At 39.8% G+C, this 288,358-nt stretch overlaps 4 protein-coding genes across 7 annotated transcripts; 2 read left to right on the top strand and 2 right to left on the bottom strand.

Moving 5' to 3' along the window:
* Positions 1-38,437: 38,437 nt before the first annotated feature.
* On the top strand, positions 38,438-42,129 carry MNX1 (motor neuron and pancreas homeobox 1). The gene is made up of 3 exons (XM_062621620.1): positions 38,438-39,143; positions 41,174-41,334; positions 41,425-42,129. Exons 1-3 carry the CDS (start codon positions 38,522-38,524, stop codon positions 41,755-41,757), a joined length of 1,116 nt encoding a protein of 371 aa, XP_062477604.1. The 5' UTR covers positions 38,438-38,521; the 3' UTR covers positions 41,758-42,129.
* A 10,666-nt stretch (positions 42,130-52,795) lies between these two features.
* NOM1 (nucleolar protein with MIF4G domain 1) lies at positions 52,796-66,662 on the bottom strand. Its single transcript, XM_062621483.1, has 11 exons — positions 65,728-66,662; positions 64,751-64,875; positions 63,626-63,821; positions 61,256-61,579; positions 60,610-60,720; positions 59,281-59,448; positions 58,699-58,820; positions 54,768-54,900; positions 54,268-54,399; positions 53,538-53,647; positions 52,796-53,006 (listed from the first exon to the last, which is right to left on the bottom strand). The coding sequence occupies exons 1-11, from the start codon at positions 66,625-66,627 to the stop codon at positions 52,829-52,831; spliced, it is 2,499 nt and encodes an 832-aa protein (XP_062477467.1). The 5' UTR covers positions 66,628-66,662; the 3' UTR covers positions 52,796-52,828.
* Positions 66,663-87,591: 20,929 nt separating this feature from the next.
* LMBR1 (limb development membrane protein 1) lies at positions 87,592-166,052 on the top strand. Of its 4 annotated transcripts, XM_062621484.1 has the most exons (17): positions 87,592-87,927; positions 104,846-104,918; positions 107,298-107,337; positions 109,671-109,810; positions 116,198-116,301; positions 137,173-137,299; positions 137,730-137,798; positions 140,373-140,437; positions 141,578-141,650; positions 148,008-148,088; positions 149,115-149,191; positions 149,434-149,511; positions 150,411-150,484; positions 150,759-150,849; positions 152,298-152,364; positions 156,618-156,779; positions 159,431-166,052. In XM_062621484.1, exons 1-17 carry the CDS (start codon positions 87,865-87,867, stop codon positions 159,511-159,513), a joined length of 1,467 nt encoding a protein of 488 aa, XP_062477468.1. In that variant the 5' UTR covers positions 87,592-87,864; the 3' UTR covers positions 159,514-166,052. The 4 variants fall into 4 exon arrangements, with proteins under 4 accessions (XP_062477468.1, XP_062477469.1, XP_062477470.1 ...); XM_062621485.1 differs by lacking the exons at positions 87,592-87,927; positions 104,846-104,918; positions 109,671-109,810; XM_062621486.1 differs by lacking the exons at positions 87,592-87,927; positions 104,846-104,918; positions 107,298-107,337; positions 109,671-109,810 and adding an exon at positions 113,553-114,353.
* A 5,733-nt stretch (positions 166,053-171,785) lies between these two features.
* Positions 171,786-181,516, bottom strand: RNF32 (ring finger protein 32). Its single transcript, XM_062621327.1, is given in 9 exon segments — positions 171,786-172,046; positions 172,933-172,992; positions 173,068-173,184; positions 173,186-173,254; positions 173,652-173,684; positions 175,620-175,636; positions 175,639-175,758; positions 180,479-180,755; positions 181,427-181,516. Coding segments are annotated over 9 exon segments (1,044 nt in total).
* Positions 181,517-288,358: the final 106,842 nt, after the last annotated feature.

The following is a 288,358-nucleotide window of genomic DNA, read 5'->3' as shown; positions in this document are numbered from 1 at the left end:
ATGCTGGTTTACCCTTTGAATGAGCACCATTTTGTATCTACAGGCTTTTTTATTCTCAGACTAATCCCCAAACAATTTAACTTCTGACGTATTGTCCTTCTGGCCCCATTCTGTGCTTATATTCCTGATTTAGACAGGGTAAGCGATCAAGAGTATATTTGGCAATTGCTCAGTTCTGTAAGGAATGATGGCCAAATTGTCACCATCTTACCATTACTTTCCATTCCCTATGCAATTATAATAAAGTGTCCTAAACTTTTATGCTGACTTGCTGAACTCAGATGAAAATCTAAGATGCACTGGCAACATCTTATTATGTGCTACATTACTTCCCAAGATGCAGAAACATTTTTACAGAAGTGCATAATAAATGAACAGCAAATAAGTTAGAAATACTTTAATTTACAGGAGATGAGGCTTGAGATTAGTCCAAATGCTGTGATAAGCCAGTATGTGATTTCTAGTAATGCTTCAGTAAGGTTTGCTATCATATGGACTTACAGTGGGAGGTGATTTATTTTTTTGTTAAATTTATTTACTCTGGGTAAAACACTGAAAATTTAATCTGTTCTATCAGAGAAGATACTGTCAAGACTGTAATGTAAAAAGCACTTCACTTAAGCACTTCCTTTAGTTAAACCAGAGTGCCAACAGACACTGCCAAGGAATGAAGACATTTTATTTAAAATTACACTGGCAAGAGACCATCAAATTATCCTTAACATTTTCATTAAATTGAGATACAGATATAGTTAGGGTAGTAAATCTTTTCAATACAACGAGTTTATTCCTGAGCCAAGGCCAGATTCAGCAGTAATTGTAGGAACTATTGAGACCTAAAGCCTCATCTACAAACAACTGTTCAAGGCTTTGGCCCAGCTTTGAAAAATGGACAGGCTCCATCCTGTACTACAGAGCTAATCAGATCAGCAAACTACAGTGGTGCATTTGGATTCCAGTCTGGGATGATTGTTCCATGTTTTGTAGGCTTGATTCAATCATATTTTAGGTGGTTCAATTAGAAATCTGTGAATATCTGTAAGTTGTGTGCAGTCCATGCTCTCAAGGCTGTAAAACAGGCAAACAAGTGGCACCTTTCTTAATATTAACACCTTATTCCTCTACAGAAATGTTGACCTGAAGAGACTAAGGAACCTTATATTTATAATTTCTAAGATAAAAAAGTTATTACCCTATGGTCTCAACTCCTTTGTAAGGTCTACATAGCAAACTTTACCTCCGGAGATTTCTACCTTTCATTCACAGCTTCTGATTGATCAAGGTCATTTATTTTAGGCATCCAGTCTTTGAAGGAGTGTGGGGTAAGAGCTTATTTTAGTTTTATAGCTATAATTGTGAAACATTATCATGTTACTTGGCAAGTGTTAGTGAACCATAAATCCTAGTTTGTTTTCTGGGGTTAAAAATAATAAACATATTTAATTCCAATACTAGTGCTACAAAGATGTTCAGCTAAAAAATAATAAGGATTAAGACGTTCTTTTCCAAGTCTGCCTAAAAACTTAAATATCAATTTATTTTAATAGGAATGGAGCATTCAGGATCCTTAGATCTCTTTGAAAGCCCAGTTGCAAAGAATAATTGCTCTCAAGTGAGCACAAATATAACTTCATATTTACTTTGTTATCCCTGGCTCACCTTCAGTATCACTATATATAAGCATTGTAAAAATTGCCATTCCAAGCAAATTACGACATGCTGATTTTATGCATACAGAAACGTATGTGCTATGAGCCAGTACACATCCAGCTGATGTTAAAACATGTTCCACTTCATTTCCTATTTAAATTGGAGCATTTTCACCTTCCCTTGGTGCCCATGTAAACAAGAGCCTTATTGAAGTAAAACCTTCTCTGTGATTTCAGGAAGCCCAGATCAGATTATTTTTTTGTTTTAGGTCACCTGAACTTCTGTGATCAAGAAAAAACACACACATGAACATTCACACTTATATGCATATAAATTGGCATATGAGTATATGGAAGTGGAAGTGGTAATACAGAAATTATTTAAGTGGCACAAATAATGATCTTGTGGAAAATAATTAAGACAAAGCAAGGAGTTAAAAAGAAGACCTATACACAACGAAAATCAATTCAGATAACTTAGAGGAAATAATAGTATACTGATATTTAAAATTACTCTGGAGAATTTACTGCAGGTACACCATGGAATCCTAGAAGATAGGTCTGATTTACATCTATGCATCCTTCAAATTATTAAGATTAATTTTCTGCATAGGTATATTAGTTTAGTCCTAAATAATCTATATAGGTTCTTGTATAATCTTAGATTTTGCGTGGCTCAGATCCATTAATTTAGCTTTACCCTTGATAAAAATCAACATGGTTACTCAGAATTCAGTAGGGGGAAAGCAGTTTATGCTGTATTGGAATAAAGTTCCTGAATTTTACTACTACCTAGTCTTACATTTCTTTATAATCAGAATTGGTGTACACCTAATTTTGGCTGTCTGAATATCAGACATCGTCTAACCTCTTCATCTAGACCTGTCAACACACATACACATGTCCTTCCTCTTCTAAGCTCCTCTCTTATGAATGGATTCAGCTCACTGGATGTGTTTACTGGATGTGTTTATTGTCTGAAAGTTCATTATGGGATTAGGCACTTGCCATATGCATGGGCTGAAGTCAGCTAGGTTGAGTTCACCCTCCATGTGGCTGAAGACAAACCCCACAGTAAAGAAAAAATCTATCCTTCATCCATAAAGAAGCAGCAGTGATGCTTAGAGACTTCTAAATAGACATTTAGACCTAAATGACAAATCAGCAATAGAATTGTTTGGGATTATTATTAATGTCACAGAAGGATGTTCAGACAAGTGCCACAGACTGTTGAATAATTCCCATTTTACTTTGGTAAACACAGAAATTGCATTTATCTTTTGATCTCTGCCAGTAAATTTGGATTGAGGAGATGTATTTTAAATGCCTACCACTTCGCTAACCTTGTAATCATGAGATCAAGTAAGCTAGCTAAAAGGCATTTTTTGCATTTTTCAGAGAAGAACTTGGGGTTCTCCTAGGCAAGTTGACCATGGGTCAGCAGTGTACCCTTGCAGCAAAGTAAGCCAACCAGGTAGCAGGCTATATTAACTAGAGAGTAGCCAGCAGCTTGATTAAGTGACTTAGCTTTGTTTAATACTTACGAGACTGCATCTGCAGAGTTGCATGCAATTTTTGGCTCCTCAGGGCAGGAAAGACGCTGAAATACTGGAGCACATCCATCAAAGGACCAACAAGATGATGAATGAGGAGCTGGACTGTATGATATAATGAGGAATTGAAAGAATTGGGTTTGTTCAGCCTTGAGATGAGAAGCTGTAGGGAAGACCTTACTGCAGTTTTTCTAATGAAAGTGTAGAGAGAAGGTGGAACCACACTCTACTTGAGGCAACAGACACAAGGTGCAACCAAGAGCAGTGGACACAAGTTGCAATGAGGGATTTTTAGGTTATTTTTAACTAGATATTAGGAAGGAAATTTTCATGGTGATGATGGCCAAACACTGGATGGAACCTTGTAAAACCTCCATACTTGGGGATATTCAAACGTACACTGCACACAGTGCGGAGAAAGCTTTTGCCTGATTTTGTGCAGAGGGTTTTGTCTAAGCCCACAGGTTCCTTCCAACCTCAGCTCTTCTCTGATTCTGTGATTCAGTTCACCTAACTGATAGCTATAATACGGTGATTTACATATGACCTGGTTTTCTGGATTCCCTTTGATGTCAGTGTTGTGACTCATCAATATTGACATTAAATTGACCAGTCCAGCAGTGTTACTGCTCAATTGCTGAGATCTTTCTGATGACAAAGGGAAGTCCTTTATAAGCCGCGATGACTTAGTCATATCAGTCCCACACTCCTTGCCTCTCTTTCACATTTGTAAAGCAGAGATACTCCTACCTCTGTTTTTGGAGGAATGTATTCATTAATATTTGAATCTCACTCAGAGACTGTGATGCTGGCTGCTATATATGGAAAGAGAAAAAAGAAATAAAGTTTTCCAAATGATGGCAGCAGTGTGGCTCCCTCCTCTCCTAAGCAATGCCAACAATAATTTTTAAAAAGCCTTTTATCTTCAAACGTATTTCAAAGCCACTTCAGAGTGAGAAGAGCTTCTTAACATATGAACTTTCAGATGGCTGGGTTGAACAAAATATGGAGCTTTCCTTTAAACAATTAGAGCCCATTTTTCTTATCAGTTTTTGTCAGGCGCCTAGACACATTTTTCATTATCAGATTCCAAATTGTCTTGAACAGTATGAACTAGTGACCTTTTATCTGTCCAGTTTGGGGCACTCTGGTACATCCCTGTTCAAATTAAATAAATCACAAACCTTAATTAACAAAGACTGGCATGACTGCAAAAAGCAATGAATTAGTTTGTATGCTATCTGAGAGATCACAAACGTACAGTAGTTACAATTAATGGATTTAATTTTAAATGGTGGGGCTCCTGCATGGAAGTGCCTGAGAAGTCCATCCTGGCATTCTTATTACTCTTTAATTATAATTGATGTACCTGGGAAAAATGTCAGTATAATACAGGTGCTAGTCTCCCTTAAGAGCTTATAGTCCTTGCTTGAAACAGTCAATGATTTGCAACAAGGTTTTGATGAAATCCAAATTTATTAGGGTTATTAAAAGTCATTAATTATTTGGCACTGTAGAGATGTAAGCTGGTACTATTTTTTAATAGACAGCTTTATATATTTAAGTTGGAGAACTGAGGTTTATTTTTAGTTTAAAACACTTCTGTTCCTCTTGGCCCCTCCTGCCATTCTCTCTTTTTTTTTTTTTAGCCCTCCTTATGCTGAGTTCTTATCTTCCAAGCAGGTATTTCCAGCTATTTCCATTCTTTATTTTCCAGCCTTAAGAAAGATCTTCACTGATCCACTATCACTGTGTGAAGCAGCTCCCTGCTGAACCCAGGACAGAGGTTTAACCAGCAATGAACAGTTACTGAAGTTTAAAAGATAGCTAACATCAGCAGAAGATAAATCCATGTTCTATAAAAGAATATGGCATTGTTTGAAGTGTCAAGCTTGATCTGAACATAAGTGTCCTGATAATTCAGTATTTTCCAAGGGTAGACTTCTGCTTCCCTCCATCCCGCATGAAGCCCAGCAAGCTGGGTTGACACCAAGCACGGAGGAAGTCAATAGCTGTCAAGGGCAGGACAGCAGCTCTGCTATCAGGACACACTTGCCTGTGCCGTGTGGAGAACAGCAGCTCCTGCCTCTGCAGGAGGACACAGTGCATAAAAAGCAGCAGCAATGAGGAAGGGTGTGCGCAGTCCCAAAAGTAGACAGCATTGTCCCAAGCCATCTGTACCCTGAGGTACAGTGGCAAGATCAGCTTGGTGGGATCTGCATCCCACTCTCCCTCCCAGCTTGGTACTTTCACCTTCTCAGAGTTGTCTGGACCACACTCCCAGCCCTTATCCTGAAGCCAAATTCATCACATCTCCCTGTGAGACACTCTACCCTTTTCCTGCAGGATGTGTTTAAAATAAATATTTGTTCTGCAGCTGACATAGTTACAGCACAAACCTTATGATAACTTGTCCTTCTCCTATTGCCTTAGCTTCTGGAGTTATTAGACTATAGAAAAAATCCAGCAGCCAGTTAAAGAGGAAAATTAATTTTCTGGTTACAGAGACTGGAAATGGCAAGTAGGTGAGTCCTGAAGGCTCATAAAAAAAACAAAAGGCAATTAAAATTAATCCCATATGGATTTCATCATTGACTTCACAAAAGGCTTGTCATTGACTTTAATGCAGTCAGAAATTTCTTGAATCCTTTAAAAAAAAAGTATTTTTTTTTAAGGATGTATGATGATTAGTAGGGTCTGATTCACAATTTTTTAATATTTAGGATTGGCAATAAAATATTTTATGAAACTCTCCAACACAGGTATGACCATTTGCTAAATTTTCTGTATTATGCATCTCCAGAGCACAAACCTATAATTTAAAAAATAAATTATGTGAGTCAATGGAAATAATTTCTAAACTGTGTTTTATATGAGTTATATACTGACTTTCATCAGTTCCATATTCTGTCCTTACCACTTAATCCGTATAGCAATTGAAATCAGTAACAGTGATTGATGGTGGAGAATCAAAACAAAATACTTTTAACTAACAAATGGAAACTTGCCTATAAGCATTGCTTGCTTTTTGCTAGCTGGTACCCTAGTCTTAAGCAAATAAATATTTTGGCCAGATAAGAACACTGGTTTGGTCTCCTGTGGAGTACAGGAAATGGAATTTGATTGATTTGCCTCTGCAGTGATCCGTATACCTTGGATGTAGGACTTGAAAGGCATCCCGTGTCATGCGCTTCAGTCCCCTGCTACCACAGGCTCCATACATATAATACTTTGCATAAATTTCTGGAACTCTGTCCGAGGAACACTCAGCTGAAGTAGAAACTGGTGGTTTTCCGCTTCAGGGATTTGGCCAATCCCTGTTTGAGTCCACTTATTCTTGGTGGGCTCTGTAACATGCCCCAAAAGGAGAATCCTGTTGCCGCATGCCTCTAAATGCTTTTTGGGTAAAAAAGTAACACTTTCGCTTTGTTTTAAGTTTTTTACTTGAGTGTTTATTGGTTGTCCCTTGGTGTTTATGTCTTTCCCATTTTCCTGACTAATCCCATTATAAGCTGTTGCAGAGTTTGGCTGATGCAGAACCTAAAACACTTCTAATATGTAGCTCAACTCTGTTCATGGCCAGTTTATATCCATTTGTTCTTGCAGCAGCATTGGCCTCTGGTTTATCTGGTTGAGTGTTGACAGCCAAATCTTCTTTCTGCCCAATCTTGTTTTGCTAGGTGGAGCAAGCCTTGCTCTGCTGGGTTAGGTGAGATTGCCAGAAACAAGATGAGTCAATCTATTGGCCTCTTGCCACTGAAAGGGATGATCCCTGATTTTCTTCTCCTCTTCCTCTCTCTCCTGGCCTTGAGTATTTTTCCTGTGCAACCGGTTCTGGCTCTTGTGTGACCTTTCAATTTAGCTGATTAAACTGGCAGAAAAATAACCCAGCAATTTTCTGCTGGTTTAATGAGCAAGATCAGTTCAGCAGGTGGTCAAAGCTATGCTTATTCAGGCCACCTCCAGGAAATGCACCAACTGTATCTTCTTGTAAGATCAACTCCCTACTCCCTTCACCTTCCTATTAGCCCTTCCTCACACTTTATCTTGACATGGCTGACTAGAGCTGGGTGCTGTGTTGCAGAGCAGGTCTCCTCTGTCATAGTGAAACTTTTGCTCTTTGAAGTACTTCTGTGAATGCATTCTTTCCATTTACTTTTCCCATCTCTGCATAACTTAGTTGTCTCCTAATAGTCCTGGTATTCACTGGTACACCCTGATCTTCCTTTTTGTCAGACATTTTCAGTTGAGTTCAATACACAGCAGAAGTTCCTCTGATGGTTCCCCTAAGGCAGGACACTTTTTGCATGATGAAATTGGGTTGGGTTTGGATTCCAGTACTTTCAGTTATTCGGTACTCTTTTTGATGGATATTCAGATTCACGTCAGTATTGATAGTGCCTCTCAGCTCTTTACTATTGGCAGATTCTTCATGTATGTGTCACAGCCACTGATAGAAATATTGTACAGGACAGACCCAAGGCTGGACAGGTGGCTAGAGAACATCTCTGGTGACCCTTTAGCTTAGTCAGTTTCTGCTTGATGGAAGATTTTCTTCACTAAACAGGGATTGCAGTCATTTTAGGGAAAATGTAACATTGCAAAGCACCTAGATAATGCCAGACAACTTCACATTGATTTTTTTCCCTCAACTTCCAAAGTACTGCAAATAAGAGGAAAAGTAAAAAAGAGAAAAGAGTAAAAGGTATACAGGTTAAATACTGTCAATTACTGTAATCCTTTTGTTATTTTCACTTGTTCATATGAAGCTTTTTAAATAGGATTTGTTTCTATCTTTGGAAGGCTTCCTGGATGCAGTATATTTTAAAGCTAACTTTCAGTGAATATAAGGTCATTAATTTGTTTCAAAAGGAGACTGGCTTATTCCTCCGACCTCCTTATTGCTTGCAACTGATGTTAATAATTTTCAGGTGACTACACTGAAGGATTTTCAGAAGTTTATTGTTATTTATTTTGCAGCTAACTAAATCCCCTGCCTTCACTTTAATTATTTTTAAATGACAATGATGTGGCTTGTTTAACATCATTGGCAGTATGCTACAGATGAACTTCGGATATATATTTACCTGACTGTAGAGGCAGAACAACAAGGTCTTTAATATTAGTTTGTTGTTAGTTGTAATGAAGTTATTTTTAGAAATTGTAATGGTGAAGTTTGATCTTTTTTCCTGACTCTGCACCAAGCTGATATATTCCCTAGGTAAAGCTCCCGTCTTCAGGGGCCACATGAGCAAACAAAACACTGTGTGATGCAAAAAATATATGCATCTGTCTTCGATACATATTTTTTGGCCCTGCACTGTTCACTGTCTCTCTAGTATGCAAGACTGCAAAGGGAATCAAATTTTACAGATACATTTAACTTTTGAACTCAAGAAAAACTGTCCACTTAGTTTCAGACTGTTGTTTCTAGGACAGTTTTGCAGAGCAGTCTTATGCTGCACTTAATATGCTATCAATATGTCACTGCTGATCATTAATTTACTAAATAAAGTCTCTCTGGTAACAGTTTCCCAAGACGTGACATCTTTTGTAGATTGTATTTTGGTTTTAAGAGCATTAAACTCAAGAAATCCAACAAGACCTCATGGGAAGTAACATTTTCCATAGCATAACCCTGATATTTAGAAAAAAATATATAGCTGAGAAAGTATAATTATATTCAAAGAGCAGTTATTGCTGTACTTGCATTAACCTTGAAAGTCGCATGCGTAAAATGTCTATATAATGTGCTTAACCTTGCATTTGATAATGAAATATGATGAATGGATGGATCACTGTAGCCAAATGAAGAAGATGACCAGGAAATGGTCACCAACCAGCCCTGCTACAGTGCACATGATCAAATGCTGCAATATGAAAACGATAAATACAGCTGTAAAACCATACAATGTGACAGATAAGGAAAAACAAGAGGGGAAATGTAAAGAATTTGAGCTAATTTGATCATGGTAGATCACCTAGAAACTTCCTGAAACTGGAATTTTTAGTAGTAGTAAAAAGGTAAAAAGTAGCCATTACTTTTGAGTTTGGGTATAATAGACACAAGAGTGAGGGAAAGCTGAAAGTACTTATTACCCTTAAGAGATAAGGCAGAGACTACATGGGTTGTCCAAGATCAGGTAGGAGAGCAGTAGCAAAGAACAGGAGAATTTGGTGTGGATCTGTCTGTGTCCCTTTCCTGTAAATGGGCTGTAAAGGTTCACTTTAGCATAGAAGTTTAATGCAGAAAATGCTGTCAGTGGTTTTGCAGTGAGGTTATGTGGTTGTTCATGTTCAAATATGCCAAAGTTATTGAATCCCATATTGATTCTATTTGTCAGCATTTTACTTCTTATTGTTAATCCACGATCCTTTAAAAAAGCTCTGATTATTGGTTTTCAGGCAACCAATGACAAGTACTTTTGGTATTAAAAGAAAATAAACATATGGATGGTATTTACAGCAAAGTTAGTTGTTGTCATTGAAATGTAATTTTGAGTCATAGTCAAGTCCACACACAAAATGTAGTTGCCAAGCAGGTCAGTTTTTACCAGTGGCGTGAATTATAAGCTCGGCTTTGTCAGGCAAGTGAATAAACAGTTCAGACACAATTTGAAAGTCAACTCGCAATGTAATTCAATTTAAGTGAAGTTAGTTCAAAAAAGAAACCTAAGGGAATACATATTGCACTACCTCTGTAGTGATGACACTACTAAGACTAAACTAATTTATAGAAGTTATGGACATTGACTTACCCTAAGTATCAGACTATAGTTGGCAAATGGTGCAATTTTCCATCATCCAGAAGAGCTAGAATGACTAGAATGTTCATGTGTAATATTTGAGCATTAAAACTAGATGTGCTTATTTAGCTATTCAAATTTTGCACCATTCCTTTATAGTATATCCCGAAAAAAAAAACTAAACCACCCAAGATTATTCATCTGGTGCAATTAACTTCTAAGAGAAGATAACAAATACAGTTGTGGAGGCAATTTGGAGGTGTTTAATATGAAAACACCAAAATGTTTCTCCATTGAATGTTGCATTGAGATATGCCCTTATAGCAGGAATCTAGCCTTATTAGCAGGAATTCCTGCCTTATATAGGGAATCTAGGTATTTTTGTAAGTTTTCTGAAAGTTTACAAATGCATTTGTTGAAGAGCTTATACAGTGCAAGAAAATCAACATCGTTCTTTCGGGGTTTCATTGGTTTTCTGTTTATTGGTAATAGTAATATGAGGGTTTGGTCATATTTACCCCCTGCTGAGGCCTTCATATGAAAAGTGGGGTTAGGGTAAAAAAATAGAACATTACAGAGATTTACTGCTGTGAAATCTGCCTACTAGACTGCAGCAAAACAAAGGTAGAAGGTACATTGCAGCCATATGAACCTGCTAATGCAGCATCTCTTATTCCTTGGATTTACTGGTCCTTTTTCTTTTTAATTATGTTCATGGCAATAGCAGTATACTATTTTTAAATTTTGGCAGTTTAAAAATGTTATAAATTTGGGCAAAGATTGAAAGTTGATTCAGTAATATCTTCTTGTGCCTTGCTTCTGCAATCTGCAGATCATCGTGTGGATGTTGTCATTTAATGTTCCGCTGATGATTATTTTAGAAGAAACATTGTCTAATGTGACAAATGAATCTGATCACAAATGGACTTAAAATTTGGAGGCTTTATGGATTTCATGACAAATACTCAAAGGCAGCCAAGCATTGAGGTTTGCACAGACATATGCATTTAAAATAGGAGTGAAATTATTTTCTAATATATGAATAATAAGATGTCTCTGTCCCAAACTCTTAGTCATAGGAAACCAAACCATTAGGTGAAAATGTTAGATAAAACCATTACATTATGTTCTAACCATTTTTAAAGCAGTTCCTTTAGAAAATTCTATTGGCACATAAAAGTCTCCTTTGGAACTGTCTAAATAGTTTCTGAAGTCTGTAAGTTGAAAAATGGCCCATTTGTAGATTATTCTAAAATCTAGGACATGGACTATTTTAAGGTTTACTAATGTGTAAATGTTGGCTTTAATAGAGTCACCAGAGTTTTACATTCCAGAGCTTGCCATAAAATACTCTTCCCAAAATGTATCTGTTGTAAATTACTTTCAAAATCAGTTTGTCATAAAGTTTTTTTGCGTCATACAATTGATTTTGCATTAATTACTTTTGATGAAGAATAAGCTGTGCACTGTATTTCTCTAGGACAAGTCACAGAGAACAGCAGAGATAACGTATTTTATCAGAAGAGTAACTTCAGCTTTGCCAGTTGAGTGATTCAGCATTTCACTGAGATACAAACTCATCTCCTGCAATGTGAGAGTCTCTTGGCTGATGAAGCCCCTCACTAAAGCCCCATCACTACAGTCTGAGCCCCAAACTTGCCCTTTTTCTGCCTCCCTGCCGTTTCGCTAGCTCCTGGGGCAAGTGGCTCTGTGGCCATCCTGACTTTCAAAGTTAGAGCTCCCGTGGCTCTAGAGAAAAGCTTGAAGTACAAATCAACCAAGAATGATAGTAAGCTAGCAATCAGAAGCACTCAACTATTTATGGATTTTGTTATCATTTTTAAGCCATGCGAGGTCTTGCAAGAGATCTTTCAGCAAGACCCAGTTTGATGTCTTTCTCCCACAATGATGGGAACTCGTCATTGCTGATTCAATAAGTCAGGCTGATACAGGAGCTCTGGGGTCATAGTGAAGATGCTCAGCCACAGGTTTGAAGGCCAGAGCACCATAAGAAATGTACCACATCTACCTAAACCCAAGAAAATCCACCAGCAGCCCCACAGATTCCCATGAACCATCACTTACTGCATGGTACTGGGAGGCTGGTGCCATAAGTTTTAGACAGTCCCGTTGTGGCTTCTCTCAGTTAAGCTATTTTACAAGTATATGATCTCAGACTATTGTACAAACCATTCTGTGGATGTAGTCATTACATTAACATGTGTTACCATGCACACAGAGGAAAAAAAGTAGGAAGTGGGATGAAACAGCCTGGGTACGATCTCGGAATTACCCCTTTATAAGACAAAGATTACTTGAATTATTTTTTTCTTAACTGGGCTTGTATCCTTTTTTGCTTCTTCATGACATTCAAGGAAGGCCTAAAATCTGTTGCATGTATGAGGTCTGGGCTTCACGAGAAATTTGGTTAGGATATGCGTTTGTTTCTTGCTTTAGGCTTCTTTCTTCAGCCAGCTCCTGGCTGGGCCAGATATCTGTGGTGCCTTGGAGCTGATGAGTCAGGACATCACAAGAGACAAGCCACTGACAGCTGTGGAGATGAGGAGTCAGATGGCTTCCACAGGAGTTCTGGGTGGGTTTGGTTTTAACAGTTGTTTCATTTCAGTTGCTGACATTTGATATAAGACATCAGCTGTTTTGGAGATAGAGTACTCCCACCCTTGACACCTGTAATCAGAGAAATCATAACACACACCTTCAAAGTTACCCACCATCATCAGGAAAACCAAAAATGACCAAGATACAAAATCTCTACTAATTTTAAGGCAACAATGAAGTAGAAGAAGAATTCTTTTATTTAAGAAGCAAAACAAACTTCGGTGTTCTTTATAAAGGCCTATCTATAATGCAAGACACAACCTGTTCTTAAGAGTAATTTTCATGTTGCTTTTAAAGCACAAGATGGAGCAATTGGGTGTTCTGAAAGCAGAAAAAAACCCAAAGACATTATAGAGGTCAGTTTAATAACCAAATCTGATTAATATTCCATACTCCTATACTTTCTAATCCTCATAGAGGAAACTTCAAATGACAGAAATGGCTGATGAAAGATGGACATCAGCTGGAGTTTCCTCCTCCTTACCAACAAGATTTTACATGGAGAAGATTAAATTGGCTGGCTTCACAGCCCAATTTCCTCTTATGCTCATTGTTCCATTCATTCAAGTGGCTGCCCACCATTTGCTAATATTATAGCTAGGGAATTCCCCTCAAAAGTGAAGAATGATACATGAAAAATCCCACAAAACCCTTTCCTCAAAAAAAAACAAACAAACCAACCCCAAAGCCTAAACTACTTTTTTGAAGTGTTAAATGTATTTCTCACTGATGGAAAACCGGTGGTATGGTACCAGTATTCATCCATAGCCCTCTCCTAACTTGGGGCTGACCCACAGGAGCAGATTGACACTGCACCAATGCACTTGTTTTCCAGTCCATACCCATACCCACATCCAAGCATGGGGAGGAGGTGTTCTGTCCTTACAGCCCCTCAGATGTCCGTGGGATGAGAAGCCTTCTGTCCTTCCAGGGACATGTCTGTCCCCATCACCTGTACTCTCACTCCTCAAGGTGACAGCACATACATTTCAAAACACATATGGCTGATCTGCACCCACAGACATTTGCTCTGTATTTAGTGAGAGAAACCTGTGCTAAGAGCTATGGCCTTCCACTCCTTATTTCCTTCTGCCTTGTCAGTACCTCTCTCCAACATCCTACAGAACTCGATTTCTCCCAGTGTTATCCTTGGGATCATGAAATATAAGGAGACACAAGAAATGATGTTGCTTATGCTGGTTTCTGATCCTTCTGATGGTTCCCTAAATGTTTTGGATTCTCTTAACCAATTTTGTGCTATAACACAGGTTTTCAGCTTTGCAGACTCTTAAGACAATAGAGCCACTTACGATATAATACTGTCAGATGCAATAATGCAGGAAAAGGCTTACAATATCTAAAATCATGGTTGCAGTGTCATGGTGGTCTGGATTTATTTTGTTCTTAGTTTCAGATCACATCTGGTACAGTTTCAGCATTTTTTCATCTGCAAACTACTTGTGGACTGAGAATGATAATAAAGTTGCAGCTACAGAAGTTGGGCTGATAATGAATAAACCAGAACAGAATCCAAGGATTGGGGATGGAAAGCATTGTGACTTTTTTAGCTGATTTTTTTATACTGACTTAGTTCCCAAAAGTTTAGAAGTTTGGCCTCAGCTTAATCCAGCAGGATTTAGATCTTTTATTATTTTTACTTCTTTTTCTTTTTTTTTAGGTTTTGACAACACAAAGCTGCCACTCAAGTTTCTCAGCAGTTTGGATAACTCACACAGGAAGGGTGAGCTGTATTTTGTCTGCCAGAAAACATCCCCAATTCCCCTGACTTCAAAGAAGTCAGGGCTGGATCCTGATGGTCTGCTTTGCTTCTTTGTCACAAACTCTGCTTTTCACATGGTTAAAGTACTGCTTTGCAGATCTGTTTGTACATGGTGATAGTACAAGAGGATTGGGTTCTCTGGGTCAGGCTGAGCTGTGTTCAGCCTAAAGAAAACATGAGGACAAAGGAAACCTGGACACAGACATCCCAGTCCTGGGACCACTAAGCTGTTCTTCATTAATCATAGTTGCCCGTGGCCTCCAGGATTTATGGTTTAACATAATGGTGGGATTTTGGCTATATCCCTTTCCCTAGGAATGCATACAAGGGTCAAGCTGACTTCCAGGATCTTTGTGATGTTGAATTGCTAGAAAATAATTACAAAAAGTATAAAATAAAATTAAATGTCTCCTCTTCTTACAACTCCCATTTGCTTTGATGCCTCATGAAAACTTGTCAGTAATGCTGACAACTGGTATCTGTTGCTGAACTGGTATCTGTTGTGGAGTCCCACACTGGGACTCAACAAAGACACTAAATAGCATTGCAACAATAATTAAAATTATAGGCCAGTACTACTAGTAAAAAACATCAGGTTTTCCCATTTAAGCCATTCCTGGGACAAAGAAAAGGAAAGACTCCTTTCCTTTCTTGGCACAGAGTCACTGATGTGACTGTCAATTAGACATTTTAGGAGCAACAAAGATTACGATATGAATGCAGTTTAATCAGTCATTTTACAGCAGCAACAGTGGCAATTAGAAGTGTTTTAGTACTTTTAGGTCAAGATTTAAAATGATAGAACTTACTGCTGCTGATTTAGAGATTAACATTGCACCAATTAATCAATTACTCAGTATAAAGAATTGACAATTAATTGACATTCTTATTCCAGGCTGGAAAACTACTATTTAATAGTTGAAGATTTAAATATAGGTGTATATATATATATGTGGAGCTAGAACAACAGCTATCTCAGAAGAAAGGCAGCTGGAAAAGTAAAAGCAAAATAAAATTAACATTGAGAACTTTGGTTGTTTTCATCAAGCTCTGTACCCATAGGATTATTTCAGAGTTAAAAGTAATATACAGCATTTGCTATCTGTGCAACACATAAAAATACTCTAAAGCGAGCATCCTGGGCTGCGGTACACAGACAGCCTAGGAGTCACCTCCTCTCAGTCCTAGTCCTGCTGTTGCCTTTCTTAATGAGTTGTCTGAAGGTGTTTGGCAGAGTGGAATGAATGAATCATACAAGCATAGAATGTTTTAGATTGGAAGAGACCTTAAAGCTTATATAGTTGCACCCCCCTGCCATGGGCAGAGACACCTTCCACTAGACCAGGTTGTTCCAAGCCCCATCCAACCTGGCCTTGAATGCTGCCAGAGATGGGGTAGACACAGCTTCTTGGGATAACCTGTGCCAGTGCCTCACCACCCTCACAGGGAAGAGCTTACTCCAAATGTCTAAATCTCCCCTCTTTCAGTTTAAAGCCATTCCCCCTTGTTCTGTTGCTACATAACCTTGTAAAAAGTCCCTCTCCAGATTTCTTGTAGGCCCCTTCAGGTTTCAGAAGGCTGCTATGATGTCTTCCTGGAGCCTTCTCTTCTCCAGGATGAACAACCCCAATTCTCTCAACCTATTTTCATAGGCAAGGTGCTCTAGTCCTCTGATCATCTTTGTGGCCCAGCAACAAAACAGGCAATTCCCCTTTAGCTTTCTCGTTGGGCTTGCCCATTCCTACATTTCTTGTCTCGAAATAGTCCAACCTGCATGTCAAATCTAGGCTCCAAATATAGCCATTCCCACCTGATGCCCTGTTTTGTTGCCAGCAGTCAGAATCACCTGGAGAGCTATTTCTGATTTGCACAAAAGCAGAGTCAAGCTTTGAATGGTGCCTCCAGACTGGTGTTTGTGCTGGTGCCAGAAGAGCTAGCACCAAAGGAGTTACACAGCCCTGAAATTTGCATGAGAGAGTAATCTGTCCTGAACTTCCAGTGTGAACTTTCAGTGTGAACTTCCACACTTAGCCCAGGAGCAATAGAGGTTATAGTTTCCAAGGGGCTTAGAAATCGCTCTCCTGTGGGCTGGTGGACTCACTCTGGCTTCACTAGTCAGAAGATACTGTCTCAGTGTATAGATCATCTAGATCAAAATGATGTGGCTACTATGGCTACACAGTACTGTGCTACTCAGCCAGAAGAGTATACACTAGTAACCATAAGGTATATTTGCATCTGTGCACATTTCAGGAAGGAGAAAGAAAAAGAAGAAAGTCAAAGATCCAAAGTCCTTTTGATATGAGTATTTATACACACAGAGATATTGTATAAATGCAACGTATAAAAATTTTTTTGTTATTTGCATCAAATCTGCCAGGAGGAAATTGAAGACTGAAAGTGGGCTTTTGCATTTAAGTAACTTGTTAATGTCTGGAAACCAAAACAGTCACAGAACAGCAATAAAGAAGCTCTTCAATTGTTTCTGGAGGATGTCCATAAAGAGGATATAATGAAAAGGACTGCCCAAATGTGCAAGGATAGTATAGTTAATGTATTACTTCTTTTATTATTTTATCATCTTTCATTAATTGCTGGCATCTTTCCTGCAGGAGCTGGTTCCATGAAAAGGGCTTTTAGTCAAATGTCCTAAATGAAACGACCATTTAGAACCCAAGAACAAGGTTGAAACAAGGTTCACCTGACTTCTCTAAATCACACTGGGTAAGGGCAAAATAACACATTGGTTTCATTTTGTGTCAGGACTGAACCAGACTTCACAGAATCGTGTCCCCAGGAGTACAGCTACATCTATATTCTGGAGCAAAAAACAGGTCTGAGAGCATTAAAAGGTATTTCTACTCACCTTGCTGGCTGTCAGTTCACCTGGGCTTGGACTTTAGCCATCTTTATTGAATTCAAAAAGAATCAAGCTTGGGATACATGCTGGCCAATTAGTCTGTAGCATTTTTTACTCTTCCTAGCCAAGCAGCCAAGCCAAGGCTGAGGTACCGAGCAAGCTTGAATTCTCCCCTACAGGGAGCCCTGGGCTCAGTTTTGAACAAACAAGAATGAGTTTTGACCAGTGCAAATATTTCACCTCAATATTGGCTATTGAAGGTCAAGCAGCTTTTCCAGAGACCCTATAAGCACTTTACCATGACAGGAGAAGCAGCACAGAAGCAATGTCCTTGTACATAGACAGCTATAACAACAGGTAAATGGATCTCCAGGTGACACAATGGGAAGCAAGGGCTGGTACCCGCAGTAGGGTATGTTCATTAAGGATACTCCTCTACATCTCTGACTTGCTCACCTAAGCCAACAGAAGTCTACTGTGTAGGAATGCCCATTATAAGCACCAGGCCTGTCTCCAGGGAGTAAGCAAGAGGGTCAGGCCTGTTTCAGTTCTGTGTCATGAAGTTCCCATGTATGGGCAGTTCAGAAACGGAGTCCAAGGAAGGGGACATACTGCCTGCTTTGAGCTCTGGGCCAAGTCCAGTGAAGTCCACAGAAACATTCCTGCTCCATCTCTGTGGGCTATAAATCAAGTCCTTCATGCAGGAGGATTTGGATAACTTCTCCTCAGAAGCAGAGGTGGCCACAATTACACACTGTCCTTCCACCTGCTTGGAATACCCCTCTTCCGTAACTTTTAGGATCCACAGATACACTCCCAGGTCCAGTTGTTGCACCTGTTTTCTTAACCAGAGAAAGGTAATGAACTCAACTGCATCAGGGATGTGGAAGTCACTGATCACATGCACATGTCACCAGTTTTGACTGACTGATTTTTATTAAAACGCAGTGAGTCAAATGTGATATTTCCCAGCATTCAGCACGGGTACTTCCTTAATCACAAGGTATCCGTTTTATGTTCCCATTGCAATCGTTTGCCATTCTTCTATAGCAAAGACATGTGCTTGTCCCTATTCCAGCTACCAAACATTCAGCTCACATTAAAAACATAAAACAGCAAGGACATGCTGAAATTTATGGAGAAAATATCCAGTGCAAAACCCATTTGCTGATACCAGAGGAGGCACCACAGAGACAACCCAGCTAACCCAAAGCAGCCAGAAACAAAGGCAGATTTCTTTGTCAGAGCAAGTTTTGCAAAAAATCCTGTGCTTTTGACCTTTAGACCGTAACAACTGATTACAGTGAAATTGCTCCCAGGTTGCTTGACAATAGTTGGGAGGAGAATGAATCCATATGTCTTCACTTTATATTAATTTCTAATGCCTAAAGGGCTGCTTTACTCCAGGCAGCATGCACAGGACAAAAGCACAACCCTTGCCTCTTGCACAGGTTATGTTACTGCTTTCCCTTACTGACTCCCTTACTAAGCTATACTTAGCTAACTGGATTTAACTGTATCTAGTTTAACTGATATATAAGGGAAACATATGGAAGTCTTGATTATACTGATTGGAACTGCATCAGTTTGTAACCTTCTGGTTTGGGGCTATTTACATCCCATTGTGCGTGCTGAGAGTTTGGTGTCAGGATGCACCAAAGCTGAACAGAAACATTTCAATCCAGTCCTTCTCAATTAACAAAATGTTTGGCAGAAACACATTGGTTCAGAAGAAAATGTTTCTTCATTCCTGGTTGGAATTTTTGGCCAGAGAGAGGAACAAAAAAATTGATATCAGGACTCACATACACCAAGGGGAAAGGGAGCACAGGTGTCTTACACAAGCAAGTGCTGACAGCTACCAGACTTGGTATATTGACAAAGTCTGTGGCGAAGACTCAGGGCTTTCCACTCACAGAGTACAGCCTGCTCGTACAGCCTGCTCCCTTCCATTCACGCCCATGTGGGGACTTTCTGACACTGCATTAAACATTGCCCAGCCCTGGCACATTCATCCCCCATCTTGTTTTGGGAAGGCTCTTGAAACAAGAACACACATCCCAGGGACGCAGACCTGCGGATGTGGGAAACCACTGCACACAGTCTCAGACACCATTCTTTCCTGCTCATCCTGCCCCAGAACACACTTAGGCTCTCCGATGCCTTATATCAGAGGTAACTGCTGCTCATAAGTAACTGCTAAAGCAATTACAGTGTTACCTGAGGTAGCATCAGGACCATCAGGCGTGTGAAGTTCACGCCATCCTATCCAAACCCATCGAAACACAAGAATGTTTCATTAGTCAGAGTAGCTACTGTCAATCCACAGATAAGGAAAATGAGACATGGAGCAGTCATGAGATTTGTTAGTTACAGACCCAGTCACAGGTAACATCCACCGTGCTTACAGAGGGTATTTCTGTAGAAGGGAAATACAAACTTGAAGGCAGTTCCTTGCTGAACAAATTTAACATTCCTTTGTCTGTTCTTTTGTGAGATCATTCAGAAGTGGTAAATTATGAAGTTACTTTTCACGGAGTATTTACTCTCTCTGACACGTGCCACAAGGCTGATTGATTGGCAGGGCGAAAACTGAGCACAGGAAATGTGATGATTCACAGTAAAGAAGAGGAGGCCTCCCACTTGCAAAAGTTGACTGTTGTGTGGTGACTCAGAACAAGGGCAGAAAACACACTTGCTCCACAGACACAAAACTATACACTGTCCTGTCCCTGCACATTAAGAGACAAGGACAAACCTGAATAAAACAGCTTCTGGAAATCTGCATGATGGTTCCAATATACTGGTGTGTCCAAGTGGCTTCAGGGCTTCTGTGATGGCTTTTAGTTTTGTATCTTACATGGGGGCAGTTGTGAAAGGAGTTTCTCTGTTTTCATGTAAGACTCAGAAGTCTGCCTGAGATGTCCTATACAGACCCAAACACCAGGCTCTTCTACACCACCACTGGTAACCATCCTGGATAGGTCCTCTTTGTAGAAAGGTAATATCTTCAAGCACTGGTTTCTCTGGAGCTTTGGAGGGGCATGAGGAATCCTTCGTATCCAAGACTTGGTCATTTAGCATCTCACAACAGGAGCTCTCAGCCAGGCCCAGGTAAGTTATCTACAGGCATCTTCCAGATAGTCCGCATGGGAGCCACATGAGTGGAAGATGCAAAGAAGCACAGAGTGGTAGATTATAAATAAACATGCAAGCCGCAGTGCGCTGGGTTAATCCATCTATGAGATTAAAAACTTACTCTAAACCCAAAAATAGTCTGCAGACAAATCAACAACATGGATTGCAATCAGGTGATTGGTATAGCTGACAGCAGGAACCCCTGGCTGAGGATGAGGAGGGACCACTCCTTCAGCAGCAGCATAACCTCATACTGCCTGAAGTCCACCAGGAAACCACAGCTTTTTCACTGAGCAGATTCAAGAGGGATTTGTAACCATGGCTAGGCATAGGGTTGTTGAGAGGCTCTGATTTGGGCCTGGGACAGGATCAAACAAACCTAAGCCATCCCTGGATGCTGTTTCTAACCCTGACTGTTTTTTCAGACTTCCACAGCATTGATTTAACCTACATCTATGCTCCAAAACTACTTTCCATTAAGAAAACCAGCAGATTTTTGTTTGTTTGCATGTCATTTCCTTATTGGGGGGTACAAGATATGGAGGTGGCTATAAAAATGTCTGTATTTGGGAAGTATTTTCTAAACATGTAAAGAATAAAAACCCTTCTTCCAGAAAAGAATTTAAAAAAAAAAAAAAAAAAGGAAAAGAAAAGGAAAAAAGTATTTCTTAGGTTGTTCAAGTCAGGGGTCCAGAGAGATGGACCCTAGTTCCCCTCCCTCATCCACAGCAGCAACTGTTAATCAGACTGAATTGGATCTTTTCCACTTCATCTTTAGACTTGGTAGGGAAGTGTGTGGAAACATCCTTCTCCAGAGATTTGATTTCAGAGGTCTTCAGATTTCATATGTACTTTCAGTCATTGCCAACTATTTCCTTCTTTTTCTTTTCCAAGTCAAGGTCTGCTGGGACATCAGACCTTCTTCAGCTTCCGCCTTTTTAAGGGGTTGGCAGTCACCATCTTGATCCATGTGGTCCCAGAGTAAGTTCAGTGATGCGCCTTCTGCCACGACTTCTCCTCGTTAGGAGAGGCTCCTTTTCACTGCAACTTTTTGCTGACTCTGTTGCTTTCTTTCTCAAGAATTTAATAGTTTCGGGGTTTGATGATTTTTTGACCTGCTTGCCAAAACCCAAACTATTCAAGTGCTTGCCTTCCCTCTCATAATGGAAAGAACCTAGCATGCTAAAACATAGGTTTGGGAGTTCAAAACCCAGGCAAGAAGAGATTGCCAATGTTTTAAAGTCATTCATTTCCAAAACAGAGGGGAAAGCAATTCTGTCACATTCTGTATTTTATTATCCGTCTTATGATTTGTATGCCAGGAGGACAGAAGGGACATTTTTCCTCTCTTAGATTGGCCAGAATAACTCATAGCACTGTTTAACATCAATTATATTACATAGCAGGTTTTCAGCAGTTCAGCCTGCTGTCAGATCTTAGAAAATAGGGTTGTCAGAGACCTTGGGATGCCCTTGATCCAGGCCCAGAGTGTGATCAGAAATACCTACGTAATCTCTGATTGATCTTTTGCTGGCCTAATCTACTATAAATGATTTTGCTGCATTAGACTTCAAGCCCCTACTGCTTCTGAATCTATCCCTTCATGCTCTGTAGGCTGCTCATGCAGGAAGACTGACCCCTGTGATACAACCTAACCATTGACCACATTTTTATTCTGTCCACCACCTTCTTAAATTCTGACTTTACTGCATCCCTGGAGTAGGAAGTTGATTCTTAAGAACTTTGGTTTCCTTTGGTGAAAGTGAAAATTCCCAAAATACATATATTTGATGCTCTGTAGTTGTCTTCCCCCTATGGTTCTGTTTTGGTACTGGAGGGTTCTGGCGGTATAAAGACTGGAGATACTCAAACGTTTTTAAACTGCCTTTTTTTGTTTGGTTGGGTTTTGTTTGTTTGTTTGTTTTGTTGTTTTTTTTTTTTTTGTCAGAACAGATGGTTTTGTACAATCTGAAAGGCTGCAGAGGCAAAAAATTAATGAAGTTTTAAAGGCAAGATCTCTTAGCTCCTGGCTAAGCCTTCAGGTCACTTCAAAACTGCAAATGGAAAATGGGGCTTGCCTTGCTCCCATAGTGGATGTCTGCAAAAAAATCCACTTCCTAGAGATCAGCTACAAAAAGCTACAATAGCTCTGACTGTGGGATTAAGAAAAGGGATGGGTTTAGTAATTCCTACCTTTCTTGATCCTTTTTTTTTCTGTGAGTGCAACAGGAAGAGATAACATACAAGAGACTGGAGATACATTGGCTACAAGAGCTCTCAGTCCCAAATAAGTGAGGAAATTTGTTTGTGGTGAACAGCGTAGCCCTAGAAAGAGAGCCTAAACCCAGCTATTTAGAAAAGAGGCAGGATTTCTACTGGGGTCAGACAGGTTGTCGATAACATCTAATACCTCCCCTGCATGAAACTTCACCAGAACCTTTCATTGGCCATCCTTTTTTTTCGGCTCCTTGCACAGGGTTTCAAAGTCCTGTGTTAGTCAAATAGCTTGATTTAATTCCAGTGGTGAACTGCAGCACAGGTGAAAATATCAGCATTGCCACTAAGTGAAAAACTGTCCTGCTCTAGCAGAGTTGTTCCCTTCAGCAACCCCGTATCTCACTGTCCTACCAAGGCAGCTGCTGACAACAGGATGGGGAATTTTGTAGTAGATGACTCTTCATCCATATCCACCCACACAAAGAGAATTTGCTCACGAGTAGACTTGGTTAGCAAGCCCCAGATACCTCCAGATAATCAGCAGTGTCTATTTGTGTATAAAATTGTCATTGCATTACAGCCAGCAGTTCTGATAAAGGTTAATTACTTAGATAAATTGAAAAATCTATGTTCATTTACAAATGGACATAAAATGAAGTCTCAATCATTATAATTTATTTACACTGTCAACTTAGATGAAAGCATATTCAAAAATGTTGCTGTAAGCTGGGACCCTGGAGCCTGATTCTTCAAAGCCTCAACAGGACTCGTAGTCCTTACCCGAGTGGTAGGTAGCATTTAAGTCAAGTGAGTTAAGAGAGAAGAGGGCTTGTGTTTTGCAGAGAAATAAATTTGATCTTCTTTAAGAATAAAGTGCATAAAAAATTCCCTTCTTGCCCAAAAGTCATGCATATTTGATTTGGATAGTCTAGAGCATTTTTGTTCTACAGTAAATTCATAGCAAATATAAATAGACACTTCCATATATTTATTACTCCAGAGAGACTTGTAGATGGATTTCACCTCACTTACCATACCACAAGCAAATTATGTTGAAATCCTTCCAAGATCTCAAATGATATGTTTATAAATTCTCCTTATTGAACTCTTGGCCTCAAGTAACTTTATTATAATAAAGCATTTAGGTGTTTATTTCATTTATTTATTTATTGAAATGCATTCTGTTTGCTGTGAAAGAAGTGGCAGCAGTTTGTAATTCTGAATCCATCAGCTGAATTTTATGCTGCAAAACGCTCATAAAGCATAAATGCACCAAATAAAAAAATAACACCCCAGCATAATGAATTTCTGCATGTGCTGTTGTTTTCATTATGCTGATTTACAGCCACTTTAATGTACACAGTCTTCTTAAACAACTTAGAGTTGATTGTTCTGGAACTAGACTGCGATTCAAGATAACGCACTCACTCTTTGCCATCATTTAGGAAAGTTATCTAAATCCCTCTGGGGGCAAGCAATCTCAAATTAAAGAGTTTAGGTTATTCAACACACAAATTATGTTCTAGCCACTAAAACCAATTGCTCAAATGTGGTGGAAGCAAAATCAACACCACTGGAGCTGGAGACAAGCAAGCAATGAGGGACCAGGGTGTCCATAGGCATATTGGTATCTTGCAAATTATGCACCAGTCCTGAAATCTTAACCATTCCTGGTGCACTCATGGCAGCTTTGCTGGAGGATTTGCCTTTAATGACATGACACGATTCCAGGAATACTATGCATTACTTGTATTCACATGCCACACCCTGGCAGAGTCGTTTTTGACGGTGCCACATGGGTTGGTATGTACAGAGAGAAAAGCATGAAGCAGGAAGCCATGTCAAAAGGGGCCAGAGCTTTCCAGCAAGGTTAGTATTTCAGCCAGTGCCCCAGATTGCCAGAGGCTGGAGGAGCAGGACTTTCTTTGGAATAGAGCCAATGTAACTGCTGTGCTTCCAGGAGATAATTTTGCCCTTTGAATAGCAGGGGGGGGAAACAAGGCTATATATACCAGAGAGAAATCAGTGTCACTACAAATCCCAGAGCCCTGTTAAACAAAAACATCTCAGAGATGCCTCGTAAAATGTTAGTCAGTGATTCCTCACCCTGATCAGCATGAGGCTAAGCTGGTAACTATTTGTCATAACTGTAATTAAAGCAAATTTGCCACTTTAGTGGCAAGGCCTGGGAAGCCAGGTATGAAACAGAACTAGAAAACACTCCACAGCAACATGTGGACCTCACAGCAGTCACAGCCCATGCCAGGAAGGGGCTCTGCCTTTTTCCCCTTGAGCATCTCCCTGTGTCACTGCTGCAGGTGCACACTGTCATTGAGTTCTTCTCCATCTCCCCCCATTTTGTCAAGACAGCTTTGAGCAGCAGCCACTGATATTGCACTGTGTGAAACCAGGTGACAGAATCCCTCTGATGCATTCCAAAATCTGACTTTTCCTGCTCAGTTCCCACTGCTCCTCTTTCCTGCCCAGCACCCATCATCCTCGCAGGAGCAACCCCTGAAGCTACAAAGCAATAAATGCCAGCAGTGTCTGTAAGTGGGAGTTAAAGCAAGTGCTGCGCTGGAGTTTGCTGCCAGAAGTGTGGCTGAAATGACTACAACCGCTATCTCTTTTAATCTTATCTCTTTTACAAGCTCTCTCACCAGCTTCTCAGTGAGCTGTAAGTATTGTAATAACATCAATTAGGTGTCCATTAGTATTGCAGATGTCACTTTTCATGCAGCATTACGGAGATACCGATTTATAAGATGTCAGTATTTTCTTTCCCTGCATTATGTTAATCATGCTGTAAGTTGCCACACTACCAGTGTTCATGGAGGCTGTGATATTTATGCTGATTTAACATTTACAAGCCGCCAGTCTGCCTGGGCTCTGTGCTCCACACAAACACATGTGAAAGGCTAATGGGCTGAACTGAAAAATGTGTCTGACTTGAGTAATTTTATAAACACTTTAAACACATTAGGACACTTACACTGCTCTGCAGACACAAGGCCTGGTCTTATTCACCATCAGACTGGTGGCAAAATTCCCGCTGACTTCTCTCAGACCCAACTCACTGTGCCTTAACTGAATAAACGCACAATAAATGTAGAAAATGCAGAACCGCCTCGCACCCACAGCAGAGAACTCCCCAAGTACAAGATGATACACAGGCTACATGCTGGGAGAAGGGACCGTGCCTCGGCTGGGCTGCGAGCCTACGATGTTCGGGAGGTGTTTTGAGAACAGCAGCATCCAGAAGAGAATTTATGCCTTCCCTGTTACCAGGTGAGGTGTCCACGGTACCCGTGCTGTGTGCAAGCTGCCTCATAGGTAGTTACATACATGGATACTCTACATGAGGTAGAATTGTAGAATCATAAAATCAACTAGGTTGGAAAAGACCTTCAAGACCATCAAGTCCAACTGCTACCCCAGGACTGCCAAGGCCACCACTAAACCGTGTCAGGTGGGTTTTGCCATTCAGTTATACATATCGTGATGCACTTCTAGGCTTAAGGCTGGACTAAATGGACATCTAGCAGTGCTACTCAGCTGTGCTGCATGTGCAGTGTTGGACAGATTGGCAGGTCAGGGCACAGGCAAGAACATTCCATAACCTTCACACTGCAAGGAGATAGGACAATGGGACATACCAACTCATCTGCCTCAGACATGTTAGTTATCTTCTTAAACAAAGGGCTGGTTAGAAAAGGTGTTGGCGACTTCACCATGAGCTTTTTCTTCTCATCAGTATCATCTTGCCAACTCCCACTGCAGTTCTCCAGCCACCCTCCCCTTCTGCTCCATGTCCTCATACAGTTCCCAGAGCATCGCTCACCTCACTCTTTACCTCTCTCTTTTGTATATGGATAAATACAGAAAAGCAGAGGCTGCTGCCCCATGCTGGCTATGTCCTCCTTTTATCTCCTTTTACGCTGCTGTGTCCTTTTCACAGACATCTGCTGTTCCCCAACTTCAGTATCTTTCTGGATCAGGAGAGCTTGTGCAGGTGTGTGTTTGCTCAGCCCCAAGCACTGCAAGGCTTAATCCACTGTGGGAGCTCCCAGGCCTGATAGAGCTGAGTAGCTGCTTCTGCTGCTGACTGTAATGGAGAAGCCTATTGGGTTTTTTTAATGAGAGTAATTTCTGTTGACATTAGTTGCTCTAAATGTCGGTATCGCAGTATCATCCTCATTTTGCAGCACTTATTTCACATAGTCCTGACATGATAACAATGTCCACTTAATCTTGCATGGAAATTTCCTTTCAGTGTCCATTGGTCTGCTCTGATTTATGCAGACACTGCTTTCTTGTGTCAGTGTGAACTGCTCTCCATAGATTTTCTGTGTCATTGATTTGCCATCATCTCCACAATCCGATACAATTTTCCTCCACTTGCATTTGATATTCTCATGTTGACACCAAAGACCTGCATCACTAATATTGTATTAACATCGTTCTGACATGGGAACAAATCCTCCCGCTAATAACATTTACTGATGATAACTCACCATAATGCAGTTACCAGTAATTTGCTTCCAGAAGATTCAGTCTTTGGACTTGACATCCAGACATCCTCTTCAAAGGGTTTCTCTTGATCATACCCTGAAATGCAGCTTCCTCTCTAAATGAGTAATAACTGCGATACCAATAATTTGGTAGATTGTTTTTTCAGAGATCTTTGCAAGCAAATGTTTAATTCTCACAACAACTTAGGCAAGAAATAAACTTCCCATTCCATATAGGAATAAACTGGAGAAATTTTAAGCTTGTTTTGTAAAAAAAACAGTAGATGATCATTACAGTAAGCAATAGCCCAAGGGCTATGTCAGTTACGTGGGAGACCTGCAGCCCATCCGCTCCTCTACCTGACCCAGACAGGCTCCAGATGGCTGCCCTGACCTGTTGGCCATTCCCCATTCAAGGGTCTCATTTTTTTTTGTTACAGACAGAAATTCTGGCTCAGGCCTTAGCAATCTCTCTCAACAAAATTTAATCAGTACTGATATGTTCCCATGAAAAGTTTCAGTTTCAATAAATCAGCGTTTTCCAAGGAAGAAACATCTGGTTGGAAAACTCCCAGCCCACTCACATCTCTGCTATCAGCTACAGAAAGTCAATATTATTCTCCATCATCAGGACCGCCTCTACACTCCAGTTTTTAAGAAAGAGAAACTAAGGTCCTGATAAAGGGTAAGATTCTTCTCAAAAGTGCCTGGATGATTTAAGACCCCAGCAATTTCGTAGGACGCCTGTTCCAAAGTCACTTGTAAGCTTTTGAAAATCCCACCCCAAATCTATCATCTTGAAGTCTGCTTGATTTTTAAAGTCTGAGGTTAAAAAACACAGCAAAAGCCAAACAAAAGCATATTTATGACCACACAGCAAGATCATACTGTCCACACTGTGATGAGAAAAGAAAGTTTTGAACACTCTTCTAGCCAAGGTATGGGTAGGGCAGCAAATCCAGGCTCTTTGCAAGGTGTACTAATGGAAGTAACTCTTTTTTTCTCCTAAACAGCCATATATATCACCCAACCACAGTTCCACTCCTTTACCAAAATGATTTGAACTGCCCAAAGCCACAGCAGGACCCCTGCCAAAAGGAGATATTTGGGCCATTACCCACAGGTGTATTTTAGCAAACTTCATTGCTCTCAGCTGGCAGGAGCTATGGAGGAAACCGCTCCTCTGTATATTGGCCATTCGCAGAACACCCGAAGCAGACCAGCATAAACTGCCAGCAGCAAACCTGACATACTCATAGCCAACTGAGAAATCTGGGGGAAAACAAAAGGACGTTCTGAGTTGCCCACACCCTCTGTTCTAATTGCTGAAGCAACCTATTCAGCAGAGAGCTTTGGGAAGGCTCGGTATTAAATTGTCGTTTTGTCAATAAAATGTAATTTCATCAATAGTATGTCCAGGTGGCCAAATGTTTCTGCATAATTAATTCAACAGATGCATTAAGGAATGTTAGATTGTTATACACAATATTAATCAAAAAGTGCTGTCAATATAAGGACCATATATAAACCCAGCTAAGAAAACTACAAACCTGTTAAAAAGACCCCTAAGTTCTTTTTTTCCGAGATGATCCTTCAATCTAGGGAGATGTGGATTCTGCTACTGAAAATGCCATTAAGAAAATAGCGTGATGGTCTGTGGAAATATATTATTTAATTGCCCAAGCTGTTTCCTTATCAGCAGGGCTTTACTAGGATCTGAACTTAACATTGTATCGTGTGATACACAGGGATCACTGAGACCAGAGCCTCAAAGCAAGCAGGATTTGTGGTTCCTGGGAGATTCTACAATTTTGACATTTGGGTTTGTTCTGGATAAAAATAAATTGCAAAATGCTGTAAAACTTTCTGAGAAACGATGGCTTTGCAAATACACTGTCAACTCAAGTGAAAGCATTTTCTTGCTGTTTGGACTGAAATTCTTTGCCCTGTAAAATTTTTACAAAGGCAATTCTGCAATGAAAATGAGTGTACTTAATCCCAGGACTGTCAGAAATCTCTCTGTGCACAACTGCTGAGTGCAGCAGCCGCTCATCATGCAGGTATTGACCACCCTGACCTCTCCCTCTCGATGCTGACGTCCTCTTTGCATGGCACACTCCAGACGCTGCCTCTCGCTTCCCCGCTACCCCTCCCCTGCATCACAGACCAGGACCCCTTGCCTCATCCTCCTCGTCGCTCCTCGCCTCCCACCACCCTTTCTCTTCTCCCAGCCTTCCATCCCCGGCTCTGGGGTCCCCCCAGCTGCTTCCATCATGTCCAGCTCTGAATTCCCCCTGCGAGCCCTTGCTGCAGGTGCGGTACCCACAGGGCTCGGTGAACATCACTCACCCAGCTCCGTGCTGCCACCGGCTCCTTCCTCAGCCCATTTCCCGTGCTGCGCTTGGGTCTGACACCTAGCTCCTCCAGCCCCTCCTGCTGCAACCTACGGGAGACAGAAAAAGCAATGACAAGGAGGGAAATCCTGCTCAGATCCTGACCAGGGTTATCTCCGGAGCAGAGGCGTCACTGGGAAATGCAGATGAGCACGCAGCATAGCTCACGGAGGAGCTGCTTTTGAAAGTTTTATGATTTGGCCAAAGGCTGGGTGTGCGGGATCGATGACAGGAGGTGTGCCCCGTGCCAGGAGGGACCTGATCCGTACCAGCTGTGGCCATAAATCACGGTTCAGTGGGTAATACAAACACCCTCACTGGAAAGACTTGAAGCCCGCTGAAACAATGACATTATTTCTTAACCTGGGTCATGGAAATGGCTGAGCCATTTTTGCTGACTTAAAAAAATGAAAGGCAAGCAGATATTTTAGCTCAGGCATTTCAGCCCCCATTGATCAAATGTGGTGAAATTAGAAGCAAGTAAAAACAGGTCTTAGAAGGGGTATTTGAGGCATATTTATTTACAGACAAAATCAGCAGCTCTGCCAGTAGTAGGAATAATTCAGGCAGGGAAAATACAGTATTGGTCTCACTCATTAGAGAGATACCGCAGTACAAGGCTCAAGGGAACAATGCAGCAGCATCTACAGGAACTGTGTTGAGTTTTATACTAATGATATATCTGACTATTTTCAGGAAATTTTCAATTATTTTATTTGCATAAACCATTCTACCATGTAAATATCTCCGCTGTCATCACCAGAGCTGCATGAGCACAGCAAATTAGTTCCGCTCTTAAAATTGAGCATTTTATTCTGAAGTTAATAATATGAACTTTAAACGATTTTCTAACCTTCCATAATCAAGATCATGTTCTAGAAATTTTCATCAGAGATGTTATTAATTCCATTACCTTCCTGTAATTATTTCCTATACTGAACATGGGAAAATTGATGTTACAAAGTGTTATCTGTCCCCAGAAAATTATAGGTGCCGCAACAAGTTGCCACGTTCTGCACAAATAAGCCAGTAAAGCAAAGAAAGCTTTTAAGATTTATCTATTTTATTTGTGTTTGATATTTTCAATGTGTCTGCATTTTAAATGCATTTTAATGTAAAGGTTAATGGAGTTTTAATAAAGGGCAGATGGCTACTCTAATTGCAGAACACCCAGCCTACTCTCTTAAAAACCTCTTTAGCTGGCTAGACAGATATTAATAATTCTGAACACCATTAGAAAAAGCAGAGGTTTGAATCAAACGATTCTTCAAAGTTAAATTTATTATTAAACCAAAACTGCAATTATTGCATACATTTTGCAAAGAAAAATTGTATTATCAATATATTTCCCATCAAGTGATCCTGCAAACTCCTATTATCTATTATCTCTGGCTGAATTATACATACTAAAGCACCAGATGTTGAACCTGCTATTATACATTGGTTTTTACTCAGATGTCAGCTTCCAGCCTTTATGTTTTGTTATTCTCTAGACATTTTGCTTGTCATATGGTCTCCTCCCCGCTTCACCAATTTGCCCTGGTTTTTGCCAGAGCGTGGTTCCTGGGTCACACAACATGATGCATGCATATCACAATCCCTGGTATGTGCTTTTAAAAGCAGAATGAAGAAAAAATAGAGCATGAGCTATTTTGTACTAGGTCCTGTGCCAAGCACAGCCTCCTGCCTCCAGAAAATACAGTGAAAGCAAACCGTACCTATGAATATCTCCAGTTCACTGGGAATGGAAGGTGGCCAAACACCGCACAGGAATGAAGAAGCCACAGGTAGGAATCCTGTGTGGTTTATCACCAAAATGAGTTGCTTCTTTAAGCATTTAGGGTTGGGCATTTCAAAGTCCCGATTCAGTGCTCTGGTGTGAATCTGAAGTCGCAGCAGAATAACCCCGTGACACCTGAAATAATTTAAACTGGACAGCAGTCTTCTGCTATAGAAATAATTTCTCTCACCTCTTCCTGCCCCCGCTGCAGACCCCTCCGCACGAGCCCATGTACACCATAACCATCACCATCACCCGCTGAAATTAGCAGTTACGTTAACAAGGTTTTGAAATATTGGCTGGAATGCAGTTTGGGGCTCTACAATGGAAGAGAAGTAAGTTTTATATCATTTTATGAATGGACATTAATCAATGCTAAATCACAATGAGAGTCTTATGGAATCACATATTACAATCTCCTAAATCGCAGGAGGAACCTGCCATGATTAATGTTACTACAATGACACTTGATACAATTAATAGCAGGAGCAGTTCACGTTTAGGTTTTACCACATTAGGTGCTTTTTCTGAGCCCACCATGAATGGGTGGACCTTTGGAGCCCAGGCCAGGAAACAATAGTATTTGTCACATTATTAATCTGCCCTTATGATTCATCTTTTATCCTTCCTGACATTTATGTTGTTCCTCTGATGTGCACACTGGAGGCCCAAACAATCCCAGAGCTGAGCAGCATGAAGGTGAGGAGAGTCTTCACGCAACTCCTGGAAAGGTGGCAGGTGTCCCACTCTCCATCCACATGGATTGGCTATTTCTCCAAGTAATTCCTCTAAAATCAATTGCAAGAAGCCTTCCCTGGTTGGAGAGGGGGTCCCATGGAGGCAGGGATGGAGGCTGAGGCTGGGGCCACCTGAACCTCTGAAGCTCAAGGAGGTCTCAAGATCTGTGGGGCCCTCCTGTTTGGAAGGACCAGTGACCCCAGGTGAGTTGTCAGATAGCAAAGCACAACTCTGCCTGCTACAGGGATGAGTCTGTGCCCAGCCTTTCTCTGGCCAAGCCCACAGCTATCAGGGAGAGGTTCAGCATTACTCCAGGCATGGGTGGAAGGCAACGTCTCCATTCCAGGTGTTCAGCACAAGCCAGCAACGAGCTACCCAGAAAGTCCATCACGGTGAGAGATGTCCCAGGTCCTGTTTATAGACACAGTATCTGAGACACATAGCCCCTGCAGTGGCCCCCAAGCCCTCACACACTGGAGAGTAGGATGAGGTGGGCTGGACCAGAGAGAAGGCACCAGCTGAGAGGTAAAGAACCAGGAGACCTTGGTGTTTGTGTCCATCTGCACTAAGGGGGACCACCAGGAGAAGGGGGAGCAGGGAGCAGAGCATGTGTCTCACAGTCCCACACTGTCACAGCCCCAGCCAGCCTTGCCTGTCCCCCTGGTGCTTCTGCCAGGCTGCTCCCCCAGATTTTGCCTGTTCAGGTGCCTGCTTCCATGGCTGGGGAGGTCCCCCCACGACTCACAGCACTAAGACAGAGCTAGCCCAGCTCATGGAGAAGGAGGGACTGCATAGTCTGTGGGTCCTCCAAGAAAGGGGGCTACACTGGATCAGGGTGACCCTGGGGAGGAGTTAAGTGAGCTGACCCATGCTGCCCACCCTGAGCAGCTCTCAGGGGGTCTTTCCTATAGGGTAGAGGGGAGCAGAGAAGGTGGAGGAGCACCGGGACCCCATTTGCTTCTGGTACAGGAGGGATATGCATGTCCCCCTCCATCCCCAGCAGTGCTTTGGGGGAGCCCCACAGACCACGCCAGTCAGGAGGGGGCTGGTTAATTTAATACCCCATTATATGTATTTAATATACATTTAATACCCCATTATCCTCACTTTAGTACCCAGCAGAGGCTCCTGCCCTGGACAGGCAGCAGGGGATCCCCTGCGCAGCCCCTCACCCCCTTCTCCGGCAATGCCGTCTGTTTGGGGAAGGTGGTGAGCAGGGGAGGGTTCGTGGGGGGCACCCCGAAATGGCTTATCGGCACCCGGGCTGCGCTGGGAGAAACATTCCGCACCTTGTCCCCGAACCCGCCGGCTCTGTCCCCGAAGCTCCGTTTCTTTCTAGCGCGGCTCAAGCGATTTTCAGAAACGCGCGCTGTGCGCAGGCACTGCGACCGCGTTCCCGCGGAGCGCGGAGGGGCAGAGGCGCGACCTGTCCCGGGTGCGTAAAAATACCCGCGGTGTTTCCAAATGATGCATTTAGCCAGATGTTTAAGACGTATGAGAGAAGAGTAGTTAAAACCCACATTATATAGTTCTGCTTAGTCTAAAATTGCATGCGCTGACCCATATATTTTAAACTGTAAACGGACTCCAGTCATTTAAAATATTGCAACGTCGATAGGACTAATTAATTGGAAATAAGAAACGAAAGAATACAATTAAACGAGGAGAGAATCATTTTCTAATTTAATAGCGGGACATTTATAAAGATCACAAGCTAAAAGGCATCGAATGATCTTATCGACGGAGTGTTAAATCAGCGCAGCTGGAGGGGGGGCACGGCCCCGGCCCCAGCCCTAGCCCTTCCCCTCTTTCTCCTCCTCCTTCGGGACGCTATTTCCTCCTCGACCCCCGCGGAAAGCCGCGCTCCGGCCCGCGTCCGCGGAAGCCCCGGAGCGGCAGCTCCCCATCGGCGCGGTGCCCTCAAATATGGTTGATACTTTATTAGCCCCCATTTCCTAACAATAATTTATTGCGATAAAACAGACACCCGGGGTCCTCTTAAATTGTCTTTTCATAATGAATAAATTTAAACTGGCTAATTAATATATAAACTAACCCAATTTGTCAGGTTGATTTGTATTTTAGTTAATTGTGAAAGTAATTACCACATGGGCAAATTAACAGCTTTCTGGAAATGACCAAGGCAGGGTTTTTATTTCCTTCCTGGGTGAAGAAAATTCATTTTTCCCAGCTCTTGATGTGATGAATAAAAGTCATAAATCTGGGTGATTGGTGCAGGCAGAGTCTAAATGGCTTCATATTTCATTTTAGGTTTAATAGAAATATTCATGCTCTGTTTTAATGAAATTAAATTGAAGGGGGGTGGACTGAGAGGCTGTCGGCCGGGGCTTAAAGGGGCAGCGCACATTGGGTGGGCTTTTTGTTGTTTTCTTGTGGATAAGCAAAAACCGTCGAGCTTTCGTTATTCCGGTTAACAACCCGCGCCCGATGCGGGGATCGCAGCAGTGGTTGAAATGCATTTAAATTATTTTGCTCGATGTTATGGGAAGAGAAAGTCCAACGGGAACCAGGCAAAATTTTGGAAGATGGCTTGAGGGAAAAAAAACACCAAACAATGAACAAACAACAGAAAAACAATAAAGCATCCCGGCCTCCTAATGCCGGGCCAGCTTCTTCCCCCATATACGGGGGTTTGCTTTAGGGATAGGTTTTCGGAGCTCCCTTCTCACCGGGAGTGACATTGATGCCCTTTGCCTGGGAGGGACGTTGCAGAGGCGGTCGCCTCCGGGCACACAGCTAGGACGGGATCGGCACCGAGCCGCCTGTGTGACGCCCGGACCCCTCCCGGGATCCTTTTCTCCTTTCCCGGGAGAAAAAAAAAGCCCAGGTTTGCCAACGCCCAGGCGCTTTACAAGTACCCGGGGCCGGTTTTGCCAGCCCGAATGCCCCGAGGGGCTCGTTTTCTCCCCAAAAGAGCCTCTCCCCCACACGCACCCCGGTGCTTGGGACCATCCCCCCCCCCCCCGAGCTAGGGAGCCGGAGCAGCTCCGTAATGGATCTGATCTGTGACTTGTTGATTTCCCCTGAGCAAATACGGCTTTGATGCAGTCCCGGCGAGAGTGGTTAGCTGATGAATTGACAAAAACTAATCAGCTTTATTGGGAAACAGGTTAAGGGCAGCAGAGTGTCAATAATTCTCCGGCTGACCCCCTCATCCATTAAGAGAAGAAGGCTGATTAGACCGAGAAGACCCTGTGCTTTTTGCACTGAAATTGCTTTCATAAACTCACCATTATTAGCAGTCAATGCAAGTCGGCTAATTTAGAGGAGACATCCCGAGGATGTCACATTTATCAGGGAGGTTTATGTATCATTATCTCATTTACAGAATGTCGCAGTGTAATATGTGTTTTTGGCAATAACGCTGGACCCGCGCCCGCGGCTTGTAACGGCTTTGGAGAGACCGGACGGCGTGGGGAGACCGGGGTGTGTGGGGGTCATTCACAGGGCCGAGCCCCCCGACTCCCCAGCGCAGGGCTCTGGGCGCTTCGTCCTTCCCACCGGGTACCCCCCTTCCCTCCCGGTGACACCCGGGGTTACCCCACGGCCCCGCGCACCGCCCTGGATGTTCAAAAGGGCAGATCGGCATCTGTTTGCCCACGGCCTGGGCAGCGCGGGTCTACTGAAAGGGGACCACCCGGAGGTGTCGGAGCAGCGCGCTCCTTGCGCTATCTCCGCCGAGATAACCGCGCATTGTTGGCTCCCGGGCAATATACTGGATCAACACAGGTGCGGGAGCCGCGGGGAGTTCAGCCGGCCCGGATGCCCTGCGGCACCTGAGGTGGGGGGGAGCGTGAGGCAAACAAGGGAACGGAACGGAGAGGAGTGGAGGGAGGAAAAAATATATTACAATGATTAGAAAATAAAATTTAAAAAAAAAATAAAAGAAAAATTGAAAGAAAAGAAGAAAAAAGGAAATAAACAAAACAAATGAAAGGAAATTTATAAATAAACAGAGGAAAAAAGAATAAAAATATTTTTAAAAAAGAAAGAAAAGTAGAAAAAAATGGTACTCGATGAAAAACCAAAGAGGTCAGAAAGGTCTGAAAATCGAAATCCTTCTCTAAATGTTCCCTCCCGGGCGGCAGAGCAGCCTGCGGGCGATGAGAAGGGTGAAGGCGCGCGGCCGCTGCGGTCGCGGCCCGGCCTGGCCCTTTGGGGTGCTCACGAAGGGCTGGGGCTGTGGTGGATGGAGGACCCCGTCCGCGGCAGCGCCGCTCGGGCCCTGCTCGCTGCTCAGCTGAAGCTTGCGGGTCACTTCTCCCCTCGTTCATCATCCAAAGGGTGCCCGAGTACGGCTCCGGGCTGGGAGCCGCGGGGTGCCTGGACGGGGCGACCCGCCGGAGCCCACTCCGGGAGGCGGCGGTGGAGCGGAGCAGGGCGGGCGACGATGCGAATGCGGCCCTCGCCCCCTCCAGCTCCCCAGCGGCTGAGAAGCGTTCACAGGACCGGGCACCTCTCCCGCCGGCCGCGGACACGAGTCCCCACACGTGTCCTGAGCGCAGGGTGCGCTACCGGCTCTCTGCTTGCGCTTGGTGATTTCCCCCCTCCTCTCCCAAAACTGCCCCGAGAAGGGGCCGCAAAGTGATCTCAGTACGTGCGGAACGGTCCGCGCAGCCCCGGCACTGCCGGCCCGGCCATCGGGAGTTGGCATCGGCGGTGCCCAGGTCGCCCGGCCGGTGACAGCCGCGTTCCCGATTCCAGCGGGCTGGACACCCCTGCCCAGGGTGCACCGAAGGGTGGCAGGGAACAGGGTGCGGGACCAGCATCGCGTCCGGAGATGGAGACAAGCCCTCGTTCGGGACACTTGCTGCCGTGGGGCTGCCTCACGTGTAGGGCCCAAAGTGCCGCTCAGGCGGAAACGTGGGTTCAGCTGGGAGACCCGGCGGGAGGCAGCAACCCCCGGGCCCTTTCCCGGGGGCCTACCCGGGCCCTCGGAGCCCGCCGGTGGCCTGGCAGAGCCGGAGAGGCTCGTAACAATGATCCCGCAGCTCGTTTTACCCCTCTCCTTCTGCAGAGTCCGGGGAGCGGGGGACACGGTGCTGTGAGTACCTGCGAGTGCGGGCTGTACGGGGATGCATGTCGGGGCTCCCGGTGAGGGAACGGCTGTTGTGCGGGTCTTGGTGCATTTGCTCTGCCTGTACCCATGTGCGGTTGTGGGGTCACTGGTGTGCGGATGTTGCCCGCCACGGCCGTCTGCCGAGCGCGATTGTGTCTGGCCTGTACACGTGTGTCTGTGTGTCTGCCGTGGTTGTGGCCACATGTCCGCCCTGCTCGTGTCTGTGCACTTGCTGTTGTTGTGTCTACACGTCTGACCTGCTTGTATCTATGTGTCTGCTGTGCGAGTGCGTCCGGAGGCTCCGGTTAGAGAGGTCACGGGAGAAAAGAGTCTGTGAAGGAGAGAAGGGGAATATCAGGGCACAGAGCAAAAGGCGTGCGAGTGTGTGTCTGTGTGCGTTCGCATGTGAATATCTATGTGTGTGCATGGATGTGTGCATATGTGTGCGTGCGCACACCCCGCAGAGGTGCTCCAGGCCTTTTACCCCCCGAACAGCAGCGGAAAGGGGAGCGGGAGCAAAGCTGTCGGATATTTTGTTGGTTGTACCGGACTCTGTTTCCTCCTTCTCTCCGCTTCTTTCGCCCATTTCCTCGCTCCTTTCGCTGCTTCCAGGTCTCCCATCCCTGGGGCACGGACGGGGGAAAACAGCGCTCCCTTGCCGCGGTGGCACCGCTGCCCCTGGGTCACGAAGCCGCCCGTACCGGGTGTGCTCACGGCCACACGGGCATTTCCCGCAGCCGAGCGCCTTCTGCCCGGGGCTGGCAAAGGCTCTTCGAAGAGAGAGGGTGTTTACCCTGGCAGCGGTCCGTAACGCGGCCTGACCTCCCGCTCACACCGCCTCACCCTGCGGCCCCCCCGGGAAACGGGGGAGCGACCCCTCGCCCCGCTCTTTCCCTTTTCTGTTGGGGCCTGTTTGTGTTAGATAAGCAGGTCTAATAACGCTGTTGACAAACCCGGGGGGTGGTGGCAGGCGTGACTCCCTGACCCACAGGTGTTTATTCTTTCCGACTCGTTAAAAAGCGGTCGGCGGCGCGTTTATGGCAAATATTTGCGTGTGCGGGAACGGTGGAAAGCGATCACTGAGCAGGGGGCGAGAGACCCTGAGCCGGCAGGGACAGGTAGGCCCGGGGGTGGCAGGGCTGTGTGCTCCATACCTACACCGGGCTACCCCCCCCCCCCCCCACTACCCGCAACCGGGCGGGGGGGGGGGGGAAGGGGTGTGGAAGGGGGCGGGCCTCCCCCCGCCGCTCCTCCGTGACAGGTGGGCAGTGGGGCCAATGGCGGGCGAGGCCGCAGCGGCGCCGGCCCAATAGGAGCCGCCTGCGGCCCTTGAAGGGGCGCTCCAAGGAGCTCGGCCGCACTGCCGCCCGCCGCCGCCGGGAGACGCGGCCGGCCCGGGGCAGCCCGCTCGCAGCCGCTGCCCTCCCCCGTTCCCGGCCCTGCCAGCCCGCGCTCCCATGGAAAAATCCAAAAATTTCCGCATCGACGCGCTGCTGGCTGTCGACCCCCCCAAGGCGGCGGCGGTGGCGGCGGGGCAGAGCGCGCCGCTGGCCCTGGTCACCTCGCTGGGCGGCAGCGGCAGTAGCAGCAGCGGGAGCGGCAGCCCCCCGTCCTCTTCTTCTTCCTCATCTTCCTCCTCCTCCTCCTCCTCTTCATCCTCTTCCGAGCATCCCGCCGGCGGCCCCGCAGACTGCCTGCGCACCGACAGCCCCTCTCCGCCGCGCCTCCTGGCCGCACACTGCGCCCTGGTCCCTAAACCCGGCTTCCTGCCTGGTACCGGCGCACACCCGCACCACCACGCCTCGGCAGCCGGCATGGCCTTGGGACTGCACCCCGCGGCTCCCGGCGGGCCGGGCATGCCGGCTCAGGCGGCCCTCTACGGGCACCCCGTGTACGGGTACTCGGCGCTGGGCGGGCAGCACCCGGCCCTCTCCTACCCCTACTCGCAAGTGCAGGGAGCGCACCCGGCCCATCCCGCCGCCGATCCTATCAAGCTCAGCGCCGGTACCTTCCAGCTGGACCAGTGGCTGCGAGCCTCCACAGCCGGCATGATCCTCCCCAAAATGCCTGACTTCAGCTGTGAGTATTTGCCTCTCGCCGCCCTGCAACCTTATCCCCCTGACCGGCATCCCTGTCCCGTCCCAGCGCTGGGGCCTTCGGAGAGCTGCTTCTAGGAAAGAGGAGGGGAGGGAAAAATCCCTGCCCTCGCGTAGGTAAACTGCAGGTTTAAATCGGAGGCGACATTTAGTATTGTGTTTTATTTATTCATTTATTTATTTAATTGTTATTAGAGGGAGGAAATAGCGATCCACACAGGAGACCGGGGCTTGGGGTCGCCCAGTGCAGCCTGACTTTTCCCGGCAGGATCAACAGGAAGGTGGGAAATCGGTTCCTGCCCTTGCGAACGCTTGTTCCTGCCGTCCACAGGGTGCAAAAGCCGTCGGGGAGGGGCGGGCAAGGCAGGGGCAGTAGCCCCCTGGAGTCCTCCAAGACCCTGGTCTCAATGTCTACCCTCAAAGGCGGGGTGGCAGGTCCCATCGCGTAGTTGCCGTTCTCAGTTTTATTTCTCTTTTATAAGAAGCGGGCTTATAATAATTATGGGAGGCTCTGATGGGAGCACAGGGAGCATCTGGTGTTAGCCAGAAATTCGGGGTTCCGCGTTCCCTGGGGATGATGATGGGACTCCAAGTAAATGGAGTCAGACGGTTTCCGTTTTGGGCTGGGAATGCAGCGTTGAAGCAGGCAATCCGCTGCCAAGGCGCTCCGCCGAGCACTAGGCCTCGTGGCGGTGGAGAGAACCTTGCGTGCATCTGTTTTAGGCAAAGATCATTTTCGGAGGTGTGAGCTCTCAGTGGGAATGGCCGATTTAACAATACCGGAGGTGTAGTTTTACCAAAACCGTGTCAGGAAAAGAATTGCGGTTTCTTTTTTTAGTGTGTTGGGTTTGGGTCCGTCCCCCCCCTTCCCTTCTCGTACTCCGCGCATACATTCTCAGACAAAAAAGTCCATTGTTTTCCCTCGAATTGGGGTTGTTTAGACTGGAACATTCAGGAAGAAAGAAAAATAATTAGGAGAGCTGTCAGAGCCCTGCCTCTCAAACAAGGAGCAGAGCGAGAATAAATAGCAGGAGCGAAACGAGAATGGAGCCTCGGAAAATCGCACCGCAGTGACAAAACCTCCCCGGCGCGGCTGCCCGGGAGCGGACACTGTCCTCCTCTGTCAGGCCTCTTTAGAGAGGGGCTCCGAGTGCGGCCCTGCCTTGGGTCTGGACAGTTCCTTCCTAAACCAAATAACCCGAAGTACCGAAATGCTTCGAGAAATGGGCAGCAGCGCTCCCGCGATGCATCCCCGGCGGTGCCCAGGCTCCGCGAAGGTGCTCAGCCTTCACCCGGCCCCGTGGCTTCCTTCTTGCCCATCCCCCGGTCTTTTATATGTTTGTGTTTTTTTTTATACATATATCCATATATATATCCCTGTGTCTTTTACATAAGTGTTATCTATTACATATACACACACAGAGTCCTTGATTTGAATTATTACTTTCTATCGTGAACAATACGCCGCTTTTACCGTGTATTCTTTCTTTTCCCCGTTCAAAGGCAGTTTTCCAGCCCTCGGCACTGATTGACGCTCTCACGGGCAGCCAGTGCTCCCGGCTGGCGGGAGGGAAGGGTGCCCGCTGCAATCCCGTTAATTAAACGGGTATGGGCGGACTGGGAGCGCGGCGCGTTTAACTAAAACATTAAATGGAGCAAATTGCTGCTCCCCGGAGAGCTCGGGACCTCTTCGCCGCAATCCCTGCCTCCGTTTTATTGTCTCGCGTTTGTTAGGCTCTTGGGAAATCAAGAGACATATTTTTATTGATTTAGAAGATTTAATTGTTTTTATTTATTTGGCCCTTGCGTGGGCTGCGCTGACACTGCGCCGGAGGCTGGGGGAGATCTCTCCCTCGGTCCGTGCGCCGGTGGGTAACTGCCCATCCTTGCTCCAGTTCCCGCCTCCCTGCTTTTCCTGCCTCATCCCGGGGGCTGCGTGGCCGCGGTGGGGCGGCTCCGCGCGCACCATTCCGGCTCCCCCCCGGACCCTCACCCCTCGCTCTCCTTTCCCAGCCCAGGCGCAGTCCAACCTGCTGGGGAAGTGCCGCCGGCCCCGCACGGCCTTCACCAGCCAGCAGCTGCTGGAGCTGGAGCATCAGTTCAAGCTCAACAAGTATCTTTCCCGGCCCAAGCGCTTCGAGGTGGCCACGTCGCTGATGCTCACCGAGACTCAGGTGAGTCCCCGCCGGCGGGGGGTGCTGGCGGTGGGTGCCGCTGCCGGGGGGCGGTGAGTGAACTGGTGTGTGTGTCCCCGTCTCCCCAAGGTGAAGATTTGGTTCCAGAACCGTCGCATGAAGTGGAAGCGCAGCAAGAAAGCGAAGGAGCAGGCGGCACAGGAGGCCGAGAAGCAGAAGGGGGGCGGCGGGGAGGACAAGGGGGATGAGGATTTGCTGCTGTCAGCCCCGGAGAAGAGCGGCGGGAGGAGAATGCGGGAGCTGCCCGACAGCGAACCCGAGGACGAGGAAGAAGAGGAGGAGGAAGAGGAGCCGCCGGCGGCCGGGCGATGCTGCCCATACCACTCCTCCGACTGCTCCGAGGCGGACGAGGAGGACACGCAGCCCCGGGGCAGGCCCGGAGCCCCGGCGCAGCCCCAGTGAGCCCCCTGCACGCCCCGCTCCCTCCCTCCGGGATGAGCCCTGCCGCTCTTGGTCGGCACCGGCCCCAATGCCCTCCTTGGTCCGACCCCTCCAGACATGGAGGGGGATGGAGAAGAGGATCCTCCGCATGCCGGGCGGGGAAGAGGATTTACGTTGAATACAGTGTTATTGACTGAAAATCAGTCAAACCTTGACTCCCCCCCATCCCTACCCCCTGGAAGCGCGTTCCTTTTGCTGAATATTGGGAATGTTTTGTTCTTACTATATATCGGGAAAACTGTTTATGTCATGAACGTTAAAACTGCTGGAAATCTCAGTACTGTCTTTATTTTTGTATATCATATTTATAAAAAAGACAAAAACTGACCTCTACTTATGCATGCTAAATTATTCCCTAAGCCCTCCCGCCTGCGCGGCGGGGTGGAAAATAAACGGCGTTTTGTACTTGAGAGGTATGAGCACTCTGTGCCGGCGGGAGTGGGGATTCTGGGTTCTCCCGGGCTGGGGCATGCCTGTGCTCCGGGTGGGGAACCGGTTTCTAACACCAACTTAATTCGACACCGTATCTAGTATTGTCATGGGTCTTTCTGAAACGGGAGGAACCGAGGCTGATTCACACTCGCACTCACTCCCACCCTCCCACACGCATTCCCCCTTCTGCCTTTGGTTTGGTTTGCTGCTTTCCCCTCATCCGGGAGCAACGTGTCCCAGCCGGGAAGCAGCTCTGGGGCTGGGAGGGGGGAGCCCAGGCATCAGTGGGGTCCCTCTTCTAGGGCTGGTTTCTAAGGGGGCTCGGCTGGCAAAGGAGAGAGGGTCTCCCCGTGTACCGGGGATGTTTCCCCCCCTGCTTCCCAGCGGCTGCTCCGGAAGCGAAGGACAGACTCTTCGCTAACCGCGGGATTTACCTTGCCAATAAATTTGCGGATCAATTAATCCTTGTCACCGCAGCTCTTCCTCAAATCAATTATAGCGAATTTAAATATAATCACTGGCTCATCCCCACCAGCTCAGGGCCATGTCTGGCAATTCATCCCTGCTCATGAGTTACGGTGCGGCTCAGCTCCCGCTCAGGGGCGCAGAGGGATCCGGCCCCAATATCCCTGGTGCCACCGCTCTCTGTATAGTCCCTGAAGATGGGGAGCTCTGAAAATGGGAACGTTCCTACTCCCGCAAGCCTTAAATACATACATATATATAGATATATATGGGGGTTTTTGGTTTGTTTTCCTTAACTCGCGTTAACCTTCCACAAGAGAACAGCGCGGCCCCTCTAAACGGCTTCTATAAAAATCCGGCCCATGAAACACGGGCTGTGGGTGCAGGAGATCCTGGCATGGGATTACGCAGAGGAAAAGCATTCCCCACCGCGGAGAGCTTCAGGTGGTGCCGCCGGAGGTGGCATCTATAGAGACAACGCGGTTATTGCCTTACCGGCCCGACACACCAGGGTAAATCATGAATCTGAATGGATCCCGTATGTCAAAAAACTTGATCGGGATAAACTTGACTCAGCTTCACCCTTGTAAGCACACAGTCACGCCTCAGGCTCTGATTTCAATTTGTAAACGATTTCCTTTCGGCCGCAGGTTGTAGACAGTTTAAGGCGGTTGAAAACTAAAGGTATTCGTCGCCCTGCGATTTTCCACGCAGCTGCTGCGGCTGCATCTTCGCGGGTGAACGGCCGCGTAGGGCCGCGCAGTCCCCGCGCAATGGCGGCGCAGGCTCCTCTGCCCTGAATTCAACCACGTGCTCGAATCAATCACTTCCAGCAGGACTTACCTCTTGCCTACACCTTAAATTATTTAAAACTCATTGGTTTGGGGAACACATCATTATCTTTAAAGTTATCAGTGTTAGTATTAATATAAAAAAATCAAGAGCTACCTGAGCTCACCCCCAAAGTATCCTCCCTCAGCCATTAATTTTCAATTAAATAGCTGCTAATTAAACTGCCAGACGTGAGCCACACGGCCAGAAATACGCTGTAAACCCAAGAGGTGTGTGTCCAAACGTGTCTCAGCCCTATGAAAACCAGCCTTGCAGGGTCCGGGGGGAGCTGCTCACGGACCCTGTATCAAAGTCCTACCGGTGTATTGTGTCTGTCTCAATAAAATTAATCTCTTTAAAGCCCAGCGTCTCACAAGAATACCTTCAGTGTTCCAGACTACAAGGGCAAATATGTTTTTCAGATTCTGGTTTTTATGGACGGATTAAAGTTTATTTTCCATAATAGGGCACCTAATAAAACTCATAAAGCTCTGTCAGTCTTACAGCTGGTGGCCTCATTTAACACTTTCACTTCGTAAATCATTTTACAACTTACCAGGTGTTTCCAAAACTGAGAGGAGAGGAGGGGGGCAGAGAGCCAGGAGGCGGGGGGAGAAGAAATTAAAGTCACTTAAAGTATCGATCGGGTCCCTCGGCGGTGGGTGCGTCTGCGCTGTCGCTTGGAAGGGCTTCAAAGAAGGTGTCCGTCCCCACGGGGGAGAAAAGCCTTTTAATCGGGATTTCGCACGCTCTTTTGAAGTGAGGAGGCTCGTCCCCACGTGCAGCGCAATCAAAGGCTCAAATCAAAGGTGATTAGCGGAGCCAGGGCAAGCGGGCGACCTGCTCCGCGCCCAGCGGAGGCTCCGCGCACGGAGCTGCCAGTCCGCGGTGAGGGCCCGGGGTTTTCCCGGTCGTGCAGCATCAAAGGGGCCCCGTTACCTCCCGCGGCCCCGGGTCAGCCCGAGGCCGGGCTGGGGACAAGAGTAGACGCGCACTCCGCCCGAGCATCACCTTAGGGTGCCCCTGCACCCAGGTACTCCTCACCCTGCCCCAGGGCCCTCATGCTCCCATCCTGTCGTTTCCCACCGCACCCCAGCTTCTCTGCACCCACCTGCGTGCCGCCCCCGCACCCAGCCTTGTGGTCCACATTGCTGGTGCTGGGGTTACTCTGCCTTAAGCCTCAGCTCAAGCAGGGCTAGCAAGGCTTTAATCTAACACCCTGTTTGTAATTTCATGTTTCGCTCGGTTCCCTCCCCCAGACACAGTAGGTAACAAGTCTCTTAAAACTTTCATTGCGGTACTTGAGAAGTGGTAAGTATGAACATGGACCTTTGGTAGACATTTTACTTTAAAAAGCAACATGGTTTAGGCATGGATGTCATTAACTGGCAATTTCATAAGCATTAAGTGCTAAAACAAAAGAACCAAAATAGGATCCATATGTTTGAGGTAAACCTGCTAAAAGTCTTTCAAATGGGAAACCATAAATATATAATCCCCCTCAAACTCTCCATGAAACTGCTGGGAATGAAATACTTCACTAGCAGAAAGACTATTATTTCTGAAGCCCAAACTGTTATGCTCATCCAAAACTAAGGGATTAACATCAGGTTTTTCTCTAGTTCTTGGCAAGACCCTTGCCTATACTCCCTCCTCCTCTGACACACCTTCCCCTTGCCCTCCACCTCAGGCACCAGAGATGTCCCAGGGTGGTGAATCTCTGCAGATCCCCTTTCTTTCCTAGCTTTCCCTTTGTGCATTGTGGGTGCTGGGGTAACCACCCTGTGCTTCAGCTGTGAAAGCAGAAATACCCGAGCCATTCATCACCCCTGAGACGTGCAGGGTGCTTCTTGGTTGGCTGTTTGAATCCCATGAACAGCAGTGCAGGACAAACTGTGGAAGGGATGAAGCTCCCAGGGGACCTTATCCTCCCTTGGGCTTTTAATGTGACCAAATCACAGTCCTTCTGCCCCCAAAATGCTGGTTCAGGTCTGGCCAGAGTTCAATACCTATTGCTCGTTACTCAGTTTTCTATTTCCCACTAATACCCATGTAATCGGGTCGTATCTGTGGTGGGCTGGGGTTGCCCTGGATTACGTGAGGTGGTTTTGTCTTTTCTGGGACTTTTGCTTTGTTTTTCTTGCTCTGAGGAGTGAGGGGCTGTGTAATGTCTCCTCTGAAGGGTCCCCTGCAAGGGCAGTGCACTCAGGAGGTGTTTACTGTCTCGTTTTCCCCAACCTGAGGACCGAAGCGCTTTAGTTTAACTGAAGTCCTAGGGCTCTCCCTGTGTGGAAATGGAAGTGCCTGCATGGAAATGTGGGATCACTTGTAACATGTAAGAGGTCATAGTGGTCATCTAGTGATCTTTCTCTGATCACAAGCTGCTATCAACATCAGGTTCTCAGCTTCCTTCAGGAAAAGAAACAGGATTTGCTGAATTAAATCTAACTGGCACTGGTCTCTAAAACCAGTAGATGAGAAAGATGACACCCTTTTCCTTCTGTACAACCAGCAGAGCCAGTGGCTTGCAGTGAATTGTGTAGCTGGAAGGCTTAGCCCCATTTTACTGCTTGCAGGACATTCATAAGCAGATCACAATTTCCTCTAATTAATCCATTATTTGAAATTATTATTCACAGGACTTCTGTTAATGTTCTTGGCCGATGGTAACTCCCTAATTCAGCTCCCTCTTCCCTCCCTGCACAAAGGAGATAGGGATGGAGAATTCCTGTCCCCACCCAGCCCTGCTGGGCTGTGGGTACCATATCCATAAATACAAACAAAAGGCAGCCAACATGGGTTTTTAACCTGGGGATGGGGCAAGAGAGCGATCCCAATTTAGAACAGCATCTCATGGAATGGGGCAGACTGTCCATTGCTCAGTATCCCCGGATGCCCTTTCTGGAAAGTACGTGAGAGCCAAGCAGAAGCTGCTGAGCTGCCTCTGGTGCTAATTTCTGCAGTGTAATAGCGTCTGGCAATGCTCAGAGGTCTGCTTAGACCATCTAATGAGCCTTTTTGGACTTCAACATGATGAATCTATAAAGCATGTATTGCTGTAGCAGCTAGGTGCAATTTTAGAAATGTTAATGAGTAATTACATAAAGGTTGTCCACAGTCATTGATGTTAATCACTGTTCTTTTGCCAGAGATAATTAAGATGACACTTCAGCAGCGTCAGCCAGTGGTTCCTGCTGTCTCTGCTGCCTTCCCAGCTCCTGCCACAGCTCTCACCCTCCTTCAGGGATCTTCTCGACTACCTTCATTCCTCCAATGCTCTCAGCCCCCCAACTTTTCCATTGACTGTGGCCTGAGGATTTTTATGCTGTATATGAGTATTTTGCATGGTCTTGTGACGGTGAGCTGAGGGTGCTGGGAGAAGCAGATTCAGTTGATGTGAAGCAGTGGTCCGCTGCCTCTCTACTGCTCAGAGCATTGCAGCACTCAGCTCTGTTCTGCAGGTAATTTGCTTACAGAGTATGTGCAAGTTATTCCACCTTTCTTTGTCCTCCACCTCCTGGAACAGCTGTTTTTCCCACCTCTTTTGCCTTTTTGTGTGTCTTGGAATCCTCTGATGAAAGGATCATAGGCAGTATTGATGATTATGGAGGAGCTGGAGTAACACCTGTGTAAGTATATGGTTTGCCATAATAAAACTTATAAATTTTATCCACATTCACTATTCAGCCTGTGCTGTTCTCAATATTCGGGTGCTGTTCAGTGTAACCCAGACTTCAGGTGATGGGAAGCGCAGGATGGAGGTTTTAGCGGAGTCATGCCAAGGTGAGAAGGCCAACGTAGGTGTCTAAAGCTGGATCACTCCCAGGGAGCAGCAACTCCTGGCAGCTTGGGCCATGCATCATGGAGAAGACCTGTTCTGTTGAGTCTGAAGCTGCCCAGAGAGACACCTTTCTTACCACTACAGATCCTCCTGGGTGCTCTTGGCTTTGGGGATGGGAGGAAGGAAGCAATGGTGAGATACCTGAAACCCCCACTCCTTTATTCTTCCACATCTTCACCTTTAGGACTGAAAAATCCATCTAGAAGTTAGATTTGAGATTGAGCAGCAGAAGAATACGGGATAATGTTGAAAAAGCTTCCATATTCTCTTCTGCAAAACCCGTTAGTACTGTGCCTCCGGCAGCTGCACGTCAGTCCTGACTAGCCCTGGCTCCTCCCTGGAGGAGGCCATTGCAGGGAAAATGTTACTCAGCATCCATGAGGGTGTTAGAAATCTGGCTAGGAATAAAGATTTGCTTCTCCAGCCCTCAGCAGTCTGAAGGCTCCTTTAAACTCACAGGCCTGGTTTCACAAGGCAGCCCAAGACACATGGATGGGTTCTAGTGTCTCTCTGGATCTGATTCTCACATCACTTTGAGACCACAGGTAAGGAAAACAAAACCCACATCAGCTTTCAAGCTGACCCGCTGCCTGCCACTCAGGCTCTGAAGAGGTGGTGAAATGCTCCCTAGAGCCTCCCTGGACAGTCTTTATCACCATAGGAAATGCCATTGCTGTCCCTGCCTTTCTGCACTGCTTCTTGATCTCTGCTGCACAGTAGCTGCATAATCCTTGGCATAACACGTATCTTCAGAAGACCAATGGAGCCAGTTTCAAACCATTTACTTACTGAAATTTGGAAAGCAAACACGATTCAGGCAACATTTTAAGGGTGAACTGAACTACAGAGTAAGGTAAAAAAAAATCCATTCAGAATCTAAGGCTTTGGCTGAGGAGGAGGAGGGATGATTTTGTGAGTAAGATGCAAGCCTAGTAAATGCAATCAAGATGACTTGTTTTTCCCCAAGGTGGCACCAAGTCAGCTTATCGTCTCTGTACTAGAAAAATGCATTGTTCCATCTCCTGACTGTAACAAAAAGCTACTCCTGCAGTGGGCTTCACTGCCTGCTGACAATAGTCCTGTTATTTCACGCTGGAGCCGTGTGTACCTGAGCACCCAAGAGACTTGAGGGTATTCTCACCGTCTGAGCAGTAAAAAGCCTACAATGGAGTTTTTAATGAAAAAAGTGTCATGCTTGGAAATCTTTCACTTATGAAATGAAACCACCATTTCACTGTTACTGGCAGTAAGGAACTATTCAGAAAAGGTCTGTTTAATTTCACTCTGTACCTCTCATTCTAGTTCCATTACTCAAGACATTTTTGAGTGCGTTCACTTTGAAGCCCTCCTTCACACAATGTGAGCTGGTTTTGGTGTGTGAACTGTTTTGTCCTAGGACACAAGTTTTAAGGTATTTCTGGTGCCAGCTGGCTCTTCCTAGGCTTTTTCTCAGTAGATACTAATTTCATTTCCTTAAAGTGTTATTAGGGAAACCACATGATATCCGATTCCGAATTGTGCATGCATCTAAATTAGCGGAAGACTACTGTAACTGGCTTTAAAGCAAGGATGCAGGTCACACCAGAATTTGAGGACAGCACAGCTATTTTATATGAGCAGCTGTAATGTCCGTGCCTGCGGGCCTCATGGTAAACTCAGCTTTACTGGAGGGTGAAGGAAAGTTCCTCCAAGAGATGAAATCACAAGAAGTGGCATATGGTAAAAGAGTCATATCTCTACCTACCATTCCTGAAATCAGTCCAACCTGGAAAGTCTTGGGTAAAACTTACACCCTGCCTTTGGAAAAGTGACTCTACAGATCAAATTGTCTCCTGAAAACAAAATAGCTTCATCTACTGCAGGAGAAAATCAAGGATTGATTCTTGCACACATGGAATGTAGCCACGCACTAAGCTCCCCTTACACCCAATGCAACAAAAAGTTGAGTATTAGAGTTGCCACTCATGTATTTATTAAGCTGAAAGCACTGGCGTGCACATTTGGCACCACACTGCTCCCGGGCTGTAACTTTTCACGTGCAAAGTTCACCCGTAGAACAATGCAAGCCAAACGATCCCAGATGTGGTTTAAGCACAGTATTGGGTTGCACACCTTTGCTACCGCGAGGCAGGACAGATCTGCTTGCATCTGCGCTTTTGGAGCACAACTGATACCAACTCGTCATCCCCGGTGTGTGGGACAATGGAAAAAAGTCAAGTTAAAAAAGCCCTGCAGATACTTGGCCTATTCAGGTGCAGCACTAAAACCCTGCCAAAAGGACTTGTGTATGATTTATCAGTGTAACACTCCAGCCAAAGCTAAAACCCAGACTTCGCTGCCCTGTTAATTCTGATACAGAAAACAGAGAAGGCTTAAAACAGCACTGTCCAGCTTGAAAGAAGACAAAAATTGACATCATGATAATAGCTGTGAGTGGATAGTGCTGTTTAAAGGGGGATTGAGATCATCTACTGTATAGCTAAAAAAAAAAAACAAACAAAAAACATCCAGCTTTTAGTTCAATGCACCTAAAACAGGTCACGCTGTATTTTCCACTGGCTTGTCAGGAGTAAGGGTTAGTGCTGCAGCTGCCTGGTGTGTATTTCCAGCATAGTGTATTTTTACCAATTGAAAGCCTATTTTTGCTCATGAGGTAGCAACTCTTCCAACCCTCCTTTATGAATTAAGTTTGGACAGTTTAAGTGGCATCTCCCTTACTGGAATGATCAGGCAACGTTTCTGGTGGAGGCTTGATGCTAGCTAACACTCGATATGGAGAAATCTCAACATCTTTGTGTATGTGCGTTATTGAACATTTATCCCACAGCAAACAAAGCAAAACGTGTCCAAGAATGGTGTAACTTCTCCAGCAACCTCTGGTGGCAGTCAGTGCTTTGTGTACAGCATTACAGGAAGCCTCCTGCCAGCACTGGGACTTGCTGCTGTTATAGAAAGACCTTATAGCACCAACAGCCCTGCTGTAAAGAGACGCTTTGGCAGGACTGTCGGTGACAAATTCTTTCTCTGGGTTAAAAAAATATGATACTTAAAATCATACATTATATCTGCACACACTTATGCATGTATATCATTAAAATATATATTAGAATTAAATATACAATAATCTCAGCTTTCCTTTTCACAATGTGCCTTTAATCTTTGGGATGCGACTGGACCAGTGACAGCTTGCAGATGCGTATCTGACCACCAGCACATTCTGACAGGCCTTCCACCTTTGTCAAGCTGTAGCAATATGGTCAGCAGAACTATGATAAAAATTGTTAAACATAACAGAACCACCAGCAGCAACTGTCCTCATACCTTCACTGTAGACTGACAATGGATTCTGGCTTGAAAATTCAGTCTTTTAAAAAAAATATATTTATACATAAATGTGACAAGTGTAAAAGCTGCGGGCAGGTAAAATCTGTTTGCTTCAGGAACAAAGCAATGGCTGTAATAACAGTTAAGTTTGAACAAAACATACTAGCTGGTTAGGATAAATAATAACTAATGCAAATCTCAGTGTAAAACAAATAGCAAATGTAATTTCAGACTGTAAGGTTAAAACCATGTCCTGTAATTGCATAACACCTGCATCACACTGCCTCAGGCAGCTGCAGCAAGTGAATAGACTCCAACCCATAAAACACAAGGCAATCCTGACACAGGCAGCAAAGGTGGGCAGCTCTGACCACCAAGCAAAGCGTGTAAACAAGAACCATCAGCCTGGCACATTTCATGTACGGAAGATGTTTTAACATCTATCTGGTGGAGCAAAGTTGCCTCAACCTTGTGGTTAGAACAATGTGCTTCCATTTGTGTATTATTAAACCACAGACATGTTGAAACGCTGGGTGTACCCAAACCCCTGCAAAAAAGGTAATGAATTAGGTGGCTGCTGCAGCCTGGGGGAGGGTGGTGCAATTTTTACTCACCGAGGTCCCAAGCATTCTGCAGCAGCCAGTTTCTAGGGATTTGCACCGATTTTTTGCCGGAGTTCAGCCTCCAGAACTAAACCACAAGGCTTGGCATGGTTGTTTGCAAGGGAGCTCTTTACATACACTATCCAAAGTTGTGACTTTTGTAACCACCAAAATAGTGTCAATAATTCTGCTGCCTGTATTTTTGTTAATTGGTATGAATTTTAGAAATATTTAAAAGCTTTTTTTCCTCTTCTGCCTGTTGCACGTAAGACGTTTTGTATGCTTAAAAGCTGCTAATGGCATGAGATGGGCTGAAGAAAGCATCTTGCTTTGTTCTTTTAATAGTAATCTCTGTTAGCTCTTACTGTGCTGGTTTAACCTGGGATTTTGAAACTGAGTGTCTCTGCTCCCAAGACATCTTGCCCTCTCCAACAGATACAAGGTGAGAAAACCACTGGCTGCTGGCAACGGGGAGAAGCACTCCTTTGCCTGAAAACGTTATTCATACAACTGAGCAAGCAGAGTATCCTATATTCAACTCTTTGATTAAAGCATAGTAATAATTCTTGTCCACCTCCCTTGGTGCAGAAGTGAAAATTTTCTGGAGGATGCCTACAGGGAGCAGATTCTGAAGCAGCTGAATAGATCAGTTGGTATCAAATACAATTAGGAGGCATCAGAAGTGAAGAGGCTATTGGACACCAGAGGGCAAACCTGCATACAGAAACACGGCTGGCAGCTCTAGCACAGGTAGATGGTGCAGCTGCAGCACATGACAATATGCTTCCCTCCCTCCCCCCAGTTTAAGGTCATTCCTTTCCTGGCAAGCTAGCTAGAGTAAAGCTAATGTAAACAGCAAGGCCCTTAGAAAAATTGCAGTTTAATGTGTAATGGGAAGGTAACCAAAGAAACAAACTATTAACACTGTTACAAAGAAATGCATGATTTTTTAACATCTGAATGGAAAATGCAAGCAAATGCTTTAGGAATGTATTCTCTTAATAAAAGACTCATACCAATATAATTCTTTATGCCTATAAAAATCCGATTATCACAAGTGATTAGACAACTCCAATTTTAAAGCTGCAAGAAACAGTTTAAAAGAGCAATAAAACCACGCTGTGATCTCTAAACCCAATAAAATTGGGCGTCAGATCTTCCAAGTTGTTTTACTACAACTTTGACTCCAACTGAAGATCTGTTCCTGACCCACAGTCAGGTAAACAATTCACAGAATTAGTGAATAACACTTTAAGAAAAAAAAGTTGGTTTCTGCCAAAAGTGACTCACCAGTACTTGTGCCATCTAGTGGCCTGTTTCTTCAGGCAAGTACAATGATTAGTTAATTAAAAGCCTTTACTTAAGGCTCATTCTTTAACAGATGGTGGTCAGTCTTATGCTATTAGTTTAAATAAAAGGCTAAAACATGCAATGCAGGCTCTCTTCATTCTCAATTATTTGGGTCTGAAAGACCATCAAAGCTTTGCATCTCTGTGCAGACTCAAGTTTCTCTACGAGTTTTATTAGAAAAACAGAACTACAACCTCAGTTTGCATTCTTTTGCTTGCAAAGCCTTGGTTGCTAGTTCAACTCTTTCTTTTAATAAGCTAGCTTCTTCAGCACTTTTTTGGGCCTGTACATTTTTCAGTAAGAAGTGGGTAAGGAAGAGTTTCAAGCCTTCCCGTAGCATTCCCAGTTTGGGGTTGTCAGATATCCTGTAAAGATACAGATCAAAAAGTGAATTTAGTCTTCTACTGTTTTAGAAGTTTCTCAATTTTCTTTATCTTCTTCAGAGAACACGAGGGAAAAAAAAAAAAAAATCCAACCTATAAAAGAGCTTTTCTGATGAGGCTTTCAAATTACCAGCAAGTCTACGTTGGTTTGGCAAACAGCCCAAATACACTCAGCGTACAATTGAACCTCAACAATAAAATGGATTATTGGAGCCTCAGACTTGCTTTATGTAAACAATTACATTACAGCAAAACCCGAGGTGAATGCCATGTCTGATCTTCCTCATGTTGCAGCATAAGGGTTGAAACATCATCACCCAATTTGATGGGTTAGCCTGTACTAATACACAAATGATAAGCTTCACCCCACTCACCCAGAAGAGTTTACTTGTTAAGAGATGGGTGTCTGATCTTCGAAAAGGCACTGTATAATTCTCAACAAAACAAGCAAACTTGTTACCTTCTTAATTACTACTCACCAAGGGCTCCCTACAGATCTCTCTGCTCACCTACCTCACAAAAATGTCACAAAGGTCTTCAGCATCTGTTTTGATTAACAGCATGCTTAATACTTGTCGCAAGAAACGGACTTTGGGTTTATCTAGTTCGCTGAATTCAATTACCTAGAAGAGAGGGAGAATTGGATTAACTCAAGTATTTCAAACAGACAAATTCTCTTCTAAATGAACAGCTTTTAGCACACCAACTGGCCTCCCATATATACAGAGTCTTAAGTTTGGCACAGAAGAATTGGCTGAGAACACTGCCTCCAAAAAACAATCAATAAGGAAAGCAGAGAACTTTTTAAGGAATTAACCTAGCACCACAATACCAGGCATAATTTTTCAACTAGATAAATCCAAGTGCTCAGTAGATTTCTTTCTGGTCTAATAAAAACCAACATCAGCTAAAAAGCATAGCAGAAAATCCACTGACAAGCCTATTAATGAAGGGGTGTTAGTACTAACTCAGGATACTCTAAAGAATATAATCTTACAACTGCTCTAGATACAGAACTGTAGACTTTCCGTATGTCTGGGTCACCACAGATTCCATTTTCCCCAAATTATAGTGTTATTGTAACCAGTTGGGTTAATTTAGTAATTTTAGAACAAGTTTTGTCTTGGCTTATGACCCTGAAAAGCTAAAGTACCAGCAAGGTAACAGAGAAAATATACATTTTCCATAGACTTAACAAATGCAAGGATAACACAGAAGTATTTTGAAAAGAAAACACACCAACCTTGAGAACTGAAAGTGACAATGATTTTGTCCTTAATAAATGAACCAACAGTGAAACCAAGTTGGAGACGGCAGCAGCTGACAGGTTTTCTAAGTCTTTGATTTTGTCCCAAATACTAAACTGAAATGTCACCTAGGTATCAAAGGTAAAAATATTAATCCTACAATCAAGTGACTGCTTGAATGAGTAACAACATAACAAAACTTTCTGATCTTTTATTCTTTACGATCCCTCTGTAAATTAACAGAGGTGCTTGATCAGACCGTTCAATTCCTCTGAAATGTGTAAAACAAAGGAAAGCAAACCTTCCGCTCTAGTTACTTCATTTCCTATTCAGACCTCACCATGAGCATGCCTTACCAAATGCATAGCTAGACCAGCAGAATTATTTCTCAGAATGAAGATCTTAAAAGGCGTGCATCCATTCTCAGGTATTTAATAACTGCCTTCCTAACCACAATAGCGACACTAAACCAAAGTAGGAACGGATTTTTCTTCACCTGAAACCGTCTTTGATATTCACAAAACTTGTTAGCCAAAAATGCATAGAAGGGGTTGTATGTCTTCTCCTGTAAGCAGCAGTGAAGTGCAACATGAACAATTTCTCTCTCCTGCTGATCTTTCAGTCCAAGCCTAAAATTCAGCAACAGAATAAGAATCATTTAGTAAGGAAAAAATTACTCACACAAAGCAACAGCTACAGTCAACATCCAAGAGTAACACCTGAAAAAATAAAAAACCCTGAACACTACAGTCAGTTTCACTTGTGAGGAAGCTCTTACAAAAACAGTCTTAAAAAATCACTGTATGGACAACCTCTTAAAACTGTGGGCTACATCAATATCCTGGTATGGCAATATGAAAATGCTATAGTCGTATTGATGTTAAAAGGGTTGGCTGCAAAAGCAAGACTTCAACAGACAGACATGGAATGATGTAAGTGTAATTAGCGCCTGAGGAAGGAAAGGTAGAACACTCCATATTTGTAACTCTTCATGAAGAAAAACAGAGAGGGCACTGCCATCATGAAGTCTTGTGCAGCAGTAGTGCAGCAAGTGTTGTTGCATGGTGTACCAATACAAACGTTAAATAGTGGAACAAGAACTGTAGCACCCTGTTGCAGTTATGTCACACTTGTACCTATGGCCATGTGAGGAAAAGCAGATTTTGGATCAGTATAAGCTTTTTCAGAGAAACACGTCCAGGGCATCCTTCACTTCCGCGAAGTATCTGCTTTTACTAGGGATAATGTATCACGATGTTTTTCCCACTTACCTAGCCATATGAATCTTTTAATCTCTAGGTCAACTCCATGCTACATAATACCTGAAATTCCTTATTGTTTGATATTAAGAGGATGCAGTCAGCCATTTCAAATCACCTTAACACACACACACATACACACACCCCAAAAAGCCTGAAGAACAGAGTCAACAGTCAGTATCAGTGTTGGCTGCTTCAGCATAAAGGCCAAGGACTCAACAGCCTTCCTACTTGAACAGCTGACCAGTCTAAAAAGAGAGCTGAGGCACTTTGGGCCAGGGATTGGCAACTAACTCGCAAGGCACCTGTTCTGTGAATAATATGATTTAGCCTCTCAGGCTGCCAAATGCCTGGCAGCATTAAAACCAATTAAAATGAAAAATGCTTCATATTATAGTTTGAAAAATGTCAAACAAAATTCTTTTCATTGTTTTAAAGCTCAAGTTTCATATGGCATTGGTGTAACTCAAGTGTATTTTCTAACTTAAGTTTGACTCCACTGGAACTTGCTGTACTGCCTGTAGTCTGCCATTGCCTGATTCCAATATCGCTCATTTTTATACACCTCCACACACCTGCCACTGCATTGGATCACAGACACACCCCAGATTAGTAGAGAAAATACTGTCTTTCAGCCACACTCCCATCCCCCAGCATTCAAGGTTTTACAACAGGAAAATCTCAGATGTTTTCTAGGCTGATTGCTAATGAGCAGTGAAAACTTGGAATTCTACTTCTCCAGAAGAGGACAGCACTGTAAGTGTCATGTCTGTGACAGAATTTCCTTGCTCTCCCATCAGACAAGTTCTACCTGATTTTATTACAGAGCAACAAAAGCTTCTTTTTTAAAACAAGTTTCCAGCTACCAGACATGCACTGTAACTCGTGAAGTTACACTGCAGTCACTAATTTGGCACAGTCTCCATCATAATTTCTACCATGACTTGCTTATTTAGGAAATAATTCATGTTGCCAGACAGCTATAACCAAGCAAATCAGCACTTTGATGTTGAACTTTATTCTTACTTTCACTTCTTTGCAGACCTAGCATTACTTTATCTTTTCAGACCTAACATTCCTAAACACCTAAAATTTAGGAGTCAGGATTGTCTTTCACTGCTGAGCTTCACTGTAAGCCTGTAGAGATTTCAAGAACCTGATAATCTTTGAAAAAGAATATGCAACCACCTCACCTATCATTCATGACTTACAGTATTCCCATGGACTTGTATATCTTGATCATTTTAAGAATTTCCTGCCGTATATGGGATAACTGCCTCTGAAGTAGGTTATCTATCACCAGCAGAAGCCTGCCTTTAAGTAGGCTAGTTACCATCAGCTGAAGCCCAAGACTATCGCTGCCTTTAGATCAAATATAGCAACACTCAAACCTTTTAAAAGTGACCTGAAATTATTTTAGTAGATGTGATCACATAATTGTTACCCTGAATTACACACCACACTACAACAGGGTATATAAAGCTTTTCAAAGTTTCAACTTTTGTGAGATATAAAATATCTCAAATTCTTCATGTCCATGAAATAGCTTTTAAAATTGCCTCTGCATCAAACTTTAGAAGCATTCATTCTGCCTTCTGTGTGAGTCTGCGGTTTGTGAAGGAGGTGTAGCCTTTCATCTAATGAAATGGATCAAGTCTTACTCCTGCCTCTTAGTCTCCAGTGACATTGCCAACCCCCCCTTTACATTGACACTTCTGCAATCACAAGCTGAGCCACTTCAGGGAGCTGTTCTGGCTTCAAATTAATTGCTTTTACTGTAAGGAGGAAAAAGACAAGCAGAAGCATAGTAGCCTGGACTTACAACAATTTAAATTACCATTTAATCACACCTAAACTCTGCCAGAGATATAGCATCAGATGAATCAACAAGGGCAGTCAAAATACTTGTTGATATATTTTCTTGTCCTCTTCCTCATGAGACTGACATCCAACTCATGAATATAAATTCCCATACACTCTGGAACACATGTTCACATTGAAGTTAATTCCTTCACTGACAGTTCTGTGTACTTTCCATTATACTCTGCCAGATGTGGGCACATTTCTGAATTCCTCTCTCTGAGCTTGCTGTAGAAAAATCAGTATCAACACACACACCAGGCCATCTGCAGTTTTTCTGCCAAGCCTGTATGTATACAGATTTGTATACTAGTTTAAATAGCACAGATGAGAGTCAAGGATCAATTTGCAAATTGAGCTACCAGGCCTTGGCAAGAACTGCAGCAGCAGCAGCTAATTTCTTTTAATTGAACAGGCCATATTAAGATATTGGAATGACTCCATCGCAGTCTTAAATCCAAGCTGTGTTTTTGCAGAAGTGGCATTCAATCAAATATTAGTTGACTTTATTACAAAGTCTGTTTTGGTTTGGTTATCAAATTAAATAATTGCATGCCATCCTGGTAAGATAATTCCCTTGAATTACAGGGCTGCAAAAGAGAAGTTCAGACCTGATCTCTCTCCCCTCTCAGTTACTACAGACTTACAGCACTATTCTGACAAACATAAAGAACAGCTTAGTTTATGCTTTTCCTTGTTCAAATCTTCTCCTAAACAGCTGTTTGCTAAGTGGTAAGGAAACTGGCCTTACCATGGAATGTGACCCTGAAGCAAATCCAAAGCTAAGAGGGAAGTGGAGGTGCTAGAACACTATCAGGTCATGCAATTATGTACAGAGACCTGCAAGATGGCTTAAAAAGGTGGTAAGAAGTAAAGGAAGTGGCAGCAGTATGGAAATCCAGCAAGAAAACCAAGAGGTATTTTGAAGGGGCTTCTGGTCTGCATCTGTAAGGAAGCAAGGCTGCAACAGACTTGCATCCACTAGACCAGGAAAACACATCTTCAATGCAAAAAAGATGCAGACTCCTGAAGTCAAAAGATGCTGGAAATCAGAGTTACAGACGTGAGTGACAATAATTGGGGCTACTCCTTTCTTTCAACTGCCAGTCAGTTCTAACTTCCCTTCTAGTCCCTTCCCTAGTCCTTACACCATGGTTTTGGTCCTTCTCCTCTGCATGGATAGCTAGCTATGCAATTCTCTAATTTTATTACCAATTAAATGTGCTTAAGCCCAGACCAATAATGGTATTTTTCCAACCCCATGCTATTTTTAGCTGTGGGATGCCTTCTGTGCTAGTCTGTACTTACTTGAGAAGCTTTTCAAATGCATCCAGGTAGTCTTCACTTGTCATCAAGACACAAAAAATACTTCTCCTGATATCGGTGTTCATTCTCTGCTTACGAGCAAGCTCCATTATCTTTGAACTCGCCTGCAAAAAATTAAAATTAAATGCTATTTTATTTATGCTTGCTTTATGAAACCTATTTCTGCATAGCCTTGTGTAAGACCATTAACGAAGATCTCCAGTAAGCTACGAAGCAGCAGCCCAAAGGTCCCGAGCTTTTGCTCAGAGGCATAAGAATCAACAACAGCTTTTTCAACTAGGGAAATATATTTTAATGTATTTTAATTGTGCCAATTATTTAAGATGTGCTTCTCTAATGTAACTCACCATGACATTCTCATTACACTACTTTTACAATCAGCTTAGATATATGCCACCCACAGACAGACAATGCTACCTGTCAGAATTTATACTAGGAAATCCACTTTTAAATCACACCTCTTTTTTTTTCTCGTGGGCTCTGAAACAAACTTAGGCACCTGTATGAAGAACATGCAAAAGATCACAAACACTTTCACTTACAACAATTGCTGCTTGGATTTACCTTTCCTATATGCAGTTTCTGCTGAGTCTTGCTATTTGTATCATCAATCATTGGCGCTCCACTCCAGGATGACCCAACTATCCACCAGCGACCAACCCGATCAGCACTGAGGAGAGATTCCAGGGAGACACGGAGCTCCGTTTCTTTTCCAGAACCACTTTTGTGGACCTTAACAAAATAAAAAAACCCCAAAAGCTATTATTTGAAGCTTTCTTTAAAAACAAAACCCCAAAACACAAAAAAACCAAATACTTTAATTGCTTTAAATTACTTTAAAACAAATACTTTAAACAATTAACTTAGTATCTTAATCATAAAGGTCTTCACATGTTCCTTCTCCAGTCTCAGTCTGCAGCCTGAAAAGAATTTAGAAGTTTCCCATATGCTCTAATTTCTCAAAGGCAAGAAGTTGCTTAAATCTACATTGAGAAGCTCTATTTTTTATTAAGGAAAAAAAAAAAGAAAAAAGAAAGAGAGAGATAATCAATTAAAAAGGAGCCATCCTCCAACCATAAAACCTGATTAAAATTCAAGACTTGATGATTGAAAAGTCAAGAGACTGAAGCTGACATTGAAAATCAGTTGCAGATTGTTCTGGTCATAATTTTCCTTTTCAACACTTCTGATCAAATAAAATGGCATGACAAAATGCCTTAAGTTTTGTACAATTCAAACAGCAAAGATTTCAAACTCTTTAAACAAAATATGAATTTTCAACAAAATCCTAGACGGTACCAGGAGGAGTGTGAAAATTTGAGAGAAAATTCTACAGAACTAGGTTACCTGGGCTTGGTTTTGCCTGGCCTATTATTACTGATGCACACATCCTGCACTTACACACTTCTGAAGATAGTTCTTAATCCAAAGAGACAGTTACTTTCATGCATTTTATACTAGGTTGTTCTAGCCAAACTGCCCTCTCTCCAGCTTTTCAGAAGTGTTAGACTTCAAAAAGAAATCTGGTGAGGTTAGAAGAGGGTGCCTGCATCCAAAATCTATGGAAAAAAAAGAACTTGTCATAATGACTCATTTCTTCTCCACAATCATTAAATTTCCCACAATCTCTTTTTCAAGTATAGGACTTTGAGGAAAAGTCTTTGGCTAAGTATTATGTCCTTTCCCAAACGGTTCTGCAGAAGGCTAGTTGACTGCTGAATTAACTTGGACACAGGAAGTAATACTTAATGACCTAAGAAGTGACTTTCGTTCACAAGAGTTTGAATGTTGAATGAATTAAAAAATACTATAGCCTATCAAGCCAATGTACAATACAAATAATTACTTCTGGTTTAAGAATAGCTTTACAACGTATGCTGAGAAAGTTCTCACCAGTGTTCTTTGCAATTTGCGGAGTTTTTCAACTGGTTCAGGATCATAACCAGGAATTTTACGCATGTCATTATTCCTTAGGGCCAGCATAGTCTCTAGCATAAACCGCACCTATTGGGAAAAGAAATATTTCTGTGGATTATGTGCTGAAAAGTTTATTTAATAAAAGTGGAAACTGTACTTTGAAATTACTATTCTGTAACAATAAGCAGCTTGGATAGCAATACACATCAAAAATTAGATTACATAAATAAAAATACAGAGAAAGATGTTACTTTAACTCCTACTACACACATTTGCGTTCAAGCTTCAATTCAAAGCTTAATCTGCTGAACACCATGGCCATTTTTTTAAGTGTAAAAATTATTATCAAGTATTATCAGGAGCACAGTCTATGCATTCTATGCATAGGCACAAACCAGTCTGAGTCTTGCCCACTACAAGCATTTTGGTGGCTGTGTCCAAAGAACTAACAGAAAGACAGACAAGAAGAATGCAAATAACTGAATGCCAACAATTGAATATTAATGGTACCTTAGAACCTAAATAGAGAGTAGCAGAAAACATTTTAGTAAATTAATACATGTATCCAAGTGCTTATTAAAGTCTATTCAGAGCAGAAAATCTTTAAAACACACATACATACCCTAGTCTGATCCTGGAGTTTCTTCTCTGCTGTGTTTGCTTTCCTCTGAGCTTCAGTGATCAGTTCCTTCAAAGCCAATGCATCATCTTTTCTTAAGGAAAAGCCCACGTTTTTCAGAAGAAACAAAATCAACTCAATCTCTTTTTCAGTGAAAGCGTTAACAAGCTTTTTCAGAATATCAAAGATCAGCAGGCAATGAACCACATGGAAATTATACAGATGAGCAATCAAGGCAAGCAGGTTTTCACATTCTTTCCCCTCAGCATCACTTTTAGAGAGTTCATTAAATTTCTTCACCACAGCTTCCAAAAAGTGAGCACCGACCTGGCAGCAGTTGCATTAAGGAGGAAAAAAAAAAAGTTTAAAAAAACCCCAGCCATTAACCATAAGTAGATTTTACAGACATCTGTAAAACATTAACTTCTGACACACTGCCACTATTAATTTTAAAGACATATTGTTGCTCCTCTCAGCCAGTATGGATGTTCTACATTTACATATACAAATATCTAAGTGGTGTGACAAATTCTTAAAGTATATGTTATTTAGACCTTATGTATGAAACCAGTTGCCTTTCAACACCTGTAAAAGAAAAGTGAATGTTATGAACTTACAGCACACATACATCAGAATTTGTTTACATAATTTTCATGAACACGTATTAGCATCTTCCCAGCTGTCAGGCTAGCATGCTGTCATTGCTAGTCATTCATCCAGTAAAAGCTGCATGTCAAAACCCAAATGCATCACAAAGTTCAGCATTCCAGAACAAAATCCTTAATAGAAGGGTAAAAAATAATACTGTAAAACAATCCCCAACATACCAAGTTTTCACAGTTGCTGAGCATAAGCTTAGGCTGATTTTGAAGTGGGGATAAGCCTTAGCCATTTATCAGTAGTATAACTGGGAGAAGAAAATTTGGAATTTATATTTGTGAAGAGTGAACAGATGCTGAAGACTGGAATTAGAAACCATACCAAAACATGGGTAGGTGATGAACACGCTGCTGCTAGACAAGACTTCCCACATTATGATGATGATAATTTTTTGCTGATTGTTCTTATGAAAAGCACAAGTCCAAGTAGCAGCAGTTATCTGCATTACAAGCCTTGACCATCTTAGGTTTTCATTAATCCAATGATCATATTGCACAAACGTATAAACACAGTCACTGCAACCCCAGCTTCTGCATTGCTCAAACTAATCTTAAATGCAGCTGTGCTATCACACTTTTGTGTAATACGTATTCTGTATTTTACAGGGGAAAAAAAAAAAGTGCGTTACAGTAAACACATTTTAGACTCAAAGATGCTATGTAACAGAGTCGGTAATACAAAGACAGTCTGGGTATCATCTACGTATTTCTAATACCTACTAGTGCATCTGTATCTAAAACCTATTACTGGGTATTCTGCAAAGTTCCAAAAAGATTCCGTTTCTCTCCTTCAAACAGCACTATATTAATATGTTGTATCTACCTTTCAAGCAGCAAAGAGGATTAAAAAAAAACAGTTTTATGGCAAGGCTGCATGGAGAAAGCTGCTGTAATTGCATCCACCTGATACTTAATACAGCTTCAGAGACAGAATTCAGGTCACTATATAATAAGCTGAAGAACTTGCATAAATAGATCTTTTGCACTGAGATATAGAAATAAAATGTAGGTGTAGAAAAACTTGATGGGAACATGATGCTGAAACACCTCTGTTTTCTGAAAGATATCTCACTGAAATGAGGTAAAATCTTCCACCAGTACTTTCAGCAGCTTCTTAACAGTAAGCAACAGATGCATCACCTCAATCATTCAAGCTTAAAACCACCACCACACCAAAAAGAAAAAAAAAAGAAAAAAATTTGCCATGCTTTTTGAAGTTTTTTATATTATGCAGTAATTGATACATCCAGCTAATTTCACTGATACCTGCATGATCTGGCTTTAAAAAACAGGATTTTTTCCACTGATGTAAAAGGATTTCTGTAACTGTAGCACTTTTCTTATATGGATATATATCGTTCAAGAACAATAACTTCATATACCCAAGGGAACAGAAATAGTCTAAATAAAGAGGAGAAAATTTGAAGCTTAAAACCTCCCAGTTTTATGGATGCAGAAAGATTTGGATGGAAAAAAAGAAAAAGACGTTTTTGTAACTGACCAGTGGCAACTCATAGAGGAAATAACCAGATAAAGGAACAGACTTGATCCCTTTCACTTGCAGACACCTAGCAAATAAGCTACAAATATTGATGAAATTCAACTACTGTTTTTTAGTAACAATCAAAAATGAAAAGGCAATTCAAACAAAATATCAAGGGAGACGCTCTACAAAAAATGTATTATTAAAATTACTTCCAACCACAAGAATTACCTCAATTCCTACATTATGATGAAGAACGCTGACTAAAAGGACGTGCTCCATTATCAATCTTGCAGGCATGGCAACTGCAGTAACACAAGCATTCAGGAGAATATCTGTCAAAGTCTCATTCATGTCCTTTCTGCTGTTGGCCATGTAGAGCTCTTCCATTTGTCCACTAATGGAGGATAAATTTGGTTCACTCAACCTATGGAGAAACAAAATCCAGTGTTCACTTCTTCTTCTCTTTACATGGTTCCACAATTTTCAATTTACTCAAGAAACTACCTCTTCTTTTTAGAGAAACTAGTTTGGCTTAAGAAGAAAGATTAAAAGGTGACACAAAGGACATTTTGTATTTTGCAGTGTTTACCAAACTAACATATGTTTAATTCTGTATGGTTGTTTTGTTTGTTTTTTAATATTCACAAGTAAAAACAGATTAGCAGCAGTATTTACAAAGCATGGTCAATGTGCTTCCTGTCACAGTGAACAGACTTATTGAGAGTTTGTTCTGAGCTGTTGTTAAGTATAGCACGTCAGTCTTTGGAGAAAATAAGAACAAAAATACCTCATAAGGTATATCAAATTCTAAACCACTGAATAAACTGCATACTGTAGTCAGCATTTTGTAGGTAACAGATAAAAGAAAATGCTTTCTTATTTTACAATACTCTAAATTTAAAATGCATAAAAGTGTGAATGACTTCTTCTGTTCTTCAGTACTTGAAGCTATGAAGCGCTGCTCCTCAGCTGCAGTGTTGGAGAAATTTAGTTTTATTTAATTACAAAATGAAAATAATGCTTTTTTTGGAGGGAGTTATAATACACTATGGGGATTTTTTTTATAGGCATACTCTAATTGACACGTAGTGAATTATACCTAGCACTTGCAGGCAACTGCTGTGTGGAATTCAGCCCAATCTTAAATTTATTTTCTATATTTTTCAACTTCTGTAACGACCAACTCTGAAAAATTTATACCAACAAAGATAATTATTATTAAGGATAGCAGACATGATTGCCAACTTAAAATCAGTTTGTGAAGAGAAAAGTCACATTCTTGCCACTTTTCTTTGAACGATGAGCACTGTCACACTGAACCAGAAAGACTAATAACTTTGCTTGTTACATTACCTATTAATAAGACCATTCACCATTTTCTTCAGTCTTCCCAATTCTTCTCTTTTCTTGTCATCTAGCGTCTCCTGAGCTCTCCTTACTTGAGGGGGAACATACTTCATAGCACTGTGATTATGACTCTTAATAGGAAAATAGTAAGATACCTAATGAAATCTTAAATGTTTTAGCACAAATATACATTTCTGTTTTAAGATTAATATGCACAGCTTTTAGGTAAGTATATATTTTACCATCTAACAACTAATGCCAAAGTAACAAATTCATACAGAAAGAAGCATGCAACAGGTTAACCTTTATGACCAAAGCAGCAAAACCCCTCTTCCCTTTACATGACCTTTTTTTTTTTTTTAAGTTATTAAAACCTGTTATCTTTCATCTTGGTTTTAATCAGATCTAACCAGCTGCAGATGTACCAACAGTTTAAGTTAGTGGCACACTAGCTAAATGACCCATTTCACCTTCTCTTCCTCACCTGTGCTACAAGACCTCAGATCACAGGCAGAACCTCTGGCATCATCCAGAAGTAAAGCTCTAGTTTGCAACAGATTAATTTGAACATAAGCTCTGTTTACTCTTAGCAGAAGCACACGGACTCAGTCTTAAAGGTCTTTTACAACCTATTTGATTCTGTGATAATCACTTTCTTTAAAGCTGGGGTTAAGTCCTTTTATTTGCTTGCCTCGTTTATACAGACAATCCCACACACCTTGTGCATTAGGGTGTTACCTACCAGCACCCTGACCTGGGGGAACTCTCCCCTCAACACCTCACCACTGTATCTAGGCCTTGGCAAGCCTCTTAAGACAACGCTGTTGCTGGGCCCGGCACTAGTTTCACCACGATAACACTGCCCATGGCCTGACTAGGTGACAAACATCCGTGCTTTACTGAGGTGATGCAACCTGCTCTGTGTTGATGTTATCGCATGTACTTTGAGAAGCAGTTAGCCATATCTAAAGTGAACACCCTACCTCCTCCTCGCCTGGGGGCTCGCTGGCCTCTGGCACCCCGTCGTTCTCAGTGGATGACGATGAGCTTCCGCGCTCGTCCTGTCCTTCCACATCCTCCCCCTCGGAGAGGTCCGAGGCATCCCCCGGATCCCCCTCGTCCCCCTCCGGTTGCTCTTCGTCCTCCTCGCCCGGCCCCGGCTGTGCCTCCCGCGGCCCCGGCGGTGTCTCCTCGTCGTCGCTGCTCTCGCACAACTTGCTCAGGCCGGCCCGGGAGCCCAGGGCGCCCAGCACGTAGCCCAGCCCGTCCCGCAGCAAGCTCTGAGGCACCTTCTCCGCCGCGGCCCCCTCCTGCTTCTTGCGGCGCTTGCCAAGCCCTAGCAGCCGCTCCAGGCGCCGAATCTCCTTGTCCTCTTCCTCGTTGGCCTCCAACAGGGCCCGCTTCCGCGCCGAGGTGGTTGCGGCGGCCGGGACCTCGCGGGGTGTCGGTGCTGGCACCGCCGGCCGCGCCGCCTCTTGCTGCCGCGCCGGCCCCGGCCCCTGCTTTCCGACAGCGGCGGCGGTGGAGGCCGGTGCTCTGGGACGGGCAGCAGGAACCGGTTTGGAAGGAGCTGGCTTTAAAGGAACCGGCTTGGAAGGAGCCGGCTTGGCCGGGGCGACGGGAACCTCCACTGGTTCCCCGCGTTGGAGGCGGCGGCGGCGGCTCCGCTTGAGCTTGCGCTTCTCCTTCCTTGCTTCCCGGCGGCTTCTACGGTTCTGCCTCTCAGAGTCCTTCACTAGGGGCAGAGGCGGTTGGTCGCCGGCTTTCTGCACAAAGTCCTGCACCGCCTGCCGCAGCCTGTCTAGCTTCCCACCGCGGCGAGGGCGGGCCGCCGCTGACCGCTTCATCTTACCCCCAGCCACGCCGCGCCTGGGCGCCGCCATCTTGAGGAAGAGGCGACTTCCCTCTTCCGCCTCGCGGCCGCCATTTCAAAAAGCAGCGCCCCCTGGTGGGCTTTGGCCGTCTTAGGAGGTCCCGGCTCTGAGGAGGTGGTTGACGGTGGCTTAAGGTCGCTTGAAACCCGTACCAAAGGCGCTAAATCCGCAGAGATCTCCTCTCTTTTTATATATGTATATTCAAGAAAATGTTAGGTTTGTCCTTCTTCTATACAGAAGGGACAGTCCGTGCCTTACAGCCGTGGCTTTGATTGTAAGGCCTGACGGTGCGCTGGGCACGAGGCACTCGCTACCGCCTCTGGAGGCTGCAGGAGCCGAGGGACACCGACACTTACGGCCTCTCCTCCACTCCATTTTAAGCCTCTTCCAAACCCGCCAGTCTTAGGTGTCCCTTCCTGAGCATGCCAGAGAAAACGTCCTTGTTCATGGCCTCTGTCCGGTGGTAACTGCTCTTGGAGCATTTCCATCTACCTTGCAGCACAAGGTGATGCAGCTGCTGGGAGCAGTGGTGATGGGACAGGCGCAGCATGCGACAACTCATCTGTCATTTATGTGATCATTACGTGAGGGAATTAAATGTCCCATGCCAGTTTGCTGCTGTCAGCAGGAAAGCCAATTGATTGATCTTATTTTTAGTCTCTCTGCTGTACTCTAGGCTTATGCAACCTGCTGGCTGTGTGTGTGTCCCTGTGTCCTCTCCTACCTCCAACTCCAAAATCTAATGCCGGTTGAAGCCATGTCTGGCAGATGCTTGGAGTTCCCCAGAACACTGAATTTCCCCAAGTTTCATCAAAATAGGTGACCGGGTAGAGGAAAGAATTTCTCAGCTGAACGAAGTTTCACAATATAAGCTTAGACCTTACCAGATGCCAGAAAACAGGAATGAAAGCCTGCACACATAACCCAGCTTCAGAAAAACAGTCTTGAATCTCCTGTGGGGACCAATCCATAGGAAGTCAGGGTTCATTATTTTGTTCTTTGGCATTGCACTCCTGACCACTCTTGATCAATGAAGTACTGCGTAGGACTTGTATTTTACCTGAAAATTTAATATGGCTTTATTATTCAGAAGATTATTTTTGTCTTTCTATGCATGTTTCTATATTCTCTCATTACATCATACGTCCTAGATGACCCATGCTTCAGAAATTCAGCTTTCTCAAGACTGATGCGTAATGAATCTTTCACCCTCAGTGACAGAATATGTTGCATTGATTTGTCAAGGCATTCCTTTTGCTACATTTTCAACTATATATTATGCTATGATTTATTGCTGGGCTGCTCTTTATTCATGCACAGACAGCTCACATGCATTTCACATCCTATTTATGGATTTATTGATAACAGTAATCCAGCAGCATGCCATAATGCTAGATAAGTACAGCTGAATATAATTTGAGAAAATATAAGATGCTTTTAAAACTCCAAGATTTGCATCTTCCTTATGCCTCACTGGGCAATTTTTCATTCAGGGCAACAGAGCTTTCCACTAATGGGAAATTTCACATATTTTCAAAGAGAGAAAATGTCAGTGTTTGCCTTCTTGAGTACGTCATGTCACAAAGCAAAATGGGGAAAGCATGTATTTTGTTGAACCCCATAATCCCAAATTTGGGTGAAAATGGGCATGTTACTTTTGCAAAAGATATACTGATAGAATTATTATCACCTGTTTGTGAAGTAAAAATACTTTCTAAGAATTAAAGCAATATTTCAAGCAAAATGTAACTATAATAATCAAATATAATATTGAGATATCAGTCTGCTTAATAGACTAATTCAGCATTCAAATCTAGTGACAGCATATCTCAATATGTACAATAAATATTTCATATACTATCCTAGAATATTGTGGTTTATTATTTTACATTTGCCAATTTAGCTTCAACTACCTGGTAAATGGAGTCTTCTTAAAACCTAAAATGTGAATAATTAGAAACTCTTGCCAACTAGTTTTCCAGCTTTCCTGTGTTGTCTAAATAAACAAAACGGGGAGAAATTAAATTTTCATATTACGAATCTCATGATTAGATCTCTGCGTCATATTGGCATCACTTGCCAAATAGGAATTCTGAATTGAGAGAACATTTTGTAATTGTTCTTTGTTTTGACAGTGATCCCTCAGCAGAAAACAAGCCACAAGGGCAGGTTTCAGGTTTAGAATGAAATTGAACATACTCGTATGAGTCACTGGAAATGAAAGTTCATATAGAATTGTTGCTTCAGTAAATTTTTGTTTCCTGCTGAGGTAATCTTTGTTAACAGATTTACTTTCCTATTCATGGATTTCTAGCCCCCTCAGCAGAATACAATTCCTTTAGCTGTCTGTTTCTTATTGTCTCCTGGTCACCTCCCACATGCCATGAAAATGGGATTTAGTGACTACATAATGCACATAGGTAGATTCTGGCTTTCTTGTAAGGTGCAGCTATTGAGAATATTGTGCTGTTTATCACCACAGCAAATATCAAAGCAGCACCAGCAAGACTTTTAGACTGAGCTCACAGGGTCATGCTTTTTATTCTTGTCAATGGAGAAAACAGCCTGATTCATATAAGAATATTGCTTTGCATACAAAGACTTTTTTGACTGCAGGCTGAAAGCTTTGTGCCAGAGTTAATTTGTTCTAAGCAGTGAGAGCCTCAGAATGGTGCAGATATTACTTGAAGACTCTGATGTGAGTCTCTAGCATGGCATCCATCTACCCGAGTTACTGTGTCCACCTTGTCGTACTGTGACAGGGATCAGCAGAACTGAGATTTGGTCTGCTGGGAGGGATTGTCTGTGGAAGGATAATTTTCCTCTAGAAAATGTTTTCAGAGTTTCAAGTCAGTACAAAGTTCTTGCATCTTCAATTGTCCTTCAGTTCCATCTGTTTCAGAAGGTGAGGAAAGTGATCTCCACAGTGTTTTAAAGATACATCCTTGTTGCTCAGGATCTTCTCCCCTCCTCCCTGAGGTTATGTGGTAAGCAATTTCTCAAAGCTCAGTCCTTGTACTGCTTAAACTAGGCATGATGAAACCTGAATTGCACAAATACTCTAGAAAAATCTGCCTCGCACTTCCTCCCATAATTTCCAGGGTCTTTGTACCTGACCTTGGCCTGATCATTTATCTTCTCCATGCTGCTTTTGTACAAAATGAGTTATCTTCCATCATTCTGAGACTAAGGCCATGCAAATATATCCTGCTGTATCTCCAGCTTTGCCTGCTGAAGAAGTTACCCCTCTCAGCACCTTCCCATGAGGGGTCTTATTACTGCCTCTTTCCTGGAGCTGCCCCAGCATATTTGCTGACTGAAAGCTGTTTGCTAAGTTTTTCTTGCAATTCCTTTCTTTTAGTCACCAAGATCGATGACCTTTCAGTCAGTACAACTGGTGATACATTAAAAGAAATTTACAGTTAGTTTAAGATAACTTAGGCTATTTTGATTGAGACAATTAGGAAGTAACCATGTAAGTAGCTCTGCAAGGGGATGTCTGTAGCTCCCACACTCCCCCCACAAAAAAGCATCTGAAAGTGGTAACCTCAGTTGGCAAAACTAGGGAGAAGGTGTGTATTAACTGACTTTAATCATTAATATCTTTTAGTTCATTGGAAGGAAGAAGTGGGTACTAAAGGTTATTATTTAGATAAATGATCCAAAAGACAAGCATAAAAAAAGACAGATATGCTGAGTGAAAGCAGAAACCCATTTCCCCAATCCATTAGCATTTTTAGTTTTAAACTATAAGGAGATTATCTAATATGTGACGCAAGGATGACTGAAAAAATGTAATCAGATGACTTTCTTGTTATTAAAAGGAAGAAGTAGGTTGCAACTAAAATGAGCTTTTAAATTAGTGCTCTGTGGGCATCACAGTTAAAAAAACACAATTATAAATCAGGATAGCATCATTGATCAAAGTCCCGCATTATGGCACTTTGCATTTCCTATATGAAATTTATATAATCCAAGTTTCTGTGCCAAAAAAAATTAAGTCTGCATGAGAGACTTAATTCTATGCTGAATGCTGACCTTATCTAAGGAACACTTGTATTATATTGTCATTTATAAGGCAGTTTTCATCAAACACCCATAAATATTTAACAAGGGACATTTCCTTTTCCCTCTGTTCTTTCACCTTTGTTGTTAATTGCTTAGCTTTAACATAGCAATTGCAATTCTGTTCTCTGAAGATCAGTCCTTATTTTTATTAGCGATTTCTTTAATTCTGACAAGGCAAACAATACATGGAAGTAGGAGCGACATTCCAGAATAAATGCCTACGAATGCTTGAATTCGACAAACAAATCCCCTAAAATGGACAGTTACTGTTACTTTGTTAAAATCACTTTTTACCTGTTTATTTATCTATGAAAGTGATAACACTGACAAGAATAAGTATAGTGCCACTAACACAGGAGCAACTGCAGCGGTAGTAGTGTGCAGCATCAGTGTTCATTCCACTGCTAAACACATTCTTTTTTATACATGGTGTAAAGTAATTGTTTTCAGGGACAGTTAATTTCCAGGAGCTTTTTCTAGCACAGTGGGGTGCTCCCAGCAATTAACAAAAGTCTTATGGCATTTTTCCTGAGGATTTGTTAAATGTGCAAAATAGGATATGTATCTGAGCCAGATACAATGAGGTATTTGGAGGTCTTTTCAGGATGATAACAAACTTTGGATCTTGTACTGTAACAAAGGTACCGGTTTGTACACGTTGGTTGCCATTCTACATCTTAATCTCAGTTCCTATAATGCATGATTTTATTGCTTGTAATCTAGTATTAATTTAACATACAGTTCCTGTTCTGGAACCACACTTACCTGACCATAACCAGAGTGCAGCACTGGACTGTGTGCACCACATCTCTAGTTAAAGATCGTTCTCTCAAAGTACTTTGAAATAGCAACACTGGTTTAACCCTGACAGAGAAGAGTTCTTTTCCCTTAGTTTAGACAAACATCTTTAGCAGACCCAGTCACCCTGTCCTCTGTAGTCTAATGTAGAGAAATAGTCACTTCTGGAGAAAAATCTCATCTAACAAATTTTAGGCTTCTGCTAAAGGGAGAGATGGACAGTCCCTCCACTCTAAATCCAAAACACATCACTGTAGCACCTACTAGGAAGAAAATGAACTCTATGCCAGCCAAAATGAGGAAAACTGTTAACCTGATGATTAGACTGCCACTCATTTAAAAGGGAGTCTCACATGACTGGTTTAGATGCAGTCATCTGCACTGTAGATAGCTAGTTAAGTGACTTGTATGCAAAGAAAAAGGCAGCAAAACAAAACCGTATGTGCATGAATTGAATAACCTCATGTTTGCACAGAAACCACCCTAATCTACTTTTACACTTGCTAACATCCCTTTCAAGCAATCACCATCTTTCAAGACTGCAGTTTTGCAGCTACTTTAGAACACCCTCAATCTGCCATGCACTTGTCCAGGTAATGCATTTTCTCATGTTCCCTTAATGTTAACACCATGTGTTAATCCACATGGTTGATTGTGGCCCAATCCACCAAAATCCAAGATTTGATCCAAATGAAACTAATAAGCTTTTCAGTTGGGCTGGATTAATTTTCTGATTCAGCTACAGAAAGGAGCTAGCAATGGGAAAGGGAAGACTGCTGCTCTTTCCAGTAGCAGCACAGACTAAGATCACCTAAATCACAGAACCACAGAATTGTTTGGGTTGGAGTGGATGTCTGGAGATCATCTAATCCAAGGCAAGGCCACCTAGAGCAGTTTACACACAAATTTGTCCGGGTGGGTTTTAAATGTCTCTAGAGAGGGAGACTCCACAACCTCCATGGGAGCCTGTTCCAGTGCTCTGCCACCCTCAACGTGAAGTTCTTCCTCATGTTGAAGTGAAACTCCTTAATTTTTAGCTTATGGCCATTGCTCCTAGTTCTGTTGCTAGGTACCACTGAAAAGAATCTGGCATCATCCTCTTGGCATCCACCTTTAAAATACTTATATGCATTAATAAGATCCCCTCTCAGACTTCTCTAGACTAAACAGGCCCAGCTCCCACAGTCTCTTCTCATCAGAGAGATGCTCCAGACCCCTGATCATCTTCGTGGCCCTCCGTTGGACCCTCTCCAGTAGTTCCTTGTCTTTGTTGTACTAAGGAGAAGTCAAGATTAATAAATCAGTTATAAAACTACCCCATTAGCAAGTAACAAAAATTACCACATTAAAATAGCCTCTTGGTAGAACAGCTATTTCTCAGGCTGCTTTAAAGGTGATTTCATTACTTTAATAACTAGAGCTGGTCCTTCTGTTGCCCTATTTGTGAACATTTGCACCTGTGCCCAATATAAACTAGATTTTGAAACACAGGTGAAAACAGAAATTACAAAAGCCATGGCATAGTTAGGGTTGGAAAGGACCTTAAGATCATCTAGTTGCAATCACAGGGGCAGGGATGCTTCACACTAGACCATGTCGCCCAAGGCTGTGTCCAGCCTGACCTTGAACACTACCAGGAATGGAGCATTCACCACTTCTTTGGGCAACCCATTCCAGTGCCTCACCACCCTCACAATAAAGAACTTCTTGCTTATATCTATCCTAAACTTCCCCTGTTTAAATTTGAACCCATTACCCATTTGTCCTATCACTACAGTCCCTGATGAAGAGTCCCGCTCTGACATCCTTGTAGGCCCCCTTCAGATACTGGAAAGCTGCTATGAGGTCTCCACGCAGCCTTCTCTTCTCCAGGCTGAACAGCCTCAGCTTTCTCAGCCTGTCTTCATATATGAGGTGCTCCAGCCCCCTGATCATCCTCGTGGCCCTCCTCTGGACTTCCTCCAACAGCTCCATGTCCTTCTTATGTTGGGGTCTCACAAGAGCAGAGTAAAGGGGCAGGATCACCTCCTTTGACCTTCTGGTCACAGTCCTTTTGATGCAGCCCAGGATACGGTTGGCTTTCTGGGCTGCGAGTGCACACTGAAGCCAGCTCATGTTCATTTTCTCATCGAGCAACACCCCCAAGTCCTCCGCAGGGCTGCTCTGAATCTCTTCTCTGCCCAACCTGAATCTCTTCTCTGCCCCTGTAGCTCCGGGATTGCTCCAACCCAGTTATAGGACCTTGCACTTGGCATGGTTAAACTTCGTAAGGTTGGCATCAGCCCACCTCACAAGTTTGTCAAGGTCCCTCTGGATGGCATTCTTTCCCTCCAGCTATCAACCAAACCACACAGCTTGGTGTCATCAGCAAACTTGCTGAGGGTGCACTCAATCCCACTGTCCATGTTGCCGACAAAGATGTTGAACAGGGTTGGTCCCAACACCGATCCAAGGGACACCACTCATTACCCAACCTGTATCAGCTGGACACTGAGCCATTGACCACAACTCTTTGTGTGTGGCCATGCAGGCAATTCTTTATCCACCAGGTGGTGCATCCATCAAATTCGTATCTCCAGTTTAGAGACAGGGATGTTGTGTGGGACAGTGTCAAATGCTTTACACAAGTCCAGGTAGACAGATTTTGTGTAATTTCATTGTTTATCAGGAAAGGGTTTGTCACTTTTGCTCTCCTGACTAATTCTGGAAAAAAAAAAAAAAAAAAAAAAAAAAAAAAAAATAGTATGCTAAGAATTAAGGAAATGTTAAGAACAAAGCTTTGCACAACTGGTTATGTATGTACGTGTATGCCTGCGGAGTGGCTGGTTATGTACAGCTTGAATATTCTTTTTCTCAGTGGAAATGTCCTCCTTGCTTACTGCTGACAAAGGTAAGCTGTCTATTTTTAGGACAACCCACATTTGTCTGGATACACTTCAGACTGGCAGTGTTAAGCTTACTGCAGCCCATTCCTGTACGTAATCATGGAAGACCACACAGTTAAAATGAGGTATGTGTCAGTATAGTTTAGAATGTTATGATTACAGAAATCAACTGAAGAGACAGTTTTATTCTTCATCTTATAATTGAAGTTGTAAATTCTTAACTGCAGGTGCCATATTTTCATTAAGTGTTTAAATAAATCCTCACAATATGGGCCCTGATCCCTGATGGGCGACTCCTGCAGCACTGTAATGAAAAGAAATAAGAAGAAGAATAAATAACTGTGCCCTTGTTTATGAGCCACACCAAGATGTTTGTCTGAATTCCCAGCTCTTTAATTAATCCTGAGTCCTGCATGTGAGTGGTTCCAGTTCTAACAGCTGTTACCTCTGTGGTGATCTTATTGCCTGATTTTGAGGTCTGCAGGTGAAAGATTAAGCTTGAAAGGAAGAGAAGCATACTGGCAATTTGACTATACAAATATATATATATATTCAATAAACAGGATCATTAAATTTATAGGAATACGTGGAATAATGATGATGTTACCTGTCTCCTGGCTACAGATGAGGTACCTGTATGTAGGACTCATTTCCTTCTTTGGCATTCACAGAAGTAGAACAACACAGGCTATGTGATCCTAATCCTGCTTTGTAAATTGATCGCTGCTTCTTTCATTTCAGTACTGAAAGACACTTGATCTAATGTATTTGAACACAAGATTAAAGACTAGATACAACTGAGCTCCAGTCCTGACGTAGTAACATCCTCTTTGTAGCCTTGGGCAAGTCACTTAATCTTTGAATTTTGAAGCTTCAAATTTTGTTATGTAAAATAATTACAAACATGTTATGTTGTTAACCAGAGCCACATTAGTGGTGTGAGAACTGTTTAGATGTTCTTTGTGAAGGATGGGTGGTAGGCAAGAAATGTTATTACAGATACATCTGAGCAGTAAAATTCAGATACTGAGCTTAACCTGGGTGAAAGAGCACTGGGTTTAGGGTTCAATATGACCCTGATTATTTCTTTATTCACATAAGTGAGCACAATCTCTACCCTGTTTTGTTAGAAATTCTAATTTCTTATTCTTCCATAACTTTCAGATGCCAAGTTCAGTTGCTTTTTCCCATCTGCAGAAAAGGTCGTTCTCATTAAGAGACAAATAATGCAAATTGGATGCATCCAATTTGAATATTTGAATATGCAAATGAGAACATTTTTCTTCCCAAGTACTGACCTCTGAGTCAAATGGAATTCATTCTACTCTAAGCTGAAAGTGAACTTCTGGGCAATAAAGATGACTGGGTGTCACATGGCATCCAACATATTTTATCTAATTGTGATTCCAGATATTTGATGGCAGTCAGAAAGCCTGTGGCTGGATTTCACGAGAATGAAAAAAGAGAAGTCAGCCTAGATTCCAGTTTTTGTGTAGAAACAGAGGTAATTAAGTGAAATTATTAGACCTGCTCAAGGCCAACATAAAAAATTGTTTTAAAGACCAGTGTTTAAGATTGATGTTACCAGCAGCCCTTTGATGCAGACTGGGAATGCAGCCATGGAACAATCCCAACCTCCAGCAATAAGGAAACAGATTCAAGGTCACTTGCAAGCTGAGATGCTTTATATTGCACATTTCAATGCATTTTGGACTGACCATAGGTTCTTATAGTACCAAGGATTGTCCTTTTATTAGGTAATCACTATGAGTGATTGTCAGATGAGAAAAATCTTGCCATCATTATCTATAATGGACAATACACTATTATTCTCTAATAGAATTTAGAAACATTGTTGCATTTTGTTCTTTAGTAACTAGGTTGAATAAGGGTGTGATCCAGTATTACTCTCCAGTTCCTTCAAAAGTAATTACATACTAAAAATTGCAATACATCAAAAATTTAATTACATTAAAAGTGCTTACTAATATTTTGTTATTACTCTGTTTAATCTTGGCATCTGCATGCCATCCCTTAATTTATTTCAGTTAATTTATTAATTTATTAGTCCATTAATTTATTTCTGTAAAAATTATAGGTCACATTGTGAAATTCTTCTTATATTGCTATGGAGTCAAAACTCCCATTATTTTTTTCCCAGAGTGTAGCTTCAGTGAAGACACTGATTTGGGGTTCATGGCCTTGTGCATGCAGTGATGCATCTAACAGAGGAAGATAACTAAGACTATGCTTTAGTTTATATGTATTTCAGATTTTTGTATAACCATATTTTTTCAGTTTATAATACTTAAATTTACTAGTTTTTGTATTTAATTCAATCAGCCATTTAAATATTTCCTTGATGTTAAAATAAAATGTTTATTTGGGTCATAAGCTTCAATGCTTTTCTTAAGTAAATGAAATATAAACTGCATAATAAAATATGCAGGGGGGACACTCCAACAGTAATTAAACTCTTAACAGAGTAATTAACCTATTTTTTTCTTTCTTTTATATGCATAGTCACACAAACTTATATGAAAATACTCTAAGTTGCTGCTGCTTTATAAAGGCAAAACCACAGTTTTTGGGAAAGTCAATAGACAGTGATTTTGTGCAATAAATGAGTATATTTTGGCTCTCGTAAAGAAATTATAGAGAATGTAATGCTGTCTTCTGCACCAGCTTATTTTGACACTATGGGAGGGTAACTATATTTCAGAGAACTTTAGATATAAATAAAATAAGCACAAACATATAAATAGATATATAAATACACAAGCACACATTATGTACAAATATGCATACAATATATAAATTAATGTAATGATTCGAAAATCTACACCTTAAAATCTATTGTATGCATGAATTGGTAAACAAATTTTTCCCCAAAATTCCATAAACTTGTCCCACTGACATTGTGCATCAGTATTTCTTATTCCACAACATAAGGCAGGAAGAACTGTCTGAAAATTGTGGTCTGTAGTTATTTCTTGATTCATGAATCCTTTATGAGGATTGTGCATATGCAGAGCAAGAGGACAATATAGTTTCTCACATTTTCTGTTACTGTCAGTACTAAAAAAGGCATCAGCCGGACAGAAGAACATTTTTGTAATTGCTTTGAGTGCATGGTGTAGCTCACAAGCATTTCTCTTTGTAACAGTGGTGGCTGGAGTAGCTCCCTCTGTTCAGTTATATCATTCCTTCTGCTGTATGAATAAAGAATGAACTGGCTCAGAGAATTAATTCACATTAAATTTTTCATTTTTGCTGGGTTATGTTCCCCTAGCTCTGTCTGGCTGTGTACTGCTGTGTCAATACTGCTGAACCGGTAGAGGGAACAAATTGAACAAGAAAGAACAAAGCTGGACAGGATGGAGAGGTACATGGTCAGGTATTTTTACAAAGTGCAGAAATGAAATCCTCACTTGGGTATTTCAGAAGCTCTATGGAGATTATTAGCCTGCAGTAATATAAAAATCAATTAGATGTAGGGAACTTGGAGTTGTACAGCGTCTTCTGCAGGGTTACTTCACTAGTGCCAAATTATATGATAAATTTTATAACACGTACGGACAAAATAACTTTTGATTCAGTTATTCTGTAAGGTTCTTTAGGACATAGACAAGAAATTTGAAGCTTTCTTCGGGGCTATTTGACAGGAAAGCTGGTGTTCCCTCAAACCTGCTGTTCCCTCAAACCTGTCATGACTTAAGGTATGACCAGAAAATATGAATGGTTTTGATTCAAATTTTCTATAAGATGGGATCAGAATTTTGGGAAGGCCTGACTGCAACAGCCATATCAATGTGGAACATGTGGAAAATAGGGGGAATTGGCTAGAAGTCATAAAGCTGAAGGACACCTGTAGCAAGGTCAAAGGTATGAGCATAGGTATGGATTTGGAGAAGGCTGAGGTTCGTAATGACTTCTTTGCCTCAGGCTTTACTGACAAATGCTCTGACCACACCACCCAAGTCTTGGAAGGCAGACGCAGGAACTGTGAGAATGAAGATCCTAGGCCCACTGTAGGAGAGGGTCAGGTTCAAGATCATCTTAGAAACCTGAACGTACACAAGTCCATGGGACCTGATGAAATCTATCCACAGGTCTTGAAGGAGCTGGTGAATGAAGTTGCTAAGCCACTGGCCATCATATTTGAAAACTCATGGCAGTCAGGTGAAGTTCCCGATTACTGGGAAAAAGGTAATATACCCCCCATTTTCAAGAAGGAGAAAATGGATGGCCAGGGGAACTACAGACCAGTCAGTCTCACCTCTGTGCCTGGCAAAATCTTGGAGCAGTTTCTCCTGGAAGGCATGCTAAGGCACATGAAAATCAACAAGGTGCTTGGTGACAGCCAGCATGGCTTCACTAAGGGGAAATCCTGTCTGACCAATTTGGTGGCCTTCTATGATGGGGCTACAGAACTGATGGACAGGGGTAGATCAATTGACCAGCAGGTCAATGGAGGTGATCCTGCCCCTCTACTCTGCTCTTGTGAGACCTCACTTGGTGTATTGTGTGCAGTTCTGGTGTCCTCAACATAAAAAGGACATGGAACTGTTGGAACAAGTCCAGAGAAGGGCCACAAGGATGATCAAGGGACTGGAGCACCTCCCGTATGAAGACAGGCTGAGAAAGTTGGGGCTGTTCAGCCTGGAGAAAAGAAGGCTGCATGGAGACCTCATAGCAGCTTTCCAGTATCTGAAGGGGGACTATAGGGATGCTGGGGGTGGACTCTTCATTAGGGACTGTAGTGACAGGACAAGGGGTAAAGGGTTAAAACTTAAAGTTTAGATTGGATGTAAGGAAGAATTTCTTTACTGTTAGGGTGTGAGACACTGGAATGGCTTGTCCAGGGAAGCTGTGAATGCTCCATCCCTGGCGGTGTTCAAGACCAGGTTGGACAGAGCCTTGGGTGACATGGTTTAGTGTGAGGTGTCCCTGCCCATGGCAGGGGGGTTGGAACTTGATGATCTTAAGGTCCTTTCCAACCCTAACTATTCTATAATTCTATGATCTCCTTGGGCCAGAGAAGGTGCACTGTTTCTGTAAAAGCAAATAAATTCTGAAGTATCAACACAAGATGCAAAACAAAATGAATCTATCCTATGAAACCTTGTTAACTTTGTACTATTCTTACAGTGTAAATAAGTGATTACTCACAGAATAATATGATTTTGAAACAAAAGACATTTTTGTAACCTTATCATTACTGAAAATAGAAATACTGGCTTCTGCAAGTTTATCAGTGACCAGTTTGTAGGGAATATACTTCCAAGAAGAATGAATGAATGGTGTACTTGCTTTCACAATGAAGAAAGTCTTTGTCTCTGTGCTTTTTTAAAAACTCTGCAGCCTTCTATCCTCCCATGTATGATACATAGCCAGCGTACTGTGGTGAGCTAAGCCCATCATCATCATAACTTGTCACATGATTGGCCAAATGGAGCTCTATGCTTTTTTTTCTCTGTAATGTGGGACCAGAATTTTGGGAAAGCCTGATTGCAACAGCTGTATCAGTGTGGAACATGTGGTAAATAGGGGAATTGTCTAGAGGTCATGAAGCTGAAGGACACCTGTAGCAAGGCCAAAGGTATGATCATTTCCTTGGGACAGAGAAAGTGCACTTTTATGTCAGGTAGTAGTTATTACAGGTTGAGCCATGCATGACCACATCTTTGATGAGAAATGGGGTCAGTAACCATGCCCATACACTGATGGAGACAGAAGGATGAATATTGATACTTTCAACTTCATGTGGATAAGTCTGGGAGTTGTCCCACTCCCCTCAGTTCAGCCATTAGTAGTGCCTAGGAGAGCAGGGCACACCTGGTCACCAAAGAAGACATTCAGTCCAAGATACAACTTGAAATCCGTTAATGTAGGCAGACCTTCCCCTTTACTGCTCCTTTGTTGAAAGACCAGGAGACATGCCTTTTCTATGTGTAGGATTCAGCTGGCAATGAGAAGGTTTGGGGTGACTTCATCTAGGCCATGGATGAGATTTACTGAGGGAATGGCAAACAGGCGGGCCGGGGAGTAGTGGCATTGTCATGAAGAGCTTTTGACCCTGCCTGCACACTTCTACTTAGAGCACAGGAAAACCTGAAACAGAGTAAGTGGGTGCATTTCATATCCATGGAAGCATATGCTAAACCCACATCACTGGAGGGAATTTACAGGGTTAGTAGATAAGAAAGCCAAGAAGGCCAGTGGTGTCCTGGCCTCTCTCAGAAACAGTGCAGCCGGCACGGCCAGGAACATGATTGTCCTGCTGTAGTCTGCACTGGCGAGGCTGCCCCTTGAATATTGTGTTCAGTTCTGGGCCCCTCACTACAAGAAAGTGTGTTGGAGTGGTCCAGAGAAGGGCAACAAAGCTGGTGAAGTGTCTGGAGAACAAATCTCGTGAGGAATGGCTGAGGGACCTGGGGTTTTTTAGGCTGGAGAAGTCTCAGGGGTGACCTTATTGCTCTATACAACTACTTGGAAGGAGGTTGCAGTGAGGTGGGGGTCAGCCTCTTCTCCCAGGTAACAAGCAATAGGACAAGAGGAATGGTCTCAAGCTGCACCATGGGAGGTTTAGATCGGATATTAGGAAAAATTTCTTAACAGAGAGGGTGATCAGACATTGGAACAGGCTGCCCAGGGAAGTGGTAGAATCACTGTCCCTGGAACTGTTCCCAAACTGTGTGGATGAGGCCCTCAGTGATATGGTTTAGTGGTGGTCTTGGCAGGCCTGGGGTAATGGCTGGCCTTGGTGATCTTAAAGGTCTTTTCCAACCTAGTTGATTTTATGATTCTATGTGACACACCACATGTAAAATATGGTCCAATGTAGCCATGTAGCATAGATATATATGGAACATTCAGCACGGGGTATCTCTGCAGTTGAAATCATTGGCGGTGTGGGTGTAATTTGAATGTAATGTATAGCTTAGAGGACTTAAGATGAAAATATTTTAGAGTTGGATGAGTGACAACCTATTCCTTCTTCTATCCTCCCACCATCAAGACAGTATGAAATCTCTGGAGTCCGTCATTCAAATACTTAGATGTACCCAAATGATTTAAGTCACTAGTGATGGCTTTTGATTTTATATATGTATCACCCCAGGATCTCAGGATCCCACTGTATTTTTGTTACTTGGAGGTGTAATTACTCTAATAAAATATCTACTTGAGAAAAAGTTAAGCGGTCAAGAACAAATTGGCTCATTTCACATTACTGTCATGATTTTTGTTAAATCTGAGATTTGTTAGATTTGTGAGATTTTGTTAGATCTGAGTCCACTTTCTGAAAATAAGTATTGTCTTATGTTATAAAATAATCTGTTCTCATGATGTCAGCATGGTTCTGATAGACCACTGGTGGAATGGATGAGTGTTATACGTTCTGTGGATCAAATACTAACCATGGGAGCTCTACTTCGAGTGTAGTTTTTGATGGGATAGCTACATAAAATTCTCCTGGTCAGGAGATCAGACTTGGCAGTGTAAGTGATCCTGTTTGGCCTTCCAGCCTTTGATGCTAGCAGTAAGCTTATACAGCAAAGAGAAACTTTAGTATAGCAACTGGCAGATATTGTAAAAAATGCATTTTATGTACTACTGTTGCATGAAGGAATACCTGCCGAAATTTATTTGCAGTGTCCTTGAACAACATTGAATTCTCCAGATTAGGTGGTGCCCATGGAGCTAGCCTATTCATTTTGCTAATGAGACAGAGGAGGAAGATAAAGATTTTAAAAACTCCTGGCATCATATTTTATTAGCCACCCAATATAATTATTGACAGGGATCAAGGATGTTAAGTTCCAGAAAAGGACTACTTATTATCTTAACACTCCTGAGACGCATTTAACACATTTGAATTTAATTAGAAAGGAGTATCCATGATTTAAGAATAAATCTTGCACCTATTAAATTTAGAAATTAAGATGATTTATTTCCTTTAAAATTTCTGGCATTTTGGATAAAAGTCCTTCATAAAAGGTGCATGGCTTACTTTCAAAGACTAAATTTATACAATGTGATTTTGTCAAGCAGACTGAAAAATGATTGTAGTTTAATACTGGATAGATTTTCGAAATGCCTTCCGTGTGCTATTTAACAGTACAGTCATCTTAGTCATGATGAGTCAGATACTGAAATTAAGAGAGAAAAATAAAACTATCTAATACAAAAAAAAATGTTGTTTTTATTGTTTAAGGATTTGGCAGTGCAACCTATCTTCTCCCAAAAGTGTAACATTTCATTTCTCAAAACTATGTAACTAACAAAAAATAACTTGAGGATAGTTTAGAATGAGCACAGATGGTCCAGCAGATTAATGATTTTTTTTCTTTTGGCTTTAAGGGACAATAAGTACAGCCATATTAAGCAGTCAGGAACTGCTAATATGGGTGGATATTTGCATTTTCATCATTTATAATACAGTTAATGCATGGTCACATGTTTTAGAATCAATAGTAAATTGGCAGACTAAGATGTCTAATGAAAGGTGTTGAATGCCGACAAATCAAAGGAGGATATTCATAAAGGACAGAGAAACAATCACATGTAAACAGAGCAGAGCAAGTACAGGCATCATGATGGGTGAGACTCTATAGCCTGTGCAGGACATTGTGTATAGTGCTATATGCAACAAACCAGAGTGGCGCAGGGGCTGGAGTTATTTTTAATGATACTATGTAAGCACATCAAGAGTGGGAGCTAAACACAGACTGAAGAGAAAGAACAGGAGTGAAGAAAGCGTCTGTTCTGTAAGGACAAAAAAATTATTTCTGGCACTTTGGGTTCAGAGACATATGCTGGTACTATTATTCAACCAGTGGTAAAACAACATAAAAGCTTCTAATGATTATTTGCTAACAGAAAAAATATTGACTTCACTCTGAAATAACAGTTCTGCATCCCATTATTATGTTGCCATGGAACCAACCCATGACACTGGCAAGCTTATATTCCATATGGGCAAAAATAACATTCACAACTAGTAAAGTATATATGTACATAGTACGTCAAGAGGTTCCCAAAGATGAGAACAATGATAAGAAAAAATTTGCATTAAAAAACAGGGATAGAGAGGATTTTTTTTTTTTTTTTAAAGGATGTATTTATTATGGTCAGTAAATCATTGCTAATACTACTGGCAGATGACACACAAAAACAGTTTGCAAATACTGGAAATAACAGAGTGGTAAATTACAAAGATGAGTTAATTATATAATGTTTGGGAAGCAGAAAATAAAAAAGGCTTGAATTCAGTCAAACACCCGTGTGCAAGGAATTGAGGTCCTATCTAAGAATTGGAGAGCAGTGATTCAGAATAGAAATCATGGATTGCTGCTGATTGATATGAGCAAAGTTCAGAGGTAGCCACTATTTTCTCCCTCAAGGAAATGATTGCTATAGCATTTGGATTTAAATGTCCCTAAAAGTGGCTTTACTCTGTATAATCATATAAGTGGTCATAACAACCCAAAACAAAGATAAAAAACTGTTAATCTTACTTTAGGTCTGCCAGAAGGAAGTCTTTAACCTACAGCTGAACTGCTGATAGCAGGAAGACAGGAATAGATACAAGTTTCTTCAATCGCACATTCCATTTGCTTCTGGGAAGCAATCATATTTTTCACCTTTGCAGCTGTGTTCTGTTTTCCTCTCTAGTGAATCTAGATACAAGGCTGATTCATTGATCTGGCTTTCTCAAGTTATAATGCAATTCTTGTTATACTTTAGCTTACCAAATGTAAGACATTGAAAGGATCACCCAATAAATAATCTTAATGTATATAATTATGATAGTGTAACATTTATTTTTACCATGATCAAATTATTTTAACCTTTCAATCTTTCTTTTGACTTCTGTGACTGGGTGGTAAGTATGTAAAGTACTGGGTATCATCTGTGGCCTGTGTTTACCCTAAGTTCTCTTTAAAATCAATGGTCACCCTCAGCAATATACTAAATTGGTCTTCAGGATTTGATCTGGCCAATTCTTGAGCAGTATCTTGAATGTAATAATGTAAATAGTTATATTAATTGAGAGACTAACTTCCTATTTTCTGTGTAGTCCAAGCTGTATTTGGCTGAATGGTGACTTGAAAAGAAGGCATCACCTGTTCAAATGCTCCTAGATAAATTCAAATTTAAAGACACAATGCCCATTTCATATTTGCAGGTAAAGAGAGTGATCTAAAATCCATTGACAGAATGTAGAAACTTTCCCAGTTAAACAGCTCCAACTTTAGCAACTTCAATTTTAGCCAATTCAACTAAATTTTATTAATTTGAATATCCATTTATTTATTTATTTATTTATTTATTTATTTATTTTTAATGCAAGTTAACCTGGTGCACATAAAATCCTCCCTGGGGATTCAGGACACCAGACACTGGGTTATCCTGAAGGTGAAAAATCATTCTTTTAAAACTAGGCTGAAAAGGAATGAACTGAGCAAAATCTATTTAAGTCCTCTCAATTTTTACACTAGGCAGTTAGGTACCACTAAATGCAAGCTTAATAGAAGTCTATTTTTCATTATTCCTTTTGTGTGTGAATAACTACATTACCATCTTGAGAAAATGTTCTATTTACACCTAAATCCTGCAGAGCTTATATTTAAACCAAGCTCCTCAGGGCTACTGAGGAGAATTGCTGAGGATAGTCCTCCAGCGCTGTCCTTGTTTTATCTGAATATGGATGAAAACCATGTAGAGGTCTTTTAGCCACTCTTTGGTGCAAGATACCTTTGGCTTAATATTTGAGGTTTTCTTTTGGTATGCTTCAAAATACTGCTTTTGTACTCCCATCAGAAATCGATGGATTCATCAGTCAGCATTCTCATCACTTTGCAAGAGCTGCCTATTCTAGACTGCATTTCCTTTGACTGAAATAGATTTTGCTGTGGTGGCTATCATGATCTTCTTTTGGGATTTAGATGTGCCAGAACTAAGCAGTAGAAAGGATCGAAGCTGTTTCTCCTTATCCCACTCCCCCCTGTCTTTCTGTCTTTTTAGCAAATACAACTGTGCATCATGTTTCTGATGATTCACCAGCTAGAAATGGAAGAAAGAACTTGCCAGTTCATAAGAGAACTGTGTTCTCACTCTGCTCCTCAGGTATATTTCAAATTCAATAGATTAAACATACAGCCCAAGTGGAAGCAGAAGGTTCAGTCCTGTTAAATCTTACTGAATTTTATTTCTGTAACAACTCCAAAAGTACAGCTCATTTTCCTTGTAACCTTCTATTTCAGAACAGTGTTTAACATGTCTGCACATGAAATTAGAAATGTATGAAATCCTTGGTGCCTAGATACAATTCTCAGACCTCCTTAACGAAATAAACTTAGTTGCAGATTCAATGATCTTTTTATTTACCACTGGGTAAATAATTTCCCAGGTAACTCAGGAACTAAATCTCACCTCTGGCCAAGTTTCCTAACCAACTGGCGGTAGAGATTAGTATTTACTGGCAGAGATTCCCTAAAAGCCTATATTGCCCTGCCTTAAGCTTAGTTCCTTCTTTTGACTCCTAACTATGGCTTTCACTGTCTCTTCTTCCCCAAACTGCTTTTGCTCTTCTGTCCGCTTCTTGTGGGTCATCCTTGTCTGAATCAATTTGCTGCTTGTCTGTGGCCTGAACACCAACCATACTATTCTTTTGTGTTGGTATTGGTATGTCTATTTTAACATACTGATTGCTGGCCTAATCTGTGATTGTTCGGTTCTCCTCTTTGAACAGACCTTCTGGTCTACCCAGTTCTTAGATCTGGTTTGGTCTGGCTACAGCACTTATGTCTTCATTGCAAATCTAGCAAAGGCCTGAATAATGGGTTCTTCTCACCCTGGTTATAGTACTGTTTCAATTTATTGTGTTTCAATTTATATGAGATTAGGAAAGCTGGGAACCTGTTTGTTCTGTACAAACTTTTCTATAGGCAGCTCTGAGAGAATTGGATTTCTCTGGGATCAGGTTCTTGCATACCAAACAGTTGTCTATTTTTTTTGCAGCTGCAGCTGCTTTCACCACTTTCAGCATCTGAAAAAGAAAAGGTGACTGAAAATAAGTAGGAATACTTGAAGAAAAAAAAAAAAGATGGGTAATAATATTGTCTATCAGACAGAACCTAGTGCTGTGCAGGGAATAGCTGTAAAGTAGGACAACTTTTCCCAAGAAGCATCTCAAAAACGGTGCTCCCTGATACTTCAGGTCTATTTTTAATGGTCCTTTTCTGTTCTTCCAGCTTTGGCGAATATCTAGAAAGTCTCCCTCCTCAAGCAGTGGGCTTCAGGAAGGGAGAGAAAGACGACACACCTGTGGACCTCTCACACCCCTGGTGCTGCTCTGCCTGCAAATTTTATGTACTTGTCTATACCTTCACAAGTATCAAAAGAACAAGGGTGAGACCAGGGCCATATGGAAGCTGAAGGAAGTCCTGCACCCATTCAGAACTACGAGAAGTACATTAAATAGTCAGACATCAGTTTTGCTGACTCTAAAATTTAATAACTACTTCACTGTCTGCTTTTAACCAAGCAAATGGGCCAGAGGCTGGGAAGTAAATAGAGTATCTATTGTAATTGGCATGGATATCATGTATATCAATAGATGTAAATAGGCAGAGAGGGATGAAATTAATTTTTGAAACTTCCTTGGAATAATGTTGCATATTTGGATAGAAATAAGCACCATCTATAATTTAGAATGTGTCCTAGATTATCAGGTTGTATATTTGGACAGTTGATCTACTTGCAGCCTCAGGAATAAAAGAAGTTGCCTGTGTGTATGGGGGGAACTGGGAACAACTGTAAGACTGTGCTTCTGTAGCAGTGCAGTCAGCCAAAACCCAACACAGCAAGTGATCAACAGAAACCACTCGGTGACAAAAAGCTGCTCCAGCCAAGTGGAGCACTAGTTTTAAGTTAAGTACGATCTTTCAGACTATAAATTCTGGTGCATTTACAGTGAAGACTCCCTTCAGGGAGGCCCGGCTGGCTCCCCCCGAGGCCCCTGAGGTGAGTGAAAACTCCCAGCCCCCCGGCGGCCTCCGCCGCTCCCCATACCGCTCACACGGTCACGGCCCCCTCGGCCACGCCCCTCCGCCCTTTCCTGCTAGCCGCGCCCCTGTCGTTGAGCCCCGCCCATCTGCCCTCCCCCGCCTCAGGGCGGCTTGACCACGCCTCCCCATTAGCCCCGCCTCTCCCCCGGGCGGCGCGCGGTGGCGCTGCGTGGTGACGCAGCAGCAGGAGGGGTTGAGGCGGTGTTGTCTGTCTCTCCTCCCGCTCCGCGCCTCGCCGGACGGTGACAGAGCGGCGGAGCTTTCCGCCAGCGCCGTTGCCAGGGCCGCTCAGCCGCCGCCGGGGCCCGGGGGAGAAGCCGGCGCTGCCGCTGGCCATGGTGGCCCGCTTGTCGCCGGGAGGGCAGGAGCAGGCGCGGCGGCGGGCGCCATTGCGCGCGGGGGCCGCGGGACTATGAAGGATGGAAGCGGACGAAGTGACGATCCGTGAGCAGAACTTCCACAGCCAAGTGCGGGAGTACACGGTAGGCGGCACCGCCCCCACATCGCCGTGCCTCTGCGGCTCTTCCGTTTGACCCCCGCCCTCTCCGGGTGAGCGGTCCCCCGCCTGTCTTCCTCCCTGACCTGTCATTGCGGTGCCTTGGCGGTCGCGCTGCCGTGGGACACCCCCCCCCCCGCCGTGCTGTGCTCTTCAAACCTCTCCTTCTCCCTTCCCCTGTTTTACCCTCGGCCCCATTGCCGAACAGCCGTGGGGTTGTCCTGCTCTGTCCCTTTCTCGTTGCCTTCTTTTCGCTGCTTCGCCCTTCGCCCCAGCTCTCTCGTCCAGGCTGACCCGGTGGCGTGTCCCCTGTGGGCTTAGCTGTGCTTGCATCTCCCGCCGGGATGGGTGTGCAGGGCCGTGAGGGCTGGCTGGTGGGGACCTCAGCACTTAACGCTGGCGTGGGTTTTCCTCTCCCTCTGCCTTCAGGGAAAAGAGGAAATGCTGTGTATACATGCAGGTCATAGGTGTGCTGCTGAATGTTCTTCTGTGTGCTCTGTTATGTGTTCAACAACGCAACCTTAAAGTACAGCCTTGGTGGTGGTAAGGTATGCATGGGATTTCATAGCATTGCTTGTGATTCTAAAATCGTCTTCTCTTTTGCTGCACTGTTGCAGCGGATGTGTGAGTAACCTTAGGTTTACCCTGACCTGTCGTGGCATTCTGAGTGCTGCTGCGTGCCTTATGCTTTCCAAGTGAAGCAATACAGAGCTCATGAGCAGTGCGTGTGCTGTCCCATCTTCCTCAACCTTCTGTGGTCAAGTGCAGCACTACACCTTACTTGCACTTGGATGGGACTGTTGTGGTTTCCGCTTTGACTGCCTCGTAATTATTTTCAGGACTGTTCAAAGCTGATAGAGGTGTTTTGATGGGGCTTATTTCTCTTCTGCTTCAGTTCAAGAAAGGAAATACATGCTGCATGTAGGAGACACGCAGTGTTGCCTGTTATGCATGTGCTGTCCTAACTCAGCTGGGTAGTTGCACTCTCTTTGCAGTTAACGCTGTATAAAGAATAATGGATTTCTCAGATGAAAGTATTTTTTTCATAATTCAGCTTTAAGTATTTTTAGATGTACTGAGAGACAGTATTAAATACCACTGTTAACTGATTTATGCAGGCCTATGGCAAGGTTATTTGTTAGCAGAGACTGGGTTGGATCCCTAGTGTATTAATTTCTTTTCTATATTTTACAAATCTGCATATTAAGACCTTATTTCTTCTGGTGAATTATTATGTTTCTGGGATGTTTTTCTGAGGAGTACAAAACAAGGCTGTATAAAGAGAACTGTTTAGGAGATTTTCTGGGCCCTCCCTTTTCTGTGAGTGGATGTAGCATATGTAATGAGAGCTGAGAGTGGTGGAGGGGTGTAAAAAAGAAAAATGCTTCTTTTGGTAAAGAATTCTTCAAGCATTTTTAATCTTCTTTGTGCTGTGAAAACACAGGTGTATTCACAAATTGTTCATCTCTTCTGAGTGCTAGCATCTGTCTTTTCCCTAGTGTCTGTTTTCCCCTTTTATTTCTTTTTTGTATTGTCTCCTCCTTATGTCTGCCAGAGTCTTGTTCCCATGCATTGTATGCTACATAACCTGCTTTTGTACCTATCAAGATGCACACTTTTGATTCTGAAGGAATGGTTGTGTACAGGTACTGTTACAAAGACTGAAGGTCCATTAAATTCTTAAAGAACTAGCTTGTCTGTACTGCAGCTACTTCTCTAAAGCTCTTTCAGTTCCTCTGGAACAATTGCGAACTCTTCCTGTTGGTGTAGCCCTGCAAGAAATCACGTAAGACATCAATAATGTGTTTTAGAGGTGCAGGGTTGCTTTATTTGGAGGCAGAATATTCTTGCTCTTGAAACTGTGCTTTGATCTTTAATATTGATGACAAGCCATCTATGGTTTTGTTTAACCAGTGGGGATAATAATAACAATTTTGCCTTTTAAATCATGCATTGGTACAGTTGTGATCTTGTCTTTAATTTACGGTGGAAGACCGCAGGGTTTTATGAGTGTATAAACTGCTGCTGTCCACAGCTGAGTACACAACCTTCTTGTGGCTTTCACATAGCTGCAGAAACATATTGCAGTTATGATTACACTTGTGGTTAGTTTAAGTGTAACAAGTACATGGAGCATATTGCTTACATGTACCATTATGATAACACTTCCTCCTAATCATTCCTGCTCTTGCTGGTCATGAAGTTACACGGTGAATGTAATTTCTTAAAATATGCAGATATACAGTTGTTGTGTGGGTAGTGGATATAATCATCATCCCCTTGGCTGAGGAGTGTGTATGTGCCAGGAAGTGGAATATGCTCCCAACTTTCGTTCAAGCTGCAGATGGGGTGGGGGCAGTGGAGTAATCAGTAGAAAGGCTTGATGTTTGCTGTGTAATATTACAGTGGAGGAAACCTCTGTGTGCCTGTAAGAAGTCAAATTTACAATATCTGGTAGTATTGTCTTTGGAGACCTAGTTGTGTGGCAGAATCTTTACTGGAAGCTAAAATGATGCATTCATGAGAGAAGAGAAATCAAAGGAAGTTGATGTAATTTTAAAGAAAAAAACTTTTTCACTTTTCTTTTATGAATGTTCTCTGGTTTCTTCGACTAAATAAAAGAATTTGTAGATTGTGCTTTCTGATGGAGTCCTCAGGGCATACTAGGCTTAACTTCAGCATACTGCTTCATTTCTGTTTCATCTGTTCTCTGAACTGGCGAGCTACAGAGTTTTCTATGAAGTTGTGTTACATAACAGAAATTAAAGGCTTGTTACCCTTCTGCTGGTGGTGCCTGTCTCTTTCTGTAGGCACCATCTTCTGCTAATCCCACCTTGAAAAGACAAATGCTTCTGACACATGTTTATAGCAGGGCACATGTTATGAGCAAGGGTAGTAAAAGATTATTATTTTTTTTTTAAATAAATCCTTCGTCTCCTTTTGAGGTCACTGTCTGTGATTTTAAAGCTTAATTTAATTCTGGCCCATTTACTTCTGACCTCATTTGGAGTGTCTGTGTGGTGCCTCTTTTTTCCAAGAGGGTAGCTGTTTGCATTTCAGCTGCCTTGTATTTCATTGCTTCGTGGGGATGATCTTTTATAACAGAAGGTTAACTCCCTAGTCTAGTTTTGGCATGACTCTTCAAATGTGAAACTGTGATGTTGAGGATCTGTTGTTTGGAACAGTTACTGGAAACACCCAGTTTCAGACTTTTTGAGACTTGAATGAGCTTTAAAATTCAGATTCAGTAAAGTGAACATGGGGACTGAGAACTGATGAGCTAGTATAAGAGACACGGCACAGCTGTGAGCTTGCTCAAAGTCAGTGGAAGCCTGGACTTTAATAAAGCTGGAGTCATACTCAGCCCTAACGAAAAGAGGCATGTTTCCAAAAAGCAGCCTAAGTTGGTTAGAAAATATAGAAAAGTGTCTGTGTTCTGTACTTGTCAGCATTCATATGGAGGAGTTGTAAAGGGCAAACAATGTTCTGTGCTAGTCTGATGCTATCTGTTATTTTTGTGCACTTAATTAGTTTGCCTTTCTTGACCTTTAGATTAATTTATAGCTTGTTTCAGTGTTGCACATCCATGCAATATATTTAAGCTTTTAGGGAACTGCTTTTCCCTTGTGTCCTGCTATTATGTCTGTTTAGACAACATAATTGTTCAGTTTTCCACTTGTATTGTTGTGAACTGTTTATTTGAAATGCAAGTCAAGTAAGTGCAATGGGTCAGTCTCTTTATATTCCCCTGGGTTTGCTTTTTAGAATATTCTTAGACTCTTTTTTTTTTCAAGTTTGAGTCTCCTGCTCTGCAGTATTAGTTTGTATTTTTAAAAGTTAGGTCTACTTTTTGATCTTCTTTTTCCATTTATAAAATATAGGATTTTGAGTTTGTAAAAATACACACACACATTTGGTTATGAGGTTTTCTTGGCAAAATAAATATATTGTGCTTGTATTCGTAGTGTGGGAAACTACGCAAGAAAATAATTCAGTGACACTAGAATTATTAGTTAGAAACCTTAAGAACAAGCATAGTATATTTGGAAATGACTTACTTATATTAAATATGTCATGATAAATATCAGTCTTAGTACAATAAGTCCAAATACAAAAGTGCTGTTATAACTCTAATTGCTTCTTGCAAGTCCAGGCAGATGTTGAAATGGGTGTAATATGTAGTTTTATGATTAATGACAGATGCATCCATTTGAAGGACTAAATGTTTTCAGGTGTGTAGTCTTCAGATACCAGATTTTCGGAAAAACTTAGTTTCTCTACTTCTTAATGCAATTCCCTGTACAAGAAGGCTTTTTTTTTTTTTTTAAGCATCCCACTTTTAATATTAATTTATTTTTACAGATGATACGATGGTTATTGAGTGTGTCAGTGTAAATCTGAACCTAAAAATAATTTCTAGCTGTTTAGGAAGGCCTTCTTAGGTATTTGGAACTGTGTCATGGCTTTGTTTACTTCTCTGGTTTATTTTTGTACCTTTTTTCCTATTTGGGATAGAGAGGTGTTCACGATTCCTCTATATGAATGAGTGCTGTGTGGTTACTACTGGCATTTTTTCCTATAGGGCTGTGAACAGAGAATGCTGATTTGAGCATTGTACTCCTGTTGGTAGTGCTCTTGTTCCTGACCAGTTCTGCCTCCTTAAATTTATGCCCCAGATGAAAACTGTAATCTTCACAGACCCTTTTTTATGCCACAAGTGATGGTATTCTGGTAGTGTACAAGGAAGAAAATGCTGATTAGAAGCATAGAAGGTTTTAAAGAAAAAAACTTATTTCAAATACCAAAATGTTCTTGACTAAATGTTTATGGAAATTTCTTTTAGTCCATAAAGTTGATGCCTTTCATTGTTTATTTTTACCCATATGCTGAAAACTTGAAGAGTAATTTGTATCTTAAATGGCTTGTATCTCAAAAACAACTTTGCTGAGCTTTCTCAGTGTTACTGCTTCTTTCTTAAGTCTTTTGGAAAAGAATTTTAACTGAATAAAGGAGTATTTGTGGTAGTGGTATGCACATTTAACATAAATATAGAAAATGTTGGTAACCTTCCATCATTTGAAAAAACCTACCTTTACAAGTAAACACAGGTGCTGTAATGAACTCGAAGAAGTGACGAGTCACCTTCTGGCTGCTGGTCCTGCACTGGTAGATCCATCTGGAATGAGCAGGCATCTCCAAATACTTGGCCAAAACAAGTAGATAGGCAGCTGCTTATTCCCACAGCAGGAACCACTTTTGGAGAGTTCTGCTTTTTCTGTTTATAGATAATAAGCATGAAAGGCTGAAGTGTAAAAAGTTGCTATTACAGTTCAGAATAATTCCTTTTGAACACTAGTGTGTTTCTTTGTGGTAGCAGTTGACCAAAAGAGCAACACACTTCATGGAAGCTACAGGCATCTGTTTAGGAACATTTAATTAAGATGTAAATTAGATTTGAGAAAACCTAATGAGAAGGGGAAAATACTGACAGTAAACAAACTCGGCTATTGATTACAGGACCACAGACAAACATACCCATCTTGGATTTTGTTTGGATAGCTGGTCCTGTAGTAGAGAGACTGGGTATGCTGGCAGGATGTAACTAGGTGATAATAGGGTTGCAATGAACATCTCAATCTCTGCTGTGATGTAGGGGTGCTAAGTGTGATCGAATTCATAAGCACAAGACCCTCTGGAAAGAAGTATTTTCAGAGGTGTTGAGGAGGGTTGAGGGGTGGGTGAAGCAGAGAGCAGAGTAAAGGAGTAGATGGTGGTAGTGTCAGAACAGAGGGAGAATTTGAAGTATAAGTAAAGTTATAATAAAAGTGAGTTTGGTTCTGGTGATGGAAATTCAGGTTAAGGAAGACTATCTAGAGGAAACATTTAGTTCAATATAATCTTACTGCTTTTATTTGAAGGTTATGTAAGTGACTTTTACTGCAGTGCTTTCTTCTTTCCTGTCTTTCATCCTCCCCTGTTTAATTTGGTATTTATCTTCATTTAGGAGGGTAGTGATGACTCTTCTTGAGAAGGCCTTAACTTCTGCAATACACTCTATTTTCTCCACACCCTCCCCCTTACTTTGAAAGCCACTGTAGCTTTCCTGTAAACATGTACTGTCAAATGACTAGGGACACTGACTTGTTTGCAACGTTAATGTGCAAGACTTTACCTAGCTTTACACAGGAACAGGAGAGACTTTGAAAGTCATGTTTGTAGTTTGGTTTTATGCATATAATTATCAACAGCCTTAGATGTTACATCTCTCCAAAAGGTATGCATACAGCTGGGTAGAGATGACCTGGACTAAGTTACTATTGTAACCCATTATTAGTCATTCACATAACAAGTGAAATTGCTTCATGCTTCCTGCAGCTTTGAGCTGTTGCTCTTTGGGGCCCAGTTTACTCTCATGAAGATGGGTACAGAACTCTTGTTGCTGTTTCATCAGCTTGGTTTTGAATATGTATTGTGCTGCTATGTTGCTTTCCACACAGGGTTTCTAGTTTCTCTATTAACTGACCATGTTAAAGGTTTTCTAACTATCACCAGCATGGTTTGTAGAGTCCAGTACTTTGTACTGTTCTAATATTTTACTACTTTGAAATTAATTTGGCTTTCAAAATTTTGAATAACTGGAAAATACTATTCTATGGAACTTTATTTCTGTTCATTCTATTTCTATATCAGGTGTGCTTTTCACAGTGAGTAGTGTGTCTATAGATGTCATTGAAGTTAACACATGGCTGAGTTTTATATACAGAGGATAGAAACACTATATGTGGTTATTTTTCCCTTTTGCCTTCTTGGCTTATAGTGCTGTGGTTTCCAGTGTTAGGCTCCATGATTGTAATTGAAATGTGATGCTTCCCAGTTTCACTGTTAGTTTTAAGTGCCTGTTTATACCCTGAATATCCCAGTTTTTCCATTACCTAACTGTACTTTCTGTTTTTAACATATTTAGCTGCTGGGAAGAACTGATGCTAGTAAGTTTGTGTTGAGTTTGACAACAGCAACATGTCTAAAATATTTGTCAACTTTAACGCTGGGATAACTTAGGTCCAGTTGAGAATCTACATAATTGGTTAGGCTTACAAAAGCATACAACTGTTGCAGTTTAAATATGTTTGTATTTTGGGAGGGGTGGTGAAAAAAACAGATGTGCTACTTAAAATTTCTACAGTATGTATGTGTGAGAAGACAGGGAAGAGGATTTTTATGAGTTAGGATGAGAGAGTTCATTAGCGCTGTCTTCTGAAATAGTTATGCACCTTGTCCTGGAAATTAATATTAGCCAAAGAAGAGGCCTTAACATAAATTGTTTACGCAGTTTGTATTAAAGGGACTTTTGAGGTTATTTTTTCTAAAAGGGATTTTTAATGGAATGACTGTGAAGTTTTAATATAACCCATTATTATAGCTTGGCTGTAAAATATTAAATAATACTTTGATTCAGTGGCAGAATGTTAGCATGATCTAGGTTGGTGTTATTGGTGCTTATTCTAGAGGGTGTTTTTAAGTCTTGTGCTAATGCTGAAAAATATTCTTGAATCCAATTTTAAAGGCATTGCTGTAGCCTGTAGAGGTTAAATAAAAATGACTTGCATTCAGTTTTTGTGGGGTTTTGTGTGTATTAGTAGGTATAAAATACAGTACCCTGAGCAGAGGTATCTTTTACTAAGCATTGTGAAAGTGTCATCGCATTTTAAATTTTTTTCCCCATTTACCCAGCAACATAAATCCATTCCTATTAAGTACACAGAAAGGAATGTAAAAGCTAATGAATTAATATATTCCTTTGAATTCCTGCATTAGTTTGAACTAAGTTTTTGCTGTTGGTGAGGTTAACTTGAAGGTAGTTTTAAGTGGATGAAGTATGGAAGCAATCTTTGGAAGGGCTATAGAAGCTGATTTTTATCTTCAGCCGAACAGTATTTAGCACATGGAATATGTTTTGGGAAGTTTTGTACTTTCTGTTATATCCTGGATTTTTTTTTTCCTAGATAAACAAGTCTAGGCACCAAGCTTCTGAACCACTTATGATTTCTTCATGACTTGGGAACTAGCAGATAAAAGTGGGTCAACCTCTTGCGCAGGTCTTAAGCCAGGGAGGAGTCCTGAGAGGAGACCATAGATGTAGGGAAATCATAGCTGTGGGAGGCTGTGTCGATGAGTAAAATCAATCTGTAGTCATCAGACATATTTATCATTTTATCCTAAGCTTGAGTTTAGTGTGTCATGCTGTGTATAAGGCCGGTTGGATTAGAGTGAACTTAATCTACCCACAAAGCTCAGAGTTTTTTAGAAATAGTTTTATTTAGTGTGCATAGTCTGTTATAGGTAACATACTGTTGACACAAATTCAAATCAGGTGGATTTATTTGCTTTTTACATGTCAATGGGATAATGGAGTTGTTAGAGCAGAACTGCTTGTCTGTACTTGTATTTCTTGCTTTTTATTCCTGCCATCCTTTCCATGAGTAAACAAAAGTAGTTGCCAAGTGGGACAGTAGGAGGATGTTTTTTAGTTGTCTTGTGGCATTTCAGTGGCCATTAAAATATTTCAGCAGCGTGGCAGCAGTAAGAGGCGGGTGTATGATGCTATGTTTAGCTGTTTTCTATTATAGAAATTAAAACCCAGAAGTGCAGCACTAGTACTTTTCTGTAGGTAGTAATCAAGCAAAACACCAACAGTTCCGTTTTCAACTCTTAAACATGTTCTTAGATGTATTCTACAAGGTGGTGTTACCCAGTGACCTTTGTTTTCTCTGTGCTGACTCTTCTAGCTAGGGAAAAGGGCACGTTCTCTAAAATAGCTGAAAGAAGTGGAGATGGTCTTCATTATGTCTGTAGCTGCTTTTTTTTTTGCGTATCCTTTGAATCAAAATGCTGGTGCATGTAGTAGCAGTAACTTTCTTGTTTTAATACTGATGCAGCCACTTCGTTATTTCCTTCCATCCCTTATTCTTGATCTTTCATTTCATATACAGCATAGTAAAATGCTGTTCACTTTTTTCATTGTCACTGTTTTGCTCCTCCAGATTTAGTTCTCCGTATTTTAAACATTAGTATGCAGTCAAGTGGGAGGAAATGATCACTTCTCTGCTTTGATGCTTTTCAAGTGGAAATCTTGAACCTGTGCTTTTGTGCTCGGAAGTGTGTTAAATCAAGGAACATTATTAAGGTCTGTGGCTTCTTTCTGCAAAGGATTTCTGTGGTGGTTCCTTGCTGCTAAAACTTCTTGTTCTGGAAGATGTTTAGTTTTTTCGTAGTGGGAGGACATCCTTGGCACAGTCTTATGGGGCCTATGCATACACTAGAACTTTGAAACGCATTCATAAATGACCTGGACAAGGATGTAAACTATGAGGTGGCAAAGTTTCTAATGGTGCTAGTTTATTCAGGATAATAGAAAAGAAGGCTGACTGGACCCAAGCCTCTGGCTTGGAGGAGGATCATCTACAGTGTTGGTTTGGCTTACTTAACAGCTTGAAAACCTCTGGGCAACTGGTTCCACTGCCTGGCCCTTCTCATGGGGGATTTCTCCTTAGAATCATAGAATAGAATAGTTAGGGTTGGAAAGGACCTTAAGATCATCTAGTTCCAACCCCCTTGCCATGGGCAGGGACACCTCACAATAAACCATGTTACCCAAGGCTCTGTCCAAGCTGGCCTTGAACACCACCAGGGATGGAACATTCACAACTTCCCTGGGCAACCCATTCCTGTTCCTCACCACCCTTACAGTAAAGAACTTCTTTCTTATATCTAACCTGAACTTCCCCTGTTTAAGTTTGAACCTGTTACCCCTTGTCCTATCACTGCAGTCCCTAGTGAAGAGTCCCTCCCCCTCATCCCTATAGGCCCCCTTCAGATACTGGAAGGCTGCTATGAGGTCTCCACGCAGCCTTCTCTTCTCCAGGCTGTACAGCCCAACTTTCTCAGCCTATCTTCATATGGGAGGTGCTCCAGTCCCCTGATCATCCTTGTGGTCCTTACCTGCAGTCTCATCCTCCCACTGAGCACTGCTTTCAAGAGCTCAGCTCTGTCTTAATGATCCCCTCACAAGTACCAGCAAGCTACTGTCAGGTCCTCCTGAAGCCTTGTTGTACTTAGGTTGAACAAGCTGAGGTCCTTCAGCCTGTCTGCACCAGGCAAGTGTTTGAGCCTTCTGACATCTTAGCAATCTTCCTTGCTGCGATTACCAATGTCTTTGCTGTACTGGAGGCTCAAAGCTGGATGCAGGAGCTACATGTGACATGATGAATGCTGACTGGAAAGAGATAATTACTTCCCATGATTATTGGCTTTGCTTCTGGTAGTATAGCCCAGGATGTTCTTTTGAGCATTTGCTGCCACAGCACGTGGATTGTAAGGTGTTTAACATTGGGCAATGCAGCTATATGCTTTTTACCTAGCATAAAATACAGCTGTATTTCCTGCATAATAGTTGGGAAGAATACTGTGCTATGTCAATAAAAGCTGTTGATCTTTCTGTACACAAAAACGCATCTTTTAATGCACGCACAAATTACAGTTGTGAAAGATGGTTATATCTTGTGCAGAAGGAGGAGGGGAGAGAATCTTCTGCATTTTGAGAATGTTCTTTCTTGGCATGAAAGTGTAGCTCCAGCATTTGCAACAGAAGTTGCTTTACTAATCTGAGACGTGGATTTCAGTGCCAAAGTTTTAAAGATCATCCACATGGGCAAATTAGTGTCAGCTGTTCTTTAATAACTGTCAGTGAGATAAGTACTATGTAATTTGAGTTCGTTCAGACCTGCTTGTGTTTAATGCTGGGCTCTTCAGTGCCAGCCCCTTAGAAGCACATAGTTACAAACTGAAATGCATGCAGTTTATCTCCAGCTTCATTCTTGCAGGAACTGAGAGCTGTCTGGTACGGATCCAAGGGTATGACATGGATCATACTTTGATTACTTTGGATAACAGATTCAAAAGTATGACTCGATGGAAGAATTGGGTACAAGATACTTAAGAATGTAGTGCCGTGCATCTCCAGAAGTAGCCTTTCTTGGCATGCCTAGTGTGTAATCTAAGCAGGAGCAGAAAGCGCTTCCTTTTCAAAGTGAAGATTAAGAGCTCCAGGGAAAGACAGGTTTCTTTGCTTGTCCTAGCAGATGTTGTATTTAGCCTGTGCAAAGAGATGTTAATGAATTACATGCTCCAGGTTTGAAGACTTAATTTGCTAGGGAGCCCCTAGATGTAGCATAGGATCTATGCATTTTGTTTTCAGTTACTGAGTAGTGTGGATGGGAGAACATAAAAAAAGACATTAAACTTATTAAGAATTGGTTTGCTTGACTGTTTGGCTATAACCATATAAAATTCTGTCTCTTCTTAATTTCCTTTATATTTTGATTCGGTTGATCAAACATGGACTGAGTGCATTTCCTGTACAATGTGGAACGTACCATAGTTGGGTTTAAAGTAGCTTCCCAGGAACAGTGCAGCTGTGGTAACAGATCCGCATCTGCTTTGCCCCTCTGTATAGTTGGCATGAATTTAAGAAAATAAATTTTAAGAAAGGAAGCTATTTTATGTATGGTAGTTTCTAAGTTAACATTCTCAGACAATGTCAGAAACCCTGACATTCACTGTACATTCTCTGCAGTGTCTTCACCGACTCCTCAAATCAAACCTGGTTGAACTACAGTGAAAAACTTGCAGTGAACTCAGGATTATGAGGAATATAGCTTGTTCTAGATTTGCTGCCTTTGTAGCATCCTTAGCTTTTGTCTGTCTGCTCGTACTGTAGAGATGGGTGATGGCATAAAACACTGCTTTCTGGTTGAAAAAATAGCTTGCAGTATGATCTGGATTTTACATGATATTCCAATATTGGCTCCCATACTGTCACACATAATAGTTTTCTGAGGAAAGTCTGGAATTTAAAGAATATAAGTGTCTTTTTCACTGGAGATATCAATGTAGCTTTATCTGCGGTGTCTTGTTTTTGATTAGTGCCCTATTTCCGTATGACTACCTATCCTTTTTAGTAAGTGATCAGAAATGGGAGCTGACAGGTGATTTCGGGTGCTATGAACATACGTATATGTGAATTTTCCCTCTCCTAAAGGTTTTTTAAGAAAGTCAAATTAGGAGGTAAGAACTGTATTTCCTGAAGCAACATCACTGTTCCTGGAGTTTTTCTTTTGCATCTGCCAGGGTCTATATCCAGGAAAGGCGCTGAAAAGTATTTTTTAAACTAGGGTTAGTGTGCCTTAGAAGAAGAGCTGTAAAGTGAATAAGAAAGTGGCTGGTAGCATGTATGGCCATAGGTGTTGCATTTGGGCCGAGGGGGAAAAGCTACTTTTCAGTTTCCTTGGGTATCAGTATTAAAAAAATATCTTGCTTAATTTAGGTGGAAATAAAGTAAACAATTCTGTTGTACCCCTCCCAAAACCAGTCCTTTAGGAGATGTAGTCAGTCCGGAGGAGGGTTAGAGCATGGTGAAGAAAGGACTTGATTACCCTGAAGTAATAGATGCAGTGTGAAATTAAGGTGTGGTTTTTAAAAGACATGGTGATGAACCTGAACCCTAAAAACAAGTTTCTACTGTAACTTGAGAGGTGCTCTGCTGGAAGCAATTGAGGACAGCATGGAAGGATTCAGTGTTTGGAGGATAATGCTAAGTTATTAGCATGATTCTCAGGTGAATGTGTTGAAATATATTTTGGTGATGGATCCTGGCTGGACACCAGGTGCCCACCAAAGCTGCTCTATCACTCCCCTCTGCAACACGACAGGGAAGAGAAAATATAACAAAAGCTTCTTGGGTTGAGATAAGGACAGGGGGTGATCATTCAGCAATTTTCATCATGGGCAAAACAGACTCAACTTGGGGAAATTAGTTTATTACCAATCAAATCGGAGTAGGATAATGAGAAGGAAACCAAACCTTAAAACACCTTCCCCCCAGCCCTCCATTCTTCTTAGGCTCAACTTCACTCCCAGATTCTCTACTTCCTTACCCCCAGCAGTGCAGGGGGATGGGGAATAGGGGTTGTGGTCAGTTCATCACATGCTGTCTCTGCTTCTCCTTCCTCCTCACGAAAGACTCCTCACACTTTTCCTCTGCTCTATTGTGGAGCATCTTACATGGGAGACAGTTTTCCATGAACTTCCCCAATGTGAGTCCTTCCCTACAGTTCATGAGCTGCTCCAGTGTGGGTCCCTTCCGTGGTGTGCAGTCCTTCAGGAACCGGCTGCTCCCCCATGGGTCCCATGTGGGGTCACAAGTCCTGCAGCAAACCTGCTTCAGCCTGGGCTCTTCTGTCCATGGGGCCCTGGGTCCTGCCAGGAGCCTGCTCCAGAGGGGGCTTCCTGTGGAGTTATATCATCCTTTGGGCATCCCTCCTCATCCAGTGTGGGGTCCTCCATGGGCTGCAGGTGGGTATCTGTTCCACCGAGACCCTCCATGTGCTGCTGGGCACAGCCTGCCTCGCCATGGGCTGCAGGGGAATCTCCACTTCTGTGTCCGGAGCACCTTCTCCCCTCCTCCTGCACTGACCTGTGTGTCGGCGGGGCTATTCCTCTCCCATTTCTCATTCCTCTCTCCTGCTGCTGTTACGTTCTTTCCCCCCACTTCTTAACTATGTTATCCCAGAGGTGCTACCGCTGTCACTGATGGGCTCAGCCTTAGCCAGCGGTGGGTCTGTCTTGGAGCTGACTGGCATTGGCTCCTTCAGACATGGAAGATTTCTGGCAGCCTCTCACAGAAGCCACCCTTGTAGCCCTGCCCCTAACAAAACCTGCCATGCAAACCCAGTACAGTTTTCAGTACAGAAGGAAAGGCTTAGTGCCATTACGTATAGCCATAAGACCATACCTGGAGTATTGCATTCATGTTTGAGAAACATGATCTTAAGGCAGAACAAGTACAAACAAGGGCTGTATGTTTTCTGCAGTACAAAAATATCCTGAAATAGAGCATTATGAGGAGTAAGAACCCAGGATAGCAGTGTGACATGACAGTGGAGCTTACTCTTTGGCTGTCATGAGCAACACATTCCTTTTCCCCAACTTAACTGAGTTCCACTCTAAAAATAGTTAGAATGCTGGCTTTTGCTGTTCCCTTTTGAAAGCTCTTCAGAATGCATGGCTAGAAACACTTCAGGATCATGAGTTGAGATTGAAGGGATATTTCTGAGTTTGATTATTGTCTTGTTTTGGTTGTTATGAAAGAATTTTAATTTATGAATTACCTTTTATTAAGATCCTAAAACTTTCACTGATTAGAATTTGCTTTTTGCTGATAACTTTAAAATTATGTGATTTTTCAGCAGTAAACTTCATGAAATATTTACAAAACTGTTCTCAATTCTGACAGAAGTAGAGGGATAATTACATCAAGATATATAGTTACCCCTTATTGCTGAGTTGTGAAGTAGCTACCATCTAAAACTAGAAATACAGCATTTGGCAGTTCATGTTACTGGACAGCTTTCATCTGCTGTGACCTCAAAATATCTCATATCTCTGTGGTACCTTGTAAGTACAGATCCACATTGTAACTTTGTTATCACAGATAGAATAAAGGTCATCTATTTTATTTGAAGATACAAACAAGATTGTTGTAATTTTTATTCTTGTTTTAAATATAGTTAAACTAATTTTTGGCTTAATTTTATCTTTATTTGGGTCTGGCAGATTTATAAAGGGTTTTACTGACCTGCATGTATGATACCTGATTTTCAAAAGTGGATGCCTAAAATTAGATGCCTCTCTCTGTAGCCTTGGTCGAGTTTTCAGAGGAACTGGAAACTTAGAGAAGGACTGTCTTTCAGCACTGGCATTGTGTTTTCTGATGCTGACAGGACAATCTGTATCAGAGTACTCTGAAAATCCAAGGCTATTCTCAGTTTATTTTGTTCTTCCAGATTAAAAAATATATCAGCATATTTTTTAATTAAATATTAATTATTAATAGATTTTTAAAAATAATTCTTTATCAAAACCTTTTTGAAGCATCCTCTGGAAAGTTGGAGTGGTGTACCCTGTTCAGATTCAGTAGTTGAATTCAGAGATTAGTTATGAAATCTAATTTTCAGCATCTGTATTTTGGGTATCACTGCTGTGTGTTGCCTGAACAGAGACTGAGCTCTGTTGCCCCTTGCAGACCTGTGGCTCTGTGATACTTCTGGGAGACCTCTGTAGAGCAGTTGTAGGCACTCAAATGCCACACTCAAACACTTGGCTGCACTTTGTTGTTGGTTTTTTTTAGCTAGAATGTCTGTCTACACAAAAGAAGTAACTCTAATTTATTTTTTATTAGTATTCCTTTAAAAGTATGTATTGATTGAACAATTTGTTTTTCCCCCTTCTGATTCTGCTGGTCTGGATGCAATGCGCTTATTTAGATGTTAATTTTCAAAGGCTATCATGCTACCTTTGCATTTGTTTTTCCCTTTCACTTAGGGTAGATTTTCCAATTTTAAGACGGTGAGTTCTTAAAGGCAACAAATCTTTAAATGACTGACTAAAGAAATAGATCAGGTGCTTCCCAGTGAAGTATTTGCAGTTTCAGATCACAAATGAGGTAAAGCTCAGATGGAAGTAGAACATGTTTAAGGTGCTACTATTATGAATTGCAGATCCAGGCAGGGCCAATTGAAATAAAAAAAACCCAAACCTTATACAGGTAATATGGCAAACTCATTTAATAGTAAAACCTGCTACAACAGTTTTACCTAATTCAGTTGGTTAACTGCTGTGTGTTAAGACTTATGAGGCGGCTACTAGTATTGTGCATAAGCAAAAGTATCTTGACAGTTTGGGCTGCTTCAGGTGGCTTCGCAGCCTCTCGGATACAGGTGATCTGTTTTCTGCAAGCTAAGAGCAGAATACACCGCTGTACTAGAGAACTCTTCTCTATGGCTGTTCAGGTACTTGCGGAGCTCAAGGGCCACAGCATCATGGAATGGGATGCTTTGTTCTTGTTCCATTTCTGACTCATGTTTTTAATAGGTTTCAGCAAACAAGATTGAGGAAGCAGTGTTGGGTACCTCATTCAGATGCACATAAATTTTTTGCTTCCCTTTTTTCCTGGTGCTTGGTCCCCCCCTGGTGGTGAGGTGTTGTATTCTCTTTTTTTTTGTTTCCCACAAAGGCTCGGAGGGTTAAACCTGTCTTCTTGTTTCACTTCTTTTCCCTGAGATTTCCAGCATATATGTAGGTGTTTGGAATTCTAGTGTGAACTCTCAGAAACAGCTGGATGCAAGTCATACTGGGTTCATGACACATCTGACCTAAATAAGCCACCTGCCTTATGAGGAGGGAAATTGTGCCCTTGGCTTCTGACTGTAAAGGAAACATTGTGTTTGACTAGCCTGCACTTGAGCATCCACTGTAGGCAGATAAGTCTCTCGTTTGTGGTGTTGCTGGGAGTTTGTTTCAAGACATGATGGAAATAGTAAACATAACTGCTTTTTGTTTTTCACATATGTTAATAGCTTACTCCAAAATAGATCTTCAAGAGCCCATTGTATAAAATATGATTACCCTTAATGTGCGAAGGGGGTACAAAGCATGATAACTTTTACAGCACAAGTGGATTTAAACTTCAAAAAAGAACCCAACCCAGCCCTTTCCCAATCACACTGTAAAGGAGGGTTTTTTTTTTTTCTTAATTTTAGAGTAAAATTTGCTGGCCATATAGTTGATCCCATACCTGTTACTGTAATTGAACTGTTCTTGTGGGTTTAACTTTCTGTTAGTAAGATATAAAACATAATGATGTTGACATTTGCATAGAATACACTTTTGTTGATCTGAATTAAATTTTAAATTGTTGATACTTGATTTTCTGTTTATTCTTATTATAATACAGGGATTTTTTTACAACCTAATAAATGCAATATTTGTTTTATTTGTTTTTTCCCTAGATCTGTTTTCTCCTATTTGCTGTTCTCTACATAGTTTCCTACTTCATAATCACAAGATACAAAAGGAAAGCAGGTAAAGTACAGATTTTTTAATATATTAACAATTTTGTCTTTCAAGTGAATAGTTGATTCTTTTTCTTTTGGCCTCCAGAAGGAAAGCGGAAGAACTAGTTCTCTGACCAAAAGTGTTTCTCAGGCCGCCAGACTGATCTAATTCTATACGCTGCTCTCTTGCCTTCTGTCTGCTCCCTTTTTCCCTGAGCCACAAGTTCCCAACACCTTCTTTGTGCTTGCTCTGGCACTTCCCACTTCAATGTTCCTTCTACTGTCGCTAACCAAGGGAAGAAGTGCACTGAAGCATCTCGGAAAAGGATCAGTGGGTTCTGTAGCTAGCACTCTGTGATTGAATGACAGTGGGTGCCTATTATGGAGGTTGTATGGATGGCCACAATCAGTTTTTCTGCTTTGGCTCTAAATCTAAACTGTTTAGAGAGGCAAGAAAGGTTAAAATTTCAAGTAGATGTTTCTGCTTCCCTTGCCTTTAGATCCTCTTGTTCTCCTTTTATTCTGGAAAAGCTGACCTGAGTATCTTCAGGCTGTGTTTTAGCACAAGAATCAAGTTCAGAGCTTTAGCTGGTAAAGTGAAAAAGTTGTCAGTAATACAGAAGGGAAGTATTGGATTTCTTCTAAACATGCCTTGTTTCCTCAAATACAGTTGCTTCAGTGTTCTTAACTTGTTGCTCATGACCGTACCACCCCTTGAGATAATCCTGTATATGTTTTTTTTTTTTCTTTGGAAATATTGTCTGAAACTACTCTGTAGCAGCACCTGTTATTTTCTTCTATGTTTCTTCTAAAGACAAATAGCATAAAAATCTGTATAAAATGTCAGAATCTTTCACTCTTCACAGCTTATATCACCCTTGGCGCGCGGTAATAGTCATGGTGGAGAAGCATTCTTATGCATGACAGTCTTGGCACTTTGAACTTTACTGGAAACTGTTGATTGAGTTGTAGTAACCTGTGTTATGATCGAACTGAATTCATGTTTAAAAAAGTAAACTCTTTAAGAAATTTAATAACTTGAAAAAAATGTACGTATCTTTGAACATGGAAAGTAAGGAAGTTGGGTGCTGTCTTCTGATCCTGATACGTATTTTGGATACTACAAGGCTGCTACCACTTGGAGATAGGGAAGAACAGGGAGGGGGAATGGATTTGGCGAACACTATTGGATATCCAGGCACTTTTATTACTCTCTGGTAGTTGATGTTATCACCTAGTGAGAGGAGCTGTTCTGCAGCTGTCCTGACTTTATGAAAGTTTTGTGAGGATTTACTAAGGTGAACTTTTGTAGCCTACTAGGATCTTCCTGAGTTAACACATCTGGAACTCTTTCAGGACAAATTGTTTGTTGTTTCTACAGCAGACACTTTAGCCAGAATGATTCATAAGAGCTCTTGATTTAGTCTCTCAAAGCAGCATGAGATTCCCGTAAAACTCCAGAACAATAACCCAATGTACTTTCACAGAAGAATTTCAAAATGGTGTGATGTTAATGGCTACATGTTTATTTCAAGTGTGTGCATGACTCTTAAGAACTTGAAATGCCTGGCTCTATTTATTCTTAGATTTTAAAATACATTGAGTTACCACTCACGGAAAACCTGAGAGACATAAAAGATGACTCCAAAGTGATTTCAAATGTTCAAATGCATACGTTTGTGTACAGATGTATCTAGAGAAGGGTATAAAGGGTAAATGAAGGCTATGTTATTGATTAGCCTCTGAGCTAAATGTTGATTTCAAAAAGTTGGAATAATAATTGAGGACTAAGTGAACAAAAATAAACTAAAATGGGAAATACCAGAGGGGAAGCCATGAGGTTTTAAATCCAAACCAACTCTCCTTCTGCCCCCACCAAATCCCTAGGAGTTGGGATGAATAAAGGGAAGCAACCAAGGGGTCATCACTGGTGTTCTAGGTATGCTTTCTAGTTTTTAAAATGGTCTTAATATTGGAAATGAAACTTCTGGTTAGGCATTTATAGTAGTTGGTTGGACCTTAGAACTTTCCTGCAGTAGCTTGCTTGCTCTCTGTGGTTTCAGAGATGCCCAAAGGGACAGTTTGTAGCAGCAGCCATGGTAGTAGTAGTCTGAAAGCTTGTTTGCTGTAGAGCCCTCTGGAAGATGTTTCCAGGAAGTTTTGATCTGCATATTTAAATAAAGTGAAAACTTCATAGTTACATTGATTTGAAAGGAGCTTCAGACAAGCAAAAAAAGAAAAGAATGATCTCTTTTGTTATGAAAATTTGCAAAATATTGATGCTAATAAATTCTTTTAGTAATTCTAAACTTTAATGGTAAATTAAAATTGGGCCTATGTATATATATTTTAGCTTGAGGAAAGATGACTAAGTATTGAATATAACCTGCTGTCATTTAATTTTCAGATGAGCAAGAGGATGAAGATGCCATCGTTAACAGAATATCGTATGTATAGCTCTTTATAGCAGATTTTTTCATCTGTATATATTGTTGTAATAGGAAACTTTTATTCTTGCAAATAAGTAACAGTATATTATAACTGTGACAGCAAATAGATTGCTAGAGGGCAGAAGAAAAAGACTTAATCAAGTGGTGCTTTGAATTGTGAAAGGCATGACAAGAGGCAAGACAGCTTGGTTTAGGGCTTTTTTTTACCCGTGGCTTTCCTGATAAGCATGATGTTGGCCAGAATATTGCATGAGCACCTGACACAAGAGGTGGAATTCATGCATGACTTCTGCACCTAAGTTTAGGTCTCTAAAATGTAGTGTTTATATGGGAGGCAGTTGTCTTTAAGTTCTCACTGTAGTTGATGGAAGTCCTGTCAAGGGAGGCAGTGGATCCTGGAAAGAAAGTTATCTCACCCTGAAGTAGACATCTGTATTTGATCATTTAAAATACAAAGCTTAAAACAGGGTAACAAATGGAAGACAAGCACTTGCCAGACCTCTTGGTCTGCCAGCAACTCATCTCCTCTTCCTGTTCCTTTGTAAAGCTAGATGTTAAACTGTCTATTATAAATATGTCTGACGATTTACAGAATACCTGTGAGCTGTTGCTGCCCTCTCAGTTACATGATTTGGTAAACCATGTGGAGTTGCTTATTTCAATGTTCTTAGCTCTTCTGCGGTGGCACTGTCATCCCCTTGGAAGGAGAGGTCATTGAGTGTTTTATTAATTTGTCTTGTACCCTGGGAAAGTGCCGAGAACATTGCAAGCTGTTCACTTTTAGTTGTGCATTTGTGTCAAGCTTCAGAGATGTACGAAGATGATGTAAATCTTAGGCACATGTCTCTCAGTAGTGTCTGATAACAATCTTTTATATAAAATTGAAATAGTTATTGCCACAAGATATACTTCAGATCTAGAGACAAATACATGCTTTTGCATGCTATGAGGAAATGTTTCCCTCTCAAGTAGAGGAGCATCTCCGCTGTGTTTTTAAGACTACAGGGAAGGCTCTTCTAAATTGAAGATTTTTGTAGCAGCTGTGGTCTTAGCCTCATTCTGAATGTTTTAATATTCAAAGAGTCTAAGAATCTTGTTAACTGTTACCCCACTCGCATACCTATTTTCTAGCTTAGCTTTAAAATGCATCAAGTATCAGTTGTAAACACTGTTTTAATGTGAAAGCAGAGTAAGGCAGGATTAGCACTTCCACTTCGCTAAAACTGTTGTTATAAATACAAAATGCTTCTTGTTCTTTTGGCCTAAGCTTTCTTGTTCCTTAAGTGTGCATGCTGTTTCCCAAAAGCCATAAAATAACTTTCAAACATATGCAGGTGGATATTTCTTTGTGTAGCTTAATTGTCAGGACTTACTGGGGAGAAAACAAAGACAAAGTGCTGTATCACCTTGAAAGGCTGTAATGTGTTAGGCTTCATAATTCTGTCTTAGAATACTTAAACATCCTTAAATAAAAGAAAGAATACCTCAAAATCATGTAAGAGTATTTTTTTTTAAATAAAATTAGTCACTCAGACTGTAAGTATTGTGTGAATAAACAATGGATTTGTACACTTTTAGTGGAAAGTAAGATTTCTGTAAGCAGCTTACTGACAATCCTGTTGTAGGAAGAATCTACTTAAGTTTTATCTTTTTTTGTTACGGAATTTTGAGAATTAATTTTATTCTAGCATTGGGTTAGTTCTGTAAGAATATAATTTTTAATTTTTTTTCATTTTGAAGAACACAGTTCTATTCAATGCCACAAGATGGCATTTGATATAAGTTGTATTTGGGATCTAAAAAAGAAAAAGCTGAAGTATTTCTGAGAATTTTTCTGTATTGACTTCACATCTATTAGAAAACCCGAACCTATGAGACACTTGAATAGCACTCACATTTTAGGAATTACAAGCTGCCCTGATTTCAAAATGTGTAAAAAGAGTATAGATAGTGATTTTTTCTTTCTTTTTTTTTTTTTTTTCCCATTCTGAGAGTGTGTGTAATGAAAACTGAAATAGGAGAGTTAAGATATTCCTTGAACTTCAGTAATTTAATGTGTGTATGGCATTGGAATTGAATGTATGCAGGTCTCGGAGAGTAATTGTGGTAGCTGGTAAAAACTAATTATTTTTACTGGATTCTGTAAACTATTCGGTATTTGAAATATGCTTTTTAGAACTGAAATATTGTGGAAATCAGTTTCTCCTGCCCCTTTACAATGTAAGAATGTGTTGCCTTCAGACGCTAATTAGCAGGTAGGCTAACGACTTTTTTTTCCCCTTGTTCAGAGCATGTTGGTGGTAACAGTGGTGCATTTCTTTAAATTTCAGGCTGTTCTTGAGCACCTTCACTCTAGCAGTTTCAGCTGGTGCAGTCCTGCTTCTACCTTTCTCAATAATCAGCAATGAGATCCTGCTTTCTTTTCCACAAAACTACTATATTCAGTGGTTAAATGGCTCACTAATTCATGGTTAGTACTCAGCATAATGTAATTAAAATGGATGTCTTCATTATACATGCAAAGATATGTTCTTATTTTCAAACTAATAACTCTATTTTAACCTAAGATGCTAATTGAGTTTTTAACATGTTATTGGCTGGTTTTGCTGCTGTGTGATTTATCACAAAAGTCTGTCTTAACTGTTTTGTTGTGTGTTGGTTTTTTGTTTGTTTGTTTGTTTGAAGAATTATGCGGACTTCATGGGATTAAACCAAATTCACTGTTATAAATATTAGTGTAGAGTAAAAGTTACTAGAAGCTAACTTAAAAGCACACTGTCCAAACTTCTTCCTCATGTGTTAAAGTGAGATTCATAAGGCTGTCTTTATGATGATACATGTAAATTTATTCTCAAAATAATTTGTTTCATGAAACTTGCTATGAGCATTTGGGATTGGATAGTTAAACTGCTAATGATGTAGTTGTAAATAAGGAAAAGAATAGAATATAAATGTATTGAGTGTGATAGAGGTGCAATAAAAATAAACTCAAGGAAAAGATGCAAGAAAAGAATATCACTCACACTTTCTGCAATGATGCCTTGATGTCAGGCAGTGAGTTTTGCATGCCTTCCAATATTGGTTAACATGCCTACAACTATGATATGTACAATTTATACTAATATTTGGAAATAATTTGGATACTTCCATGTGTCTAAGGGAAATAACTGATGGAGACAGGACAGTCTTTAGTAGATTTGGCTTGAGAAGGGAGATAGTACCTCTGCTATAAAACAATTAATCTGGAACAAATAATTTACAAGCTAATAGTGCTGTCCTTCTTCTGTTCTTGTGAAGAGAGAATAATTAGACTCGGGAGGATTTTTCTCTGAAAAGTGTACACTTTTTGCTAAATATTCAATAATACAGAGAACTAATGAATTTCATGATCTCTCACTTGCAAGAGTGTGGTGTTTGGTGGTTTTTTTAATTTGTTTTAAACAAATGTGAATAGGTGAAGACAGGAAGTAATGCATGTTGTCTGTTAACCTTTCTGAAACTGGTTGGGTGTTTTTTGTGCTATCTGGATGGTAAAAGAATTTTTTTCTTTTAAACCCATGAATAAGGAGGGGTCAACTGGAGGTGTGACCCTGACCAGTGATAGAATAGTTTTAAGACCTCTGAAGTGCGAAGAAGGAAAACAGTAGAATAAAGACATTAGATCTTGAGAGAATAGACTGTCCTCTTCAGTAAATGTGTATATGGGACCTCACTGGAGAATATCCTGAAGACAAAGGATGCCAGGACAGATGTTTACTTTCAAGGATAACCTTCAAGCATGATAATGGGTACCTTGGCATGCAAGAAAATGAGCAGGTGTAGTAGGAGATTGACTTGGCTTAATAGGGAACATGAGCTCAAAACCAAAAAGAAAGTGTACAGAAGGTAAAGTAGGGATGAACTGCCCAGAAGGAGTGTTGACATATCACCTGGGTTAATATCCTGGTGTGAAATTAGGGAAGCCAGGGCACAGCTGGATTTGTAACTGGTGAGGGGGTTTATATAGAGCCAGCTTCTTCTCTGGTATGTGCAGTGAGAGGCAAGAAGCAATGTTTGCAAGACACAAAGCAACAGCTCTTCACAGCAGGGATGGTTGAACACTAGAAAAGGTTGTCCAGAGAGATCTAAACCCTTGAAAGTTTTTAAAACTCACCTGACTAAACCTCTAAGCAGCCTGATTGCACCTGCAGTTTAGCTGTTTTAAGCAGCAGATCTGACTACATGACTACAGAGGTTCTTTCTAGTTGAGTTACTCCCTGATCTGCTCTGTCACACATCATGGGGGATTGCTAATTTGGTATGAGACACACCATCTCCTACATTGGAAAAAAAACAGCCCAGCGAGTCTCATTTTTCACAAGGATTTGACTGCTCAGATTTATATTCTTTACTCTCAAATATGAAAAGGAATATTTATGGAAAATAACCCTTCCTTCTGTGTCTGAATTGATTTTGGAAAAACGACAATCAAATATTTTAGAGGGAGAAAATTTACATAATAACTGAAGAAACTTTCATTCTGTCAGTTGCGACAGCACTTGAGAAAACTTGGGTTAATTAGGAATTTGCTGGTAAAAATAGCTGTTGCATAGGAAGGTCTTCAGATTTCCCAATGACCATCATCTTTTGATTTTAATGGGACAATCTTTTGAAAGTGCCACTTTATGCATACACAGTATTACATATATTTCATAAGTCAAATAGTAACTGCTAGCAAGGGAATAAATTCAGCATCTTGTTATTTCCAAGTTTGACTCAGTACTGCAAAGCTTATGCTAGGGGTAGACATAAATGAACTAAACCAAGATTCACCACAGTTGCTGTGAAGACTTCAGAAACATCAGTGGATTTTGGATATGACGACAGGTTTTTGCTACTGCAGCTTGACAAAAGTTTAGTGTGCCTTATTTCAAAGCCTTACCTTAGGGAAGGGCTCCCTCATGTGGTGTTCACTGGGTTTGCACAATAGCACTGCACTGCTCTGTAAAAAACCGTTCCGTGTAGTGGCAATACCTTTTTGAAGTTATTTATGAAATATCTGCTCAAATTTTGATAGCTAATAGTTCTATCACAAGCAGTCAAGTCCAGAAGATATTCATATCTCCATAATACTGTCTAGCATAGGCTTCATATACGGTTTGCATACTGCTTTGCAAATATTATCAAATGGGAAGATTTGTGTTGCTTTACAATACAACACTTTAGTTTTGCCGGATTTATCAATTACAGATGTAGTCTGAGGTACTTGAATGTAGTATTAAGGGGTTTTATATTGTAGACTGCTGCATTAGTTGTGGCATGTAGAATAATAGAAAATATATGCCTCTAATTTTTGAAACTACGCGGAAGGCCCATATCCATGTCCAGAACAAACACTCTCATATAATGCATGTTGAACTAAACCCAGAAATCTTCTGACAGCTGCATGTTCACTTATGCTGTTGTTGGATACAACCACCAGGTGGGGGTAAAATGCAATGAAACTGCCAGGAGTAGAAACCCAGCAAATTGCTGAAGGTCTGATCTGTTTGCCAAAGACTGAGAGATTGTTAATTTTTATGTTTTATTAACTTGTTTTATGGGGGATATTCTTAGGTCGCTGCAAATGCAGGAAAAAAAAAAGTAAAATATTCCAATAAGCTGCTTAAAGCTTTTTTATATGTTGATGTCTTCAAGTCTCTCTCATGTAATTTTATGATGCAGTGTAGTGTGAAATAATTATTTTTCTGGGTCCATTTTAATTTGACTTCTGAAATGTCAAATTAGGATAAGACACACGTCAGGGGAAGAAGAGAGCCTTGTGTGTTCCTTACTTTGAAGAAAGTATATGTGTATCAGGAGGAGTATAGCACTGTCCTTACCTCTCATAACTTTGCATGTATATTTTACCCCTGTAACTTAATATTCTGTAAACGTGGTTCCTATCAGCTGCTAATGTGTAAATTTCTGGATTTCTTTAAAAAACACCACAGATGTGCACCGCTCTCCCCTCTGTTAAAATACTCTGCGCATACCATGCAGCTCCTAAGGACTGTTTTACATTGTAGATCTACATGTGATACAGCTGCTGAAATTAGGACAACCAGGTATTTGGCTTTGTGTTAGGTAGCTGAAGGCACTATTTGTCCTCAGAGAAAATAGCTGAAATGAGACCCTTACTCCATCTCATAGTATTTCTACCCTGACTCTTTTTCTGGGAAAAAGACACCCCAAAACCAAATCAAGCCAGCAACCAAAACCAAACGCAGACTATTTGAGTTAGTGTACTCCTGGTGAGGGCTGTTAATGACATTCTTGCTGATGTTGCTATGTGTGAATGTTTCTTGAATGGTAACTGGAGCTTCTTGGCTAAGCAAATTCAAAAGGAAAAATCCCCCTCTTTGTTAGCTGCAGTTTAGCTACCTTTAGGCAGTCTGTTTTCTTTAGCCAACTGAGTATTATATTTCACGCATCGTTTAGAGTTTTCTTATTTTGTTTTCTTAAGCTTATTGGGCTAAATTTGGGTCCTGGTCCTATTAATTGCTGAATTAGATTTCTTACCCTGTCTTTCCTCCCTCTGTTTTTGTTTCTTGTTGAAGTTTAAATAATTTCCTTGAAAGAAAAAGGAAATAATATGGTGAAAGCATTTTTAAGGAGATGTAGGTGAAGGTAGCTGCAAAGTATTTTACATTTGGAACTAAACACAGGAATTTCTCTCAATAGTGAATTCCCCAGACATTCAGTAAATGTCTCTTTCCTCGCCTATTCTTTCTAAAATGGATGATTTCAAAGAAGAAAATGAACAAGCCTATTCATGAGAAGAAAGAAATAAACAAAGCTGTTAGTTCAAATTTTCTTATCATGAGGGATGTTCTCTTTTGGATTTCAGGTGATACAGTATAGTCTTGTGTAATTGTGGAAATGTGTGTGTTTTGGGAAAGGTGGCCTTGTTTTCTCAACTATAAAATAAAAGCTGTGTTTTTGGGATGCAGAACATGTGACACTAGTTGAATCTGTTAGCTGCTAAATTGCAGGTAAGCTTCTGCTTTTAGAAGGAAGAAACTGCATCCTGCACAACTTTTAATAGGATGATTGATGATGGGTTCATGTTTAGGCACCAGAAATTGTCTGTTCAGAAAGTGTTCATCTTAGATCTTAATAGAGCAGATACCCTTAATGGAGATTAGTTATCACTTCAGGTTGTTTTCTAAACCTTTTCCCTTCCTGCAGACGTCACATGTGTCTTACAGATGTCCTAATTTTAGTCACTTCTAGATTTTTCACCTAGATCACAGAATGGTTGAGTTTGGAAGGGACTTCTGGAAATAATCTAGTCTGACTGCCCTGCTCCCAGCAGGTTCAGAGAAGGCTGCTCAAGACAGTACCCATTTGGGTTCTGAATATGTTGAAGTGTGGAGATTACAAAACCTCTATGGGCAAGTTGTTGCAGTGTTTGACTACAGTAACAGTGGAAAAAGTTTGGGGTGTGTTTTGGTGTGGATTTTTTTTGTTTGGGGTTTTTTGTTTGTTTTTTTTCCCCTTCCCCCCCCACTCTAATGTTTCAGTAGGTTTTTTAGTTCATGCATATTGTCTCTTCTCCATTCACTGAATACCACTGTGAGAAGTCCAACACTGGTTTCCTTTCCCCCTCTCTCATCAGATACTTATGTACATTGTGTAAATCTCCCTAAGTCAACACTTTTCAAGGCTAACCAGTTCCAGCTTTCATAGCCTCTCCTTGAGTGACAGGTGCTTCAATCCTTAATAATTTTCATGGTCATTTGTTGGCCTTGCTCCAGTATAGCCTGTCTTGTATGGAGGAGCCCACAGCTGGATGCAGTTCTCCAGATTTGTGCTACTAGTGCTAGTAGCTCTGCTACTGAGCAGAGAGGAAGGATCACCTCCCTCAAGCTGCTGGTAACACTTCTAATGCAGTCCAGGATGCTGTTCACATTTGCTGCAAGGGTATGCTGCTGGCTTGTGTTCAACTCCTCTAAGGCCTTTCCTACAAGGCTGCTTTTGGGATGATTGGTCCCCAGTGTGCTGTCAGTCCATTTGTTCAGCTTCCTGAGGGTCATCTGAGTGGCAGGCAACTGCTCGCCATCTTGTATCTTCAGCAAAATTGCTGAGTGTGCACCCTCTTCTGTCATCCAGGTTATGAGTGAAGATGTTAAACCCAGTATTGTCCCCCTGGGATATACCACTGGTGGCTGGCTTCCAGCCTGACTTTGTATTGCTGGTCATAACTGATTGATCCCAGAAACTCAGCCAACTTTCAGTCCAAATCAGAGTTCACTTACTTAGCCCATACTTCGTTAATTAGACAATGAGGAGATTAATGGGAGGTGATGTTTAAAGCTTTTGATCCACAAAATCCACTGATCTCCTCTTGCCCACTAAACAGTTATCTCATCATGGAAGGCTGCTGTTGGTGTTACTGTGATGGTGGCATTTGTATGTTGCTCATGTTAAAATCCGTGATTTGCTTGAGTTTCTCTTGGAAAAACTATGGAAGCGAGTACACTGAATTTTGGGAGATTCACTGATAGTAGTAGAATATCTTTGTCCTAAAAACTCTGTAAATGGCTAACTAAAGAGCTTTCAGTGGTATGTTGTGGAAGTAGTCCACCTGAGCTTGCAGCCTGGCTCACAAGATTTCATACATTTGCTGCTATTCTAGTTGGTATCCAATTTTTGTTTCAAGATTGTTATACAAAGACATGATTATTTTTCAGACCTATAAATAACTCTGTATCATAAAAATCTGTCTTCTGTTAGACTTGTATGTATACTACATTGTTTTATGTAAGGGGAGAAATGGGATATTTTTAACTTTTAAAGCTAAAAGCCTTAAAATTTTTTTTCTTGTTTGTTGCAGGCTTATGGAATCTTGCCTCTCTTTTTTCGAATTTATGTTTGTTTGTATTGATGCCCTTTGCCTTTTTCTTCTTGGAATCAGAAGGATTTGCTGGCTTAAAAAAGGTAGGAAAATGCTATTAAATACAAAGTAATTATGGTACGCATTCAATTTTTAGCTCTTGTTTCTGATGAAACTACAAATTTGGGAGGATTTGGTGCTGGAATGTGTATGCTTATGTGAATGCGTATATATGAGTGAATGTTTTTGCCTAAGCAGGTGAAGCGAGTATTTGGTGTGTGGCTGTGAGTAAGCTTAGGGGAAAAATGAAGGTCCTTGAAAAGCCATTTATACTGAGATGGAGGAAATGACTGAATTTGTTTCTTTAATAAAATATTTAAATCAAAAATTTATTTTTTGAGAAATGATTTGTCTGGGATGCTAAATGGAGAGAAGGTTGAATAAAAACACTAGAAATAAAGTAACAAGAGAAAGCAATACAGGCTTCTTGCTAATGGGAAGGGTGATTAAGTAACAGATGACCTAGAGAAAACAAGCTCGACTTGTGAATTTTAAACATTAACAAACATCCCCCAAAAGTTCCAAGTGTTGTCAGGATTAACAATAATATGTTAAGAAAACTGTCATAAATGGGTAGAGAATAACTGAAAACCTTAAACCTAGTTCTATGTATTATACACATATATATGAAAGGGCTGAGTATTTCAGCAAGGCGTGGAATTTGGCAAAGCACTTCCTGAACAGTAGGATGATAACGATTATATTAATACGTTAACTAAAGAAATATAATGAAAATTGCTATAATGGGAAGAACAGCAAAATGAATTTCAAATCGTAAATATCAAACTGTCTGGAGGCCAATTGTACCACATTTTCATTACTCTTTATGATCCAAATGATTACATTTTTGTTTTTTAATGATGGTGTGCTTAAGGGAATTCTGTGCTCTTTAGATGGCAGTTATTAGAAAGCAAAGGGTCTTGAAAAGTGATCTGAAATCAGGAAAATGAAACGCATTAAAGATGAGTACAAAAGATGATGAGTCATTGGATCACATGTAACAAATCAACAAAGGGATGATTGTAGTGGGGAGGAAAATGTAATTCCCAGTTGCACTGAAAGGAACTGGCATTGAGCCAATGAAGTTGCCATTTTTGTTCTCGGGAGGACAACAACAGCAAAGATAGATACTTGGAGAGTACAGCATGAAGGAAAACGTCAATACTGGTGAAGATGTAGGAATTGTAGTCTATTTAGGATGAACATACTGTGTCTTTGGTCACTTTTCTTAGAAAGCAGCAAATGTCACTTCTGGGCTAAGTTGATAGTTAAAATTGAGTTTGCTGTTCTTTTCCCATTCTCATGCAGATACATGATTCTACTTGCAAGAAGTACTTTGTGTATATAATTTAAAGAAATACATCATGTAATAGGGTCATTAGAATCTGGGAAAATTTATGGTTACTTGAATTTGGGATTACATGTAAACTTTTTGGTTCTAGAATCTTTGACTGGTACTTCCTGTCTTTGTTTTCCTTAAGTTTTGACGCATTGCTTATTTCTTTTCAGGGAAGACTTTGAGACAATGATTACTGTGTAGAATTCTGGTACTTGCGCAATATAATCAAACACAAAATAATTTGTAAAAGTTTGATCTTTTTTTTTTAAACTTTTTTTTTAAATGGCATATTGTCTTTCATCACTCAGAGTAATGGGCCAAAGAGATTCAACATCATTCAAATACTACTGTTAACTGGCAAAATCGGATTTTAGTGATCTCAATTTGAAAGAGCATTTCATACATTTGGCAAAACTTTGTTCATCTCTTTACGGACAAATCTACTGTAAACGTGCAGACATTCATTAAGGAGGCTTGGCACAGGATATTTAATCTTTAATCTTTCAGTTAAGAATTGGATGCAGGAGTAGGGAAAGCAATTGATTCTAGATATTCAGCTCAGCTCAAAATTTGGGTAAAAGGATTGTTCCTGTGGAAGCTTTTATGCATGTTGTCTTGAACTTGTCATAGAATTACCTTCATTAGAATGAATACTTGGGTCACTTGAGATATAGGTGTGCAGAGTCAGGATGTCTATTTGAAGGTGTTCATGTAAGAATTGCTTGTTCAATTTTAATAGAAGTTCTGAAAATGAATGATTAAAGGAAATTCAGATCTGAAATTAAATGTTTGGGGTTTCTTATTTCATTTTTTTGACAGATTTTTGTTCAGCTTAAATTGCAGCAATACTCTTAGTCATTATCACATATGGGCCTGTTGTGCAAAGTATTTAGCAATCTGTGTGCTTATCAGAGGTTATGCTGTAGAAGTTGATTTTATGTATTCACTGTAATGTGACCATTTTGGGGGTTATGATATTTCATCTAGCTCATAGGTTACTATTACAAGCTTCGTGTCTTCTCTTTCCATGTTCTTTTAAGGAAGTATTGCCCCTTCACTATTTTAAATTTCATGAATTGGAATGGGTTTGATTAACCATTTTCCAATTTACTATAGCTTATTTTCTTGGTTGCTGGTTTACTTTCTAAATGGCACATGGCCCCTCATACAGACTCTTTTGATTCCCCAGGGCAACAGCTTAAAACAAAACAACCAATGACTTGCATATTGTGCAGAGGAGAGAAATACGGAAATTAGGCACTCGCCTTGGAGTAATGTAGGGTTGTACCAAAATTGAACTGATTATCTGCCTGGTTTTTAATGAAAAGTACTGTGTTAATTCCAGAAGGGCATATTGGGTCTAAGGGGATTGACCGTGCCCTTTTAAAAAGCTCTTCTGTGTTACAGTTAAGTCTGCAATTGCCATTCAGTAGAACTACTGTTATCAGGAAAATAATTATAAAAGCAACATTGGGGGTGTATAATACATTTATGTATATCTTTATGTAAATATATGTGCATGCTGTGTGTGCATTTATGCACACACTTATCTTGATGCACACATGTGAATTGGGTTTTTCAGGACTACTGAAGTAGTTTGAAGTCACTGTGATGTATTAACTGAGCTATTGAAGTACCTGAAGTAACTTTAATCTCCTGAATCAGCGTTAAAAACTTTTTTATGTTTTTATATTCTTCTTGTCTTCTTTTGTAGAGCCTGAGCATAGAGTTATATTTCTTGTTTAGATACTCTTTCAAGTCTTTGCTACTAGCCTGCTCAAATTCTGTAGTATAATTATGAAACAAAGATGTCAACCATGTTTCTTAATGTCAGATTTAGTCTCATTCCTTACCATCCTCCCCAAAAAGGGAAACTGTGGTATTTGCAGCTGAGCATCTATAGTTCAGAATGCTGATGTTTTCATGTCTGATAACTGCACAGAAAATTACATGTGTGCTGCTGTGTGAAGCAGGCAAACATTTTTTAAGAGGTAATTGCTTTGCCTTTTCCTGACCTTTAAAATACGCTTTCTCTTGATGTAACTTTAACTGAAATTTGTATTTATTTGAAGTTGACAAAGATGAAGATGTTTAGGAGTAATTTCCTTGTAAGAAAATACAAACAGTGCAATTTACTGTCGTAAGAAACTGGAATAACTGGGTATTGCATAATCACGAGTGTAGAGTTTTAAAAAGGGTTTATGAAGTATTTTACCTTAGTACTGATCTTTGAACTTGAAGTCATGGCATAAACTTTAACGTGAGCGACAGCAACATCCTGACCAATTATCCAAATTATCCAGACATCCCAAAATGTTCAGAACACAACACACAGAGTCTGGATTAAGAGGTTAACTCCTGGAACATCAAAAGAAGTGCATGATAATAAAAACAAATAGTACAAAAATTTGAGGTAACTTCCTTGCTTAATTAATTAGGTAAACCAGGTGGAAGCGAAGAGGCCAGAGCTGGTGCTCAGAATGTCTATAAAGCTGAGCAACATGACAGCACAATGGAGGAGGAACAAAGATTTTTTTAATATACTTCTATCCTGTGTCACAGTTTGAAATTGTCCTGGTTTATGTCCCTTTTGGCAAACTTACATAAAAGTGACCCTGTACTGTATTTTATGACCAGATGACTTTTTTTTTCCCAGTGGCTAATTTGTATCAGACCCCCATCTTAGAGACTCAGAAATGATTAGGAAGTCCAAGCCAGTTTGTCTCAATGAGCTTTCATTGCATGCTTTCATTATTTTTGCTCAGTTTTGCCACTGATCATCCATAAATTGTTGGAAATGAGTGATTAAGGAAGTGCTGCTTAGTGTTAGTGGCACATGCACGTTCTTGGTATGTTTTTTGTGGGTGAGAGGAAATCGTGTACTGCACAAACAAAAAGGAAAACTCCTGCTGGGAACCTTTCAAGGAAATTTAACTTGCATAATGTTTTGATCTCTGTGTTTATTACAGAAAATAAGAGTAATATTTCACCAGCTATTGTTATGTGTCAGCTAGTCTCTCCATCTGCTTGCCTTTCCTTGATACCGCTTTCCAAAATCTCATTGAGTTTATTTTAATAAAAGCACTTAAAAATATGGCAGTTTATTCATACACTTAAAGCAGGTGAGGTGGGCCAGTGTTCAGAACAGTTTATTGTGTAGTGCTTGCTATAAAGATTTGGCTGTCATGACTGCAAAGTCCTGCCTGTGTTAGCAGTTGCAGCTTAGTCCATACAAGTAAAACACGGTATGTAGGTTCCCTTCCAAATAATGAAATAGTCATTTCTGCTGTTAAAAGGCAGATTTCTTCCTTGCCTCTCTTTTGTTGGAGCATGGCTTTTAAGAATGTATTTTGTAATTAAAACTACTTATTTGGGGATGGAGTAAAATGATGAAGCATTGCAAAAAGAGTTACTAGCATTTTTTTGAAACTACTACTCAATATTTAATTTGATCCACTCTGTATTTATCAATAGCAGTGGCTTTTCCTAGTCATGTTACTGTAGACCAAGCCTGAACTAAGATTAAGTTTCTAATGTGTTGTGTTGCAGTGCATTGTATTTGCAAACTCTAGATAACTAAGTAATAAACATAAGTGAAAAGTGAGCCTGTTGCTTTTTCCTTTTTTGGTGGTATGGAAAATCTTTTTTTTTCTGTATTTTTGCACATAGAAAAGCTGTACTCCCCTGTTCTACTCCGTGTACCAGTAGAACTCTGGAGCAACTATAGGTGTAGAGCAAGTCAAAATAGGTTTTCAGTATGTGGTGAAGCCAGTGCAGGTAGAATGTTCAAAGTTTGTTCTGAACTAAAGTCCTTGGACTGAAATTTAGTTGCATTTAGAAACTTTTTTGCTGATTTCAAGCAGTATTCCATGAAAAGCTGTTGTTCCTATAATACAAAATATTGGGGAAAGTGGCTTGGAAATCCTTTCCAGTATGAGATTCTCTCTGATTAAAAGCAATTCGTTTTCTAAATTTGGCTTAATTTGTCTAGAAAAGTGATTTGGATAGTGCAAGAGTTGTGAATTGTGTTAGGAAACAACTGTGTTTAATGCTTGCATGTACCTCCAACTGCAATACCCACGGGCCACTGTCTGTAATAGCTCACCAAATAGTTTTGAGGTACCCTGTTAATGGTGTATATTTATTTGTCATTTAAGCTCATATTTATTTGTCTGTAAAATCATGCAGCATGAACGGAGAATTTAGTGCTCTGATCTCCATGAAATGTTTACTAGTATGTAACTGAATTATTGTACATTATATGACAACCCATTTACTCATTCCGTTAGTAATACCAGAGACAAAAGTTGTTTAGTCAGTCACATCAAAGGCAGCTGTTTGGTTTTGTATTTTTGACATAAGCTGACATATTAAGTTCAGATATGAAGTTCTTTAAACAGGAGTAATTGAAAATGACACTATTTAACATTTATTAGACTTTTCTTGAAGCATATCCTGATTATTCTGGTATTCAGATACCTCAAGTAGCTTGATCAGGATTTTTCTGTCTCCCTATTAAAATAAAAGCATAGTTAAGTGACAGTCGTACAAACCCATAACATGATCTGTAAGATGTAAGGTACAGAGTTAAGGGCTATATTTTAAATGGTAAGTCTTGCACATCTTAACTTTTCGTATGCTTTCTTCTTCCACTGAAGTCTCAGAAATGGCATGTATATTGCTAAATGTAGTGTGTTTATAATTTGTAGTGTAGAGGACAGGCACATCTAATACTATATTTGAGAATGGCAGGAAATGGAAGCTGAGAACGTTTAGCTTGCTTGTTAGCAGGTCACATTGACAAGTGTCTACATTAAACTCTGAAAACATGTTAAAATTATAGCTTTACAGTGCCAGGTCATTTATTTGCAGCTCTGCAGAGGAAAAAATTAATCTTACTGTACATGTACATTTCAGCAAATTAGTCTGAAAAGAGTTACGAGAGTGTTATGGGCTGCTTTTGAGTACCTGTGATTGGAATATGTAATTATACTGTAGATTAGTATGAGATGAAAATACCTTTGTCTGTAAACATTTTGCAGGGATGTCTGTTTTTCTGTCCTTTCACAATGACTGTAAGACCAAGTTAAAGACAGTAAGAACATGAAAATTGCTGCAGGTAGGTCAAGAGGAAGTTGGTAATGTTGGTTGTATTGATTTTTGTATTACAAAGCTTAGACTTCAGCATGCTTTTTAGTTTTTTTCTTTTTTTTGTGCCTATATTTAGACATTTGGGAATAACAGCTGTACAGGACGGGTAAATAACGTGAATGTGTACTTCAGCTTAGGCCCATGTCATGTTTCAGTGAAAGCAAGATAAAACGAAATTCAAGAATCAGCGGCTAGGAGAGAAACTTGTGACTGTTGAGGAATAATGGCTTAATGTTAATTTGTTTTTGTAGGTATATAAAATCTTTTGTAAGGTTTTATAAGATGTCCTGCTTCAGTCAATTGTGGATATTTTAAGCAAAATCTGTCCCTTTTTGTTTTAGCATAAGGAGATCTATGGCTTGCTGGATATATGTAACAGTTCTGTATCTGGGGACAGCTGAGGGGGGAAATAAGTAAATGTTAGTTGTTGCACACATTGGATCAAGATGTCATGAGATGTGATCTGTGCTCCGTTTCATTGAAGTAGTTAAATGTCAGTTGGTTGCTTCCATAAATTAGAATGTACTTCTTTTAAAGAGGCCTCAGTGTAAGTTACAAAAAAATAGGCTAACAGGAGATAAGCTAATAGTATAGCTTGTTTGTCATATAATTTCTATACTACCTGCCTCACTGTGACTTCATTAGCTGAGCAATGATTCAACCATTCTGCAATAGTTTAAGGGTTTGAGTTTATAATTACTTTTTTTGGACCACCTCTTTAATGTTGATAGAAAAGCAAAATGTGTTGGGTTAGTCTGTGATCTTGCAACACTTTCATATACTTGAGCTAAAGAATTGGTAGAGTAATAAGATGAAATAAGGATTGTTAGTAATACTGGGGTAAAAATACTGTACAAAGAAAATCCCAGATGTGCTTAGTGTTATTTCAAAATGTGGTTTTCTGACCATTACTTGTATAGCTCACTGTGAGAAACTAAGTAAATGACACATTATGAGTAGGTAGTCATCTGTAAAACTGATTAGTTTTGGAAGCTAGCACTCGAGCATTAGTTATTCCTCCTCATCGGAGCCAGGAATGAAATGCATTGCTGAACTTTTGTGCTTTCCCCACTCCTACGTTGTTCTGAACTTGTACTTTTTTGCTTTATCGACCATGCTTATGTCTTGTGGAATTTCCATAGTTCTTTGCTAAAAGCATTAACATGTAGCTGGAAACCTGCATATGGAATAAGATGTGGTACTTGGTTACTGACTGGGCTTAAAGCATGACATGCTCTCTTAGTGAATAAATTGAGTGGGTTTTTTATGTTACAGTTTTTATTTGTTTTTAGGATAACTTACAGAGTTCTGCATGAGTAAAAATAGACATGCTAAATACTTCTGCTGATTGTGAAGTGTACAGATCGTACAGCTACAAATAAGAACCTTGAATCTCTTCATTTATCATTGATGTAAACTGAGGCGCTGGGTTTTAAAATACTTTTTTTTTTCTTTTTTTTTTTAAGGTACTTTTTCAGGCAGAAGTGAATAGTTATCAAAATTTGTTTAGATGTAGCATTCTTAGTGGCCTGTACAGAACCCTTCTGTTTGTGGTAAATGCTAGCTGTGTATCTTAAATCTGAGAAGTATTTCTTTTTTTTTTTTTTATTGTCTCTTTATAATAAAATGCATGTAACTATTTATTTCATTTAGACTAGAAAATTTTGCCATCCTTTGGGAAAAAAACAAGTATTCACCTGTGCAGGTTCCCTGAAATGGCTCTGATTCAGAGCATCTTGGAAGCCCTCTCAGTCAGTGGAAAAAGGCAGATGCCTCTAAGAATTTGGCACATCTGAGTTAGAGGCTGTAAGAAGGCAGTGGGAACACCTATCCATCTGATTTTTTAGTTTATTTTATTAAATGGTAGAAAACATCTGCTGCTGTTTTGATTTCAGCACAGTGATTTGTTTTATCAAATTGGGTGTTATGTGTGAGGAATATTTTATTAAGATGAAATATTTGAATATTTTCACATTAGTCTATGTCTTTATTTGTGTCTCCATTGACATCAGATAGTGGCCTTCTAGGACAAGCAAAAACACTGTACTTGTTTTAAGTCTCTTTATTTACATTTATTACTCTATATAAAAAATTTAAAGACAGATTTAATAGAAATGTCATAGAGAGAAATTGTTATATGATTTTATATTGATAGTGGCAATTTTTAATATAAGTATCAATCATAGAAAGGCATGAAACAATTTTCTGATAGCTTTAATTTTATTAAATGAGGCATTACTAGGTGCAAGGTCCTACATTGGGTTAGAGCAATCCCAGGCACAGCTACAGGTTGGGCAAAGAAGAGATTCAGAGCAGCCCTGTGGAGAAGGACTTGGGGGTGTTGGTCGATGAGAAAATGAACATGAGCTGGCTTCAGTGCGCTTGCAGCCCAGAAAGCCAACCGTATCCTGGGCTGCATCAAAAGGACTGTGACCAGAAGGTCGAAGGAGGTGATCCTGCCCCTTTACTCTGCTCTTGTGAGACCTCACCTGGAGTATTGTGTGCATTCTGGTGTCCTCAACATAAAAAGGACATGGAACTGTTGGAACAAGTCCAGAGGAGGACCACGAGGATGATCAGGGGACTGGAGCACCTCCCGTATGAAGACAGGCTGAGAAAGTTGGGGCTGTTCAGCCTGGAGAAGAGAAGCCTGCGTGGAGACCTCATAGCAGACTCCAGTATCTGAAGGGGGCCTATAGGGATGCTGGGGAGGGACTCTTCATCAGGGACTGTAGTGATAGGACAAGGGGTAATGGGTTCAAACTTAAACAGGGGAAGTTTATATTAGATATAAAGAAGAAATTTTTTACTCTTAGGGTGGTGAGGCACTGGAATGGGTTGCCCAGGGAGGTTGTGAATGCTCCATGCCTGGCAGTGTTCAAGGTCAGGTTGGACAGAGCCTTAGGTGACATGGTTTAGTGTGAGGTGTCCCTGCCCATGGCAGGGGGGGTGGAACTTGATGATCTTAAGGTCCTTTCCAACCCTAACTATTCTGTGATTCTGTGATTTTATGAAACACCACTTCTGATTGTCTCTCTAAAATCAATTTAATTCTGATAACCAGCAATATGATATGTAGATCTTTAGTCTATGTTACTTATTTAGTATTAGTAGAAATATTCCACATTAAGGATTACTCTATATTAAGAATTACTTATTTTAAATTGATAATGCAAGGAAGGAGCTAATGCATCTGTAATAAGGTTTTGTAAGTCAGCCAACAACTTTATTTACAAAAAAAGGGAGGAAGAAGGATCCGTTTGTCTCCCATTTGTGGCCTTTTAAGGATTTCTCAACTTATTAAAAGGAATTTTGGCCAATTCCTAGAAATGTGGTTTCTTCTTGATCTTATTCACCCTTGCAGGGGTTTAGTAATAGGCATTGACACACAAAAAAAAAATTCAGATTTCTCTTTCTTTTAGAACCTTAGTAGTGACCTGTGTGCTTCTACGTGTCATTTGCCTTTAGGAACTGTCTTTGTGGTTTCTTTCTGCCAGAAACATGATCACAAATTCCGAGTCTGTCTTTATACTTTTGCATTACTTATCTTAATTCTCTGCCAAGCTACAAAGACATTGGAAAATATCTATTTATCTTCCTATCACTCTAGTCTAGCAGGAAAGATTCTTTCTCATCCAAAAGTCAATGATTAGAGGGAGGCTCACAGTGTCAGAAATCCCACAGCTCCCATGTTGTTGCAGGTGGCTTTGGAAAGTCTGGGGAACTTGGTAGGTGGAGGGAGTGGAGCATCTAAGAGCTAATTAGTGAGTGCTGGGCTAGCCAGTGGAACAACAGAGGAAACTTGTGGGGGAAAGGGGTAGCATTGGGACAATCATCATTTTACTGTGTATATCTTTTCATTTCTTTCTTTCCTTCTTCCCAAAATGTTTGGGTTGTACACTTTTACTGAGTGTCAATAAGTCTGCCTCTGTCCTTATTAATAAGAACTTAGACATAGAATCATAGAACGGGTACGGTTGGAAAGAACCTTAAGATCATCTAGTTCCAACCCCCTGCCATGGGCAGGGACACCTCACAATAAACCATGTCACCTAAGGCTCTGTTCAACCTGACCTTGAACACTGCCAGGCATGGAGCATTCACAGCATCCTTGAGCAGCCCATTCCAGTGCCTCACCACCCTTACAGTAAAGAACTTCTTCCTTATATCTAATATAAACTTCCCCTGTTTAAGTTTGAACCCGTTACCCCTTGTTCTATCACTACAGTCCCTGATGAAGAGTCCCTCCCCCGCATCCTTATAGGTCCCTTTTAGATACTGAAAGGCTGCTATGAGGTCTCCACGCAGCCTTCTCTTCTGCAGGCTGAACAGCCCCAACTTTCTCAGCCCGTCTTCATATGGGAGGTGCTCCAGTCCCCTCATGGCCCTCCTCTGGATCATCCTCGTGGCCCTCCTCTGGACTTGTTCCAACAGTTCCATGTCCTCCTTATGTTAAGGACAATAACATAGACGTAATCCTTGTGTGGTTTTTTTGTTTGTCTGTTTTTGTGTGGTTTTGTTTTTAAATGTGTATAGTTTTTTTTTATTTTGTCGTCCCCCCCCCCCCCTTCCCTCCCATTTTCTTTCTGCAAAGGAGGGAAGGGATTCTGCAGCAGGGTAGTGGCGTGCATCTGACAGCTGTTGGGTGCAGTTATTTTATTCCAGCTAATAAGTTTTTTGCATCTTTTCTAATACTCTCTCTAGCTTTTCCTTGTTTTAAGAAATGGGTATATCTTCTATTACAAAATTTGGAGGGAATGTTTCTCCAATATACAGTTTCTATGGTAGATATGTAAGAATGATGACCTAGATGGGGAAGAGACAGTTGTCTGTTTTCCTTATGTAACATGAATCCATGTATTTGAAATGATACCTTAACTGTTAGGCAATAAATGAATATCACTTTGTCATGTTCACTGGAGTCCCTCTTGTACTGGATAATTAAATAGATTCTAGGAAAAGAAGTAAGAAATTTATTTATTCATTTATTTATTTAATCTAATCACAAGGATGGAAGTCTGCAAGGAGTCCATGTTGGTTCTTAGGTTATTTCAGTGAGTTACTTGCACACAATATCAGCAGGAAAGTTTGTCAGATATGGACCCTAAAATATACTATACACCATGGTTTGGATTTGTATACTCTTCTGGGACACTGGAGAAGAGGGCCTAAGTTTTCTTTGGCAGAGTCATCAGTCTAGTGGGTGTACGGTATCCTGGATAGATGTCCTTTTCAGCAGTCTACTGAATAAAGAAGTCTTTCTTTGGTACCTTTCTTTAGTCAATTCTCAAAGAATTCATCATTGGGTTTTTTTTGCATCCTTTAACTTTCATTTTATTTTTCTTTCTCCAGTTTTTAGTTTCTCTTTGAAATTTCTGTTTTTTTGTTGTTTATACTATGTAACTATTAAATTCCATACAGTTAAAGTATTTCAATAGCATCCTTTTGCTCTATTGACAAAACAGTAGCCACCATGAAATGATTAGGGAAAAGATACTAACACAAAAAATCAGCTCAAAGTTACTGGGATAGTTTTGTGACTGTGAATTTTAAATATTTGTGTTATGTGGAAAATAAACAAAAACTTTAAAATGAACTTGTGTTGCAATAAGAAGTGGTTCTACAGGCTGAAAAGATTCTGTGAGGGAAGAGGTGGTGTGGGAGAAGACACAGTCAGCACTTGTTAGAGTCTGAGGTCTTTGGTTCTTGCATGGGCAAGGAATTTTTTTTTCCTTATTGATAGAATCTGATGCCTGAATTTATTATTTCTTGATTAAAATTTTTTTGCCTGTTCTGTGAGGGTTCTGGGTCATTGGCTTCTATGTTTTCAAACTGAATTGGGATTTCCTAGAACTACAACGTCTGTTTCTGACTTGGTAATTTGTGGCAGTCTCATAAGGTAATGACTTCTTGACTAAAATATCAGTGTGCTAAATGCAGTATGTGTTTCCATGTTACCTGATGGAAAATAGGTCTTCTCTACTGATTTTAAAAAAAAGGTTTCTGCACTGAGTAGGTCAGAACAAATGGCTCCAAGTATGGTTTCCAGCCATAGAAATGGTTAGGATGCTGGAAATGATCTCTTCACTAATGCTCACAAATTGAGAAAGGGGGGATCATGTCCAAGAATGCAATAATGTTAATACAGAGCATCCCCAGTCTCATACATGCTGTAATTCTTGTTCTTTTTCAGTCCCTCCATTTATTTTCTGCAGATGTTAGCATGCATGTTTGTTGCAGTCAGCCTCTCACTGAACAAATCTTAAGGTTACTAAGACTCCTTTTTGTCACATGAAAACAATGGGCTTCATGTGTACTTTAAATGTGCCATGATTGCAGAAATGTTTCCCAGGCTTTCCCAGTGGGTCAGGGCATGGTGTAAAAACTGTTGTTTGCCTACCTTGCAGGAGGTCAACATGTCTAAGCAGAGCTGTGTTCAAGTATTCAGCACCATAGAAACTTTGTTAGGACTCTGGTTGTATGTGTAGTGTTGTAATTTTTACTTAATTGATAATAGTGGTTTTTCATTATTCTTTTATGACAATTTACAACCAAATTAAAATGTAGAATTAACTAGAATTGAAAAAAGCCATAGCATGTCCTATATTGGTGATGTAGTTCCATCTTACAGAAGCTAATAATGGGTTCATCAACATCATTACAGCCAGGTAATGGTCCATCAAAGAAAACTTTTTCTGGAGTAGGGGTGGAGCTGTAGCTCTTTGGTTTTAGCAGGAATTTTGCCTCTTAGAGAAGAAAAATAACATGTTGCAAGTTTTACTCCATCAGTATTAAAACACAAGAACTCTTGGTAAATATTACCTGTACGTAGATGATGAAATCCTTATACCATTAGAAAGCATTAAAAATTATGCTTAAATTGCTGGACAATAATTGTGTTCCTAATCACAACTGGCAGAGCAGAAAGCGGCAAAAAATGTCTCGATTGCCAAATTTATTTAATAATTTGTTTTCCCCCAAAGTAACAAATTGTGAGTTTCTTGCACAGGGTTGTGTGACTGCTTGGAAAGTCAGAGTGTCTTCCATAGTGCATTTCCTGGATATATGGTACATTTTTTACCTTAGCTTTGAAAGAAAATATTTCCCTTTAAGCTTTTGCAGGTTTTGCACATGACTCTCAGTGGAGCGAGGAGCAGTCAGCAGGTTTCTTGCCTGTGCATTGTCCTCGTGAGTCATGTAGTCAGGAAAAATCCCTGTGCTAACTGCTTGTTACGCCTGAAACCTTGTAGGCAGCCAGTGTGTGGAGCAAGGTCTTCACTTGCTACCTGTGCTAGCTTAATGGTAAAGCATTCTGTATATCATTCAAAATACTTACAGAATTTCACAGGGGGAAGTACCCCAACACTGCTGTCTCCATTATCAAGAAATCTCCTTTTTTCCTATTGAAAAGCTCTAAGAAGCTATCACCAAATGTGTGTTCTTTTGTAAAGTAAACACCAATCCCTGGGTGTGACGTGTGAGCACATAGTGGGAAAAGTCTTAGTGTGTGGCAAGGGACATAATAGTCACGCTGCTTAACACAGATGTACTAGGGAGGAGAAATGGTTTTCTTAGTAATTATACTTTTTGACTTTCTTATCAATCCATCATCCCTTCTGCACTGTTGTTGCCATTTGTACTTCATTGGGCTTTTCAGCTGAAGAATTACCTTTTTTATTTTTTTGTCTGCCATGTACTGTTTAAGTATGTTGTGGATATTTATCCTCGTGGATGATTTATATGTGTTAATCCGAACAGGAAGGAAACATGGTAAGAGTCTGATGCCTTCCAGAGTAGCAACTAAAAATTTGTCAGAACACTTCTAGAATAATTAAAATCTTTCTTGCTATAATTAGGCTTTTCTGGAAACATGAACCCTTAGGCCTGCTGCTCCAGGCAGTATAAGTAGCTCAGGATTAAACAATGTGAAAACTTCTAAATGTCTCAGCAGCTGAATTTTAAAGAAGTCAAAGTCTCGGACTGAGTCAGGTATCTCTAAGGTTGTACAAACCACAATATCCTTAGAGTGCATTTGTAGGACAGGCTTTATTTGTAGGCTGCCTTGAGAGATTCAAATGTGCTCTATGTTCATTCCACCACACACACGAAGTAGTGTACAGAGAAGATGACCGATATTACTAGGTTTCTGGCAAGTTCTAGGTTGCTGGGGTTAATGTGTTAGATGTGATTTCTTTAAAAAACAAACCCCAAACTTAATTTGTTAAGCACTTATGTTACAGAACTAGGTGGATATTGAAAATGTGGTATGAGTGAAAATACAGGCGAACTGTTGAGTCTGAACAGTGAAACTTTGAAGTTAACAAACCAAAAAAGGGGGCAGGGAAGGAGAGGTTAGAGGGTATAATGAGCCAGTCCTTTTTTCCTCATTTTCTTGACAGATAGTTTAATTGTAATTTCTATCAATTATAGTAATTAGCTTCTAAAAGTTTTTGTTTGCTATACCTTTTTTGCATCCTCTAAGAGACTCTTTTTGTATGTCAAGTTGGCCAAGATCCTGCTTCCCTGACAATAGGGAACCACACAAGTAAGTTGCTTTCAAAAGTCTGTTTTGCCTTATAGATAATCTGAAACTTGAGGAAATTGCAAGCTGTTGGCTACATTCTGTTTTCTTATGTAGCAGTTACTGAAGATGATCATATATGCTTGTAGTGGTGGAAGCAATGGTAGCTGATGTTTTGTTCTAGGCGCCTTCATGGAAAATGACTTACAAATTGGGCTACTAAAACTAAACTTACTTTCCAGAGAGGGAACTGCCATGTTCCTTAAAATTGTGGTTCAAGCTTACCAGGGGGTGGCCCTGAGTCAGGAACAACATTCTCTCATTTTTGGACCTACAGAGAAATTTGTTTCAGTTGAAGACCAAAAGTCAGGTTCTTCTCAACACTTCTACCTTTCTTTTAGCTTGAATTTTCAGTTCCCTGTTCCCTTTTGCTCAAGTTTCATTTCCAGTTAATCTCTTCTCCTTCTTAGTGTCTTACAGCTTTCCCTCTTCTCTGTATATCCCCAGGGAGCAGGAGCAGCACCTACAAAAGTGAGGATACTTTCTGTATAATAAAAAAAAAATAAAAATTTGCTGTATAATAGAAAAAAACAACCAACAAAAAAACCCTCAAAGCCCAACCATGACATGAACAGATCTTCAGGGAGTGTCTGAAGAAGTAGCCGTGATCTACATTGCTTCAACTATTTCCTTTGAGGACTGCATGTTCTGGTTACAGATTGAGATTTTCAAATCTTCCTGATTTAGCAAATCATATTCCTGGCAAATAATCTTTCTAATCCTAGGCTTTATTTATAGACAAGTTTTTTGAAAAGGAACATTTTTTTCCAGGTTCTTACACTTCTCTTATTTCTTTCACACTCCTCTCTCCTCATTCACGCAAGTGTAAGCAGAAGTCACAGTAATTATTCTTACTGTGTAGCAGTGAAAGTATGAAAACCCACCACTTTAATGTGTATTTTTATTCTTTATTTAATTTCATAACTTCAGGTTCAGTTACACTTTGTGTAGTTTGTGATTTGCTTTTTGATATCTGGTATCTAGCATTGTAAAAAAGATTTTAAAATGTTGGTGTGGGTGGTTTCGTTTTCTAGGTTACCTCTTCAACTTAACCAGCATCCCAGCAGTAACTGGCCTAAGATAAAGTAAGGGATTTGACCTTAAAATTGACATGCTACTATTAGTACTGCAGGGTTCAGCTTGTCTTACTGAAAATAAAGCAAGTTTATTGCCTGAGCTCACTCCTCTTGTTTAGAATTGTCTTCTCACTGTATTTAAAAACACCATAATTTAGTCCGATGTGGAGGGAAACATCTTTAATTCTTTTCAAGGGCTATGGTTGTGTTCATCTCTGAAGTCTACAGCATGGGAACCTTATTTAAGACCTGTATGGTTGATGCTGTATTGAAATCCAAGTTTGATATTTGAATTGGTAGTGGTCTCAAGGTGATTCTCCTTATGCTCCCCCTTAAAAAGCTGTATAGACATTATTTGTTTCAGTTTGTATCTTATGTTTGAATTCTTTAGATGCTACAACATATGATAGATGCAAACCAGTCTTTTCCTCACTGTGTCAATATCATGGAGGTCTCCCTCTGGTGCTTTACTGTGCAATCTGTGCTTGGTTTGGAGATAAATAAATAAATCCCTCCTCCCTTAAACCAGGTTACACTGTAAGTGGAATTGCATTAAAAAAAATCATAAGATAGTGAATTAATTGGGATATATGCAGTCTGTTCATAATGAAAGACACCTTGAGAATGAAGTAGTATTTGTTACCAAATGCAGTTTGGAAAGTTGAGCTCTAGGATAACTTTATGAAAACCCTGATGCAAGCTGCTGGTTTATAGTGCTTACTTTCCTTGTTCTTACCTGTCAGAACCATTAGGAAAAGAAGACCAGATGAATACTTGGACAACTGATTTTTTTTTTTTTTTTAAACAATATGGAAAGCTAAAAATACAAAGTGTTTTCCCACTCCTCGTTCTTATAGTCAGTTCAGTTTCCATAGGAATGTTAAACAGTGATCATAAGAGCTCATGAGGCAATTTCTCCTGATGAACCAATCAAGCTGGAAAACTAATGTAAAAGGTGACTGTCACCCCCTTCTCCCCTTGCCTGCCCCTGTATTTGTACATACATAGGCACGTGCACACACACTCAACTTGCTGAGTAGCCACCTCCTTCATTTGTGTGGTAAAGGTTTCCTTTGTTTTCAGTTAAATTAGAAATCAAAGAACTCTTCCAAGTGATTCAAATGCAGTCACTCTTTTGACAGTAAGATTTAGTGCTGTATGACTGGTTTTCCTTGCTCAGTTAGAATGCCGATTTGAAGTAGTCCTATTTACCTGGACTACATGTTTTTTTTGTATTGCACTCATTTTTTAATTCTGTACTTGAGACAGATACGATGGTGTAGACTGAACAGGAACAATAACTATACTCTTACAAGCTGATCTGAAATCTCCAGTTTTAGGTGGGATTGTTGCTGTTTTTGCAGGTGTCAGGCTCTAAAGCTCCTTTTCACGCAGGAAAAAGCGAGGAGTAAATGGATTCAAAAAATGCAACAAGTATAATGTGAAATAGAAGTGGCAATATCTTCTGTGCCATGAAAATATGCCATGACATTTTGTTCATCTAGGAAATCTGAGTAATATAATGGGGCTGTGGAAGAGAAGTGAAATGACTCAAAAAGAAAAAATGCTAAGCCAAAACCAAAATGTCAGTGAACAGCTTTTTGCTCAGAAAAAATAAGCATTGAGCTTCAAGCTTTATTTTCATAGTTTTGCTTTTATTGAAATAAAATGAAATCTTGCTTGTATTTACCTGTTCTTTTCCCCCTCTGTTTTCAAAGTCAGGAATATAGATTTTTGCCTGGCTCTTAAATTAGTGATGTTGCTAATGGTAATGTTCAAGCTTTAAATTTTTCACCTAAACAAACATAAACTACTTTCAGGAAAAAATAAGTAGTAGTGAGGGTGTCTAAGGCTCACCTGCTTCTTTTTTCACTGTGAGGGTGCCTGAGTGTTAGCGTAGGTTGCTCAGGGTGGTTGTTGAATCTCCATCCTGGGAGATCCTTGAAAGATGTCTGGGCAACCAGTGCTGGGTGGCTCTGCTTGAGCAGGGTGGTTGGACCAGATAACCTCCATACATCCATGCCAACCTCAGCCATTCTGTGATTCTCCAGAAGTTATCTGTGTGTGTGTGAAAATTCTGCATCTTTCATTCCTAACAAAAAGCAGTTACTTGATAGAGACACTGATGTATGTAAGTATGAACTAATGTGCCTGAATCATTAATGTTTTAATAAGCACAGCCTCATGGGTGCCTAATAGAGGTTAAGTATTTACCTGTATGCTTCAAGCATCTTAGGTTCTTTTTTGTATCCTGGACCATTATCAGGTATTCATTAGTGCCTGACAGAATGTTTCTATCTAGTCACTTCACTGCAGTTCTTCAAAATATTTATATTTTGCTATTTTTTAATGATCATCCTGGTATGAATCCTATTATGTGTGTGCTATGTAATATAAAAATTGTTCTGCCCTTGAAATGAACTGTCAGTACATACATGAGACTGCAGTATTGTTGGCATATGACACAGGTGCAGAAATAGGTGTAGCTAGTGAGAACAGAAGATGAGTGATCCCATTTTCTGAGAATGAAAGATTCAAACTAGCATGGAAACCAAAAAACAGGGAAGGCTCATTAGGCAGCTAACTGGCTTTTTGCTGGAGTTTGTGCCAATGGTACTTTTGGCCAGAAGCAGTGGTTACCTCTGAGTACTTGCTTTGGTCATTTTTCTTTTTTTGAGATTGAGTATTGTTTGTATTTGTCTTAATCTTGCCTGTCTGCAGAGAACACTTGCAGTAAATATGAAAAAAAAGATATTTACATTGATTATCTCCATCACAGTGTTTCTGTATCTGTTTTGACAATCGTAATACTCCATTCAAGGGAGGAGAATTTGGTGGCTGGGTGTGAAATATTTTCCAGGTTTGTCTAGAAGAATCTCTTGCTGTTAAACTTAAGTCAGGGAGACTGAGATTTGTGCTTATGTCTTACAGTAGGGAAGTAAGGTATCCACTTTCTGTGGCTAAGGCTTTCAGACGCTCAGAAGATAGCTTTATATTTTCCTCTGCCTAGGAGAGGAAAGGAGTCTTCAAGGTGTTTGGAAAGCTTGAAGCAGATCTCTGTGCATGCATTCTTGAATATTCTGGGTTTTCTTCTGTGACTTTCTTCCGTGGTAAAGTGAGACTTTATCAATGCTCACTACTTGGACTGGAATGTTTGTTTCCTGGTAACTTATTGCTCAGGTTCAAAACTTCAGTATTAAATATACGGCTATTTAATCTTTAAATACCTATATTTAGTGTAGATGCTCATCTTCAAAATAACTCACAGAAGGCTGAAAGCCAGTGTCTGAGCATGACAAAAATACCATTTTAATAACTTACTTCAAAGTCACTGTTACTATACGCAGAATACATTTTAGGAGTAAAGCATATCCTATCCATGCTACCTTTAATTTGAATTCTGGTGTTTTGAGAGTCTTTATGGAGTTGGACTTAATCTGCCCATTTAAGCCTTAAGAGGAATTTTGTGAAGTTCTCTCTTTGTCTGTTTTTCTTGTACTACCTTAGCTGTTCTGCATAGGACTGGTGATTGAAAGGAGCTCATATGCTATGTGAGATCAGTGCACATGGTTAGGATGTCCGAGGTCTTCAGTCGTGGTTGGATGCAGTGGTTGTGTAGGGAGAATAATTTTCAGGGTAGATATCATGTAAAGATTACCCGCTTGGTTTAAGCAATGTGGGAAGACATAATAAAAGTAGGTAACACAATAAAACATGCTTTCTGCTTCTGCCTACAAAGTAGACTTTTCAGTGGAATATGCCCAAGTTGGGGTGAGCCTGTGTGAGAAATGAGAGTGGGCTTGCATGTGGAAGTATATTGGCAAATGCATAAAAATTAAAGTAAAATTGTTGTGCTGGTACCTTACTGGCAAGGATGTCAGAAGAAAGTGTCCCAGTAGCTCTGTTGTTTGCAATTAGTAAAATCAGTGTTAGAGCACCAGTTTAAAAAAAAAAAAAAAATAAATTTGTATATACTTGATATATTTACATTTGGAAATCTAACCCTCAGCTATTAGAGGGTTGTTACATTTTTAGACTCAAGAGCAAATGCTATGCTGTATAACCTTGTAGACGTGTGATGTGCGTGTGGTGTAAGCAAGAAGTACGTGTTTCATTCGGCGCGGAGCATGCAGAGATAGGAGGTAAAGGATGTGGCTGCAGCAGCGCTGCAGCATGCGAACACTTCTCCGATCGTACACTTGAGGGCTCTGAAGACTGAGAGGAATGGTGCAGAAGCAATTGCGGTTGAAGAATGTATTTTAACTAAATTGGTGCTTTGTACCTGCGCGGGGTTTAATGCTTTCTGGGCCATTTGGCTATTTGCCATAATTGGCTTTCCATTCCCTTGATTGGAATCATAGATAAAAATTTGCTAATCCACTTTCTTTGCTGAAAGTATTAGAAAAGTAATCCATCTTTTAAAAATGCTTGAGCAAAATCATACGGTATAAAGAATATGTTATTGAATAACGAGATTAATGAGAACTGTAAGGCATATGCAATTTAAAACATTTTTCTATGGTTTTAAGGGGAAAAACGCAATCTGGGCTCTTTAAAGCCATAAGTACTTTGTTTTTTTTTTAATGCAGTGCCTTTTAAATGTGCATTACATGTTATGCTTTTGTCTCCCTTGTCTACTTGAGAAAATGTGAGTATATATTTAGGAAGAAGGAACTGCTATTTATTTTTATTTTTCTTGTGTTTGAAAATATCTGATGTAAATTTCTTGCCTGTGTTCTTTCCTCCCTCTCCCCTTTTCTGCCCATAGGGCATCAGAGCGCGTGTTTTGGAAACCCTTGTAATGCTTATTCTTCTTGCACTGCTTATCCTTGGAATCGTATGGGTGGCTTCGGCACTCATAGACAATGATGCTGCCAGTATGGAGTCTTTGTATGGTATGGAATTCAAAAAAACACCACACTAATTTCATTTTAATTATGGAAATGGATGTTTTCAATTAAATGTATTTCTAGTAAATGCTATGTGAGTGTTGCACAGGTTGCGATGAAGCTGTATTAATTTAGTCAATAGGATTTGTTTTGTTAAATCAGTTTTTAACATGCTGAGGAGTTACATGTGGACATGGTGTATATTAAAAACAAGAGACTTAAGTGGTATAGTTTTCCATGTAAGTGATTTTTCAAGCTAAAGAACTTGGGGATTTAGTTGCTTGCAGGATTATTAAGTCAGTAATTCTCTATTTATTCTTGAAAGTACAGTTGTTCAGTACTGAATGCTTAAGAAAAAAGGTTAATTCATTAGTGTTTGTGACATAAGTAGCCTATTTGTAATAAGCTAAGGCTGTGCTGAATATTTTCTTTACAGATCTCTGGGAATTCTACCTCCCATATTTATATTCCTGTATATCACTGATGGGATGCTTGTTACTTCTGTGTAAGTATTTTACAGATTATTCCGAAAGATGAATGATTTTATGGTTGATTTTTTTTTTTTTAAACATTAAAACTTTTTCATTATGAAAATCAGTGTTGTGAAAGCTGAATGTGATTTCCCCCTCCTCCCCATTTTTAAGTTTAAATTGAGATGTAAATTTGTTAGGTTTGGGTTCTGAAGTTTGAACAAATGCTACTTTACATATTCAGGTTTTGAGGAACTTCACACCTCACCCAAAATAATTTCAACTTTTAACTTTTTAAAGGTATTTGAAAAATGGGGCTTCTATTCTGCAAAGAAAAGCACAGTTTTTAAATATATCTTCAGGAGGTCAGTAGTACAGAGAGACAGTTATTTTGGAGCATTTAATTTGTCCTATATTAAGTAAGCTACCCTTCTTCCTTATTTAATTGAAAATGTTCTTGTATAGACAGAAGTTGGAACAGTGCAGTTACCTATTTTGTGATTATGAAAGCTATCTGGAGGTCAGTTATATATTTGCATATAAAGGAAATGCAGTAAAAATCCCAGCCTTATAGCAACTGGTCGTAGCAAAGGTTCAGTCATCCATGTTCAAAAAACATGTAGACATCCATGTTCAAAAAACATGTAGATGAGAGCCTTAGTGATGTGATTTAGTGGTGGACTTGGCGGTCCTCGGGTGGTGGTTGGACTTGATGATCTTGAAAGTCTTTTCCAACCTAGTTGATTCTGTGATTCTGTGTTTAGGGGAATAAGATAAATGATGGAAGCTTCCAAATCCCACTTGTAATTTCAGTCCCCATCTTCTCTCCCCAGGTAATTTCTAGAAAATTGCTGTGAGGAGGACAGAACATATCCCTCTCCAGATTATCCTGATTTCATTTGTTCTCTAGGTTTGATAGGTTTACAGCAAACACAGGGTTGTCATTGTGGGGAATGGTAGTTCAAAACATCCTTAAGACTGAGCAGATCTTTTTGTGAAAGGTGTTGCTCGTAGAGACCTTGGTGAGTCTCCTTAGGTTCTCTCTACGTGGAGATTCTTAAATCAAGTTTAACTATTTGAAGGGAGGGGTGTGGATTAAGGAGGAAAAAAGTGGTTTTGAGTGTCTCCTGTAAGCTGTTGAAGAGTGAGTCACAGCAGTTGCTGAATGGTTTTAATGGGGCAGTTTGCTTACAGACTTTGTATCTCTTGTCTCTTGTTTGTTTTGGTACAGCTGAAAACACAGGGTGCATTCTGGGGCTGTTGTAAACCAGTTCACCAAAATAATTGGGTTTAAATACCAAGTTTTGGAAGAATTATTTGTAACTTGTACAAGCAAATCACTGAAGTAAAGGTGCTCCAAGCTGCGTTTTCTGTTTAGCTGAAAAGACATCATACAACAGCGGGAAGGTGGTAGATGGCTGGGGTAAAGCTTCCTTATATCTTCAGCTGGCTTAGTTGCTGAAGGGGTGTATGAATATTGCTGTGGTGATTTGGAGCATCACTTCCGTTCTCTTTTTTTCCTTTTCCTGTAGGCTTCCTTTGTTGTGAATGAAGACTATCTTAACTTAGCCTTTTGTATTTTTCGTATAGTACATAGTAGCCAAAGGGAAACACCATTTAAAAATAAATTTAATCCTCCCTATGAAATCTGATGTGCTTCTCTGTTATTTGGCAACTCTGTTCTGCTATAATGGAAACATAAATATATATTCTTATCTATGCTATTACAAATTTGTTCTATCTTTCACACACTTCTCACTATTTGAAGGCTGTTCTCCCGAAACTGTTGATTTTTACTAATAATTTTCTATTATCATGGCTTGAGCCTTTCTCCCAGCAAGCACACATGCACCATACCTGGAAACAATCACAGGCTATGATCAAAAAGGGCCCATGGTTATTTTAAAGAAAAATAGCTTAAAATCTGGTGGCTGAGCCTGCTATTAACTGAAGTTGCAGTACAACTTAGCAAAGCAGCATCATGATCTCTTGACCTCACAGCTACACCTGTGCCAATAGATTAAATGGGTCTTCAGTGGTCTCCAGTGCTCTGGCCAACTAGTGTCTTTCTGTCCTGTGATATTGCAGTATGCAGTAGGTGGCTCTGTGGGTATCACTTCCTGATAATGGTTCCTGGACTGCAGGAACTCTAGAACTGCACCTGAGAACTGTTTGGGAAAGTGCTAACTGGCCCAGGGCATATCATGCCATGGATAGTTCTAGCAATTTACTGATATAGGCAAGCGAGTCTTAATGCCCAGGAATGTATCCTGGCACTGCTGAATTTACTAGTGTAGACACAGCCTCTGATGCCACATGCTTTGAATAAATAATTACTTGAGCAAGTTCAAGATATCTGATTAGATGATGTTCCTTGTTTACAAAAAGAAAAAAAAATCACACTTATGCTCTCGAAGGGGAGAGATGCTTGTCTTGTTCAAAATTTGTATGATAACAGTGTGGTTTAAAGTTCATATTGGAGCTTGAAGCTCCTGCAGTTCTCTTCAAAACCGTGCTTGATTATATGTGGAATAGCACTTTGAACATCCAAATAAAATTGGTCCTTGACTTATAAATCACTGTTTACACTGATCTTTTTTCCTCTGCAGTATGCACCCCAGTGGGACTTTCACGGATGTTTACAGTAATGGGTCAGTTGCTGGTGAAGCCAACAGTAAGTGTTACACAAATCTGTCCTCATTTGCTCTCTGTTAGAAAGTGGAATGGCATTAGGGTATTTCCTTTTTGAATGCTTACACTTCTTTGCAGTTCTCTTCAGTTCATCAGAGTTTCTATAGTCAGTATTTCTGTACTTGTTTAAAGATTTTCATAGAGCACAAAAGCCTATTCTTTTCTACAGAAAAAGTTTTTTAATATTATAGGCTTCCTCTGATTTTCCAATTTATATCACTGCTACTAGTATTAATATTTATTGCCAGTATTGCCTCCTGTGTCTGTTTTATAAATGCCTGAAAAATGTGGGTTTGTTCTGAGTTCAGAAGCAAATGATACAAAACTAAGCAAAGGATACAAAGCTAAGGCTGGATAACAAAAAGGGTATGTGGGAGTACACTTGGATGGGTGAAAAATGGAGGTAGTTAGCATCTTTAAGATCTTAGACTGAGTTCTTGTACTGAGTGTTGTGAGGGAAGGGAGAAGTTTGCATCATGTACAAGTGCTCTAGTGACTTTGCTGTCGCATTTCTTAGTTTGTATTTGCTAAAATTTGGATACACTTGGGTCCTGCATTCCTTTTCATTAGTCAGTTCAAACCTGAAAATACAAAGAAAATACGTATTGTTTGGCTGTTTGTAAGCTTTAAACTCATAGTACCTGATAGTAAGGTAGACAGACTTAATTTATTTTGTTTTATCTTCCAGTAGAAATTCCTACTTGCTTGAAATACTGGCTTATGTGAAAAGTCACTTTTTAAAATACACTTTTTCAAAATCTGTAGGTATTTTTGTTTAAATCAAATTGAGTGTGAAGGTTGGTATGGTTTGAATATATCAGGGGAAGGTCAGATGTACTGTCCTCTCCCCTGTTCCTTAAGTGTCTTTAGATTCAAAGTGAACATAAAAGAGCTTTAACCTGAAATGAAAACTTAACAAAAAGTTTGCTTACCATAAAGAAATAGATCTGTAATAGAATGGAATAATATTTTGTGGGGCTCTTATTTGTATCAGTATTGCAGAGTTGTAGACTGTATATTTAAAATGCAGGTTACTAGAACAAAATGAACCTGCTAGTTGACTGCAGTTTTTTCTAAACAAGTGACTCTGGTAGTCAGTTCATGTTTCTGTTTACTAATACAGATCCTTGAAGACCTAGATGAGCAGATGTACATCATCACTTTGGAGGAAGAAGCAATTCAGAGGAGGCTTAATGGTATGCTTGTTCTGATACTGTTTCAGATGCAGTATTTACACTAGAGTGGTTCTGATCAGGAGCATTGATCTCACTGTTGCATAGCCTTTTCTCTCCAAATAGAAAACTTCAGCATCTTAGTGTGTAACAAGCATTATTAGGCTTATGTTCCATTGTTCACTGTGATGTTCAAGATTGGCTTGTGTTGTTTGCTTTGGTTATGTTTTTTTTAACATGTTCATGAGCTCTAATATATGAATATTCTGAGACTGAGAAAGCAGATTGAGTAGTTGACCAGACACACCACCTGTATTGCAAAATAGTTTGGATTGGTAAATGACTGTATTTTAGCCTTATCTGAAGAACAGTGAATTTATACTAGCAAGAGGTTCAACTTCCTGCATTATGAGTTTTGGTTTTCATTTGGAGGATTTTTTCTGTTTCAGTTCATTATTATTTAGAATCTTAGGTAGTAATTCATTAAACATCAGAGCAGTTCTTTATGTTCTAGGAGTATTTGAATTTAATAATTTCAGTAATTTTATTAATAATTAAAATGAATAATTATTCAAATGTTTTAGAATTCTTGTATGTAGTATTAGAATTCTGTAGTTCTTAAGGTGTTTGTTTTGATGTATGTTCAAAAATAGTATGAACTTTTGGTTTGTAAGAGCGTATTGCAGCATGGCAGGCACCAATTACAAAAAAAAATATTGATTCTACAAACCTGGAAATGATGTTGTACAAATTCTCTTCCGAATTGTTTTTTAGCTGCACAGATAAGCCATCTATTCACAATTTATTACAGTTGCTTCAGGTTGGAAAACCAAAGAATATTCATGTCATGACACATCCATTGTTGGATGTGACTACATCCATTGTTGTCTTATGACTTATTTTAGCCTTAATTTTCTCGATTTCCTGCCTTTCTCTCTTAAGTCTTCTGTCATATATCTCAATCTTTTCTTCTTTCAAGTCTCAGTAAATCTCTTTTCGAAGTTGCTTGGTCAGGGAAAGTACCTTTTATAGCAGCAGATCGTGGTGGTCGTCTTTATTCCAGTGTTTAAAATTTGTGGTGGACTAGTGACTTCTTTGTGTAGAAGTAATGTTCACCTTTGCTGTTTTAGAAGCTTAGGTTTTCATACTGACATGGAGAGAGATATATATATATTTATATATATATGCATTCACATACAGATGCACAAAAAGTGTGTACAGTGTCTTTGAAGCTGTGATGGAGTAATTATTGTTCTGTGTTTTTGATGTTAGCTAGCAACTGTAAAATATTTGTTACTGAATATTTTATGTTGTCATGGTGGTTGTGCTTGTGTACAAGAAAAGCAATACCTGAATAACTATTGGGTCACTTTTCTGTATCTATTAAATGTAGTGCAGAGTTGTTTCTGCTGTTCAGGTGGAGAATGTGATTATTTAGGTGATAAGTGCCTGCTGCTGTTCTGTGTAGAAGTCTGTGACAGTTTATACTGCAGTTTAGTAATATTACTTGTGAGGTAGACCTAGTCTGTTTGTAGGCATCTACTAATGGAGTCTGGATTTAGGATGTGTGCAGGAGTGTTCCCGCACCACCAGCCAAAAGACTAGGTTTTCTCAGTGAATTGATACGTATTCAGCATAAAGTAGAGCTGCAGCATAGAATCATAGAATAGTTAGGGTTGGAAAGGACCTTAAGATCATCAAGTTCCAACCCCCCTGCCGTGGGCAGGGACACCTTACGCTAAATCATATCACCCAAGGCCTCGTCCAGGCTGGTCTTGAACACTGTCAGGGATGGACCATTCACAACCTCCCTGGGCAACCCATTCCAGTGCCTCACCACCCTAACAGGAGAGAATTTCCTTCTTATATCCAATCTAAACTTCCCCTGTTTAAGTTTGAACCCGTTACCCCTTGTCCTATCACTACAATCTAATGAAGAGTCCCATGCCCATGCACGCCCATGTTTCACAGAGCTCTCACCAGCCTACTCATGAGAGGTGAAAGACGCAGAGCTTAAATGTTCTTTGATGGGAAAAGGAACTGAATTCTGTTTCACATGCTGAGGGAATGTATTGACACCACTGCCCAAAGGAGTGCTTGAAAAACCATAGCTTGATGTATGGAGAAGATTAATGGCCTCTAGCTGAAAAGTAAATAATAATCTAAACTCGGATATAGTTTGTAGGTGAGGGGCAGTATGTTATGTGCACAAGAATATACTCTGCAAAATCTTTGTGAGTAATTATTTAAGTAATTTTAAGTATGGCTCTCAATTAAGTGGGAAGTTTCATCTTCTCTGCTAGAAGTCTTTCTAATATGTACAAATTATACCCAGAAAAATAGACACAGTTTTTGCCAGAATGATGAAGACTCATGTTTATCATGTTTCCCGCATCTTTAAAAAATGCGTACAACTAGAGGTGCCGTGCTAATTGCATCAGTAAATGTAGTGCTGTGATATTAGAGGCCGTAATCTGTGACTTAACACACAAACGTGCAAGTATTTGTGTTGCTGTATCAGAGCAGATACATTAGGCTACATGCTTCCTGTGCCATGGCTGTTGCAATTCTTCCATAGTTGTGATAGTGGAAATCACAGTATGCTAGAGATCGGAAGGGACCTCGAAAGGTCATCTAGTCCAATCCCCCTGCTGGAGCAGGAACACCTAGATAATAGAAATACATGTGCTTAAGTGATCTTGCTAGGCAGTTTTGCAGTAAAGTGTTTTAAAATACATACTGCATTTGTACATATAACCCCAAAGTTGATTTTTTATTAAAACTGAAGAGGACTGGAGCACAGGCATAAGTGATACTTGGTGATTGTCAATGCTGATTTTTATTTTATTTTCCCCTTGGTAAAATATTGCTATCACACTCCTAGCACTGCTTTACCCAGTCATAATTAATGCTTCCTGAGACAGTGTCTGGTCATGGGAAGGGGCTAACATAAGCCAGTTTTCAGAGGAGGAAAATAGCTATGTGAGCTGGTGCCGTTCTTGATTCATATAGGTGTAACTATTGTGACTGTGATGCAGTTGATAAGAGTATTCTGTAAAGCTCTTCATATTTGAAAATACATCTAACTGTGAAACTGCTTATCTTCTTCACGGAAACCAGTCTTCTTCCTTCTCAGGTGTCTACAGTGTGTAACTGAAAATTGGAGGAGGAGGGAGGGGAAAGTTTGATTGTGTTATCTACCCTAGTATTTTTATCTGTTGAAGATATACTGGGCTTTGGGAAAATGTTTGTTTCCAGTGTATTATATTTCAGTACCCACATCACTCCTACAGTGGAAGAATAAAGCTGGGACTTTTTTTATATTAAAAGAAAAAAGTTGCCTTCAGCTATTAGTTTTCCTGAATCCAAAGAGACGGGTGGGGTAGGATCAAAAATACTTACTTGATCAAAGTTATTGGCTCTGAAGGTATCCTTACCTATGTAAGAAAGATGAAAGGTGTTGTTTTTATTGCACGCTAGTAACAGTGTAATTTTGAACTAATTGGTGTTGAACTGCCAATCACCTAGGGGGAATGCAAATAGATACTCTTACAATTTCCTTTGAGGTACTGAAATCTTATGTCGGGGCTGGAAGAAAAACAGAATAATACCGTTAAATTGACCTTAAATGAGCTGCTTTGTGGCTTTCTTGGAGAATCCCTTCTAACTTTTCATTGCTAGTCCAAACAAGTCTCGTCTACCGATTTGATTTATTGGCTAGACAGCGCTGACATTGAACTTTGTGCATGTTTGAAATAAAGCTAATGTTATAGAGCTTTTAAGAATTTAGCTGCATCCTTTTCAAATACTCTTTTGACTGATCTGAAACTTTGCCTTCCCCTGTCGTAAAATATCCTTTTGTATAGCAATCTGTTGTTTGCTACTATTTTTAAGGAGGAACTACAACAGCACTTAAATATGATTCAGAATTTCTATTGAAGTATCTCTTAGGGACCTAATGTAATCGTGCTGACTTTGTTGAAAATACTCCCATGAATATCAGTGGTTTAAGCTCTAGATTTTTATATTGAGGGTTAGAAACAACATATATCTTCAATAAAGCATTTTCTCAGAGACCCTTAATTATGTAGAAGAAAATGTAAGATGCTAACTTGTATTTTTTTTGTCTTTTTCGACTGCTTCTATTAAAGGTTTTGAGACTTTTTCCACTGAGCTTTATAGCTAGCCTTTTTCTCAACTTGTAGTAATTAATCATTCTATAAAATAGATAGTTTAGACTTTTATCAGAGGGAATATATCAGCACAAAAGTTTATTTTTATAATGATAATTAGATAACTTTAAAGCCATCTTTTTTTCTGAAAGCCTGCGTATTATGATTACTCATTTTAAATACACAGAAGTTAAACTAACATTCATATTGCGGGTACTTCAAGTGAATAGAAATTGTTAGAAAACAGCATTTGTAGGTCTTACTGCTTGGCCCTGGGATTTGAGATATGTATATATGTGAAGCTCTGTAACTATTGCATCATACACATTATGTCACTGATATAAAAAATGAATGTTTAAGCATAGCACAGTGGTTGTGTTATGTGCAAAACTGTGTATGAAAGAAGCATGCAATTAAACATTTAATCAGTTTTTGAAACAGCTGGATGCCTCAGTGATAGTTTGTCTGCATTGAGAAAATCAGTGTGAATACTCTGAAATAAAAAGAATAAAAGCTTTTTTTTTTTAAGTTCAAGGAATACTCTTGTATATCTTGGTTTTCAGGTAGGACTTCACTGTGCTGTAATATGGAGAATGTGGGAGCTGGATGGGATGAGAAATTTACCTTCTTATCTTATACTGAGATTGCTGGATGGATGAGCAGACAACAGAAAATGAGGAAATAATGAGACTGGAATATAAAGTAGTGTTAGTCTGCCAGCAGCCTGAGTGCTGTTTAGTTCTTGTAGGTGAATGATGAAGATAGGAGACAAAAGCCTGGTTAAGACTAATAGACTCAGAAATTTATTAGAGTGTATTTAAAAAGGTACTGGGAGCATGGTGCTATTACAGGTTAGCCCACAGTCAAAGGTGAGGTCAAAGGTAGGGAATGGTCATGAGGTGAAGGGCATCAATGTAAATGGAGAAAGAAGATAACAGGACTTAAGGTTTATTAAGACCTTGAACTGTCGCTGCCACAGAGAGAGACTGTCTTGGAACAGACAGGGAAAATATGAGCCCTCTTAACGTATTGTCAGGTGAGATTATACAGAAAAAAAGGATGAAAGTAGGGCAAAAGGATAGTGTTTCTAACTTATGCTGGGAAGAATACTTCCAGTGTGTGATTGCAGAGGTTAAAGTATGATGAGATCAGAACTGAAACAGCAGATCTCTAGTCAGCATTCCAGAGCTGTATCATTACTTCAGCACTGTGCAGTGTTTGTGTAGGAACTGGAATCCAGGAGACAAACCACAGTGTGCCTGCACTGGAAAAATGGGTGGTCGGTAGAGAATGGGAGGCAGAAAAGGAAAAGGATGGAGAGGGAAAATGGGCTGGATTTCCTAGAGCCCATGTATAGATGAGAGGAAGAGTTGCTGAGCAGCTTTCAGGCTGAAAATCAGCAAGGGAGCGAGGAATTTATATTACAGTTGTCAGTTTTCAGCTGGTGCAGAGGAGAGTTTGAGTAGTTCCACAATAGTGATGTCTCTATGCTGTGAACTGTAAAAAAGAAAGTGAAAGAATGTGATCTCGCACGTGGTTGTGAGGAAGATCTGATTGTGGTTGTCAGAGGAAACTCTGTGGCACAGACAGACTGACCGAATTGAGTGAGCAGATATGAGCAGAAGACAAGTCAACAAGCAGGTCAGCAATATGGAAACTGAGTTTGCTGAGGAAAAAGGACTGGGGAAAGGGATGGAGTGGCACAAACTGAAACTGGAGGTCTAGCCACCAGCTTACTTAGGCAAAGCGGGCCATTGCTCCAAACTTTAAGTTGCTAAATAATAATAATGCACTTGAAGAACATTGAGAGATTCTTTACATCTTGATATATGAATCATCGAGAGATAGAAGAATGAAGCATTTGAGACATCCAGTTTCAGGCTGCCACACCATAACTGGGTTTTGGACCTGTGCGACAGTTCAGCGGTAGCTGTTCTTAGTTCTCGCAGCAGCCAGCCAACAGAATAGGCAGGGATCAAAGAAGGTCACATTGCAAAACCTCTGATGTGTTGAACTCTTCTGGTTAGACAGACTTAGAGGTTTCTCGACTAAGCCTCTGAGTTTTGAAAAGTAGTTGAAGAGTCTCAAACACCTGCAGTTTAAAGCCACAAGTGTTCATGTGATGCTCCCTAAATCTGAATTGTCAGAGTGTCTTACAGTACTACAGTTAGTCTCATCCAAAAGAAAATTCTGTCTTCTGTGTTAATAGGTATATCTTCCATGGTAGAATACCAGGCAGCAGAGTTGGAACGGGAACTTGAAAAGGTGAAAAGCAGGAAAACAAATCTAGGTAATAACACTTTTTCCCCCTACTGTTTCATGTGGATTACGGTTTAATAAGTGACCTTAAGATGTTGTGTTTAGCTTGTAGCAGTCACTTGATTGATTCCACTTTGTTCTTAACGAAATTTGTGTATTTGCAACCCTTTCAAATCATCATAGTTTCTACAGTTACATTACATGGAATCATTACACCCCTCTAACAAACAAATTGATGTAGGGAGTCTGAATTGAATCTTACTTTTAACGTAACCTTAGAAAAATTGTAACATATTCACTTCCTTGCATGGAGCTCAATAACATGTTTTTTTCATACTTGTAATGATACACTTATGATTATTTGAAATAATCTAAGACATTACTTTCCTCTGTTTCTGAATTACTTGTATAAAAGTCAGGTTGTTTTTAAGAACAGTAAAATAATTCTTAGCAGGTTTCTGTCTTTTAAAACTGAAAAGTGATACTTCTGGTAATGGCAGTCGCTTGACAGGAGTCTCCTTATTTATTCAAAGGTTTGCATTATTTGGTGGGATAACTTAAGACTGGGAAGAAAAAGTTGGGTTTTCTTTTTAGATGTACTAGTGATGTGCAGTGAGTTAGTCTTGTCTGTCTTGCCTTATGTTGTAAGAGGAAAATACTGTTTAAATATTTAAAATTATCTTCTGTCCCTTTAGGTTGTACTAGAATGTACATGTAATCAGCATAATTTAACATTAGGTATATTTTAACCTTTGCAGAACTGCTGTATGCAGGGGGAGAGGGGGGGGAAGTGCTATGGTAAAACATGCCTGTAAACAAGAAAAAAAAAATCTGTCTCTGCCCAGCCTTTCTCTAAAGAGGCTTCATGTTTTTGGCATTGCTTTGTACAGCTCTTCAGGGTGGGTATTTTTATGAACTGGTTGGTGTCAGTTCAAGATAAGATTACTTTTCTTAACTGTAGTTACAGCAAGTGCTTATACAGAGCTGAATGATTTTTATGTGTGTTATTCCAAGGTGATGTACAGTATTAAGCTTCTGTGTTTTCTCCTCTGAACAGAACGGAGGAAAAAAGCTTCTGCTTGGGAAAGGAATTTAGTCTATCCAGCTGTTATGATACTGCTACTGATTGAGACAGTAAGAATTTCTGCCTTTTTTTCCTTTTTTCCCCAATGAAAAGTATGAAGAATTCTGTGTCATCTGGGAGGATAGTTTTGAAATTGAATGATGTGTGTTTAAACAACAAACCTGATGTTCTTCTCTTGAACCATTTTTTTAAAGAAAACCATTAACATTACAAAATCTGGTGGGGATAAATGTATGCATTTTAAAAATGTAGAGTACTTTTAAATAACAAGACTATTTCTGCCTCCTTACAGTCCATCTCAGTCCTCTTAGTTGCTCTCAACATTCTTTACCTGTTGGTTGATGAGACTGCAATGCCAAAGGGATCAGGGGTAAAGTAAACTTTATGTATGTTTTTCATAACTTTAGTAAAGCTTTGGAGCCCTTAGAAAGGTGCACGTGAGAACTTCTGCTTTAATAACATGGAAACAAATGAGTCTCCGCCTTGACTTTGCTTCTAGGTTTTGTCCCTGTGCGCACATAAACGTTTGTTACATGACATGTTATAGTGTGTTCTTGATAAAACTAGTCCAGAATCTTAGTGAAGATACAGTGATTCACTAAAGTAAATCATTAATCTGGAGTTGCATTTTCTTCACGTTTCCTACTTTTTTGTGAACAAGAAATGTTCAATTTAAGAAGCTATATTAAAAACCAATACAAAAATCTTATCTTGGTTTGTGTTCCACTTAAAATACGACATTTTCACATCTTTTATTATAAAAGTCCTTGAAGAAAGTCAAGAACAGCACACTGAGGAGTTGTAGTCTCTTTAATCATGAAGATTTTTGTATTAACTTAGTAATGCTTTTCCTTGTGTATCACTGTATGTGAGCTTGCAGAGCTCTATACAAGGTTTCTAGTGGTGATGGCCACTCTGCCTGTGTATTGTGAACAACTAGAAGTGCTACCTTTTGAAACCATTTATTTCAGTTTCCAAAATAATGGGGTAGGTATGGAATGTAGCATGGTGGGATGCCATATGCATAAAATATGAATCACTGTACCTTCTGTCTTAGTGATACATTTCACTCAGGTTTGAAAGCTGGCTGATGCCATTGCATAGGATGGGAGACTCGAAGGTCAGAACATCAAAATGCCCCTTAAACACTGAATTGAGAAATGACTACTTCATGTAAGGCGTTAGGTTTTTTGGTCCTGGTAAAAGTTAACTTTATGACACAGTTGCATGTATCGTACTAAATTATGCAAAATACTTTTCTCCTTATAGGGGCCTGGAATAGGAAATGCCTCCCTGTCCACCTTTGGTTTTGTGGGAGCAGCACTTGAAATCATTTTGATTTTGTATCCTTTCTTGAAGAATTCTGTCTGTTAACAAGTATTCTGTCCAGTTTTCTGGGACATTGATAATTTACTCAGACACTTGTGTGGGGAGATACAGACCAGTCCTTCTCAAGCACTCAAGCATGTTTTTGGTTTTTGTTGGTGGGTTTTTTTTTTTTGTGTGTGTGTGGTTTTCTTTTTTTTCCCCTTTGCTTCTTAAGACTTTTAGGAGTCTGCTGAGAACTTGAGTGAAACTTGCATTCCTTGGCGGTCCCTTTTTCCTTGATTCTCACAGCTATCTTATGGTGTCCTCTGTCGTCGGCTTCTACAGTCTTCGGTTTTTTGAGAATTTTACTCCCAGGAAGGATGATACAACTATGACAAAGGTAAGGTAAAGTCTGCGGTGGTGATGGCCCCTTCTCTTTCTTTCCACCCAAGGCAAACTGACTCTTTTAGTTAGTAATTACCCTGAATGGCTCATTTGCGGTGATCAGTATTTGTTTGTAAGCTGGGTAAACACAAACTGGAAGATTTTCAAAATGCTGAATGAGTGGGAAAAAGGATGTGCTCTGTTTAGTTTGGATGGCATCCATTCACTTGTAAAAAGCTGGGAATAGCAGAGCTTGTTAACTAGCTATAGAAAAGCTAGTGAAAGAACTTTGTTCAAAGGAAGCGTATTGCTAATGAGTAACTTTGATTGTGCTAACTGTACTTCAGGGAGCTTGTTTGAAATCCGAAGAACTTGGTTGCTAGAAGTAATACAGACAAAGTAATTTAAATTTGAATAATTAAACTAAGACTGAGGAGGTATATTCAGGAACATTTTGCAGTCTGAGACTAATTTGACTTTCTACAATTTAGCACTGGCTTCAGAATAACAAGTGCTGTTACCTAATGCAGAGGAACATGGTTAGTTTTTTGGTAGAATATTCCCACAACTGACAAGGAGAGGTGTTCAGTAACCAAGAACGGATGATGAATTTAATTCTTTTTTCTTCGTGTTTCATTGTTTGTTTGTTGTTTGTGTGTTTTTAAAGTAGTGTATAGACATTTTTACCATAAACGGCCGGAAGTGAGAAAGTAGATAAACACACAGAATGGTTATAGTAGATAATAGGGAGCTGGAATATCCTTAACGTTTTCTACTAATTGTTTACAGTACAAGGAATAGTGTGGAAATAAACAGTGAATGCAGGAATGTCTGCCTACTTTCAAGAAGGTTTTGGGTTTTATTTAATTATTTTTTGTTTTATTTTAAATTCTGATGGAGCTGAAGAAAGTGATCTCTTGTGAGAGAAAGTTTCAATTACTCTTTATAAAGGCTTTACAAAAACTGGAGTAAAATCTAACAGCTGTGAATTTTTTCCTTCTGTTTAAAGTAGTCAACAGGCATTCAATTGAAAGGAAGCTCTTTGTTGTAATTTTTTAAATAATGCTAATCCTGCAAGCAGTTACCTACAAAGCTTAAGCTGATGTATCAGTCATCTATTCTAAGCCTGTGGAATGGGTCTTTTATCAAAAGGTTTCAGGAATTAACTAAACAGTTGATGCTTTGCAACATGGTAGTCTTGAATTATTTTAAATCTAAGTATGATTAAAAGCAAGTGATTACATATTTGATTTTTTTTACCTCATCCCTTGGGTCATCTTCATCTTGTATAACACCATATGGAGAAGTGTGGCAGAAGTGAGCAGGACTAACAATATCTTACTGTAAATTGCTTTAGGTTCGGTTTAAAGGGTGTAACTTTCAGGAATTCTTCTTTCTTATCTTGACCACTGTGTTTCTTCAGCAATCCCATGGCTAATTTAAATGTTTGTCATTTTTAAACAGATCATTGGAAACTGTGTCTCAATCTTGGTGCTGAGCTCTGCTTTGCCAGTGATGTCAAGAACATTGGGTAAGTGAAGTGGAAGTACAACACCTTGTAATAAAGGATGTTTAATAGAGTTAACAAAACCAAAGACGACCCCATAGACAGGGCATGTATGTGTGGCCTTTTCTACACCAACATGAGCTGTTGAGCATGCATTTTATGTACATAAACTGCAGTATATACATTCTAAAAAAAGATACTGAGCATTTTTTACAGAATATACTCTTTTAAAAAGGTAGGTTAGGTTTTTAAACTTCTGGTGGGAAGAACTGATATGTAGACTGCTTGATTAGGGCAGTATAAAATAGTTTCATGTTCACTGTGACATTATAGTGCTCAGTTTTCATGGGGAAAAAAACCCAAACAAAGCAACCAAACATTTGGGGATTTCAGGTTTAAAATTTGAGATAATGTTGAGTGTAAATGTCGTCTTAAGTACAGTTAATACTGTAATTTCACCGAAGTTTTTTATCAGCAATGATACCAGGCTACTTTCATTTTTCCTAAAATAGCCTGCTTGCATTCTTTGTTACTTCAGTTTTCAAATATAAAAATTTGGAGTCCAGCATAGTAGAACCGAAGAAGTTCTGATTTTATAGTTAGGAACTGGCAATAGTGTTTGAAGTTTAACTGTTTGGAAAGACAAGGTGCTTTGTATCTTCACTTTGTTTAGTTAGGTAATCTTCAACTTGATTTCTTGAAGTTAGGTTGCAAGCTTATCACATGTTTAAGTAGTGTAGAATACTTTCAGGTAATGTGAATTTCATTTGGAACAGTAAATGAAATAAAACAAAAATCTACACAACAGGCTGTATGAATCTTTAGTACAAGTTTAGGAGTTTAAGCTCAGATCAGTTTAAGCCCACAGATAGTAATGTGTACCACGTGGTTCTGTAGTTCATCTTATTTTCAACCAGAATACTGTCAAATCAAGAGTAGTTAATATTTTCTGATAAGTTATACTGTACATCTTCATGCTGCATATGTCTATAGATGAGTTTTATTAGATTTACTAGGTCATTTCTATAACAAACAAAAACCCCACCCCTAATGCTCTTCGGAGAGTTGAATCTGAAAATACACATTATAGAACTCATGTTTTAAAAATCTGTAGGAAAACTTCACAAACGGAAAAGAGCAATTCAAGTACTTAAAATAGTGCATTTTTAAAGTATAGCCAGTATGATAAAAGTTCTTACAAGTAAAAAAATTCTAGCACTTAAGAGCAAGATTCTATGTTGAAAAATTAGTGATTTAGAACAGAATTTTAACATTAGTATCGTGTCCACTAAGTTACTGCATTCATCACTTATTTAAAGGGAGATAATTGTTAATGATCTGCGAGATTAACAGTTGATAATAAATGGATTCTGTGGAAGTAAGTATACATGCTGGGTGCATTGTTGTCTCATAGGAAACAGATTAATGGTAAAACTCACTTGAAAAAAAGACTAACAAATGAAATTCCTGAATAGTTTGCCATAGAGATAAATAAAGGAAGAAAAAAGATGGAACAATTAACGCACAGCTAACAAATGCACAGTCACAGCTGTCCAAACAGGATTAATAGAGTGTATTAGAGTACAGTGAGTCATGTGGCGCTTTGCAAAAATATCAGTGTGTTGCGCTACATGCTACCGCCCTGTGGCATTGAATAGATGAAAAGAAATAAATATGTTAAGCAGATTCATAGCCTTTTCACGTTATTAAAAAAGCAAGTTTCTAGACTATATGGGAAAGATTAGACTTCTTCATTATGAGAAAGGTAAAAAAGCAGATGTTATCTAACACATACTGACGTTTTTCAAGTTTTAAAAATGGAAATAGAATTTTGTACAAGTTTGCAAGTTTTACATAACATTTGTATTGGATATGTAGATGGTGCAGGTCTCTAATAATTCTTATAGAACTCCAGGAAAGTTTTTACTCAAATAAGTTAACGCATTTTTTAGCCTTTTAATAGTCCTCCTTCAGAAACATTTCACACCAGCACCATATTGCTAACCGCTGAGAATCAAACTGGAAGCAGGGCACTGTACAGAAAACAGAAACAAGGAGTTGTGCAAACAAAATTGAAATTTCTAATATACAGAGTTTTCCCAGAATTCCACTCAAGTATTATGGTTAAAGTAAACAGTGATTTTGAACTTATTTGCATGTAAAATCTAAAAACATAGTTGTTGTTTGGTTTTTTTTTTAACCTAAATAATTCTTTAATAGTTTTTTTGGTAAATTGATGCCAGCTTTCTTGGGTATCTATTTGTGTCCACTAGAGCTTTTGCTTTCTGTTCAGCTACTGAATAATTTTTCAAATTGCAGTCTTGTAAATTCTTTTCTTTGTGGGCTGCATAGATACTTCTTCTATCAGAAAGTCACTGAAAGCTTTTTAATCCTTTTCTCCCACAGATTTACAAAATGATACTGTCAGATCTTTTCTAACAAGCAGTGACTTTATTTTAACAGAAAAATGTAATTAATGAGCTATATTTTTCCCACCTGTTCTAATAGAAGTGTCAGGCTTAATTTTTGTTTGTCCTTTACAACGCCTGCTCTATTGCTGGATATTCTTTTGAACCTCGTTGTGGCAAGGAGTATTACTTCTTTCCCAGAGAACTCTTCACCCAGTGCTGTACCTGTTTTGTTTTTTTTCCTTTAAGGGTCTTGAAGACTCTACATTCAAACCTGACTTTCTCAATTTTCCTGTAGCTCTATAGTCTGATGAAAACACAGCTGCTTTTGAGAATGTTAAGGGCACTGTTTTCCTTCACGTGTGAAAGCAGCTTTGTGTTTATTGTCCTTCATCCGTTTACCAGTTAATTCAGTCAGCTGGTTTCTTCATTTTGTGCTAAGACCTTCTGTGCTTTTTTGATATTTCTCCCTGCTTCTCTTGCTAGTTTGAGCAGCTTCAGTGACATTTTTCTTTTTCTTTATCCTGCTTTTCATTTTCTTAATTTTTAACATGTTTTTCTTAGATGTCAAGTTTGATTCCCATGTTCTTAATATAAATCACTGATGCTGAGTACAAGGAGCGTTTGTATCTCTTACTATTGTGATAGCTGGCTCTAAGTCTTGGGTATCGAGCTACAATGAGATTCAGAAGTGCCGGGTTTACCCTTGAGAGGAGGATAACTCACCCTTAATTCTGCCTTTTCTCATTTATTATCACCGTTTAAGTCATGGTTCTTCAAAGCCCCCAAACCTTTTCAAAATAGGATGATAGGAAACTCACTTCCAGGAATTTCTGAGCCAGGTTATTTTCTGATTGCCTAGTTTTCTGCTGCTATTTCAGCTCTGGGGTGAGGAAAGCTTCCTTCCTTTTCACTGTCGGTCTCAACTGTGAGAGCATGCATCAACATCGTCTGTGCAAATCTGTTTGGGGAATATAGTGGCTCATCAATCCTAGACAACTGTTGTTGGGGTATCATCTCGGTATTCTGCCCTTTATTCAGTGCAGTCCTGATGTAGGCCTAACAGAGGAACAACTGTCTTCCTCTTCTGCCTTCTGGGATGCATGCTGCAGCTCATAAACACTTCCACATTTTGGAAGAATTTTGCTCACTTAGCTGTAGTGATTGACTAGCCTTTGATCAGCACTAAAGCGCAGGCATCAGTGTTACGAGGTCCACTGTGAACACCTGTCAGCCCTGTCTTTCAGCCAGACTCTTTTCCTTCTGTGTAAATGCTCACTGGCTGTGGTGGTGGGTAGGCCTAGGAGAAAAACTGCAGTTGGAAAGATGTCTTTGAACTTTGGTTTCAAAAGCAGTGGCTCAAAAAAAAACCAAAACAAGCACTTACGAAGTGTTTGCTGTAAGATGTTGTGGCTCTAATGGAAAGGCATTTTGCTACCTGTATTTTTAATAAAGAAAGCCTGTGGTGCATTTAATCCTTTTCTGGAATAGAACTTGGATTTCATAGGAACTGAGATTTCAAGCAGTTTTCATACTACTACTGATATTTTTCTTTCCTAGTTATATTTATTGAAGTTAAAGAAGCAGAATTCTTATCTAAATAGACAATTTACTTAAAATCACATTGTTCAAGCATTTCACTAGAAAACTTAAACACTTTGATAAGTGTGTCTTACAGTTTTATATTGGTCAATGAAATGGAAAATGACCTTGAGAACATTGTCTTTTGTGTTCAACCATGTGTCTGCTGTAAGTAGTGTGTTGTCTGAATTGTGCATCCATATGTAAAAAATGTTACAGTGATGTTTTTGTGTTTCTTAACAAATGTGATCAAGAATTTGATGTGAACCTTAAATGCAATTTTAACAGGAATCACCAGATTTGATCTGCTCGGAGACTTCGGAAGGTTTAACTGGCTGGGAAACTTCTATATTGTATTATCTTACAACTTGCTCTTTGCTATCATGACAACATTATGTCTGGTCAGAAAGTTCACTTCTGCTGTGCGAGAAGAGCTCCTGAAGGCATTAGGTAATATAGCATTGAAAATGTAGTTTGTACTTGGAACTTTTCCTTTTTCCAGTGTTTGATACCTTGATGTGCTACAGCTAAGTTTCTGTTACAACTGATGGAGGAGTTTCTTTTGGTGGAAGTTTCTGTAACTTAAGGTGTGAGAAAGCATAGCTTTGTGGTATTTTTTAGAGTTGAGAGCTAACGTACAGTGTTGATATTAATGATGTGCCCATATACTTCCTGGTCTGCAGTTAGATTATCAGACTTTAGAGAGCACAGAAACATTCCAGTTGCTACCCAGGAATTATTTGGAAATGCAACTTCCACTTACGTGTGGGTTCGCTGTTTTCTTTTGTGTTTAAAGCAATTTATTCCCTAAAAATAGTTCAGTGGCAGTCTGAGCTGCCTTGTTGTGATGCCTTTTTTGAGCACTAACTGTTCAGAAAATCTTTCTACAGAATATACAGAATTAGTAACTGATTGAGTAAAACCTGTGCTTGATATCATGAAAATTTAGATCAAATTGCGCATTCATTGTTTTTTTGCCATAGAAGAAAACTTGAAATGTATTTCATATTAAGAGGATAAAATGTACATATTTAGCAATCGTGATTTTACTACATCTTATCTTTGGTGATTAATGAAGCTCCTATCTCTATAGAACCCTGGAATAGTATTTGCTGAAATTGAAACGACTAAGGGTGAAACTTCAGTGTTATTTATAACTGTGGATTCAGTTTGTAGTGTCTAAAATGTTAGTTTGTTCATTTTCACCAATTATTGCTTTCCACAGTTGCAACCCTGGTAAACAAAATCCAAGCATTTTCCTAGAATGCACTTCTACCGGTGGCAATTAAGTTAAAATCAGACATACTAAATAGGGAAATACAAAATGACTGATAGCGTAGGATTAAAACAAGCTACTCTGTGATTTTTGATGTTGAGTTTTGAAGCTCCAGGGGAACGGATTAGTGGACCAGGGCCGTGTAAATCTCTCCATTGATTTTTATGCTGAAAATGTTTTCAGAGAAGTTCCATTGTTGATTGAGACAGATATATGATGCAAGTATGATGTATTTGACATTATCCCGCAGCTTTTAGTTAAGGTTATTTTATGAGAAGACCTTGATTCATCTCTTTCAGTTGACTTGCATAATCCTAATTTTTTTTTGGGCAACTGTTTTGACTGTAAAAGGTTTACTTTGTATAATGTAATGGCTGTTGCAGAGCTCTGAAGGAAATAAATTAACATCAGTCAGCATGGGCTTATAGCAACAGGTCTGGTAAAACTTTTAAATCATTTGCTTTAAGAAAGAAACTTTAAAGATTTATCTTGATAATTCATGGCACATCACTGTATTAAATATACAGTGTTTAGTTAAAAAATCTAGGCAAATTAACAAACTTCAAAATGCAGACATAGTAGGATAATGGTCACTGGATAGCACCACTCTAAGGGATTTTTTTAGGGATGCTTTTGGCTGCTTGCTGTCACATATTATGTGATTTTGTGTAAATATTGTGATCAAAATGGAAAAGTAATTGTAAAAGGTTTACATTTGACATAAACAGGAAGTTATAAATCCTGAGGAGTGCAGGTTTCCTGACACAAACTGGGTTTGTTTTCAATGCTGTGCATAACAAACAGTGTCTATTAAGGAATGTTACATGGAACTTGAAGAATGAGAACCAAAATTTGTGTGCTTATTTCTCCCACACATTGGGAACTGTGATGCTGAGGATTAGAGGTTGGTGGAACGTCATAGTTAATTATTGGAAGTTAACATCCCGCTGCCTGTGACCAGAAGAGTTCATGTAATATTGGGACTTACAAGTAATACAATACTGAGGAGTGTTGTTTGTTTGTTTTGAGTAGTGCAGTCAATTTTGGAATTCCAGTGATGCAAGAAATTTAGTTTGGTACATTATGGTACTTCAGCAAGACGTTCTGTATAGTCTGTGCTAAACAAATAAGAAGCTCTTTCCATTTTTGATCCTTAGCGACTTGATAGGAGACTTCAGAGAGAAACCGTAGCAAGCAAGGAAGGACTGACATTATGCCTCTTGTGAATAAAATATGGCTGAATGTACCATCTTTCCCCACCTTCCTCCAAAAAAAGAGCACTTTAACTACTTTCCTGGAGCAGGATGGGAGACCTTAATTAGCACTTGTAGTAAAGAATGGTGCAATAAGAATAAATGGCTGGAAATAGAGATAAATTGGTAATAATGTAGGCCTAAAAATATTATTAGACATATAAACAGTTTGGAGAAATGATGAGGTCATCACCAGTGATCTGAAGATCAGTGGATGCTTTTCAGAAAGCAGCTATACTTTAAAAGAAATATTCTTAGGTAATTATGTTGTTCTTTGTAAATTGTCAGAGTAGAATATTGCAAGTCTTTCTCAGTTCTGAACATCAGATTTAAGCAATGTGAAGTTAGGCCTCTCTCCCTTCCATGCTTGTCAGTTGTGATGGACTTTTTTCACTTAAAATGCAACTGAGGGCATACCCCAGAAGTGATTCTTACCAGAGCTATAATCTGTTCTGGTCTTTAGCAAAAGTCCTTATCACAAAGTAGAATTTGGGTTGTATGCATTCTTCTGAATACCTGTCTGCATGAAACATGGGAGAATCAGTTTTTTCTCATTGTGCAATGTTTTGCAGGATTGGATAAACTTCATCTATCAAATAATCCAAGAGACTCGGAGACAAAGCCATCTGCAAATGGGCATCAGAAAACACTGTGATTAACAATCGCCTGCAATCAACAAAGCTGAAAACATCAACCTCATGGCATTCCTGTCATCTCATCAGCATTTTTATATTGATTTTTATTTGTTGATAATTTGGGTCCAACCTAAGTCTCATTTTTTGTTGCTGTATGCTTTTGAAAAAGTTAGATATATCAGATTCTTCTGTTTCCAGTGAACTTTTGGTCTGCTTGTTTATTTCCTCGTAAGTTAATGCAGGAGGTGCCTTGAAGACTGGAAGCTGAAGAGAATAAGTCATTCCTTTTTGTTTGTTGAAAGTCTCACATCTTTAGAACAAACCTGCTACCATTTGGATGCATAGTACCTCCTGTGTTATACAGACACAGCTATAGCGAATAACTCTGGGACTTGGTTAAAAAAAAAAGCAGCAAAAAGGGTACACTTCGAGCCCACTATGACCCTTACTGGAAATGTAAACTACCTGGAGTAGGTATCCTTGGCATTAGATAAACAGTTCCACTAAGAACATGTTAAAAATAGCAGTAATGTGTAGAGATCACAGTCCTTTCACGCTGGATATAGCAGGCTGTTCACAGCCGAATGTCACGGAGCTTTCTTGGAAGGCCAGCGTTTTCAGCTTTCTGAACTTAGCTAGAGACACCAGGTTGCTTTAGTGGTAGTCAGACAATGTCTTATTAAAATACAAGATGAAAATTAACTTCAGTGTTAAATCTGAGCCAAGTATGCTTTGTAAAAAGCTGCCTAGACCCCCTGTCACAGCTCTTACAGTTCTGTAAGCTATCATGCCAGGGAGGTCACTTCCCTACCAAGTACATCCCTGTAAAATTCTTTATGAACTACTGTGTATAAGCAGTACTTGTAATCAATGCAAGTAGCACAGGCCAAGGAGGCTGCGGTTGCAGTTTTTTATAGTCTTCTTTCATTTGAAGTAAATTATTTCTCTGAATTTGTACTATAGTTACCAGGATTTCTGTTCAGTGGCGTAATCCAGTATCTTTCAGTAGCCTGTTTTTTTTTTAATGTACACATGAACGTGTATATAGGCCTATATGTGTAGATATCTTAAATTCTAAGCTTCTAGAGATAGCGTAGGTGGCTTGGTAAGTAAAACTTGTGTGTTTAATCTTGGTAGTTGAATTTCTGCAGTGTTACAGTTTAACTGCTCAGAGGCCTTAGATTCAGGCCTTAGATTCAGGATGGCATTGGTGGGTGGTTACATCCCTTTTCTTAGCATTACTGCAGCCTTAGGAATTCCTCAAGCAGTTTGTATTAAAAAAGCTCACCAACCAAAACGCAAATAAGTATTCAAAATCTGGTTACGCTTTTGTGCTGCTCTGCCACAGGTTATCTTTAAACAGGTTGGAACGGGGACACCTTCAGTGTAACAAGTCAGATACCGTTCCTGTTGATTCCCCATTTCCGTAAAACAAGTATGTCTGTAGCCTGAGGTCTTACATGTGGTGAGGTGGTGATGACTAGCTCTCCAGTGTGGTTCTGAAATAAGATCAACCTTGTGTCAGAAACCCTTTGGCTGTTTGCGTGAGGTGACTGCTCTGGGCTGTAGAACTTACTGCTGGGTGTGTGAATGTGAGCTTTTTTTTTGTTCCCTAGAGTGCTTCAAAAATCAAGCTCCAGTATGCATGAGGGTTTCTCATTTTTGCAGCTGCCTTTTCTGACTGATACTGGGGCACAATGTAAATATTTCTGTAGTAAATATGATGCTAGAGAGTTATTTTTTTGTGTGTGTGATTAGTATAAATTCAAGGCTTATCAAACTGACTATTGATGTGTTGTACTGAGTCTTGGAAGACAAAGTAAAACTTGATTTCATTAAGATTTACAAGCATCTTTTCTGTTGTTTGAGTTTAATGCTGACGTTTTAGCGAGGAATCTATTGAGTCAAAGTTCTGCAACCTAGAACAGGGAGCTGTGATTAAAGTTGTTTTAAAACGTGTTTACATTTGAAATATTGGGAGATCTATTTTTTAGGGGCATCATTCAGGTATCCTCAGAGCTTGTAGCCTTACTTATTAGCATTATAGTTAAAAATAACTGAAATGTATCCACTTGTCCATGCAAGAGATTGTGTGACCAAAATTGTCTTTGTGTTTTACCAGGGCTGGTGAATTGCGGTGTGTGAGGCTAGTTAGCATTATTAAAACATTTCTATGGCAGCTTTTAAGACTGTTATATAAATACAGTCTGTGAAACTGGGGAAATGAATTTTAAGGAATAAGTTTAGGGAGTGTGAACCAGCATAAGTCTTGCTCTTTGTGCTTTTGGAGAGATGTTTGTCCTCACATCAGTGACCCAAGAACACAGGAAAAGATGAGATTGAGGTATGTGTGGTTTCTGAAAGTGAGTTGGGCAGTTACGTAGAGCAGAGACAGTTCCTGCTGAGAAACACACAAGTTTCAGGCAAGAATTCAACACTCTCTTTCAAAACAAACATTACAACCTTGCCTTTCCACCCCTTCTGCTGGTTTCTGCAATAGGAGAGATGTGTGGATTACGGCTGTGTTAGTAAAGATTACACTGAAACCTGAAGGGTGGTTTAAATGCTGTGTGGTTTCAAGTAATTCAGAAATACCCTGTGCAACTACTGACAGTGTTTTGTTTTAAAACTAGCTGTTCGTATTGTGACACTGTCCACATTAAAATATGCCTTCTGCCTGGAAAAATGGCATGCTTATGCACAGCTTCTTTACAGATAAAATGCTACAAATATACTACGTGTAAGATACAGATCACTGTATACTTTTCACAGAAGCATACGGTCACTTAAATACAAGCAACTGGTAATTCATTAATGGATATTGACGATACATTCCTAGTATTTTGACTCATGTAGAGTCAGGTGGTCTATACCTTCAAGGTATATACAGCTGATCTTAGTAACATTAACATCTGCCTCACTTCTTATGAGGCAAAAAGCACATAAATGCTTCCATCTTCAACTAGATACCACACAAGACCAAAAAATAGATGTAAACTAAGTGTTTTAAGTTAGCTGCTTCTTGGCTTTATTCCGTATTGGTAGCACAATATTAAATGCAGTGGCAGAACTCTAATAGTGTGGGATTTCGAAGCATAAAGCACACAGGCTTATCACTTTAAGCTAAAAAATAATAGTGTTGGTTACTGTACAAGTAACAGTTTTTTGCAGTCATAGGAAGCTTTGTTTACTGTCTGTAATGTGGTGTTTATCTTTGGCTGTGTTCCTCTGAGACCTTTTACCCTGTTGACTCTTTTAGCATGATAGAAATTAAAGGATTTGACAAGTTGCTTTCCTTGTCTGGTTCCAAAGTACCACATCGAGAACTGCAGAAGAATGGCTATGTGCTGTGGTCTGGTCCAGTCCGTGCAGACAGAGCTTGTGCAGCCCTGTGCTTGATGGGGTGAGCACATGAGAGGATGCTGAGGAGTGCCCCTTCTCCAGTCTGTCACCAGGAGTGATGAGAGTGAAGGAGCTGCAGCCCTCATGTCCCACCAGAACTCTACTGCTTGCTCGTACAGCTCTGCAGCAGCTTCACATGTGCCCACTGTCATGTAGTAAAGGCAAGATGGCCCTTCTCTTAAAAGAATCTACAATCTAAATTAGAAAGGAATAAGGTAGAAACAAAGAACAATTGGCATCTTCATGCATGTGACTTGCCTTGAATTTTCTAAGAATGTTGTAGGTTATTTTCCTTTCTTTTATCCTCCCCTTCCAGAAGTGGGATGGGCTCAGGTGGTGTACATATATACAGCAACCGAGCCTTATGCTCAGTCTACTGGCATCTCTCATTTTGAAACACCAAATCCAGGAAGACAGTTAAATTCTTTTGCTTTCACATACATTCTAGTTTTTAAAATAGCAATTCTTAAAATCTTGGTGAAGTCACTGGGGCAGAAACAATACACTAAGGCCATGTTAATAACCTCTTTAAAACGAAATGGGCTTAGTTTTGTTAAAAAAAAAAGCATTGATGTGATCCTTAAAGACTTTAAGGAAGTAAAATCCCCTGCCCTCTGGTGTTAGTGGGTTTTTATGCCTTTTTTTTTAGTGTCTTTTAGTGCTGACTTCAGACAATATTCCATACACTAAGTTCCCTCCCCAGCCTGTATGTTTCAGGAGCTGAAATCTTGAGCTCTTGAATATTGGATTTACTGTTGGTAACTGGCAAGTTATTTCAGTCACATTAAGAGCTTTTGAACTTTACGAAAACGCTGCTTTGGAATTCATCCCATTCAGGGAGAGCAGTCTAATCTACTGGCCCTCACCCAGGTGGTGATAACGTCTGCCTCCTTTTTCTGCCTTGCCCAGCACTCTTGCTTATGGCAACTGGTCTCTGACATTGTCGTAAGAAGTTGCGATGCGCCTTCTCTGTTCAGGGTGTGAGGACATGAGTCCCGTGGCTTGTCCATCTGCCACATGCAGGTCTAGCTGCTGAATTGGGTTACTTTGGGGATTACAGGCCCAGGATTTCCAGGTGGTAGACATTCATGTGCTTGAACTTTTTGCTTTCAGCTCATTTTTGCTGGGACTGAAAAGTCATCGCAGACTTTCTGGGTGTACATTTCTGTGCAGGCCATTTCGGGGAGAGGTGTGAGGGGGCAAATGAGATGGAGCTCGTTTGTATAGACAGTTTTATTTCCATTCTTTTTATAGTCAAGCTTTACAATTCCATTAAAAATACACTTAAAATCCTTAAGTTCATGAAATTCAGTAACTGCTGAAACTTTTTCTCAACCTGGTCCTAATTCTTTGCTTGCTTTCCTCTTTTATGTGTTCAAGACATTCAGTGTATTATTTGGTGGCTTTGATGTTAAGAGCAGGTCTTGATCTAGGCAAAACATGAAATACCAGACCAAGAAGAATTTACATAGATCTGATGTAGAATGTGTGAGAAGACCACTTCAAGTGGGAAGCTTTTTTGAACTGTTTCACAGTTGAAGCACCCAAACCTTTTCCTCCCAAGAGAAAGAAGACATGTATCATTAAGATAGGAAAATTAATTCTGTGTTCTCTAAAATGCCAGTAATTCACCAACGCTGTAAAGAACTTCATAGATTCCTAAAATCCATTCTGTGATTCAGAGTGCAACAGCATCCTTGACTTTATAGAAGCCTGTGAACTTTTGAGAATAGCTCTGTCTTGGCAGCAGAGAACCTGAGGATGCTTTCTAATTCTATGTTAGTTACCACATTTTTCTAAGTAACTATTTCAGTTGCATTTATTGCTCATTGTTTGTTTGTTTTGTTTAAATATACATAACATTAAATGTTCTAACAAATACAGGAGGTGACTTCAAACAGTCAAAAGGATAGCATCAGGAATATCCTGTAAATGTTGACAATCCTGACCTGCCCAGTTCTAAGCTATTTAAAAGCTGTGTCTGTTTGAAGGTCTTACATCGGCATAGAAATAAGGAAATCCCAGTTCTTTAAGGCTTGACGAGGTACTGGTGAGATACCTGACTTTGTTCCTTTGTACCTAATGAGCACTTTGGAATACTGCTTCTGCATTGTTTCTAAATGTTTGCTGTATATTAACCTCAAGTTGGTGTTGCTTCCACCCCCATTCCATTAAGTTTTATAGTCGGTATCACTGGAGGAAGCTCCTTTAATGAATAGGCTTTGTTTCGCATTCCTTGCGTCTTCCGTAGATACCAGCTACTGAAGTATAGGGGCATTTGCTTGTATTTTAATGTATTTCTTTTCCCACAGAGTCCATACAGAGACATTCCTTAGTTAGAAATGTTCTTCCACGGTGAAAATGTTCGTATTTATTCGTTTGTACTTGATCTCTTTTTAACCACTAGATTTCACTAAAACAATCCTGTCATTAGAGTGGATTTTCTAACAAGTTACCAAGAGCTCATCTAAGTTTGAATTAGGAGGGAGATGAAAACGGTTTAGTCATTGCACACATCTATGTGCTTTTAATCTTCAGTAGTGCAAGGCAACCAGCCCAGTTCTCAGTGAGAGTGTTAATGTGCTAGTACCGCCTGTGTGAGCCTGTATGATGGCTCTTACTCTGGAGCAGTTCTGTGGACCTGCTCCTCAGCTACCTTCCTTGTACTCTGTAGAGCAGGACTACAGCTCTTGACATGCCTTGCTGCCTTGCTTGGCTGGAGATGGGAGACACACTGTTCCAGTGTGTCAGCAGCACGTAACTCTCATGTTTTAATCAAGGTCAGAGTTTGCACAGTGCCGAGGTAAGATGTGACACTCTTCACATGTTTTCTGTACCTTTTGTATTTCACCTGTGCTTGAGCGTGATTTGGGCGTCCCTTTCCACATAAAATGTGATTGTTCAGAAAAGAGGAGCGATGGCCATACCTTCATGGTGAATTCTGTGCATGCGTTTCACAGAGAAAATTACCGATGTGTGACTTCTGTTTTCCCCCTAACCATAAGTTTCCCAGTCTGAGCTGAAACACTTACTCGCACAGATTTTGCGATTCTAACTTTTTCTCCTTCCTGGCTTTATGTAACAAAGTTGATCCACTTCTAATCTTTAAAACAGTAGGTTTCAAAGCATTTTTGTCTTATTTGGCCTGACTTCTATTGTGTTAAAAATGGATAGAAAATGAAGGTATACTTTGGTCATGGATTTGAAATCTTCAAGTTTATGAAATGCGTGCTTGTGCACAAAAACTGTGGCTAGATTTCCTTTACTTCTTGGTGGGGTTAGGAACGCAGTGCTGCATTACCTAAGCAGAAAATGCATCTTGCTGTTGTCTTCAGGAAGCTATGTGTCTCAAAATTCCCACCGAGGAGACTGAATGCTCTGAGTGCTGCTGGCCATCTCATCACATGGGATCAGCTCCACACAGATTTGGGTGGTGTGACCATGATGATACAGCTCTGGACTGACGTGTCTGTGGGTGGTGGTATCTTCTGTCCTGCACTTCCAGGTTTTTTGCAGCAGAGTGACTGGTTAAGATTTCAGTTTACAAAAAAAAGTAACACAGTTACGCACAATCTTGATGCATGTGAGGCTGAGCGATGCTGAGAAGAGTCAGCGCTTCCCTCTTGGTCTGATTTGCACTTAAGGCTTTTGGTCTTGAGCAGCTTATGTTTCTTTCAGTTGGATGTATCTTTGACCAAGGGAAAATACAGCTGAAAAATTACACATTTGGTGATACTGTAATCAGAACAATTTTCTGTGGACATACCTTTCCCCCATCAAACCCTTCCTGCTTTATTTTAGGTCATCCCAACATATGTCTTATCATGTTCTCAGTTGTGGATACTTTGCTGTGTTACAAACCAAACAAAAATACTCGCCGTGTTCACCAGGTTGAATGTTTTGTGAAAAGCAGTGGTAATATGTTGTATTTTTTTCCTTTGTTTGAAGTGTTACACTGAATGTTTGGTAGGAAGATTATTATGTTTTTTTTACCGTTTTCAATAAAGTGTGATTCATAGTGGAGTTCCACTTCTCTTTATTTTAAGCAATGAAAAAACAATCCCTGCAGCATTCTCAATTGTCCTCTCTGTAGTTGGTGTAAGTAAGTTGCTTTACTTTCTCTTATTCTTTCCCCCGGCTTCTTTATACAAGAGGATGCTGACTAAGTCATGCATAAGTCATTTGCAGTAGCTCAGTAGTTTGACTGAAAGGCAGTTTTTAGATACTAAAATCTGACCACTGTGGTTCCTAAACTATTTGAAAATTAACAGCTTCAGACTTCCATTCCATGAGAGATGTTCTTAAAGTTGAAGGAGGGAACTGGAGAATGTCCAATCTGCTCAGCTGCACAGGACCAGATGTACCTATGCAGATGTTCCAATTTGCAGCTGGTATCCAGGGCTGATTTAGAGGTTAAAAGCATCAGGTCTCCACTGATGGGCCATTATCCTTCAGAGAAATCACAAAGTGGAAAACCAGGGTGTCTGCTGTGGGCTTTGTTAAAGACACAATAACCAGTGAGAGAGGAGGCATTTTGGATGTTGTCCTTGGTGTAGATTTAGTGACCTATGGCCTTAAATATGTTTCTGCACATTGCACATAAGCTGAGCAATCTGGTCACTGTATCTGAAGATGTTCCTACCAGTGCTCAGCAAAATAAATCCCTAAAAGCAATACCTGCTTTTCTAAATCATCTCCTTGAGTGCAATCCCAACTCACTGTGACCGCCTTATCTCATTGCTGCCACAGTATCAGAAAGTTCTGTAGGGCATCACACAAGTCTTAGACTTACCTTTGACTCTGCTTGTAAGAGCTTTCAGCAGTTTTAAGGAACATTTCAACACCTGTACCATGACCATGCAATGTGAGCCTTTCTCTCCATGGATTTTGTGAGTGAAAACCTGTCAGGAAAACAGGGAGCTGTCTTTTCAGGGAAGGTGGGGTGGGAAGTGGGAGATGAGGTGGCAGAAGTGTTGTTGCCAAGGTCAAGCAGCTTGATGGTACCTGGAGGCTTTCCTGTTGTTTCATTTCAAGTGTTTTTTTTTTGGTAGTCTTTCTCTACCAGGACATGTGCTTCATAGCATGTGTCAGAATATTCAAAGGGAACTTTTTCTAGACCTAATGGAATCAGGAAAACCCCCACAAAAACTCTCTGAAAAGGTCATTAATGTTATGAGATTGCATTTAAACTTTGAATTTCCTAAATTGACTTTTAAAACTATATAATGCTCAGCAGGTTTTTTTTGTTTGGTTCATATTTTTTAATGATATCAATATAATGTACAGCTACGAAAGTGCCTTCCATTGAAACCCATACTGTTTCTCAGTATTTTAGAGACAAACATTTGAAGCATCCAGGTAATAGTGAAAACCGTCACATAAGGCAAGTTGCTTGCTTCTTGATGTTAGATGTGTTCTCTTAATTTTATGGTCCGATTCACTGCTGAGACCTAATATGACTTGCCGTATTTCCAAATGATCCCTAACACAAGAATGTATTGAAAGGCTGTATCCAATTGTCAGTACAAATCAGATTTAGTTGCCTCGTTAGTTAATGTTGATGTACAACATGACTTAAGAAAAAAAGGAAGAACAAAAGAATTCCCCTCAGCTGCCCTGTACCAGCGTATTTAAATCACAACGTGACAGGAAAAGCAATAGTCCTTTCTGTGTTCTGGGAGAGAATTTCTTGTCCAGCAAGCAGCAGATGGGTAATCTTGTGCTCCCCTCATGACTGTTCACTGTCAAGAAGGAAAAACCCCTGATTCTATCCCATGCAGACATGCACGCTGACCTTCAGTGGTATGTGTAAAACAAAAACCAAACATGCATCCCACTGCAGGCCTCCTTCAATATTTACACTTTGTCGTCTCCAAACAATCCCAAACGATGACACTGTGGGCTTCCTGAATAAGACATGAAATACTAAGGCACTACACTTTAATCAGTTTATGCCTTTAGTATGTGATTATGTATTTAATCAAGCACTTACAATCCTAGTAAGTTTTATCTAAATGTTGTTTCCTAGATTCTAGAGCTACATCTGCTCCACATGGTAATTTTAACTGCTGTTACTGATTTGATTTTAAAATCCGACTTCAGGAATGACAGGGTAAGATAACACCTAAACCTTACAAATTCATGGTTTCTGTTCAACATCCAGTAAAGGTTGATCTTTTTAAAGCCACTTTTGTTCCTGATTTATGCTTGGTCTTCATTTATATTGGTATCATACTTTGACAGGCCTGAAGTGTTTTCATCAGAAAGCTAGGGAGATACAATAGAGAACTAGAGCAGCTGTAACGATGCTTTCCGTAGCATCTCAGGACTCAAAATTTGAAGAAAATTAACCACGTTTTAATTCTGCCCTTATCAAGGGTCTATTTCTGTGAATGTGAGAGCAAGGATGTGGTAAGTTCAGGAACAGGCCTGTCTTGTGAGCTATAGCCATGACTAGGCAGGCTGCTGAGGACAGTTAACCCCCAGGGAGGTATGAGAGCTGGGGGCAGAGAGGGGCTAGGATTGTGTTAAGCAAGCAGTGCCCCCTTTCTGCTTCTGCTGCTTGCTCCTTTTTCCCTAAGAAGAGAGAAACCCTAAGTTTCCTCACTGAGCTTGCACTTGTGCTTCTCTTCCCCATTTCACTAAGTAAGCCTCAAAGTCCTCTCAGGAGCCTCCTCAAGCAGAACCTGTAAAAATAAAGAGAGGAAAACTCTCCTCCTGCCTGAGACTGTGATCTATTAAGTTCCCCTGCTGCTAAGATACTATCTGCTTTGAGCTACTCCTGTATTTCTGCCGTGTGACCTGGCCCAACCCGTATCCATCAATCAGCAAATAACATTTAAGGTTGGGAAGAAAAAAAAAAAGTGTAACTGAAATTTAACCCCAAATTTTTGTTAACTGGCAAATAAATGCGAGCTATCAACACGAACAGAAAGGAAATAAGCGTTTTGTATAACTTGTTAACATGTTGTAGGATTTAAATATTAAATCCTGCTGTGTTTTAATGAATAACACTGAAAAACCTTTTTTTTCCCCTAGAACAACTGAAACTGATTAATTGAATTTATTTCCTGGTACAGCCTCCCTCTGTATTTTATGTCTGTCTCTTCTTAAAACTCAAACAGAATGGCATAAACTGAATATTTGAAATGCTCTATTGGTTTGCAAAACTACATCAGTCATCTGTACAGCAGCACAAGACTATGATAAAATAAAACGATGAAACAAAGCACCGAGGTGAACTTTGTCCACAGGGAAGCCTTTTTAAGGGATCCCGTGTCAGCAAATTGCTTACTAATGTGTTGACTTATGGCAACCCTCAAAAGTAAAATGAAAAGGCTGGAATTTACAGCATATCAATGAATCAGTTGATAAGCTTTTACTGGTTTAATATCCTCCTAGTTTTGCTGCTTGGAGCCACTTCAAGTTAGCAACAGAATGTTTACCATCTCCCTGTGATAAAGGAAGTCAAACGACTAAACAAATTCCAGGACCATTATACTGTTTGGTGAGATTTAAATTAAAATCGTTGGGAGAAATCATGTGGAGGGGGAGGAAGAAACTAAAGCCAACTGCATCATTTCACAGTGACTCCCCTCGCTGCCTAAACAATGGCAAGATTTTTAGCAAAGCTGGAGATAATGTAATGCATTTGAAAAGATTTAATTGCACCAATAAAAGACTATACCGCAATTAAATGACATACAGAAGTGACATTTATAGGTAAGATCAAAGAAATTCACTACCTAACATGCTGAAGCAACACCCTGCTTTCTGTGTATAGCAGTGCTAAAACGTAGGCTACTTTGGTTTCAGTGACCTTTCTTATCTCCTTTGATCTAGATTATTAAAAAATTTAATGGTAGCTGTAATAAGGGCTACTGTAGCACCCTGAAACAAGTCGAAAATGTGTCCTAATAGCACTAATACTGCAGGCTTTATTTTTTATTTTGTGATATTTAAGCATATGGAACTTGACATTTAACCTTTGTGATCCTTCCAGAGGAGGCAGGGTTATTAAATATTTGATTTGGGGGTTTTTCCTCAATGGCCATGCCATTTGGTTATGCTAATGTTTAGGGAGTGACATTTTAAAAGCACAGAACAAGTTTGAGGCAAAATTTAGTTTAGAAGAGCTTTTTAGCGTCTGGAAATGGATAGCTCCCTGTGGAAAATTTCCTTCGTGTTTTCATTAACCGACACTTGAAAGTGTAAGAGCAAAAGCAGGAAATCTCATCTGCAATTCCCACTTCAAAGCTGATAAGAAAACTAGTATACAGCCTTCAATCATAATTGATACTGAATTCTTTTAAACCTGGCTAATCCATACAAGAAGACTTTATGCATTTATTTTTAATAAAAGGTGAAAAAGTAATGCCCATTTTGTTCCCTGGAAAATCCCGAAGCGTTACCTATGAGAACGGTTCCCTACTGCTGTGGACTGTATATGGAAACTATGTTAAATGAAGACCTACCTATAATCACATGATGAAATGTGGGCAGTCTGTCAGGCTGTATCTCCCTAAGACACGTATCTAACCTGAGGGCCTTAAAAGGTACCCCATTGAGGTAGCTTGGCAGACTGCTACTGTGGCCAGCTGAAGCTCAGTAAGTTGAGTGGTAGAAATTTTAACAGCTTTCTGTATATTTAGAAGCCTTCTTCAACTTCCCCTTACTGAGACCTGTCTATATCTAAGCACATATCTTGAGCCCACAGAAAACTAACCACATCCCTGGAAAAGAAGCATACGGCTGCTTCCCCAGTCTTCCATGCAGAAAAATCTAAGTGTTTCTATTATTGGTTCTCATGATGCTACTTGAGGACAGTCACAATCCACCCAAGGATTCACTTCTTCCAAACTGAAGTGTTTGAGCACTTTCAAGTGTAACATTAGCTTTCTTCAGTTACCTCCATAGTCATTTTCTCTGTTACAGGGAAGGACTTTGCATTGATGACAAAAGTAGCATAGCAACCAACATTCTGTCTCAGTGTTACGACTGAGAACAGTATTTCCATTCTCTCCTCTGTCACCATCACCACACAGGTGGAACAGCGGTACCGGTTTTGTTGCAGGACCTCTAGAGTACCAATCTCACTATCACATGTAACCGCGTAAAGTAACAAGAAAGGGTCTTTGTCTCCAAAGCCCTCCTCCAACAGAATGCAACCAAATAAGCATGAGAAATAATGACAGACAGTAACAAGGCTTTTTGTGCAAGCACTCTTCTGTTTAACTAAAGCAATGATTTGAAAAAAACCCACAACTAAACAACTGATTTAAGTATTGTTCTAAACCTACTGCTGACTTAGCTTGCAGCTTGGGTAAGAGTATTTTCCTAGTTGCACACACTAGCTACACTGCAATGGCTGTCCTGTGTGGCTTTGTTAATCTCTGCTAACCACCCTGCCCGTTAATCTGGACTGGAAGACAACTTCCCACACCCCCCGAGGGACCCTTTGGTGATTGCAGAGGATGTGTCAGAGCAGTTTTTGTTACTGAAGAGCTGAGCTGGACTGGTTCTTACTAAACTGGGGGAAGGCTGGAAGTTGCAAAGAAGCACTTTGAAGTTGCACAGGGATTCTTCAACAAAGGCAAACAGGGTCACTGCAAAATGCTTGCACCTGATTTGGTTTCCATTTGTATGGGCTCAGGATCTTAATTCATTACAGTTGGACTCGTACCTGAGAAGTTAGAGACAGGCAAAGTTATGGAATGGAAATACCCAGTTCAGTGTCCAGTGAGAGGACAGGGAAAAGAAGTGATCATTTATGTATTTATTTGTTTCTCCCCTTACTAAACCCCCTTCATATAATTCTATAGAGAAAGAGGTTAATGTGATTTATCAGAAAGAGAAGGGAAATACAGAGCCTCACAAAAAACCTAGGCAAAAGTCAGACCTTAAAATTAAGTATTAAAATTATTTTCTTTCTACATTGTAAAGAAGATGAAGGAGTAAATTAAAGGGTAGAGAGATGATATTCAGGAGTTTTGATTTAAGGCTGCTTGAATCAGAGCAAAGAAAGAAATGCAACATACCTTTTTCTCAACGAATTGCTTTCTTAATTTTCTATCTTTAGGAGGCACTGTTTCTTTAACCTTTTTTGGTTTTTAAACTTTTGCACTACATTTATTCTCTTTACTTTCTTATTAAAGCTTTAAAACCTTTGGAACATTATATAAAAATAAATATTTTTCAGTGACATCACCTGTAGAAGAAGTAAGACTTACCTAACAGTGTGCCCCATCATGTATTACTCTGGTCTGATACTGCCCTTTCCTACACAAGAGAAGGACAAGACTTTTTACCTGTACATTTTTCAAAGGCTTTCAGGCATGCCCGTTAAAATAAGTGCAACCACTTACAATATATACAAGCAGGATAGATTACAGGATGTGAAAAGGGTTCATCCATCAATTCATGAACACTCTACAAGAGGTGTATTTTTAAAATTAAAGCGTTAAGAGAATATTGTAAGTTTCCCCATATTTGCATGAAATTTCATGAATTAAACTATTCCCGCTTAGTATACAAATATATCGCTCAGTCACAGTGTTTTCCCATATGGTTTTAAAAAAGGTGATAACATGAAATACAGTGCTTCATCATAAAGTAGCCTTACATTTTATTTCTTGCCATGAAAATATGGAATCAAAATTACTTTTTAAGATGATTGCATTTAAGATATTGACTTAAGTAGTTTAATTTAAACAGTCATGTATTATGTGCTCAAATGGTTATATAGAAGTGTGCTCACTTTATGGAATACATGGGAACATGAAAGCAGCACCTGTTTTTCAAAGGAAAAAAAAACCCAACCAAACCTGACTTTAAACCATTCTAACAACTGAAAAGTAAGAAATGCTGACAAGAAGATTACTGGCTGCCTGGAAGGTCATCAGTTTCTATCTGTTACTACTGCAGTCTTTCCAATGAAGATAAAAGTAGTCTTCTATAGAAATTACTTAATAAATTACATCTTAAACTAGTATGTGAATTTTGTGTTAACAACACATGGAGTGCAGAAAACAACAAGTGCCAGCTGCTGCTGACTGGAGAAGATTATAAAACAAGTACTTGAGATGAAAGCTGATTAATTTTTTCCCCTTTTCCCCCTTTTCCCCACAGAGACGTTAAATTTCAAGAAGTGATATACATCAAATGCAGTGCTTCATGCGTACAAAAAAAACCCAAACCAAAACACAACAAAAGAGAAAGTATGTTCACAGGCTACAAGAAAACTTCACCTTTATCTGACCCAAATTCCCACCAAATGCTGATGATCTCCATCGTGACAAAAGATACAGAGCTGGACAAAAAAGGCAGTTGGCTCTTAGAGGAAGGAAAAACTGGGAAAGGAGTGAAAACCAGAACAAGTAGTGTGCACTATTGAGCTGGCAAACACAAAAGGATTAATGGCTAGCAGCCAGCTGAAGGCAAAGCTTTCAGATACAGTGGCTTTTTTTCCCTTGAGGGAGGAAAGCTAACGAAACACTGTGGAGAAAAAGAATTCCAGAGGCATTTCCCTTTTTGTGCCAAATCTAAAGTAACCTTTTTAATGAGTGCTGTCTTTTGCTCTCTCTTGTCAAGCTTTAGGCTTTCAAGGTAGCCAGAAACTGGCAGAATGGTCTTTTGCCAGATCTATCCCACCTGTCTGTGGACAATTATACACCTTCAGTTAATGTTGATGTAAAAGGAAACAAAAGCTCTGTATTTAAGGTTATTAAAAGAGCTTGATTCACATCACAAACTTGGCTGTAAAAAGTCTTCAGGAAAAATTAAAAGGGACAACAGGCAGAAAAAAACAGCCTAAAATGCACTGTGGAAAGAAACTTGCAAGTGGCTGGGATAACTCTTCTAATTACCATCATCACCTCTCCAAAGCAGAGCTCCAGCCAGTCACTTGAAGTGTGATGTCTTTATGCTTATGTTACACACATGCGTCAAATAAATCCAACAAGGTAACGGGCTCAAACTTAAACAGGGGAAGTTTAGATTGGATATAAGAAGGAAATTCTCTCCTGTTAGGGTGGTGAGGCACTGGAATGGGTTGCCCAGGGAGGTTGTGAATGCTCCATCCCTGACAGTGTTCAAGACCAGCCTGGACGAGGCCTTGGGTGATATGATTTAGTGTAAGGTGTCCCTGCCCACGGCAAGGGGGTTGGAACTAGATGATCTTCAGGTCCTTTCCAACCCTAACGATTCTATGATTCTAAGGTAAAATACAGGCGTTTCTTCAGATAACCTGAGAAAGTGACTGACTGGTATTAAAAGTACAGCTACTTCCATTTGCCAAAAGGAAATAGCTATTGAACTAAACTGCAATTAACAGAACTTGTGAGAAAACAAAATGTATCTTAAAATGTATAGTTACTGGGTATTTACCAGTCTGATGAATGAAGGCTGGGATCATATCTAACAAGAGTTTAAATGGAGCAGAAAATAGCCTATACCTGCTAAGCAAGAACAGATAAAAAGGCTGATTACCTTCTCCCGTGCTGTCATAATTTCAGAGGTGAACACTACCAAACTTTCTCTACCATGTCATGGACAAAATACTTTCAGAGTTGGCCATTGATAGCTGGGTCTGGGCTATAAAATGACAGCTGGTGTCTTACAGTACAATCTTTCTTTCCTTTCTTCCTCCAGGTTTATCAGTAACACTAGAAAAAAGAGTTTTGAAATACCGTTGATACTACACACAATTACACAGTCATACGTGTACCTGAGGTTGAAGTGCTAATCCCTGCATATTGCACAATGCTGTATGGAATCTCTGTGCTGTATGGATCACCTCTTTATTTTTACCCATTTTTCAGCAGTTAGTGGCAAGGAAGGAGGCTCTCTCAGGCCTAATTTCTTAGCTATAGACAATAACAGCAACAAATTGCTGAATAAAACCCAAATGCAGACAATGGATTTTCTTCATATGAAATTCATTGATGATGCACTTACTTTGAAATACTTTATACAGATACTTCATATAAATCTATTATCAGACAAACCACTGGCAGGCGATGGACTTATTAATTAGCCAGTCAGTAATTGTCAGAACCCTTTTACATACAGGATTGACGCAGGAATTTTTTTAAATGTAAACTTTCATTTGCCAAGTAATTTGAATCTATTTTAACCCCTTTTCACAGCCATTAAGGTGAGGGTTATTAACTAGATAATGTAACAATGCACAATGAAATAATTTCAAATCATTGGTGTATACAAAATCTGTTAGATTAAATTTGTGAAGGTTTCTTCAACTTCTGCATTTCTGTGTTCTTAAAATAGAAATAAACATTAGTAAATTGATAGAACAAAACCTGTTGTTGGTGCAAAATCCTGAAGTGTAATGAGACTGTGATGGGTACAAGAGAAATAAAGATCATAAAGAAATGAAGAGATGGTCACAGGACATCAGTGACGGTGTCACTGTGATAGCTGAACTTGTCAATATTGGATAACTGTGAGGTGCCTTGCCGCACGTCCTGGAGACCTCATAGCAGCCTTCCAGTATCGGAAAGGGACCTACAAGGATGTCAAGGAGGATATCTTAAGGTCCTTTTCAATCTGGATCATTCTATGATTCCAGGAAACCTCTGCCTTCTTAACGAAGGAACCAGTGAAAACACAATACACAAATGGCAGATAAATCCAGTGTCAGTATCTCAGTAGTAAAAAAATATGCTAGGAGGTACGGCAAAGAATAGATATTTGTCATCTTTGAAGATCAGAGGAAGCAGCTTGTGTGGACTGACCAAAGCCAGTAGAGGAGTGTCCAAGGTATGTGTAAAAACCCAGTAACATGACTCCATGATGAGGCCTCTGTAGTATTTGCTGAAACAAGAAAGGAAGGGGGACATGCAATAATTAGAACACAAGCTGATGACACCTAGCTGAGAGTTTTAGTTCTACATGGGAAGAATCAACTCTTTCATTCATACAAAAACCTTTGCATGAAACAGGCATTAATAAGTAGCGTGTATTTGTTCTGTATAAGGTTTCAAACCCTCATCAGACCACTTGTGTATCCAAGTGTGTGTAACACCAGTTAGTCATCAAGAGAAAAGGAATCCCAACAAACCAAAGACTGGGGTTTTGGTGATCCCCTTGCTGAAGTATCTCATTATTCTAGGACAGGACTTGTTGATTTTCAAGACAAAAATTCTGCTCCTGAGCTCATCCATCTATAGATGTGTTATTGTTAATAATTTAAAATTTGCAAAAAAACGGTTTTGATCTTTTAAAAGAACTTCTGTGACGTACTAAAGGAATTATAAAGAATACTTTCTTCCCTTAAGTGAACTATCTGCCTTTACCTACTTCCCTGTGAGGTCGTGACATCCTTCAAGCATAAATCAATTTTATTCCACACCTTACAACAACAGGACGGCTTTGAGATTTCAAGCTGGGTCAGTTTCTGCTTTTGGGACAATGTGGAAAATGCTTTTTCTACATATGATTTGTTTCACATAGATCCCACCTTGTTGCTGTTGTTACCCTTGTAAAGGTATCAAGTCAAAGGTAAGCAGGGCATGTAAGCCTAAATATCAACAGAACATTTGAGTCAATGAACGCTGTAGATTACATCCATGGTCACATATGAATTTTCTCAGGGTCACACACTTACAGTTCCTGCACAACTCAAGACCAGACATAAATGCAGCACCTCCACACGTGTGGGGACTCACAACTCTGCCTGCAGGCTATGGGCTAGAATTCAAACCATTCCATGTCAAGCAGCGAAGTGCATATATAAGTAATTACAGCATTGTAATTTCAGAACATAAAATATATACTGTATTAACATAAAATAGCATTGTCTATCAATTTTGGTGTGGTAAAATGCTTTTATCATCTGGCACTTTTGATGATAAAATATAGTATGAGCTTAAGAAATATATAAAGGATCCTGCAAAATGTTTAGTTTAAAAACTACTTCACAATGTGTACTTTGCTTAAAGCTTATGCATGCATTGATGAAACTGGTAGTAGAGTAACAAGGAAGTTTTCCTAACCAGGAGTCCTTTCCCTTTTAACCATTTAACTCTTGAAGAGCATATATTGCACGGATCAGTGTTTCTGCTACAAAAGTAGAATCAAATTATAAAATACATGATACAACTTTCAGTAAAATAATATATGAAGTTTCATCTGGCAGTAATACCTGGGGGTATCCATGCATGGGTAAGGAAACAAGATCCCAAATTGATAGTCCAACATACACAAAGACCAAGCAATGGTCTTTATGAAAATCTGGATACACAGGGAACAAGATAGCAAACCAGTCACAGCATGAAAGACAGTATCACAACATAAAAAGTGCCTAGCCTTGATTTTCTTCAAGCACTGTGGTCAAAGACTGTTTTAAGGAAGACAATGAGATGGCTTTGTGGAAAGCCTTTTGTATACCCCCAGGGTAAGAAAAAATGCTTATGTAAAACTTTCACAAATGGATGATTAAAGCTGCCAAATAGGAAGAGATTGGCGGCAAAACTTAACTTCTAAATAATATAAACCAGATGGGATATTTGTGAGGGACAGGTTATACAGGTGTTTAGAAGGAAAGCTTTTACACAACACAGTTGATGAAGGAAAACTGCCAGCAGGACACACAAGAAGGGATATGTGGTTGAAGCAAAAGGCTCTACAAAGATATTCTCAAAGCAGCACTTTGAATAAATACAAGCAATGAAAGCCTACATTTATCACAGCTCAAGACATCCAAGAGTTTTCATCCTTATGCATCAAGTTTACAAGTGCAACCCTTTTACTGACACACCCATTTACAACCCAGTTATCTATCCTAAAATGAACGTCAGCAAAGTGATCACGCACATTAATCATTAAACTGTTATTATTTGATTTTAGGACTCAAGTCCTAAATTGAGAAAATTTAAATGTTAGTGGCCTGTGGGATTTTGATTACCCACAAACTCAGGAAGAAAAAGTCACATTAAATTACATTTTCAAAGCTGTTTCTCAGCTGTAAAGTTTAAACCACACAATTCTTCCTAAGAACAGAAAGCTTGGCGCAAGCCTTTTAAAAGAGTGTGACCATAGGTGAAAATACTAATAAGCAAAACCCAGAAACAACAGCAATTTTACAAAATCTTTCAGCACATTCTTTCAAATCACTTGCACAAGCATTCATAGGCGACAGTTCAGTCAATGAGTCAATGCCATGACTGAAAGAGAAAATACTTCTTATAATTGCAGAGAACATGCTTACACTTGGGTTGCTTGTTTCACCACAGTCTTTAGCTTCCATAATCACTCCTTATTTATATTTATGTTAACCTCAGTACCTGCTGTTTCTCTCCACTATCCTCTTTTCTTTCAAATTCCTCTTCCAAACAAACCAAAGAAATAAGCCTCCCATCTTTAGAACTATAACCGTGTAAACATAGTAATAATCACCTTTGTCCTATCACTTGTTACACTCACTTGTTGTGTATTATCTTCAGTTACCCTCTTAACCTTCAGCTCATTACAGATGGCAGATGCTTGTGCTTGTATGGAGCCTCATTGATTCACATGGTTCTCTTCAGAGCTGCGACCACTGTGACAGTTACTATAGCAAAGGCAAAATGATTCAGAGAGGCCTATAACGGCATTTTTATGATAAAGAATAAATAAACTTTCATCATCATTAATAACTGTTTTATTATGCTTGAAACTGCGAATTGTGAAGATGGGAGGTCCTTTAAGAAATGCCTAAACAAGACAAATGAAAAGATGGAAGCAAAATGTCCATGGCAAAGATACTAAAGAAACCTTTAGAAAAGGGAAATACGGGCTGTAACTGATTGATGAGGAGCACGTTTGGACTCCTGGTCTGTAAAGATGCTCCCTGGCTTTGTTTTTTTAAGCAATATTGTGTGTTGCTGCTGTACAACTGTATTATTATAATGCTATTTAAAAGTGAGTTTTCTCACCAGGCATCATTCCAAGCCCTCACATCTGTGACTTTTATCTTGTTGCATGTTTGCGTCTAAATTTGAAAAAGGTATTTATCTACAGGTGTTAATTCTTCCCAGGTTTAGCCCCAGGACCATTGTAAAAACAAACCTTTTTAACTTTGAGTAAAGGTGGGTATATATTAACAAAGAATATATTTAATGCAACACTAGTAAATGTCTTTTTACTGAATAGGGACCATATCAAATAGACGTAAAACCCCCCTCAATACTAAAACATTCCACCAAATAAACACAATCTCAAAATCAGTGTTTGCTTGAGAATATGAGGTAAAGAAAGTTATGACACTCAAACATATTAAAACAAGTGTAAAAAGCTTTCACCTCTCAAAGAATTCTTCTTCATCAAGATGCACTAGTTTCTTCAGTTTTACTTTCATTGTCACAAGAATAATATTCTTTAATACATTTCAGATATGAAAAGACATGTTCAAGCCACTGAAGGGCAATTCTGTTGTTTACCTGGCCTAAAGTGCTGAATTCAGACAGATCTTGAAACAAGACTTTATGCTGTTTAGCATGAAATTATCTTCTTGAAGAGAAAGCATAGTTTATTTTAATTTATTTTAAATAAAAACAAAAATTCACAAATCAGAATGTAGTTGTTTACCTAACGTTAGCTGTGGAGGACTGGGATCAAGAGCATGCACCACTCCTTTATCTGCATCTTCCTTGGTTTTGTGGCCAGTGCTCTTTTTTCTTAGTCCTGCATTTACCACTGCTCTGACCATTTCTTTGTTCACAGGTTTGTAAATGTTCTTGGTATTCCTTGTCCTTGACTTAAGAGGATCTGCTAATGAAAGGTCCTGGAGCTGGTGACTGCGTATTATGCGATCCTGTAGAGCAACTGCAGACGCTGCTGTTGTCTTTTGTTTGGAGGAGCTGCCCTAAAAGGAAAAAAACACAAATGTGACTAATTACTGTTATAAATTATGAAAAACCATCTATAATTTACTAAATTAAAAGAAACTCTGCTCTTAGCCAGTATTTTTGCCTTGCGAAAAGCTTTTATACACATGCATCTCCCATACTTGAAGCCTAATACACAATTACCATAATATGAATTTTAAGATTGATGTTTGACACATCCTAGTTTTAACTTATAAAAAGTCAAATGAAATCTTTGATTTCTCAATAATATCAAATAAAATAGCAGCATTTTTTAATTACTGAGCTTATAATTATTATATGCAATAAACTCATTATGGACTATAAAAGTCTGGCATGCCCGAACGCATTTTTACTTCGATTCCCAAAGGCTAACCTTGCCTTCCAGAACACTGAATATAAACAAGAACATATTATTTTTATACAGGGAATAGGCTTATCTACCTATTCCTCCATTTTTCCCCACCCTTCTGCCTTATTTTAAAAGATGTGAAATAGTACATTATAATACCATGATGCTCTGTTGATAATCTTTAGCTGATTTTACATAAGTAGCATGGTTCTACAAGCAGACATGTAAAAGAACTTGAATGAAATTTCTCAAGAGAAGCAACCCTCATCAGTAACAGGAGAGAAACCTACAATTTCACTCATTTTCTCCTTGGCCTACCGTGGGAGACAGCTTAGCATGTACTCCAGGCACAGCAATTAACTCTGGATCCATAAAGCACCAACTGTGCCCTTCTCTTGTCAGCCTCATCTCACCTCCAGTGCACTGCTCCTAACGTACACAGAATGGCTTCTAAATGAATGTCAGTAATCATGAATTCCAAACTGATCTGAGGCAAAAATATGGCTGTAGAAATAAACCTCATTGAACTGTTCTGCCAGATCAGTTTATTGTAGGCAAGGAAGCCTGTGATACATAGAGCAAGGAGGATGTAAGCAACTGCTTTGAGGCTGAAGCTGCTCTGCTGTGATCTCCACATCCTCATTGGTACAGTTGGAAATCCTGGTGTGGGTTGGTAATAGAGAGGGGGCTGTGGTGGCAGACACCCTTCAGTGCTGGCTGTGGCAATCAAGAGCCACTACCTACAGCCCTGCTCTTTACCAGCTTTCCTGGTGGCTTTAAATTTTAAGGAAAGCTACATTACTGCTATTTTGGGTGACCTCTGTTTTTTGGCAACTCTGTATAAAACAAAATAAAAAAGTCTATAGGAGGAGAATAGATGAGTGGTATCTGCAAGGATCAAACCAAAGATCTCTGTCACCTAGTGTCCCATCTCTGTCCATGGCAAAAGCAGATGGTTCAGGAGCACTGTAACACGGAGGCTAGTATACAGCGACAGCTCCTTTAGGGAATTCTCAGGCTTCAGAGCAAGACTTCCTGAGCCAGAAGCACTGCTCTTGTTTTTAATAACCACTGATTTGTTTCCTTAAGATCCAGAACTGTGCAAAGGTACTTTTAGCCCCTAGTAGGAGTGTAGCTTCCTTTGGCTATTTTCCTGGTTACTCTCACTTGGTGGCCCTCTAGTTCCCGAGAGGAGGACAGGTACAGATGCTGCCTCAGGTCCAGGTGTACCATTTCTTTAATCTTTTGGGTGTAAATAGTTGTCAAGAGTCCTTCTCAACTGCTGCTGACTTGAGGGATTTGTTTTCTTGTGGAGCTGACATTTTCCAAGCAAAAGCAGTGAGGCTGTCCTGAGAGTGGTTCTTCAAGCAGCATATAAATGGAGTGATTAATCCACTGGGTGCATTTCTTCTTTGTAATTATAAGTAATTACTTTAAAGTCAAATCTGCAAATGAGGATACCTCTGTGTACTGTAGGGAAAGATGTAAAAAGCAACTGAAGTGGCTATCTTTAAAACGACATTAAATCACCGATTCTTTCGAAGGACAGGAATAAAAGATAAGATGATTTTTAAAATAAACTTGCAAGTTAGCCTGGCACCAAGCATGACGACTGTGCCACAAAGGGATATTTTACAGTATAAACTTCTGAGGATTTTTTGTCATGATTTTTAATCAGTAAATAAAGTAGAAAACTTGATTTTCTGCTGTCTAAAATGTAAATGAAAGTGTAAATTCTGTAATATTTCCAAAACCACATTCAGATGTAGAAAAATCATTAGTATGTATCAATTTGAATACAAAGATACTGAAAAATACCCCTCTCGTACCTACTTCATCTTCATTGTTTTATGCTTGAACTTGGTCCAGCATTCTTGTGTCTTTTCAGTATTGCATTGCTGTGTTTTGGTTTGTTTAAAGGAACCCTCAACTGAGTTTCTTGAAGTTACTAATAAGCTTGTTTTACAATGAAGTTTGCTGTCTCTTCTATTTCTGTCATACCTCATTAATGTGATCCTATACACATACATGCTCAATTAAGGCTTTTCATTAAAATAAGCCTTTAATCCAGCGGTGCTGGGTCTTAATTGAAACTCAGGGAAGGTTAGTGTTGTCTTTTATTTTGGTTTTCACCTTTACCTACTTCCTACTGCTTCTAAACCAAAATGTCTGTATTCGCCTTAGCTGATACATGGTCAAGGAAGGAATTAAAATTCACCCTGCAGTCTTCTGGGGAGTAGCCTGTCTCAGTAATTGCCATTTCTTATTGAGTGCCACCTTTTACCAAGAGCCTCCACTTCAAAAGCGAAAGGTTGCTTTAAACACTCCAAGGACATTAACAGAAGGAACACGCTGCCTGTTTTGAAGTTGACTAGTAAGTGACTAATGATACCTGGTTTTACCCATGTGTGTAAATTTAAAGTGTTCGTTGTGTGTTTAAATAGTGCTAAAATTATGGCTCTGCCTCGAATGGTTGAGTTTTACAGAATTCTGTTTAAGGACATTTAGGAAAAATGAGAATTTTAGCCGCAGGTTGATAGCACTCACCTGAGGTATTGCATGATGTAATAGGTTTTCAAGGCTTTTTGAAGGAGTTAAGACACAGATTTAACAGCTTCTGGTGTTCTAGAACAAAAGGCACTAGTCAGAAAGCCGACCCATTTTACTCTTGTAGAGCTGCAACTGAGCATGGTACTGCTAATTAGCAGAGGCAGGTGGCCTGCTGCCATCAATGGCGGAAGAGTAACTTTTCAGGAAGAGCTCATAAATAGCTTTAAGTTGAATAAATTTGGTACAGCAACAACAATGCTAGGGCAAAGGTTTGAAATAAACTTTGTAGTATGGATAGCTGCTGTAACGAACTTCACTTGGACACGGTCCTTATGCTGTGGTACGGTCTGATAACTCTGGGTATTACGTTTATCATTATACATGATAATGTATTATGTTTTTACACTTTGCCATGTTGAAGGAGTGTAATGAAGATAGTAAAGTGTTTGAAAGGAATATAGTACTTTGTGGAGGTTCCTTTGAATTGATCAACATTTGAATGTTTATTTTAAAAGAATGTGATAAAAATGTTCCTTGATACAGTAAGTAAAGCTTGTGCCGTAAACAGCTAGAACAGTTAGTTAGTGCTAAACATTTTACGCACTTATCTCTGGAAGGGTTGTTGTGTAATGTTCTTACAGGGATGCTGGTCTGTGATGCTGTCATCAAACCTAGCTCCAGGGTATGGACAGTGACCTTTGCTTATATAAAGATGCAGATTTCCACTCTCAACCCCTGCTGGAAATGAGGACGTTTATACTGCTGGAAGTGTACAAGCCAATAATTCTTCTAAGAATCTAATGTGCCGCTGTCACAGATGATGAGAGGTGAGTCTGAATGTGTTAACAAGCAATTCCAGCTTGAAATACTTCTGCTGGCTGAAGAAGGCAGGTTTTGGCAAATCTGCACATGTGAGCCATGCCTTTGACTCAGCAAGGAGCACTGTGTCACAGAGCTTTGTAGTTGCCCACTTAAAGGTTTTTTGAAGAGAACTGAGTCAGACGTCCTTAATTATAAAAACATAGTGTCTGCTTTTTCTTGTCAGAGGTTTGAAAACATTTTATCTTGTTTACTACTTGTTCACATAAATAGTAAATATGTATATTTGTTTATACGCGTGTGTACACGCATATGCTCTGTGTTTTTCAGCGTTGTGCTACTTGTTTACTGTTTGTATTTTCTGCAAGTTTCTGCTAACTTTCAGGCATGTGCTTCCAACTCAGTAGGAAAGCTGCAGAGTTTTATTTTGTAAGGGTAGTAGAGATGTTCTTAGGGTCAAGTCCATGAAAAGGCTGTCAGTGGTTTATAGCTGAATTCAAAATCTGTTCTGTTAAGTAAATACCATTTCCTTCTCAGGGAGGAAAAGCTTAATTTAAGGGGAAATTTGTATATGTACGTTTTTGGAACAAGTGAGATTCCAAGCCAAAGTTCGTGCCTAACCATTAATTTTTATCGAGCATATGTCATAGTGAAAAATTTTTTACCCCAATACTACACACATTAGTATGGATTTATAGACCTGATCTGCCTTTTATTTGCAAGAATGCATTGGAAATGACTTCGGTAATTTCCGAAGTAAAAAGAATAAACCCAAAACACCTGGCTTGCAATATTTATGACGCCTGTGCATTAACCGTGTATGAGCCTAGGTTGTGTAATGCTGTAGGTGTATGAATGTTTAGTTTTGGATGTATCTGTGAAGATCTGCATATGTTCTAATTTGTAATTCCCTGTTAGATGAATATTTGCTTAATAGAGACATTTTCCACTGTGTGGGAAATACGTTTAATTATGTGGAGGATTCACACACAGTTCTACAAATGTGTAGTGTAGAGCACAAGCCTGAAATTCACACCACTGTCGGCATTTAATGCACTGATATTGTTTCTTCCCCTCTGTTTGTCTTTGGAGAGGTCCTCATTCCTTGAGGATGAAGTAAAGCTCTGGTTCCATCACTGCAGTCTTCAGAATTAGCACTGAAAACACAGAATTCTTTTCCTGGGTTGATGAAAGTAATTTCTTGTTTGCTGTGTCAAACAAAGCATGCTATTTGTCACATTGTGGTTTGTGTATCTTTTAAGAAGCTTTCAACTTTGATCTGAGTCGAGGTACACTCAGTAGCACAGATGACAGAAGTAACAAACAGTGATGTGCATTGTCATTCATACAAACTCTTTAAGTCAACAAATACAGAGACTTAGATGTAGAAAACCATATTGCTTTTGAGGGGGCTTGTGCATTCTTGTGAGAAAATGCAGACCTTTGCTTTTCTGGTTTCAGACAAAGGTGTGGAACAATTTATTAGTTAAGGATTCAGTTCAGTGTCTGCAATCAAAAGGTGCCTCTTCTAGTCCAGATTCTGGCCCTTGCTTATATTTTCTAGGTAAACAGTTGCATTTAAAAGACTACATTGTAGATGTAGGCTCAGTAGCACATAAAAGCTGCTTTCTTCCAACTGTCATCACAGAGGTTTTCAGAGCATGCTTTTAATACTTCCAGCGCTGAGTTTGTGTCTGTTTCTCCCTCTCTCTCTCCTTATGTGAAATGCTATTTGAAACAGGGGTGTTTTTTTAAATGCAATTTTCACCTGCTTTTTACTTGATCTGTCCATAGGGAAATTAACCTTTTGTGCAACAAGACAGAGGGTTAGAAATCTGTTTCACAAAATTACTGCTTTAAGAGAACACAAAAGAGACAGTTACAACAAACAAGCAGTTGTTCTCAATGGTTGTGTGATTCTGAAAGTCGTGTCTCGCCACATGTTAAAGCTCTCAGGTTTGGGGCACAATGTGATCGTTCAGTCTGGCCTTCTAAGGCTGCGTGAGGGATTTTATGCAGTTAGCAAAGTTTAGAACTGAAACCGTTTGTTTAAATTGTATCTTTCAGAAAGCCATTCAGTTTTCATCTAAAAATTTTGTAACTTGGGGGAGGTTGTTTGCTCAAGTGGTTAATCATCATGGCTGCTACTCTTTATTATATCTCATTTGAATTTGTCTGGCATCAGCTTCTAGCCATTTGCTCTTTTTATGCCTTTCTCAGCTAGGCTGAAGAGCTCTTTATTAACTGGTATTTTCTCCTTGAAAAGATACATTAACAATGTCATCAAGTCATCCCTCAATTTTTGTTGCTAATCTGAATAAATTGGGTTTGTCAGACACACTTGAGACATTTGGCTTGGCCTGGAATATTTTCTTGTCTGTTTTCCACCCTGTGCATTACACAGATTTTCGACTTCAAAAAATTAAGATACCTGAACAATGTAGTATTCTGTTCTTTGTTTCATCAGCAACTTATACAAAGCAAACTGTTTATTATTCATGCTTGGTGCTGTATGCTTCCCAATAGAACAAAAGTGTATGCAGCAAAAAACATTCTTTACAAGAAAGAGTGTTTTTATCATAATTTTGCTTGGTATTTTCTGATGAAAATGTCCTGTTTCTTATGTGCTGTTCAGACCGCTCATCTTTGCAAAATATATCTAAGAATATGAGATTCAGTAAAAAACTGCAACTGTGGTGCAGCAAAGGTGAAAAGACACCTCTAAAAGAGTAACATTTCAATAAAATAAAACATGCAAATACTCATTTAAGGAGCTTAAAGAAAAGTCTCGGTAGCGCTTAATGTCTGGCATCAAGATAATATAGGTATAATTTATCACTTGTGAAATATGGTGCTCATGAAAAAAAAATCAATGAAGTACAGTAATTCATTTCTGTATACCGCAGAGGAAAGAGGGATTGGGATGTGGAAATGGGAGTCTGTTCTATAAATCCCATTGGGTTTTTTTTAGGCAAGAAAAGTGAAGAGTGTATGGGACCATCAGAGAGTATCTGGGCTAAATACTGCTTTGAATAGGCTAAGCATGACAGCAAAGAGCACAAAGCAAAGACTGTTTTCTTCCCCAGTGGGATTTTAATGAGAGTGTGAGTAGAGGTAGAGGACATGATTCAATGTCATGTCAAAATGTGATATACAACATAATAGTTAGAAGAAACCTGAAGAATGTTTGTAGTTACAGTGACAATGTGCTGGAAATGCATGAGGTCTCCCCAGTGTACAAAGGGAACAAACTGTAAAGACAAAAAGCTTGTGCAGAAACGAAGCATTTTTTTGTTTAGAACTTCAGCAGAGCAGATAGATTGTGAGCAGATTGAAAGAAACTACCTGCCTCAGCCTTTCCTATTTACAAACAGCAAGCATTGCCAAAAGCAGTGATGTATATACAGAGTTTGCAGCAACCCATGGGATTAAAGGACAGTGAAAGTCAGAACATGTGGCATTCATCCAAGGAATCTGAAGGAACTAAAGAACTGCTAAGTGAATTTTTATTAAAACTTAGGTAATTAATCAGCAAAATGTGATGCAATAGAGGAAAACTGTGGCTAGACAGCTTCATACCAAACTTTTTTTTGGGTAAATGGTTTTGAGAATGATTCCAGGAATTAGAATGTCAAACCTTTCTTTGCTGTCAGAAAACTTAATGGGTAAAGCTGTTAAAGATAAAAAAATGGAAAGAACCTGGATAGAATATAATTCTAAGGGAAAATAACTGTGAGAGTTGCAACAATATGTCTTGCTGCTCCAGCCTTATAGTATATATTTTAAAGGTCAATAATCTATTTGAGAAGGTTGGAATTACAAGTACAAGAAGAGGTTTTTAGGCGATAGGTAGTACCAATCATGAAGAAAGAACTTGGTAATTGAGATGACACAAATAAAGCCAGTGTGGGGAAAAGACAGGTTCATGACAGAAAGCAAAAGATTTCATCAGAAAAATCAGTCAGGGGAATGTCCAAGGATCCTTCTAGATGCATTTAAACTGCCATTGAGACAAAACACATGCCACTTCTTGTTGCGAGGCAGCACAGCAAGCTGGTCACCTGAGACAATGTGAAGCTGCGCTGCATGCTTCCCTTTTTTCACTGTGCCAGACATGGAGGCATAGCAGCCTGGGACAGCACTATTGCAGAGCTCTTCATGCTGCACCCCATTGTGAATCTGCGTTTGGAGGAGAGGCTGGAAGTGGCAACTAATGACATCCCAATTTACTGATGGAACAAAATAAAGCTTTTTATCACTACATTTCTAGGATAAAAAACCAACCTCAAACACAGGAAGGGTCAAGGGGGAAAATAGAAATGATTAGAGGCATGTGGGGAGCTTCTTTACAAGTAAATTAACAAGAATGGTCCAGATTTGCAGCTGATGAAAACTGGCACGGTTCCACTAGGATCAATGGCGCTGTGCCAATTTACACCAGCAGAGAGTCTACCCCAATGTCTTTTTAATATGAAAAACCAGGGCGATTATAGCAGAGACCTGCAGTAAAAGACCAACATAATTACAAAAGCAAGGCTGCGAAGGTTAGGAAGTGCCAGTATTCATACTATGTGAGTCTTTAGAGATGCATTCTTTTTTGAGTGTTGGTTACGATCAGTTTTTATAGTCGACGCAAAGTTGCTTCTTGGTTTACTTATTTGTTTCCCTGTAGAATGCAGATTTCTCCTGTCTAGCTCTTTCTTCTACTTTCTCCTAGTTCTTAATCAATATTCCATTGGCATCAGGGAGGTTGTTTTAAACTATTCTGCCTGGTGCATGACACAGTGAAAAGGGGAGCAGTGAGTCCATAGGAGGCAGCTCCAATGCCCATACTGCTGTCAAGATGTGCCTTCTCGTCTGCCATCATGCCCAGATCAGCTTTAAGGCAGGGAACTGTCCTTCTGCCTCTAAGTCTCTGCAGCAAACAGCTTACTGGGAGCCATAAAACCTTTCTGGAAAACTGAGTTAGCACTGAGGTGCTTGGCCCACATTGACCTTAAGGTGGACCTTGGCCGTGCTGTTAAACTGCTTGGGTTGTGTTGCCTAAGTGCCTATCCACAGATCTTAGGCTGCCGTGTAAGAGTAAAAGCTGTAGCTTTTCTGATCTCAATCCCTTTGCTTCTTGCACTGGATCCCCTGGTTGCAGAAAAAGTCCTGCATAAGCTTTTAGGACAAAAACAGAGAATGGTCACCTGCTGGGGTTAACGTATGGTCAATGCAGTTTTCTTTTCAGAGCTCTGGAAGGATGGAATATGTCAACAGTAGACAGAGGCTTTAAATCTGCCAACTCTGACAAGACTCCCTAGAGCATAAGTAGGACTTGCCCAAATTTTACCCCTTTTCTGCAACTTCCGCACCAACAATATTCATGAAAGGCACAAGGTTTTGAATGTAGAGAAAACAGGTTTTCCATTTCCACTCACATAGAAGGCTTTTACAGACACTTTCAATAAAATTTTCTCCCTGAGTCAGAAAACTGGCATGGAGAACAATTGAAGTTTGGCAAGGATGTAAGCAACTGAAGTGATGTAGTAAAGTGGTGTTAAACCACTTAAACGCAGTTACCAGCTAAATGATCTGCAGAGTGAAGATGTGCTTGATGCAGCTAATTGCTCTTCCTGATACTACCTGAAATGAAAGGTGAATTAATGAGAAGGAAACCCAAAGTTAATGAGAGTTAATAAGATAAAAGAAAATGTGCATATAGATATATGCACATGGGGGAGAGAGAGGGAATCCACGTTGCTTCTGTAGGGCAAGCTACTGCACAGAATAATAATTCCTCCTATAATTCATTATTTCCTGTAAGATTTCAATTTGTTTACCAATCACCACTGCTTTACAAGATCTTATCACACTCTTTCTTGCTCATCTTCCCATTTGCCCTTGACTCACATTATTGTCATCATTAATTTTTTGGTTTCGCCTCAGCGCAAAGTTGTTCAAGGAGTCAATGTGCTCATCTCAGAGAGGAGAGGAAGAAGTGGATACCTTAGACCCGGGCTATGCATTTGCTTGGCATTGTTTATGGCTGTCATCACTTTGTGTGCGTATCCAGCTTGACAAGGTACAAGCCATTTGGGGGGATAGGTGTTACTGAAGAACTATTTCAGGTGAGAATATTAGTAACCAAAATAATTTGTTTCTAGTAATAGTAATTAGGACTGCTATACAAGTTCAAATAAACCCAAGATTTTTCTCCTAGCACTGTATTGCACAATAATAGATCTTTTAAAGGGATTGTTTCTTCTTCTAAAAAATATTCACTTAATAATCCTGAGACCTGTCACTGGGCTACTGGTACACTCTGATGCCCTAGTATTTCCAATTTTAAATTAATTTTCCCTCCTATTAATTTTTAATAGAATTTTCAAATGTCTATTTTTAATACCTTTTTAAAAGTCTTTTTAATTTCTCATTAAAAGAGATTTAAGATGCATCTTTACCCTCCCTTTAAAATTTCCTAATGACCCTGATATTTCTAATTAGAGTTTATCTCAAAGGTGGAAGAACCTGTAAAAGATCTGTTATATAGGAGACAAATACTGTTGCTATTAAAGTGGTAGTTATTGTGCCTATGTGAGGCTTATGCATCTGAAAGAAAATAAGTATTTATTTCAAATATATCTATTAATCTAACAAACATTATGAAGTCTCTTTACATACATCATCTCTCCTAAGTAGAGCTTTGCATTTTTTTATTTGTTTTGTTTTCATAAAGGTTATACTTCAGATTTGGAAGAACGAGTAAAATCAGACGTTCTGGGGGAAGGAAAAAAAAAGCTAGCATTTATGGTAGTCCATACAATTAAAAAAGTAAATCACAATTTAGGTTTGGCCTTTATGCTGTCAATACTGGTGGAAAGGTAGCTGAGTAGTTCTTGTTGAATGAGATTTTCTCTAATGTTTAAGCCACCAATAAAACCCCCAGTTAAGCCCTTCATAGGAAACTTAAGAATTGACTGATGGGAGTCACATGGTTAAATCAGTGCTTGTTATTCATAATTTATTCAATGGTTGATGGAAAAAAATTGTCCAATTATTTGACAAATACTGCTTGGCGAGATGATTTACAGAGAATAATGCAAGTATTTGTTGAAGAATTTAAAGTGACAAAAAATGCCAAAATTACGGCCCTTATTCTCAATGCAGTGATTAGAGCTGATTGAATGATATTCAGACAGTTTGACTAATTTTGAATAGTCCTTCCACAGGCAATATTCCCATTGACTTCAGCTGGAATTTTGCCAGAGTAAAGACTACAGGATTGGGCCTTTGAGTGTAAATGTCTTGAAAGGGTCCCTTTATAAATCAGCAGCTTAAATTCTGAACTGCAATGAAAATCCGTTTTCACTTTTCTCTGTTACTTTGCCTGTTCTGTGCAATCACTCTGTATGAATGTTAATCCCATTCCCTCTTTATCAGTAGAGGGTGCTATGGGAGTTTTGTGCTCTCCAGTAGCCTTTTGTTTATGCACAGTTCAATCTAATTTAAGTTGAACTGACCATTTCAATGGGAGTCAAGTGTGTATTTAAATGGTGTGTGGGAGAGCCATAGTTTAATGGCAAACCATTTCCTTAATTGATTCAAGTTAAAGAAGGGAGACATTTTAGAGTGGATAGTTTCAGATTCCTGGCCTCTACCCCCATACCCTCCTAAATGAGTCACTGAATGTGGTCTTATACCCTTTGGTGAGAAATGATAGCATTTTCATATATATTTGAAAGGCAGGTTCAGTATTCCGAGTTACTAGAGATGTATAGTGAAATAATATTTTTGAGTATGAAGCTCAGTGACTTTTCAAAGTTCTCAATTTTTTAAAATTCCACTAGGACTTTAATACAAAAAAAGGTGTTTACAAACCCCTGACATGGAAATACTCAAAAGTGGAAAAATGGTTTTTGGTAAGCCAGTATATCAAATGCTTTGTTACAAGAGTGTAAAGGTTGTAAAGTCAAGTGTAGAGAAAACAGAAAATACATAGGCAATCTTAATTCTGGTAATTTTTCCGATTGTTCATCCACATCCTGACAGGGATATTAAATTACATGACTGCACAGCTACTTTTTTCTATGAGACGTCTGTGCCTTTAACATGTACAATAGACACCACTGAATAGGAGCTTTATGAAATGTTTCTTTTTATCTGAATTGCTCAGTGTATGCCATTGAGTTATTTGCTGCACACCATTCTGTCCAGCGTTGAATGCATGATTATCGACTTCCTCAAGTACCTCTCTATAGTGCTACCATAAGAGGTAGTTTATTAATCCTTTGATTAATCACTGTTTAATGTACTTTTGCTATTTAACACAAAGACTGAAAAAAAAGGTGAAATGAAAGGCAAAAGCGATCACTAATTTTATCAATCCAATCTGAGAAGCCTTAAACCTGGTACATTTCAGAATACTTTGCACTTCTTGTAGAGAAAGCAGAAGCGTAGCTGGCGACTCCTGCAGTTCTGAATTCTCATCCCTTCCATAAATCAGATTCTGTGACCTCAACAAATCTATTTGCAGGAAATAAGGGCCAGACAGTTGGACTTCAGCAGTGAGAAGTTCAGGGGGATTTTTGTAGCCATCATCTGAGGCTGTGGTCAAAGGTGAGCAGACTCCAATACTCGAAGATGACATTTTTTAACCTTCGGACCACATTTTTTTCTTTCCTCATGCACTCAAGTAGTCTTTCAACTCCTGCTGTAAATAAGAGAGGTTCTTAGAGATGGCAGTCTCATTTCCTACTATGGGTTCCTAGAGTATTGGCTTCATGGTGCAGCTAATGAAATGGCTTCAGTGGATGAACACCTAATAGTTAAAAACTACCCAGCTGCTAAGTAAGGAGGAATTCCAGAGTGTTGGGTCAGTTTTGGTGGGCTTTTCTTCAGCTTCAGTATTCATAATGTCATCCCATGGAGGGAAATAAAGCTTCAAAACTGTTGGAAAGCTGTACCTAGAAACACACTGATTGCCTGAATCACAGGCAAGACCAAGACCCTTGGATGCACGGGACAGTCTGTAGCCATTTGTTGTTCTTTGTTATGTGGCCCAGCTTCTGCTGTGCACTTTGTAGTTGAGCTGCTTTATCCAATCATCCCCAAACTTTTCTGCCTGATCTTTATTCCACTGAAGTAATTTGCAATATTCCTTTCTAATCATGACTGAGGAGAGGAAGGATAACAGACGGAGGCAATAAAAAGCATAGGAGGGAGAAAATTTACTGCTTTCATTCCTAGGCAGTGGGCCTGGTGGCTGCTCACAGGCTGAAAGGCTAGCGAAGCTCTGCCAGGGAATGGACCTGCAATTCAGAAGAACGTGGCATGCACGTTTTGGCTGGCCCAATGGGTTTAATGGGTGGAGTTTGCTTCTTATTATCTGTTATGAAGTCAAAATTTCCAATTGGTCTGTGTGGGCAGATCTGTAGAAGCTCACAACTTGGCTGAATCTGTGGACGTTTTCACAATAAAAACAGAATATTGGCGCTATGGCAACTGCTGTGCCATGTTTCCAAAGCCTGATCTGAGTCATGGAGGTAGCTGTAGCATCTCCACCAAACAGCTGTAAAAGATGTTTTTATTAAGGAGGAGGGGAGGGAGATGGGAGAGAGAGAAGTGGAAGAATGGGAGAAACAATGTGTTCATCCTCTCATCCCTGAGGAAGAGTAAAATTGATTTATGTCAACACTTCTGAAGAACTTCATCCTTAGTCAGAGCTATTTTCTACACTTTCAGACCAAACTGTGACAGTTTGAGGAAGCTGTGAACTCCTGGAAAGATGGTCTTTTAATGGGAAGTCTGAGGCAGCCTTGTTTAAGAGCGCTGTCCTCTTCAGGCAGTGCATTCTCTGCTGTAAACCATGATCTTGAGGTGAGAACGTTTTGTTCATTACTTCGGAAGTGCCTCCTTAACACCTTAGAAATACGCATATGCTGTTTGACTCCAGCCCTTGTTAGTTCTGCTTCATATGCAAATTTGGTTTCCTCTGGCATCATCAAAAGCCTTTTTATGTCTGAGGATTTTTAAATGGCAGCTCAAAATCCGAAGGTGGCTTCTGTATTGTTTGAGGCTACTGCTTAAAACAGGTGTGAGATGATGAGTTCCCAAAAAATGCTTGTAATAATGTAAAAAAATGTTGGCTTTCTAAATTGAGGACTATCCATCTTTTTTGTTTGACACTAATCAGTATGCTTCACTTCCAAATGCTTGTAACTGGAAATTTTGCCTATTGCTTACTTCCACAGTTGTATTCTCAACGCTTCCAATAATAGAATTTTCTTGTAGGTCAGGTTAATGTCATTCTTGCTTACTGGTGTCTAGAAGGTAGTTTTCCTTTCCAGCTACTGAGGAATAAGGGTATTATTGTTAAGATACTATTATTTTGACATGGCTTTTAAGTAAAGTAATAAAGAATGTCTATATTTAGGGAGGTATTTAGGAAAAGTGATATAATACTCTTCTTAAACCTACTGCTAGAAGAAAAGTTTTGGCTTGTTTTTTATTTGCTTATAGTCAGTGAATTGGAAGAGGATTTTGAGAGAACAGAACAGATGCAGAAACAGTAAGTGAAAGATTGCACCTTAGAAGATGTCCTAGCAAATCTCTTGCTTTTACTCAGTTAGATTATTTGTCCTGAATAGTAACAAGCAGTCAGTGATGAAGTCCATCATCATCTAAGTAGAAAACAAAGCAGTTCAAAACATGTCTGTATCCATACTTCAGTTGTGAGAAGAGTGAGTTGTCAGATTTAGTTGTGCTAAAACTCTTAGGGACAGACCTGTGTTTTTAGTTGCTTAAAACTGACTTGTCCTGTATAATGAATGCATTGTCACTTGGGAACTTACTTATCTGAAAAAATACCTGAACATGAGCTCAACTTCCAGCCTGTAAGTTAGCCCGTTCATTTAATATATACTTAAATATCTGAGTGTAGGCTGGATTCACTTTCAGGGACCCACACTGTAGCAGTCAAATCCTGAAGGGCTGCACCCATGGAAGGTACTCATGCTGGAGCAGTTCATGAACTGTAGCCCATGGGAAGGACCCACACTGGAGAAATCCCTGGAGAACTGTTTCCAATGGGAGGGACCCCATGCTGGAGCAGGGGAAGAGTGTGAGGAGTCCCTCCTGAGGAGGAAGGAGCAGCAGAGACAATGTGGGATGAACTGACCACAGTCCCCATTCCATGTTCCCCTGCACTGCTGGAGATAGGAAGGTAGAGAATTTGGGAGTGAAGTTGAGCCCAGCCAGAAAGGAGAGCTGGTTAATTTGGGGAAATAAGCCAAATCTTAAAACACCTTAAAGAGGTGTTTTAAGATTTGGTTTATTTCTCATTCTCTTACTCTGATTTGATCGGTAATAAATTAATTTCTCCAAGTTGAGTCCGTTTTGCCTGTGATGGTAATTTCTGAGTGATCTTTCCCCATCTTTATCTCAACCCAAGAGCCTTTCATAATATTTTCTCTTCCCTGTCCATTTGAGGACGGGAGTGATAGAGTGGCTTTGGTAGGTATCTGGTGTCCAGCCAGGGTCAGTCCCCAATAACATCTTTAGAGAAGACCCAAAGGAAGGTTGCAGGAATCTCAAATAATTTTATTATTCAAATATAGTGTACGTTTTTCTGTTTCCGAAGTTCCTGAATGAAATCTTAGCTTCTCAAACCATTTTTAATTAGTAATTTTAAGAGGAATTGTTTTTATAACTACATGTTTTTGGATATGTGATAACTTTTTGTTAATAAGGCTAATGAATTTTTTTTTTTACAAATAAAGGACCAGTTCCTGCACCAGTGAAGGCAATGTTATCTTGCAATTTGTTTTTGTATACCAAGACCATTTTTCTTATACCTATTGAGAAGGTTAGAATCTCAGAATACTGAGATTTTTCATTGCATGTGAATATTAGAATGTGTATTTTTACTACTGCTATAATAAGAGTTGCTGAGAACTGAAACTTAAGGAGTCAGGAGAGCATAAACTGATCAAACTGTACTTGCTTATCAGGAGGAGCCTTCTTGTAATGCTCTGTAACATAGAAAACTTTTTGTTTATTAAACAAAACTGTTGTAGAAGTTTCTTTAGCCTGCAGTTCTGCAGGTTGCAATAAGGAAGCCAATGATTTTCCCATATGCCTTCCTTGTTTGTTCAGGTCACTTGCAAAATCATTGGCACCAAACTTAATACTGTTCCATCCTCATTTTTATTATTGCTAAGCTCTTCTATCACGCTGTGTGTTCTTATTTTATGTTATATCCAATGTGTGGAGAAACTGACCTGCCAATCACTTGCCCTTGCCCTCCACTTTTACATTCACAAGGGCCTTCTTTCTTTGATAACCTCCCAGTCCAATGAAGAGCATCTTCTCTGTGCTGAGAATATTTAATTTTTAGATTAGTGCATCAAAGAGGCCTTCTTAAATCTCAGGCAAATCATATCCAAATCTGTTTAATGTTTATCGGATTTATCTGTTTATCTGTTTAATGTTTGTCAAGTCAACACTGGTTATAGTCATCTGTTTTTCCCATTCCATGTTTCAGTTATTTCTGATTGCATCCCACTGATTTTGTTGGGTTTTTATTTTTCAGCCAGCTGCTAAAGAAGATCCCCTACTTTCAAGTGTTTTAATCCTTTTAATGGTATATTGGTGTGTTGAAAGCATTTGAACATTCTTTCCTAGGATAAGAAAAGGAGGCACTATAGAAGGAAAAAATTAGGTGGATGAAAGAACTGGAAAAATGAAAGAAAAGAGAAAGAGAAGTCTAGTTATTGATCTCCCACTCAGATATAATTTACTATTAGAAGTCAGGGGTCCATGTGGAAGGAATTTACTTTTTCCTTTTTTGCATTATAAATGCAACGTAAAACCCTTTTATTAGGGCAGTGTACAATTTCTGAAATATACCTGTAAAGTATTTATTAGGTATCAGTGCATTTGGATTTTGGCCTGGACACTGAAGTGACCTAAAATATTTTGTTCACAATGGTCCAAAACATGCAGAGGGGCAGATCTTTCCAGTCTGAGAGTCACTTAGGTAGCACAGCGCAATCAAAATGCCTGGATGTTCAGAGGCAGAGCACTTTATAGCATGAATTGCCAAAAGTGAGTGCTCACCTTCTGATAAATCTTTATGAGTAAACACTTTTCAAATAAAACAAAACATCTTGGAAAAACAACTTGGAAAAACAAGTGGGAAAAAAATGTGTGTAGTTTTTCTTCTTACACTTCAGTGTTTTCACTACTTATCTTGCCAGCTTCCGTCAGGAAGAATCAGGCAAAAGAGGACTCCTTGAACATCTATGTTAGATACATGCTAGTGTGATTGTTCCTTATTTTGCAATAAAGCCTTATAAGGGACTGGGACTTAGAATTCCAAATCCAACCAGTCTCCTGTTTCCTTGATGCTAAAGGCAGACTGATTAGGAGCTACCAAAATATGCCCCCATTCAGTAAACTGTGTAGGAAATGCCAGTTTCTCCTGCTTATGGAAGCTTAGACTTAGTCTAAGGCCACCTGACGTCATTATGTATGGCATTATCTCCCAGTGCCTTTATCCTGGGAATTCCAGGAAGTCATTTATCTCATGATACAATAGCCTTTGGTCAACAGCTTGTACCCTTTGTACAAAAAGTAGATAATAGCCAGTACTAATGATATTGTCCTGGGAGTACAGGTTGTAAATTCCTCCCAGGAGGTCTAGCAAATACTTAGGTATTTAGCATGAGTATCTGAACTAACTTTGTTGAGGGTAGCTTATGTATGGCCTTGTACATGGCAGTGACAGTGATGTAGGTACAGTGCCAATGCATGTAAAATTTGAGTAAATGCTTGCCAGCATAAACTCCACTCATTTGATTAGTGACCACATTTCTCTAACATGGAAAAGCATGGTTGAGAAGATTGTCCACAATATACTAGCAATTCCATTGCTGCTCTTGAATGTTAATCAAGCAGAGCTGACACTTTGTCATTGTGAATAGTATTTCATAATGCTGATGTTATCAGGTTGCTGCTTAATTCCTCATCTGTCACCTTTGACCTTATCCTAGTGTTGGCTGAATAAATACACACCCTTCCTTTGCAAGCATTTTTAGAAGAGTCAAAGAATTTTCTTATATTTCAGTTTTTCTGTCTGTAGTTTCCCACTACCAGTATTTAAAGAGCCTTTTGATGTCAAGTTTGCATCATCCATGTAAACGAAAGAACATAGTTGCAACATGAAGTTCAGAAATGGAGTGTTTTGATTATCACTGTTCCTTGTTCTACTGCATTAAAAAACACGGAGCAATTCCGCTTCTGTTACCTTTTTTATTTAGGGCTTGGAGAACTCTTGAGAATTACTTTCCTAGAGACTGATTGTTCAGTCTAAGGTCGTGCAGAACTGTCGTTCAGTCTAAGCTGAATGAGTAATACTGGCACAGGCAGGGGAAAAAAATGCCGTGTGTTAAGCTGTACTATCCCTTCCACTTCCTCCAGGACTGTGTATTAAAGCCAGCAATCCTGGAGAGACATACTATGGATCTGGACATGGAGAACATGATTTACACAGCCTGATCTCTACTTTTTTGATACTTTCTGTTGTTTGAGAATCCTTAAAAGCCTAAAGGCAGCAAACAGCAACAGTTAGGATTCAGATGGAGATTGGGCTGCAAGGATCTGGACTGTGAGATATTAGCAGCTTAAGTATGAACACCAGAGTGTTTCCTAGAGATATTGATGTGAACAATAACAAGGGAAAGGAACTGGTTTTTGTTAATGACTAGAGATGTAAAGTACCTGAATACTAAGATAGTAACAGCATCTTGCAGTGTCTTGTGACTTACTTTAGGTTGGAATGGCCAGCTTAAAAGTGACAAGGTCTGAATTCCTTCAGACTTGGAGATCCCAGAGGTGTGCACAGTCTACTCTTTCTCAGGTCTTTGCTGCTGTGTTCCTGTTTATCTGCCATAATGAAACTCTTAAATGAATCAAATTCATTGGAAGCCACCTCTGTAAAATCACACAGCAAATTTTCTTGAGTATCGAGCTCTAAGACTCCAAGAGTGGGAAAACACTTCTTTATTACATTTTCATTGGGCAGTGGGAATATTTGTGCCACACAAGTGAGCTAAAGAACAGTGTTTCTAGGTAGTAACATTCTTAAATAAAATACAGAAATATTTTTCATGTCTTTGCAATCTGTCCATCTGTCCAGTACCTTCAGATGGATTTGGCTTCGGGAATGAGTGTTATCCCATATCCAGTCCTTAAGCAATGTCATGATGTTACATAATTTTATACTTTGTTGGCAGCCCTAAAGCTACTCTTCTGGGAAGAAATTTCCCAGACTATATTCACACAAGAAGTATGTTTTAATATGGATCTTTCCACCCCTTTTTCCTTCTGTTCAAAGAAAATGTCAGCTCTTTTTTAAAATTGGCCAGGAAGCATTTGTAAGAGGTTAAGTGAAACTGCAAATATTCCTTAATTGAGTTTAGATGCATTCCATGCATTTTTACAGCAGCATCAAAGAAAACATCTTTCCAAAGATAAGCAGCTTCTTCTCATATTTCAAAAAATCATCACATATTTCCATCAAGCTTTCAGGAATGAAAGCTACTGGACTGCAGTGTTGTCATAATAAAAAAGAAAGGTGCACACAGAGGTACTATGATCCAAAGGTGACAAGTGCTGAACAAATAGCCCGTGAAGACGTCTTCCTAGCTGACAGCATCTGTTTCCATCAGTTATTGCTCTTGTACTGGTTCAGATATGTTTGATCAACTTTCAAATGATTATCCTGACAGGAGCAGACGAAAGCAGTCATGATACTTCGATTCAGAGTAAAGTAAAAGGCAGTCTGAAGGAGCCTTTCACTAGCAGTTGATGGTTGACAGTGAGATTCATATGAGGAAATTGGGTTGAAAACAGTTTTCCATTTCCCTCCTTCATAAGAGAGGTTTGGTCAGGGTAGTATGAGTGTAGCAAATTTCCACTTACTGACTTGTATATTAACACATCTGGTATCAGATTTACCAATGCAAGATATGAGTAGAGAAGGAAGGCCTTCAGTTCTTTCTGTACCATTTGTTTGCATCTAGTATTTTCCATTAAATGATATGGTTATACTTTCACTTAGGTTAGTTTTCAAAAGCCACTTTGAAACACACTTATTCCTGTCACAAAACCAATGCACTTGTCTGTGTGCGATTTTAAAGCACTTCAGTTTCAAGCAGCTAAAACTGAAACACAAACTAAACTTTCCCAACAAGAAGTTGATTATATTGGTAGCAATAACAATTTCTTTTTTCCCTTTGTAAATCATTTGTCAGATTGATTCCAGTTTCTGTGAATGTCTATCTTTTTCATGAGTGTTCAGCAAATCATGCATGGCTACTTCCCTGTTGTATCTTTGGTTTCCACTGTGTCCTTTGTGGTGATAATGGTTTTGCTATCTGAATAGATATCATAGAGCTGTTGATTCCAAGGAGTTTACGTCGAGTATGACACTTGAAACATTCTCCATTCATGCAAATGGAAATAAGTTCAGGCGAATATGCATGAATGGCGAATAAAGAGATTGGTAACCTGGTTAGTCTGAATAGTTTTGGATTATGAAAATATGAGGGCTTTTTTTTCAGTATTTAACCAGCTCTACAGATAAATAATTTAATATCTAATTGTATTGAAGAACAAGTCTTAAATTCTTGCTAGCACAGAACCAGAGGAGGTCATGCCAGTAACTCCATTAGAGCTGTGGTTTCACTGTTTTGTTTAAAACCTCTTGGAATCTGTTTTTATTTTTTCTTTTCTTTTCTTTTCTTTTTTTTCCCTTTTTCATTCAAAGCCACTTTAAACTAACAGAAAGGAATAAAGGCTCTGTAGCACAAATGAGATTCAGGCCAGTGATGTATTTTTATATCTCTAATATTTGTGCCTCTTTTCAGCATTCATTTGATCTCTGTCTCATGTTATAAATTCATGCACCTTCCATTTCTTGTACCTGACATCCTACCTTTTTTGTCTTTTAATATGTGTCTGTTACTTCATCATCTCTGATACTTTACAATATTATTTGACTCTAAAATTTGAGTGACATAACCAATATTAATCAGATGGTTGGGTTTAGCTGGATTTAATGTTAGTTGCTGACAGTTGTCATCCCGTACACATTTGAGCAAAAAATGCCTTTTGTGTTATGCATTTTACATTTTCCTTTTGCATTTTATAAACTATTCATATTTTTTCACTATTAAACCTATTAAAATTTCTCTTCTCTGCTACAAGGAAATGTGATTTTTAAAAGTAAATAGATGCTTATGCAGCTTTTAGTGGCTGTCATTTTTGCTCTTCTTCCTCCTGGTTTCCTCAATGAAACAAACTCTTCAGTTGTTCTTTACCTTCTCTCAACCATGATTTGTTAAGCGTGAGGTAAGGTTGAGTCATGTTGGTGCGTCACTAGAGGTGAAGGCTTGGCAGCGAAGTTGAGCTGTGAAATAGAATAGAAAAGGTACAGATGGCAACCAAAACCATAACTAGATTTTTTGTAGTGTGCCACGTTTACACAGTTGCATCAAAATTGGATTAATTCTTCACCTGAATGTGAGCTAACGAGATACTTAAATAAAATTCTGCATGGTTAAACTCTACAGGACTGCTTCTGCTTTTTTACGTTAAACCCAAGAACTCATATGAATAATTTGTTTTCTGCAATACCTTCTCAGATTTTCCTGAGTTTGAACAAAACCTACCGTGAATCAGTGAATAATTGCTAACGAAATTGTAAAAGGGTTCCATACCTTATTCTGGATGCCTTGACAGAATATTCTTCAGTAATTAAAGTTCTCTTCTGGTATCAATAAACGGTTACAGTGAGCACAAATAGGTAAAATGCGCTCCTATAGGCAACACCCTCAACAAAGTATTCCTCTAGAGGCAAAACCCTCAGGAGCTGAAAGGCCTCGGTACCTTGGTAGTTATTGTTCTGGGATTGTGCATTCAGGTTTACAGTGAATGTCTGATTGAGAGCCCTGATATCTTCAAAGTTTATTATCTTTAGCATCCATTTTTATGGTCTTTGTTCACTGCACTTGCAAAAAGCCCTCCTGTGTCTTGGCAAACTCCTTTAGCAAAAAAAGAAGTGTATGAGGTAAAGCCTCAAGTAATTTGGTTTTTATTTGCTGTAATAAGAAACTCCATTGTTGACTTTCTGTTGTTTTTCAGTGAGGAAGCTTGATTCTAATGTATTTTACATTGCTTGGTTGTAGTATGATGCTTAGGTCAGCTGTTGTAAATTAAACATACAGCATTAGCCTTGTTACGGATACCTGGTTCTTGATGCAATAGGTATGAATAAATAAATAATCTTTCCCCTGATTCTTATCAGTGTTTTCTTGTTTCTGGTCTAGTTTGTGTCTTCTCTGGCAAGGGCCTTGTGAGCAATAGAAAGCTTCTTAAAATTATAAATAAATGGTGAGACATATTTTATGAGGGTATTTTGAATATGAAATGGATTTTGACACAAGAGGTGCATACAGAAAGTGGAAGCTTTGAAATTGTGACCCTACTACCCCACCAAATATCTGATTCTCTATTACATGTCACAGCGTTTGAAAGTCTTAATTTTTTTTTTTCAGTGGCACATTAGAGAGCAACTTTGAGTCTTTGATCCATAAAATGTCCATATTCACTCTTAATGCTAAATGAAGAAATAATATAAAGCCCAAGCGTAACCAAAATACCTCAATAAAACTCTCAGGCACTATAACAATTGAAGAAGTGGGGATTTTTTCAGAAAAGTGTCATTTTTCATTCACACCACAGATTGACCTGAATGGTCACTTACCATTTCAGATGGAACTGAAGTAGCACACAGCAAAAGGCATATCAGATTTGGGGCAACTTGGTTGTAAAAAAAAGGAAAAGAGGCTTTATGCCTTTCTTTTATGGAAAGACAGAGGATTGCCCAGTTTCAGTTGTCTTTAGGTAGTGGAGAGATATTACAGTGACAGCATAGACACTGATGATTCTTACACTAGAAAATTTGTAGTAAAATACTGTCTTCTTTCACCTGCATTTACTTCTATGGCATATCCTTTTGCCTGCACACCTTAAATAGTTATTATTAGCGAAAAACCAATAAGACATACGACTCCTGTTCAGGTTGTCCCACTTCTCAGAATGACATCCAGCACTTCACTGCCACTGGGAGAGGTCATGTTTGGAAAATGCCTATCCGTTCCCCTGCTTTTGGAATGGTTACATACTGTAGAATTCTTGACGTGTAACCTGATTTTTCTTCTTTATTTTCCCATGTATTTTTTCCTTCACTGAGGTTGACTCTGAGGAATTTTTTTTGCCTTTGCCTGGGAAAGGAGGGCACCAAAGGCTTTTCTTACTGTTTATATACATGAAAATGTGAAGAGAGATCAGGCAGAAAATTTAAATGCCACACCACTTGCTTAGTCTAAAATTGTAAGTCCCTACAAAGTAAGGTTAATTAAAGTCCCTGTCTTCACTAACCAACTATTCATACTCTGTTTTACTCCAAAGATGTCAGGTACATGGGGGATTACTGACTGCCTGCACTGTCAGATGTCTGGCATCAGGTAACCAAGCAAGATGTCCAAACTTCCGTGATTCATTGGAGCTGTTTATATGTTTCCACCTGGAGCAAGAATTACTCAGCTCTGGGAAAACAGGGAGGGAAGCATACAAAACCTCCAAATCCCGTTTACTTTCTCCTTTCCCACAGGAGAGAATCACTTTGTTGAGAGACAAGGTGGTTAGAAGTTAATTGCAATTTAATTACCTCCCGTGTATACCTTAGCAGTTGACAGAAAGGGCAACCTCTCAGTTACTATCTTCACGCTTTCAAAATTAGCCCAGTGAGGCTTTCAAAAGAGGCCTGTAAAATTGGGATGCACTTTTTTACACATACAGTCAAGTATGTCCCCCAGTCTTCGTCATTCAAATACCACATAGCAGCATGGGTGGTTTTTGGAGAAAGGTGTTATCTGTGATTAAAACGGTAAGAATTCTGAGATAAAGCTAGATAATGTCATCAATTGCTAATGAAAATTTTGCTAGTTTTATTTATTAGTTCTGTGACGTTGACATGTAGGATGACATCTTCTTTCCTCCAGGCCCTGTACAAACATGAAATAAATTGAAAAGCCTCCCTCCAAAAGAACTTAAAATCTTAAATATTCTCTGAAGGGGGAAATTTTCAGATAAGCCTCTGGAAATCTAACCTATTCTATGGCCACGGTCTGTTTCAAAAATAGAATTGTTATTAGGCTGATGAAGACTGCCTTTTAGCAGGCTTTATTGTGCCATTAACTTGAAACTATGGTTATTGTAATATGATTTTTATTATTAGAATTAAAGATTGGCTTGATTTTAGAGGATTTGGTCTAATTGGGTTGATAGAAGCTTCTGTAGTGAAGTTCAAATATTTATCTGAATTCAAAAGCACGTGTGTTGGTATAAGATTGTAGTTTACTCAGTATACCTGGTACAGAGGTGGGGTGAAAATATGTGTTTCAAAGTAAATGTTAGAAGCAGCATTTTCTGGGGGAGATTGATGTGTGGTAGATGCAGCAGAAGGCTGAGTTTCAGGAATCAAGTGCTACTTTTTTATTTTTTTTTGTTGTATTCATTGTAAAATGTTTTAAATTCTTGTGTGAAAAGGCCCATGTAAATGCGTAGTATTGGCTTGTTCCCATTTCTTCCACTAGCTCCTTGTTTAACTAGGGACTAATAATCACTTAGCTTTTGTATGGCTGAGTTTACTCACGAATGTATTCACTATGAGTATTTTGTCAGGGGTGTCTTGAAGTTCCATCTTTTTGAATCTGAAGATAAAAGGCTTTATTTTAATAACTAATTCTTAATGCAACACTGATATATTAAGTAAAACAATACACAATTTATTTAATGTCTTCTATTACAAATACCAAGCCCTGAGTGTATTTTACAGACGTATTTTTTCTCCTTCCTATTCAAATAAGGGGAAAGATGTATGCTACTAGAATTTTTAAAATACGAGTAGTGCTTATGGTAACATAGTGTGTCTGCAAGCAATGCTCTACAAAGCTCTGAAGCCTGTGGACTACTCTCTTTAAACAGCAAAACATAAAATATAATCTCAGCCATCCCACAAGATACTTTGGCACTACCTGAACAAAGCTCCCAGGAAAGTGACAAGAAAAATACCTGAAATGTCTTTTTACTGGGATAGCTCTTAGTAGCGTATTTTGCAGATGGGGAACTTGAAATGCAGAGGAAAGGTAAAGCTCCAAAGCAATGAGACACTAAACCACTTCTTTATTATGAATGATTGTTCTTTAAATTAGAATTAAACATATGCTCACATGTTATGCTGCTCTGGGGCTGAATGGCTTGTTTAAGGTCATACAGCAGACAGTTCTAATATTAAGTCTATTGGTATCAGAGTAGTGATTCTTGCTACTCTGCTCTTTTCCTAGATCATGTATAACACCAACAGCAGAGATGAGAAAGTGCCATCATTAGAAAAGAATAAACCTGACAAGCAGGTGGTTAACACTTTTAAAGAACATGACAGTTGCCATGTTTACTAGCATTAAACAGCCAAGAGACACTGATGGTCATGGAAGAGAATATACCATCCAAAAAAAACCCCAAACAGTTAAGGACATTCCATCTGCAATTCCAGGCTATATGTGCATTGAAGAAAGACCATTGAACTCTCCTGAGAAAGGTTTTTAGTAAGAGTGTGACTTTGAGAGACGATGTGGTTATTATGCTCTTTGACGTTAATCCTCACTAGTGCTAACTGAAGTTTTCTGCATGCAGCAGAAATGATATATGAAATGTGAAATATATGACATAAATATGTGCATTTGCCATAAAATTCTTCCAGATCCACAGCTTTTGCTACAAAAAAAGTGTACAGTGTTCAACAGGCACTTTAGGAATAACATTTTTTCTGCTTTTATAAAGAAGACGTGAATTGCTCAGTGCAGAGTGTTTGTACAGCTAAGATATCTTATTGATATGTTGCCTCAAAACCCAGCTTTGGGCTTTGGAAAGGACCGCATGGTTTCTGGAGGTTTTTTTGTTGGTTTGTGGGTTTTTTGGGTTTGTTTTTTTTCTTTTTTTTGGACAGGATTAAAGAATGTAAAAGACTATTTGTATTAAACAGATTAAGCTGTTAGTAAACATGTCCCCTTTAAATTAAGTGGTGGTGAAAACAAAGAAAGTGCTTTGTTGTTGTCAGATGGATTTGTCTTAAGTCAAATGGGCAAACAAGTTAAACATCAGTCCTCTTTAAATCCCTAATGGCTGTGCAGATTAAATCTCTAAAGGTCTGTAAAATGAGTAAAAAAAATTAAATTGCTTTACTTCTTTCCATGGTTTACTTTGGCTAAAGCATTTTTCTTCTTCCTTTCCTTTCCTTTTTTCTTTTCTTTTTTCTTCTCATCCAGCTTTAGAGAACTTTGTTTTCACACTGCATTAGCATACAGACAAATATTAAACAAGAATTTCACTTCTCTGCAGTCTTGTCACTTGTGATGAATACATCCTTGCTCGGTAAGTGCTGGTGACACATCATTGTGGCAGCTTCTGCCTCTCAACAGAAGGATAATTAATCTTGCTATCAACACTCCTAAACAGGGGTAGATAGTTCAAAGTTTTATTCCATGGAGCTGCTTTGTGTGTGGTGGGATTCCTTCATTTGAAATGGCTGCCTGTGAATCATGGCCTTCCTGTGATTAGCTTTTCTTTAATGCGGGGGTGTTGATCTGTGTGGGAACAGCAGAAGGAGCAGGCTTTGTGCTCCTCTGACTCGGCACTTTTATGCCTTAATAAAGTGGGTGGGTGCAGAATGCAATTTAGAAAAGATACCAAGAGCTAAGGTGGCCTCGTAGGAGCGTGAAACTGAATTCGAGGTGTTGTTCTGCAGATACTTCTTTGATTCGACTGGCCACAGTGAGAATTTGAGTGGTTTTGTTTCTGGCAGAAAGAGATTCAAAGTGAACACATTGTTTATACATCCCAGCTATGAGTGTGAAAACATTTTCTGTACACATCCAACAGCTGTCAGCATGACAGTATTAGAAGGGGGACAGACTGCTAGCTACCTAAGCATTAAAGACTGAGTATTCACAAATTTTTCCCCTATGAATTTCATCCTTCTAGCAGCTCTGTTATGGTGAAAATCAACCAAGAGAGTATTTGTTCCAATTGGATTTTCATTTAATTTATTAATGATAAAGAAACCCAACTTCATGCATATTAAAGGAGTGTTGATTGAAGGTCACAGAGGTGTTAGCTGTGGTGTCCTGGCTAAATTCCAGTTGGCTAATTACAATCTGCCTTCCCAGTTTCATTATTTAGATCATTAGCTCTTTATATTTTGTTCCAAACTCTTAGTGGCATGTCTCCTTTTTTGTTAAAAGAGCTTTTTGGTTCATCGGAAGGCAAATTGTGAAGTCAACTTTTTGCCTCTTTGAATGTAAGATGAATGGTAAAGATATGGGATTTAAGTAGGACTACATTTAGCTCCAGCAAAAAGCAATTGAGGCATGTTTTACAATGTCATGTCACACTGTGTCAGTCATTTGCTGTACTAGAATCAAATGGCACACATATGGAAAGGTATACCTTTTGGCTATTTTCTTCCAGTTACCTAAACACACAATTTGACATGATTTTTCACCTCACTCTTTCATTTTTTAGTTACATGTTACTTACTCCTGCTTGCCCGATACTTTCTACCGTTTTGGCAAGCATCCTCTTTTTACAAAGGTTTGTTAGACCAAGCAGGTCAGATGGCCATTCTCTTTGCTTTTTGTCTCATACCAGTTGCTTTTTCCAAAGGCATATGAACTATCTGTGGCTCTTCTAAAAGGATCATGTTTGGAAGCACCTGGAAATATATTTTGTATTAGGTGGTGTAGAATGCGATTGCCCCCCCTCCAGACAAACCTCTGTCTGGGACTCCCAAAGCTATCTGTAGGAGAAAGATGGGTTCTGTACTCAGTTCTCAATTCAAGCAGTCATGTTGCAGCTTACAGAACTGGTCCATAAAGTTAGGTGGCACACGGTATCTGCAGTATTGTTTTTACATTTAACAGGGGTCACAGGTCAGTGGTGTCTGGTAGTAACAGACTGAGAGCAAATTTGTCTGTGGTCTGCACTGACTTCATTCTTACACTCCGTTTGTGATTTTTGGTTTCTGAAGGTCCACTGTGAACACTGATGGAGGAGCAGCAGTGAAGCAGCTATTTAGAAATGGATTCAAATGCAGTTGAAATAATCGGCTGTAGAGATTAGGTCTATGCTCTTAATCGAATAAATGAAGGAAAATAATTTATCAATTATTCAAGATGTTTTCTTTGTACAAAATGCTGAGGGTTTTTTTGTAAGTATACATGTCCCTGTATAGTGTTTTTATTGAACTATTAACTGTAATTAGAAACCAAAAGTAAATGGTGTCTCAGTGAGTCAAGAAAGCCACAGAGGAGCTGAGTGGTGCCTGTAGCTTTCTGAGCACTGTCAGCTCCCCATGAAGCCTATCTAAGGGTGATTAGCTCTTTACTCAGCTTACTTGAGCTTATTTCTAACTAATGGTGATTTACCATTTTGCTAAATGCTAAGCAGCATTTGTTTGACAGAGTGGAAACTGCAGGCTTAGAGAAAAGCAGGTAAAGATTTACTACAAAGGGCCTGTCAAAATACTTCTAAAATATACTGTCATAGTGTTAAACAATTTATTAATAAGCCTGTTAATACACAAGGATTTTTTTTTTGTGTGTGTGTCTTGAAGTTCTGTTAAAAACATCAGTGTTTAAGATGCTATCCACACAGGCTTAATGCCAGGGAAAGCAATCCCATTAAATTGGACCTCATAAATATTTCATGAGGTCCAATCTAAAATTAATCTTGGCATGGAGCCAAACCAGGCAGTATATTTGCTACTGTATTAAAAAGAAGCAGCAGATGAGGTATTTTTTCACAATAGTAATCTGACTGGATTTTTGCACAATCCTATCAATATTTTTAATAATACAGCTGTTAGTTTTGGCAGGAAGAAATACATTTCTTTCATCACCTGTTCATGCAAGAATCGTACTGCAACCAGCATATTTTTAACGTCTTCATTCTACATGATTTTCCTTTTTTTTTTTTTTTTTTTGCCTTGTGGTGAGATCTCTGTTTTCTGAAAAATATTTCACCTTGTTACTTGGGAGGAAATGGATAGATCTATAACTTAACAGTGAGAGTAGGTTCCTTTGGGAAAAGGTTATGAACTAAATTTTCAAAAGGGATTTAAACAGGTAGGAGGTTTTCAATGTGATTTGACTCTGAAGTGCCTAAGTCACCTAGGAAATGAAGTTTAGGTTTTTAGGCAATTTTGGTAGGATTGTGAAATTTACATCTGGTCATGGTATTAGTAGGCAAATTGGAAGAACTGTGGTTTGACAGTAGTTGAAACTCAGTAAAAGTATATCCCTAGGTATGACTGAAAGCCTTTATATGTTTTTCAGAGAGAACATGTCCTGGTTTAATATCTCTTTGAGTCAGTTCAGGTTTTAATCGGTGGATACAAAATCAGAACGCATAAGGCACAGGCAGAGAAAGGGCAACTCATTTGCTTTGCCCATTTAGGAGATCAGATGGTTCTAGAGGACTGCCTGATAGGAAAAGTATTCAGGCTGCAAAAAAATTATTGCAAAAAGGAAAAGTCTCCTACTCTTGGCAATAGCCATCAGATGAGGTATCTAAATAATTGCTCATTTTTGACAAGTATATTAGGTGACCTTTTTTATGTTTCACATATTGCTTGTTCTCCTAATCTGTGACCAAATTTCAGTCTCAAGAATTTCCCTTGTACATTTAGGAAACACTTAAAACTGTGTGAGCAATGAGAATAAATAATAAATACAATGACACTGTAAGAGCTCAAGGAACAGTTTGTGTTCTATGGTTTTAAAACTGGCTTGAGAATGAAAAAGAAAGCCTTTTATGCTGGAACAATTTCTGGGAGACATTGGTAAGGAACAAGATTACAGGGTGTTTAGCGATGTGCGTTTCAATAAGGAGCAATCACCATTCATATGCATACGTTTCATTTAAATGCATTATATACACTAGCAAACTGGGAGGCAATCCTGAGACATTGAACATAATTTATTTGGATTTGAAGAAAGCCTTTGCTTTTGTGCCTTACAATGGATTTGATTTACTAAGTCAGGAGACATAGTGGAAGCAAATTCAAATGGACTTGCATTTGGCTGAGGAAAGGGAAGAGCAATAATATCAATGTGGAAATGGACAAAGGTAATGTGTAGGAAATGGCATGGTGTTCAGCTCACCTGACTTGCTGCCTGAAATTCTTGTTTAGGAGTAATAGAGTAAAGGGGGAAGGGGTGTCCTCTTCAGATAGCAGCTTGTGCCTCCTGCCTTGGTATGAATTACATCCTCTTGTGAAAGTGATGCTCTATCCTACTTACTACAGATCAGCCTGGAGACCTAGCTTAGACTAGATGCTTTGTCTGAAATTAGAAGAGTTGAATCCCAAAGTTGTTATTTCTTGTGTGTGTTAATTGTCTTTTTTCTTGATTGCAACCAGTGAGAGACTTAAGGGTCCTTTTAATTCATCTGGACTCTGGAGGGTTTTGGAATGGGTTCTCTAGCCTTATTGGTGGAAGGGAAGGGAAAGAAATGCTTCCTGTCAAGGAAAGGTGACCTTGATCAAACACTATGTACATTGGCAATACTGAACGGGTTAAACAGGGAAGGAGCGAACAGCTCTGGCAGCCAACAAGGATTCGCTGAGGTTGGGTCACCTCTAAGCTGATAGTGAGAGCTAGTCACAGCTCAGCAGTGAAGTATGTCACATGCTTCAGTTACACATAAAAGTCTTAAAGGTCTGCATTTAAATGAGCCTGTGAGATAAGAACAAAAGGGCTCATAAGAAACCAGAGGGGCTTGATCCTCCAAAGAGAGGCCTGTCAGTATGGGGGAACTGAAAGATGCAGACTTCTGAGAAATAGGGATTTCTTCAGTTAAAGGAACTCCAGCCATAAGGTTTTTATTGTTTAGCAAAACCTGGTGAATAGTTGAGTCTTGTTGAGCTTTCAATTTTCTTTCCAGAGTTACAGAATCATTGACTGAGGTTGGAAGGCACCTCTGGAGGTTGTCTAGTCCAGTCCCTCCTGCTCATAGAAGGGTCAGGTACAGGAAGTTGCTCAGGGCCATGGCCAGTCAGGTTTTGAATTTATCAGGGGTTGGAGACTCCACAACACCTCTGGGCAACCTCTTCCAGTGTTCAGTCTAAAAGCTTTTTCTTATGTTTGAATGGAATTCCTTGTATTTCAGGTTGTGCCCATTATCTCTTACCCTTTCCCTAGATGCAACTAAGAACAGTTCGGCTCTGTTTTGTGTACACTATCTCATCAGGTATTTACACACATTGGCAAGAGTAGTCCTGAGGCTTCTCTTCTCCTGGCTGCAGAGTCCCAGCTCTCTTTGTATGATGGATGTTCGAATATCTTAATTATCTTTGTGGCCCTTTGTTGGACCCACACTAGTGTCTATAGCGGAGAGCCCAGTACTACAGCTGGCGCACCAGATCTGTCCTCACAAGTGCTAAGCAGAGGGCAAGTGTCACCTTCCTTGACCAGCAGTGCTCTTCCTTTTGCATCTCAGGATGCTGTTGGCCTCTGCTGCAGGGTGCATTGCTGGATCATGTTAAACTTGGTGTCCACGAAGACCCCAAAGGTCTTTTTTGCTGCTTTCCAGCTGGTCAACCAGGTTATAATGACATCATTCCTCCCAAGGAACAGGACTTTGTGTTTCCCTGTGTTGAACTTCATGAGACTGTTTGCCCATTTCTCCAGCATGTGGATGTCCCTCTGAATGGCAGCACAGCCATCTGGACTATTAAACACTCTTCCCAGTTTTCTGTTACCTGTAAACTTGCTGAGGGTGCAGCGTGTCTCATCTTCCAGTTAATTAATGAAGATGATAAACAATATTGGCCCCAGCATCTATCCCTGGGGTAAACCACTGGTTATTTGCCTCCAGTTGGACTTCATGCCAGCCTTCACAGCCACTTGAGCTCAGCAGTTCACTGTTTTCAGCCAATCTCACAGCTTACTTCATCTCACAGTTTACTTATCTAGCCTGTACTTCATCAGTTTCTCTATGGGGATGTTGTGGGACACACCACTGAAACTCATACTGGAGCCAGGATGGACACCATCATCTGCTTTCCTCCTCTGCTGTACTTTCACCCACCAAGCCAGTCATCTCATGGAAGAAGGCCAACTGGTTGGTCAGGCATTTCTTCTTCATAAATGCACACTGACTAATCCAAGTCACTTTCTTTACTTCAGATGTTTGGAAAGGATGTCCAGGATTATTTGCTCCCTCACATTCTCTGGAATTGAGTTGAGGCTTCAAATGATGCAAATAAAAGAAAACAATTTTTTGAATAAGCAGATTTTGACTTAAAAATCGACCTCCACAGGTTAGTATTGCTAGATTCAGAAAAAGAAATAAAATAAAATGAAATAAAATAAAATCATCAGGAGTGAAGATTAAAGTGCAAAGGCGGGTGTATAAAAGCTACAAAGTCAGTAAGAGAGGTCAAATGCTCAGGTTCTGACATTCTTCTGCCAAGATCTTTGTCTTCCTTGGGCCTGAGGTTGTCCAGGAACTAAACAACTAATACCATTCTCTGGAAAAAGGAACTTGCTTCTCAACAATATTTTTAACTGACTAATCTTGATGAAGATGGCTGATTTGGAAAGAGTCTCAGCCTGAGGGAAAAGTCATTTTTATGCATTAACTCCTTGAAAAACGATAACACAAAAGGAATTTTTTTACACTGGAGTGTCAGTTTATGTATGTACATCTTTATGTACTGGAATTCAGGCAAGGCCATGGCAATGCCGTTGTTATGAGTCTTGTCAATGCTTTTAGCATTGCTCCCTGTCCAGTCTAGATGCTGTTCACAATACCTCTTTCTAGATACCAGACTTAAATACTCAAATATAAGAAGGTAAAATATTTGTCTGTAGATAATCAGCTGTTTTATCCTGCTCCTTTCTTACTCATATCCTCTCAAAAGAAAACAACACTATTTTATTCTTGGCCCAGGATGTAAATTCTGAACTTGTAAAGACCTTCCTTAGTTATGTCAAAGAATGGAGACCTAGCAGTTGATTAAGAATGAAAGTGAGATCTCATAATTTATCAATAGAAAAATATATTGAATGGTGGTAAAAAGATAACCTAGATGGATATACAAGAAGGAAAAGAAAGAAATTAAATAAAACACCATACTATAAAGTAAGGTTAATAAAGTTCAGATATGCTGTAATCTGGCAGCTCACCCACTCAAAAGAACAGAGGGTAAAAGGGCTGGAGTTAGCAACAGCATAACTGTGATTCACCAAAGTGACTGCAGAAAAGGCAAATAGAAAGTCTCAGACGTGGTGTTTCCAGTAGTGATAAAGAGAATGTCATCACAAAAAGCATTGTTAAAGCCTAGCAAACACTGTGCTGTAAGTGTATTATAGCTTCTCTCTGTAAAACTATCAAGGCAGGAAAAACACTAGTGCTATTGAAGCTAGAAGATAATGTTGGCATTAAACAAATGAGTTTAATCATCCATGAGTAAGCCTGGTAATATGAACAACATTTGTAAGTATCAGAAAGAGCAGTTCAAATTCTGGAGACACCTCCCATTGCAAACAGTGAGGAGATAAAAATTTAAATAGCTTAATGATAGAGTGTGCTGAGTTTATAAAAGAGTATAATGCAGTAGCCTATGACAGCTCACACTGTGTCCCAAGAGCCTTCTTCTAGCAAACATACTGCTAAAATCACAAGAGGTGGGATTCAGTTGCCTAGCCATAGGTACCTAGTGCCTTTTGAGATACTTCAGGATATCACAGCTGGCCTTCAGCTACCACTCCTGAAGGGTGCTGGTCTCTCAAATCCTGTGTCACATCCGATGGGTGTCAGGTGGATGCTTCAGAGTCTCTGGTATCTCAAATGGCATTAGACGCTTATGTCTGAATCAAGCACTCAAAGGCAATTGAGGAGAAATTAGCAAAGTTAAACTCAGGTTTACTTATCTCTGGTTTGTAGTGGTAGTGAAATATCATCAAATTTTGCTGATATAGTGTGCTGTTGAATCAGCTCATTAGCTTTGATATGTGTTTAAGTCATATTTTCTTTTTTTTGTGAAATCATTAAAAATGAGGGAATTAAAACTATGTGGAGCGTGGAGCATAGTTTTTTGGGTAATGTAAATATATATTGCTGCTGAATATTAAACTATGCCTTAGAGGAAAATACAGGAGTAGCCAACAGAAAATTCTATACCCCACACACATCTTTTTATCACTTTCAGGAGTCTATACTGTCTGCTTGCCTTCTGCAACTCTTTCTTCAGTAACTGATGTTCTCTCACATGTTAAATTGATGGGTAGACAGTGATGTTTCCAATCTTACTTAAAGATTTCAGCTTCCTGAGATGCCATTTTGTAATAGCATTTCAGTATAAGCCCATTTTAGATCTTTGGTTTTGGTACCAATGAATGCTTCTCTTAAATTAATAAAATATAGGATGACTCCAATGCCTATTGAAATGAGTAAAATTAGTTTAATGTTATATTGATTTAGTGAGATTTAGAACAAGCTATGCATATGGAAATAGGATCAATTGGTTTTTGACTGCAACATACAGGGAGAAAATTCTCCAAGAAGAGGTAGAGGTGCCCTTAGATGTGGGACTGGATGCTATTTAATCAAACTTTAGAGTTGATATTAGATAAAACTGGCACTCTATGAAAGCAGATCAGCATTCCATTCAAGTTGTCATGCTCCCCTTCAAAAGTAGACTTTTATCTTTTGCCTTCAGAAGAAAAGCGTGTGATTTTTGCAACCAGGTGTTTCTGACCACATGCCAATATTATTAATATCAACACATTAATAATATTATTAGAAGATTATCCACTGTGCATAAAGACCTACATAGCATTTGCAATTTTATATGTTAATGAGCTTTGGGGATAAGATGGAGGTTGGACTAGATTTGTATCTCTACAATAGCATGCAGTGTCCTGACAGCGTACTACTGTTTCTCCATTATATGGGGTAAGATTTATACCAGACTACTAGCACACAAAGTTGATAGCATTATCTTTGGCTGTATTTTATAGGGGAATTTTTTGAATAGGAGGAAGTTGCTTGATACTAGATAAGGTTTGCTGTGAAAATTATGGAGCTGCAACTTGGGTATATCCTAGTTGTAAATATCACCTGGAAAAGGAGAAAGCATTTGAATGAGTGGAGTGGCAATGTGTTATGATAGCTCAAGAATGTGTATGAGACACAGGTGATTTACCCTCTAATATCAGATCTTTTGGGTTTCAGTTCTGTCAATGCTTTACTCTTGCTTCTATTAATTCTGTCTTTGGAGTTTCAGGGATAAGGCCATTGCAGACTTATGGGGTTTATGGCTCTGCTAATTCAATTCTACACTAGTGATTTAGAGAATTAAAGCACTAATGAAGCAAAGATATTTTAGATTTTCCATGGCACATCTAGATTCAGCCAACATTTTAATTTTGACTCACTTTATGATGTGGATTTTCTCTGTCTTTGAAACCTATTTTATTTCCCTCCTCTTCCCGCTTTAAAATAAACCAACTAACCACATCACTGACTTTAGACCAATTTCCTCTGCAGGTACATTTTTAGATTGACCAGTGTTACCCTATTTTTCCATAACTGACAGCTTCCTTTGTTTCCTTCTATAGTTAGATGGCCCTAATGTGTTTTGATGTTTTTACTTTTCCATGTGTAATCTTTTTCCTTTTTTATAATAATCATTGGGATATGTCTTTAGAGACAAAGGACGTAATTCAAATGCCTACCTTCTAGAACATATTCTTCATTTAAATACATTAATAAATAAAAATTCCCTTGTGCAAAATAAATACAGATTCTCATGTGCAAAGTCCACAGTTCACTTTAGGCTAAACTGTGCACAGTGGTAGGAAAAGGCAATTTGGACCCATATTTTGCAGCTAGATTGAACCTATGATGTGATTGCATTTAGGCTTAGTAGAAGACAGACCATTGCCTGTGTATGCAGGCTTAGGTTACAGCAGAGAAGTTGTTTCTTAGCCTAATCTTCTGATTTGTATGTAATAGAGATAAACAAGTATTCCCAAGAGGAGTGAAATGTCTTATGAACTGTCTCTAGAATCTCAGAATTGATATTATGTTGTTCTTCTGGTGTAAATGGATATAGACAGGTAATACAAGGCCAGGTGAATTGTATTGAGGCATTTTTATTAATTTGGCATGCTTATAAAATGCTTCTAGTCTGGATGGTAATCAAAGCTCTGTGATTTGAACTAATGTCAAGCCCTTAGGACAACTTCTTGGTATTAACATGATGCTTTCAGAAAGCTAAAGAAATCTAGCAAGTATCACATGTTCAGTGAATTTTGCATACCTAAAACATTCTTTTGGTTCCCCAAGAGAATTTCAGGGGAGAATTAGGTGTTCATTTTTGCAAATATGGGTGGGTAAAATTCTCAGTTCTGATAAAGGATTATATATGGAAGTAAAATTTAACTGTATTTGTCTTTAAATGTTGCAGGGAATAAGAGAAACTCTATACATTTCCTTATATTTAGGATTGATTATGTCTTAGATACGGTTTTATTCCAGAGATCAAGATTCCTTGAAACAGGACTTTGTGATATACTCTGTTTAAGACCACATCAGCCACAGATACTTTCCCAAATATCAATAGCCTGTTATGGGTAAGACAAGAGATACCTATGTTTTTAGGCACTCCTGCTAACCTGAATGGCTTGTATTTCTAGTAATGGTGAAGTTTTTATTCCATAGATGAAGAAGGAGAGGGAGAGAATTTGATAAATGATTGAGTTTGTTCCAAACAAATTGGGTGGCATGAAGTAAGGAATATACATGAAAGGTGGTGAAGAGGATGGATTTGCCAGGGCTAAGGAGTGTAGGAGGAGATGAAAGTAGAGATGTGACTTTGAAAGAAAGCTTTGAAAGAAAGAAGGAGAAACATGGATGGGGGAGATTTGAGGAGACACACTGAAAGAGAGGAGCTGTAGGGATCTGAGTTTTAAATGCAGCTGAGCTGGAAGGGTTGAGAGTGAGGATGTGTTATGGAAAATGGGAAATTAAGATGAGTCTTAACAGTGAGGATGACAATACAGTGTGTAACTGGAGATGTAGAAAGTGGAGAAGCTCAGGGTCTGGCTACAGGGAGTCCACAGGGGAAAATGATGGGGATTTCAGTAATAAAAAGGCTTGTGTCATGAAACAATAAGGAAAATAAATGCACCATTATTCAAATTGAGTCATATTCTGTTGAGTTAAATGGGCTTTACCAAAGAAAGTTTACTTACGGAGATGCACTACAAAGTGATCTTGAGGATTAAGGACATAATGAAAATATAGAAATCATAGGTATAACAGGATCTGTAGAAGGTGGAGAGGCAAACCTTTACATTATGGCAGAGAAGGTTGCCTAAGAGGCTGAGAGGTAATCAGCTGGAGGAAATTGTCTGAGAGAAAATCCAATGAAAAGCTTCAGAATGCAAACTGAGAAATGTCACTGTCTTTTGTCAGTTCTACCTCTCCTAAAGATTTATAAGAGACATTTATTGCACCAAGCAATTGTTACTATGTTAGTGGACTACAGACAGAGGAGCAGAAAGACTGGTGTTTAGAATACATGTAGTTGCCTCTTGAGAGAAATGGATGATAATCTGCACTTTGAATTTTGTTTTAAAAATGGACTAAATCAATTTACATCTTCCATTAACGCAGAAACAAGTTGAGTCCTAATCTCATTTTATCAGTGCTCTAGGATGGTAGAAAAGAATTTTGATTTTTGCCTCACTTTTATTTGAATGAATCAGTGTCAGTCTTGAGAAACCTTATATCTAAGCACAGGTCTGCATTTTTGTTTGTTTTACAAAGTATGTTTGTTTGTGGTAGGTATGTTGAAATAGACATCATTATATTTAATTTAAATCACAACCTTTCAGGAAATGATCTAGCATAAAGTCCAGAGTTTCTGTTCTCTGCATTTTATAAATAGGAAATCACTGACTGATTTCTTGTGAAAACAATGTATTGATTTCTTAAAAGTAGCTAGACAGCAAAGGTATTTAAAATAATTATGTCTGTTCAGTATCTTTTGGGTCCTCAATAAATTTTTTTAGCCTTCTTGACAGGTTTCATTTATATTTCTCTTTCTCAGTGTTAAAAAAAGTCGTGTCTGGGAAAAAGCTGATGACTTTGAGGACTTCACCATATTACCTTGCTTCCATAATTACATTGAGTTACATCAGTTGATTTACTCCACTCTGAAACTTACTCAGCCTTATCACATGTATTTATCAACACAGTTCTGTTTTAAAATGTTATTTGCTGTAGCAATTACAGACTTCATAATTTATGGTATTATAATACAAGCTCTTTTTTTGCCTGGAGCTCTAGAAATTATGTGTGTTTTTATTTACATAACATATTTATTACTTATGAAAGACACTTCAGTGGTAATGCTGAAAAGCAACAACATGGAATGCATGCACAGAGGAGTGGTTTTAAGGAATGTGCCGTCTTCTTAGAGATCATCTTGTGAAGCTGGTAGCTCCAAGCAGCATCCAGAATGATTCATTCGTTTCTTCTAACTCAGTCTTTTCCCATTTCAGTGAACTACTATATAAGCAGCATGTTTTCAGCATGCTGTCTTTGTGCATGTTTAGCATTTGGATTTCTACTTATAACAGTATGACTATATGGCTCAGTTGCTGTCCATCCATTCAGAAACACATATCCAAGTTTGATATTGTTGAACAGACTCACTTTCTGAAAGTTTCATTTGATGCTTTATAAACATGCTAGGGCTGAGTACTGTGGAGCTGTAAATCTTGAAAATAATACCAATGAGTGTCAACTCATTGCTTAATGTCTCCAGACTCCTGATTTGATTGTATATTTATGAGGACAGTGCACCTTCTTTCTTAAACTTTCTGAGTTATGAGGCCCACAGTGTAACGTCTAGGTTCCATAAGCTGTTGATGTTCAATGAAATTTATCTTCTATTATCCAACTAGACCAACATTAAATGCAAAGAAGCAAAGCAAATGTGCTGGTCTTGGTTTACAGAAGTTAACTGCTATGAATGTGAGTGTCTGCAACTGACCTTGGTAAAACCACTCCCAGAAACCGAGGTGGTTTCTGTAGACTTGCAGTGTAAGAGTTCTTCCAATATGTACATGCAGTGCCAGGGAAAAGGGCAGAAACGCTAAAATGAGTTATGGTTTTCAGGTTGAGCCTGTCCTTATAATAAGAGTAGTGAGCGGATCTCAGTGCAAAGAAAAGCTTGTCAGTACACAAGAATGTGGCTTCATTGAGCACATCATCATAACAAAAATCTTACACTTCATATCTTAAATTCCAATGGAATATCAAGAGTTCTCAAAATGTGATCAATAAGCTAGCCTTAAAATATGACATACTGAAATACAACACAGTGTCTTGCTTTTAAAAATGAATGGGATCAATACATTTTGTTTAGATGTTCACAATCATGGAATTGGTTAATCTTTAATTCTGAAAGGTAAGTGAAAGTGCCTGAAACGTTTAATGTAATAATACATTAAGATGATCACTATAAATGCAGTGAACCTTATGCCTTAGAGATGCCAGGAAGGAACGTGTTTTTCATAGGTAATGCTTGTTGCTCTGGACCCAGTGTTTCTTTTACAGGTCGTACATCCAGCATGACATATTAATGACACTGGATTTTTTTTTAGTTTTTTTTTTTAGTATTGCTGATTGCATGGTATTCAAGTGTGATTTTTGCTTTGGTTCAGCAAGGTTGTGTGTCATGAGCTTCCATACCCATGCGTGACTTGCAGATAAAGATCTAAACAGATAAAAGATTAGAATAGATTTTAATAGAATAGATAGTTAGGGTTGGAAAGCACCTTAAGATCATCAAGTTCCAACCCCCCTGCCATGGGCAGGAACACCTTACACTAAACTGTGCCACCCAAGGCTTCATCCAACCTGGCCTTGAACGCTGCCAAGGATGGAGCATTCACAACCTCCCTGGGCAACCCATTCCAGTGCCTCACCACCCTCACAGTAAAGAACTTCTTCCTTATATCCAATCTAAACTTCCCCTGTTAAAGTTTGAACCTGTTACCCCTTGTCCTGTCACTACAGTCCCTAATGAACACTCCATCCCCATCATCCCTGTAGCCTTCCTTCAGATACTGGAAAGCTGCTATGAGGTCTCCACGCAGCCTTCTCGTCAGAGAAGAAGAGTTGAAGCTCAGAGTGAAAGTGTTGGCATCATGTTTTGGTGCTTCTGGTGGTTCCTTGCTTAGACTATAGTAGCTGGGGAGGGGGGATCTGCTAGGAAGTTGATATTGCAAAAAATATCATGTTTGACTTAAGCAGACTGCCTCAGAGGCAGTTTAACCAACTTGGTGCGAATCAATGAAAGAGCTGTACAGTGTTTCACAGGAAATTTTTGTTTTCTTTCCCTCTCCATCCCCAGTGATCACAGCTGTTAGGAGACCCTAGGCCAACTCTGTCAGCATCTACTTATAAGTTATCACTATTAAACATGGACTTCTGTGCCAGGCAGTGATGCATTATAGGGTATGGTATATTATTCATGCTACCCATGTCAGAGAGAGAGATGGTCCCCCTTTGCAAACAAACTTGTCTCGGCTGCAAACATTTATGAAACTCTTTGTTACTGATGTGATGTCCCAGCAAAGTATGTCTCTAATATAACCTTAATACCACTTCCATTACCTTCTGAATAGTATATTTGTTTTGAAAAATGCTTTTTAAGTGAGTCAGAGCAATTTGTGAATTTCGGTTAGAGTGAATGTTTTCCTGAGGAATCTATCACGAGAAAGAATCATGTTTCATTGTAATTACACAGTCATGTGTTATATATTTCACAGTACCCATGCCAAGATTTGAGAGCTTATTTGCTAATTGCAGATGAATATGCCACTTAATTAATTAGGTGTTACACACCCTCAATTGTATGTATCTATCATACTGCTTAAATTTATAGTGATACATTTGTCTGGATACTTTATAGTCCATGGAGGGAGGTGAATTACACTGTTTATTTAAGGCATCTAATTTAGGTGTGATTTAGGACACCAGAAGTTAGGAACTTTTGTTTGCCATTTTAGGGGAAAGTAGCAGGTACCTTCAGAAGGCAATTCAAAGCATGTATATCTGGACAGATGTGTACACTCCTCCTTGTGAGCAGTAGTAATGAAATTAAAGAGCTTATCTTATGAAACAGGATGAGTGCTAATTACTAGGCATTCTCATGACTTGCCAGAGCCTTGGATTCAGTTCTTCCTCATCCCAGTCTTTTTGTATTTCCATGGAGGCACCTAAGATCATCCTCTCTCTTTCTGCATCCAGCTCCTATTAGCCATGTGACTGTCCTCAGTCCTACAAGGTGACAGTCATCTATATCTTAAAAATCTGATTCTTGCTTGCTGAAATTTGATTGTGATTTTGTACTCTTTTTGGGATAACATATCATTTGCATATTTTCTCTCCCATATCATTATCTGCATGCCATAGGAAAACAGAAATATTTTCTGCTTTAAGAATTGCTGTAACTGAAGCATAGAAATGATTTGGTGTGTATATATACATATGCACGTGTGTATGCAGCTATGTATATGCTTAAATACATGGTATAGGACATTGCAAATGCAAAATGATGTACATAGTGCTACTGGTTTTACAACAAGCCTTTTAGGAGTTAGCAATCTATCAAGGAAGCAGGCAGGATCTTAACCTTTTTTTTTTGTATGAAATGCCTATGATCATGAAGATTTTTAAATTAAAATCTTGGTAAGCTTTGGAGGGGATTCTCACAAAGTATTCCCTAAATAAAACTAAAACCAGGCAAACAATATAAAGGGAAAGCATCGGTATAAATTCTGTTACTGTAACTTTTAAAAGTTTACTTGGGATGTTTATGATGCGGTTGTCAGAATGTATTTGCTGCCCAATGACATACATAAATAAGAAATCATGTTAATGCATTTGAGAGATCTGAATATAGTTAAACAATTGATTTACTAAATACATAATTTGATGGTTTTCATTAATAATATGCTCTAGTGTGGAACTCTGTCACAGTGACCCTAAGGTCAAGACCTGTGGTTTATGGACTATTAATTAGCCATTAAGTCATTTGCTCATCTGACCTGCAAATCTATCAGATTGACGGATAGCAGAGACCTTTATGTTCCTAATAGGTATTCTATTTAAGTTTCAAAATTTTCAAGCAAAGTTTGATCACTGAGTAAAATGAAGTGAAGAGAGAACTTCACGATTTTTTTAAGGCTATTTCATCACCTTTCACTCGAAAGCAGATATTAACTTGAAGAATACCATTGCTGTCTTCACTGTTCTCCCAGGACTACTGACTGAACAGTGTAACCAATACCTTAATTTCTTTTCTTCGAAAAGAGGAAATCAAAATGATTTTTACAGATCTTTTTAATGCGTAATATCAGGCATAAATTTTAATTGCACTTCATTTACTAAGTGGTGCATTACCTCATCCTTTGGTTTTAACAATGGATTTTCTATAAATCTTCATATGGTTAAACATGATAAACTGCTCAACATATCATGGAACATGGCAGTGCTTATTAGCACTTGAGAAGTTATCGATTGCTTATCTTGATTAATCTTTTATGGGTCTCTGTAGTATTAATTCCACAGAAAAGACTTTGGAAGTTCTGTAGCATTAGTCTCCTCATTCATACATTCGCCTTCGATTACATGGATTTCTCTGACTGCTCTTGCTAGATTAATTATAACCTCTTTGTCACCAGACCTTGCTTTCAGTTTATCAAGAATTAAAATTTTAATGAAAAATATATATTTAAAAGATTCTAAAGAAGAGTGGCATTAATGAGATGAGATGTTTCCTGCAATTTGGTGAAAGGAAGGAATTCTTAGGCTTCTGGCATTAGGAGGACAATTGAGTATCAATTTTAGAGGTGCAGTTTATGATATATAGGTTTTGCCAGATATTCAGCTGCTTCATTTTGGATACAGCCTGGGAAGTTTCCTCTCATGTTTTAACTTTATAACAAGCATTATCAGCTTTATCACAAAGAAGAGGAAGACTGCAGCTTGATCGCCTGGTTTGTCTTTGGGAAGGTAGGCAAAGACACAAGACCTGCCAGATAAATGCTGAGTGTGTCTTTGAGGGTAGGTTTCCCATGTCCTAGAGAAGTAGCTGTTTTGCTCAGCTGTGGGCTATTTTAGAAACTTTTTCCTCCAATTTTGTAAGTGGAAATCTTGGTATGTTTGCATGTTTTTTCTGGTCAAGAGTGGAAATAAATTCCATGTGTCAAAATTTCATGTGCTTGGTTTTGGACAGTCCTAAAGTCAAAAAGCCTAACATACTCAGAATCTGCTTGTAGGTATAAGGACTTGGTAAACAGAGGTCACTCTAACAAAAATATCCTGACCACAAGTTTGAGAAACTTCTTCAAGCCGCAACATCTGAGAAATTGAAACTCCAGTTTTAATTTGATATAATGTCATTGTCTCAACTACTGATGAAAACTTGGGTGCTGTGTGATGTGCTATTACCATCCCAGTCTGTTCTTGGTCTCAGTCTCTGCTCTCCCTCTACTGTCATTTTGCAGCCACTCTAAATATGCATTTAATGAGCACTGGGATTCAGGAATGGAAGAGGAAGAGAAGGCTTTGTAGCCCCTCAGTGTGCAGCCAGGATTGCTGCTTGGCAGCATTATGGACTTTGTGTTTGCTACATTTTGTGAAAAGAAGTTAAAGAAAGGTACATCTAGCCTACGTGTATATTGAAATCTTAGTGGATTGTACAGTTATGGAGGAGTCCTAATCCGATGTTGTGAACCAAAAACAGGAGGATGTGGAAGTTTCCAGTGATGTACAGTGGGGTTGACCCTGTTCCAATTCAGAAGAATGGAAAAACTGTCACTGTCTGGAATGGACAGGGGTCAAACTGGTGCTGCTGCAACAGTGCTTGTGATGATCTCACTTTCTTACAGATCTAAACCACTGGCAAGAGCAACAGAGCTCTGAAGTAAATAAACAAAAACCCCATAGCAATAAAAGGCTAGCTTTATTCTGATATTAACATCATATTGAAGGAGTAATGAGCCATCTACCTTATTAATAATAAGCAGAGTTTCAATACCAGCATATTTTATTGTCATCGATCCCCGTTGCATGTGTAGGAGCTGGAGTACAGCTGAAAAGAGGAGTAGAATGGACCCTTGGTTACATAGGTTAAGTTGAAAAAAAAAAATCTTTTTGCCTTGAAAAGGCCAATATTTCACCTTACATCAGGGCTTTTGCCTTTTCTGTAACATGCTTTTTTTCAGTCCTAGCCATTGAGAGCTCTGTTATCTTCATAGATATGCTGTGAAGGCATTAGCCAATCCTGATAAAGAGCTTCACATGGAAGATGCCATGAGAATGCAAATTATGGACAACATTGATGATTGACTGAGTATGTATGGATGTCCGTAAAGGAATCTCTCATGTCTGCATTGTATTCCTAGGAATACTTTCTATTACATGTTAGTTCTGAAAGCTGTTGAATGCTAACTAAGTTAACATCGGGAGACCAAGTCACTCCTTCCAGATACACTGAACAGACGTGGACTTATAGTGACTTCCTGGCCCTAGGTGTTATATCAATCAGAAGGACAAAGATTTCAGCACACAAATCCTTCAGATTTCATGTAGTGTCAGAAAGGGCTTAAATGCAGATATTTTATTGATGGGAATGTGCAGGCCTCACAGATAGATAACAACCTGCTATGAAATTCTCAGTAAGTTGGCATAAAGTAGGATTTATACTTGGGCTGTAAACTAAATGGATACATTAACCAAAAGATCCCTATAGGGGAAGAGAAGTGCACCATGACTCTAGCGTAGCCTCAGGGTCATGGCAGCAGCTGCAGAGCAATTGTTTATTGTGTCATGCAAAATGTTCATCTTCTCTTGTTTCCACATGGGTTTCTACAGAGGAAGAAAGATTTTATTCTCTAATAGTACGGGGGAAGTTATTCCAGTCATTTTCAAAGGGTAAACACACGATGTTTCTTGTTAAGATATACTGTCAATTAAAAAAAAAATCAGTCTAACAGAATCCTCGAATTTGTTTAACTTTATTTTGAAAAAGTAGATCAGAGAAATGTCTTTCAAATGCAAGATGGCCAAGTTATCTCTCTAAATTAATCTCAGTATCAAGATTATATGAGAAGGGTTACATTTTTCAAGTTGGCTTTCTGAACTTCCTTATCAAATGTGATGAACAGGTAGCTAAAATGAAGAGCTGCGAATACAAGGCATGCTTGAATGAGTAAATGTGGAATTTGCACAGGAAAAAGTTTAGTTTAAAATTTAGTGGGTTAGTTTAAAATATTACTCTTTTATCTCTACAATGTTTGCGGGTTAAGAGCCTTCAGAGTCTACTTCGACTTACACAAAAATGTGCACATGCAACACCAGTGTGTTTCTTGAAGGTGCTACCCCTGTGCTGACAGCACTTGTGCTCTCTCACAGCCCTTTAACATCTGCATGCATATACCAGCCATCCTACACCTTATGGTGCAGGGTCTCTTTAAAATCAGTTAGGGAACTCGTGTGAAATACTTTGTAATTTTTGCAGTTTGAGGATGTTTGCAGTTAGATGGTTTCATTATGCTGCACTGTGTTTTCGTCTTCTTTAATGACAGATGCTTTTACTCAAAAAAAATAATCTTTGTAGGAAAGTTTTTTTGCTCAGAATCATGTTACACAACATCAGAAATGAAATTGTTAAAAATTAATTTTCACTTACAATCTCTTCACTTAAAGGGTAGCCCATAATTCTCATAATACTCACTTGAACTTAATGTTTTCCTGTCTTCTAATGGACAGTAATTGAGAGGGATCCATCATCTAAATTATACTCTAGTGCAGAGAATCACTTAGAAAAATGGTACTATAAACTGGAATCTCTATGGCAAAAATCAATCCCTGGAAGCTGGTTAGTTTTAAGGAAAGATACTACCTATCTGCTAAGCATATCTGTAGCTTTATTATGTTTATATTAATTTTCATATGGACTTTAACTCCATAATTTTTCTAATATGAAGTAAAATGAAGTCTCCTCACGCTGCAATTTTTTTGTTTCCACATACTTCCATGGATGACTGTGTCTTCTTCACCGACATAACTAGGTACAGTTTGCAAGATTTTAAGGACGGCCTTACAACATTAATTAACAAACATATCTTTTTCTGCTGAGGGTTTCAAGAAAGGTCCAAGAGGTCCTTTCTTATTCACATTGGGTCCATAAATTACTGTAGGTGACTGCCTTTTTATAAGTTGTGGGAAAATCCTAGGGAGTAAGAACTCTATCATTCTTCCCTGCTGCACAAGGGGATCTTCTCTGCCTCAAATTCTTCTATCGCAGCAGAGCATGGTCCCTTTCTGGTGGGAGATCACCAAAACCACTGTTGGAAAAGGCTGCAGGACATCTGGAGGAAGCCCATAAGTCATAGGTTGTCAGATGAGTACATTTTTGGAAAGGGATCTTTTTGTACAAGCCCAGTCCTTATCCATCTCCTCCTGACTCCTTCCCAGGAACTTATACCAGGAATATATGGATATATATACCCTAACAGCATGTCTATTCTTTAGTTCTAGTTTAAATAGGTAGGTAGGTGGGTGGGTGGATGTATGCATGTATGTATGTATGGATGGATGGATGGATGGATGGATGTCTGTCTGCCACAAAGGGATAATGCCCCAGGGCACTGCTTCCCCAAATCTAGCCTCGACATACTCTCTTTCAGATATTTGGTGTGTTCATTCCAGCTATCATCCCATGTCCAATAGCTTCATTCCCAAGTGTCTGAAGCAGAGACAGCAGCAATCAGTGGCACCTAGGGATGTTTGCATGCCAAAGACCTGTTCTTTGCATATTTTTGTGTTTCTTTTCTTGCCACTCACAATCAAACAGGGAGCAGGACTGACCAGGAGCTCATGAGCGCTGCACGATTATTGAGAAAGTGTAATACAAGGGCACTAATGAGGACCTTGAGACTATCATATAAACCTGATCAAGTATCTGTGGTCAAGTATTGTGTATGTTTTAATGAAGTAGTGCAAACCACTTCTTTATTATTTTCCAGTTTTGCAGCTGGAACTTTGAGATGTGGTGGAAAACATTTCTCTGAAATAATTCAGAAAATCAGTGGAAGAGCCACGGATAAATGCTGTTGTGAATCCCAGCCCAGTAAGTTAACCAGAAAATTCTTCTCTCTTCTCTTCATAGTCTCTTGGAAACTCCAGGGGCCAGCAGGTCTAGGTGAAAACTTTAGCAATATGTACTGGATCCCACACTTGAAAATTATTAAGAAATTCATCAACAGAGATAGAAATGAGTTTCCTCTGACCAGCTCTGACCTTGAAATAACCTTCTCCTCTGATACCTCATTTTTCATTTTTAATAGCTGTGAGAAGCATCTTTCTGCAAGAAACCGTGGATATTCCTTTTGCCACTTTGTAAGCAAAACACAAAGCAATTTAAAAAGCTGTCAGCTACAATGACTTCTTCAGGTTAAAAAATACCCTTTGTTTTTCCAGTAACTACTAATGGTTTAAAGCACTTTCATAAAGATCTTCTGTACTTTGGGGAAAGAGCTAGTTTTATAGATCTTTATTGGAAAAAAATCCCAACAAATCTCCCAAGGTCCAGCAGCCTTGATACATGAAGGATTTCCTTCTTCCTTTATAGGAACCTTTTTTTTTGTTAATTCCTCAGATTTAGACAGAGACTGCCTGACAGTGTCTAGTGCTATTCTTCTTGTCATTTACGTATGCCTCCTCATAGACTATGAAATTACAACTAATTTATCAGGCTCGAGTGAGATCAGAGCAGGGCCAATGCCAGTGCTCCTTTCCCCTGATTCATCAGGTGATTTTTTTTGTTCTTACTGTGGTCACAGAAGTGTATAAATAGGAACAGTGCTCAATATGTGATCCTCAGGCCAAATTTAAAGGTTTCACTGAGATCAGGTGTATAAGATGGGCTGAGCAACTAAAGTAAGGTTTGTCAAGCAGATAAACTGGGTGGCAATCGCTAAAATACTGCCTAGAGTGGCTTTGTTTGAGGGCAATATAAACAAATCTGTACCAGCTTTTATAAAGAAATGTGAAAAGAAATAAGCAGTATTTTATTGCTTTACATTCTCTCATAGGGGTGGACCTTTTTTTTCCCTTTTCTTTTTTTTTAGTGAACTAAAGAAGGCAGCTTGCTAACCACTGACTGGATCTGCTGGCAGAGCTACATGGCTACAAAGAGAAAAGCCAAATAGTTCCAAAGTCAGGCAAGACATTACCCTGAATGGATTAATTAGGATGCTCTGGGTTTTGTTGTTAATACTGCTCACTATTTCCAAAGTACTAGGGAGCATTATCCCAAGGGTAACTGTTGGCGCTTGAAGAAAAGTCACTAAAGGAAGGCAAAGAAATTTCAGCAAAGAAGCTCTGCTGGTTTAACTTGCATCTTCGTGTCCCCTTGCAAAAGTGGACAAGAAGCCAGGGAAGTGATTGAATTCATACCTGTTTTGCAAAAGGCTGTTCACTGTATTGGAGTCCATCTTTTTTTCTCCAGGTGGGTCATCTTGGCTGAATAAGCATTCAGCCTTTTCCAGGGGTGACAGGACTGTTCCATCATGACAACAGTGCTAGAACATTCCTTCTGTTTCAGACATTCATTGAAGTTTTACATTCCACTGTGCTGGGAAGGGAAAATCAGTGGTTAAGGACTGAACTGTAGCAGCCTCCTTTGCAGAGCAAAGGCTCTCAAGGCAGCAAGAGGAGCAAGTCTCTTTACAGCCTATAGCCGACAATCTGCAATTGACGGTGTCTGGGATAACACAGAGGAGTACACTGCAGTTTTTCCACTTTTCCAGTGTCAGCATGATGTACACTGGGGTGTTTGTATTATTGGCAGCAAGAGCTAAGATTAGGCTCTATAAAGCGTGAAAAAAATGTTCATAGTTTTGAATTAAAAGACACAGTTCCACCTAGAGAATACAAAAATCTTTGCTTTCCAGAAATATCTGACTGGCTTAGGCTACTGAGTCTGCATATTCACAGGGCAAACTGGTATTACCAGTGAGTTTCCAGGTGTTGATTCTGACTTCTGGAAGAGCTTTTTGTTTTTACTTTGATAGCAATAGCATGGCAGTGGCTTAGTTTCAGCTGAGCTGTGCAAGAGGGAACCTGAATGTTATCCTGTGGCACAATGAATTGTGGATTAGAGGATGAGATGTCAAATCACCTAGCAATCTAGTTCTCAAAAGAAATCCCCTTTCTTCCTCTAGCTTGATTATTATGTGCTTTTTTACTTTCTTCCGCTGCATCTCATTTCTTTGTTGCAGCCTCTACAAAAAAATTTCCTTTCCTATCTTCCCAGCTTTTTTATTCTTCAAAGCACTCATTATTTCCCTCCTCAAAAATTCAGGCTTTACCTTCAACCTTTTTCATACCTCTGTCAGTACCACTCTATGTGCTCTTGCTTATGATTTCTCCATTTTCCTTTGATGCTAACCAAGTCCATTTCCCCACATATCAGTATTTTTAAAAACTCTTCTCTGATACAGAGAATTCTGGTCTGTATCTCTCTATTCCTTATTTATTATCTATTTCTGATGTGCACCTTTCAGGGAAGTAGCTCACAAGCCTGAAGTAGAAGGCTATAGATGCTTAGCAGTGTTCACGTTAGCATAAGAAATAACTAGGTAGACTGGGGAATAAAAAAGGGTCTTGGCCAGTTAAAGCCTTTGATTGTACATTATGTTGCTTCTTCCTTTCACTCCATGCTCAGTTTGCATGCAGTCTCAGATGCAGAGCTCTTTAGGCAATCTAATTAAAATATTTGTACAGCACCTTACCCCAGATACAGTGTGGCGGCTATGGTCAGCCTGGCCGATCAGCAGCTGTCTGCATGCCTCCAGCGTTTGGAGGTTCTGTTCCTTTCCCCACTACGTCAAATCGAGCTGGTCTGTGTTGACAGTGATTTAAATCAGAGTGGAATTTGGCCCAAATTTTAGTAAAACATTCTTCCTAAAGTATTGCAGAGAAGTCAATACTCTTATTGTTTCCTGCTGTGTCTTTATTTGCATGTTAATGGCAGATTATTGTTGTCTTTTCCAGTGTACTCCCCCAGAGAGTCTATGCATGTTTTTATTGATTAGTTCCTCTTCATTTAACATTTAAATGGATATTTTCAAATTGGTGTAAAATTATAATAGTGTGTTTGCTCAAGGCATTTAACTGTGATATTAGCAGAATCATCTAAGTCTGCTGATTATGCATGCTTTGTGCAAGAGTTTAAGGGCTGTAGTGCAGACCTGCAATTAGGTCTGAGTTACACAAGCAAATGAATCCTGGGCCAAAACCGCCCATCTTCTCATTTATCTTCCTCAAATGTTAGTGAAGGTGAAGTACGAAAGCAGAAAGTACACATTAAAGTAAGAAAATAAATCTGACTTTGTAGCCTTCAAAAAATTTCTGAATCTTTTTTCAGTTTATATAAATGTTATCTACTGATCCTATACATCACCTAAGTTATTTCCTTCTGTTGTAGGAACTTTGGAGAGGAAGCTTTTCAAAAACAAGATTTTATTAGGTGAGAATGTATACACTTACTGCATGCAGCAGCGAAAATTCTGGCCATGTGACCACGCACTGTAAGGACTACTTTGCAGCTCCAAGGGTATGGGCTGCAGTCTCACTAAATTACATAAAACTCATCAATATCTGAGTAGAAGAAGAATGAAAGCTCAGGTTTCAGAAAATAAACACTTTATTTCTCGAATGTGGATGTTTTGGGGGTTTTTATGGTTGCTTCTTTTTTTGTGTGTGTGTATGTGTCTGTGGGGAAAGTGGCGCACGTAGGGAACATTTATGGGATCTACTGGCCTTACAAACTGGCTTTCTTCATTATTTCTACAGGGCTGGAAGAAACAAGATTCTCTTGTTTCCGAGTGGCCTGGTGATGTGGTTATCTTTGCCTTGTTCCGAGTTAATCTTGCTTCTAGCCAGTGCTGTTCCATAGTCTCAGTGTGGCACTGAATGCCTGCTAGCAGATTCCAGCTGACAGTTATAACCTGTTGAAAACACAAGTGACACAATAAACATTTTCACAACAGACAAACCCAGCTATTCTGGCTGAATTCAACTTCGTTAATTAGAATTGTAGCATCATTTAGGATGAAAGAGACCTTTAAGATCCAGAGCCCAACCATATCACACCTCCCATGGTCTTTTTTTCTGCATTTGTCTTTCTTTCCTGTGCTAAGGTACAATAAATATAACTATATGATTTAGCGTAGCGTGTCCCTGCCTGCGGCAGGGGTTTGGAACTAGATGATCTTAAGGTCCTTTCCAACCCTAACGATTCTATGATTCTATGATTTTATTCTGCTCAACAGCTTCTCAGTTTTGCTTAGAAGGTCCTTTCAGGCTGAGCAGGGAGTCTTGCTTGGAAAGCATCCCAGTACCTGAGAGAGCAGGTGCTACCTCTATCAGTAATATTCTGTTGGTGTGTTTCTTACCTCACAGTATGTTTTGCCATTAATTTTTAAGCAGATTACGCATCTGAAGCCAGAAGGGTATGAATAATCCTAAAGTAATGACAGAATAAGCTTTTTTGTGGATAATGGGTGGAAAATATAGTTCATCTGATACGAAGGAGTTAAATGGTAAACTCCGAATGATCTCTGGGTGGGGTGTATAGTGTGTGCATGAATAGCCTGCACAGGCAACTGTCTGCCTCTCAGGGGAAAATGGTGATTTTTACCCAATTCTGTGGGATTGGTGGAATTTACACTAGAAAAGTTTTGTACAAAGAAAACCACTTTAGGTTTCAGATAGATGGCATTAACAGATGTTTGCTAAAACTGGCATATTCTGTGAATGTCTGATCAAATGTTCTTTAAGAGCAACACTTCAATGCACTGTGATTATTTCACAGGGTGCAGTTGTATTTGTTAGGACACTTAAATGACTGAATGTCAGTCCTTCTTTGGTGGATGCATGGATGTATCCGAAGTCCTTTCTGGGCTGGGCTCTTCAGGAACCTGCAGCAGGAGGAATGTGAGGGTTCTTAGTTGCTGCTCCTCAGAGCCTTGTGTCAGGGAAATAAGTAAACACAGGGATGGAGTCCTTCTTGTGGCAGATATCTGTTATTCAAGAAGTCGTTATAGATCTCTTTTCTTTATGCATTTTAGACAAGCCTGTTAAAGTTGGTTTAAAACAATTGGACAGGGTCTGTAAAGTAGCTAAAGCCTAGAGATCTGGAGCACTGAAATCATGCTGTAGCTGGTTACTGTGGCACAAAATCAAACATTACTTACAGAATCTGAAATTACGTAAGGATTTGTTAAAGATAGAGTTTTTGCCTTTAACTCTGCATTTCCTGGCTTTGTCAGCTTAAAGGAAGCCTTAATGTTATTTTAATGTAGTTTGGTGTGTAGATTGCATCAAAGTAGGCTATATATTGATTGCTCAAACCTCAAAGCTCTGGAGGTAAATCTCTACTGAGAAGTGTCAGAACTTCAGTTAATACACGTATTGAGAGGCATAAGATGTCACTATTGTGCTTACTGCAGAGATAACATTTGTGTTGAAATTTTAATGCCCATAGTGTTTAGCCTTTCTAGACTATGGCAAGCTAATCAAAGAACCTTCTCTGGTATATAAATCACTGCACACTTCTGAAAATTGTAGACAAGGTAGATCAAGGTTTCCGATCAATTCAGTCTTCCATCATTCTTTCCAACAGCACAGAAAATATAGCCCATGTTGTACTTACAGTTTGATAGCAAGGAGAGGTTTAACATCAAGGCTGGAGATTAACTGTGACAAGTTATATTGTGGAGAATGTGAAATGGTGTTTAGACTGAAATATTAATTTCTAGATTGATGTAGAACTCCATAATTGAGGCCATATATCAGTGCTAAAATCAATTTGATTATGCATCATCAACGTTCAAAAACTAATCGATGGTTTCAAAACCTGGAAATTAATGTTGGAGGGTGAATCTGGCTTTGCACAATATATTATATTCTCAAACTTTGGTGGTGTTCAATATGATAGAAAAAAAGGTTTTTCTCCTCTTCATTTTCACAGACTTTCTCTTCTCTTGAAGATTTATGCAGTTTTTATTAGAAGATCTGTATCTGATCAATAAAGGAGGTGGTTTATTTCTAATTAACACCTTATTGTATGGTTCAGTCTCTTTTGCTATTTGTGAGTTATCTGCATATAGTTTTTGACCTTCGACATTTGTTCATTATATGTAAAGATTGATTTGAATACATTCCAGTCTATGGGCTACACTTACCTTGAAATCAGAGTTTATCAGTATCTGCTGTTTATTCTGCACGATTGGTCACCAAGGGCATGTGGTATTTCTCCCCGCCTCTACTCAGTTCTGTGCTGAAAACCACAGAAAGCTTTTAAGCTGGAGCTATTTCTGCCTAGGAATTTAGATCCACAGTGGCTAATGAGGTACAGAATAATCATTGTATAGTTGAAGGCTTCTCCACTATTAATACCTGCAAGGAAAAGTGTGTTTAAAAAAAAACAACTGTTTTCACAAAAGAATTTCTTCCGTATTTGCCAGTGGAGGGCTACATTGGTAAAGCTGTCCCACATTTAGGGTTTAAATTGGCTCACACCACCTTTTGCTCGGAAAGTAGATAAGAAGTATGTAGCTGGTCAGAACTACATTTCCCAAAATACAGTTCATCTAAATAAAAAAAATAAATAGAAAACTTCTGCTGGTGTGAGCTGCAAAATGGAATGCTTGGAAGTTGTAGCATTTGCTGGCAAAGCAGCTCCATAAAAATGCAAGTGTATGTAGTTTTTTATCAAGTGTAATTGCTTTGGGTTATCCTGTGAAAGACTTCAGGCCAAGTAACCTCTACATGAAATCAGTGGGACAAAAAATCATGCATTCAGAAATTTTGAGGATTTGGTTCCCTTCATGGTGGCTCTCCAAAACTGATGGAGTGAAATAGTTGACTGGCCAGGGTGGACAAGAAGGAAAATGCATTGTGGTTTTGGCATGATACATTTTGGACAGATTAGAAAATACTCTGCTAATTAGGGGAATTCCAGGTATGTACAGGAAGCATATTTCAATAACCCACGATTAAGTTGGGTTTCACGTAAAGCTATTTGTTTGGCTGCCAAAGTGTTTCATGGTGTGATGCCAACTGTAATGTATCCAGAACACAAGCTAAAAAAAACCCCTCCAAACTTTGATGCTTGATGAGTTCATAGGATGGGAACACAAAGACAAAGAACCTTGAAAACCTCAACATGAATAATTCAGGTAAATAGATAGGCTGCTCTGTTATTGTGATTAAAACATAAGGAACTTTTGGACATTACATAGCTATCTAGAAATTCAAAACTTCTTAGAACAAAAGCATGTACTGTAATGTCTCTATTATCTAACTATTACACTACACAATTTATTATGAGCTGAATTACTTGCCCCTCCTTTGTTGAAGGAGCGTGCTGCCATTCCAGCCTTATTTCCAGCCTCAGAAAATTACTGGCATCCTTTGAAAATACATTGGAATAAAAGTCACTGGAGAGTTAATGTTTTTAAGAGAATCCTTAATAGTTTATAGAGATGGGGCAAATAATATAACAAATTATATTTTTTAATATATTTTATGCACTTGGAAGTATATAGCAGAGTTTTGTAAGTACCATAAACCAGAAGTTCACACTTGAAGTAATAACTCTAGCTCTGCCAGAGTATCCAAAACTCTTACAGAGGAGTGAGATTTTAAGAAGTTTAGAGAAAAAAAAGGTGGGAAAATAAGAGGACTAGTACAATAAGCTGCATTGTTGCTGGATGCTGAAAGAACAACATGTACAATAAACCACGTTCCTGTGACTCTCAGCAACAGAGCTGGTGATGGGTAAGGACTGGTCAGAGCCCAAGCTGAGGCTCTTCTGTTTCAAGTCCTGGTTTTAAGGCACTAAAACCAACCTTGGGCAAAAGCACAGGACTGGCTGTGATCACTGTCACTGCCTGCTGAGAACCTTTTGGGTTGGATGCACCCGCATCCATTTCCTGCTGCTGCTGCCCCTCTCTGATGGGTTCATGGGGAACAGTGGCAGCCTGGAAAGCCCAAGAGCAAGGTGCAGAGAGGCAACAGGATTGTGGAAAATCAGTGAATTCCCCCGTACTTTGGTTCTGGAGGCTGGGATAGAGATGATTTCCAGGTTTGCATGTGTCAGGGTTTCTCCTCCTGACCTTTCCTAGGGCTGGCTGAAATGGCCTTGCCCCCGGAATAGGAGCAATCCCATCATCAGCCGGTGCTGCACTTCGGGCGTATGCCAGAAATAAGACAGTGCAACAGCATCTGCACCCCGGCTCTCCCCCTGGGCCCAGTATAATGAGTGTGGCCGGAGAGGGAAGGAGGGTGTGGTGTCAGCCAGCTGCCGAATTAATTAATTGGGAGCTGAAAATACATGGATTGACTCAAGGGCTGCTTTGGGGTGTGCGCTGGGGGATGGATTTGACACTGACCAGAGCCAAGCAGCCACAGGCTGGGCTGATAGCAGCTGGTATGCCCTTCTGAGATGACCTTCTGAGATACTGCTGAGGGCCTGGCTCCCAAAATAGTTTTAATAGGTTGCAAATTTTGGTCGTTGTTAATTGCTTTGTTTATAATCCAAATCTGCAGGGCTGCTTTGTTTTAACGAATTCATTGTCAAACTGCAGCTCAGACGTTAGTCTGACATCCTTTTTCATGGCCTCAGCCCAGGATATGGTGTGAAAATGTAAATAACTACTTCCCTTTTCCAGCAAAGGAGCAGCAGGATCTATGAAGAGCAGGACTGTATAATAAAAGCAATATTGGGATTAAAAGACAGCAGAGGAGTCTGCAGCACTGTGTCTCCCTCCTATCTCCATCATAAACTCTTTGTTTAGTCTTAGTGAAATCCTTTGAGCTCTGCATAGCTCCTTTTCCCCAGTTGTGTAAAGGCTGATCTCTGGGATTACAAAATGCAGAGGTGTGATGAGGCATGTTCTTTTTGCGTCAGGCTCTCTAAGAGAAGGTGCTATGGGAAATGAATGAGATCATTTTTATTTTATTGTGTCATTCAGCACCTAGCATTGGAAAAACTCTGCTGCTGCAGTTTTGGCCTCTGCAGAGGTTGAATCTCTGGCAAAGGGATGAAACAAATTCCTAGATAGATGCATAATCTCACTCAGATAACACTCACCATAGCTAGAGTGTGTGTTTGTTGTTTTGACCTTGAGGGCTGCGCTGGTTCACCCACACAGCCAGAGACTGAAGTGGGCTCTCCCGCTGCATGAGCTGGATCATTTACATTGCAGCAACTTCAAAGACGTGAGCAGAAGAGCATGGATAGGGATATGTTATCTGCTTGTTCTGCTACTGAGTACTAGGGATATTGTGTTTGCTCTCCCTTTTAAATACGATCTGGTGTGCATCTGCAGGCAATGTGTTAGATGGGAGTATTGACTCTTTTCTGGCTAGGGCTGCAAGAACAAGTAGCACCCTCCATCCACTGGCTCTGCTCCTTCCTGAAGGACTAACAAAAGCAAGACCCAGGCCTTTAGCTCTCTCTCTAAAGACAGATGATTGACATCAGGAAACTCCTAGAAATTCTCCAAAACTAGAAAGTCACCAGTTCCTGCTGCTCACCTTTTTCCTCTTGTGGAGATTGCCCTCCTTGAATGAAGGCTGGTAAAGATTCCTGTGTACCAGCTTCTCAGCAGCTTCTTCTAGGGGTCAGGTGTTGTGTACCACTGACTCCAGCTGAAGGGGATGTGCCAGGGTGTAAACAGTGGCATCCACTTGTCTATAGCCATTATGGTGTGTCAATGGCAGAGGAACCCTGTGGGCAGCTTGGACTGAGTAAGTGCCTGTGTCTGAGATTCAGAATCTGTAGAGAAATCCCAAGTACACAAAAAATCTCCCTTGTCCAGGATAATGGGGTGGAGGGTGAAAGGGAGAAGTGATGTGATAACCCAGATAAAGCCAGAAAACAGACAATGTGAAGCCTGTGTAAATTAGGGCATGAGAACAAATTTAGTACCTCTGCTTAGAAAAAAACTACTTCTTTTTGGAGAACAAGAGCAGCACTGATTGTAATAGTGGAAATTGTGCCAAAGTTGACAAACATGGAAAATTACTTGATCTTTTTATTTGTTCCTGAACCTTGATGGTATTTCAGTTTCTATGGAAATGCTCTCTTAGGGATGAAACCCTTCTCATCATGGAGGGTCATCCAAAGGCAGGCTTGGGAGGAGGAGGGAAGAAGTGACTGATGGGGATCCTGAGGCCAAATTCTTCTGTGAGCTGCAACAAGGCTGTAGATTAGCTGGAGAGGACCTGGCAGTCAGGTCTATGATCTGCCTGACAACAGAGCCTATCCTTGGGTGGGTGGAGATGGTTGAGGGTCGCAGGCAGCTGTTGCTACAGTTCCAGCCACTGACTCTGAACATCTGGGGAGCTGCCAGGAGCACGTGCTGCTGGGGCTCTTGACTCTGAAGTTGTAGCACTTAACTTCCTAGAACATTGTGCATGTTTGTGTACCTGCAATAGCCATTTATAAATCATTTATAATCCTGACATACTCCTCAGCCTGGAGATGAAAAGGGAATTTCAATCCGAGATGGGGTTTGCCACGATGTTGCAATAATTGTTCTTTTCTGTGCATCATTTCTATAAGGCTCTGTCAATCAAAAAGTTCAATGTCTTCATTATTCTGTAGGCGCATGTCATGCTTGAGGGGAACACTAGCAGGCTCAGTGTTGGGACTTGCCCAGAAATAGCAACAGAGGTAGCTTCACTGAGAATCAACAGAAGCTTATCTGTACTACAGGTCTTTTCTGGAACGTCAAAGTAACATCTTAAGTTCAGAAGCCCTTAATGAACACACCAGACCAAATTCTGCTTCAGAATATGCATGTGCGGCTCCCATTGAAGTAAATGGGCACTCTGCCTGCATCTGAGATAAAGATCTGGCTCGTAGCAAAGCTTAAAGTGCTATACACTGGGTTTTAATGGACTGTCGCCTACAACAGAATTTATTTTTAAGCTCTTTTCAGTTATTTCTATTGTTGCAATAGGTAAACTTCCCTTGTTTTGGAGCTATATTGTCTGCATACTGGTTTAATAAGGTATAGAAATAGAAATAAAGCAATCTAACCAGATAGTTTATTGTGGTTTCTTTAAGGCTATGTCAAGATATTTTACAAGCTTGCAAAATTACATTTATTACACTCCAATCATCTGGCAGACCATAAACACTCCTGAATATTTCTCTTGGAGGAATGGCGTTTTTTTTTAAACCTAGATAGAGAATATGAGTTTGTTTGAAGAATGAGTGAATTTACCAAACATCTTTTCATTTTCCTTTAATTTGGCCTGTTTGGCCTTTAAGAGCTGTACCTCCGACATCTGTTTTTTCTTTGCTGACACCATTCAGGGAAGTAATCAAGGAGAAGTCTGCCATTGCTTTGCGCTCCACTAAAGTGTGTGCGTGTTTGTGTTTGTGTGTGTGTGTTTGGAAATTGCAAACTTTTTCCAAGGAGGAAAATGGTGACATGTAAGAAAGAAATGATGAAACAGGGTTAACAAGGTAACAAATAAAATGAATTCCAAAGGTAATAAGGCAAAATAATGGAAGTTAAGAAAAGAAAAAAAAACACAAAAATAGAAATGTTATAATAAGGAAATATACATTAAGAAGGAATATTAAGCTTGGAGGTGTGATTCCATTTCATCTTACAAAACCTAAATGCAGGACGTTTTGGGACAACATACCTGTGTTAGAAGTGTGACATAGTAATCCTAAAGCAGAAAGTGAGTGAGGAGCCCAGCCACCAGTCCTACGGTGCTTCATCCTTCCTGTAACACTTTTCCTTCAGAGGATGCAAACCTTTATCCTCCAGCAGAGGACTGGTAATTTGTACCCAGGGTCAATGTCCAGGGTTCCTGAACACCACTGAAATGTGCCACTTGTTTACTGTGCATGCAGCTAATAAGGAAATGTACTGTACAAATATTAACAATCACATATGCTGAATTGATGGAGATAATGCAGCCTTTTGTATACTTAGATTTGGAGCAGTTTGTGACACAAGAAAATAACAAATGAGCTCTTTACTAAAAGGGAACTCATAGTGGGAATGTTAAGACTTCTCAAAGATTTTCTTAAATTCAGATTTTAGGCTTTGAACTGTGAGCAGCCTTAATGCCACTGTCGGTCTGTGAGCGTGCCAGCTGTGCACTGGGTATTTCTTCAAGACTGGGGTTTTGGGTATATAGAATGTGCCAGTTCTATACAGTATAACTATATGATAGGCCAACAAAAACCAAAAAGGAGAGAAATCTCAACTCAGAGACACACGTTTATTATTTTTGAACTTTATAATTTATAAATGCATCATGCTATTACTTCAAATTGTTGGAAATACTGCTTCTCTCATCAGTAAGGTTATAAATCCTGCTCTACAGCAACAAGGCAATATATGGGTAAAACCTCTAGGGTAGGCCAAGACAGAGGCATTTTAGTTCTCGTCGTCTGGGTATGTTTGGGGAATGCAAGTGGACAATATTCCAGAAAAGGCTGTGCCAATCACATGCAACTGGGCTAATGTGGAGCGAGTAATGAGAAAGAAGTAGTTCCACCAACATCAGAATTTATAAGGTTTAATTTACTTTAATTTTTTGTCTTGTACAATGAACAACAATCCCATCTCTCAGCTCGTACAAACAAAACTGGAGCTCTTTCTTCAGTGCAGTATTTGAAGTATCTCCCTTCTTTTGGCTTTTCCACTAATGTGATTGTGCTGTATCCTTTCTTGCAGAGGAGCAAAAGATTCATTCAAGTACCTGTCCTGAGTTTGATTGCCCATTTCATTATATACTTTACTACTCCTTCTTCAGGTAAGAATAAAAATTTCCAGGAGCTTAAGTAGTAATGAGGAACTGGATAAACACTGTTTCCTTAATACGCTGTCCTGAGTTCAGCAGTAGCAGCCATTTTCCTCCTTCTTAGCAGCTGGTGCCGTGCTGTGGTTTTGACTTTCAGTCTGGGAACAGTGCTGACCAAGGACTTTGTGAGTCTCATGCTCTGCCAGGGAGGAGGGGAAGCTGGGAGGAAGCAGAGACAGGACACCTGACCCAAACTGACCAAAGAGGTATTCCATACCACAGCACGTCATGCCCAGGATGTAAACTGGGGGCAGTTACCTGGAAGGGTTAGATCACTGCTCGGTTGAGCTGGGTGTTAGTCGGCAGGTGGTGAGCGGTTGTATTCTCTTCCCTGGTTATTTCCCTTATCATTATTATTACTGGTGGTAGCAGCAGTGGGTTTGTGTTATACCTTAGTAACTGGACTGTTCTTATCTCAGCCCGTGGGAGTTACATTCTTTCGATTCTCCTCCCCATCCCTCCGGGAGCAGGGGGAAGGAAGGGGGAGGGAGTGAAAGAGCAGCTGTGTGGTTCTGAGTTACCGGCTGGGCTTAAACCACAACATACACCAAAGTATAGGAAAAGATGAAGAAAATCCCAAATCACACCAACTCAAATTTTGATGAGTTGAAAAAGATGTGATGGAAGAAGTTTTCAAAAAATGTCAGAAAAGGGAAAGATGCTTCACATGCTGGGCTTAAACTTCAAATTCTGTTGGGGAAATAAACATACCTGCAAAAGTACTGAGAAATAGTACCTAAAATAAGAAGTGGATGGTATACATGTTGGAGCCTACATGACACTATTTTGAGGAATCTGAGCTTCTACACTCAAATAAAAAGCACCCCAAATCACATACTACTTGGGTAACTTTGTTGGGCAGTATACATAAAATTTTTCATGGTGAAAAGGTGGTGTACCAAACACAGTATTATATTGAGAGCACCCCATACCTATTTTGTGATCATATGGTGAGCTGTGATTGCAGAAGCAAGAGGAGATAGTAGGTCTGTATTTTTTACTCCAGGGTTGAGACATTTGTTTGCAAGCTTTTATGTAATTAACAAACACAGTCTGGTTCTCAGAAATGTAATTGTAGCAAGTGAAAATCTTTCAAAATATTTATAGCATAACTTGGATACACTGAAAAAAGGTAAGGGAAAAACTGCAAGTAAACCACCTGAGCAAAACAGCTTTCCCCATGAAAATATAACAGACATGGTTTAGAAATATGGTTATCAATCATTAATAAAACTCAGTGAAACAGAGTTATACCATGGACCTAGCGCACAATTAAAGCTTAAGAAGGTGCCCAGGCTATTTAACAGATTAGCAAATGTGAGCAAAGAAAGATTTTTGCAAGGTTTTAGCATATTTCAGTACAAGACACGGAGACGAAGAAAAGACAAACACTGGAAAAAAAATTCCCTTGTCACCCAATCTCACTGACTTGTCCCTGGCTCTGATGGATTTTTGAGAGTGATATGGGGTTTCAGTTACAGGAAGTTCTGTTCCACTGATTTTTCTGTTAATGTTTCAAATACAACCAGCACAAGTTCTTGCAAGGACCCTGAGTCCTAAGCCAAGTATTGTTACCTGCTTGATGGCTTAATATTCTTGGGTCTGGGACTTCTGCCAGGTGAACATATGAGTGAAGTGGGGACGAGGATATTTGTTATTCATCTGTGCAGAAAATATTTCCAGCAGAGCTTCACAAACTGAAAGCAAAATTGAAAGAAAAGGAGATACTAAGGAGATAGCATAAATGAACTCGTCAAGAGGATTTTAAGAGAGGTTGAGTAATTTTTTTTCCAGTTCTTCAAGGTCTGTGATACCTGAAAACATTGGTTTTGTTTGTTTTTTTTTTTTGCTTTCTTTTGGTTTTCTTTTTTCTCTTTCTAAAAAAGCACTCCCTAAAGGTGTGGGATTCAGCCTGGCCTGCGCACTCCTGGTCTTAGCTGGGTAAATTACAGCTCTAGGGAGCACCAGCCAGGAGACACCCAAGCTGTTGCCCACCACATTCTGCTGACGTCTACCACTTCCAAACTTCATAAGCTTTCCTTCCAGGTTATCTCTGCCTCTGTTCTGCTCGTGGGAGGCTCACCCAGGGAGGCTCTGGGAGTTTCATCAGCTATAAATAATAGGCGCACAGAGAGGCAGGGGTGATGCTTGAATATAGCATCAAGGAATTATCAAAGAACGATGGGTTTAGCTCCAAGGATATATACCAGCCCCAGTTTCCTCAGTTTGGAGGTTAAAAGCAGCAGGGCAAAATGCAAGTCTCCACCCAGGCTTTTTTAATAGATCTGGAGTGGGGAGCAAGCCTGTTTTCCTATCTACTGTGTTATTCTTGCTGTCTCATTCTGCTTAATTGGCTAACTCTTGTTTCTTTGAAAGCACTTTGATTCACCATATGAACACTGGAAGTATAATAAAATCAGGCTGTTTAAGAGTGTGTCTGGAAATGGTGATAAACAGTCCCTTCTCTGCTCTGTGGTTTGTTACATCTGTGGATCATAGTGAGTACCCAACCACTGCTGGAGGCCAGCTGGATACAGTGGTGTTATGGAGGTGTTGATTATTCATTTTTTTTCCTTGGGACATTCAAGAAGTTTAATAAACTAATGGCAGTGTGCAGTGTGCAATCAATAAGTAGAGAAACAGTCTCATGCTAGAAAGGACCAGTCTTTCTCCTGCATTAGCTTCAGGTGACCTCCCAGTACAGGCATCATGAAGTGGGAGAGGAAAGAGAATGACTGTGATCAGAAGAGTTTTGCTGTGCTCAGGACATTAATCAAAGCAGAGCTGATCAATTTGTAAGAAAAATGAGATGGAAAACAGCACCTGAAAGTTAATTTCTGCTGAATTGTAACCCCATGTAAGTGGTGGGAGGAGTGAGGGAGGGATGCAGGTAAAGAGTAATGGGATTATTTTGGATCACAGCTGTGTTTGGATGTGTACTAGTATCTGCCCCACTAGTAAACAGCGTAGGGATGCCGTACCAGCAAAACCAGAAATAACAGCTGTTAATAGCATTAGAAGTGCCAAAAGGATATGGACAAGACATTTTGATGTTGTATGTCTCTTCAACTCTGCTTCTGTTTTTTCCAGTCCTAAATTTAACCCTTCAGACATCAGACCTTGATAGAACACAGGGGTTGATATTTACCCTAATATTACTGGGTAAAATAGTGTGGGAATTTATTTGGGGGAAGAAAAAAAAAAAAGAAAGGAAAAAAGGACAAACAGTAAGATATTATGCTGGGAACAGCATTAAAGTGGATGGCCTGTGACCAGGGCCCATCAGCACCTAGATCTGTGGGGCTGGCAATGGTGGGCCATATGCTTTTCACCAGGCTGAAAGGACCAGCACTTGGGAGCAAGGAGAAGAGTTTACCCAGGTAAAATAGGTGCAATGCCTCTTTGGTGAGCATATAAAAGTAGTGTAAGCCTATGAAGATTCACTTTGAAAATACGTGGCCAAATCTCAAGGTCAGTTGTTGGGTGCTGCGCATCTAACACTGCCAGGGCCCTTTAAAAATCTCAGCCTTCATGTCTAAATTAACAAAAATCCATTCACATTTTGCTATTTAGAGAAAAGTGCAGAGTGGACTAGGTTATTTGATACTAATTATTTAGCAGGTATAAAAGTGTATTCAAGTTCCTAATCTCCTTTCTGAGCAGGCAGGCATGCTCATGTTCAAATAGTTGCATAACTTGCCCATCTCCAGTTGACAAACCCTTAAAACTTTGTTTTCAGATCTAATGCAACCCCACCCCTGGACAAGCTGTGTGCATAGCTGGCCTGTAGTTGATCTTGCTGTTAACCTCGTCCTCTTTGCTATTCCTGCAGTTTGTTGTCTGCTTTTCATATATGCTTAAAATACCAACTGTTGAGGAAAGCACTGCTCCAGCATCTGTACGGTACCTGGCACTTTGGGTGGCCAGACTGGTGTTCAGGGCTTTTGGGAAAACAAGTGAATGAAAAAAAATTCAGGACCATGAATTCAGGACCATCATTCTCACTGACCTGAGATGTGGAAGAATTTCAGTGCTGGATGTCTTTCTATCTCTTTATCTCTCTCCATGCATCTATATATGTACGTATCTATATCTCTATATTTCTCTGTGTTTGTTCATGTCCTCATCTGAACAGCCACTATATGGTACCAGGGAAGCATAACAGAAGTCCTGGATGCTGTGAGATCCAGCTTGCTGTTGGTATGAATTGTGAAAGATTTCTCATTGCCAAGTAATTTCCTTGACTCTTCACATCTTCCATTTGCTGAAAACTGACCAAAGTCAGTGGGATCAGAGAGGATTCAAATCAAAATAAAACCTGGACTGAGCCTGATACCGGGAATTTTTGCTGAATTAGGCATAAATTAGATGTTATCTCCCAGCCAGTTATGGTGATACTGAAAGCAGATACTTCAAACTGTTTGGAGGGTGTGAGAGTGTCTAATCTTCTTTCATATAATTTTAAAAAACAACCCAGGGTACAAGGTTGTGGTTTCAAGTTGTAGATGGAGCAGACACCATATTTATTTGGGTGCTTTCCTTGAAGAGGTCAAGGAAATAAAGCAATCTTCTTTCAGCTCCCTGCATTATTATCACAAACAATAGCCTGCTGGCACAAAACAAGTTTTAATTGATTGTTAGTATTGATTTTACAGGAAGCAAAGCAGAAGAAATACAACTTGATTTTTGTAAGCCAGGGTGACCTGAAAAATACAAAGGAGAAAAAGAGATTATAAAGCGCTCACATATTTTGCCTAGTTCCGTGAGTTTGTAGCTGAACACTACATAAAAGTCCTCTCCATTAATTCTCTATTTATGTATTTTGAGCATATTGATTTTCTTTTTATGTAATCTCCATCTGAAAGTTTTATTCAGATTGTCTGTTTTGTGCTGTCACACTCTCATTCCTTATGGCAAATAATTTAAACACATCTCTTCCTCCTCTCTCTTTCCACCTACCTCAAACCCACGAGGGGAAGAAAAAGCTGCGCACAAAAGCTTTAGGCCAGTTGATACTATGACTTGCTCCTTTCTGCTGATTATCACTTACCGGGGCATTTTCTGTTCAGGCTGAACCCTGGGTATGGGATATTTTTCTGATCATGCTGCTCTATCAGTGCCTGGCTGGAACCAGAGGTTCTAGGCTGTGAATAATCAGAGCAATCCTGTTAATTAGCCCAGGTGGGCTGGCTGGTGCTCAGTGGGGAGGCCTTAGCTATAGTTAGTCTTTTTCTGGTACAGAACGGAGGAGATGGTGAACTTCATAGGATGCTGCTCAGATATGCTCTTTTCCCCAGCTCCCCTTGGCCACAGATTAGGAAGTGAAGTGTGTTAAGAGGGAGGATTTTATTGGTGGTGAATAACAAGGTTTTTTGCAAATGCTGGGTTGAAATGAATATTTTCTCACCATTCAGTCTTACATGTTAATTTTATGGATTTTGGGGAAGATGTGTGACAAGAAGTTGATGTTGATGGGAATAGAAGTGCTTGGCACTTTTACAAGAATGTACCTAGAATTTTAGGTAGACTCTAAATGTATATGTTGAATTAATTAAGTCACATTAATAGAGCCATTCCACAAAGCTTTAAAATGATTAAGAACACTAAAAATTTTATCATGGATTTTACTATGATGATCATTATTAACGCAATTAATATTAAGTGTACTAATAGTATTATTCAGCTTACCCGGTATCTCTCCTCAGGGACTGTGTAAAGTGCCTTCCAAACACAGAACACAAAGATGGTGTAAGTCACTCTCTTACCTTTCTCCCTCCTTATATGTAATTCTTATTGTGAACTGGAATATTTATACAACAGTAGTAAAGAACACCAGAGTTTTCCTTACATTTACATTCTGGTGTTTATTCCTTTACTTACATTTTCAAGATTTTCTACTTGGCAGCAATGTTTAAAATCTTCCTCTTTTCCAAAAAATAAATAGTTGAAATAGTAAGGAGCTGGGCTTTGAAGGAAAACATTAAGTTTTTACACTCCCTGCTTTAACAAAATGCTTAGTTATTTACAAATTGTTTGGTTTAAGGCAATGAAGAATGATAAATTATAACCCATGCCCCTAAATGAAATTGTGGCAGTGCTTTACTCAGACAGAGACCTGGTATTTCTGTCCATAGCAGCTTGGCAACAACAGTCTTCCCAGAACGATATACAAGGGAAAAGAAAAAAAAGGATTTCTTTCTGCATTTGCAGCACCCACCCAACTTTCCCACCAAGTGATCTGTTGTTAATGTGCAGGAAATCCCAATGAATGCACATCATTTGGTGAAAGAATGACAGCAGACACCACAGCTATCCTTAGCAAGCATCCACCTGCTCCCGTGGTGTCTTTTTAAAGCAAGTTCAGCTTACCTCTTCTCCTCTTAGTTTTCCTTTGCTTAATTGCAGGTGATGATTCCAAAGAAGCCTTCACCTGTTTGAGTGCGCTTTCATCTTTCTAGACAAAGCAGGCTTGGGCTTGGTGCTTGATCTGTGGCATAGTTAGGGCCTTTGGTATTAAAGGCGTTGGGATCACCCTGAGGCTTTTAAGGTTTTAGGGTTAAATTGATGAGCGTGTATAAAATGTAAGCTTTGTTGTTTGGCAGAGTTTTACAGCATTTGTTATTCTTTTTTTCGTTAAGAAACCATGGGACTATACTGCATTCCTCAACTGCTTCTTGCCTATTAAACAACACTGTCAAATGGAGACCTCTTTAACTTGTATAAAACTTGTGATTCATTATATTGCCTTTAAAACTTAACAGCTACCTAACTTAGCTGAGATGTCCAGGTATGCCTCCGTACCAGATCAGGATGTCTGTTTCTCTATCTATCAGTTTCATTTGTGCTGTGCCTCCTGGATAGTGTTTGGTACACTGTAGAGCTGCAAGATAGATCAGCTTCTGACTACAGAGCCTGCACTTTAATTCCTACTCTGTCTTCTCAGTTATGGCTGCCAGCATTTAGGGATTCAGAGCTGTTCCATGAAAAATCCATATGAAAAGCCAAACAGTTCCCACTTACCCTTTTTTGTGTTTGTTGTCTTTTTAAAGTAGGGAATAAATTGACCAAAGGCCCAGTGGAAGGCAATGTCCTGACCTTGACTGTTGGTGAAGAGCATTAAGGAGTGCAGCCCACTGGTCCTAAAAATGAAAGCTGTTGCTTCTAGAAAAATGATGTGCCTGGGTTTTTGGCTGCATCCACTGTGAAAAGCTTCCCCTCACCCTGACAAGTCTTCTGGGAGAGGGAGCAAGCGGTGGCTTTAGTGAAAATGATTTCAGCACAATTTGCGAAGTCATAACTGAAATTAAAAACCATGTAAAAATGCTGTTTTCTGACTTTGTTTTTTAATCTTCTTCCTTACCTGTTTGTATATGGTGCATGGGGGAATTTACCTATTTGCTTAGATGACGTTTGAGATAAAGTTTCCTTTGGCAATTCCCAAAGGTTTTGGATGCCTTGCATAGGTATTATGTGGGTGACACGCCCATCCCAAACTTCCTCCCATATCTTCACATGCAATTCCTTCACATCAAGATCCAGGAAAGCTTTTGTGAGACATGGTTGGACAGGAAAGTTATTGCATCTTAATGTGTTCCTGTTCTTTATCCACAGCAAATGTTAAGTAAACTGGGAGAATAAGTTACCATGTGTGTTTGGTTTCATGGTGGCCGTTTAGAAGAATATGTGTTATTTAATACTACTAATACAACATTTTTATGATTAAAACCATACACTTATACATATACGTGTGTGTATATACGTATATAATATATATATAATCTATACAGTTATCGTGTCTCAGCTGATTGGTGGTAACTTGTGAAACTTCAGTAATCTGATTGCAACTTCCTGTTCACTCTGGCAGGACTGTAAGTAAGCGGTGTCCACACATCAACTTAAAAAGGAGAACATTTTTTTTTCAACAGACAATAAAATGGAAATCAGTGAAGATCTTTAAAAGGGCAAGGACAACATGTTAGCTCTGCTGGTGACAGTGCTAGAGGCTTTGTTATTTGCCACTTGCGTCTTGGAAGTGTGCAGCCATCAGTTTTGGGCCAGATGCAATGTTTCAGAAGGAAGGCAGAAGTCACCCTTCTCTGAGCAGCCCCAAAGACTTTGGTCACTAGGTTTCTACTCGGTCACACAGGTTGATTTTACACACTGTCACTAGGGTAGAGTTCCTCTCTGTGATAACTTGAGAACTGTTCCTTACCAACTACATGAACTTAAGACCCCTTAAGACAGTAAGGCTAGACTTGGAATTACTTTGTTTTTTCATTGGCATGTATTCATATTATGCTATTTTCTTCTGAAACAGGTTTTTAGACCCTGACTCATCTTTTCACTTTTGCATTGCCAAGTGAAAAAAAACAGGTGTACTTTAAAATAATGACAAACTTCTCCAGGTTCAGACTACTGGCTGCAAATCTGTGTCATTCCCACAAACAACCTGAAAAGTTACATATTTTCCTGACTTTCCTTAATGAAATCGTCTGGAGTCAAGTTCGCTTCACCCAAACTTATACCCTTCAACTGACTTCAAAGGAGATGAATGAGTCGCTCAGCAGGGCAGAATATAGGCTTGTTATTCCTGTAACACATTCCGTATGTCATCAATACCCTTTTTCTTATCTCACTCTTCTAATAGTCATCTAAATTTTAAGTGTTTTATACAGTTTTTGTTTTATTTTTTTTAATTTAAAATTTTGGAAGGGTATTTTTCCTTTCCCTTCTGTTTATATTTACATTTTCAGATACTACATATACAGCCTAATCATATCACACTTTGAAAGTGATATAGAAAGTTGTGCTCTCTTACTCAATCAGATTTAATCAGTTTGGATGGATTCCAAGTACTAAGCATTAATCTCACTTAAACCAAACTCCTGATAGTTCATCTAGCCTGAGTATTCATGTCAAAGACATAAAACAATCTCCTTTAATGCCCACAGTACTTTTTAAATTGAGCTTTCACCATCTGTTAATAAAACGTGTTTTGTACTGCTGGTTATGTTCCGTGGAATGTGTCAGGGGTGAGTTTCTCTTTCCCTCCGATTCCTAAAGGCCTTCTTTTTTTTTCAAAAGTATATGAAAATTATGCAATATAGTAACAAGGAATTAGTCACACCTTGGCAGAATCTCCATTACCTTGGCTCACATCAAAGGGAAGGAGAGAAGTGTGGTCCTTACAAGCTTATAGCATTCCTTTGCCTTGGAGTCCCACTCTGTGATGACAACTAAATTGGACACTGATGTTTACTTATTTTTCAACATGAGGGTGCAAAGCACATTGACCTTGCAGTTGACTCTTTTAGAGCACCTTTCATCGTGGGCCCAAGCCCACCGTGTGATGCAGAGCTCTCTGCTGACTTTCAGGAGTCCCTGGGGAGGATTATTTGGAGGCAGAGCTGCCAAGCTGAAGTCCCCCTTTGATGCCCTCTGTGTTTCAGCATCTCACATTATTAATCCTGGGCATGGTACTATAGTGCTTCCTTGTCAAACTGTTACGGAAATCATGCTCAAAATAAATGATGCCTTCAGATGATGTTTTGCATGATTCAGGGCTTTAAGGTCATCATTTACAACAAAAGGGGAGTGAACTACAAATTAGGAAGGGCAAGAGTAAGAATCTGTGTTTCTCTGTGTCATGCTTTTCAGAGCATGCTGCTGTCTTTAATGGCTGCTGCTGCTGTCAGGATCAAGCTAGGTGTATTTGATTCGATTTTTATATGGAAAAGCAGATGAGGTGTGTGCATTAGATGTTTTTAGAAGTCATGGATAGGCTTGTTTTCTATGAATCTTCATAAAAGTAATTAAAATGACAAGTGTTTTTGTTGATTTGAGAAAAAAAGAATAGATTTGAAGGGTAGATCAAGTTTCATTCTTGATGAGCAAGAGACTTGATTATCAGCATACTTGAGCTGTGACACTGGAGTCTGAGCAATGAATAGGTATCCAGGTACGCATTTATTCTCCACAAGAAAGAGGTTCTGGGCAGTAGGATAATTTGGGAAAAGTTTGCAGGTAAAGGAAATAATTGCCCGACCATCTGACTTCTCCAAATCAAAAAGTATTTCAAAGCAGTCTTTGAGGTTTTGATGGTTACAGGAAAAGTGTGAACTGTCTAAAGACTGTCACACTCAACCCTTTCGCTGATGTCAAGCTTGTCTTTCCAAGAAACCTGCTTCCCTGGGCTGTGGGAAGTGGTCCCATAGCATCTGACCTTGATGCGAATGCCAGTCTGAAGGTTTTAGTTGTCAACCAAGATATGAGCAGTAGATCCTGTCCCTTTGTTAGTGCAGTACTTAATTTATTGTCTGCTTTAAGAATAATGTTGCAAAACCTCCAAGAAAACAGAATGGCCTGCAGCCCTCAGGTTGTGTCAAACTCCACTGTCTCCACTTCCACACTGGGACATCCACCCCTGGGACTTGCTTTCAAGATGAGATTGAGTTATACTTGAAAAGTGGGTAGAGCCATGTGCACTCTCACCTCCACCTCTCATCTTGTAAGTCTCTTTCTGTTATCTCAGGAATAAGAGGAAGCCTCTGATGAGAAAGCTGAAGCTGTTGTGAAGCTGACTTGTCTTCACACTTGCTCTTGAGATGAGGCATGTGCTTAGCTGGCTTAAAAAAGCTGTCACCTTCCTCAGGTCCGGTCTTCCTTCACATATGCTGGTATGGTCTCTTTATCCTGACCAATACACCGGAGGCTGAGAAGCTGTTTTAAAAGTAACTGGCAGAATTTAGCTTTGGGTTACAATGGTGATGGTGATTTTATGAGTTTCAAAATGCAACTTGAACATGGATTTCACTTAGCAGATGTGTTAAATAACAAAAATATACCCTTGAATTCAATCTGTATTTGATTGCATAATCTCTGATTTCTTCAGCTACTTTTTCAGCTTCCTTTTAGCACTTATGTTTTTGCTTCTAAGTTTTTTTGTTTGGATATAATAAGGCTTTGTGTCTCCTGATTCCTTATCTTATGTGGGTGGTAGAAAAATTGCTCTACTGTTCCATTATTTGTGGTTGTGCGGGGCAGGTGGTTTCACGCAGAGCTGTGCAAGATGTCTGTAGTAAATAAAAAAAGAAGGGGAAGCCTCTTTCCCCGAGATTTCTTTATACCCCTGGAACTTCTGCTGCCAACCCCAGGAAACCAACTAGTTTCAGGGGTGGAGAGGCCTTTTGCCAATCTTTGCAGCTCCCAGCAACCTGGAGCTGGTTTGTGTTTTTGTTGTGCATCGCAGGCCAGCACGTCCTGGAATTCCAGGTGCCTCCTGCATTGCCCAGGGGTCCCACTCCTTCTCTCTCCTTCTCTCTCCAGGCATCATTTTGTTGCACCCCTCCCAAGACTCATGCAGGGAACAGGTCAAGACTAGCTCTCTGGGACTTGTGTTCAAACGTGAGATGCAGCATAAGTCTACATGACCTGGTATACTCTCCAGAAGTGTCAATTGAGTGGCTTCTTCCATAATAAGCACGCTGAGCTCTTCTTCAGGCATAGTGGTGGATCCTGGACATTTGTCAGCTGTAGAAAAGAAATCCCGTCTAGATACTCCATTGGGTATTGCTTATGGCTAGCTGGGGAAAAGACAAGATATAATAACTTCAAATTAGACAATAATTAGTATTTCATGTTGTCACCTAAACCCACTGGGAATTTAAGTCAAATTTACTGTAATAAATATCTCTTCTTATTAATGGTAAGCTCCACAACTGAAGTATTTGGCTGGTCATGTCAAAGAGCTTGCAGAGTTTGAAATTCATGCTTAATGGACTTACGATTGTCTTCAGAGCTTCAAGCTAACACCTTCTGCTATGACAACCCCCATCCCACCCAGAATTCCTGCTGCTGTGCCGTCTGTACACTTGACAGTAAGAATTTCTGGACAACTGAAATCATGGATCCTGTAGTTTTGCTCTAAGACACGTGTCTTTGGCAATCTTAATGTCAATCTCTGCCTTGAGCCAGAGACCCATGCATTGCTAGCCTGCCTTCCTTGGCCAAATGTACTGAAGAGAGAGCAACTGTGAAAATCCTGCTTGGTCCAGGGGTAGCTCATTAATTCCTGTAAGAGCACACCTTCTTCCTCAGCAGTGGGCCCACTGGCACTGCATCCAGCATCTGGCAACATTTCTTATGTCCTAGTGTGCAAGCCTTGTGCCTAGGTGTGACTGGGAGGTTCTCATATGGCACGCTTACATCGGATTGTGGGATGGGACAGCAGACCCACCAGCTGATCCAGCACAGAGGCTTCCAGCCTCCTCTGCTTCGCTTTCCGTGAGAGCATGCCATCACCACCAGTTTGCTCCCCATATCTTTGGGCACTGGACCACAAATCAGGACATCTGGCATGCAAGGTCAAAGAGCAGGAGGAAAGACTATAGAACAGGGCAGTATGAAATTCAGGCCTAGCTGTGGTGGAGCACATGGCAGGAGCCCACCTGGTGAGTTGAATATTCAGTGCCTGAGATTTGACAAGTCTAAGAGCACTTTCCTTGATACTGGGTCTTGGATATTGAGTAAGGTGACAGTCTGTGTCAAGGCCCTCCTGTATAGACTCATACATGCAGTAAGGAATGCAACATTTGCTAAAAATACTTAAATCCTTGCTTTTATAGATGTACATAGTAATCTTGATATATTTTTTTTAAAATTGTATACTTGATGTGTACAGATTTTATTTACTTAAATGATATTTTTGAACCAGGCAGCTGATATTTCTCATATAACAAGGCAGGGGTAGAACTCTGCAGCAGTAAATTGCACTATTACACTTGGATGGTGCAATGTCAAGCTGACAGAGAGGTGGGATTTCTGCTTCTGGACTTCAGAAGGTCAAAACAGTGCGGGAACTTTTCCCAGTGGTAGCAGCTGCAAATGTCAGGGAGAATTGCATTTCAAGCAGCTTCCCAGGACAGATTTTCACAGTCAGAACCATTTATTTCATGTGTACTTTTGGAAAAAATGTAATAAAAGGAGCCTGGGTATTATTTTGAGGTGATTTTTGAGGTGAAGAGAGAGGCATATAAGCAAAGGACTGTAAGAAAAATTTACCTTTCAGTTATATTTGGTGCATGAATAGAAATAACGCCCAAAGCAGGCATTGATCAAATAGATACTTATTTAAAAGTAGAAGGATGGAAATCTGAAATGTCTCTGTGGCATTTGTGATAATGCCATGGTCTTAAACACGACTTAATAGCATAAATATTTGTCTGTGACAATGTCAGATTTAATTTGCTGTAAATCATATAACCTAGGTGGATAATAACGTGGCTTATGTATTCCACAGCACAGCACACAAAAGCTTGAATCCATTTGATAAACTGCTCAAACAGCTGATGCACTGTTTTTATTATGAATCTTTGAGATGTTCATGGACAATCTGTCCCTGACACTTGACTGAAGAATTCTGAGTTGTTTCAGATGCTTTTAAATGGAAAGAGGTTTAAGGTAGCACCAGGGATGGCTTTTGTCCCATATTTTGTTCTAGAGACCTTAACCAGTAATGTCTCTGCTGACCTGTTAGAGAGCTTCAGGAGCGCAGATGTGTGCTTATCTGAGCAGTAACACAGCATCTGCCTTCAAAGGCAAGAGAGGGTAAGTGTCTCTCTCAGCAAGAGGTATGGGGTAGAGGAAAAACACATTCACAAATATGGCCCGTTTTGCATGACTAGCACTCATTGTTTCCTGTTAAAAAGGACAAAGGGGGGAAGGTGACTCTCTTGGTATTTTACTGGGGAATTAAAATGTTGGTAGAAGTAGGTGACAAAAGCCAGCACTGGTAATGCAGCCACCTCCTCTTTCACCAGCAGCTTCCCTCTTTGATGTATTTTTACTTACAGTGGATCAACTTGGACAAGTTGCATTGACACAGATTTTCTTCAGGGCTTGACAGTTAGCGGAAGGAGTTGGTGGGTTGTGTTTGTAAGCTCTCAGGTTCCTTTGGAGTAGGAGCTTTCCATGCCCCCTGTAGAAGACTCAGCAGGTAACTTTGTGATAGCTCATGCAAATAGTTGACAAATGACATGAATCGTACTCCAGCTTCCAGAAGAGATCCCTCACAGGTTGGTGAAGCTCTGTATTCCAGGGAGGGTAGTAATCTCCTTCTGAAATTCATCAACTACAGTATCCACAGAGGCACTAAAACCTCTTCTGAAAATTTGACAATGCATGAATCATACAAATCTGGATGCTGCCTGGAGATTAAAGTCTAAATAATAGCTATTAAAAATAGACCAGCTCTAAATTTCCAAAAAGTCATTTTGCAATCTTAAGGCTCACACAAAAGTCATTAATGTAACAGAGTGTTATCTTCAGTGAAATAAAATATTCTATTTTATGTCACATGCCATTATCTCGCTGACACCACATTTCAGTATCCTTTGGTTCATTAATATATACATCAAGATTTATACTTAAAAGACCCTGTCTCAGGGTCTGGTCCAAGACTGCTCTGAAAACATGGTTATAGGATCAGCTTAAGTGCTCAGAGTAGTTCTGAATTGGGCGTTTTGACTGAAATGTCATTATGGATATTTTAGATTAAATGACAGATCTCTGGAGCTTCTGAGGTGCATTGTCTCCTTGATGTGCAGGTGATATTTTGATATCATAAAAAAGAATTACTCCTAGGAAACAAAAAGAATCTGAAAATGCTGGCAAATAACACTCTACAAACATGACAGGGACTTTTCTAAGGCAAAAATAATCTTCTGATTATGAACTTCGAAAGTTTCTTTAGATTTCCTAATAATTTGGGCTATATGTGGTGACAATGGTGTTCTGGTAACTTCCCACTATGTTTGGTTAAGCCTTCCCTTCCTTGTAGCTATGTGATGTGCATGAAATCCACATAGGCTTGATTTTTCTGACTTGATTGTGCTGCTCTTTCCCCATGTACACAGTGAGGCACCCATAAACTCCGCTTTTCACTTTTCTCACTGAGATGTCACTGTCCAGACAAGGTCAGAGGCAGAAAAGAAGCAGACCTCTCTGCTCTAATTGTCTTTTCCTACACTGTAAAACATGGATAGGACGGGCTGTCCACCTGGGAATGCTGGGAGCATTAAACACCAGCTGGGAGCATGCCCAGACATGCTACGACTTGTACAAAGACTGCTAAGTGACTTAAATCCATTGCACAGAATAGAACCATATAGCCTCAAAACAGCAGAACCTGACTTAGTTTCTAGTAACTCATTAAAATGACTCTACAATTCTTTTGATGTTCTGTACTAGTCTGGTCACATTCCTTTCTGTTTTATAGCATGGTAATAACAACATTCTTGTAAACAGTCATATAAACTCTAACCTTCATATTGCTCTCTTCAGATCATTTGAAAACATTTTCACATTGAGATTTGGCTTTCTTACCCCCATAAAGCATATCCCACCCTAATAACTCATTCCATCAAGGGAGCAGAGGGAGAAAGTAAGGATGCAAAAGTTGATTACTGCTGGGTCACTTTTTTAGAGCAGCCATACCATCCTGCAAAGGCAGAAAATTTTTGCAATCATTACCTTTATAGATCCATTGCTCAGAGCTATTGGGGTTTCCATTCTCTTTCAGAGGAAACTCTCTGGTTCACAGATAGAGTCCTGGATGTTTGTTGGTTAGTGCCTACCCTTTGGTAATTAGCAGCCTGTACTCTCTCCATTGTTACCAATACATTGTCATACACTGCTCATGCGAGTCTACAAACTGGGGTAATATTTTCTGGGAGCTCGAGTTCTGTATTATATGGCTGGCAATGGAGAATTACAGAACCAGAGAAGGCCTAAGAAGCAGAAAAAGAAGCCACTGTGGTTTAGCTGTGCTTCTCCACTGATAGCATCAGACAAAAGAAAGACAACTGACTTTAGCTGAAGTGTGTGCTGTATGTGCTGTAAGGAAGATAGGCAGCAGTTTCCAGATGTCTGTGGCCAAAGGCTTGGCACTTAAGCGTTTACTCAAACAAAAGGGCCAAGGATAAGGGACTGCACCCTTTGCAAACAACACGGCACATGGACATGCACTCACATGCAAAGAATTTACATTGGCGGAACAGTTTTCTAGGCAGTCAGTAAATATGACTTATGCCTTCTCTTCCTCCATCAATAGTTTAAACAGTCTGGGAGCAAAACCAGGTACAATGATCTTCCCAACACTGTAAAACAAGGAAAGATTTCACACATTTTAACATATCCTCAGCTCGCTTGCTTGCTTTTCTTCCCTCTGTTTCTTTTTTTTCTTAATTTCTTTCTATATATTTATTCAAGACAGCTCTGCATTTTCTTTTGGACTGTCCAGTTGGAGCAGAGAAACAAAGTAATGTGCTGCGAACCTATCACAGAGCATAAAAAAGGAAGCTGTAAATGCTCAGCAGAACAAACTGCCAACAATCTCTAAATAAGCAATGTGTTCCATAGCATATCTGTGGAAGGGTGGTACATTTATAGCAGTTGCAATCTGCTGGAGAATTATTTGCAAGTAGGGGAAAAAAAAAGGTAGCTAGATGTGACAGATAAATTTTTCACAGTGTTATTCTTTGTTTATAGACCTTCTCTCCTTTTAGTGTACCCTAGAGCAAATCTCTGCCTTTTCAAAGGGCCACGCCATTGTTCAACTGAAACATTATTATTTCTTCTCTCAAGTTTGATTAAATTACTTGGCACTCAGACAGCAGTTGATAATAATACAAACGCAATGATCAAGGTGGCAGATGTGCCGTTATTCTCTTAATGGCAAATAACTAATCCTTCACACTGTGGCTATGGAGTTTTAAAGTGATACAGGGCAACATTATAGCCAGGTTTATGTATGTTAATTGAAATAGGATTGAGAATTTATTGGGGAACATTTAAATAATTGGTTTCTTTACAAAATATAGTCTGGCTGTTGGTTTGTGGATTGTATATGTGTAGAGATTGCAGAGATTAGGGCCAGAGCGGCAAGCAGAGTTTGAAGGCAGCAGGCTGACGGAGCCTGTGCAGCTACAGGGGCTCAGCTGCCTTGCAGGAACTTGCTCCCATATCTGAGCCCTAGGATAAAAGGTGTATTTTTAAAATGTGCTAGCTAAAATGTTTTAATTAACACCTGTTAGAGCCCTGGAATGAGCAGCAAAAGGTTTTTCTGTTCCATCGACTGATGGAAAAGTGGCTTAACAGGTGAAGGAGTCAAGGGAATGTTAGGACACCCGTGCCCTTTAAAGGACATAATGGTGAAAAACAGGCTCCCGAACCCTGCTTGCAGGGGTTTAAGTAGCCATGGTTCAAATGCGGATCAGAAACCAGGGATTTTAAATATGTTAGCTCAAATGGTTGAGCTAATAAGTTTTAAAATAAATCTTTTCTAGACTATACAAGCCCTGAGGGAAGAACAAAGAGATTAAGGTAAAAATAGAAAGCATGAAGTGTCTAATAATGAGCCACACCTGTTTAGTGAAGTTTCCTTATCTCTGGTCTGGTCTGCACCCCATTTTTGTATCAGTAAGACTGGCTTGGCCAGGGAAGTGTCTTTCTAAGGGACAGGGAAGATGAACCAGTTATCACGAGGGAGCCATGTGGCAGTGACAGAGGTCCTGAAAGCAGCCATTGAGTTGACTGCAGAAGGTGTTTCCCTCTCATTTAGCCCAATACTGGAGGAGTTTCGGTTTGATGTGTAGACAAAAATAAAGACTTTTTAAGAAGATCTAAAAATTATTTAGTAATTTAATTATTTAATTACTCGGAGACAAGTGGTTTTCATTTACTACAATGAATCCCAATCTTGTTGGCCTCCAGGCTTTATTGTACTGTAAATATTATTACTCATAATAAAAACCAATCTAACGTTTTTCCCCAAAACTCTTAGCTTTGGTCTTCAGCTGCTGATGCTGATGCAAACGGGAAGAGGATGCAGAAAAAAAACACGAAAGAAGACTCCTTTGAGATTTCTAATGTTATTTCACAGATCCCAAAGTCCACATAACCTGCAGAGAAGCATAGGTTAGCACCTTGCAACCTGCCAGTCTTCTCCAGTCAGTCCTTTTTGTCTACCATGGGCTGTCACAACATGCGGTGATGTCTGACTTCAACTATGGCTGTACTTTACATTGTTGTGGGCAGCCCATGTGTAGGACATGGCTACAACCTCAGGTAACTCAATATTACACGTCTTTATTTTGAAGCTGTAGGGATTTTTAATTATAGACAGGTAATTCCTTCCTGAAAAACACTGAGATCATTTAAAAGAGATATTAACAATTAGGCCACACTAGGGGATGCTCAGTTTTGAGACCTGGGAATTTGTGCTATCTGTGTAAAACCAGATGATTTTCTCCCCTGTTCATGGTCAGTTATGTAGTTAGTAGAACCCTGTGTCTCCCTTACCCCCAGAAGAGCTACAGGAGCTCGGGCATCTGAGTGTCTAGGATGACATGATGGTTTAACCAAAGTCAGAAGGAGTTTTGCCACTAGCATCTTCTCAGTTTATCCCACACCCTTGTCAGAGCAAGCAATAATCCTGATGAAACTGTAGGACAAACACTGTCACAGTATAAATAGAGATTTAAATTATGTTTGGGGTTAAGAGGCACTGATGAATATATATTAGGTAACTTACATAATATAAGAAAGTTGCCACAGACATTTTTCCTTACACCTCCTTATGCCCTTGTCTGTGTCTCTTTCACTTACAAACTAGCTATTCCATTCTACTAATGTGAAGGGTGAGGAAACATTTATTCATTCATGTTGATTTTTAACAGTTTATTACAATATACTTCATAGCTTCATTTCAGCTGTCTGCCTGATCAAGATGAAGATGTAGGATCCATCAACAGATGATTAGAATAGACCTAAATTTGGTTATGTGTCATTGCAGTAATAAGGCTTAGTCCTTCATGTATAAGTGAATTTATTTACATTTGGTTTATTAATCCTCAGAAGAACCCTATTGAAAAAAAAAGATATTTTATTTTCCAGATCACTTTTTGATATGTTTAAATCTATGGTACAGTTAGAAAGCAAATAAGACAAGTCAAAAGTAAAGAATGTGATTTTTACACTCCTGTTTTCTTGCACATGGTCATCTGAAGATTGTTAAGTGTGAGATGACAGCTTGGGCTTGGTTTCATGAGCATCTGAGCTGATGACTGACCAAAAGGGGAGGCAATTTCCCATCACCTTCCTCACTTACTCCCTCTTTTTCCTCCCTTCTTCCCTTTCCCAGCTGCAAAGTCATACTCCTTTGACACCAGGGTTGTTACAGTTGATTCTGCTATAAACCAGTTAAAACTCATTAACCCAGCAGAAGTCTTTTTGGTTTTCTTGTGAAGTTTATTTTCTGCTGGGTGAGTTAGACAGGCTCAAAGGGGTCAGTGACACTGGAAGTGGAGTCAAATGAAGAACAGCAGTGAGGAAGGATGAGAAATTGACTGAGGAAGAGGAGGAGCTTCTCTATTTTGGTGGCAATGAGCTGTTAAAAATGTCTAATTCTGTGTCGTTGAATTGTAGCTTGAATATACAAGTTTATTTCTTCTGGAAATGTAACTTCTGATTCCTTCTCCCCTCTGGACTCCTGGCAGATTTCTGCTAGTTTGATGAGATGAAATGGCTCACCAAAAGGTGAGCCAAGCCCCTGACACCATGCATTGGAATAGAAAGAAGAGGTCTCCTTTGGTGGCAGTGTGTTACACCAGCAAACACATCTGCTTGCATCCTACATGTCTTGTGTAAGATCACATGGAAATCTGTGGCAGAATAGAAAGCTTGTCCCCTTTCTTGCAAGTGCAAGAAAATTTCTGTACCCCCAAAATCTCAGGATCTTTCTTCTCCTGGTCCAGACAGGATTAGGTTGTTTAAAGGACAGTGATGGTTGTCCACAGATATAGGATAATCTGCTTTATCCACCATCTCAGCTCATCCTACTTTCTACAAATCAGAGAATATTTTAAACTTGAAAGTGTGCAATTATTAGGCCTTCTCTAATTTGTCAGTAAAAATGGCTGCTTTGAAAAATTCTGACCCATGAACTGTATGAAAATTCAGTTAATCTTATTAAGTTCTTGGCCTTGGGTACGTCTTTTGGCAGTGAGTTCCACAGGGAGAATAAGTGAAAAATCTTTCCCTATCAGTTTTGAATTTCCATAGAATCATAGAATAGTTAGGGTTGGAAAGGACCTTAAGATTATCTAGTTGCAACCCCCCTGCCACGGGCAGGGACAAATTTTCCATGTCTTGATTTCACTGAACACTCCCTATTCCTCAGGATTTCTGGCAGCAAGAACAAATTTTCCAGCTCACTCATTAACACCCAACCATGAGACCTGTGCTTCTGCCAGCATTCCCTCTTTCTGGGAGGAATCCCTCTTTATAAATCAAAGATCCTGAGTCTGATACTGACTTCCACACTGATTCCCTCTGTCATTTTGGTAACGCAGATTACCTGTTTGTCCCCATATAGCTATTCGCAAAAGGAACTTCAACGTCCTTCCTTGCGGCAGACCTATTCTCTGCGTGTGCACCAGATGGCACTGCGTTGCAGGTTCAATTATGGCACAGATGGCAGCTACCTTTTAATTTGTATAATAGGAACAATTGATAACCATTCCTTTCTATTCCCACAAGAATCACACACACACACGCAAAATGGAAAAATAGAATACTGTGTTATATTATATATTACAGATTTTTCTATTATTATTAATATTGTTGTTGTTGTTTTTAAGAAAGACTTAGCACACCTCCCTTGCGTCAAATGAGAGAAAGTCTCTAAAAGCCACAAAGACACCATCAGCCACCATTTCTGACCATGGAGTCTCAGAAGTACCATGCGATAAATTCCAATTTGACTTGCTTTTTTTCTTGACCATAACAATGCGATATACATAATACATAAACCCCAGGACTCACATAGTTCATTCAGGGTAATCAACGTGCATTTCATAGAGGTATTAATAGGACATATTTATTTACATATTGTCTCCAGGGAAGAATGGAAGCTGTTCAACAGTTTGCTCAAATACAAGCAGTAAAGTTGCAACATGGGAGAGAAAAGAGCTCCACTTTCTTTAGCCTCAATCTCTTACAAGGATGCATTGCTTCCAATATTCCCGTTTATAGTTTGTATGTGAAATGAGAAGAAGAAATGGAATGCTTCAAGGGGAAGCGACTGTTGTATCCACATTGTAATTTTCATAGTCCTGCCTTAAAACATGATTTATCTTTATTGCTCGCATAGAAGTGATATGTTGCCTTGCACAGTAAATAGGCAAGGTGGACTTTGTGGTAAAATTTAAACTTACTTTAACATTTTTTTGGGTTATAAAAATATTCCTCCCTATAGCACCTTATTTAGAGATTAACATGCACTCTTTTCACACAGTATTTTCAATGCCGCAGCTCATGAACACCTGCTTTTTATGTCTCTCCTTTTATTGTTGGAGTTGAGGAGCTGTTGAAGGAATGAAGTGTATACAGTGTATTTTTTTTTCAATTCATGCAGGACCTTTTTTTCAACCCCTGTTATCTTATTTGAAACATCACAGAGAATATATAAAAAGATCCAGAATATTGGTATGCACAAGCCATGAGTCTTTGTCACTGCGCTGAATTTCACAATGGCCTGTGAAGATATATGGGAAGAGTGAAATATATCTCTGTAGACAAGGGCTTGCTCCTGGCATCGTTTTTTTTTCTCTCTCCTACTCTGGCAGGATGAAGATCTGGGAGGAGGGCATGGGAATTTAGATTAAAAGCAATCCCTATGCTATAGGAAGGGAAAATATCTCAGCTTTCCACATTCATCTACACATCATGACTTGGCCTCTCTCTTTACAGTCTAGCACCTTGCAAAGCTGGCTCTGAAGGCTGCAGGTGAGAACAAGGTTGTGTCTGGCCTCTTCTCTATACAGGGATGACAGAGAATAAGCAATAGCATGTCTGGAATTACAGCTGCCAGTGGGAACCGATGGGAATTTGGACTTTCACTCGTGTTTTCTGAGGATTTGTCGAATGTCACTATGTTTGTTGCTGGATTTGAAGGTCCGTTGAAGCTGGATGCTCCAGGAACCAGTCCTGGGGTTTGCAGCCTACAGATGTTCCTCTGGAAAGCAAAGATTTCAGGACAAGGGCCTGGGACTTGTTTAGGGTGGGAGCTGAAACTCAGGGCATAAACCTCTGCTGCAGTGTGGGCCATGGTACTGCTTAGCCCTCCAGGCATGCAGCGGCACAGAAATGGGAAATACTGACTCAGAGGGTGTTTTGCAGTCCTGAAGGTTGATTGTCAGAGCTAAAGAGCAAGCTGCCTTCCTGATGGAAGCTTTAATTATAACCATGATATTGTTTGCTGTAAAAGAGAAAAATAATTTAAAAAAGGTGAGATAAACTGTCTAGCAAAGGCAGCTGTCCTTTCAAGTTTGTTCTTAAATCAGTATTTTTCTTTTTGAAAGTTTGTTCCTGTTTCTAAATACACATCACACATAATAATAAAACCTACAAACATTCCTATATGTGGCAATTCAAGCACTGTTTTTGTAGAGTTTGTTTAAGCAGCTCCAAATAAATCTGAAGATAATCACACTTAGACCAAAGGCATACTTAGGATAAGATAAAAACACAGCCACAGTAGTTATAGTCTAGAAGTGACTGGGGTACAATAAAGTATAGTCACAACTAAATTATGGCTTGGACTGAAGTAGATACATACTATTAATTGGATGTAGGCCCTTTAACCTTTTTGCAGGAAGCAAACTTGAGATCTAATAATTTTTGTAAAGATGAGCTTTCTGTACTTCCAGTAATATTTCTGGGCTTTGAAAGGATCCTGACTTTCCATTCAGATTGTTTTGATGAGATTGGCTCCAATATTTCAACCATGCCAACTGAACAGAGGTAAGAGAGGATAAAGGAGGGTGGAAGTTTGATTGCTTTATTCAAAGGATACAAATACCCTGCTGGAAGTATCAATGCTCCACTGCCAATCCTTTTAAGGTGTTTTGTTGCTAGACATTTCCGTGGATGTAAAAAACTGTGGCAGAAGGGAGTTTTAGCTAATGATTCAAGTATCTCTACTTAAAAAGATGTAGCAACCTATTGGGAAGAAGACATGAAGGCAACAGTGTTTATATCATACACAAAACTGATTAAAATTTCATTTCTCTGTTGAGTTCACCACCTTTCATTGCTGTTAACTGTGTCCAAAAGAAGATCCTAAAATAAGCTTTGTGCTTTTAACATACACAGGATGAAATAATCCTACCTTCTAACAGTTACCCTTTTTTGTTTTAGCGCACTTTTTTCATTTTAACTGCAAATTAGTGCTGGTTCCAATAAGAAAAGTTTAAACCCTAACTCAGGTTGACAAACCCACATCTACTGTCTAAAAAGTAACAGGTGGTTTTGTGTGCCTTGTTTTTTTTTTTGTGATAGATTTATTTCAAATGACCCAGGAGTGAGATTCCTCCAATGCTGGAATGAGACATCAGGAGTGGCTCCATCAACCCTAACTCATGCTCTGAAGAGTTTTGGAGGAACCTAAGATAATCCTGATGTGCAGTTTTCAATGTCTGAAGTTGAAGCCTCCCCACATTGATTGCAAACTAGTCACCCAATCTATATTTCAGGAATTGCCTGGGAGGTGGTAATGGAGAGCAAAGTAAGAAAAAGCAGCTGAAGAGCTCTTAACAACTTAGGTTGTCACCACTATTTCTTCAGTAAAGGTCTGACCACAGTCAAAGAGGATTAAGGTACATCTTATAACCTAATAACTGAAATGGGCTAAGGGAATATACATGTTTAATATGTATATATTTTCTGAAGAGCCAAGATTTAACAGGCCCAGGCTATAAAAACTGAAATCGTTTATGGACTGTCTGCAGGGAGGGAAACTACCACTCACTCACCAGCAGCCTGGATAAACATTTGCTATTAATTTCCTCTTATTGCAGATACAGTTTCATCCTAAAAGCTGAAGTTTTATGAAGGATCACATTTTGTTTCCTTGTAAAATGAATTAGAGAAATGCTTAAAAGCCAAACCAAATCTGAGTACTGAAGGGTGATGACATCTAACAGGTCTGCAAAAACTGCTACTGCTAGGCTTAGGCTCTAATGCTCCGCATATAGAAAAGGACTTGAAATTGATAACACATGAAATATAACTAAATATTCTTGAAGGTTAGGCCAAGTGCTACGCAATCATTCAATCTTTTACTATCTGTCAATGGCTATTTGCAAGTGAGGTCAACAAGATATTTATTGTATGGTTGAATGCTTTATTTGAACTGAAGAAGTATGATCTATGGATGAAGATATTAATGATATGACAAAATATCCTGAAAAAGTACTGCTTTCAATGAGAGCTACAGTTCATGTACTAACAAGCTGGATGTCAAAAGTACCTGCAAGGAACTTAGTAATATAGATATTTGCTGCAAAAATAGACAAATGCAATAAATCTGTTAATCTACTCAACTTTTAAAACCTAGATTTGCATGTGAAGTTATAATTCTGTCTAATTATTACAGCTACTGATACTCTTAATCAAATTAAAACTTTCTTCTTAGAGTTTTACACATTCTTTCTAAATACAGATGATGTTAACTTATCAAAAACTGGTTTCCATTTAACTTAAGTCCCATTTGTCCAGTGTCACATGTGACAATGCAAGCTCCATTATCAGGAAGAATAATAAGGGAAAAGTTTTAGCTACAATTGCTAGTTGAGGGCTCGATTGTGTCACAATTCGTGCTGATTATTCCTATGGTAAATTGCACTGACTTTAGAATGTTAAATTCTTTAAAGTCTGGTTGTGTGTACACACAGGCAAATGAAAACCTGAACACAAGGCTTCATCAAAACTGTATTAGCTAATCTGTGAAGTCAAACTATGAAAGTCAAGGAATAACAGAATTAAGGTTACCTTTGCAATCTTAATTTGGTTACTTTGGGTGTAATGAGTGGGTTGTAATTCTTAATTATACATCTACACGTTGTCACCCTGCTGCTTCCCTTCCTCTTTCGGTATATAGACTGACCCATATTCCTTTAATGAGTAAGTCGTATTTCATTTTCTTTTCACTATTCTTTGTGTGACGTCAAGTCTTCTCTTGCTCCCTCCTGCCAGTTTCTGTTCTGAATTCTGCATTATTACTTTTTACCTAAGCTTTCCTACAGCTTTCAGCTCTCTGCTATCTGTGACTTTCACAAAAAATAATGGATTTATTTTCACAGCAGCCCAACAGATGAGATATGGTATTAACCTGATTCCTCAGGTGGGGCATGGTGGCAGGCCAGAAATGTTTCCTAAATTTGAGTGCCCAGTTTCTGCTAGTTAGAGTTTGACTTTGCACAGCATGGAGCCATATTTTATGTGATAGTTGACTGTGAGTGCTCAGCACTTCTGCAGCTCAGAGACCCCAATGTATCCAGCCAGGGACCCAGGAAATGAAGCTGTACAATTTATAACTGTGAGAGAAAGAGCTGATTTAAATTGCTTGCCTAGCTTTGCATAGGAGCTGAACAATCAGCTCTCAAGGACAATGGTGAAACCATCCTGCCTCTTCTGGTAAGCCCTAGGAGCAGATTTAGCAAGAGAGGCTGTGAGCTGTAACCGCCTTCTATTACCTTCCCTGATGTGATACCTACAGTCCAGGTCATACCTGGGGAACGACCATGCTGCAGTGCATCTCTTATTACTGCATCTGAATTCTCTTTTTGTACTTTTTTTCCCCTCTATTCTAAGATATCTAGCTTTTGAAGTATATATCCCACAGGCAGCAGTCTCCCTTTGTTATATCCTCTGATCTATCATTGGTGCTGTCCATTTTGTGCCTGGCAGGAGGGAGAAGTGTATGATCATGCTATTAAAGATAATGCCTATGCAAAAAGGGGCTGAATCAAGGCTAGAGAGGCAATTCGATTCTGGCATTTCCTCACATCTGATTGCGACTGCAAGATTCTTTTAGCACAGTTTGAGGCGTGTAATTTCCCATATTAAAAAAAGAAAAAAAAAGTAGGCTACCAAAATCAGCATTTCATTATGCAGGATCACAGTGGCTCCCAGGAGAGCCAGCAGGGCTGGAGTGTTGACTACTCAAAGCTGTGTTACACCAGTTAGTAGAGAAGCAACATTAATAATCACTAGTTACCAGCGTCCTGCTGAAAACACGAAAAAGCTTATTTCCTATGAGGCAGGCTGGACAAGTTGTTAGTGGATCTTGCAGGTACTTCAGGGCAACAGAGGATGGACAAAGCCCCAAAGCTGTGTTTGTTACTCCAAGTTCATGAGGAGAGTGTGACGTTGTCCTGTTTTTCTAGATGGAACCACTTTTACTGTACCTACCCAAATGAGACTGGGACAGGAACACTTAACCAGCCCTAACCTCTTTGCCCAGCCACGTTCAATTTCCTTCAGATTTCTCAGTTGCTAGGGAAGACCCAGGCTTCTTCCTTTGTCATCTCTAGGCCTCACTCAGATCATGTTAGTTTCAATAATCTTCCCCAGCCATAATTCAAGGTCCCCTTTCTCATCGGCACTCCACACTGTGCTTCCTCCCATACAATTGGCATTAAGTTCTAAGCTCCCCATATTCTCTGTCTCCCCAGACAAATGTCAGACTACCCTTAGGTTTCCTGTCTGTTCCTTGGGTTAGTTTTCTTCAGTGGCCCCTATCTTCACCCTGTTACTCCCCCACTTCCAACTCAGAGACCTATTTCCATAATATTCCCCAAGGAACTTGAAAGCATGGATAACTCTGTTCTCTTGCACCTTGAGTACACCCAAATGATTGGAAATATACTGTAGTTATCTCAAGCAGAACTTGGAGCAGCAACACAGTGTCAGATCTGTTTAGCTCCAACCTAAAATATTTGTGATGTGAAAAACTGTGGTCTTAGAAGTGTCCACTGTTCATGTGTGACCTGCAGTTGCAGTGGTTCCTTGGTGTAGATTTGTACAACGGTTATAAAGGTTGTGTTTCATAGAAAAGCAACATCTTAGTGCTCAAATTCAAGTATCTTTATCAAAGCATATAAGCATTAAAGTTCCAAAAAATAGGGGGGCACCACAGGACTTTAAGATGGACAAGGCAGGCATTTTTCCATGGCCTTGTACTTGGAAATGCCTGAACTGTTTTGGCTTTCCAACTGTTTCCAAAGAAGATTTTTCAAGTTCAGACAGGTGTCTGACATGCCGGAGTTCAGCCTTGTCATCTGAGTTCTGCAACACTGGGAGCCTGAAATGGGAAAAATCAAGTAAACTCAATAATTGTTGGTGCTACCAGCAATGCCTATGAAAGTCATATGCCTTGTGCCTAATTCAGATTCTCACTTATCCAGTTTTGTTATGATCTAAATCCACAGAAATACAGAATGATGGGAACTGTGGAATATCCATGTTATCTGATAGGTAGGGATATCAGCAAATGATGACAGATGATATTTATGCAAAAATGTTCATGAATAAGACTGGTATGTCTGCTTAAAAAAAACCCACAGATATTTTTTTAAATGCCATAAACATTTTCATGAGGGTTTTTAAACTTAGACTTATTTTTACAGATGTAAACTTCAACAGCCACCCCAGAGCTAGGAAAATCTATGATCAGGACTGTAAATAGTATCTGCTGATGCTGTTTTTAGTTCGTCAAGAAAGAAAACTGTAAAGCTGAAATGGAATTTTCTCCGTTTTTAGTGTTAATCATGCTATAGGCAATGCTACTTAAAATTGAGGTAAAAACCTTCTCTACAGGTCGGAAGATCCAAATTTTGCATAAACTGTGGGAAAAAAAAAAAGCTTTTAAATTGCTCAAAATTATTTAGATCATGAAACACAACAAACCAGCATTTCTCATCTTCAGTCATTAAAACACTTTCCCTAAAGTGTCTTTCAGGTCAGACATTCTGAAGATATTTGCAGAACTTCACATTAACCCACGTGTTGACTGCCTCTGTATGCTGGAAGCATTTTGCATTACCATTCATCGAGAAATTTAATTGCCTTAGATCACGAATTCTTAAGACTCAGAGTCACAATTAAATTATGGTAATCTAACAAACCACTGTGCATCAGTTAAGCAGTAATAATGGCTCATGTATGGTCTTAGATGGTACTTTTCCCACTCTGAAAAACTGTTACCTAAGATAATGTGCCTCGCAACAGGCTTGGGATCATGAACTTATGGGACACTGGCAGTTATTTTGACTTGGCTGGTGTAAGGAGGCTTTTAAAACTGAATTACTTTGTGAATCTGAGCCCTTGCTCACTTATTGTCCTGTGTACGTGGTAGTCCCACAAGGCTTTAAAACATAGCTCAAAAAGATAGGGTCTATATGATAAATTAGATTAACGTGAGAACTTTGGAAAAATCCTGAATAATGCCTCTGAAATTATGGGTATCTCATCTATCTCTCTGTAGGTGAAAAAAAAAATCTTCTAATTACTTTGACCTTCTGCTGAATGGTTTTTCTGTTGACTTGAATGTTGTGGGAGTGGCGGCATAGTTAAAGCTGGAAATTCCCACCCATTTTTCCACTGTCTCTCCCAGTAGACCAGCAGATGTTCGTCATTAACTTTTAGCATATAGATTTCTTGTTGATAACTCAGGTTATTTTTATTGCATGGAGGAAGCTGGGAAGTGCATATGAAACTATGAACCATAGTTTTCAAAACAGATCTCAGTATCCCAAGATTTTTCATAGTATTTCTGAAAAATACTGTGATTTCAAAACACCTTTACAAGTCTTGTTGGTTGCATCTTCAAGAGGGTATTGAAGCTCTAAAATTTAATGTAGAATATTACGTAGTTTCCTGATCAAACAGTTCTCCATGTGTCTGAACCTCTCCTTGGTTTTATTAACTGTAAGAGACCCTGCAATCTCTCTTGCAAAAAAATATTTGAAATATACATTGACTGAGGACTTTGCAAAATAAGGTTTACTGGCCCAGGCTCCTGTAGTTGTATCTGGAGATTTCTTTTTGCCACTGGAGACTTCTTTTTACTTGAAACATGTCCTGCACAGAGTCTTCTCAGTGTGTTTCTGATCCCAGCTGAGACCTCACAATTTTTGAAAAATTTTTTTTTTGCAATGAAAATTTTTCTTAATCAGAAATCAAATTTTGAAATAAATAAAGAAAATTGTTTTCTCCTCAGATCTTTTGTGACAATCTAAAACATTTTTGTAATAATATATAACGTTTCTGTCTTCTTTCATGGAGGGTGATGTTGAATGCCTTCCTGTAAACGGAAGGATGCTGTCACATTTATTGCATCATCTATTATCTTGCGTATTTTTCAAGTCATCTGTCTCATCCCTTACATGTAAAGAATTCTAATGGTACTGGGGCCTGTGTGTGTTACAGAGACACATAAACTATTTATACTAATGCTTACCTTTAACTTCCTGCCAGAGCTGTATATTTTCATTGCACCAGCAGAGATGCCGTCAGCTACTGGCAGTTTAAATTGCATTCAGGGTAACAAAGTCAGTGCTTTGGCCAATTAATAAAATTACACTATTGACAAATGGCCAAAGAACCTGTAATATTTGATGCCTAATTGCTATCCAAACCACTTTAAATGAGAAATTACAGTAAATCCCCTATTAAAATATAAAACTGCACACATGAGGACACACCACAAGTGCTTGGTATTAGGGGGGTGGAAGACATGACTGATCTTCTTCAGCATGTAAATAATTGTCAGTGCACATGCAAAATTAACATTACAGAAGAATTTGAGCTCATCTATCACCTAGTGTGCACATTCCTCAGCTAGACAAGGAGCAAGTCAATGGCCAGTCCAGCACTGAAATAAAGTGACAGTCACATGAGCTAGGTTGCTCATCACTGTGCAGAAGCTTCCTGTAGCCCAGAAGAAGAGTTATCTGAACCAAACCTTGATGTGTACTCCCTCACATCAGCCTTTTCCTTGTTATGGTACATTCTGCTGCTTTTGGTGTGTCCCTTTAGGTTAGATACTCTCCATACCTACCAACTGAAGGCCTGTCTGGTGTCTAGCATAGATGGCCATACTCTCCCCTGGTCCCTACGCAGGTACACAGCAAGTGTTAGTAGTAACAACTTTTAGCTAACACATTGAACAGGATTAGTCCTAATTTTTGTTTTTAGTGGAACAAGGCTCAAGTCTACCAGCATATGGATACTCTCTGTCATCTGCTAGGCAGGGAAAAACTTTCATCGAAACTCACAAATCCCTCCCTTTCCCCAGATTTCTCACCTCATGTTTAGCTCCTTGCTTTCTGAAACCTGTGAGAAAGCAATTTGCTACAAAGCAAGTGTCTGTGGAGATGCAGGATCATTTAGCGCTGGTTACCACCTCGGGCATTCTGGAAAGCCTCTGCTACCCGAGGTGCATTTCAGAGATCTGAATATGTGCTAAACGAGTCCTGCATCTCTGCCTTGTAGCTCTGGGAATGTTAGGCAGGTAATTAAGAAATCACACGGCACAGGTGTGCCAGGTGAAGTTTGGTAGCTTGCTTTTGATCTAAATTGAGATGCTCTGGGGATTTAACTTCTTAAACAAAAAGGGCATAAATAAATAATCAGGTTTTTTTTTTCTTTTTTTTTTAAGTTTGGAACATGTAGGCTATAAAATTTTGTCTTGGATGTACACAAGTAGTCAATGCTAGAAGATTGTTTAAGGCTAGGGCTTTGTTTTAAATGGGGTGTTGTTTTCATTAACTTGGGTCTGATTAGTTTTTTCACTGGGAATTTCCCCTTTGATATAAACAGGAGCAGTACATGGTTTTTGGGAACTAACTCAGGAATAATTAATGAAAGTGTCTTTAAAAATAAACCTCAAAAAAACTAAACCAACCCAAAACTTGGATTATTAATTATGACACAGGAATCAGAGCATTTCTTTTTAATATTCATAATTGAAAATGAGACAGCTTTAAAGTTTGTAATGAGTCCTTCAGCATACTGCACTTCAGTCAGAGCATTACTTCATAGCTGGAAGCCAAGAAACCAGGCTGACAATCAATTCTTAAATTATTCCAAGCCCACACAATAGCCTCTTGCCACAAAGTTTTGGCATGGTGCCTATTTTGCTACTGTGTGGGTGGGGTGAGATTGGGATAAACAAGAATACAACTGCCCATTTTTGATTTTGCATCTTCACTTAAGCTCAATCTTGCACAGGTATTTTCTATAAGTTTGAAATGTTTCCATGTTTCCTTACATGATTCCTTGATAAATCTCAGACCAAAAGTTGTGTTAAGAAGAGTCGTTTGGTAGTTTAGGGTTTGAATAAGAAAAGGAAGTGCCAAGAAATAAGACTATCGCTCTGAAAGGTTTAGCTTGATTCTTTGGTCTTCTGAAGTAGGAAAGCTTTCATATGCTTTCTCCAAACAAATTGGGTGGCTATCTCTGATCTAGCAGAGTGCCCTTAAATTACTTATTTTGATACCTTGGGGAAGAAAGATAGTGCAGGTGATGTCATAGGGCTCCTTCCAGCCCCGCTGTGTGATGCCGGCTCCTCTCTTTCAGAAGGCTAAACACAAGGGAGGTCACAAGAAGTGTGGGTCTAATACAAAACAATTGCAAAAGCAAAAGCGGCACTCTTGCTACACTACAGATATGCTATAGACAAGTTTCAAACATTGATACTATTCTTGCTTTTAAGAAAAGCAACAGAGCAGTTCACATGGTGGGTTGCAACCACTCTTCAGTGAGGCTTTGATGGTGTGCGTAGTTTGGAGCATGAAGTACAGTACTGTGAGAAAGCTGAGATTGCAGGGTACCTGTCAAGTACATGGCTTTAGAGAAATGCCTAAGTCTGATGGACATAGGAATGTTGGTCTGGAATTCTGGAATCCAGAACTCAGTATAGATAGTGATTTTACAAAACCTAGATTCTGGTTTTGGTCAGATAAAGAGAAAAGGTGAAGTAACAGAGACCTGCTAGAAAACCGTTCTTCCTTTTTTTTTGATAAGGTTTGGACTGCTGCTTTAATACATGTCCAGAAAGAATAAAACAAGATATTAAGTTCTTCACTGTGTCATGTCCTGAGAGGAGACTCCATCCTGTTACAACATTACCTAACAGTTTGTTGATTTGTCTTCTGCTGAAATGTCCTCTTCAGTCACCTCTTAGGTTTATCATAAGAACAGGGTTGTTCTGTCACTTTACTCTTAGGAAGTCTGGTGCATTAATCATAGGATCACAGAATGGTTTGGATTAGAAGGGATCATGAAGCTCACCCAGTTCCAACCCCCCTGCCATGGGCAGGGACACCTTCCACTAGACCAGGCTGCTCCAAGCACCATCCAGCCTGGCCTTGAACACTGCCAGGGATGGGGCCGCCACAGAATCTCTGGGCAGCCTGTGCCAGTGTCTCACTACCCTCATAGTAAAGAATTTCTCACTAATGTATAAACTGAATCTCCCCTCTTCCAGTTTAAAACCATCCCCCCTTGTCCTATCACTACATGCCTTTGTCAAAAATCCCTCTCCAGCTTTCTTGTAAGTATTGGAAGACTGTTATAACTCCTATTAACACAAGTTTCTTCCATCTCACTCATTCCATCACTTCCTTCTCTTTTCAACTTTTGTCTAAAATCTGAAGGGAAAAAAGTAATTAAAAGCACTCCAAAACATTACCACCTTCTGAAAGTTAAAATCGGTTTTCCCCCTATTCTGCAGAGAGGATCTCTTTATTTTTTTCCCCTACCAGCTGTAGTGCAGGGTAATTCTGCCCCTTTGTAGCATCCTTTCCTTAATTCAGCAGAGTACAGAGTTTGGCTTTCATCCTTTGTGTTGCTACTTACCAGTATTTCCCACATCCCTTTCCCTCCAGTTATGTGATGAGTAAATTAAAATGAAAGGGGAGCTTATATTCAGCTAAACACCTCGAATTTGGGGTTCTCCTCAGCTGCTGGATTACTCATGAGAAGAAAAAGAGATATTCTTCTGGTGTTTTGACTTTGAGGAGAACTGGAATATTAATGATAATGTGGGAGTAACAGGGAAATCTGGACTCCTGAGTAAACTCAGCCTGTACTTCCAGTGCTGCCCCAGCATGAGTCCGTTCTCTAGTGTTGTAGGGGATTGTGCATTTATCACACTGCTTCTGGTCTTTTAAGGGAATAGGTAGGTAGACAGCACTGAAACAGTTCTCAACTTATGAAGAAAACACTTTTGTCTTCCAGAGCTGAAGGACTGCTTCCTCTTAAGCAGACTTCAATAAAAATTTCTTCCCCTAAATAAGTAACAACAGGAGAAACTGGTGAAACCACCTAGAGGACCCAAGTAAAAATGAACTGGGCACACTGGGTATGAATTTGAGTGTGTTATAAGCATATTTAGACAAATGGCACTGACCACTCCACCATGGCTTTCCCTATGATCCAAGTTAGTGAAATGCAAGGTAGCTTGGGACTGAAGCTGCTGGAAGGAGCTGCACTCTGACTAATAAAGGGTCTCATCAAGTCAGGTAAGTGCAAACCCAGTGATGAGCTACAAACCTCTTAGGTATGCTGAAGCCTGGACATATAGACACTGAAGATGGCTCCCACCAGAAAACCAGTGAGGTTCCTTGTTGCTACTCTCTCATGTTAGGGTTGGGTGAGTGGCTTCCTCTTCACAGAGAAGGTTAAAGCAGCCACTCAAACATGTTAAAGTGATGCATGTTGCAATTGACTCATTCACGAAAATGGGCAACCAGAGAGTTTAGCCTTATCCTTCCCACTGGTAGCATGCACAGGTTTCCAAGAGTTCATTGATGAGGGCAATAGATGATAGGCTCCCAGAAATGACAGAAAGTCAATCACTACTTTCACCATGTGGCCCACAGTATGGAACCAGATATCATCTTTGGATCAAACTCATGCCAAGATCCTTCACCCCATAATTTCAATCTCTCGCTGCAGCATATTAATTGCCAGGGAAATTCTATTTCTTATCCTGCTTAAACAGTGAGGCCCTGACAAACACAGTGGGGACTCTCCTTGGTTGCAATGGACTTGTGATCTTTTATATTAGTAATATGCTCAGCAGTTGGAGGTAATTAATCTCCTATTTTACAGATATTAAATCAAATCTCAAAGAGTTTATGTGACTTCATGCCTCCATTGCAGCACTAATCCAAGGCACTATTTCCCCAAATCAAGATGCTGTCTCAAGGCTGGATTTGAGTTTAGAACTTATTTAGGTGTCATAGTTATAATTATATGAAATTAAGAGACTGATATTAGGATCTGTGGCTCCTCAACATTTGCATGCATATATGCATGTTACTGGATTAACAAGCATGTTTTAAAAATCTTTGTGCAGTATGAAACATTCAAGAAAACTATATAATTGTTTTAAAAAATGCAAAAAATTGATCTTTTGATGTTTTAATATGTAGCTGAGGTTTTCCTTTTAAGTAGGTACTAACTGGTGTGCTCCTTGTGTTTATTACCTGGGCAAATTTGCCATTTGATAAAACAAAAAGCAACCAAACAAAATTACCAAACAAAACCCACAACAAGTACCTTGCTGACTTACAGCCAGATCTCCTGGGGTGAAAGGCTTATTTTTTTCTGTTTTGAAAATGAAATCTTAATCTAATTAGATCTTGGAGGAAAACAGTTGTGATAGGTTTTCAGTAGGTAAAAGGACTTGTTCAGTGTGTTTTGTTTAAGTCACAGATTTTACAGTAAGTAATAAAATTTATTAGGGGTATTATCCATTCATAGAATCTGTTTGACAATGGCTTTTTAATGAAGTAGAAGCTTCTCTGGATAAAGGTTATGAAAACACAGTATTACAATAACGCAGGCTTTGTTAATAGGTCTCTGAAACATGGGAACATAAATTGATCTCAATCCAGCTATATATGGCTATTGATTCTGGTTGCAGACCAAGAATCATCTTGTATTTATTTGTTTATATGTTATAATTTTCCTGCTTCCTCCATCAAATTATTTCTTTTATCCCACCACTTTCTGGTGTACATGAGCATACTTAGAGTTGTACCCAAGAGCACTCTTTTCCTGTGGATTCCTGTTTCTAGTGTCAAAAGCTTGACAGCCTGACAGCTCAGCACTATGAAAGATTTAATACACAAGGCAGGTGAATTGTTTATAGATAAAAGGTTATATTGGGATTACACCCAGAAAGAGATTGAAAGCAGGTGTGGGCTCCTAAGGGCCAAAGCAGAGTAGACCTTGGTAATCCAGATAGAGGGAGACAAGGGCATTAAAGGCAGCAGAAAGGGTCTGCAATTCATGTGAGGGGTCACAACTTCTTGGTCGAGTATTGGACAGAAAGGGAGAGCAAGGCTCACATGCTTATTTGGACATCCAGACACTGATGAGATTTCCATGCTTCCAGCTTTGATAACTTGGACCAGCAAAAAAAGGAACAACTATTTGGAAAGGGCCAGGTGGCATGTGCCATTTGGTTTGATTATTTCTGTGCACGTCAACCAAATCTTTATACAGACACTGAAAAGGGGAACACTGCTGATGGATCACACTCTGGTCTCCTTGGATACTGAACCAAATGCTGAAGGGGGAAATAGCTCTTTTAAGCCTACTATACTAAAAACTGCCAGTATTCCTATATCCACTATTGTTTTTGTGGCTTGTTTGCTGAGAAGAGTCTTGCACAGACCATAAATGTCAGCACATACAACCCTCTTGAACCAGACAGCTGTTTTAGATGGCCTCTAGACATATTTGCAAGTGCTCTCAAACTTTTCAGAGTATAAATCATTCTGGTAAGGTTTGTTTATTGGCTTCCTTTTGTAATTCTTATACAACCTATAATAAAATAGTGGTCTACATTGTCTACTGAAACAATGGAAAGTGACAATCAATAACATCATATCCTGCAGCAGAACACTCCTACCTATTACGGCAGACTTTTCCATGGAGGGATTGGGAATGCAGCAAGGAGTTTTCCGCAGCTGTTAGGTGGAGTGCTATATCTTATAGGGAACTATTAGAGATATATATATAAAAAATGTCAGCCGCTGGGAGTTTGTTAGATTAATGTCCTCTCCTTAACATGAATGCATAGAAGGTAGACCATGTGATTATGCAGGTATGGCAATTATCCTTCAAAGAGTTGGAAGGCTTTGACATAACCTCTGTGTCCCAAATGTGCTGGTTCCAGCACTCGCTAGAGGGAAGAATAAGGACTTGAATCTGCAAGCCTTTCCCATATGACAATCTGGTATTGTGCCTTATAAAATCTGGAAGAGTTGTAAATGACAGTAACCTTTATAAGAACTAAAATGACTTAGCAGAGATTGTGTTTTTTCTGATAAATAAATCTCTGATGTGCTGTTCTAACATGCAGAGACATGCATGAACTATTGTAAGTACTCCAATTTATAAATGCTTTGTAACAGGCCACAACAAGATAGCATCTTCTTTGAAGTATTTTAAATTTTTTTTTTTACATGCCTTTACCACTTATTATTATGCATCTATTAATAAAGCAATTTCTCTGCTGCATATTAATTATTATTCCCCAGCAGTGTGTCTGCAGCGCAATGACATTTGACTGGAAACGTGAGGGCGGAATTGGCCTCATACCACTTCACCAGTGGAGGGGAGCCCTTATTCACACATCTCCATTCCAGACCTCTCAGACATTCAGCACCCCATAATCCTAAAATTCTTTGAGTTATTTTGTCTTTACCATATGTCCAGTCTGCTTTTGCTATTCCATTAGCATTTCAACTTCAATTATTTTTTGCATTGTTTTAAGTTGAAGTAGATGCTCTTGACAAGAAGGGAGTCATTGAATTGCTAGGGATAATTAGAGACATGATTTCTTGTCTAAGTAAGTCCTCACATCCATCATGGAAGATAAATTCATGGATGATTAGTTCATGCCTGGATCTTCTGGAGGAGAATTCTCACATGCATCAGTTTATAAAGGTCTTCAAGTATTTTTCTGTAAAGGAAGCTGTTAGGACCCTGAAGGCATTTTCTGGCCCTGCCCAGTTTCTATCCAGCCCTGCCCATGATCCAGGAGCCCTATTTCAGCCCAACCTGAGGCTGTGAGACCTTGTTCCAGTGAGGTTGTACCTCCAGCTACTTCTCTGGCCTTGTCTCCTTCTGCTCCTGGCTGGACCCTTTGGATGACTCCTGGCTCTGCTCCATGGCTTGGTATGTTGGGGGCTGCCAATAGGTTTTGTTGCCAACCTGGCTCTGCCCACTGCATACACCCTGATGGAACTGGCACCACTGAGGATGGCTGGGAATGCGCTAGGTCCTGCTCAGCTCCACAGCTCCAGCAGTGCAAAACCACCCATATTTTATGATATTTCTATGAACTGTCTTTCCATATTTCTAGAAAGAAATATGGCAGACTGCTGAAGTGCAGTCAGTAGCATAAGACTTGTTTTCCAAACTTTGCAGGGACCCAAAGCTTCTTTCCCAAACACAGACAACTATCTTTCCCCCAGCTGCCCCCCCCAGTCTGTGCCTTCTTTGTGTTCTTTTAGGTCTAGCTTGTATTACTACTTGCTCTGAGGCTCATCAGATTTTGTTGTGTGATTCAAGTGGAGTTGTGCCAAGAAGAAACGTTAATTTTAGTTTTTAATCATCAATAAGAACAGGTGTGGCAGGACACCTACAAATCAGTTGATCTGGGTTCTTATCCAATAAGGATATGGTTTTTAATATGAGGTCATAGCAAACCCAGACACCTTTTTTTTTCTTTCTGTTCAGATATCCTTCCCAGCCACCAGCAGACAGAGTCCAATCCCTTTGTACAGCGGAGGTACTGTGAACTAATGTGTCAGACTTCATTGTGTACATCCAAGGAGAAAAACTTTAAATTTTCAAGATCAATGAAGATCATCTACTTTTATGGTGCATTGTTCTCACTAACAGTGATGTACGGGAAGCACCTGAGAGTCAATCTGGAAACTTCGTTGGCCAGAACACAACAATAACTTTTGGTTGTTACTGCGTGGTCTGGCAGCTGTTGCTGCTAATCTGGTTATCAGGGCCTGCAGGTGTATCCGTATTTACACAACTGGCTTCTAAGGACCTACATTTATCAAGTCATGATTTATACGCTACAGATTGCTTGGGTCTTTTTATTTTTTTTTATTGAACACTGAGGATAAGACATAATAAGGGAATCCTGGTCTATTTTCATGTAGGTTCAAGGTTTATTAAATTCCCCTGCATTAGTTTACCTTCCTAGATGTTTCCCTCTCTTTGCTGAGATTAGTCAATGTGGAAGGTTGGCGGCAGTGAGGTTTAGGTACTATGCACAGATGTACAATCCATTGGAGAGCACTGCTCCATCGGGTCTGTGCCACGTGTTGCTGCTGGATGCTGAGAGTGGAGATTTATTATTTGGGTTCAGTAGTCTATGAATATGGATCTTCTGCCTTCATGACCTCATATGGTATCTCCTCCTGGCACTGCACTGAGCCAGGAGCTAGTGTGGTGATTGCTGCTGCCAGAATAAACATGCCCACTGCAGTCCCATCAGGTTGCATCCAGATAGGTGAAATGGCTTTCATGTCATGCTTTTCTCCCCTAGATCATAGGGAAGGCAAGGGTGGGTCTGACAGACAGTGCCCTGGGCAATGGCCTATTTGAGGAGTCTGCTGTATACAAATGAATGCTCATCTCTTGTATTGTACTGGGATAAGGAATAGTTATTGCATTCCATTTCAAATGCCTGTAAGTTTTCACTAAGAAAGTCACTCTCAAGACAGTATTTTGAGTCTACCAGGCATAATTCTTTATCTCTCAGCCCCATTAATAATGCATTCTTTCTTCTGCCTCTGAAGGCATCTCGCTTCAGTTGTAACATCAGAAGTGAGGTTCTGGTCCTGGCAAAACTTCGGCCAACTTCATTAGGTTCCTACCTACCTACTCCACAAATCACTTGAGCTAATGACTGGATTTCCAGGAGAAATGCTGCCTTTTCAAATGACAAAGCCATTCTATCAGTTGGTTACATGTGTAATGCCAGATTATTGTCCAAAGATACTGTCTTTTAATGGTTATAATTTGTTCTTGAAGATAATCTCAGTTGCCCCATGATGTGACCAAAGTTTCTTGGCAGTTAGCTGTCTTTCATGTAAAGAAGGGAATGTTTTTATTCATCTTAGTTTAAGTGACCTATAGGCATTTTGAGTGTATATTTGCAGCTATGATTTGCAGAAGAGTAAGTCTGAAATTTCAGTTCTCACTAGATGTTTGAAGGTTCCTCTTTTTCTTTCCCTTTTTGAATCTGTCATTGAAGATCCTTTCACTTTGGCAATCAAGCAGACCATTAATGATGACTCTTCCAAAAATAAATGTTCATAAGACAAACTAAGAGTAGCCAAGCACCATAAACCAGAAGTATTGTACTGAGTGCTCGAATCCATCCCAAGTCATGACTCTGCTCTTCTTGGAATTTTGCTTAAATCAGAAATTCTGTCAGTAATTACTCATGTCCATAATCTTCCAATTTATACATGGCTGCACTTTTTACATGTAAAAAGAACTATTGATTATTTCGGCAATGAAACAAAACCTTTTATATTATCTTGCTTGTGATTTCTGGTGAAGTTCCCAGGTCCAGCCCACTGGAGATCTCAGAACAACATTGTGGCTGCTTAGAGAGATGAAGAAACATGCCCTTCTCAATCTCTTTGTCAAAAAGGCAGCTGCCTGGAGCTTGATGCTCATGGAGCATGGTCGGATGGGACCAGCCCTATGAGTGCACAGTGCCCTGATTGATACTTAGTGTTCTTTTAGATGATGTCCCTGATTAACCAGATTAACCAGTTTCCTACAGCGGGGAGATCAGTAATGAGGAAAGGAAGAGAATTATTTAGCAAAGGCATTGTTCTCTGAATGTCTTGCCTTTTCAGAACCACCTTGATTTCTGAGTTGTAACAGTGAAGAATTGAGGATTTTGCGATCAGAGGGATTCTTGCTAGCTTTCATGTTACAGTGCTGTGAGGTACTGGCAGAGGGTAGATGACTACCTGTTTTGGAGGCCGTTGAAGGGCGTCGCAGCATAACAGCCCTTCAACATGGAACATCTGCAGGGGCAATACCCTGAGAGGTATTTCTGGGCAGGGAACAAGAATGATTTGATGATGAGCTATTTGGGATACAGTTTTGCCTAAGTCATTCCTCCCTGAGCTGTGTGTGTCTCTGTTCCAGCACAAAGACAGCAGGACAATGATTGTCACTTAGCAGAAACTTACTGTGAGGCAGAGGAGTAGAAAACATGCTGGGCTGTATGTGGACAGCCTTTATTCTCCTTGAATCCCTTGACCTAAGGAACAGCTAGAGCTAGACACTGCTGAAGGTCTGTGAAGAGGTGACCGGGAAGACCTACTGAGAACTAAAGGAACTGCAGCCATTGGGAAGCAGTAGGTGCAGTAGTTATTAGAATAAGGCTGTCTTAACAGGAACCTCAGTAGATACTGAGGTGTACAAACCTCTACTGATTCCTGTCCATGTATGCACAGCACACACTCTAAATTGTTGCAAAACACTTTTTGCACTGACTCATAACTCACCTTGGAAAGACAAAGAGGGACAGATCACTGCATTCACTTGTGTATGTGGATAGGCTGCTACTCCCTAGAACCATTGAAATGTCTGTAAAAAGAATAAATCATGTACTGATAAATGTACACAAAAGAGGAGAAAACCCCAGCTGATATTTTGCTTTAGTGTGGAGCCCCATTTCCACAGCAGAGTTCCCTCTTTCAGCTGAAATGGGCCATTAGTACTTCAGCAAAGCCTTTGACACAGTCTCCCACAGCATCCTCACGGCTAAATTGAGGAAGTGTGGACTGGATGACCAGGTAGTGAGGTGGACTGCGAACTGGCTGAAGGAGAGAAGCCAGAGAGTTGTAGTCTATGGGGCTGAGTCTAGTTGGAGGCCTGTAACTAGTGGAGTGCCTCAAGGGTCAGTACTGGGACCGGTATTATTTAATATATTCATCAATGATTTAGATGAGGGAATTGAGTGTACTATCAGCAAGTTTGCTGATGACACTAAGCTGGGAGGAGTGGCTGACACGCCAGAAGGCTGTGCTGCCATCCAAGACCTGGACAGGCTGGAGAGTTGGGCAGGGAATAACGGGATGAAATATAACAAGGGAAAGTGTAGAGTCCTGCATCTGGGCAGGAACAACCCCAGGTTCCAGTATAGGTTGGGGAACACCTGCTAGAGAGCAGTGTAGGGGAGAGGGACCTGGGGGTCCTAGTGGACAGGATGACCATGAGCCAACACTGTGCCCTTGTGGCTAAGAAGGCCAATGGCATCCTGGGATGTATTAGAAGGGCGGTGGTTAGTAGGTCGAGAGAGGTCCTCCTTCCCCTCTACTCTGCCCTGGTGAGACCCCATCTGGAATATTGTGTCCAGTTCTGGGCCCCTCAGTTCAAGAAGGACAGGGAGCTGCTGGAGAGAGTCCAGCGCAGGGCAACCAAGATGATTAAGGGAGTGGAGCATCTCCCTTATGAGGAAAGACTGAGGGAGCTGGGTCTTTATAGTTTAGAGAAGAGGAGACTTGAAAGTGTCTATAAATATATAAAGGGGGAGTGTCACGAGGATGGAGCCAGGCTCTACTCAGTGGCAAACAATGATAGGACAAGGGGTAATGGGTGCAAACTGGAACACAAGAGGTTCCACTTAAACTTGAGAAGGAACTTCTTCTCAGTGAGGGTTGCCCAGGGAGGTGTGGAGTCTCCTTCCCTGGAGACATTCAAAGCCCGCCTGGACACATTCCTGTGTAACGTTATCTAGGTGTTCCTGCTCTGGCAGGGGGATTGGACTAGATGATCTTTTGAGGTCCCTTCCAATCTCCAGCATACTGTGATACTGTGATACAGTGCAAATTCTACAAAATTTCTAGGGACAGTAAAGGGACATTGTCATCGTATTGTCCTTCACTTACAAAAGTTACCTCCACTGTTTAAATAATATCTGCGGTCTCTGGCTCCATGCATTATTTAATAATCTTGGAAACTTCTGTGACCTTTAAGCCATAGTAAACTGTGATTGCTTGACAAATAGGTCAGTGTTTGCATAATAGTTGTGTCTTTGGAAGTACAAAAATATTCCTTAGAATGCTTTGACTGACTTCCCCCACCCTTCATTTCTTTGGTAACTTTCTCGCAGCATTGCCCTCTGTTAAACATTATTCCACTTCAAGGGTATTTGCAAGACTAGGAAGCAGGCAGTATATTATGGTCCTTGAAAATACAGGGTAGGGGAGATTGTACGTCTTAGAAACACACACTCACATATGCATGCATATATATGCCATAAGTAGCTATTCCTGGTGGTAGAAAGTACATATTAAAAAAAGTTGGTAAAATTATTTGGTATCTTGTGTGCTAAGAACTTTGGCATAGATATGTTGGATTTATTCCTGGTTAACATGCACCCTGTTTTAGGGGGATGATAAACTGGTATTTGCTGTTTGAAGGGCGTACTTGAAAGCAAGGAACTGAGTTTGAACTTCTGGTTTTATTGTTAGCAGTGTTGCTTGCAGGGCCAGTTAAGCAAACATGTGGGCTCCGGCATGTTCCTTAGCAATACTTAAAGGGAAAGTTGTATTGACACATTCTCTATTACTTAAGCTTAAGTTAGGGTGATCATAAAAGTCAGAAGTGGTCTCAAGCAAGAATATAGAAAAATGCAATAACTTTGTTCCATGGCAGTTTATAAGAAAGTGTCTGTAGTTTCACCATCTACTGCTTGATGTTAAATGCCTTGGTGATATCTATTTCACCCTGAAAAGCTTGTCCCAGCATAGCTGCATAAGAATAATGGAATAACAGCTTCACTTAAAAAAACCCAGATTTTTCCATCGCAGTACAATATACAACATGCAAATATAAATACAAACACATAAACATGTGTTGTCATTATATCTGCTGTTTTGAGTGATACAAAACATAGAAAACAGCTCCAAGTCTTTTAATGTCATTGTAAATATTCTGCCTGGTTTTGACTCTCTTACAGCACATGGTTGCGTTTGTTAACTTACAGTCATTGCACTCAAAAATTTTATCATAACACCTGCTACCAAAATTCAAATCCTGCTTGTTACAGAGACACTGTACATGAAGCACTTGCGATTTCAAAATGTCTTTAGTTCCATCTCTATTGCACTTCAAAATCCTACCTGCTTCTTGGGCAACAAATGAACAGAAAGAAGATAATTTTAATAAACACTTTAAAGAAAACAACTAGGAAAGTTTGATTTCAAATAAATTTCTGAACCAGTCCATAGGCTTTATGTTGGCTGTATTTTTGCATTTAATTGCTTCGCAGACATCTAATTTAAGAGCTGAAACCTACTTTGTGCCTGACTTGTGTGTATTGTAGTATATCTCAGGTCAAGGTCTGTTTTAACAATGAGTAAATCTTTGTAGCTTGGGGGTGTTACATATGCGCTTGGCATATTTGAACTAAGGCGGAAGATCTCAACCCTTTCAACTTTAACCATGGTAAAAGGAGTTGCTGGCATTTCAGTGCCACCTTTGAGCTGGATCTCAAGGATAAGTTCCTGCCCTCTGCTTGGTTCACACTGTTATTAATGCTCTAACTGGGACACACTCTGAAGTATTCTGAGTAGTTCTTCATTAATTAATTACTAGTCCTCTCTCTGAGAATACTGCCAGGTTACAACAGATACTGATAATTCCTAAGTATTTATTGCATTCAATAAGTAGAGGCTTCAAAGAAGCTATCTGGTAGCGAGGTGTAGGATTTTTAATTATTTCCAGTGTTAAAGTTGTAAGAGGCAACTGTAAGGGTTCTCATATATATATATATATATATATATATACATATATATGCATATCCCCTTGGAAAATGATCAGCTTTAAAATATTTATCTTTATTTAATTTTTAATTTTGGAGAAAAAGTTTTCTCGTTTGTTCTTCTAAGATTATGCTTTTGCTGAATACTCTTGGCTAGGGAAATATAGGCAGAGGGCAAACAAGAAGTGCTGCAGTTATACTTTTCAGATCAAAGAACTTTGAGGCAATGTGTAAGAATTAGAACCTCAATGATACACCTCACTTCAGTGGCTGCAAGGATCCCTTGATGAAACCATTTATGACTGTTTTGGAAACTAAGGTCTTCAGGAGTGTAGCCTTAGTTCAGAACCAGGATCCAGGGGCTGTAAAGCCTGGTGACAGACCAACTACAAATGGACACACACTTTATGATCCTGGAGCAATTTGTATCATTATTCAGGTAATGGTTAGACAATAATGACCTACACTAATTAAGATCTGAAATAGTAAAAAAAGAAAAAAGCAACTAACAACTGCTCCGTTATGTTAGCACAGGAAAATAATGTATTCATTTATTAGCAGTGACTTCAAGCTGCAAATGGTACATGTTTACTAAATATTCACACTATTCTAAATGTTTATTGAAGAATCAGAACTGAGAGGAAGGATCTAAGTATGTTTGGTTGCCTTCCTCTTACTTACTATTTAAAGGAGAGAATTGATATTTTCAGGAGAGTATCCCCGAATATACAGACAATCTTACAAAACACAGAGTTTATGGCAAAAAAATATGAGCCTGTACAAAGTCAGGTTTGACAGGGAAAACAGTTATTTCCAAACAGTTGAAAATGTCCTCTCAAATGTCACATTTTATGATAATCCTCAGTCACTGAGAATATATACATTTACAAGAAAATAAGAAAAAATAGATAAAATAAATGATAAAGTTAAAAATTCATCTTAATAATTAGTGGTTTGCTCAATGGAACATAAATGAAACTTCTTAATAGAGCATTTGTTACCCTTTTTCTCTTTTCTGTGCTATCCCCTCATGTTTTCGTTTGCTGTCTTCCCTTATTTTTCCTACTTTAATTTCTTCATCTCCACCATCTCTTCTCATTCTTTTCCCTAATCTTCATCCAAACATTCACTTTCCTCACACATCCTTCCAGTTCTGTTCCTGTTTCTGTTCACCCCAGCCATGGATTGCCTTTTGTATATGGCCACTTCGCTTAACTCCAGAGAACTAAGCCTGGTGTAAAAGTGGTCATGCTATATGGAATTTGTTTATAGTCTCTCCACTATATGGAGCTTGGTCATACTCTCTCCTTCCAACCCTTATATATCCCAGGGTGCATCTGGGTTGTCTCATGTTCCCTGACCACACAGGGCCTGGGTGGCCATTTTTTTTTCCTGTTACTTCCAGTACTTTCCTCCTATTTCTTTCCACTTTATCATTGCTGTCATCAACACTTCTCTCCCTCCCTCCCCCTTTTTTCTTTCTCCTCTTTTTTTCTTTTTCCTTCTGTTGTTTCTTTCTTTTTTTTTGTGTGTGTTTTTTTTTGTTTTTTTTTGTTTTTTTTTGTTTACATAAATGCAAACTCTTCTTTCTTATATCCATCAAAAACATTGTTTCAAAATTTTCCTAAACTCAGCTTTAAACCGTGTAACTCTTCCTTTGGGTCTTTCTACTTCCTCCTCAGAATTACTTCAAATGTAATCTGTGTTCACTTCAGGAGTCATTCATTAGCAGTTACTGCCTACCTACTACCCTTCATCTCAATGAGTATAAATCCTCAGTTGTTCTCAGATATCAGTCTTGAGTGCCCTTCTTCAAATTCACAAGCATAAAATCAATTTTATATGATAATTTCAATTCTTGGGAGAAAATTTTCATCAACTCCTGTAAAAGAAAAGAACTATTATTTTCAGCATCTCTAAGATCTCCTTTTCTATGATGCTTGCAAAATAGAAGTTATACTAAGACTTTTTTTTATTGACATTTTCAATTTCTGTATGTACTTTCATCCTTACTTCTATGGAAATGATAAATGGTGTATAGAAGAAGGTAAAATAATCTTTTAGTTCAGTATATATAGCACTTATTGCAGTGGGATCCTGTTTAATATATCTTCAATGTTACATTATCTTTTTTCTTAAGGAATCATAGAATCACAGAATGGTTTGGGTTGGAAGGAACCTTAAAGATCATCTAGTTCCAATGCCCCTGCCAGGGGAGGGGACACCTTCCACTAGTCCAGGTTGCTCAAAGCCCCATCAAACCTGGCCTTGAACAATTCCAGGGAGCATCCGCAACTTCTCTGGGCAACCTGCTCTAGTGCCTCACCTCCCTCACAGTAAACAATTTCTTCCTCATATCTAATCCAAATGTAACAATTAAATTCCTGATGAAGTGAAGTAAATTTTCCCACCTCACAAAAGTAATATGGTGCCTTAACCAACTGCAAAACAAGATTTTTCACCTCTCTGCATCCCACCATTAATACCAGCATCTAATGAGCACTGTATCACTGTTGTGGTTTGAGCCCAGGCCATAAATCAGAACCACGCAGTCTACTCCACTCCCAACCCTTTCTTCCTCCTGCTCCCAGAGGGCTGGGAAGGAGAATCGAAAGAATGTAACTCCCAAGGGTTGATATAAGAGCAGTCCAGTAACTAAGGTATAACACAAACCACTGCTGCTACCACCAATAATAATAATGATAAGGGAAATAACAAGGGAAGAGAATAAAATACCACCTCCCGACCAATCCCTAGCCTGACCCAGCAGTGCACTAGCCCTTCCGGGTAACTCTCAGTTTTCATCCTGGGCATGACGTGCTGTGGTATGGAATACCTCTTTGGTCAGTTTGGGTCAGGTGTCCTGTCTCTGCTTCCTCCCGGCTTCCCCTCCTCTCTGGCAGAGCATGAGGCTCACAAAGTCCTTGGCCAGACGAAAACATTTGAATGGTAACTAAAACCATTGCTGTTATCAGCACTGTTCCCAGGCCAAAAGTCAAAAACGCAGTGCTGCACCAGCTACTAAGAAAGAGAAAAATGACTGCTACTGCTGAAACCAGGACGATCACCCCCAAACCTGTATGATTATTAGTGGAAAAGTGTATTTCATTATAAGATAAATTTTAAGAAGACTTAAATGGCATTTTTATCTAATTAACACACTTTGTAACAGCATAGCTGAGACTTTTGTGGGGAAAAGAATATGATGTCCTCTCTTTCAAGCAACTCAAGGGACAGCATGTCCTGAAATCTGCAAACTAGTTCTGCTCTTGACAACAACCTCGGTGGAGAAACAGTAGTTTGTCAAAAGAAACTGTTGATTTATCATGTTTAAAACCAGCCTTCAGGATTCCAGAAAATGGGGTCTAGATGAAATACCAATTATATCTTTTATGAGTAATGTCATTATTGTGAAAGCTATTGCTTTTAAAATCCACAATGATTCATAATAATAAATGAATATACCTTAAGCAATTAGTGTTTAGCATACAGGATTGTAGAGAAAGCTCAAAACCAACAGCAACTCTCTGAATTGCTCAGTGGTAAAAAAGTAAGAAAGGCAAGTAGATGAATTACAATATATACTTTGTATCTTTAACATCTGTTGAAAAGGATGGGAGCTGAAGACACATGTAGCACCTCACAGATCAAGGTTTTGTCAGTGTTATTTGATTCCTTTCCCATTCAAGCTAAGTACTTACCAGACCATCCTTAGGATGTGATAAGATTTAGCTGCGTATCCTATTCAAACCTTCCTAAATGTTTTACACATAAAGTCCCTTAGAAATGAAAACCAGAGTACAGCAGGATCTCTTGTGTTGAAGGTGAAATAATGTATCAGCTTAATTTATTTCTTGCAAGGCTCATGGAAAGACATGCTGCAGATATCTGTGTCTTTGACAGTGAAGGAGGCTATCCTGGTGTGCCTCAATATATGCTCTCTCTGCAGAGCTGGAAGAGGCTGAATT

The sequence above is a fragment of the Pezoporus occidentalis genome, unplaced genomic scaffold, assembly GCF_034315485.1.
Source record: "Pezoporus occidentalis ecotype Australia unplaced genomic scaffold, CSIRO_AGI_Poc_V1 ctg23, whole genome shotgun sequence".
NCBI lineage: Eukaryota > Metazoa > Chordata > Aves > Psittaciformes > Psittacidae > Pezoporus > Pezoporus occidentalis.
The sequence above is the reverse complement of the archived record's forward strand: the minus strand, read 5'-3'. Positions and strand labels throughout refer to the sequence as shown.

Excerpts from the sequence above, each read along its gene's own strand:
- MNX1 (XM_062621620.1), top strand. The coding sequence starts at position 38,522 with ATGGAAAAATCCAAAAATTTCCGCATCGACGCGCTGCTGGCTGTCGAC. Across the intron at positions 39,144-41,173 it reads CAAAATGCCTGACTTCAGCT|CCCAGGCGCAGTCCAACCTG; the intron begins GTGAGTATTTGC and ends CTCCTTTCCCAG. Across the intron at positions 41,335-41,424 it reads TGATGCTCACCGAGACTCAG|GTGAAGATTTGGTTCCAGAA; the intron begins GTGAGTCCCCGC and ends CGTCTCCCCAAG.
- NOM1 (XM_062621483.1), bottom strand. The coding sequence starts at position 66,627 with ATGGCGGCGCCCAGGCGCGGCGTGGCTGGGGGTAAGATGAAGCGGTCA. Across the intron at positions 54,901-58,698 it reads GCATTTGAAAAGCTTCTCAA|GCTTGGACTGAAAGATCAGC; the intron begins GTAAGTACAGAC and ends GCTGAATTTTAG. Across the intron at positions 54,400-54,767 it reads AATATCAAAGACGGTTTCAG|GTGACATTTCAGTTTAGTAT; the intron begins GTGAAGAAAAAT and ends TTTGATACCTAG.
- LMBR1 (XM_062621484.1), top strand. The coding sequence starts at position 87,865 with ATGGAAGCGGACGAAGTGACGATCCGTGAGCAGAACTTCCACAGCCAA. Across the intron at positions 149,512-150,410 it reads CAATGCCAAAGGGATCAGGG|GGGCCTGGAATAGGAAATGC; the intron begins GTAAAGTAAACT and ends TTCTCCTTATAG. Across the intron at positions 150,850-152,297 it reads ATGATACAACTATGACAAAG|ATCATTGGAAACTGTGTCTC; the intron begins GTAAGGTAAAGT and ends ATTTTTAAACAG.